The sequence below is a fragment of the Rana temporaria genome, chromosome 1 (genome assembly GCF_905171775.1).
Source record: "Rana temporaria chromosome 1, aRanTem1.1, whole genome shotgun sequence".
Lineage (NCBI taxonomy): Eukaryota > Metazoa > Chordata > Amphibia > Anura > Ranidae > Rana > Rana temporaria.
In genome coordinates, this window is record NC_053489.1 from 667,134,285 (window position 1) to 667,413,201 (window position 278,917).

Sequence of the window (278,917 nt, forward strand, 5' to 3'; positions counted from 1 at the left end):
AAAGAGGAGTTTGGACACTGTGGCCTCTTTGGGCTTTCACTGTTCAAAATGCTGCTTTTTGCAGCGCTGTCGCAATTTTTTGGGTGATTTTCAGTTACTATTGAAAATCCCATTCGCGGCTATTTTGTTGTAGCCGCGCTATGGCGCAGGTTAACTATTGCGGTCGGCCATCTTGTGCTGGTCCCTACGGCGCGCAGCACAGGTCTCCTCACAAATTGTTTCACAGTTTACCTCACAGCTTACCTCACAGTTTACCTCACAGCTTACCTCACAGCTTACCTCACAGTTTACCTCACAGTTTACCTCACAGTTTACCTCACAGCTTACCTCACAGTTTACCTCACAGTTTTTCCTCCTCTCACACACACTGGGGTAGATTCAGAGAGAAGATACGACGGCGTATCTCCAGATACGCCGTCGTATCTCTGAGTCCGGCCGGTCGTATCTATGCGCCTGATTCATAGAATCAGTTACGCATAGATTTCCCTAAGATCCGACCGGTGTTAGTGTTTTACAACGTCATATCTTGGGCTGCATATTTACGCTGGCCGCTAGGTGGCGCTTCCATAGATTTACGCAGAGGAATATGCAAATGAGCTAGATACGCCGATTCAGAAACGTACGTCCGGCCGGCGGATTTTTTTAAGTCGTTTACGTTAGGCTTTTTTCGGCGTATAGTTACCCCTGCTTTATGAGGCGTATCCTATGTTAAGTATGGCCGTCGTTCCCGCGTCGAGTTTTGAAAATTTTACGTTGTTTGCATAAGTCGTTGGCGAATAGGGCTGGACGTAATTTACTCTCATGTCGAAAGCAATAACGATTTGCGGCGGAATTTCGAGCATGCGCACTGCGCCATTCGTAAAAAACGTCAAATACGCGGGGTCACAGTTAATATACATAAAACACGCCCACATCATCCACATTTGAATTAGGCGGGCTTACGCCGACACAGATAAGTTGTTTCTGAATACAGAACTTGCGCCCTAATTTACGGCGGCGTAACGTATCTGAGATACGTTACGCCGGGCGGACAGATAGACCATTCTATCTGAATCTACCCCACTGTGTACTGAGGGCGGGCAGCGGTGCTGTCCAGTCTTCTCCGGTGATGGTGAGTCCCCTGGGTCCCTCCGTTCAGCGCAGCAAGAGGGTGGGTTTTCAGTCTAGCCTAAATAGGGCCCTGGGAGCTTTTGAAATGGAGTCAGCCTCTTCCCCAATCATGCCTGAGGTGGCAGCTGGTGCTCCTGCCCCTGGGATTTCCTCAGACACTTTGTAGTCCTGGAATCCTTTATTGCCAGGGTGGGAGCGGAGTGCGGATGTGAGGGGGGTACAAAGCGCCCCTCCCCCGCTATCCCCTGGGGAATGCTCTGTATCAGACCAGGACCTGGCTGAGGCTCAGCTCCCCCGGTTCTGTTTTATATGGAGACGTGGACGGTGGTGTAGTGGTTCATTCCCTCACCTGGCAGCAAGAGAGTCGCGGGTTTAAATCTGGACTCCAACACAAACTGCCTGGAGATTGCATGCTCTCTCCCTATGTCTGCGTGGGTTTTCTCTGGTTAATCCGGTTTCCTCCCACACTCCTATGACATGTGTGTAGAGCACTTGTCAGTGCGCTGTCTGTGCAGCGGAGGTTTCCTCTGAGGGCTCTGTCTTTTTTGTGCAAATCAGACCGCTCTGTGAAAGCTTTTCCTTATTTTTTCTTTGACTAGTTTATTTATAAGGAATGGGAAATGCCACAGAAGCCTTTTTAGTTCCTCAGCGCCTGGGGTTTTTGAGGAGAGTTTAAAAAAAAAAAAAAACATTCTCCTCAGGTTGTTGCTCTACCTATAGAAGGGACCCCTACCTTCAGGGACCTTACTGTTAGGAGGTCCGAGGCGTTGACCCGCTCCAGCTCCCTCCCTAAATTATTAGACTGGCCGACCAGTTGGTCCAGGGCCTTCTATATGTCTGTGATGCCACACGGGGCATCCTTGATGTCCAGAGCCTCCGTTTCGGCGGTGGTTTTGCGCCGCCTGATTTGGCTGAATTGCTGGTCTGCTGACCTAGCATCTTAAAATGCCCTGGCTGATTTACCCTTCAGGGGTGGGAGGTTTTTTGGTACCTCGTTGGATGACATTATCAAGGATGTCACTGGGGGTGAGAGCACTCTCCACCCAAGATACGGGCAGGGGGCTTCAAGGGCCTAAAATGCCTTTGAGAACGATGGGTAGTTCCGCACGGAATCCATTCGTTCGGTGGTAGCTGCGTTCCTTCCGAGGGACTTTATGGCGCCCTTGGACATCAAGGACGCATACATGCATGTCCCATTTTGCGCAAGTCACAGATTCTGTGCTTCGTGATTGGGGAGGTCCACTGTCGGTTTCCTTTTGATCTAGTGTCAGCACCAAGCGTTTTCACCAGGGTGCTCGTACTTATCCTAGCTTTGCTGGGACAGCGAGGCTTTGCCATCATGAGCTGCTTAGACGCCGTTTTTCTGAGAGCAGCTTCTGGCTCAGAATTAGTGGAGGATGTGCCATTGTGGACCCTCCGAAAATTTGGGTGGGTGTTAAACATTTTGAAGTCGGTACTGGTTCTGACTCAGTGTTTGGAGTACCTAGGGTTGATCCAGACTCCTCGGGAGTGAAGGTTTTTCTTCCCCTGGAGAAATTGCAGACTCTTCAGTCTGCAGTGAGGGTGTTGGCTTCATGCAATCGGTCATTTCTCCGTTTTGCATGCGAGTCCTGGGCCTGTTGGTAGCCTCCTTCGAGGCGGTACCGTATGCCCAGTTCCACACTCGTGTTTTATAGTGGGAGATACTGTCCAAGTAGTACAAATCTCTTTTGTCTCTGGATCATCAGATCTGGTCAGCCACCTACTCAGAGTCTCTCTGAATTGGTGGCTGGGATCCCCGACTCTTCGGTCCGGGAAGCCGTTTCTTCCCGTTCAGTGAACAGTGATTATGACGGTCGCCAGCCTCCTGGGTTGAGGGGGGCGCCTGGCGGGTCCAGTCGGCCCAGGGTCACTGGACTCTAGTGGACTCCTGTCTACCGATCAATGTCCTAGTACTTTGGGCGATCAGGCTATGCCTCTCCTCGTGGTCAAGGAAGTTGAAGGGTCGCCCGATCTGGATTCAGCCAGACAACGCCACGGCCGTGGCTTCAGTCTACCATCAGGTATACTGGCAGGCGGACTACCGGAGTCGCCAGATGCTGGACCAGGGCAACTGGTCTCTGTACTTGGAGGTGTTTCAGCTCCCTTGCAGGAGGTGAGACTCAAAGGGCATGGATCTCCTGGCCGCTCGTCTCGACCACAAGGTGTCGAGTTCGTGGCCAGGTCTAGTGATCCCTGTACGGACGCGTTGGTGGCTCTGTGGGGTCTGTATCGGCTACTTTATGTCTTTCCTCCATTGTAGTTGCTTCCTCGGCTGCTCCACAGGGTGGAGACCAAGGGGATCCCGATGGTTCTAATCGCTCCAGATTGGCCTCAGCGTCCTTGGTACACCGATCTCGAGCGCCTGATGGCGGATCTACTCTGGCGGTTGCCAGGGCGGGAGGACCTTCTGTCTCAAGGTTCCATACTTCGCTCTGTGGTACAGTCGCTCGCTTGCATGACATGGCTGTTGGAAGCCAGCCTTTAAGAGTCCGGGGTCTGTTTGTCTCGGTCATCTCACCCATGCTGAAAGCAAGGTAGTCTCCTTCCAGGAAGATTTACCATCGCACCTAGAAGGCCTACGTCTCTTTGTGCCAAGAGATGGGGTGACGTCCACGGACGTACTCAGTGTCCAGGGTCCTGCTGTTTTTACAGCTTGGAATGGATCTAAAAATTGCCTTAAGCACCGTTTGGGGGCAGATTTCAGCCTTGGCTGTGTTTTTTGTCAGTGGCCTTTTGGGGCCCATTCCCTGGTGGGTACTTTTTTGTGCAGGGGGTTTGTCATATACTTCCCCCTCTTGGTTCACCTCTTCTCCCATGAGTTTGGACTCTCAGTTCTTCAGAAACCTTCCTTTTTGGAAACATCAGAGAGATTCTTCTCTTGACACTATCTCGGAAGGTGGCATTTTTAGTGGCCATTACTCCTGTCAGAAGGGTTTCTGAGTTGGCGGTCTTGCCTTGCAAGTCGCCATGCTTGATCCTCCATTAGGATTATGTGGTGGTGTTTCCGAAGGTGGTTTCGGCCTTTCGACTGAATGAGGACTTTTTTCTTCCATCCTTATGTCCTCGGCTGGCGCATCCTAAGGAGGTTGCGTTTCCTACTTTAGATGTGGTATGCACTTTGTGGGTATACCTGCCTGCTACGGTTCCGTTTCGGAGATCTGACGCAACTTTTGTGTCGGTTGTCTAGTCCACAAAAGTGCCTGGCGGTCTCGTCAACCACCAGTTCTCGGTGGATAAGGCAGGCTGTCATACAGACCTATGCTCTTAGGGGCCGGGCGCCCCTTTTCCGGTCACTGAATTTTCGACCAGGGCAATTGGTGCTTCCTGGGTTTTCCGACATTTTGTGTCTGTCTCACAGGTGTGCGACTTGGTCGTCCGTTCACACTTTTTCCAGATTTTACATGGTTGCTGTGAGTGCATCTTCTGATGCTTCTTTCGGCCGCTAGGTTTTGCAGGCGGCTGTTTACTGTTGCACCTCCTCTGTTGAGGAGCTCTGCTTGTTTTGGGGTGAAGTTAAAATTGGTTTTACTGATACTGTTCCCAACCCTCATTTTTGACACTGCTTGGGGACGTCCCACTTGTCAAGATTTAGGCCCCTTTCACACTGGGGCTTTTTTGAGCGTTATTGGAGCGTTATTCGAGCGAAGCCTCATCTGCAATCTCAATGTGAAAGCCCAAGTGCTTTCAGAGCCCTTTCACACTGCCAGTGCCCGAAACATTTTAGGGCGTTTTAGCAGTGCCTCAGTGTGAAAGGGTAAGGCGTTTTTACAGCGCTTTCAATTCATTTCAATGGAGAGGGGCGTTTTTGGAGCGTTTTTTTCAGCGCCCAAAAGCTCCTCCAAAGATGCTGCTTGCAGGACTCGGTGTGAAAGGGTCCATGGAGAGCATTTTATGAGCGTTTTAACCACTTCCGGACCTCCGCATGTATATGTACGTCCACAAAATGGCACGTACAGGCAAATGGGCGTACAGGTACGTCCTTGCCTTTCTGCGGGTCGGGGGTCCGATCGGGACATCCCCCTCCCCCCCCCCCCTGCTGCGGGCGGCTTACCTCGGGGAGCGATCCGGGACGACGGCACGGCTATTCGTTTATAACCGCTCCGTCGCGATCGCTCCCCGGAGCTGAAGAACGGGGAGAGCCGTATGTAAACACGGCTTCCCCGTGCTTCACTGTGGCGGCGCATCGATCGAGTCATCCCTTTTATAGGGAGACACAATCGATGACGTCACTCCTACAGCCACACCCCCCTACAGTTGTAAACACACACTAGGTGAACCCTAACTCCTACAGCGCCCCCTGTGGTTAACTCCCAAACTGCAACTGTCATTTTCACAATAAACAATGCATTTTAAATGCATTTTTTTGCTGTGAAAATGACAATGGTCCCAAAAATGTGTCAAAATTGTCCGAAGTGTCCGCCATAATGCCGCAGTCACGAAAAAAATCGCTGATCGCCGCCATTAGTAGTAAAAAAAATAAATAATAAAACTATCCCCTATTTTGTAAACACTATAAATTTTGCGCAAACCAATCGATAAACGCTTATTGCGATTTTTTTACCAAAAATAGGTAGAATACGTATCGGCCTAAACTGAGGAAAAAAATGTTTTTTATATATGTTTTTTAGGGGGATATTTATTATAGCAAAAAGTAAAAAATATTGCATTTTTTTCAAAATTGTCGCTCTATTTTTGTTTATAGCGCAAAAAATAAAAACCGTAGAGGTGATCAAATACCACCAAAAGAAAGCTCTATTTGTGGGGAAAAAAGGACGCCAATTTTGTTTGGGAGCCACGTTGCACGACCGCGCAATTGTCTGTTAAAGCGACGCAGTGCCGAATTGTAAAAACGCCTTTGGGCATTTAGCAGCATATTGGTCCGGGGCTTAAGTGGTTAATAGCGCTATTTTTAACGCTAAAACGCTGTAAAAACGCTTCAGTGTGAAAGGGGTCTTAGGGAGCTGTGTCCTTCCATGGACGATAAGAGAAAATAGGATTTTTTGTATTCACTGTAAAATCCTTTTCTCTGATGTCCATGGACGGACACAGCACCCACCCCTCCTGTTTAGGTTTGTACTGCTTGTCACGAACTGAGGCTGCATGCTGCAGGGAGGAGGGTTATGTCTGGAAGGACCGCCCCCTGGGTGGGGCTGTTCAACTCTGTTAAAGTAACATGTATTTAATTATCTAACATGTTTCTGCCTAGTCCTCTCATGTAATCAGGGAACATAACCCACTTGTCAAGATTTAAGGAGCTGTGTCCGTCCATGGACGTCAGAGAAAAGGTTTTTACGGTGAGTACAAAAAATTCTATTTTTTTTGTTTGTTTTGTAAATAACAAACATGTCATACTTACCTCCTCTGTGCAGTTGGTTTTGCACAGAGTGGCCCCGATCCTCCTCTACTGGGGTTACTCCACAGCGCTCCTGGCTCCTCCTCTTCTGGAGTGCCCCCATGGAGAAGCGCATTCCCTGGGGGCACTCGTGCAGGCATTGACACAGACCGATCACCGACTCCCACGTCATTGGATTTGATTGACAGCAGCGGGAGCCATTGGCTATCATTCTATCCAATGAGAATCCGAGACAGCTGCTGTGTTCGTCCCCATCGCTGGAAAGACCGGGTTCGGGTAAGTAAAAGGGGGGACTCTGGGGAGGAGATGCACTACATAAGGTTTTTCACCTTGTTGCATAGAATTCCAAACCGATATGGCAGATTTTAGAATTGCCATCTGATGGTCATGATTTAATGATTTGGGGGGCCTCTTGAAAGATCAATAGCTGTCTCGTCTCCAGCACATGTGACAATGGGAAATTTATCAGGTATATAGAAGAAAAAAAAGTAGGGAAATCTGTCAGAGATTGAAGGTAAAAGGGCAAAATAAAAAATACAAATTTCTGTTCTGCTTTAGGAGGGCGTAGGCCTCAGGGAGCATCAGTTTTGTTGGATAGCATTGACCTTGAAGATATGGATGATGATATGGATGATGGAGGTAGGAACAGTCATCGTTATATTCCAGTAATGTTTAAAGTGTATGTTAAAGCGGGGGTTCACCCTTAGAGGGCACTTTTCCCCCTTAGATTCCTGCTCGTTATTACTAGGGGAATCGGCTATTTATTTTAAAATATGTGCAGTACTTACCCGTTTACGAGACGCATCCTCTCCGTCGCTTCCGGGTATGGGCTTCGGGAATGGGCGTTCCTTCTTGATTGACAGTCTTCCGAGAGGCTTCCGACGGTCGCATCCATCGCGTCACGATTTTCCGAAAGAAGCCGAACGTCGGTGCGCAGGCGCAGTATAGAGCCGCACCGACGTTAGGCTTCTTTCGGCTACGAGTGACGCGATGGATGCGACCGTCGGAAGCCTCTCGGAAGAATGTCAATCAAGAAGGAACGCCCGCTCCCGAAGACCCATACTTGGAAGCGACGGAAGAAGATGCAGCTCGAAAACGGGTAAGTACGGCTCATATTTTAATACAAATAGCCGATTCCCCTAGATCGAACGAGCAGGAAGCTAAGGGGAAATTTTTTTTTTTTTTTTAAATGGGTGAACTCCCGCTTTAAGCAATAAAAAAATATCTCTGCATTACATGTACATGTCCCCAGGTTTTGTCCATATAAATGCTTCCAGTCAGGGCTTTTTTTCTGGGGGAACTTGGGGGAACTCAGTTCCACAACCTTTGGCTCAGACCCTTTGGTGCCTGCTCACCACAATCACTTGTAAACACAGAAGTCTGGTTTCTGTGTGTACAAGTGACAGCTCTGCACTCTGTGTGTAACCCCCCTGAACTCTGCACTCTGTATGTAATGCAATCCTGGTATTTAATACCCTTCTACTGTTTGTGAAATCTGAACGGGTTCTTGGTTGAGTTCCTGCACCTATTTTCTGAGAAAAAAAGCTCTGCTTCCAGTACAAAAAAATACCAGCTGATCCGCCAGAAATCCAGCGAGCTCTTAACTTCCTCTTTGGGTGGACAATACTGAAATCCAGGGGTTTGACAAATTTGCTTGGAATCTAGGAGCCAGCTAAAAAAGTTAGGAGCCAGAAAACGCGCCCCTGTCCCGACGAGCTTGCGCGCAGAAGCGAACACATACGTGAGCAGCGCCCGCATATGTAAACGGTGTTCAAACCACACATGTGAGGTATCGCCGCGATTGGTAGAGCGAGAGCAATAATTCTAGCCCTAGACCTCCTCTGTAACTCAAAACATGCAACCTGTAGATTTTTTTAAACGTCGCCTATGAAGATTTTAAAGGGTAAAAGTTTGTCGGCATTCCACGAGCGGACGCAATTTTGAAGCGTGACATGTTGGGTATCAATTTACTCGGCGTAACATTATCTTTCATGATATTAAAAAAAATGGGGATAACTTTACTCTTGTCTTGTCTTTTTAATTAAAAAAGTGCACTTGTAAGACCGCTGCGCAAATACGGCGTGACAGAAAGTATTGCAACGATCGCCATTTTATTCTCTAGGGTGTTAGGATAAAAAATATATATAATGTTTGGGGGTTCTAATTAGAGGGAAGAAGATGGCAGTAAAAAAAGTGAAAAATGACATTAGAATTGCTGTTTAACTTGTAATGCTTAACTTGTAATACCAACGGCCACCACCAGATGGCGCCAGCTTACACATCTGGTGGTAATAACTTGTAATACCAACGGCTCACCACCAGATGGCGCCAGCTCACCAAATTTTTTTTTATTTTTATTTTTTTTATTTTTTTTCCCCCTTCCAAGCCAAGTCGCCAGGACCCTATTTCTAGTTGCCATGTCGACCTGGCGCCCGGGATTTGTCGAGCCCTGCTGAAATCAATAGTCAGCACTCCCCTTGTTCTGTCCTGCTGAACAGCAGATCTTCACCCATCCATGCCCTTCTCCACCCCTGCCCAGAGGCATATATTGATTTCCTTCCAAGCAAATCAGGACCATTGCCTCTAGTCTACTCACAAGAGCATGCCCCCATAGGGCCGGATTCGGGTAGATCGGCGCATAGTTATTCCGGCGTAGCATATCGAATATACGCTACTCCGACGTCGCGCAACAGCGGCGAGCACAGTATTCACAAAGCACTCGCACCCAACGTTGCGCCAGCGTAACGTAAATTCCTCGGCGTAAGCCCGCCTAATTCAAAGTAGGTGGAAGGTGGGCGTGATCCATTTAAATGAACCGTGACCCCATGCAAATGATGGGCCGAACGGCGAATGCGCCGTCCCGTGGACGCTTCCCAGTGCGCATGCCCAGAATCACGTCGGAACGAACGCCTAAGATACGTCGAATCACTGAACGTAACCTATACCCAGCCCTATTCATGTAGTACTACGTAAACGACGTAAAATACGACGACTGTTCCGTGGTCCATACCTTTGCATTGGATGCGCCTCCTTTAGGTGGAATAACTATACGCCGGACGTAAGCCTTACGCAAGCCGCGTATATTATGCGCCGGGCGCAACTACGTTCGTAAATCGCCGTATCTCCCTCATTTGCATATTTGCAATGAGGCGGCCAGCGTAAATATGCGCCCAAGATACGCCGGCGTAGGAAAGTTACGTCGGTCGGAGGAAGCCTATTTTCAGGCGTATCTAGTTCTATGGGCACGGCCCATAGATACGACGGCGCACATTGACACTTACGCGTCGTATCTGTAGATACGTCGGCGTAAGTGTTACGTGAATCCAGGCCATAATGTATAGGGAAATGGCTTTTAGGGGGGATGTAGATCTGGGGGGGGTGTCTCAGGGGGTGTGCAGGAGGGGTGGCTAACCCAGGCGCATTGAAGTAAGGGGACAAAGAATAAACACAGGGTGGTTCACCCATTCTATGGTCATGTAATAACAGTGGGGGGGGCTCAGTTTCAGATCCTTACCCTGGACGTCCCGGTACTGGTGTGTCCGCATCAATAGGAACTAAGCTGTCTTTGCAAGAAATGAACAAGTCTGTTGTTAATGTCTCTGGCCCGGATTCAGAGAGCAATTGCGCCTGCGTAACCATAGTTACGCAGCGCAATTGCTTACTTGCGCCGGCGTAACGAATGCTCCTGATTCAGGAACCTCGTTACGCCGACTGCAGCCTAAGATAGGCACGGCATAAGGCTCTTATGAGTGAAGTGAACTCCTGCGCTGTCTAGAGTGAGGGGACAAGTGAAAAGTGGGGATACTGCTGCAAATAAAAAAGAGGTCTACCTCGATAGACAAAAAGTGATAATTGTAACAAGTGAAATATTTGCGCTGTAAAGTGTTATACAAATTAATGTGTGTGTGCATATAACCACATACATATACAAGTACAAAAAATGGGTGGGGAAAGTCCAAAAAAGGGGGAGTGACACTAATATACCAGTAAACAATATTGTTGAATAGTCATTAATCGAGGGCACAGTGCTGAAGAGGTCCAGGTACAACAAAATCCAACCATGTAGGGGTGCAGTTCATCAATACTTTATCCAATCAATAACGTTGTGAAGTGAAAAATGTTGAAAAACACAACAATAAAAATAAAATATAAAAATAGAAATAAAAATAAATATAAAAATAAAAATAAGAATAAGGGTCAAAGTATTTCAGAAGAAGGAGGCCTTGTATCCAAAAAGGGTGAAAGATAGAGAGTGAGCCGTAACCAAGATCTCATATATGCACCTCTAGTGATCCCAGCAGCTCACCTCTAATCTGGCAAGCTGGATTAAATCAGCCTGATCCTGATGGGTGTGGTCCGTTGTTGAATATCACATACGGGTCTCCATAAAGTGTGTTACATGAAAAAGTAAAAGGAGTAGAAACCAAATGGTGTGATAACGTCACAGGGAGGGATAGCAATGTCTTCTGATTTAAACCAGTAGAGATGCACTCACATGTGGGTGAAAAAACTGGGGCTCTTATCCACGAACGCCGAGCTCGTCAGTCCCTCCTTCCTCTCCTTTACTGATTCTCCAGGGTTAGGAGTCCCGTGTCCCCAATGGTTCACGAGTCGGCTCTTGTTATGTATGAGGATCTCGGTGGTGTATGTGGGGTAAGAGAGAAGGACAAGCCTGATCGTGTGATATCATCAACAATAAACAAAAACCCCCCAGGAATGCCCAGGTAGTAATGCACTCACATGAACAATATAACATAAAAGACCTTCCTCCACGAGTGCGGACTCGCAATAAATCTGTGCCTTCAACACTTCCCCTCTATCTGTGGCTCAGTCCGGACACTCAGATGTGGCAGTCATACATGGGGGGAAGTGGAATAAACAACCACAGCGTAGCCCAGTCAGACGTGAAAAGTTTATTTTAACCACTTGCCGTCGCCGCACCGTCAAAATACGTCCACAAGGTGGCTCTGCTGGGCGAGAGCACGTAATATGACGTCCTCTCTCCCAGCCGCCACTAGGGGCGCGCGCGCGCGCCCCCCGCTCGCCCCCGACTCCCGTGCGTGTGCCCGGCGGGCGCGATCGCCGCCGGGCACACGCGATCGCTCGGTACAGAGCGGAGACCGGGAGCTGTGTGTGTAAACACACAGCTCCCGGTCCTGTCAGCAGGGGAAATGCTGATCTTCGGTTCATACAATGTATGAACCGAAGATCAGTGTTTCCCCTAGTGAGGCCACCCCCCCCCCACAGTAAGAACACACCCAGGCATACTTAACCCCTTCCCCGCCCCCTAGTGTTAACCCCTTCACTGCCAGTGGCATTTTTATAGTAATCCAATGCATTTTTATAGCACTGATCGCTATAAAAATGCCAATGTCGCAATACCGGAAAAAAAAATCGCTGATCGCCGCCATTACTAGTAAAAAATATATAATAAAAATGACATAAAACTACCCCCTATTTTGTAAACGCTATAACTTTTGCGCAAACCAATCAATAAACGCTTATTGCGATTTTTTTTTACGAAAAATATGTAGAAGAAAACGTATCGGCCTAAACTGAGGAAAAAAAATGTTTTTTTATATATTTTTGGGGGATATTTATTATAGCAAAATGTAAAAAAAAATATTCATTTTTTTCAAAATTGTCGCTCTATTTTTGTTTATAGCGCAAAAACTAAAAACCGCAGAGGTGATCAAATACCACCAAAAGAAAGCTCTATTTGTGGGGAAAAAAAGGACGCCAATTTTGTTTGGGAGCCACGTCGCACGACCGCGCAATTGTCTGTTAAAGCGACAGAGTCCCGAATCGCAAAAAGTGCTCTGGTCTCTGGGCAGCAATATGGTCCGGGGGGTAAGTGGTTAAAAGCACTTAAAAACTCACATTTAAAATCGAAATTGCTGCATCAATCCGACGAGTGGCGAACTCGTATATCCAGTGGTCGGATGCTGGAGTGTGTCAAGCCCTCCAATCCCATTTGGGGGGCTTGACACACTCCAGCATCCGACCACTGGATATACGAGTTTGCCACTCGTCGGATTGATGCAGCAATTTTGATTTTAAATGTGAGTTTTTAAGTGTTTTTAAATAAACTTTTCACGTCTGACTGGGCTACGCTGTGGTTGTTTATTCCACTTCCCCCCATGTATGACTGCCACATCTGAGTGTCCGGACTGAGCCACAGATAGAGGGGAAGTGTTGGAGGCACAGATTTATTGCGAGTCCGCACTCGTGGAGGAAGGTCTTTTATGTTATATTGTTCATGTGAGTGCATTACTACCTGGGCATTCCTGGGGGGTTTTTGTTTATTGTTGATGATATCACACGATCAGGCTTGTCCTTCTCTCTTACCCCACATACACCACCGAGATCCTCATACATAACAAGAGCCGACTCGTGAACCATTGGGGACACGGGACTCCTAACCCTGGAGAATCAGTAAAGGAGAGGAAGGAGGGACTGACGAGCTCGGCGTTCGTGGATAAGAGCCCCAGTTTTTTCACCCACATGTGAGTGCATCTCCACTGGTTTAAATCAGAAGACATTGCTATCCCTCCCTGTGACGTTATCACACCATTTGGTTTCTACTCCTTTTACTTTTTCATGTAACACACTTTATGGAGACCCGTATGTGATATTCAACAACGGACCACACCCATCAGGATCAGGCTGATTTAATCCAGCTTGCCAGATTAGAGGTGAGCTGCTGGGATCACTAGAGGTGCATATATGAGATCTTGGTTACGGCTCACTCTCTATCTTTCACCCTTTTTGGATACAAGGCCTCCTTCTTCTGAAATACTTTGACCCTTATTCTTATATTTATTTTTATTTCTATTTTTATATTTTATTTTTATTGTTGTGTTTTTCAACATTTTTCACTTCACAACGTTATTGATTGGATAAAGTATTGATGAACTGCACCCCTACATGGTTGGATTTTGTTGTACCTGGACCTCTTCAGCACTGTGCCCTCGATTAATGACTATTCAACAATATTGTTTACTGGTATATTAGTGTCACTCCCCCTTTTTTGGACTTTCCCCACCCATTTTTTGTACTTGTATATGTATGTGGTTATATGCACACACACATTAATTTGTATAACACTTTACAGCGCAAATATTTCACTTGTTACAATAAGGCTCTTATGCCCGCATATCTTAGGCTGCATTCTTGCGATGGCCGCTAGGTGGCGTTCCCGTTGTGCTCAGCGTATAGTATGCAAATTGCATACTAACGCCGATTCACAACGTTACGCGAGCCCTGCGTACGCAGTTTACGGCGGTTTTCGCGTAAGGCTGCCCCTGCTATTAGCAGGCGCAGCCAATGCTAAGTATACCCGCGGCATAAGGCTCTTATGCCCGCATATCTTAGGCTGCATTCTTGCGGTGGACGCTAGGTGGCGTTCCCGTTGTGCTCAGCGTATAGTATGCAAATTGCATACTAACACTGATTCACAATGTTGCGCAAGCCCTGCGTACGCAATTTACGTCGTTTCCGTACGGCGGTTTTTGCGTAAGGCTGTCCCTGCTATTAGGGGGCAGCCAATGTTACGTATACCCGTCGTTCCCGCGTCGCGAAATTTGAACTTTACGTAGTTTGCGTAAGTGAATCGTGAATGGCGCTGGACGCCATTCACGTTCACTTTGAAGCAAATGACGTCCTTTGCGACGTCATTTGCCGCAATGCACGTCGGAAAAGTTTCCCGACGGAGCATGCGCTCTACGATCGGCGCGGGAACGCGCCTAATTTAAATTATTTCCGCCCCCTACGGGATCATTTAAATTGCGCGCACTTACGCCGGGCATTTTGCCGGAGCGCCCACGCAATTTACGGAGCTGCTGCTCCGTGAATCGCGGGTAGCGCAGAAAATTTGCGGGGGCGCAGGGCAAAAACGTTGCCCTGCACCTCCGTAAAAACTGCGCAAAGGTACCTGAATCTACCCCTCTGAGAATAATTAAAAGTGATTACAAAGGATGAACTTTTTTTACCTTTTATGCATTCTATGCATAAGGGTAAAAAAAAACTCCTGTGTGCAGCGCCCCCCCCAATCCTTATCTAATCTCCCTCTGATCCAGCGATGTTCACGAGAGCCTTGGCTGTCTCGGGACTCTCCCTCCTCATTGGCTGAGCCAATGGGCTCTCGCTGCTGTCAATCACAGCCAGTGAGCCAATGAGGAGAGAGCGGGGAGGGAGGGCAGGGCCAAGCCATGGCTCTATGTGTCTTATGAATGCATAGAGCGGCAGCGGTGCCCCCAGGGCAAGTAGCTTTCTCTGGGGGCACTGCTTGAGGGGGAGGAGTCAGGAGTGCCGGAAGGGAAAATGAAAAGTAGAGGATCGGGTCTGCTCTGTGCAAAACCATTACACAGAGCAGATAAATATAACATGTTTGTTGTTTAAAAAAATTAAATACAAAATTGTATCTTTTAATAAGCAGTTTTTTCACAAGGTTAAAAGAAAAATATGAATGTTGGGACCTGCCCTAGAATGGAAGTGGGAGGTTTGGGGGTTGAATTTTGAAAATGCTTGGAGGTAACCTTTAACGCCTTCCCTACCGAGTCATTGTAAAATGACAGCGCGGAACCCTGCCTCCCTCAGGGTGGACATCATATGACGTCCTGAGCTTCCCAGGCAGCTAGGGTGCCCGAGCACCGCATCGATCGGGACCTGGTGCGCGTGCCCGGCGGCCACGATGTCCGCCGGGCACCCGCGATTGCCCGCAATCACGGCAGGACCATGGATCTGTGTGTGTTCCTTTACAGAGAAACACAGATCGGTCTCCTCCCCTTTTGAGTCCCCCCTCCCCCTACAGTTAGAATCACTCCCTAGGTAACATATTAACCCCTAGTGTTAACCCTAGGATAGGGTGTTACTGGCAGGATCACAATTCATAATAAATGAAAAAAAGCCTAATTTTTTTTTTTATTGTAGCCATCAAATGTAAACAGTGGTAATCGTGTATATTATTGTTCTAGCCCCACAGCCACTACCACCTCCACCCCCACCCCCTGTCCAAGTGGGGACCCCCGGTCTTGTGAGGCTGATCAATGTGCAGAACGCGGACGGATCCTGGAATCTGACCCCCCAAGTCTCTGCTGTCCTGGGAATATCTGAGGCAGACATAAAAACCGGGAACCCCGACCAGGTATTTGTGTTACTGACCATATCTGCAATGTTTTATATTTTCCTTAAAAAATATATATTTCTCTTATGGTCCATGGATGGGCACAGCCTTCACAAGTCTTGACATATGGGTTATGTTCCTGTTCATAGGAGAGGAACATAACCCATATGTCAAGTCTTGTGAAGGCTGTGTCCGTCCATGGAGGACAGAGAAAATAATTTTATGGTGAGTACAAAAAATCCTATTTTCTCTTTTCGTCCATGGACGGACACAGCCTTCACAAGACTTGACATATGGGTTATGTTCCTCTCCTATGAACAGGAACATAACCCATATGTCAAGACTTGTGAAGGCTGTGTCCGTCCATGGAAGAAAAGAGAAAATAGGATTCATTGTTCTCACTGTAAAATCCTTTTCTCTTTTCGTCCATGGACGGACACAGCCTTCACAAGACTTGACATATGGGTTATGTTCCTCTCCTATGAACAGGAACATAACCCATATGTCAAGAGTTGTGAAGGCTGTGCCCGTCCATGGACGACAGAGAAAAGGATTTTACGGTGAGTACAAAAAATCCTATTTTCTCTTTTCATCTATGGACGGACACAGCCTTCACAAGACTTAACATATGGGTTATGTTCCTCTCCTATGAACAGGAACATAACCCATATGTCAAGAGTTGTGAAGGCTGTGCCCGTCCATGGGACTTTATGGTGAGTACAAAAAATCCTATTTTTTTTTATAAACTCCTCCTTCCCTCCTCTACAGAAAATGGAGGTGTCGGTGTGGGTGACGGTCCTGGCGGTGATCTGGCTTCACGCCACCTGTGTGGATCAGAGAGAGGAGTGGGAGCTGCTGGAGGGGAAAGCCATTACCTGGGTCAAGGCAAAAGCAGGTAAGTGCTACTGTAAGTGATGGCTGGAGTACTCTTACGGACCAATCAGAACCCACCTTTTAATGATATGACTCCCTTACAGCAAATTCTGATTTAAGGTCTACAATTACAACACTTTAAGACCCCTTTCACACTGAGCGTTTTTCAGCGCCTGAAAACCGCCTCCCCAGCCCGAGTGCTTTCACACTGAGGCGACGCGCTGGCAGGACGTTAAAAAAAACTCCTTGCAAGGAGCAGTGAAGGAGCGGTGTATAAAACTCTCCTCCACTGCTTCTGCCCAGCGGTGCTTTGCCGGTGGTTTTAACCCTTTTCCGAGCACGTCGAAATTTTTCCCGTCAGAAAAATTGAGAACCTGCTCTCAATCTTTTGCTGGTGGAAATTCCCTATCCCCCAGCACCCTCATGCTTCACTGGTCTAGAGTCCTGATGTCATCAAGACCAGAACAGGGTCCATAGACCTGCTCTAGACACGAGGACACTAAGGGACAGTCCACTTGCTGGGAGCATGAGAGAGCGTCGCCTTCCAGGGAGCGGAGGATCAGGTATGTAAAATGGTTTCTGCTCTGCTATAGACCATATTGGCTATTAACCCTTGAAGTGGCGGCTGGTGGTAACTTGTTTTGGGGGGGGCGGCAAACAGTGCACCTACGCTCCTTTCGGCCAATTGGGAAAGGGGTCCTAGACCACCTCCCCTCTCTCCTGCCCCTCTGTGCTTTACGCCCCCCCCTATTTTTTTGCTCCCGCTTATTCTCTCCAGACCCTTGATTGTCCCCGCCTCCTCAGTCTGTCCAGCCCCCCTGTGCTCTCCGGCTCCCCCTAGTGTTCTCCACCCCTGTGTGTTTCACCCCATGTGCTCTATATGGCCCCCCCAGCGCGCTCCCACCGTGTTCTCCACAAACCCCTCCCCCCCTCCCCCATGCTCTCCATACCTCCCGGTAAATATGTCAAGGGCTGCTCAGTCTATTTATTTTTGGTCCCAGTCCGGGCCGGAGGGGGAGACTAACATGATGCATTGTCCTGCCAATATGAAGTTGGGTGACCCCACACAGAGACACAGCGAAAAGGAGAAGTCATGATAACTCAGCAATGGGGAAAAGATCAGCTGCAGAGAGACCACAAGTAGCACTGGGGACTTTTCCCTTTGCTTGCCTTTTTTTTGGGGAACAACTTTCACATTACAGGTCCTCTTTAAGGCAGCCAATTACCCTTTGAGCTGTCAACACATCAAACATTACTGCAGCGCACCATTGTGTGTCTCCCAAGTTTTTTTTTCAGTCAGGCTTCAGGAGGTACATAAATGACCTACACCTACTGTATATATTATACCAGGGGCATTGTTCAATTTTGGTCAAAGCCACAGTTTGTACTATTTATCCACAAATGCCGCTTACCTGTAGACAGTGGCGTAGCGTGGGTTGTCAGCACCTGGGGCGAGGCAAAGTAATTTGCGCCCCCCTGACCCATGAACTTACCTATTTTCAGCTAGCTCCAGTCTGGTCACATGATCCACTGTGTGCAGGGCCGCCATCAGGGGGGTACAGGCAGTACACCTGTAAGGGGCCCGGATGGCAACCCCCTTTTTTTCATTTATTTTTTATAAAAAAAAAAAAAGTAATATATTTTTATTTTTTTATTAAAGGGCCAATTTTTTTATTTTTTTTTTTAGGGGTCCGGAGGTCCCCAGGGCCCCGGATGACAACCCCCCTTTTTTTTTTTTTTAAATCATTTTTTTATATATTTGTTTTATTTATTTTATTTTTTATATATATATATATATATATATATATATATATATATATATATATATTTATTAAAGGGTCCAGAGGTCCCCAGGGCCCCGGATGGCAACCCCCCTTTTTTTATAAAAAAAAAATATATTTTGTTTCTTTTTAGTTCTCCCCCATGTGGCAAATTTTTTTTTATTTTTTTTTATAAATGTTTATTTTATTTTATTTGTATGTGTATATATATATATATATATTATTATTATTTTTATTTTTTTAAAGGGCCCAGAGGTCCCCAGGGCCTTTTATTTTTTTTATATATTTGTTTTTAGTTATTTTTTATTAAAGGGCCCAGAGGTTTTTTTTTTTAGTTTTTTTATTAAAGGGCCCAGAGGTTCCGGGTGGCAACCCCCCTTTTTTTGTAATTTCTTTTTTATAAAAAATAATAATAATTTGTGTGTATATATATATATATATATATATATATAATATATATATATATGACCCAGAGGTCCCCAGATGGCAACCCCCCTTTTTTAAAAATATATATATATATATATATTATTTATATATATTTTTTTATTTATTTTTATTAAAGGGCCCAGAGGTCCCCAAGGTCCCCCGCTTCTCAATTCGTGGCAGCACCCCCCCCCGCTTCTCAATTTCTCAATCTCAGGTGGCAGCACCCCCCCCCCCCCCGGTTCTCTGCTCCAGGGGGCCCATGCCTGAAGCTGTGTAAGGGGCCCCATAATTCCTGATGGCGGCCCTGACTGTGTAAAGCCTGGAGTGGTGGCATCATGCATATGTTCCTATGTCCCATCTGTTGTTGGCGCTCCCTCCTCTCCACACTTGTGACAGCGCCCCTCTAAATTTTGCGCCCATGGCGGTGGCCCCCTTCGCACCCTCCACGCTACTACACCACTGCCTGTAGAGTCAGTTTTTTTGTAAAGGTGAACTATGCCCTTGATAATTCTCAGATTGTTAATTAACCCCCCATCATTCTGCATCCGCAATAAATAAAAGTGACATTTGATGTGTCCTCAGGTTCCTCTCTGGGGGAGTTTGTCAGATCCGGGAACCAGCTGCTGAAATGCTCCGTGGACTCCAAAGTGTTCGGCCTGTAAGAGGAGACGTCTGGAGGAACCAAGATGGCGGATGTGTGCCTTTGTACTCTGTTCCTGTATCTGGGAGCGAGACCAACGTTAGATGTGCTGAGTTTTCTATTTAGGAAATAATAAAGTCCCGTACACACGATCGGAATTTCCGATGGAAAAAGTCAGACAGACTTTTTCCATTGGAAATTCCGACCGTGTGTATGCCCTATCTGACTTTTTTTCGAGGAATTCCGTCTGAGTTTACATATTTTCTTTTCCGATGTGAGTTTGGTCGGACAAAGGTCCGATTGTGTGTGGCTTTACTCTTTGCACTATTTACAGGTCGTTGTTTTTTTTACTGTTCTGCAAAATACTTTGTTGCAGTAATGTTTTAAGGAATAAACCTCTTTAAGTTTCCATTGTCTGCATTTCTAATTATTTAAAGGGGATCCCCTCTAACTGATAAACCTCTTGGTGTAGTAATGGGGGTCCAGTTTTTCTAGGTTCATCAATCTCCACAATAATCATAGATGTGTCCTTGTCCTGCTGTGTATGTTACAGACATGGCCGTGGTCTAAAAGCTGCCAGTTGTGGCCCTTTCACTGGCCCGGATTCAGGTAGAATTGCCCATAATTTACGGAGGCGCAGGGCAACGTTTTTGCCCTGCGCCCCCGCAAATTTGCTCCGCTGCCCTTGATTCACGGAGCAGAAGCTCCGTAAATTGCGCGGGCGCGCCGGCAAAATGCCCGGCGCAAGAGCACGCAATTTAAATGATCCTGTAGGGGGTGGGAATCATTTAAATTAGGCGCGTTCCCGCGCTGATCGTAGAGCGCATGCTCCGTCTGGAAACTTTCCTGACGTGCATTGCGGCAAATGACGTCGCAAGGACGTCATTAGCTTCAAAGTGAACGTGAATGCCGTCCAGCGCCATTCACGATTCACTTACGTAAACTACGTAAAATTCAAATTTCGCGACGCGGGAACGACGGGTATACGTAACATGGGCTGCCCCTGTAACATGGGCTGCCTTTTGCGAAAACCGCCGTACGTATGGTTACACAGGCGCAATTGCTTCTTGAATCTACCCCACTATCTTTATCCGGCCCCTAGGGGTACTGATCCTCTCACTCATACAAGGCACTATTCCTTCTGCTTACACCAACAGTTGGGCATGATTCCTCCTATTAACACCAAAGGATGAGGAAGTGTTCCTCCCATTGACACCAATGATGTGGTACTATTTATTCCTTCCACTGACCAATAATGGATAGAAGCGAGCCCCCCAGAGGGTTTGGCACTTTTAAGGCCACTAAGTATAGAATTAAAAAATGTATGTAGAAAAATTAACACATTTTATTCAATGGATATTAAAAAGTCAATGGCCCAGATTCAAGTAGAATTGCGCGATATTTGCGGGGGAGCAGGGCAACGATTTTGCCCTGCGCCCCCGCAAATATTTTGCGCTGCCCTCGATTCACAGGGCAGTAGCTCCGTGAATTGCGAGGGCGCGCCGGCAAATTTGCCCAGCGTAAGCGGGCGCAAGTTAAATGATCCCGCCGGGGGCGGGAATCATTTAAATTAGGCGCGCTCCCACGCCGAGCGTACAGCGCATGCTCCGTCTGGAAACTTTCCCGACGTGCATTGCGGCAAATGACGTCGCAAGGACGTCATTTGCTTCTAAGTGAACGTGAATGGCGTCCAGCGCCATTCACGTTTCACTTACGAAAACGCCGTGAAATTCAAATTTCACGGCGCGGGAAGGCCGGCTATACTTTAGCATTGGCTGCCCCTACTATTAGAAGGGGCAGCCTTGCGCTAAAAGTAGCCGTACGGAAACTCCGTACCTGGCTTGCGCGGGGCCCGCGCAAGTTTGTGAATCAGTTGGTAGTATGCAATTTGCATACTACACGCTGATACACAATGGGAGCGCCCCCTAGCGGCCCCCGCAAGAACGCAGAATAAAATCTGCGAGGCATAAGAGCCTTATGCCGCGCAGATTTTAGGCTGCAGTCGGTGTAACGAGGTTCCTGAATCAGGAGCATTCGTTACACCGGCGCAAGTAAGCAATTGCGCTGCGTAACCTATGGTTGCGCGGGCGCAAGTGCTTCTTGAATCTGGGCCACTGCGTGTATACATCACCATAATCGACTATATTAAGAACAAAGATCAATGCAGTTGATACAATATACAGATATGTGGTTCTCCTTTTAAAGAGGTTTTTCCCAACGCATTTCAGGATCTTTTGTCCTTTCATCAGGGGCACTTCTTTTGGGAGAACTGACCAGTAATGGGGCAGTATCCCTCCTGCTGACAGCAATGATGGGAACCAAATCTTTCCACTGACACCAACGACAGGGCACTATTCCTCCCACTGACACCAACGATGGGCACTAATCCTTCCATTTACACCAACGATGGGCACTAATCCTTCCATTTAAACAAACGATGGGGCACTATTCCTCCTACTGACACCAATGACGTTGCACTATTCCTTTCATTTACACCAACGACGAGTTGCTATTCCTTCCACTGACACCAACAATGGGTACTATTCCTTCCATTTACACCAACAACGAGGCACTTTTCCTCCCACTGACACCAACAATGGGTACTATTCCTTCCATTTACACCAACGACGGGGCATGATTCCTCCCACTGACACCAATGACATTGCACTATTCCTCTCACTGACACCAGCGACGAGTTGCTATTCCTTCCACTGACACCAGCAATGGGGCACTATTCCTTCCACTGACACCAACGAAGGGGCACTATTCCTTCCACTGACACCGAATAATAGGGCACTATTCCTCATCCTACCAACTACAGACGTCATGTAATGTTTTTATTCCCACTAACCACCAACCCCGAGGCATTGTTACTCCCACTGAGGCTGGGGCACTATCTACTCCCTCTGGCCACAGTACAGCCTCCCTAAAGACTGAAGGACAGTAAACTGGCCCTTTGTTAAGAACGTACGGGGAGCTGCGGTGGCTCAACGCGATTGGCACTGCGCTGACAAGCCATTCACCTCTGCAGCTAGGGGTTCGGATCCCGGTCTCGGCTACATGTGAATTGAGTTTGGTGGTCTCAGCCCGGCTCCCGGTGGGTGTGCTATGCGAGGTAAGCCTGCGCTTAGTACGCCCACCCCACTCCCACAAAAACCACCACCACACTTACACGCACTCGAAATTGGGTTAACATGCACGCACTTTGACCACGCGATCTCTAAAAGGAGAGGCGAAGGACTAACAGGGCTGGTTGAGCGGGCTAGATCCTCTCACTCCCTTATAGGGAGTCCCTCTGCCCCGTTGGGCTTCAAAGCGGAGCAGGTAGGGCAGGCTGTGTGGGAGGACCCCCTCACGCACCCGCCATTGCCACCCGGGGCATGGAGAAAGATGGCAGATTGCCTCTGGGGGAGGCCTGCCTACTCCCAACTCCTGCAGTCCGGCTCCTCTCTCGAGTACACGCACAAAATACACTTTAAAAAAAAGAACGTTCGGAGAGCCCTGAGATATAACACTGCTCAAAGAGAGCCTGTATATTTCTATGGGTAAAGCCATGTACACACGGCCGGGAATCTCGTCAGGAAAAAAACGTTGGTTTTCCTGACGAGATTCCCGGCAAGCTTTCCTGCTCGCTGAGTGTACACACGGGCCATTCAAAAGGACCGCCGTTCTTTAGAATGGCAAAAACACAGTGGCGTCATCGACTACGACGAGCATGCGCTCGTCACATTCGATGCCATACTTGCCATTTTGCTGCACCCTACATTATGCCTTGTATGCTACCGCGCATGCGTCAAAGTCTTTTCGAGCATGCGCGGGTTTACCTGAAGACAGGTAAGCATACACACGCTCGGTTTTCTCGGCAGGAAAACACTGCTGAGAATCCCGGTGAGGAAAACAGAGAGCAGGTTCTCTATTTTTCTCATCGAGATTCCCGGCAGTTTTCCAGACAAGAAACCATACGCACGCACGGTTTTCTCTGCAAGAAGCACTCACAGCAGCTTTCCTGTTGAGAAAAACGTGCGTGTGTATGAGGCTTAAGGGCCCATTCCATATTGTACCTTCAGGGGGGCACTGAGTTCATGGATACAAGGCTTCTCCTGAATGGCTGGGAAGCATTCAGGCTGACTTCATTTAGTTCCATCAGTAGACAGGAAGTCACATGTACCTCAGCGAAACAGAGCGGCGTCTATTGTATGTGCCTAATGATACTACAGTATATTAACCACTTCATTCCTGGAAGATTTGGCTGCTCAGTGACCGGCCATTTTTTGCTATTCGGTACTGCATCACTTTAACCACTTAACCAATACCCGCTGGCCATACGACTTTTTACGGCCGCGGGGTGGTTCTGAATCTCTAACTGGCCGTGTTTTTACGGCCTGCGCGCGCGTCCGCCATAATGTCGCAGTCACGAAAAAAATGCTGATCGCCGCCATTAGTAGTAAAAAAAAATAAAAAATAATAATAATAATTCTGTCCCCTATTTTGTAAGCGCAATAACTTTTGTGCAAACCAGACGCTTCTTGCGATTTTTTTTATTTATTTTTTTCCCAAAAAATATGTAGAAGAATACGTATCGCCTAGACTGAGAAAAAAAATGTTTTAAAAAAAAAATTGGGATATTTATTATAGCAACAAGTAAAAAATATTGTTTTTTTTTCAAAATTCTCGCTCTATTTTTGTTTATAGCGCAAAAAATAAAAACCGCAGAGGCGATCAAATACCACCAAAAGAAAGCTCTATTTGTGGGGAAAAAAGGACGCCAATTTTGTTTGGGAGCCACGTCGCACGACCGCGCAATTGTCAGTTAAAGTGACGCAGTGCCACAAGCTGAAATTTCACCTGGTCAGGAAGGGGTATATGTGTCCAGTAAGGAAGAGGTTAAGGACCGCTGCACGACGATATACGTCGACAGAATAGCACGGCTGGGCACATGGACGTACAGGTACGTCCCCTTTAAGAGCCCAGCCATCGGTCGCAAGCACGCGCTCGCGACCCGGTCCGAAGCTCCGTGACCGCGCCCGTGATCGGTTCACAGGAGCTGAAGAACGGGGAGAGTTGAGTGTAAACAAACCTTCCCCGTTTTTCTCTGTGGCTCGTCACTGATCGTCTGTTCCCTGTCATAGGGAACGATGATCAGTGATGTCACACGTCCAGGCACCCCCCCCTACAGTTAGAAAAAACACATTAGGGCACACTTAACCCTTTAGCGCCCCCCCCCTAGTGGTTAATCCCTTCACTGCCATTGTAATTTTCACAGTAATCAGTCCATTTTTATAGCATTTTTTGCTGTGAAAATGACAATGGTCCCAAAAATGTGTCACAAATTGTCTGATGTGTCCGCCATAATGTCGCAGTTACGGATCGCTGATCATCGCCATTAGTAGTAAAAAAAAATTAATAAAAATGCAATAAATCCAAATCCAATGCAATATCCCCTATTTTGTAAACGCTATAAATTTTGCGCAAACCAATCAATAAAAGCTTATTGCGATTTTTTTTTTTTTACTAAAAATATGTAGAAGAATACGTATCGGCCTAAACTGAGGAAAAAAAAATTTTTTTTATATTTTTTGGGGATATTTATTATAGCAAAAATGATCGTGTGTACGCGGCATAAGGTCAAGAATAAGGAGCTGTGTCCGTCAATGAACGAAAAAGAAAAAATAGGATTTTTGTACTCACCGTATAATCCATTTCTCTGAGTTCATGGACAGACACAGCTCCCACCCCTCCTTTTGTTTGTACTGCTTGTTACGAACTGGAGCTGCTGAGGCAGAGAGTGGGTTATACCCGGGGGACCACGCCCCCTGGGAGGAGCTGTACTGAGGAAAGTGTTTTTTAACCACTTACCCCCCGGACCATATTGCTGCCCAAAGACCAGAGTACTTTTTGCGATTCGGGACTGCGTCGCTTTAACAGACAATTGCGCGGTCGTGCGACGTGGCTCCCAAACAAAATTGGCGTCCTTTTTTTCCCACAAATAGAGCTTTCTTTTGGTGGTATTTGATCACCTCTGCGTTTTTTATTTTTTGCGCTATAAACAAAAATAGAGCGACAATTTTGAAAAAAATGAATATTTTTTACTTTTTGCTGTAATAAATATCCCCCAAAAATATATAAAAAAACATTTTTTTTCCTCAGTTTAGGCCGATACGTATTCTTCTACATATTTTTCGTAAAAAAAATCGCAATAAGCGTTTATTGATTGCTTTGCGCAAAAGTTATAGCGTTTACAAAATAGGGGGTATTTTTATGGCATTTTTATTAATATTTTTTTTACTAGTAATGGCGGCGATCAGCGATTTTTTTTTCGGTATTGCGACATTATGGCGGACACTTCGGACATTTTTGACACATTTTTGGGACCATTGGCATTTTTATAGCGATCAGTGCTATAAAAATGCATTAGATTACTATAAAAATGCCACTGGCAGTGAAGGGGTTAACACTAGGGGGCGGGGAAGGGGTTAAGTATGTCCCTGGGTGTGTTCTTACTGTAGGGGGGGGGGGTGGCCTCACTAGGGGAAACACTGATCCTCGGTTCATACATTGTATGAACAGAAAATCAGCATTTCCCCTGCTGACAGGAACGAGAGCTGTGTGTTTACACACACAGCTCCCGTTCCCCGCTCTGTACCGAGCGATCGCGTGTGCCCGGCGGCGATCGCGCCCGCCGGGCACACGCACGGGAGTCGGGGGCGAGCGGGGAGCGCGCGCGCGCGCCACCGGCGGCGCGCACGCGCCCCCTAGTGGCGGCTATACGATAGGACGTATAGCTACGGGCTCTCGCCCAGGAGAGCCGACCTGCCGCCGTATAATGACGGTGCGCGGTCGGCTAGTGGTTAACACTTAAAGTGCTGTTTTCTTCCTAATCTCTCCTGGAAGGAAGGATATAATACCCTAAGGTCAAAGGCTGCTGTGTCCGTCCATGAACTCAGAGAGATGGATTTTACGGTGAGTACAAAAATCCTATTTTTTACCAAAACATGAAAAAATTACACATTTTAGCATTCTTAACCACTTCCCGCCCAAGGACGTCATATGACGTCCTGGACTTTCAGTGGGGATGTCTGAATGATGGGTGCAGCTACAGGCATCATTCAGATATCCATCTCTTCAGCCGGCGATCCCGTGCACCATAAGAATGATCATAGCAGCGGTTCCACAGCTTGATCGTTCTTATAGACGGCGGGAGGGGACGTCCCCCCTCCCGCCACCATCCGGTGCTTCTCCGGGCTCTCCTTTGCCATCGGAGACCCGGAGAAACGATCCACCGAAGTCGGATGGAAAGCATAGAGTAGATGGTCACCAGTCATCTCTATGATCGTTGGAGGCCCGGGCGTGATGTTATGACGTCACGCCCAGGTACCGGAATGTAAACACAGCCGCAATCGCGGCTGAAAGCATTTGTGAATTTTTTTTCATGATCTCATGCTTTCCAGCCTGGAGGAAAAATGGGGGGTCTTATTGACCCCGAATCTCTCCATAAAGAGTACCTGTCACAAACCATTCCTATTACAAGGGATGTTTACATTCCTTGTAATAGGAATAAAAGTGATAACAAAAAATGTCAAAAAAGTGTAAAAATAAAAAAAATTGAGTAAAATAAAAAAAATAATAATAAAAAAAAAACGTTTTAAACGCCCCTGTCCCTGGTAGCTCGCGCTCAGAAGCAAACACACACGTAAGTCCCGCCCACATATGTAAACGCCGTTCAAACCACACATGTGAGGTAACGCCGCGTGCGTTAGAGCGCCAGCAACAATTCTAGCACTAGACCTCCTCTGTAACTTGTAAAAAAAAAATAAGCCTTTGGAGATTTTTAAGTACTGAAGTTTGGCGCCATTCTACGAGTGTGCGCAATTTTAAAGCGTGACATGTTGGGTATCTATTTACTCAGCGTAACTTCATCTTTCACATTATACAAAAAAATTGGGCTAACTTTACTGTTTTGTTATTTTTTAATTCATGAAATTTAATTCATTATTGCGCAAATACCGTGTGAGGTAAACAGTTGCAAAAACCGGCATTTTATTCCCTAGGGTGTCTGCTAAAAAAACATATATAGTGTTTGGGGGTTCTGAATAATTTTCTAACAAAAAAATATGATTTTTGCATGTAGGAGATAAGTGCCAAAATAGGCCCGGTATGGATGCAACGGCGGATCCGGGGGGGGGGGGGGGGGCAACAGGGCAATCCCCCCCCCCCCCCCCCCGAGACAATCATGTAACATTGGCTTTAAAAAAAAACTGCTTTGCGGTGCCTGCCGCTGCAGCTGCCGAGTCTCTCACTCTCTCTCTCTCATCACCAGGGCCGGACTGGCCCAGCCCAGTAGGCTGCCTGTCCTGAGGCTGCTTTGAGCTGTAGCTGACTGCAGCACTCCCCTCTCTCCTGCCTGTATGACACTGGCCATCTCTCGCTGTGTGTGAGAGCTGGATCTGTGTTCGGCTGTGCTGCCTGTGCTAGACCTGCTCATGTGATAGTAGATGGAGATGGAACACTGATTGAATCAGTGTTTTGTCTATCACACAAGCCCTTCTAGGGGGGACCTTGCTAGAGCACACTGCCCTGCCGAACACAGACCTACAGCTCCTGTTTGTTCCATGACACACGTCCGGAGAGGAGATACCTGCTGTGTGTGATCGAGGCAATGCCATGGTGAGTGCCATGCACAGTGTGTAACGCTATTAGCGTTAATTTGTGTACAAGGAGCGCAGCTTTACCTGCAATGACAGCTGCGCTCCATTCAAGAAGACATCCGCGTCACTTCCGGTACGCGGACGTCTGCGCTCCACGCTGGAACGCGGAAGTGCGTTCCAGTGTGTGGCGCTCGGCGTGCATGGGAGACCGGGCTATTTAAACCTCCAGCACTGGCGGCAGGTTGTTGGAATATTCCTGTTGGACCCTGCCGCCACCTGGAGACCCTCCACCAACCTTGAAGTTCACTTTGTGGGACACTTGGATCCAAATCTCATTGCTATACTGGATAGAAGGACCACCAACTCTGCATACTGCTTAGGAGAGACCATCAGCACCTGTGCTAACTTTCCCAGCCTGGACTACCTCCTAACCGCAAGTATATTCTGATCATATTACTGCATATTGGGATTACCATCTACTCCTGTGCAAACAGACCTGGTCCACACTACCTCTTAAACTGCATGAGTATATAGACCATATTACTGCATATTGGGATTACCATCTACTCCTGTGCAAACAGACCTGGTCCACACTACCTCTTAAACTGCATGAGTATATAGAACATATTACTGCATATTTGGAAATACCATCTACTCCTGTGCAAACAGACCTGGTCCACACTACCTCTTAAACTGCTTGTGTATAAAGACTATTTTGCCACATAGATAGTGTTGCTATCCATACTCTGGACTATCTCTTTCTCTCTCTCTCTCAGAAATGCATATTAACTATAGAGATACTTCCTCTAATCATATTGGGGCTTCTATCTATAAGTTATATCAAGAGTGCTAAATTTCTACATGACTCAAGTTCACTACCTATATATATTCAGAAAGCACCTACTAAAGACTTATCCTTGTTATTTTCTAGATAAAAGATACAACATAGTTTAACAAGTATTAAACTATTACTACATGTTTTGCTCCAATCAGAGGATATGATGATATAGACCCCATACTCTTATAGTTCAGTGAGAGTGAGCTGGTGGTTAATTCTGATAGGCCTCTACAGCTGGAGTCTAAACTTGAGACAGACTGTTCTCAGAATCAGGGTCGTAACACAGTGAGGCTTCATTCATATACAAAGTGGGGCTGCATTCATATACAAAGTGGGGCTGCATTCATATACAAAGTGGGGCTGCATTCATATACAAAAGTGGGGCTGCATTAATATACAAAAGTGGGGCTGCATTAATATACAAAAGTGGGGCTGCATTAATATACAAAAGTGGGACTGCATTCATAGACAAAGTGGGACTGCATTCATATACAAAAGTGGGGCTGCATTAATATACAAAAGTGGGACTGCATTCATAGACAAAGTGGGACTGCATTCATATACAAAAGTGGGACTGCATTCATAGACAAAGTGGGACTGCATTCATATACAAAAGTGGGGCTGCATTAATATACAAAAGTGGGGCTGCATTAATATACAAAAGTGGGGCTGCATTAATATACAAAAGTGGGACTGCATTAACCACTTCCCGCCCGGCCTATGGCCGATTTACGTCCGGGAAGTGGTTATGAAATCCTGACAGGACGTTCCAGAACGTCCTGCAGGATTTCATGCCGCGCGCGCCCGTGGGGGCGCGCATCGCGGCGATCGGTGATGCGGGGTGTCAGTCTGACACCCTGCATCTCCGATCTCGGTAAAGAGCCTCCGGCGGAGACTCTTTACCACGTGATCATGCCCAGTGCCCACCTAGCAGTGCCCATCTGTGCCACCCATAAGTATACATCAGTGCCGCCCATGAGTGCCCATCTGTGCCGCCTATGTGTGCCCATCAGTGCCGCCTATGTGTGCCCATCAGTGCCGCCTATGTGTGCCCATCAGTGTCGCATACCAGCGCCGCCAATCAGTGCCACCTCATCTGTGCCCGTCAGTACTACCTCATCGATGTCCATCAGTGCCATCTCATCGGTGCCCATTAGTGTCGCCATATCAGTGCCCGTAATTGAAAGAGAAAACTTATTTACAAAAAAATTAACAGAAAAAAATAAAAACGTATTTTTTTTTCCAAATTTTCAGCCTTTTTTTAGTTGTTGCGCAAAAAAAAAAATCGCAGAGGTGATCAAATACCACCAAAAGAAAGCTCTATTTGTGGGGGAAAAAAGGACGCCAATTTTGTTTGGGTACAGTGTAGCATGACCGCGCAATTGCCATTCAAAGTGCGACAGTGCTGAAAGCTGAAAATTGGCTTGGGCGGGAAGCTGCGTAAGTACCTGGTATGGAAGTGGTTAATATACAAAAGTGGGACTGCATTCATAGACAAAAGTGGGACTGCATTCATATACAAAAGTGGGACTGCATTCATAGACAAAGTGGGACTGCATTCATAGACAAAGTGGGACTGCATTCATAGACAAAGTGGGACTGCATTCATAGACAAAGTGGGACTGCATTCATAGACAAAGTGGGACTGCATTCATAGACAAAGTGGGACTGCATTCATAGACAAAAGTGGGGCTGCATTAATATACAAAAGCGGGACTGCGTTCATAGACAAAAGCGGGACTGCATTCATAGACAAAAGTGGGGCTGCATTCATATACAAAAGTGGGGCTGCATTCATATACAAAAGTGGGACTGAATTTATATACAAAAGTGGGACTGAATTTATATACAAAAGTGGGACTGAATTTATATACAAAAGTGGGGCTGTGTTCATATATACAGTGGGGCTGCATTAATATGTACAGTGAGGCTGCAATGATGGGCACTGATGAGGCTGCATTGATCTCTTGTATCATGTCTGCAGTCTCTGACCATCTCTTGTATCATGTCTGCAGTCTCTGACCATCTCTTGTACCATGTCTGCAGTCCATGACAATCGTCTACAAACTTTTTTTTTTTTTTGGGGGGGGAGTAACAATTGTACCAATATAATCAATGGTTGAATCTTGTATTTGGCTATATAGCGCAAATTTTCACTCTCAAAAACACATTTTATCCTAGCGCTAATTTGCAAATTTACTACGGCGCCCTGTAAAAAAAGGAATGGGAGCTAAAATGAGAGTATTTTGCATGGCTAAGCATTGTTAAGTTGTGCTGGTACATAGTTATAAAGAGAATCGGCATTGGGGCGGCACCGCGACTTAGAGATGGGCCGTTCATCTTGCACAGTTTCACTTTTGTACACTTCACTTTTGAGCACCCATCCCACGTCACCTTCTCCACTCTTCATGAATGCAGAGGGCAGGGACTGATGTGAATGTACAATATATATGTGAAGTGCTGCAAAAACTGATAGCGCTATACAACTACCTGTAATAAATAAACAAGGGAACAGACATATTTCTGTCACCAGTTATTAAATATACACATACACTAGATTGCCATACAAGTATTGACACACATGCACTTTAATGGCATCCTAGTCTTATAGCTAGATTCAGGTAGAGTTAGGTCGGCGTATCAGTAGATACGCCGACCTAACTCCGAATCTGCGCCGACCTATGTTTAACCACTTAAAGACCGGACCAATATGCTGCTACATGACCCATGGGGTTTTTACAATTCGGCACTGCGTCGCTTTAACAGACAATTGCGCGGTCGTGCGACGTGGCTCCCAAACAAAATTGGCGTCCTTTTTCCCCCACAAATAGAGCTTTCTTTTGGTGGTATTTGATCACCTCACCTATTTTTTGCGCTATAAACAAAAATAGAGCGACAATTTTGAAAAAAATGCAATATTTTTTACTTTTTGCTATAATAAATATCCCCCAAAAACATATATAAAAAAAAAATTTTTTCCTCAGTTTAGGCCGATACGTATTCTTCTACCTATTTTTGGTAAAAAAAATCGCAATAAGCGTTTATCGGTTGGTTTGCGCAAAATTTATAGCGTTTACAAAATAGGGGATAGTTTTATTGCATTTTTATAATTTTTTTTTTTTTTTTACTACTAATGGCGGCGATCAGCGATTTTTTCGTGACTGCGACATTATGGCGGACACTTCGGACAATTTTGACACATTTTTGGGACCATTGTCATTTTCACAGCAAAAAATGCATTTAAATTGCATTGTTTACTGTGAAAATGACAGTTGCAGTTTGGGAGTTAACCACAGGGGGCGCTGTAGGAGTTAGTGTTCACTTTGTGTGTGTTTACAACTGTAGGGGGGTGTGGCTGTAGGTCTGACGTCATCGATCGAGTCTCCCTATAAAAGGGATCACTCGATCGATACGCCGCCATAGTGAAGCACGGGGAAGCCGTGTTTACATACGGCTCTCCCCGTTCTTCAGCTCCGGGGAGCAATCGCGATGGGGCGGCTATAAACAAATAGCCGCGCCGTCGTCCCGGATCGCTCCCCGAGGGAACCCGACCGCCGCATGTAGCGGGGGGGGTCCCGATCGGACCCCCGACCCACGTCTAGGCAGGGACGTACAGGTACGCCAATGTGCCTTTCCGTGCCATTCTGCTGACGTATATGTACATGCGGCGGTCGGGAAGTGGCTAAGTGTATTCTCAAACAGAGATACGCTTAAACATATCTAAGATACGACGGCTTGCGCCGTCCTATCTTAGGTTGCAATATTTAGGCTGGCCGCTAGGTGGCGCTTCCAATGCGGTCGGCGTAGAATATGTAAATCAGTAGATACGCCTATTCACGAACGTACGCCCGGCCACCGCAGTACAGATACGCCGTTTACGTAACGCATTATCAGGCCTAAAGTTATTCCATCAAATAGTTGGAGTAGTAATGTTAAACTATGGCCACCGTTCCCGCGTTGAAATTCTGAATTTTTAAGTCGTTTGCGTAAGTCGTCCGCGAATAGGGATTTACGTCGTTTACGCCCACGTCAAAATCAATAGGCCCGTGCGGCGGACTTAGCCGCAATGCACACTGGGTAATGTAGGCGCCCGGCGCATGCGCAGTTCGAAAAAATCGTCAATCACGTCGGGTCAAGCCTCTTTATCATAAAACACGCCCCCCTCAGAAAAATTTGAATTAGGCGCCCTTATGCCCGCCCGCTTTAGGCTACGCCGCCGTAACTTGGCAGGCAAGTACTTAAAGTTAAGGCAATCTTTCTGAATCTAGCTATTAGTCCGCAGGGTTCAATATTGAGTTGGCCCCGCCCTTTACAGCTATAACAGCTTCAACACCTCTGGGAAGGCCGTCCACAAGGTTTAGGAGGGTGTCTATGGGAATGTTTCACCATTCTTCTTCCAGAAGCGCATTTGTGCGGTCAGGCACTGATGTTGGACGAGAAGGCCTGGCTCGCAGTCTCCACTCTAATTCAGTTCAAAGGTGTTCTATCGGGTTGAGGTCGAAACTCTGTGCAGGCCAGTCAAGGCCACTCCAAACTCGCTCATCCATGTCTTTATGGACCTTGCTTTCAGCACTGGTGCGCCGTCATGTTGGAACAGGAAGGAGCCGTCCCCAAACTGTTCCCACAAAGTTGGGAGCATAAAATTGTCCAAAATTTCTTGGTACGCTGACACTTTAGGAGTTCCGTTCCCTGGAACTAAGGGGCCAAGCCCAACCCCTGAGAAACAACCCCACACCATAATCCCCCCCCTCCACCAACCACCCAATGAGGAGCACACTACCAGACGAGTCTGCTCTCACTCGTAGGATCACCAGGAGGAATCAATTGTCATTTGCCCTCTGTTCTGCTTGCAGTGAGGTTTGAAGCACCTGCTGCCAGAGGAAGGTTAGGTAGACCAGCCAGCCAGCAGTATTCCAGCCTCCTACATCCAGCCTGACATCAAGCAGGGCTCTGCATCCCCAGCGCCGACTCCTAACTCTCACTCCTAGGGCCAGACAGGCAGGGGTCTCCTCAGCCAGGATCCAGGACAGCTACACTTCCTCCACCTTTGGCCTCCCTCTTTCCTCCCTAACATCATCAAGGTAAGGCCTTTTTTCGTTCAGGCCTATCCACCTCCCCTTGGGCTAATTCGCGACCGTCCTTTTCAGGATAAGCCACGGCTGCGGCCCAACAAAGGGGATAACAGGCAGATCTTCCATCCCCCACACTCCCAGCCGCGAGCCTCCATCCTCAATCCCACCTCGGCCTGAACAATTCCGCGGCAAGCTTGCGGCGACCGCATTTAGGAAAGTCCGCGGCTTCACCCGCGGCCTAGCGATGCGCCGCGCTTGCTCCTCACAAACCCCCTCAAACTTCACTAAACCACCCTTGCCCATGGAGGATCTCTACTATCGCCTCTTGGTGCCCCAGAGCCCCCTCCTCCCTACAACCGGGCCTCACCCAGCTGCACAGCCCCCGGCTCGGGCCTAGTCCCGGTCGGCGGCCATCTTGCTACAACCCAGCAACTGTGATATTGCTGGGACATAGCCCCACTCCCCATCCCCAGCCCTAAAGCTGGGATTTGGCTCCCACCCCCACATCCTCAGGTCCAACAGTTCCGAACCCAGGGTCCGCCACCACTTAGTGTTTGATCCAGAGCTCCCCCGATCGCCCTTGTGGGATCAGGAAGGAATTTTTTTCCCCCGGTCACGGCAGATTGGCATAGCACGGCCAGGTTTTTTTTGCCTTCCTCTGGATCAAACGGGGAAGAAGATTTGCCGAGTGGGGAACCCACTTGGAAATCGCCCTTTCCATCATCATTGAATACCTCCCCGATCAATTATCACTTTCCCCAGCGTTTTTCTGCGATTATGTCTAATCTGAGATACTCTGCAGATATCATTTGGGGTCTAAAGCCATTCGCCTCAATATTACCAGCCGTCACCAAAAAAGCTCTAAGGAATGAGCAACTGTTAAGAATCAATCGACGATCGACAGTCAAAAATGACACGCATTTACCCCAATCTAAGCACATATGCGATTTGGTCAATACAAGGTCGGCAGTAAAACACCGACAAGAAATCCATGATTTCATCCTACAAAACGATTGTGTGTCACCAGAAAGCTGGCTAACAGCCGACTGTAACACCATTCAAGGAGAACTGGTGCCAGAAAATTATCGCCTTCTAACAGAGTGGGGCAAAGAGGAGGAGGCCTGGCGGTGATCCACAAGACTCACCTCTCGATCACTAAACCAGACCTTCAGACCTCACTTCCATTTATGGAAACCCTCACTCTGCAACTGCAAACAAATCCCCAGGACACTGTTCACATTCTCCTGTGCTATAGACCACCGGGTCCAAAAACACACCTGCTCATGTCATTGACAGAGTTTATCCCCTCTTATACCCTAAATACCAAACACCTCCTGATGCTCGGGGATTTTAACCTCTGGGCCAACTCCTCACAGGATCTCGTCGCTGACGCCTGCATTGACCACTTGGAAGGATTAGGTCTGCAGCAACTAGTATGTGGGCCCACACATGCTTCAGGTCACACGCTCGATCTAATTTTCAGACAAGATCTGGAAATCAATATTCTGAAAAATGAGCCGCTACCATGGACTGATCACCATGCCATTAAATTCACAATCAACATGAATGCCCCCTCAAACAAAACGGTAAAACCGGTGACAACACACTGGACTAGATCTCAGAAGAAGCTCCACTCGGAACTCTTCAAAACTACATTAGGGAACAGAATTAAAACAATCCAACTACATCAAACAGCCATAGAAACTCTTGACGCTATAAACAAGGCTCTGTTACAGTCAGCCGACATAGTAGCGCCAAAACGCACAACGTGCATCCGGAAAAACAACTCCAGCTGGTTTAACGACCAGCTGTCATTGCTAAAGCAAGAGCGCAGAAGAGCTGAAGCAGCTTGGAAAATAAGCTCTTCAGAGGAAAATCACACCATTTATAAGATAATAACCCAAAAATACCATAAAGAAATCTTTATTGGCCAAAAAAATGTTTTTCCCAATATTATCACCAATGCCCTAAACCGCCCCCGTGAACTCTTCAATCTAGTTACCAAGACCATGAACCCATTCTGTCTAGAAGCCCCTAATTCTGATTCACAAGAATTTTGCAACTAATTATCGGATTATTTCATCAACAAAATTGAAAGAATCCGTGAAAGTATTCAGCAAAATACAACCTCCATCTACCCCCCCCCCCCCCTTAAATCACAGACCTAATACCCACATAATTCCGCCACAATCACCTAACTTCACTCTAAAACCCATTTCCATCGATGCCACTAAAAATATCGTCAGGACTCTGCGAAATAGCACAGCGCCCAATGATATCATCTCCACTAAACTGCTGAAAGAATGTGCCGATATTTTGGCTCCAGCTATCATGCAGCTCATAAACCAGTCATTCAAGGAGGGCATAGTGCCACCCTTGCTGAAACAAGGTATAATCAAACCAATTCTAAAAAAAAAAAAACACCCTCGACCCCAAAGACCCTAACCACCGTCGCCCCATAACAGGCCTGAATGTCTTCTCCAAGGTAATGGAGAAAGAAGTTGTACAACAGCTACAACATCACTTAGACACCCATAAATTACTCGATCCGTTTCAATCTGGCTTCCGTCCGGGTCACGGGACAGAAACAGCACTGCTCAAAATATGGGATGAAGCTCTAGAGGCCGCAGACGAAGAAGAATCTTGTCTTCTAGTACTGCTGGACCTAAGCGCAGCTTTTGATACAGGAGACCACAAATTATTGCTGACACGGCTAGTTGAAGTAGCCAGAGTTGCAGAATGTGATTTATCTTGGTTCTCCTCCTTCTTGGAAAACCGATCACAAATAGTGAAATTGGGCCCTTTCACTTCTCAAAAACGCAAGGTGTCATGCGGAGTCCCCCAGGGATCCCCTCTGTCGCCGGTGCTGTTCAATATCTATCTCCGCCCTCTTTTTGAAATCATCAGCAACCAGAAGTTACTTTACCACTCTTATGCAGATGACACACAACTATATTTTCGCATCTGCAACAAAAAGGATCATTATCTCGGACTAGAGAAATACCTTTCTTTGATAGAAAAGTGGATGACAAAGAGTTACCTTAAACTCAAATAGGTAGATTCACAAAGAGTTAGGCCGGCTTATCAGTAGATAAGCCGACCTAACTCAGAATCTACGCCGACCTATGTTTAAGTGTATGCTCAATCAGAGATACGCTTAAACCTATCTAAGATACGAGGACTTGCGCCGTCCTATCTTAGATTGTAATACTGAGGCTGGCCGCTAGGTGGCGCTTCCATTGCGGTCGGCGTAGAATATATAAATTAGTAGATACGCAGATTCACGAACGTACGCCCGGCCGCCGCAGTACATTTACGCCGTTTCCGTAAGGCATTATCAGGCCTAAAGTTATTCCATCTTGTAGATGGAATAGTAATGTTAAAGTATGGCTGCCATTCCCGCTTTGAAATTTCGAAATTTTTACGTCGTTTGCGTAAGTCGTCCGTGAATAGGGATTTATGTTGTTTACGTCCACGTCGAAATCAATAGGCCCGTGCGGCGGAAGTAGCCGCAATGCATACTGGGAAATGTAGGCACACGGCGCATGCGCAGTAAAAAAAAAAACGGCAAAAACATCAGGTCAAGCCCTATTAACATAAAACAGGCCCCCTTAGACACATTTAAATTAGGCGCCCTTACGCCCGCCCGCGTTAGGCTACGCCGCCGTAACTTAGCAGGCAAGTACTTTGAGAATCAAGTACTTGCCTCGCTAACTTACAGCGGCGTAGCCTAAACAGGCTAAGCTACACCGCCGCAAAGTTAAGCACATCTCTCTGAATCTACCTATATGGCTCAAAAACTGAACTTCTCCTGTTTCAGGCCAATCGGAAGATTCATCCCGCAACAACATGGACTCCCCCACCCATTCTGGGTCAATCCATCACCCCTAGCACCAAAGTCAAAAGTCTCAGAGTCATCTTCTACACCTACATGACAATGGATGCACAAATAGGGTCAGTAGTCAGCGGATCGCACCATCTACTGCGCCTACTACGCAGACTCACGCCCTTTATCCCAAAAGAGGACATTGCAGTCGTGGTGGGAACAATTATCAACTCCAGACTTGACTACGCAAATGCCCTCTATCTAGGACTCCCCAAATACCAAATCACTCGTCTGCAAGTCGTTCAAAATACGGCCGCTCGACTTGTGACTGGGAAAAAAACATGGGAATCAATCTCACCTTCACTGAGATCCCTTCATTGGTTGCCAGTAAAAGACAGAATCACTTTCAAGGCACTCTGCCTAATGGTGTATTCTGGGAAATGCCCCCCAATATCTATGCGAAAAACTAAAAAGTCACAACACCAATCGCATTCTGCGATCCACCAATCAAAACCTACTCCAGATACCCAAAGCCAGATACAAGTCCAAAGGAGAACGAAGATTTGCAGTCCAGGGACCCAGACTGTGGAACGCTCTACCAACCACCATCCGACTGGAGGAAAACCACCTGACCTTCAGGAGAAAGATTAAAACCCATCTCTTCTGAGAGCCCAGCGAATGGATACCAAGCGCCCAGAGGCGATTCAGTTCGCATGTGTTGCGCTATACAAGTTTCTCACTCACCAAATGATTTGGACCAGTGCACAAAGCAAGGTCCATAAAGACATGGATGAGCGAATTTGGGGTGGAGGAACTTGAGTTGCCTGCACAGAGTCCCGCCCTAAACCCGATAGAACACGTGTGGGATGAATTAGAGCGGAGACTGCGAGCCAGGCCTTCTCATCCAACATCAGTGCCTGACCTCACAAATGCCCTTCTGGAAGAATGGTCAAACATTCCCATAGACACACTCCTAAACCTTGTGGACGGCCTTCCCAGAAGAGTTTGAGCTGTTATAGCTGCAAAGGGTGGGGCCAACTCACCTACGGACTAATAGGTAGATCCACAGAGATGGCCGCAACTTTAAGGCGGCGTAGCTTATGGCATTTAAGCTACGCCGCCGTAAGTTAGCGAGGCAAGTACATGATTCACAATGTACTTGCCTGCTAAGTTACGGCGGTGTAGCCTAAAGCGGGCGGGCGTAAGGGCGCCAAATTCAAATTTGGCTGAGGGGCGTGTTTTATGATAATGAGGCTTGACCCAACGTGATTGACGGTTTTTTAAACTGCGCATGCGCCGTGCGCCTACATTTCCCAGTGTGCATTTCCTACAAGTCCGCCGCACGGGCCTATTGGTTTTGACGTGGACGTAAACGACGTAAATCCCTATTCACGGACGACTTACGCAAACAACGTAAAATTTTCGAATTTCGACGCGGGAACGGCGGCCATACTTAACATTACTATTCCATCTATCAGATGGAATAACTTTAGGCCTGCTAATGCGTTACGTAAACGGCGTATCTGTACTGCGTCGGCCGGGCGTACGTTCGTGAATAGGCGTATCTACTGATTTACATATTCTACGCCGACCGCAATGGAAGCGCCACCTAGCGGCCAGCCTAAAAATTACACTTTAGGATACGAGGGTGTAAGACACTTACGCCGCTCGTATCTGAGCCTAATTTAAGCGTATCTGGTTACCAGAATACGCTTAAATTAGCGCCGACGCAAATTCTGACTTAGGCTGGCGTATCTACTGATACGCCAGCCTAATGCCCCGTACACACCATCACTTTATGTGATGAAAAAAACAACGTTTTTAAAAACGTCACTTTAAATGACCGTGTGTGGGGGAAAACGTCATTTTATGTCTTGTAAAAAAACGACCAAAAAAAATTGAAGCATGCTTCAATTTTATGTGTCGTTTTTCAAAACGTCGTTTTTTACTTCACAGAAATTGACCGTGTGTAGCAAAAAACGTTGTTTAAAAAGACGTTTTTACACCCGCGCATGCCCAGAAGCGAGCTTCAATGGAAAAAGTGGTGAGAACGTAACCTCGCTTTGCTAGAACATTGTGAGAAAAACGATGGTGTGTAGGCAACTTCGTCTTTGAAAATTGAAGTTTCAAAAACGTCGTTTTTTACTTCACAGAAAATTTCGTTTTTTTTCATCACATAAAGTGATGGTGTGTATGCGGCATTAGTCTCTCTGAATGACTGGCATAACAAACATGTAGTTGGAATTTCTCAAATTTGGCTGCAAAGGTGGAAATACAAACCACGTGATGTAACACTGCAAAACCACCACTAGATGTCAGTGCAGCATCAATTATCAGGTAATACTATTATTTTTCACCACTAGAGGGCTGGTATAAAGAACCATTGAACAAATCCTATAATCACACAAAGGATTCGGGAGGGTCACACAGCTGAATACATATAATAAATAAAGGCAGTTTTAATAAGAGAGAGTTTTTTTCAAAGCAAGCAAACTGTTGGTTTTCCAATAAAGTCGTTTCTTCTTGTGTTCTCTAACCTTCTTTTGACTCGGCACACCATCTAACAGAGCAATAGGCAATATGAACATAGGGCCAGATTCTCAAAGAGTTACGCCGGCGTATCAGTAGATACGCCGACGTAACTCCGAATCTAAGCCCGTCGTATGTTTAAATGTATTCTCAAACTGAGATACACTTAAACATGCCTAAGATACGACGGCCTGCACCGTCGTATCTTAGGGTGCAATTTTTACGCTGGCCGCTAGGTGGCGCTTCCATTGCGGTCGGCGTAGAATATGCAAATGAGTCGTTACCCCGATTCACGAACGTATGCTTGCCCGTCGCAGTAAATTTACGCCGTTTCCGTAAGAGATACGCGGCGTAAAGATAAAGCTCCCCCCTAGGTGGCGTAGCCAATGTTAAGTATGGCCGTCGTTCCCGCGTCGAAATTTGAAAATTTTACGTCGTTTGCGTAAGTCGTCCGTGAATGCCGCTGGACGCTATTTACGTTACCTCAAAACCAATGACGTCCTTGCGACGTCATTTAGCGCAATGCACGTTGGGAAATTTTAGGGACGGCGCATGCGCAGTACGATCGGCGCGGGAACGCGCCTAATTTAAATGATCCACGCCCCCTACCCGGATCATTCGAATTAGGCGGGCTTGCGCCGGGCGGATTTACGTTACGCCGCCGCAACTTTACAGGCGAGTGCTTTGTGAATCAAGCACTTGCCCGTAAAACTTGCCGCGGCGTAACGTAAATGTGATACGTTATGCCGCCGCAGATTTGCACGATTCTACGTGAATCTGGCCCGTAGTTGCCAACATATGGAAATAATTAGAAGGCACACTTTAAAAGGATCAAGAAGACAAAAGCCAGCTGAGCACTTGTGGGCGTGGTCATAAAATAGGGCTTGTGGGTACTCTAAAGAGAGAGTCAGAGAAGATAAGAGCCTTTGGTGGGGTTAGTGGATGCAATAATAACCCCCAGCACTGGTGTCACATGCAGTAATAATAACCCCCAGCTTGGTGTCAGTGGATGCAGTAATAACCCCCAGCACTGGTGGCAGTGGCAGTAATTATAACCCCCAGCTTGGTGTCAGTGGTTGTAATAATAACCCCTAGCACTGGTGTCAGTGGTTGTAATAATAACCCCTAGCACTGGTGTCAGTGGCAGTAATTATAACCCCCAGCTTGGTGTCAGTGGATGCAATAATAACCCCTAGCACTGGTGTCAGTGGCAGTAATTATAACCCCCAGCTTGGTGTCAGTGGTTGTAATAATAACCCCTAGCACTGGTGTCAGTGGCAGTAATTATAACCCCCAGCTTGGTGTCAGTGGATGCAATAATAACCCCCAGCACTGGTGTCAGTGGCAGTAATTATAACCCCCAGCTTGGTGTCAGTGGTTGCAATAATAACCCCTAGCACTGGTGTCAGTGGCAGTAATTATAACCCCCAGCTTGGTGTCAGTGGATGCAATAATAACCCCCAGCACTGGTGTCAGAGGCAGTAATTATAACCCCCAGCTTGGTGTCAGTGGATGCAATAATAACCCCCAGCACTGGTGGCAGTGGCAGTAATTATAACCCCCAGCTTGGTGTCAGTGGTTGCAATAATAACCCCCAGCACTGGTGTCAGTGGCAGTAATTATAACCCCCAGCTTGGTGTCAGTGGTTGCAATAATAACCCCCAGCACTGGTGTCAGTGGCACCAATAATAATCCCCAGCAATGGTGTCACTGTCAGGAACAATAACCCCCAGCATCGGCTGTAATAATTAACCCTCAACATTTGTGTCAGTGAACACAACACCAACCCCCAACACTGATGCCAGTTGCACCAATAATAACACTCAACATTGGTGGCAGGAGTAATACCCCCAGTATTATATGTTGGAGGATGCATTATTTGATTGCAGAATGTTTTAAAGAAGCATCAGGGCTTCTTTATTGTTCATATCTGACTAAATGAATAAATGGATTTTTACTAGACCACACCCCCACTCCTACTTTCTTGCTGGGGCTTATATCGGAGCTCCACCCAAAAGGGGAAGCTGTGCCTGTCTGTCTCCTCCCCCCTTCCGGTGCGGCATTTGGCACCTTGTAGGGGGGAGCAGGTACCTGGACCTGGTTTTGACAGGTACCCACTCCCACTTCCTGCTGAGCTTGCCGCTGTAAACTCAGCCTCCGGAAGTTCGGCCCTCCCTGCAGCTGGCCCATTAAGAAAGAGCAGCGCGTTTCGCTCATGCCCAGTAGGAAACCAGCTTTGAAGCCACAAGGCTTCACTGCCGGTTCCCCTTACCCAAGACGGTGGAGCCAGCACCCGAGAGCCGAGTCAGGAATCGACTCGGGGGGAGGGTACCCCGGGATTCCCTGGACAGGTAAGTGCACAACGGTATTTGTAGCTGCTGACTTTTATTTTTTGGTGGGGGGGGGGGGGGGGCTTTAAATTATAATACCCTGGGCCCCATCCGGTTGACAGAGGGGCCCAGAGGAAGAACTGTTTTTTTTTTCCATTTTCAGGGTGTAGTTGAGTAAAGTCAGTGCTGCTTTTCTGATGCAGCCAGGGGGGGGGGGGGGGGGGGGGGGGGGGGGGGGGGATCAGGAGGACTGTATGGGCGGCCCTGCAGCCAGACCAATGCTTGTGACATTCGTCCGACTAATGTTTTAGATCAGGGGTCTCCAAACTTTCTCAGCAAAGGGCCAGTTTACTATCCTTCAGACATTAAAGGGTCCGGACTGAGGCCAGTGGGTGTAGAAAATATCCTGGCACCAGTTGTAATGCCCCATTATTCTAGCATCCTGTTGTTGGTTTCAGTGGGCAAAATAGTCCCCCATAGTTGATGTAAGTGGAAGGAATAGTGCCCCATCATTGGAAGGAATAGCTCTCCATCATTGTTGTCAGTGGGGGGAATAGTGCCCCATCATTGCTGTCAAAGGGAGGAATAGTGCCCCGTCAGTGGACGAAATAGTCCCCCATAGTTGATGTAAGTGGAAGGAATAGTGCCCCATCATTGGTGTCAGTGGGTGGAAAAGTCCCCCATCATTGGATAGGAAATGGCTCTCCATCATTGTTGTCAGTGGGAGGAATAGTGCCCTGTCATTGGTGTCAGTGGACGAAATAGTCCCCCATTGTTGATGTAAGTGGGGGGAATAGTGCCCCATCATTGGTGTCAGTGGGTGGAAAAGTCCCCTATCAATGGAAGGAATAGCTCTCCATCATTGGTGTCAGTGGGAGGAATAGTATAAAAAAAGTTGCCAGTTTATGAACTTTGAAAAAAAAGTAAAAACAAAAACTAAAATCAGAAGCATTCTATTTCCCTTTAAATAATGTTTTGGGATAATAAGAAGGCAACAAAATGAGAAGACAGGTGCAGGGGAAGGATTAATAGTGGAGATGCCTGAAATACCAACCTGATAAGAGGAGAGTTCCTCCAAGCGGAGATGTCCGGAGCCGCCTCCTCTTCTATATAATAAATAAAAAAGGATTAATAAAATGTCTGGAATTCTTCTGGTTATATAAACCCAGCTCCATCGCACGCCGCACTGCGGCCAGACCCAGGGAGACGCCATCCACACCCCCAGTGGGCTTTGTAGCAGGACTGGATGGTAGTATAAGGAAACTGGCCCAGATTCAAGAAGCTATTGCGCCCGCGCAACCATAGGTTGCGCGGCACATTAGCTGTTTTGCTCCCGCGTAGCGAATGCCCCTGATTCAGGAACATCGCTACGCGGACTGCAGCCTAGGATATGACAGACATAAGCCTCCTTATGCCTTCATATCTCAGGCTGCATTCTTGCGTTGGCCGCTAGGGGGCGCGGCCATTGTGATCGGCGTATAGTATGCAAATTGCATACTACCACCGATTCACAAAAGTTGCGCGGGCCCTGCGCACGCAAGGTACGGCGTTTCCGTACGGCGACTTTAGCATAAGGCTGCTCCTACTCATAGTAGGCGCAACCAATGCTAAAGTATAGCTGCGCCTCCCGCCCGTGAAATTTGAATTTCACGTTCTTTACGTAAGTGATTCGTGAATGGCGCTGGACGCCATTCACGTTCACTTAGAAGCAAATGACGTCCTTGCGACGTCATTTGCCGCAATGCACGTCGGGAAAGTTTCCCGACGGAGCATGCGCTGTTCGCTCGGCGCGGGAGCGCGCCTAATTTAAATGATTCCCGCCCCCGGCGGGATCATTTACATTAGGCAGCCTTACGCCCGGCTGTTTAGCATATCGCCCGCGCAATTTACGGAGCTACTGCTCCGTGAATCGCGGGCAAATCAAAATATTTGCGTGGGCGCAGAGCAAAAATCGTTGCCCTTTGCCCACGCAAATATTGCGCGGTTCTACTTGAATCTGGGCCACTGTCAGTACATGGAATCCCTAACAATGAACGTCTCTTATTTGCTCCCTTTAAGCCCGGTACGTCTCCTATTGGAAGCATTGTGTTTTTATCTGTTGTCAATGGCCCGGATTCAGGTAGATTTGCCCCTTAGTTGCGGAGGCGCAGGGCAGCGTTTTTGCCCTGCGCCCCCGCAAATTTCCTGCGCTACCCGCGATTCACGGAGCAGTAGCTCCGTAAATTGCGTGTGCGCTGTGTAAACTTGCCCTGCGTAAGGGCGCCTAATGTAAATGATCCCGCAGGGGGCGGGAATCATTTAAATTAGGCGCGCTCCCGCGCCGAGCGTAGAGCGCATGCTCCGTCGGGAAACTTTCCCGACGTGCATTGTGGCAAATGAAGTCGCAAGGACGTCATTTGCTTCAAAGTGAACGTGAATGGCGTCCAGCGCCATTCACGAATCACTTACGCAAATTACGTAAAATTCGAACGTCGCGACGCGAGAACGACGGGTATACTTTAGCATTGGCTGCCCCTGCTATTAGAAGGGGCAGCCTTACGCTAAACACGGCGTACGGAAACTACGTAACTTGCGTACGCAGGGCTCGCGCAACATTGTGAATCGGTGTTAGTATGCGATTTGCACAACGGGAGCGCCCCCTAGCGGCCATCGCAAGAATGCAGCCTAAAATCTGCGTGGCATAAGAGCCTTATGCCACGCAGATTTTAGGCTGCAGTCGGCGTTACGATGTTCCTGAATCAGGAGCATTCGTAACGCCGGCGCAAGTAAGCAATTGCGCTGCGTAACTATGGTTACACAGGCGCAATTGCTCTCTGAATCCGGGCCAATGTTGTCCTGTGCACGCTTCCTGTGTTATCTCAGACAGCCCCCCCCCCCCCCCCCCGGTCTTATCTTGGACTACAGAATGATCAGCCTTTAAGTTGTAGAGATGTGGGAGTAGTTGAGTATTTTAGTACTGGGCAGGGCTGACACCGCTCTCCACACACAAATGCTGCAGGTGCTCAGCCCACCACGGGACTTTAATAATATGTAAGCATGGGCGTCCGCTGAAATTTATTCGGGGGGTGGGGGGCGCTTCCGCAGAGGCGATACACATTTAACCCTTTCTTCAAACGCTAGCAGGGGGTTAAAAGCGCCCCGCTAGCGGCCGAATAGCGCAGCTAAAACGATGGTAAAGCGGCACTTTTTAGCGGCGCTTTACCGATAACGCAGCCAGCTGGCAGTGTGAAATAGCTCTTGAGATAATTCAGCTTCACTCCATGCCCATATAAATATAGCCTAGAGAATGTACAGAACCCCCCTTCAGCACAGACCCCTCCATTCAGCACAGACCCCTCCATTCAGCACAGACCCCCCATTCTGCACAGACCCCTCCATTCAGCACAGACCCCCTATTCTGCACAGACCCCTCCATTCAGCACAGACCCCCCATTCTGCACAGACCCCTCCATTCAGCACAGACCCCCTATTCTGCACAGACCCCTCCATTCAGCACAGACCCCCCATTCTGCACAGACCCCTCCATTCAGCACAGACCCCTCCATTCAGCACAGACCCCTCATTCAGCACAGACCCCTCCATTCAGCACAGACCCCTCCATTCAGCACAGACCCCTCATTCTGCACAGACCCCTCCATTCAGCACAGACCCCTCCATTCAGCACAGACCGCTCATTCTGCACAGACCCCTCCATTCAGCACAGATGGACCCCCCTTCAGCACAGCCCCACCATTCCGCACAGACGCCTCCATTCAGCACAAACCCCCCCTTCAGCACAGACGGACCTCCCCTCCCCCCATCCCATTCATTACCTCATGATCAGCCATCAGCACAGCTGGGTCACAGCAGGTTCCTTCCCCCTGTGTACACATAAACACTGGAGGGGGAGGCGGCTTCACTCTGCTCGCTGTGTCTGTGTGACATCCGGCCCGGGACCGGTCAGACAGCCCACGGCCGCGAGAATCTTCAACACCTTCTCGATTTTCCAGGGGGGGGTCAATTGCCCCCTCTTGCCCTATGGAGCGGACGCCCATGTATGTAAACCCAACGCTTCATATTCCTGATATGTGCCTGTTGTATCATGTACTTGTATGAAGAAAGCAAGGTCCATAAAGACATTAATGAGCAACTTGTCTGGCCTGCACAGAGTCCTGACCTCAACACCTTTGGGATGAATTCAAGTGGAGACTGCGAGCCAGGCCTTCTCATCCAACATCAGTACCTGACCTCACAAATGTCTTTCTGGAAGAATGATCAAACATTCCCATCCTAAACCTTTTGGACGGCCTTCCCAGAAGAGTCTGTTATAGCTGCAAAGGGCGGAGCCAACTCAATATTGAACCCTACGGACTAAGACTGGGAGGCCATTAAAGTTCATGTGCGTGTAAAGGCAGGCGTCCCAATACTTTTGGCAATATAGTGTATGTCCTGGGCTCATCTGTCTCTCCTGGATGCCTGGGAGGAGCTCCATGGTGTGTCTCGATGGAGAGGGGTTGAAAATCAGCAAACATCCGTTGACTGATCTCTCCTGAGTAGTATGAACCCGGAAGCACTCAGCTCCGCGCTCTTCCGGGTTCATGGCTGTCACAGCCCGATCTCTCTACCCAGCGAAGGATCTCATCAAGCACAGTCTGTGCTCAACTGACTTCAACAGAGCGCAGAGGTGACACTAGGGGATTATTAGGCCCCTGATGTCTTCTCAGCCACCTCCTGCCCGCCGCATTGTGAAATGATGGGTGCAAGGTGGCTCTCTCTTTCTAGGACCACGCCATATGACATCCTCCCATTCTCGCTTGCACATTACGTGGCGCATCACCGATCTCAGTAAAGAACCAATGACGACCCTCTTTACCCATGTGATCAGTTTTGTCCAATCACATGTAAACAAGGGGATGCTGGTTATTGTCTCTCCTCGCCTCACACTGACAGAGTGTGAGCGTGACACATGTGCTAATGAAGCTCCCCCTGTCTAATGGTCTGTCCGGGTTTCAGAGAGTCTGAAAACCGGACAGATGATTCAGAAACCCGGACTGTATGGGTGAATCCCGTACAGGTGGCAACCCTAGTGTGAGGATAGGGGAGCCGATCAGCGGCATTTCCTCACAGGGGAGACTTGTTCAGATAATCAGGGCACTGATCATCAGTGCAGCCTCAACAGTGCCCATCAGTGATGCCAATCAGTGACCTTTGGTAATGCCAGTCAGTGTTGCCTTTCAGTGCCTATCAGTGTCTGGCCATCAGTGGTGCCCATCGGTGCCGCCTATCAGTACCTGGTCATCAGTGCTGCCCATCAGTGCCGTCTATCAGTGCCTGGTCTTCAGTGCTGCCCATCAGTGCCCATTAGTGCCGCCTATCAGTGCCTGATCATCAGTGCTGCCCATCAGTGCCATCTATCAGTGCCTGATCATCAGTGCTGCAGATCGGTGCCGCCTATCAGTGCCTGGTCATCATTGGTGCCCATCAGTGCCGCCTATCAGTGCCTGGTCATCAGTGCTGCCTGTCGGTGCCCATCAGTGCCGCCTATCAGTGCCTGGTCATCAGTGCTGCAGATCGGTGCCGCCTATCAGTGCCTGGTCATCATTGGTGCCCATCAGTGCCGCCTATCAGTGCCTGGTCATCAGTGCTGCCTGTCGGTGCCCATCAGTGCCACCTATCAGTGCCTGGTCATCAGTGGTGCCCATCAGTGCCGTCTATCAGTGCCTGGTCATCAGTGCTGCCCATCAGTGCCGCCTATCAGTGCCTGGTCATCAGTGCTGCAGATCGGTGCAGCCTATCAGTGCCTGGTCATCAGTGCTGCCCATTGGTGCCCATCAGTGCCCGGTCATCAGTGCTGCCCATCGGTGCCCATCAGTGCCACCTATCAGTGCCTGGTCATCAGTGCTGCCCATTGGTGCCCATCAGTGCCTGGTCATCAGTGCCGCCTATCAGTGCCTGGTCATCAGTGCTGCAGATCGGTGCCCATCAGTGCCGCCTATCAGTGCCTGGTCATCAGTGCTGCCCATCGGTGCCCATCAGTGCTGCCTATCAGTGCCTGGTCATCAGTGCTGCCCATCAGTGCCTGGTCATCAGTGCTGCCCATCGGTGCCCATCAGTGTCGCCTATCAGTGCCTGGTCATCAGTGATGCCCATCGGTGCCCACCAGTGTCACCTATCAGTGCCCATCGATTGCCGCAATACTTCTGTGGCCCGTTATTCTAGCTTAACTCAAAACTGAGGACCTTTCAAAGAACTGAGGCATTTAAAGCGCCCCCTATGGATAATTTTTGGTACCGAAGTTTGCGTTTCACAGGGGTGATTTATTTTAAGGCTTGGCGTGTTTGGTGTCTATTTACTTGGCTCGTCTTTTATATGTCACCGAAAATATTGGGTCTTGTATTGCGTCCGTGTGCATTGAAAATAATTGAAGTGTACTTTTTTTACTTGAAATATAAATATGAATATAAATGTGATAAATATCATGTTACTTTAACCACTTGCTGCCCGCCAATGACAGATTGACGTCGGCAAAGTGGTTGTAGAATCCTGACTGGACGTCATATGTCAGTCTGACACCCCGCAACACCGATCTCGGTAAAGAGTCTCTCACGGAGACTCTTTACCACGTGATCAGCCGTGTCCAATCACGGCTGATCACAATGTAAACAGGAAAAGCCGTTGACGGCTCTTCCTCACTCGCGTCTGACAGACGCGAGTAAAGGAGAGCCGATCGGCGGCTCTCCTGTCAGGGGGGGTTCGCACTGATTGTTTATCAGCGCAGCCCCCCCTCGGATCGCCACATGGACCACCAGGGTGGGCCAAACAAAAAACAAAGTCTCAAAAAAAAAAAAAAAAAAAGTCTCAATAAAAAAAAACACAACCATTAAAAAATAAAAAAGGATGCCAATCAGTGCCCACAAATGGGCACTGACTGGCAACATAGGAAAAATAAGTGCCGCCCCACAGTGTCCATCAGTGCCACCCCACAGTGCCCATCCATGCCCAGTGCCCACCTATCAGTGCCCATCTGTGCCACCCATAAGTATCCATCAGTGCCACCCATGAGTGCCCATCTGTGACGCCTATGAGTGCCCATCAGTGCTGCCCATGAGTGCCCATCAGTGCCGCCTAAGTGCCCATCAGTGCCGCCTATGTGTGCCCATCAGTGCCGCCTATGTGTGCCCATCAGTGCCGCATACCAGCGCCACCAATCAGTGCCACCTTATCTGTGACCGTCAGTACTACCTCATCGATGTCCATCAGTGCCATCTCATCAGTGCCGCCATATCAGTGCCCGTAATTGAAAGAGAAAACTTACTTATTTACAAAAAAATTAACAGAAAAAAATAAAAACATATTTGTTGCGCAAAAAAAAAACAACGCAGAGGTGATCAAATACTACCAAAAGAAAGCTCTATTTGTGGGGGAAAAAGGACGCCAATTTTGTTTGGGTACAATGTAGCACGACCGCGCAATTGTCATTCAAAGTGCGACAGCGCTGAAAGCTGAAAATTGGCCTGGGCGGGAAGGTGCGTAAGTGCCTGGTATGGAAGTGGTTAAAACAAAATAGTAACTATCACTACAGGGTCTCTGCTTTTGTTTGGGGGATTAAGTCATCTTCAGGCCCAAAATGTGAATTTTTAACCTCTTCTCCCCCGAGGATGTCATATGACGTCCTCGGCTTTGTGCGGTGATCTCTGAATGATGGGGGCAGCTACAGGCATCATCCAGATATCCATGTTTTCTGCCGGCGATTCTGCGCACCATAAGAACTATCATAGCGGCAGTTCCACCGCTTGATCGTTCTTATAGGCGACAGGAGGGGATGCACCCCCCCCCCCTCCCGCCAGCATCCAGTGCTTCTCCGGGCTCTCCTGTGCCACCGGGGGCCCGGAGAACAAATCAGCCGGCACCGGCTCACGACGATAGAGATTTCCGGTGACCAGTCATCTCTATGACCGTCGGAGGCCCGGGCGCGACGTTGTGACCGCCACGCCCGGGTAACCGGAAGTAAACAAAGCCACAATCGCGGCTGTCGGCATGAGATCAGTGAATTTTTTTTCACAATCTCATGCTTTCCAGCCTGGAGGAGATATGTGGGGTCTTATTGACTCCGCCTCTCTCCATAAAGAGGACCTGTCACACACCATTCCTATTACAAGGGATGTTTACATTCCTTGTAATAGGAATAAAAGTCAGGGCTTTTTTTCAGGGGGAACTTGGGGGAACTCAGTTCCACCACCTCTGGCTCAGACCCTTTGGTGCCTGCTCACCACAATCACTTGTAAACACAGAAGTCTGATTTCTGTGTTTACAAGTGACAGCTCTGCACTTTGTGTGTAACCCCTGAACTCTGCACTCTGTATGTAATGCAATTCTGGTATTTAATGCCCCTTTAATACCCTTCTACTGTTTGTGAAATCTGAACAGGGTCGTGAGTTGAGTTCCTGCACCTATTATCTGAGAAAAAAAGCTCTGATAAAAGTGATCAAAAAATAAAAATGTATAAAAAAGTGTAAAAATGTAAAAAATTAAGTAAAAAATAAATAAAAAGATTTTCTATTTATTAAAACGCCCCTGTCCCCGGGAGCTCATGCTTAGAAGCGAGCACGCATTTAAGTCCCGCCCACATATGTAAACGCTGTTCAAACCACACATGTGAGGTATCGCCGCGTGCGTTAGAGCGCCAGCAACAATTCTAGCACTAGACCTCCTCTGTAACTTTAAAATAGTAACCTGTAAAAAAAAATTAAAGCTGTGCCTATGGAGATTTTTTAAGTATCGAAGTTTGGCACCATTCCACGAGTGTTCGCAATTTTAAAACGTGACATGTTAGGTATCTATTTACTCGGCGTAACATCATCTTTCACATTATACAAAAAAATTGGGCTAACTTTACTATTTTTTTTTTTTATTATTTTATGAAAAACAATTGCGCAAATACTGTGCGAGAAAAAGTTGCAATGACCGCTATATTATTCCCTAGGGTGTCTGCTAAAAAAAATATATAGGCCCGGATTCACAAAGCACTTACGCCGACGTATCTCGAGATACGCCGCGTAAGTGTAAATATGCGCCGTCGTATCCATGCGCTGTGCCCAGAAACTGAGATACACCTAAAAATAGGCTTCCTACGACCGACGTAACTTTCCTATGCCGGCGTATCGTGGGCACATATTTATGCCGGGCGCATTTGCCACTCCCATTGATTTTCTATGCACATATGCAAATGAGGGAGATACGCCGATTCACAAACGTACTTGTACCCGGCGCATAATATACGAGGTTTGCGTAAGTATTACGTCCGGCGTAAAGTTATTCCCCATATATGAGGCGCAACTCATGCTAAGGTATGGACCAGGGAACACAGCCGTCGTATTTTACGTCGTTTACGTAGTACGTGAATAGGGCTGGGCGTAGGTTACGTTCACGCCGTAGGCAGTGATCCTTCGTATCTTAGGGAGTAGTTAAGACGTGATTCTGAGCATGCGCACTGGGATACGTCCACGGGATGGCGCATCATTTGCATGGGGTCACGCCTCATTAGCATGGCTCACGCCCACTTCCATCTACGCTGGCTTACGCCGAGGGAACCCAGCGCAGTTTGGGAGGCAAGTGCTTTGTGAATTCGGTGCTTGCCTCTCTGCGCTACGTCGGCATATCGCATATTGGATACGCTGCGGCTACACTGACATAAAAATGCGCCAATGTATGTGAATCCGGGCCATAATGTTCTGATTATTTTCTAGCAAAAAAATTATGATTTTTACATGAAGGAGAGAAGTGCCAGGATTGGTGCTGTGGAGAAGTGGTTAAAGTTGTGCGCAAAAAATGAAAAAAAAAAAGGCTGCCGCACTAAAAGGGGTTAAAGGGAAAAAGCGCTGGTTCCCCCCCCCCCCCCGACCTTGGCTTTAATGCAGCACATTATTATGGGGGAGGGGATGGGGGCTCCTGATGTAATCAGCGCGCTTTGCCTTTTTAGCGCTTCTAATTTGGGATTCTGTCATTCGATCTCTTTTTTTTTTTTTGCTGATCTCCGGATTACTTTGTTCTTGTAATTATCTTTGGAAAAACAACTCGGCCCCCATGTGTTAGTAAATGGCACCAATTTTCGGTCATGTAGGGGGGTGACCTCGCCCTGTGGGAGGCTGTTGGTGAGGGGGAGGGGGGTCTTCGCTGACAGTTAATATAATGTGAATGTAATTAGTTGCGCAGGGCGACCCCCTGACACCCGCCGCAGGGAAATCACAGCTGAGACCTCCATACAATCCCATGGCGGCTCCTCTCCCGAATACTCAGAATTCCTGCCGTCACCGAGACGCGTTGTGTTTACCCCGAGACGTCCGATCCGCGACCGACGAGAAATATTCTGTAGCGTTCCGCGTCCGACAGCGCTTCCAATTTTATAGTTACCACTAAGTATCATAGGAAATTATACAGATTTGCCAACTAGTTGCCACTAAGTGTCATAGGAAATTATACAGGTTTGGCCACTAGTTGGCACTAAGCATCATAGGAAATTATACAGATTTGGCCACTAGTTGGCACTAAGTGTCATAGGAAATTATACAGATTTGGCCACTAGTTGGCACTAAGTGTCATAGGAAATTATACAGATTTGGCCACTAGTTGGCACTAAGTGTCACAGGAAATTATACAGATTTGGCCACTAGTTGGCACTAAGTATCACAGGACATTATACAGCTTTGGCCATTAGTTGGCACTAAGTATCATAGGAAATTATACAGATTTGCCAACTAGTTGGCACTAAGTATCATAGGAAATTATACAGATTTGCCAACTAGTTGCCACTAAGTATCATAGGAAATTATACAGATTTGGCCACTAGTTGGCACTAAGTGTCATAGGAAATTATACAGATTTGCCAACTAGTTGGCACTAAATATTATAGGAAATTATACAGATTTGCCAACTAGTTGCCACTAAGTATCATAGGAAATTATACAGATTTGCCAACTAGTTGCCACTAAGTGTCATAGGAAATTATACAGATCTGGCCACTAGTTGGCACTAAGTATCAAAGGAAATTATACAGATTTGGCCACTAGTTGGCACTAAGTGTCATAAGAAATATTTCCCCACTAGTTGGCACTAAGTATCACAGGACATTATACAGATTGGGCCACTAGTTGGCACTAAGTATCACAGGACATTATACAGATTTGCCAACTAGTTGGCACTAAGTATCACAGGAAATTATACAGATTTGGCCACTAGTTGGCACTAAGCGTCATAGGAAATTATAAAGGTTTGGCCACTAGTTGGCACTAAGTATCATAGGAAATTATTCAGATTTGGCCACTAGTTGGCACTAAGTATCATAGGAAATTATACAGGTTTGGCCACTAGTTGGCACTAAGTATCACAGGACATTATACAGATTTGCCAACTAGTTGGCACTAAGTATCATAGGAAATTATACAGGTTTGGCCACTAGTTGGCACTAAGCGTCATAGGAAATTATACAGATTTGGCCACTAGTTGGCACTAAGTGTCATAGGAAATTATACAGATTTGGCCACTAGTTGGCACTAATTGTCATAAGAAATATTTCCCCACTAGTTGGCACTAAGTGTCCTAGGAAATTATACAGATTTGCCAACTAGTTGGCACTAAGTATCATAGGAAATTATACAGGTTTGGCCACTAGTTGGCACTAAGTATCACAGGACATTATACAGATTTGGCCACTAGTTGGCACTAAGCATCATAGGAAATTATACAGATTTGCCAACTAGTTGGCACTAAGTGTCATAAGAAATATTTCCCCACTAGTTGGCACTAAGTATCACAGGACATTATACAGATTTGCCAACTAGTTGGCACTAAGTATCACAGGAAATTATACAGATTTGGCCACTAGTTGGCACTAAGTATCATAGGAAATTATAAAGGTTTGGCCACTAGTTGGCACTAAGTATCATAGGAAATTATTCAGATTTGGCCACTAGTTGGCACTAAGTATCATAGGAAATTATACAGGTTTGGCCACTAGTTGGCACTAAGCATCATAGGAAATTATACAGATTTGGCCACTAGTTGGCACTAAGTATCACAGGACATTATACAGATTTGCCAACTAGCTGGCACTAAGTATCATAGGAAATTATACAGGTTTGGCCACTAGTTGGCACTAAGTATCATAGGAAATTATACAGATTTGGCCACTAGTTGGCACTAAGCGTCATAGGAAATTATACAGATTTGGCCACTAGTTGGCACTAAGTATCATGGGAAATTATACAGATTTGGCCACTAGTTGGCACAAAGCATCACAGGACATTATACAGATTTGGCCACTAGTTGGCACTAAGTGTCATAGGAAATTATACAGATTTGCCAACTAGTTGGCACCAAGTGTCATAAGAAATATTTCCCCACTAGTTGGCACTAAGTATGACAGGAAATTATACAGATTTGGCCACTAGTTGGCACTAAGTATCATAGGAAATTATACAGATTTGGCCACTAGTTGGCACTAAGTATCACAGGACATTATACAGATTTGGCCACTAGTTGGCACTAAGTGTCATAGGAAATTATACAGATTTGCCAACTAGTTGGCACTAAATATCATAGGAAATTATACAGATTTGCCAACTAGTTGCCACTAAGTATCATAGGAAATTATACAGATTTGCCAACTAGTTGGCACTAAGTGTCATAGGAAATTATACAGATTTGCCAACTAGTTGGCACTAAGTATCATAGGAAATTATACAGATTTGCCAACTAGTTGCCACTAAGTGTCATAGGAAATTATACAGATCTGGCCACTAGTTGGCACTAAGTATCAAAGGAAATTATACAGATTTGGCCACTAGTTGGCACTAAGTGTCATAAGAAATATTTCCCCACTAGTTGGCACTAAGTATCACAGGAAATTATACAGATTTGGCCACTAGTTGGCACTAAGTATCATAGGAAATTATACAGATTTGGTCATTAGTTGGCACTAAGTGTCATAAGAAATATTTCCCCACTAGTTGGCACTAAGTATCACAGGACATTATACAGATTTGGCCACTAGTTGGCACTAAGTATCACAGGAAATTATACAGATTTGGCCACTAGTTGGCACTAAGCGTCATAGGAAATTATAAAGGTTTGGCCACTAGTTGGCACTAAGTATCATAGGAAATTATACAGGTTTGGCCACTAGTTGGCACTAAGTATCACAGGACATTATACAGATTTGCCAACTAGTTGGCACTAAGTATCATAGGAAATTATACAGGTTTGGCCACTAGTTGGCACTAAGTATCATAGGAAATTATACAGATTTGGCCACTAGTTGGCACTAAGCGTCATAGGAAATTATACAGATTTGGCCACTAGTTGGCACTAAGTGTCATAGGAAATTATACAGATTTGGCCACTAGTTGGCACTAATTGTCATAAGAAATATTTCCCCACTAGTTGGCACTAAGTATCATAGGAAATTATACAGGTTTGGCCACTAGTTGGCACTAAGTATCACAGGACATTATACAGATTTGGCCACTAGTTGGCACTAAGCATCATAGGAAATTATACAGATTTGCCAACTAGTTGGCACTAAGTGTCATAAGAAATATTTCCCCACTAGTTGGCACTAAGTATCACAGGACATTATACAGATTTGCCAACTAGTTGGCACTAAGTATCACAGGAAATTATACAGATTTGGCCACTAGTTGGCACTAAGCGTCATAGGAAATTATAAAGGTTTGGCCACTAGTTGGCACTAAGTATCATAGGAAATTATTCAGATTTGGCCACTAGTTGGCACTAAGTATCACAGGAAATTATACAGATTTGGCCACTAGTTGGCACTAAGTGTCATAGGAAATTATACAGATTTGGCCACTAGTTGGCACTAAGTATCACAGGACATTATACAGATTTGGCCACTAGTTGGCACTAAGTGTCATAAGAAATATTTCCCCACTAGTTGGCACTAAGTATCACAGGAAATTATACAGATTTGCCAACTAGTTGCCACTAAGTATCATAGGAAATTATACAGATTTGGCCACTAGTTGGCACAAAGCGTCATAGGAAATTATACAGATTTGGCCACTAGTTGGCACTAAGTATCAAAGGAAATTATACAGATTTGCCAACTAGTTGCCACTAAGTATCATAGGAAATTATACAGGTTTGGCAACTAGTTGGCACTAAGTGTCATAAAAAAATATTTCCCCACTAGTTGGCACTAAGTATCACAGGAAATTATACAGATTTGGTCATTAGTTGGCACTAAGTGTCATAAAAAATATTTCCCCACTAGTTGGCACTAAGTATCAAAGGAAATTATACAGATTTTGTCACTAGTTGGCACTAAGCGTCACAGGACATTATACAGGTTTGGCCACTAGTTGGCACTAAGTATCACAGGACATTATACAGATTTGGCCACTAGTTGGCACTAAGCATCATAGGAAATTATACAGATTTGCCAACTAGTTGGCACTAAGTGTCATAAGAAATATTTCCCCACTAGTTGGCACTAAGTATCACAGGACATTATACAGATTTGCCAACTAGTTGGCACTAAGTATCACAGGAAATTATACAGATTTGGCCACTAGTTGGCACTAAGTATCATAGGAAATTATAAAGGTTTGGCCACTAGTTGGCACTAAGTATCATAGGAAATTATTCAGATTTGGCCACTAGTTGGCACTAAGTATCATAGGAAATTATACAGGTTTGGCCACTAGTTGGCACTAAGCATCATAGGAAATTATACAGATTTGGCCACTAGTTGGCACTAAGTATCACAGGACATTATACAGATTTGCCAACTAGCTGGCACTAAGTATCATAGGAAATTATACAGGTTTGGCCACTAGTTGGCACTAAGTATCATAGGAAATTATACAGATTTGGCCACTAGTTGGCACTAAGCGTCATAGGAAATTATACAGATTTGGCCACTAGTTGGCACTAAGTATCATGGGAAATTATACAGATTTGGCCACTAGTTGGCACCAAGTGTCATAAGAAATATTTCCCCACTAGTTGGCACTAAGTATGACAGGAAATTATACAGATTTGGCCACTAGTTGGCACTAAGTATCATAGGAAATTATACAGATTTGGCCACTAGTTGGCACTAAGTATCACAGGACATTATACAGATTTGGCCACTAGTTGGCACTAAGTGTCATAGGAAATTATACAGATTTGCCAACTAGTTGGCACTAAATATCATAGGAAATTATACAGATTTGCCAACTAGTTGCCACTAAGTATCATAGGAAATTATACAGATTTGCCAACTAGTTGGCACTAAGTGTCATAGGAAATTATACAGATTTGCCAACTAGTTGGCACTAAGTATCATAGGAAATTATACAGATTTGCCAACTAGTTGCCACTAAGTGTCATAGGAAATTATACAGATCTGGCCACTAGTTGGCACTAAGTATCAAAGGAAATTATACAGATTTGGCCACTAGTTGGCACTAAGTGTCATAAGAAATATTTCCCCACTAGTTGGCACTAAGTATCACAGGAAATTATACAGATTTGGCCACTAGTTGGCACTAAGTATCATAGGAAATTATACAGATTTGGTCATTAGTTGGCACTAAGTGTCATAAGAAATATTTCCCCACTAGTTGGCACTAAGTATCACAGGACATTATACAGATTTGGCCACTAGTTGGCACTAAGTATCACAGGAAATTATACAGATTTGGCCACTAGTTGGCACTAAGCGTCATAGGAAATTATAAAGGTTTGGCCACTAGTTGGCACTAAGTATCATAGGAAATTATACAGGTTTGGCCACTAGTTGGCACTAAGTATCACAGGACATTATACAGATTTGCCAACTAGTTGGCACTAAGTATCATAGGAAATTATACAGGTTTGGCCACTAGTTGGCACTAAGTATCATAGGAAATTATACAGATTTGGCCACTAGTTGGCACTAAGCGTCATAGGAAATTATACAGATTTGGCCACTAGTTGGCACCAAGTGTCATAGGAAATTATACAGATTTGGCCACTAGTTGGCACTAATTGTCATAAGAAATATTTCCCCACTAGTTGGCACTAAGTATCATAGGAAATTATACAGGTTTGGCCACTAGTTGGCACTAAGTATCACAGGACATTATACAGATTTGGCCACTAGTTGGCACTAAGCATCATAGGAAATTATACAGATTTGCCAACTAGTTGGCACTAAGTGTCATAAGAAATATTTCCCCACTAGTTGGCACTAAGTATCACAGGACATTATACAGATTTGCCAACTAGTTGGCACTAAGTATCACAGGAAATTATACAGATTTGGCCACTAGTTGGCACTAAGCGTCATAGGAAATTATAAAGGTTTGGCCACTAGTTGGCACTAAGTATCATAGGAAATTATTCAGATTTGGCCACTAGTTGGCACTAAGTATCACAGGAAATTATACAGATTTGGCCACTAGTTGGCACTAAGTGTCATAGGAAATTATACAGATTTGGCCACTAGTTGGCACTAAGTATCACAGGACATTATACAGATTTGGCCACTAGTTGGCACTAAGTGTCATAAGAAATATTTCCCCACTAGTTGGCACTAAGTATCACAGGAAATTATACAGATTTGCCAACTAGTTGCCACTAAGTATCATAGGAAATTATACAGATTTGGCCACTAGTTGGCACAAAGCGTCATAGGAAATTATACAGATTTGGCCACTAGTTGGCACTAAGCATCATAGGAAATTATACAGGTTTGGCCACTAGTTGGCACTAAGCATCATAGGAAATTATACAGATTTGGCCACTAGTTGGCACTAAGTATCAAAGGAAATTATACAGATTTGCCAACTAGTTGCCACTAAGTATCATAGGAAATTATACAGGTTTGGCAACTAGTTGGCACTAAGTGTCATAAAAAAATATTTCCCCACTAGTTGGCACTAAGTATCACAGGAAATTATACAGATTTGGTCATTAGTTGGCACTAAGTGTCATAAGAAATATTTCCCCACTAGTTGGCACTAAGTATCATAGGAAAGCCCTGCATTCTTTATGTAGCGCTCTCCGTAGCCCTGCATTCTTTATGTAGCGCTCTCCTTAGCCCTGCATTCTTTATGTAGCGCTCTCCGTAGCCCTGCATTCTTTATGTAGCGCTCTCCTTAGCCCTGCATTCTTTATGTAGCGCTCTCCTTAGTCCTGCATTCTTTATGTAGTGTGCTCCTTAGCCCTGCATTCTTTATGTAGCGCTCTCCTTAGCCCTGCATTCTTCATGTAGCGCTCTCCTTAGCCCTGCATTCTTTATGTAGCGCTCTCCTTAGCCCTGCATTCTTTATGTAGTGCTCTCCTTAGTCCTGCATTCTTTATGTAGCGCTCTCCTTAGCCCTGCATTCTTTATGTAGCGCTCTCCTTAGCCCTGCATTCTTTATGTAGCGCTCTCCTTAGCCCTGCATTCTTTATGTAGCGCTCTCCTTAGCCCTGCATTCTTTATGTAGAGCTCTCCTTAGCCCTGCATTCTTTATGTAGCGCTCTCCTTAGCCCTGCATTCTTTATGTAGCGCTCTCCTTAGCCCTGCATTCTTTATGTTGAGCTCTCCTTAGCCCTGCATTCTTTATGTAGTGTCTCCTTAGCCCTGCATTCTTTATGTAGTGCTCTCCTTAGCCCTGCATTCTTTATGTAGCGCTCTCCTTAGCCCTGCATTCTTTATGTAGCGTTCTCCTCAGCCCTGCATTCTTTATGTAGCGCTCTCCTTAGCCCTGCATTCTTTATGTAGCGCTCTCCTTAGCCCTGCATTCTTTATGTAGCGCTCTCCTTAGCCCTGCATTCTTTATGTAGCGCTCTCCTTAGCCCTGCATTCTTTTTGTAGCGCTCTCCTTAGCCCTGCATTCTTTTTGTAGCGCTCTCCTTAGCCCTGCATTCTTTATGTAGCGCTCTCCTTAGCCCTGCATTCTTTATGTAGCGCTCTCCTTAGCCCTGCATTCTTTATGTAGCGCTCTCCTTAGCCCTGCATTCTTTATGTTGAGCTCTCCTTAGCCCTGCATTCTTTATGTAGCGCTCTCCTTAGCCCTGCATTCTTTATGTAGTGCTCTCCTTAACCCTGCATTCTTTATGTAGCGCTCTCCTTAGCCCTGCATTCTTTATGTTGAGCTCTCCTTAGCCCTGCATTCTTTATGTAGCGCTCTCCTTAGCCCTGCATTCTTTATGTAGCTTGCTCCTTAGCCCTGCATTCTTTATATAGCGCTCTCCTTAGCCCTGCATTCTTTATGTAGTGTGCTCCTTAGCCCTGCATTCTTTATGTAGCACTCTCCTTAGCCCTGCATTCTTTATGTAGCGCTCTCCTTAGCCCTGCATTCTTTATGTAGCTTGCTCCTTAGCCCTGCATTCTTTATATAGCGCTCTCCTTAGCCCTGCATTCTTTATGTAGTGCGCTCCTTAGCCCTGCATTCTTTATGTAGCGCTCTCCTTAGCCCTGCATTCTTTATGTAGCGCTCTCCTTAGCCCTGCATTCTTTATGTAGCGCTCTCCGTAGCCCTGCATTCTTTATGTAGCGCTCTCCTTAGCCCTGCATTCTTTATGTAGCGCTCTCCTTAGCCCTGCATTCTTTATGTAGCGCTCTCCGTAGCCCTGCATTCTTTATGTAGCGCTCTCCTTAGCCCTGCATTCTTTATGTAGCGCTCTCCTTAGCCCTGCATTCTTTATGTAGCGCTCTCCTTAGCCCTGCATTCTTTATGTAGCGCTCTCCTTAGCCCTGCATTCTTTATGTAGCGCTCTCCTTAGCCCTGCATTCTTTATGTAGCGCTCTCCTTAGCCCTGCATTCTTTTTGTAGCGCTCTCCTTAGCCCTGCATTCTTTATGTAGCGCTCTCCGTAGCCCTGCATTCTTTATGTAGCGCTCTCCTTAGCCCTGCATTCTTTATGTAGCGCTCTCCTTAGCCCTGCATTCTTTTTGTAGCGCTCTCCTTAGCCCTGCATTCTTTATGTAGCGCTCTCCGTAGCCCTGCATTCTTTATGTAGCTTGCTCCTTAGCCCTGCATTCTTTATATAGCGCTCTCCTTAGCCCTGCATTCTTTATGTAGTGCGCTCCTTAGCCCTGCATTCTTTATGTAGCGCTCTCCTTAGCCCTGCATTCTTTATGTAGCGCTCTCCTTAGCCCTGCATTATTTATGTAGCGCTCTCCGTAGCCCTGCATTCTTTATGTAGCGCTCTCCTTAGTCCTGCATTCTTTATGTAGTGTGCTCCTTAGTCCTGCATTCTTTATGTAGCGCTCTCCTTAGCCCTGCATTCTTTATGTAGCGCTCTCCTTAGCCCTGCATTCTTCATGTAGCGCTCTCCTTAGCCCTGCATTCTTTATGTAGCGCTCTCCTTAGCCCTGCATTCTTTATGTAGTGCTCTCCTTAGTCCTGCATTCTTTATGTAGCGCTCTCCTTAGCCCTGCATTCTTTATGTAGCGCTCTCCTTAGCCCTGCATTCTTTATGTAGCGCTCTCCTTAGCCCTGCATTCTTTATGTAGCGCTCTCCTTAGCCCTGCATTCTTTATGTAGAGCTCTCCTTAGCCCTGCATTCTTTATGTAGCGCTCTCCTTAGCCCTGCATTCTTTATGTAGCGCTCTCCTTAGCCCTGCATTCTTTATGTAGCGCTCTCCTTAGCCCTGCATTCTTTATGTAGCGCTCTCCTTAGCCCTGCATTCTTTTTGTAGCGCTCTCCTTAGCCCTGCATTCTTTTTGTAGCGCTCTCCTTAGCCCTGCATTCTTTATGTAGCGCTCTCCTTAGCCCTGCATTCTTTATGTAGCGCTCTCCTTAGCCCTGCATTCTTTATGTAGCGCTCTCCTTAGCCCTGCATTCTTTATGTTGAGCTCTCCTTAGCCCTGCATTCTTTATGTAGCGCTCTCCTTAGCCCTGCATTCTTTATGTAGTGCTCTCCTTAACCCTGCATTCTTTATGTAGCGCTCTCCTTAGCCCTGCATTCTTTATGTTGAGCTCTCCTTAGCCCTGCATTCTTTATGTAGCGCTCTCCTTAGCCCTGCATTCTTTATGTAGCTTGCTCCTTAGCCCTGCATTCTTTATATAGCGCTCTCCTTAGCCCTGCATTCTTTATGTAGTGTGCTCCTTAGCCCTGCATTCTTTATGTAGCGCTCTCCTTAGCCCTGCATTCTTTATGTAGCGCTCTCCTTAGCCCTGCATTCTTTATGTAGCTTGCTCCTTAGCCCTGCATTCTTTATATAGCGCTCTCCTTAGCCCTGCATTCTTTATGTAGTGCGCTCCTTAGCCCTGCATTCTTTATGTAGCGCTCTCCTTAGCCCTGCATTCTTTATGTAGCGCTCTCCTTAGCCCTGCATTCTTTATGTAGCGCTCTCCGTAGCCCTGCATTCTTTATGTAGCGCTCTCCTTAGCCCTGCATTCTTTATGTAGCGCTCTCCTTAGCCCTGCATTCTTTATGTAGCGCTCTCCGTAGCCCTGCATTCTTTATGTAGCGCTCTCCTTAGCCCTGCATTCTTTATGTAGCGCTCTCCTTAGCCCTGCATTCTTTATGTAGCGCTCTCCTTAGCCCTGCATTCTTTATGTAGCGCTCTCCTTAGCCCTGCATTCTTTATGTAGCGCTCTCCTTAGCCCTGCATTCTTTATGTAGCGCTCTCCTTAGCCCTGCATTCTTTATGTAGCGCTCTCCTTAGCCCTGCATTCTTTTTGTAGCGCTCTCCTTAGCCCTGCATTCTTTATATAGCGCTCTCCTTAGCCCTGCATTCTTTATGTAGTGCTCTCCTTAGCCCTGCATTCTTTATGTAGCGCTCTCCTTAGCCCTGCATTCTTTATGTAGCGCTCTCCTTAGCCCTGCATTCTTTATGTAGCGCTCTCCTTAGCCCTGCATTCTTTATGTAGAGCTCTCCTTAGCCCTGCATTCTTTATGTAGCGCTCTCCTTAGCCCTGCATTCTTTATGTAGCGCTCTCCTTAGCCCTGCATTCTTTATGTTGAGCTCTCCTTAGCCCTGCATTCTTTATGTAGCGCTCTCCTTAGCCCTGCATTCTTTATGTTGAGCTCTCCTTAGCCCTGCATTCTTTATGTAGCGCTCTCCTTAGCCCTGCATTCTTTATGTAGTGCTCTCCTTAGCCCTGCATTCTTTATGTAGCGCTCTCCTTAGCCCTGTATTCTTTATGTAGCGCTCTCCTTAGCCCTGCATTCTTTATGTTGAGCTCTCCTTAGCCCTGCATTCTTTATGTAGCGCTCTCCTTAGCCCTGCATTCTTTATGTTGAGCTCTCCTTAGCCCTGCATTCTTTATGTAGCGCTCTCCTTAGCCCTGCATTCTTTATGTTGAGCTCTCCTTAGCCCTGCATTCTTTATGTAGTGTCTCCTTAGCCCTGCATTCTTTATGTAGTGCTCTCCTTAGCCCTGCATTCTTTATGTAGCGCTCTCCTTAGCCCTGCATTCTTTATGTAGCGTTCTCCTCAGCCCTGCATTCTTTATGTAGCGCTCTCCTTAGCCCTGCATTCTTTATGTAGCGCTCTCCTTAGCCCTGCATTCTTTATGTAGCGCTCTCCTTAGCCCTGCATTCTTTATGTAGCGCTCTCCTTAGCCCTGCATTCTTTTTGTAGCGCTCTCCTTAGCCCTGCATTCTTTTTGTAGCGCTCTCCTTAGCCCTGCATTCTTTTTGTAGCGCTCTCCTTAGCCCTGCATTCTTTATGTAGCGCTCTCCTTAGCCCTGCATTCTTTTTGTAGCGCTCTCCTTAGCCCTGCATTCTTTTTGTAGCGCTCTCCTTAGCCCTGCATTCTTTATGTAGCGCTCTCCTTAGCCCTGCATTCTTTATGTAGCGCTCTCCTTAGCCCTGCATTCTTTTTGTAGCGCTCTCCTTAGCCCTGCATTCTTTTTGTAGCGCTCTCCTTAGCCCTGCATTCTTTATGTAGCGCTCTCCTTAGCCCTGCATTCTTTATGTAGCGTTCTCCTCAGCCCTGCATTCTTTATGTAGCGCTCTCCTTAGCCCTGCATTCTTTATGTAGCGCTCTCCTTAGCCCTGCATTCTTTATGTAGCGCTCTCCTTAGCCCTGCATTCTTTATGTAGCGCTCTCCTTAGCCCTGCATTCTTTTTGTAGCGCTCTCCTTAGCCCTGCATTCTTTTTGTAGCGCTCTCCTTAGCCCTGCATTCTTTATGTAGCGCTCTCCTTAGCCCTGCATTCTTTATGTAGCGCTCTCCTTAGCCCTGCATTCTTTTTGTAGCGCTCTCCTTAGCCCTGCATTCTTTATGTAGCGCTCTCCTTAGCCCTGCATTCTTTTTGTAGCGCTCTCCTTAACCCTGCATTCTTTATGTAGCGCTCTCCTTAGCCCTGCATTCTTTATGTTGAGCTCTCCTTAGCCCTGCATTCTTTATGTAGCGCTCTCCTTAGCCCTGCATTCTTTATGTAGCTTGCTCCTTAGCCCTGCATTCTTTATATAGCGCTCTCCTTAGCCCTGCATTCTTTATGTAGTGTGCTCCTTAGCCCTGCATTCTTTATGTAGCACTCTCCTTAGCCCTGCATTCTTTATGTAGCGCTCTCCTTAGCCCTGCATTCTTTATGTAGTGCGCTCCTTAGCCCTGCATTCTTTATATAGCGCTCTCCTTAGCCCTGCATTCTTTATGTAGTGCGCTCCTTAGCCCTGCATTCTTTATGTAGCGCTCTCCTTAGCCCTGCATTCTTTATGTAGCGCTCTCCTTAGCCCTGCATTCTTTATGTAGCGCTCTCCTTAGCCCTGCATTCTTTATGTAGCGCTCTCCTTAGCCCTGCATTCTTTATGTAGCGCTCTCCTTAGCCCTAAATTCTTTATGTAGCTTGCTCCTTAGCCCTGCATTCTTTATGTAGCGCTCTCCTTAGCCCTGCATTCTTTATGTAGCGCTCTTCTTAGCCCTGCATTCTTTATATAGCGCTCTCCTTAGCCCTGCATTCTTTATCTAACGCTCTCCTTAGCCCTGCATTCTTTATGTAGCGCTCTCCTTAGCCCTGCATTCTTTATGTAGCGCTCTCCTTAGCCCTGCATTCTTTATGTAGCGCTCTCCTTAGCCCTGCATTCTTTATGTAGCGCTCTCCTTAGCCCTGCATTCTTTATGTAGCGCTCTCCTTAGCCCTGCATTCTTTATGTGGCGCTCTCCTTTAATCTGGTCGCCTCACTATAAGGGAAATCTCCCCGACACATGACACATAATGCAAATGATAGTCTGGGTCTGGTGTCCCCCCGCCTTTTACCCCTCCATGCTGATTATAGCCACGTGTGTTCTTAGTGATCTCAGCCCCTGCAATCCCTATAATTACAATGTTCCAAACACAGCAAATGGTTTCCAGAGCAGGCTAAACCTAAGTCACACTCCGGCCTTCCCTCCAGCCTCTCACAGTCGTACCGACTCCTCTCCTGGACGGAAACTTACTCTGATTTTACTGCACACTGTGAGCGTCTCATAACGTGCATTACAAGATGCTGCCTGGAGGACATCCAGCATCATCTAGCCCTTTCCTCCCTATCGTGACTATCCTTGGCCTCCCCCTTTTCATTCATTGGATTTCAGTCTTTTCAGTCAAGGATCGGCATGGCATGGTGGGTGTCACCGCGGCTTGTCCACTCCTCCAGATTGACAGTTTACCAATCAAGGAATTATGATATTTCCATTACTCCTCCCCAAGAGCCCGCCCGCTGCTTGCATCAGGACTGAGAGCTCCTGTGATGTTTTTTGGGGAAGCCATGTACAGTACAGCAGCCAGCCCCTCCCATCAGCCATGATCTGCCTGCATTCCATAGTGAAGCACAGAGGCCCAGTGATAACATCCATGGTTCTATAATCAGATAAGTAATGGAAATGGAAGTTTTTTTTTTTATTATTATATTAATTTTTTTATGTTATTATTTATATTATTTATTTATTTTTAATTAATTGTTATTATTTAACACATATTTATGTATTTTATTATTAATTTAATAATGTATTATTATTTACAACATGTTACTATTATTATAATATAATAATTGTACTATTTGTTTGATTATTTATTTTCTTTTATTATTTAAATTATTAGTGATGACAATATTTTTTGTTAATCTTATTACTTATGCCTATTTCTTTATGTGTGTATCATTTATTTCTTTATTAATATTTATAACATGTTTTTATTATTATTATTTTATTTTAAATGTATTATGTATGTATTAATATATTATTATGTATAACATGTTATTATTATTATTTTTATTAATTGTATTATTTATTTATTAATGTATTGATATTTATAACATGTCGCAATTATTTTTTATTATTACATTTTTCTTTTTATTAATTGTAATTTTTGTTTATTTTATTATTTATGTATTATTTATATTATTATGGATTATGATGACTTTTTGTATTATTTATGTGTTTTAATATGTATTATTTATTTATTTATTAATATATTCTTTTTTATAACATGTTATTTTGATAATTTTTTTATTTTTTGGGAAGCCATGTACAGTACAGCAGCCAGCCCCTTCCATCAGCCATGATCTGCCTGCATTCCATAGTGAAGCACAAAGGCCCAGTGATAACATCGATTGATCTATAATCAGGTAAGTAATGGAAATGGAAAGGGTTTTTTTTTGTTTTTATTATATTTATTTATAAATGTTATTATTTATTTTTTATTAATTGTTATTATTTAACACATATTTATGTATTTTATTATTCATTTAATAATGTATTATTATTTACAACATGTTACTATTATTATTATTTTATTATTAAATTTTTCTTTTTATTAATTGTAATTTTTGTTTGTTTTTTTATTCATATATTATTTATATTGTTTTGGATTATGATGACCTTTTGTATTTATTATGTGTTTAATAATATTATTTATTTATTAATATTTTTTTTTTTTTTTTTTTTAATAACATGTTAATTTGATTATTTATTTTTGTCATATTTTTTATTAATTGTACTATTTGTTTGATTATTTTTTTTATTTTTTTTATATTATTAGTAATGACAATTTTTTTTTATGTTATTACTTGTATTATTTATGTGTTTATCATTTATTTCTTTCTTAATATTTATAACATGTTGCTATTATTATTATTTTTATTAATTGTATTATTTATTTATTATTGTATTGATATTTATAACATGTCGCAATTATTTTTTATTATTACATTTTTTTTATTATTAATTTTTTTTTAAAAGATATTTTTATTAGGTTTAAGACAAACCTTTTTATTATTAATTGCATTCTTTATGTATTATTTATATTATTAATATTTTTTTATCATTAAATGTATTATTATATTATTATTTATAACATGTTGTTATTATTATTATTTTTATTAATTGTATTATTTATTTATTAATGTATTGATATTTATAACGTGTCGCAATTATTTTTTATTATTACTTTGTTTTTGTTAATTGCATTATTTATGTATTATTTATATTATTAATATATTTTGTTATTATTATTAAATGTATTATGTATGTATTAATATATTATTATTTATAACATGTTGTTGTTATTATTATTATTATTTTTTATTAATTGTATTATTTATTTATTAATGTATTGATATTTATAACATGTCGCAATTATTTTTTTTATTTTTTTTATTGCATTATTTATGTATTTATGTATTATTTATATTTTTTATTATTAAATGCATTATGTATGTAATAATATATTATTTTTTATAACATGTTATTATTTGTTTTTATTATTTTATTAATTCTTTGCTTTATTATTTATTATGGTGTTGATTGGGGTGGAGGGATACAAGCAGACTGAACGTATTCTTTCTTTCAATGTAGAACAAATTGTTTTTCAGGAATATAAAGTACAGAATTATCCTGCTCGGATGAGTTGTAACCTCCTCGGTGTATTTATATCCTCATAGTGATGGGGGGGTGGTGGGGGGGTCGCCGGCTGTCACATTCCATTGAGCTGAGGTCCAGCCCGGTTGGTTGGACTCCACCTAGAAAGGAAACGGGTGGGGATTGTGCTCCAGGTTGGGAACCAGCGGCCAGAGGATGAGGAATGAGGATATCCGGGGAGGAAACATCACAAAGATCTATCGCTTCCCAACAATCCCGTCCCGTCCCTGGGCGAGGACAACCAACTTCCTGACCACATAGAGACTCTCATGTCCTGCATTGGTGAGCCCGCGGCACTCCTGAGCTGCTGGGGTCTTCCAGCTCTTGTGAATTGGGGACCAAATATGACAGATCCATGTCTGGGTGCGATTGGGGCGAGGCCAGGCCCGCGGGAATGACTCCCTATGTGGACCACCCTCCGATGTCACACCATCCGGGGAGGAAGAGGAAGCCGATTGTTTGAAGAAATGTACATTCGACAGCAGAAACTACCCAAATGACCCTGATCAAAAGTTTACATACCCCAGTTCCTAATACTGGCCCAGATTCAAGTAGCAATTGCGCCTGTGTAACCATAGGTTACACAGCGCAATTGCTTACTTGCCCCGGCGTTACGAATGCTCCTGATTCAGAAACATCGTAACGCCGACTGCAGCCTAAAATCTGCGTGGCATAAGGCTCTTACGCCACGCATATCTAGGCTGCATTCTTGCGATGACCGCTGGGGGGCGTTCCCATTGTGGTCAGCGTATAGTATGCAAATTGCATACTAACACCGATTCACAATGTTGCGCGAGCCCTGCGTACGCAATTTACGTCGTTTCCGTACGGCGTGTTTAGCGTAAGGCTGCCCCTTCTAATAGCAGGGGCAGCCAATGCTAAAGTATACCCGTCGTTCCCGCGTTGCAACGTTCGAATTTTACGTAATTTGCGTAAGTGATTCGTGAATGACGCCATTCACGTTCACTTTGAAGCAAATGACGTCCTTGCAACGTCATTTGCCGCAATGCACGTCGGGAAAGTTTCCCGACGGAGCATGCGCTCTACGCTTGGCGCGGGAGCGCGCCTAATTTAAATGATTCCCGCCCCCTACGGGATCATTTACATTAGACGCCCTTAGGCAGAGCAAGTTTACACAGCGCACACGCAATTCACGGAGCTACTGCTCCGTGAATCGCTGGTAGCGCAGTAAATTTGCGGGGGTCGCAGGGCAAAAACGCTGCCCTGCGCCTCCGTAAATAAGGGGCAAATCTACCTGAATCCACCCCACTGTGTATTGCCCCCTTTACCAATGACAGCTTGAAGTCTTTTGTGGTATTTGTGGACGAGGCTCTTTATCTTCTCAGATGGTAAAGCTCCCCATTCCTCTTCCAGTTCCTGTAAATTCTTGGGCTGTCTCGCATGAACGGCACCTTTGGGATCTCCCCAGAGGGGCTCCATGATATTGAGGTCAGGAGACTGAGACGGCCACTCCAGAACCTTCACTTTATTCTGCTGTAGCCAATGACAGGATGACTTGGCCTTGTGTTTTGGATCATTGTCATGTTGGAATGTCCAAGTTCATTCATCAGCTTCCTGGCTGATGAATGAAATGTTCCTCCCGTATTTTTTGATAACATACTGCATTTATCTTGCCACCCATTTTGACCAAATTTCCTGTGTCATTGTAGCTCACACATCCCCAAAATATCAGCGATCCACCTCCGTGTTTCACAGTAGGGATGGTGAACCTTTCATCATAGACCTTGTTGACTCCTCTCCAAATGTAGGCCCAGATCCACGTAGCGCAGCGTATTTGTTAAGTCCGGCGTAGTGTATCTCAGATACACTACGCCGCCGTAACTTACATCGTATTTCCCGTATCCACAAAGAATTTGCGCCATAAGTTACAGCGGCGTAGTGTAAATGCGTCGGCGTAAGGGCGCAATTCAAATCACTAAGTTGTCACTAGTACAGTGGTTAGCGTGCAGGGCTGGCAATGCTGTTCCCCGTAGCCTCGTAGGTTCGGATCCACATGGGATTGCATGGCTAGGTTGAGGGAAAGTTGTGGGCGTGTTTTATGTTAATACATCTTGACCCCACGTAAATGACGTAAATGCGCTGTCCGTGGGGGTATCCCAGTGCGCATGCTCCAAATTAACCGGCAACAAGCCAATGCTTTCGACGTGAACGTAATTCTATTCACGAACGTTTTACGCAAAAGTCGTAAACAACGGAAAATTCGATGCTGGCCCGACGTCCATACCGAACATTGCGTACACCTCATAGAGGCAGGGGTAACGTTACGCCGAAAAAAGCCTTACGTAAACGACGTAAAAAAATTCGGCGGGCGGACGTACGTTTGAGAATCGGCGTATCTAGCTAATTTTGCATACTCTGCGCGGAAATCGACGGAAGCGCCACCTAGCGGCCAGCGTAAATATGCACCTAAGATCCGACGGCGTACTAAGACGTACGTCAGTCGAATCTAGCCCCCATTCTGGCGTATCTTGTTTTGTGGATACAAAACAAGATACGCCGGAGCATCCTAGAAGTTACGCGGCGTATCAATAGATACGCCAACGTAACTGCTTCGTGGATCTGGCCCGTAGTGTTTATGGTTGTGGCCAAAAAGCTACATTTTGGTCTCATCACTCCAAATGACTTTGTGGCAGAAGGTTTGAGGCTTGTCTTTGTGCTGTTTGGCGTATTGTAAACGGATACTTTGTGACATTTGCGTAGTAATGGATTTCTTCTGGCGACTCGACCATGCAGCCCATCTTTCTTCAAGTGCCTCCTTATTGTGCATCTTGTACAGTCACACCACATGTTTTCAGAGAGTCCTGAATTTCACCTGAAGTTATTTGTGGTTTTTTTCTTTGCATCCCGAACAATTTTCCTGGCAGTTGTGGCTGACATTTTAGTTGGTCTACCTGACCGTGGTTTGGTTTCACCAGAACCCCTCAATTTCCACTTCTTGTGCAGTTTGAACACTTCTGATTGGCATTCTCAATTCCTTGGATATCTTTTTATATCCCTTTCCTGTTTTATACAGTTCAATGACCTTTTCCTGCAGATCCTTTGACAATTCTTTTGCTTTCCCCATGACACCGAATCCAGAAACGTCAGTGCGGCACTGGATGAAAGATGCAAGGGTCTGTCAGGAGCAATGGGCCAGATTCAGGTAGAATCGCGGCGGCGTAACGTATCGTACATACGTTACACCGCCGCAATTTTTCATCGCAAGTGCCTGATTCACCAAGCACTTGCGTGAAAAATTACGCCGGCGGCCTCTGGCGTAAGCCCGCGTAATTTAAATGGGCGTGTGCCATTTAAATTAGGCACGCTCCCGCGCCGGACCTACTGCGCATGCTCCATTTCGAAATTCCCGCCGTGCTTTGCGCGCAGTGACGTAATTTTTTCGAACGGCGACGCGCGTATAGTAATTCCGTATTCCCGGACGGCTTACGCAAACGACTTGAATTTTTAAATTTCGACGCGGGAACGACGGCCATACTTTATACATATAGAAAGCAGTGCAGCGCTGTTATTAGTGATAGATTGCTTAAATACAATTAAGTAAAAACAGTGTAAGCAAAAAAAAGGCTCTTTGATATGAAAAAGAGTCCAAATGAATTAAATGAAGAAGTGATAGAAGAAACAGCAAGGTCCGTTTAAAAACCCAAAATTAAAAAGTGTCTCTTAATCCGGTGTGATTTCATCTAATCACACCGGATTAAGAGACACTTTTTAATTTTGGGTTTTTAAACGGACCTTGCTGTTTCTTCTATCACTTCTTCATTTAATTCATTTGGACTCTTTTTCATATCAAAGAGCCTTTTTTTTGCTTACACTGTTTTTACTTAATTGTATTTAAGCAATCTATCACTAATAACAGCGCTGCACTGCTTTCTATATTTATGCTTGTTAATTTGTTGTACACATTTTAGTGCTAGCTGCTACTTATCTTTCTTTTTGTTTGTTCATAACATCACTCATCACTTGTTTATCACTAATTTTTTTAGCGCAGCGCCAACCTTTGTTTTTTTTTTATCATACTTTATACAGCAATACGATTGCTGCGTAAAGTTAGGGCACCAAAAACGACGACTAACTTTGCGACGGGAAACTAGACTAGCGGCGACGTAGCGAACGCGAAAATCCGTCGTGGATCGCCGTAACTCCTAATTTGCATACCCGACGCTGGTTTACGACGCGAACTCCCCCCAGCGGCGGCCGCGGTACTGCATCCTAAGATCCGACAGTGTAAAACAATTACACCTGTCGGATCTTAGGGATATCTATGCGTAACTGATTCTATGGATCAGCCGCATAGATAGAAACAGGGATACGCCGGAGTATCTCCGCTGTGAATCTGGCCCAATATTTTTTACTTTTTGCTATAATAAATATCCCCAAAAAATATATAAAAAAACGTTTTTTTTCCCTCAGTAGTTTAGACCGATACGTATTCTTCTACATATTATTGGTTAAAAAAAATCGCAATAAGTGTTTATTGATTGGTTTGCGCAAAAGTTATAGCATCTACAAAATAGGGGATAGTTTTATGGCATTTTTATTAATATTTTTTTTTCTTACTAGTAATGGCGGCGATCAGCAATTTTTATCGTGACTGCGACATTATGGCGGACACATCGGACACTTTTGACACATTTTTGGGACCATTGTCATTTTCACAGCGATCAGTGCTAGAAAAATGCACTGATTGCTGTGAAAATGACACAGGCAGTGAGTGGGTTAACCTGTAGGGGGCACTGAAGGGGGTTAAGTGTTTCCTAGGGAGTGATTACTACTGTGTGGGGGCGTGGTTACTACTGATCGTCTTTCCCTATGACAGCGAACAGACGATCAGTGGCAGCCACACTAGGAAGAACCGGGGAAAATTCGGCCAGGGTATGTAAACTTATGAGCACAACAGTATTTAGAAAAATAACTGTGGAAGGCACGCATTGCGCCCTACAATAATATATAGGAGTACCAACGTTGCCACATAGCAGCGGTTACAAAGTCAGTGCATCAATAGGTTATTTTCTCTCCAGGTCGAATGTTATGCAAGTGTAGCCCTCGTAGGGGCTGCTAAGTTTTGTGGTCTGCCCGTCACCCTGCCCAGCCAGGCACACAGTTCTCATTCACCCTCAGGCATAAAAAAATTACAACACCCACCAATTTATTCTCTGGGGCCTCTGCTTTTAAAAAGAATATACAATGTTTGGGGGGTTCTAAGTAATTTTCTAGCAAGGAAACAAAAAGTGTCAGAAAAGGCCCGGGGGGGGGGGGGGGGGTCACATGGTTAGGCAACGCCGGCAGATCGTGGCTGGTGGGAGGGGCCAGCAGAGTGCTGTACATAGCACCATAGCACGCTGCCTCAGTACTACTCTCCTGAAGCGAGCAGTGGGCTGGCTCTTGGGAGGAGTTATGCAAATATCAAAAATGCCTTGATACGGCGGGTGTCAGTCTAGATCAGGGGTCTCCAAACTTTCCACACAAAGGGCCAGTTGACTGTCTTTCAGACTTTATGGGGGGAGGCAGACTGTGGCTATTGGGAGTATTAAAAGTCAGTGGGAAAAAACATTGGCCCAGATTCAAAGAGATTTGCTCTTTTTTTGCGGAGGCACAGGGCAACGATTTTGCCCTGCGCCCCCCGCAAATTTGCGCCGCTGCCCTCGATTCACGGAGCAGTAGCTCCGTAAATTGGGAGGGCGCGCCGGCAAAATTGCCCGGCGTAAGCGTGCGCAATGTAAATGGTCCGGCCGGGGGCGGGAATCATTTAAATTAGGCGCGCTCCCGCGCCGAGCGTAGAGCGCATGCTCCGTCGGGAAACTTTCCCGACGTGCATTGCGGCAAATGACGTCGCAAGGACGTCATTTGCTTCAAAGTGAACGTGAATGGCGTCCAGCGCCATTCACGAATCACTTACGCAAACGACGTAAAAATTTGAACGTCGCGACGCGGGAAGGGCGGGTATACTTTAGCATTGGCTGCCCCTACTATTAGAAGGGGCAGCCTTACGCTAAAGACGCCGTACGGAAACTCCGTACCTTGCGTACGCAGGGCCCGCGCAACTTTGTGAACCGGTGTTAGTATGCAATTTGCATACTATACACTGAGCACAACGGGAATGCCCCCTAGCGGTCAACGCAAGAATGCAGCCTAAGATATGCGGGCATAAGAGCCTTATGCCGTGTAGATTTTAGGCTGCAGTCGGCGTTACGATGTTCCTGAATCAGGAGCATTCGTAACGCCGGAGCAAGAAAGCAATAACCTATGGTTACGCAGGCGCAATTGCTTACTGAATCTGGGCCAATGGTTTCAAGTGGGAGTTTTGTGCCACATCGTTGGTATCATTGAAAGAAATAGTGCCCCATTGTTGGTTTCATTGGGAAGACTTATGCCCCATCTATGATATCATTGGGAGGAATTGTGCCCCATCGTTGGTTTTATTGGGAGAAATTGTGCCCCATCGTTGGTTTCAAGTGGGAGTAATTGTGCCCCATCATTGGTTTCATTGGGAGGAATAGTGCCCTGTTGTTGGTTTCATTGGGAGGAATAGTGCCCCATCATTGGTTTCATTGGGAGGAATAGTGCCCTGTTGTTGGTTTCATTGGGAGGAATAGTGCCCCATTGTTGGTATCATTGGGAGTAATTGTGCCCCATTGTTAGTTTTGATGGGAAGAATTGTGCCCCATTGTTGGTTTCATTGGGAATAATTGTGCCCCATTGTTGATATCATTGGGAGGAATAGTGCCCCATCGTTGGTTTCATTGAGAGGAGCAGTGCCCCATTGTTATCATTGGGAGTAATTATGCCCCATCGTTGGTTTCTTTGGGAGTATTTGTGCCCCATCGTTGGTTTCATTGGGAGTAATTGTGCCCCATCGTTGGTATCAGTGGATGAAATTATGCCCCAAGGGCCAGATAAAGCAAGCAAAGGGCCACATCTGGCCCCCGGGCCACCGTTTGGAGTTCAGTGGTCTAGAGGAAAACGCCTGGATGTGGCTTCAGAACCCGAGACTCTCAGGCTGTAATGAGAATATGTTGGGTTGATGATCTCTTCTTCTGGGCCAGTGACTCAGGACCTTCCATGGAACCTCCGCTCTTCAGGCGGGTTGAGCAGCGGCGTCCTCTATGATGACAGGTCCTCTTTATAGTGATAAGAACCATTGGGTGGGGATGGAGGATCTCCAGCCAGGTCTGTCAGCCACTTGCCTCCACTTATCATACTCTCATGGTTTATTTTGTTTGTAGGGTCGGCCCTTAATGGCCTCTCTAGAGAGAAGGAACACTCAGCAGTCTGGAGGTGGTCAGGAATTTGAACCAGCTTCGGGTCAAAGGTGAACTCATTGAGGGCCCCACACCTAGGAATGTTGGGTCCGGCACCCGACCTTATCAAAGTGCCCACCACATTCACACACATGTATCTATTTTATTCACCCAGGAATTCCTACAGACTGAGCTTGGCCTGTTTGGGCATCCCGACGCTGGACTTTTCCTTGTTTGGTAGGAGTGGAATATCATGTTATCATGTTATGTATCAGGCCATCTTAATGCAAGGGCACTACTGGGCACTGCCCAGGGGCCACAGGTACATGATTTGCTGGGACAGTCATGCTTTTTACTAAACTGTCCCGATAGTCGTGTCCCAGGAAGCATCCCAGAACCTATACTGTGCCCTCCTCATCCCCCCTGTACTGTGCCCTCCTTATCCCCCCTGTTCTGTGCCCTTTCTGACCCCCCCTGTACTGTGCCCTCCTGACCCCCCCTGTACTGTGCCCTTTCTGACCCCCCCTGTACTGTGCCCTCCTGACCCCCCCTGTACTGTGCCCTTTCTGACCCCCCCCTGTACTGTGCCCTCCTGACCCCCCCTGTACTGTGCCCTTTCTGACCCCCCCTGTACTGTGCCCTCCTGACCCCTCCCCCTCGTACTGTGCCCTCCTGATCCCCCCTATACTGTGCCCTCCTGATTCCCCTGTACTGTGCCCTCCTGATCCCCCTGTACTGTGCCCTCCTGATCCCCCCTGTACTATGCCCTCCTGATCCCCCCCTGTACTTTGCCCTGCTGATCCCCCCTGTACTGTGCCCTCCTGATCCCCCCCTGTTCTGTCCCCTCCTGACCCCCCTTGTAATGTGCCCTCCTGACCCCTCTGTACTGTGCCCTCCTGACCCCTCTGTACTGTGCCCTCCTGATCCCCCCTGTACTGTGCCCTCCTGACCCCCTCCCTGTACTGTGCCCTCCTGACCCCCCCCCTGTACTGTGCTCTCCTGTACTATGTCCTCCTTACCCCCCTGTACTGTGCCCTCCTGACTCCCACATGTACTGTGCCCTCCTGATTCCCCCTGTACTGTGCCCTCCTAGCCCCCCTGTACTGTGCCCTCCTGATCCCCCCTGCACTGTGCCCTCCTGATCCCCCCTGTACTGTGCCCTCCTGATCCCCCCTGCACTGTGCCCTCCTGATCCCCCCTGCACTGTGCCCTCCTGATCCCCCCTGCACTGTGCCCTCCTGATCCCCCCTGTACTGTGCCCTCCTGTTCCCCCCTGTACTGTGCCCTTTGCCCTTTGTGTTGACTAGTCTTTGATCTATGAAACAAGTTTTTTTGAAAGTACTATTAATTCTATCAATTATTTATACTTTATTTCTTGAAAGTAGGTGTGTAAATTGGGGCAAACTGGTGGGTTCTATTAGGACCGCCCTGATCCTGTACACACACCGGCCACTTTATTAGGTACACTTGTTCAATTGTTTGTGATGGGGTACTTCCCTAGGGGCTGCTGGTAGTTGTAGTCCATCTCTCACTCTGAACAGTCAGGCACACGAATTTTCAGACATCCCACAGTCAAGAAATAGTCCTTGCAGGCCTGACACTGGCTCAGCCAAGCCCAAAGAAAAATGCCCTTTGCAGGCAGGGACCGTGGGCCACTATGGTGTAGCAAAATGGTAGTCCTAGTGCTAGCTGTCCGATGTGGTTACTGTACCCAGTACCACCTATTCAGGCCCTGCCAACCCTCATGGCTGTAGCTGCCTTCTTCCACTGCCCCTGCCACCACAGTCCTCCTTACTGGCTCTGCAGCCATCCCAGACTGCTCCATCCCAGTCCGCTCAGGCATGCGTCCCAGTCCCCCTGACTGTGTGTCACTCACCAGCCCTCCTGGCTCCACCTTGTTGTTCCTCCCGGGGACTTGCCTGGCAGTGTTCTCCTGCTGCCCTCTCCTTGCTCCCAACACCTCTGTTGGTTGTAGAAAGGTCCCGTCCATGCCCAAGCCCAAGGTCCCCCCCCCCCCCCCCCCCCCAGACTGGGGACCTCCCTCAAAAACCACAACAGCTTAACACTCCATCTCCAGCTTCCAACTGAACAGCTCCTCTCCAACTGGGCTGACCTTGAGTATTTGAGGGGGCCTGCCAACCCAAGTTGGGGATTGGTCAGGGCCCTCGGAACAGTCCAGGCAGCTCCACCTCACCGCTCCTCTTTTCTTTCCAGAAGGTTCCAGCATGTTCTGGAAATAATGGGGAGGGGGCTCAGTGAGTCATCCGGCTCTCCCTGGATTATTGCCAACCCAGGAAACAAAACAAGCAAACCTGGCTGCCATCCAAGCCTGCATAAATATTCTACACTGACAAAACCTACTTACAACCCTAGCACACTAGAGGGTGCTACACTTGGTAACATAAATTGCTAATCAGCCAATCACATAGCAGCAACTCAGAGGCCCAGATTCTCAAAGGCGTTACGACGGCGCAACACCATTTGCGCCGTCGTAACTCCTCATCTGGCCCCGGGTATCTATGTGACTGATTCTTAGAATCAGTTGCGCATAGATAACCATTAGATCTGACAGGCGTAAGGCTCTTACGCTGTCAGATCTTAAAAGCAAATTTTTTTCCCGCCGCTAGGTGTCACATCGTCGTTTTCCCCGTCGTCTATGCAAATGAGGTAATTACGTGAGATTCCCGAACATACGCGCGGTCGACGCGGAGAATTTACGTCATTTCCGTAGCGTACGCGACGCGTAAGGTTGCCCCTGCTATTAGGAGGGGCAACCAATGTTAAGTATGGCCGTCGTTCCCGCGTCGAATTTGAAAAAAATTACGTCGTTTGCGTAAGACGTCCGTGAATGGCGCTGGACGCCATTTACGTAAACGTCTAAGCAAATGACGTTGGGGCGACGTGATTTAGCGCAATGCACGTCGGGTAATTTACCTGACGGAGCATGCGCAGTACGCTCGGCGCGGGAGCGCGCCTAATTTAAATGGTGCCCGCCCCATTTGAATTGGGCGGGCTTGCGCCGAGCGATTTAACGATACACCGCCGCAAGTTTACAGGTAAGTGTTCTGAGAATCAGGCTGTAAACCTGTAAACCTGCGGCGGTGTAACGTAAATCACATACGTTACGCTGCCCAGGAGCAACGTAAATGTATGAGAATCTGGGCCAAAGCATTTAGGTATCTAGACGTGGTGAAGTTGACTTGCTGAAGTTTCCCACACCTTGTTGAATCTATGCCATGAAGAATGAAGGCAAAAGGGGGTCCAACTAGGGACTAGGAATGTGTACCTAATAAAGTGGCAGGAGTGTAGATTTTTTATTTTTTGTGGGTTTAGATGTAGCTTTAGATGGATTGTGCGGCCTCTACCAGGGGGCACATTATGGGGTCCTGTGTAGAGCACTTCATTCAGCACAGTCAGTAATCCATCTGTCAGTAATGGTCGGTCACACGGGCCGCCACAGAGAAATGCCACCCATTGCTTGATATCCCTAAACCAACATGACCAGATCACCTTCATACTGGGGGGGGGGAGGGGGGGCTCTGATGATTACTCCCAGACCCGGCTGACTGGACAGAACAACAAAGGAGAAACCTTCCTGATTTACTAAGAATAACATTGCCCAGCCGCCACTGAGACTGGATCTGATCCGGGGGCATCGATGTCCACAGATTATGGAAATTACATTTCAAAGTCTGAGGACAAAAAATATTCAGCCAAACTGTAATTCACACTGTACTTCCTTCCTGTGATTTCCTGAGAGAAAGAGAGAGAAATAAAGAGAAAAGGAGAGGGGTAGAGAAAGAGATAGAATGAGAAGAAGAGACAGAGAGAGGAAAGGGGGAGAGATAGGAAAGAGAGAGAGAAGGACAGAGTGATAGAAGAAAGAGAAGGAAGAGAGAGAGAACAGGGTGATAGAAGAAATAGAGAGAGAGAGAGTAGAACACAGTTATAGAAAAAAGAGAAAGTGGCAGAGTGATAGAAGAAAGAAGAGAGAGAGAGAGAAGGGCAGAGTAATAGAACAAATAAAAGAAAGAAAGAAAGAAAGAAAGAAAGAGAGAGAGAGAGAAGGACAAAGTGATAGAAGGAAGAGAGAGAGAAGGACATATTGATAGAAGAAAGAGAAGGAAGAGAGAGAGAGTAGAACACAGTGATAGAAAAAAGAGAAAGTGGCAAAGTGATAGAAGAGAGAGAGAAGGGCAGAGTAATAGAACAAAGAAAAGAAAGAAAGAGAGAAGGACAAAGTGATAGAAGGAAGAGAAGGAAGAGAGAGAGTAGAACACAGTGATAGAAAAAAAGAAGAGAAAGTGGCAGAGTGATAGAAGAAAGAAGAGAGAGAGAAGGGCAGAGTAACAGAACAAAGAAAATAAAGAAGGACAGAGTGATAGAAGAAAGGAGAGCGATAGAGAAGGACAGAGTGATAGAAGAAAAAGAAGGAAGAGAGAGAGAGAGAACAGGGTGATAGAGGAAATAGAGAGAGAGAGAGAGAGAGAGAGTAGAACACAGTGATAGAAAAAAGAGAAAGTGGCAGAGTGATAGAAGAAAGAAGAGAGAGAGAATGGCAGAGTAATAGAACAAAGAAAAGAAAGAAAGAGAGAAGGACAAAGTGATAGAAGGAAGAGAGAGAGAGAAGGACAGAGTGATAGAAGAAAGAGAAGGAAGAGAGAGAGAGTAGAACACAGTGATAGAAAAAAAGAAGAGAAAGTGGCAGAGTGATAGAAGAAAGAAGAGAGAGAGAGAAGGACAGAGTGATAGAACAAAGAATAGAGAGAGGGGAGAGAGAAGGGCAGAGTTATAGAAGAGAGAGAGAGAGAGGGGGGGGGCAGAGTGATAGAACAAATAAGATAGAGAGGGGGGCAGAGTAATAGAAGAAAGAAAAGAAAGAGAGAAGGGCAGAGTGATAGAAGAAAGAAAAGGAAGAGTGAGAGAGAAGGACAGAGTGATAGAAGAGAGAGAAGGGAGGGGGAGAGAGAAGGGCAGAGTGAGTGATAGCAAAAAGAGTGATAGAAGGACAGAGTTATAGGACAAAAAAAGAAAGAAAGAGAGAATAAGGGAAAATAGGGAAAGGGAGAAGAAAAGTGAGAGAGGTGGCGAAAGAGGAAAGAGAGAGTGATTGAACAATAGGGGGGGGGAGTATGATAGTGAGGAAAATAGAGAAAGGGAGAGGGGAAAAGAAAGAGGAAACGAGAGAGAGAAAAATTAGGAAAAGAGAAGGAGAGAGGAAGAGGGAAAGAAAGAGAGAGTGATAATGAGGAAAATAGGAAAGGGGGGGGGGCGGAAAAGAAAGAGGAAACTTGAGGAAAAGAGTAGAAGAGAAAAGAATATGAATAAAGAAAAAAGAGAGAAAAGTGAAATTGTGGGGGGGGGGGGGGGAGAGGGACAGAAAGAAGCAAGGAGAGTGCTAGAATGAGGAAAATAGAGAAACAAGAGTTAAAAAGAAAATGGAAAAAAAATTCAGATAGTGTGTGAGAGAGAGAGAGAGAGAGAGAGAGAGAGAGAGAGAGAGAGAGAGAGAGAGAGAGAGAGAGAGAAGGAAAATAGAGAGAGAATGAGAGAGAGAGAGAGAGAAAAGGAAGGAAGGAAAAGAGAGAGAGAATGAGAGAGAGAGAGAAGGAAGGAAGGAAAAGAGAGAATGAGAGAGAGAGAGAGAGAGAGAAGGAAGGAAAATAGAGAGAGAATGAGAGAGAGAGAAAAGGAAGGAAGGAATGAAAAGAGAGAGAAGGAAGTAAAAGAGAGAGAGAAGGAAGGAAAAGAGAGAGAGAGAATGAGAGATAAATATAATGAGGAAAATACAGAGAAAGGAAGAGGGAGAGAGGAAAAGAGAGAAATTGAAAAAAGAGAGAAAGAGACACAACAAGGAAAGGAGAGAGATAATGAGGAAAATAGAGAAAAGGAGAGTGGAAAACAAAAAGCAAATAAGAGAAAGGATGAGGGGAAAAGAGAGAGAACAAGAAAAGGGAGAGAGAGAAAATAGAGAGAAAAGAGCGAGAAAGAGGAAAGAATGAGAGAAGAAGGACATGTGATAGAATGAGGAAAATAAAGAAACTGAAAATGAGGAAAATAGTAATAACAGAGCGGGGTAAAATTGTAAAATAGAGAGTGGTATAGAGAGAATGAAGAAAAGAGAGACGGAGAGAAAAATAGAACAAGGAAAAGAGAAGCGGTGCATAAGGAAAAAGAGAGAGAGAGGAGGAACAGATAGAGAATGAGGAAAAGAGAAAAAGGAAGAGTGAAAGAGAACATAAGGAAAAGAAAACGAGGGGAAGGGAAACAAGAGGAAAAGAGATACAATAGAGAGAGAATTTAGAGAAACATTTGGTGGGGGGGGGGGGAATAAACAGAGAGGAAAAGAAAGTGAGACAGGTCTCTGCACAGGAGGTGATCATATGGCTCTGCACAGAATGTGATCACAGGGCTCTGCACAGGAGGTGATCATAGGGCTCTGCACAGGAGGTGATCACAGGGCTCTGCACAGGGGGTGATCATAGGGCTCTGCACAGGAGGTGATCACAGGGCTCTGCACAGGGGGTGATCATAGGGCTCTGCACAGGAGGTGATCACAGGGCTCTGCACAGGAGGTGATCACAGGCCTCTGCACAGGAGGTGATCATAGGGCTCTGCACAGGGGGTGATCATAGGGCTCTGCACAGGGGGTGATCATAGGGCTCTGCACAGGAGGTGATCATAGGGCTCTGCACAGGAGGTGATCATAGGGCTCTGCACAGGGGGTGATCATAGGGCTCTGCACAGGAGGTGATCACAGGGCTCTGCACAGGAGGTGATCACAGGCCTCTGCACAGGGGGTGATCATAGGGCTCTGCACAGGGGGTGATCATAGGGCTCTGCACAGGAGGTGATCACAGGCCTCTGCACAGGGGGTGATCATAGGGCTCTGCACAGGAGGTGATCACAGGGCTCTGCACAGGGGGTGATCATAGGGCTCTGCACAGGAGGTGATCACAGGGCTCTGCACAGGAGGTGATCACAGGGCTCTGCACAGGGGGTGATCATAGGGTTCTGCACAGGAGGTGATCATAGGGCTCTGCACAGGGGGTGATCATAGGGCTCTGCACAGGAGGTGATCATAGGTCTCTGCACAGGAGGCGATCATAGGTCTCTGCACTTGGAGGTGATCATAGGGCTCTGCACAGGGGGTGATCATAGGGCTCTGCACAGGGGGTGATCATATGGCTCTGCACAGGAGGTGATCATAGGGCTCTGCACAGGGGGTGATCATAGGGCTCTGCACAGGAGGTGATCACAGGGCTCTGCACAGGAGGTGATCATAGGTCTCTGCACTTGGAGGTGATCATAGGGCTCTGCACAGGGGGTGATCATAGGGCTCTGCACAGGGGGTGATCATATGGCTCTGCACAGGAGGTGATCACAGGGCTCTGCACAGGGGGTGATCATAGGGCTCTGCACAGGGGGTGATCATAGGGCTCTGCACAGGAGGTGATCACAGGGCTCCGCACAAGAGGTAATCATAGGCTTTGATCAAGTTCCTCTGCAATAATTGTGATTTATTAGTTGAAATGCAAAATCCTCTCTATCTGCTGTCTGTCTGTAATTCAAGAACAAATTATATTGTGTGGCCCTTTGGAAATATCAGGGGCCACAGGCTGCTATTGAGTACAGCTCATACAGAGGGGTATAGCAGGAAATGTCCCTGGAAGTGGTGGAATCCACGGCACGGAACGCTCTCCTTCCCCGGAACTCTGTAAGATGATCAGATCAGTGGAGGAATTCTGAGCTCTGGCAGCCGCTGTCCTCCAGAGACCGCACTTCACACTCCGCTTGGATGTGGTCCAGGAAGGGTCAGCTTCCAGGGAGAGAAAATAAATATTATGGAAGCCGTGCCGGGGACGCCGACTATTACCAATAGAAGATGGAGCTCCCGGCTCCGGGAAGGCCTGTGTGCAAAGCCAACGCTGGTAAGCAAGCTGGACCGGCAACAAGACCGGCAACAAGACCGCCAGGAGAGCCAACCGCATCACCGCCACCCACCACAACATTGTCACCTCTTCCAGGGACACTGACTGTGACCAATTACACCCGGCATATAGGACAAGAGAAGTAGTACTGTGCAGAGTCCTTACATACAGAATAAGAACAGATACTGAGAATTAGAATGAGAATGTGCAATTTGTTTAGTTTCTAATTCGAAATAACGAAAAGTCGGAAATTCGTAAATTTCAAATTTTCGTTTGAACAAATTTCTGAATTTCCGATTTTTCGGATTTCCGAAAAATCGAATTTCCGAATTTCCGTATTTCCGAATTTTTAAATTTCCGAATTTTCGGACTTCCGAAATTTCGAGTTTCCGAATTTTTTAATTCCCGAATTTCGTAATTTTTAATTTCCGAATTTTCGTATTTCCGAATTTTTAAATTTCCGAATTTTCGTATTTCCAAATTTAGTTTTTTTTTTAATTTTAAAAATCCCGAATTTTAGAAATTTCGAATTTTTCATTTTTTATTTTCGATTTTTTCAATTTTAGAAATTTCGAATTTTTAATTTTCGTTTTTATTCAAATTTCGAATTTTTAAATTTTCGAATTTTCGTAATTTCGAATTTCGAATTTTTACATTTTCGAATTTCGAAATTTCGAATTTTTACATTTTCGAAATTTCTAATTTCGAATTTTTACATTTTCGAATTTCGAAATTTTAAATTTTCGAATTTCGAAATTTTCGAATTTCGAAATTTTAAATTTTCGAATTTCGAAATTTCTAATTTTCGAAATTCCGAAATTTCTAATTTTCGAAATTCCGAATTTTCTAATTTTCGAAATTCCGAATTTTCTAATTTTCGAAATTTCGAATTTTCGAAATTTAGAATTTTCGAAATTTAGAATTTTCGAATTTTTTATTTTCAAATTGTCGAAATTTTTCATTTTCGAATTTTCGAAATTTTAAATTTATCATTTTCGAATTTTTCATTTTCGAATTTTCGAAATTTTAAATTTATCATTTTCGAATTTTCGATTTTTGAAAAATTCGAAAATTCGAAAAATAAAAAATTTTAAAATTCGAAAATAAAAAAAATCTGAATTTTCGAATTTCCGAAATTGTGGAGTTTCCGAAATTGTGGAATTTTCGTTTTTTTTAATTTTCGAATTTTAGAAATTTCTAATTAAAATTTTTCCGTACTTCCGAATTTTTTCATTTCCGAAATTTTCCGAATTTTTTTAATTTCCGAAAAAAGGAAAATTTATTATCATACTTACCGTAATTTTCCTTTCCTGATGGACTCCATGGCAGCCTACGTGTGGGTTAATCCCGGCTCCTCTCCAATGTGATAGGACCCCATACCCATAAAAGTTAACTCACCAATAGACTCAGTGTTCCGTAACTATCCCGACTCCATAATTTCAGGGTGGGAACTCCGTCTGCCATGGAGTCCATCAGGAAAGGAAAATTACGGTAAGTATGATAATAAATTTTCCTTTTTCCTGACTGACTCCATGGCAGCCTACGTGTGGGAAATAACTAGCCAAACACACGGGTGGGTATGCTGAACAGAAATATATTTAATTTGTCCCGTCAGCCGACAAGACTGATAAACCAAAGTTAACAGAAGACAGTGCTGCAGGTTCAACACAGTAATGGGACATAAAGGTGTTTATAGAAGACCAAGAGGCCGCTCTACAAATGACGTCTGGCGCCACATGACGGGCTGCTGCCCAGGAAGCTGCCATCCCTCTCGTGGAGTGAGCTGTTACCGCCTGCGGAGGAGCCAAGCCCTTTGCACAATAAGCCTGTTGTATCGTCTGGACGATCCAGGATGCGATTGTTCTTGAAGATGCCTTTTTCCCTTTGTTCTTGCCTGAATGCAGGATGAACAGGTGATCAGAACGTCTGAATGTAGATGTAGCTTGGAGATATTCAGTGAGTATCTTGCCCATATCCAGAGGGTGAGTCTCATCAGAATCTGGGTTTTTAAAAGTAGGGAGAACTACTTCCTGATTCTCATGGAAAACCGACGAGACCTTCGGTTTGGAGCCCAGCATAGGTATCAGAACCACTCTGTCTGGAAAAAAGGTGAGAAATGGCTCCTTGTGACCCAGAATACCGATCTCGGACACTCTCTTGGCCGAGGTGATGGCGACCAGAAAGGCTACCTTGGCTGAAAAGCTCTTCAACGAGGACGGGGAGGGCCCCGACATACTAAGTCCATTCAAAAAGTCAAGTACTAACGGGAGATCCCATTTGGGGAATCTTGGTTTCCTCAGAGGTCTTAGTCTTGAGGCTCCACGAAAAAACTGTTTGATTAGTGGATGGGCTGCCCAAGGAATTCCAGAAAAGGCTGAAAGTGCTGAGATTTGAACTCTTAGTGAGCTTACAGACAGGGGAAGGTCTAGCCCTGATTGCAGAAAGCTTAGGATGTTTTGGATTTCTGGGTTCTTGAAAGAACTGCCTGCGGTTAAAGAAAATTCCACAAACTTAGACCATATTCTACCGTACACTTTATTTGTGCTTCCTTTCCTTGAGCTCATAAGGGTAGAGATTACCCGAGAGGCGCAGCCAAGGGATTCTAGCCTTTCCCTTTCAAGAACCAGACCGCTAGTTTCATTTGAGCCGGACAGGGATGGAGGAGTGTCCCCTGGGAGAGAAGGTCTGGTCTGCATGGTATTAGAATTGGGTCCTGAAGACTCAGCTGAACCAGAAGAGGGAACCATGGCCTGTTCGGCCAGTATGGAGCCACCATTGTGATTTCTACTTCTTCCGCTAGAAGTCTCTTCAGGAATTTCAGAATTATTGGGATCGGGGGAAAGGCGTACGCCCTCTGAAACCACCACCGATCCGTTAGGGCATCTGTCCCGATTGCCTGGCTGTAGTAACCCCTCGTGTAGAATTTCTTCAATTTGGCATTGTTCGGGGAAGCAAAGAGATCCACTTGGGGATTGACTCCCAGGGATAATATCCAACGGAAGGACTGATCGTGGAGAGACCATTCGTTGACGTCCACCTGAGTTCGTGACAGGAAATCCGCCTGGGAGTTCTGAATGCCTGGAATGAAAACAGCCGTCAGGTTGACCAGGTTCACTTGGGCCCATTTCATAATGGGCTCTACTTCCTGGAGAAGGGATGAGCTCCGAGTACCGCCTTGTCTCTTGACATATGATACTGCTGTGGTGTTGTCCATCCTTAGAATTACTGACTTTCCCCTCAGCAGTTGTGAAAAGGACTGTAGGGCACACCAGGCCGCTCGAAGCTCTAGGGTGTTCGAGCCTGGATTGTGGAGGCGTCCTGTCTTCAGCACACGCCACAGCACATAACCAGATATGCTGGGCAAGCTCTCCACCCGCCCATGGCTGGGATCCGAGCTGCACCGCTTTAAAGTGTGCTCTTTCATTCCTTGAAATACTTGATCCATGGAGGAGGAAAAAAAAGGAACACTGAGTCTATTGGTGAGTTAACTTTTATGGGTATGGGGTCCTATCACATTGGAGAGGAGGCGGGATTAACCCACACGTAGGCTGCCATGGAGTCAGTCAGGAAATTATTTTTTTAATTTTCGTTTCATTCGTTTTTTTCGGAAATTCGAAAATTCGGAATTTACGAATTTACGAATTTACGAAAAAAGCAAAAAAACAAAGAAAACGGAATATTTTTTTTTTGATTTTCCCGAATTTCCGGAAAAAAAAAACGAATGAAACAAAAACGAAAAAAATTTTTTTTTTGATTTTCCAGAATTTCCGAAAAAAAAGAAAATAACATAAATGAAAAAAAATTTTTTTTGGCAGTGCACATGTCTACTGAGAATTACACCGGGCATACAGAGTAAGAGAAGTTGTACTGAGCAGAGTCCATACATACAGGAACTATTTGTTGTGTTCTGGATCAGATGTCGGGTTATATTTATCCTTCCGGCTGGGTTGGGCGATGGTTGGATCTCCTCTCCTGTGTGTGGACTGTATTATTGTTGGCATGTATAGGATGTTATTAGCACTCTATATGCTGCTCTCAGACTGCGGAGTTTATACCCGGCGAGGAGCCATCATCTCCTCCATAAACATAATAAAACCTGGTAAATCTGGGCTCCTCACTCACGGGTCATGTGACCGTCATCCCTGAATTCCTCATTCCACCTTCCTGCTGTGATCATTAAAAAAAAGCAAGTTTAGAGATGAAAAAAAAAATCCCAATAGATTTAGTTCCATCATTACCTGTAATGAAGGGTCCACTGCACAGTGCTGGGTTGTGGTCTCAGGTCTGAGGGATGGCCTGTAATGCACAGTGCTCTGAATGCCGAGGGTCTGAGGAGGCCTCTCAGACAACAATTTTAGAGCACTGTGCAATACAGGCCTCCCTTCTGACCACTTTCCAGAGCACTGTGCAGCATTACAGGCCTCCTCAGACCACCATCCAGAGCACTGTGCATTACAGGCCTCCTCAGACCACCATCCAGAGCACTGTGTGTGCATTACAGGCCTCCTCAGACCACCATCCAGAGCACTGTGTGTGCATTACAGGCCTCTCAGACCACTGTTTTAGAGCACTGTGCAATACAGGCCTCCCCTCAGGCCACCACCCAGAGCACTGTGCAACAATACAGGCCTCCCTTCAGACCATCATACAGAGCATTGTGCAACATTACAAGCCTCCCCTCATACCACCATCCAGAGCACTATGTAGCATTACAGGCTCCCCCTGAGTCTACCATCAAGAGCACTGTGCAGCATTATAGGCCTCCTCAGACCACCATCCAGAGCACTCTGCAGCATTACAGGCCCCCTCAGACCATGGGCATCCAGAACACTGTGCATTACAAGCCATCCCTGAGACCCGAGACCACCATTCAGCACTGTAAAGCATTACATGCTTCTCAGACCACCGTCCCAGAGCACTGTGCAGCATTACAGGCCTCCTTAGACCATTCAGAGCACTGTGTGTGCATTACAGGCCTCCTCAGACCACGGCATCCAGAGCACTGTGCATTACAGGCCTCCCCTCAGACCACTATCCAGACCACTGTGTGTGTATTACAGGCCATCCCTCAGACCACTATCCAGAGCACTGTGTGTGCATTACAGGCCTCCCCTCAGACCACCATCCAGAGCACTCTGCAGCATTACAGGCCTCCTCAGACCACCATCCAGAGCACTGCAGCATTACAGGCCTCCTCAGACCACCAGCATCCAGAGCACTGTGCATTACAGGCCATCCCCCAGACCTGAGACCACCATTCAGCACTGTGCAGCATTACATGCTTCTCAGACCACTATCCCAGAGCACTGTGCAGCATAACAGGCCTCCCCTCAGACCACCATCCAGAGCACTGTGCATAATTACAGGCCTCCCCTCAGACCACCATCCAGAGCACTGTGCAGCATTACAGGCCTCCCCTCTGACCACCATCCAGAGCATTGTGCAACATTACAGCACTCCTCAGACCACCGTCCAGAGCACTCTGCAGAATTACATGCTTCTCAGACCACCGTCCCAGAGCACTGTGCAGCATTACAGGTCTCCTCAGACCATCCAGAGCACTGTGTGTGCATTACAGGCCTCCTCAGACCACGACATCCAGAGCACTGTGCATTACAGGCCTCCCCTCAGACCACTATCCAGACCACTGTGTGTGTATTATAGGCCATCCCTCAAACCACCATCCAGAGCACTGTGTGTGCATTACAGGCCTCCCCTCAGACCACCCACCATCCAGAGCACTGTGCAGCATTACAGGCCTTCTCAGACCACCATCCAGAGCACTGCAGCATTACAGGCCATCCCCCAGACCTGAGACCACCATTCAGCACTGTGCAGCATTACATGCTTCTCAGACCACCATCCCAGAGCACTGTGCAGCATAACAGGCCTCCCCTCAGACCACCACCCAGAGCACTGTGCCTCCCCTCAGACCACCATCCAGAGCATTGTGCAACATTACAGGACTCCTCAGATCACCGTCCAGAGCACTCTGCAGCATTACAGGCTTTCTCAGACCACCGTTATCCAGAGCACTGTGCATTACCGGCCATCCCTCAGACCTGAGACCACCATTCAGCAGTGTGCAGCATTACCGGCCTCTCAGGCCACCTTCCCAAAGCACTGTGCAGTATTACAGGCCTCCTAATACCACCGTCCAGAGCAGTGTGCATTATGGGCCTCCTGAGACCACTGTCCAGAGCACTGTGCAGTCTCTCTCAAACCACCATCCAGAGCACTGTGTGCATTACAGGCCTCCTCAGACCACCATCCAGAGCACTGTGCAGCATTACAGGCCTCCCTTGAGACCACCATCCAGAGCACTGTGCAGCATTAAAGGCCTCCTCAGACCATCCAAAGCAGCTAAATCTGTATATGTGAGTTTGTTCAAAACTTTAATACCATAGATAATAACATATGTTTTTCTCCAGGAGTATATAAGGGGCGGACGCTTTTCTCAAAGGGGCGGATGTATTATTGAGCAGTGCTCTTATGGGGAATGGCTTTCTCAACAAACTACATGTCCGGATTCAGAAAGAAGATACGACGGCGTATCTCTGAGTCCGGCCATCGTATCTATGCGCCTGATTCATAGAATCAGGTTACGTATAGATATGCCTAAGATCCGACGGGCCAGATTCACGTAGATGGGCGTATTTGTGGGCGGGCGTAACGTATTTGATTTACGTTATGCCGCCGCAAGTTTATCAGGCAAGTGCTTTATTCACAAAGCACTTGCCTGTAAAGTTGCGGCGGCGTAGCGTAAATCACCTGGCGGAATTCAAATTCGGCGGGTAGGGGGCGTGTTTCATTTAAATGAAGCGCGTCCCCGCGCCGAATGAACTGCTCATGCGCCGTCCCTAAAATATCCCGGCGTGCATTGCTTTAAATGACGTCGCAAGGACGTCATTGGTTTTGACGTGGACGTAAATGGCGTCCAGCCCCATTCACGGACGAGTTACGCAAACAACGTAAAATTTTCAAATTGCGATGCGGAAACGACGGCCATACTTAACATTGGATACGCCACCTAGGGGGCATGTTTATCTTTACGCGGCGTATCTCTTACGGAAACAATGTATCTTTACTGCGACGGGCAAGCGTACGTTCGTGAATCTGTGTAACGACTCATTTGCATATTTTACGCCGACCTCAATGGAACCACCACCTAGCGGCCAGCGTAAATAATGCACCCTAAGATACGACGGCGTCGTATCTTAGGCATGTTTAAGTGTATCTCAGTTTGAGCATACACTTAAACATACGACGGGCTTAGATTCTGAGTTACGTCGGCGTATCTACTGATACGCCGGCGTAACTCTTTGTGAATCTGGCCCGACAGGTGTAAGTGACTTACACCGTCGGATCTTAGGCTGCAATTCCAGGCCGGCCGCTAGGTGGCGCTTCCGTATCTTTTACGCGTCGGATATGCAAATGAGCATTTACGCCGATTCAGAAACGAACGACCGCCCGAATACGTTCGCGAATACGGCCGGACGTAATTTACGTTAACGTCGAAACCAATGACGTCCTTACAATGCCATTTGGAGCAATGCACGCTGGGAAAATTCGCAGACGGCGCATGCGCTGTTCGATCGGCGCGGCGTGACGCGCCTGATTTAAATTGTACACGCCCCCTAGCCGCGGAATTTGAATTCCGCCGGGGGATTTACGATATGCCGCCGCAAGTTTAGAGGCAAGTGCTTTCTGAATTAAGCACTTGCCTCGAAAACTTGCGGCGGCGGATCGTAAATCAGATAGGTTACGCGGATCTAAAGATCCACTAATCTATCTGAATCTAGCCCCCTGTCTTTACAAGGGGCAGATGCTTTTCTCAAAGGAACAGTAACACGCCCCGCATAGACGCGTCGTTTATTGAGAAAACCATTCCACATAAGAGTACTGCTCAATAATACATCCGCCCCTTTGAGAAAAGCATCCGCCCCTTCTTAGATCCCGCCCCTTGTTGTAATTCAATGTATAACCTGCCCCGAGCATCGGGAGCGAGCGGCGTGTTGCTTGTGCATGCGCCGTCTACACCTGAAGAACAGCTGATCATCCTCTGAGATTTCCGTCGGCTCCGTTTGCGCGTGCACAGTCCAGCCCGGGCATTATTCAATGGAGGAACCATACCGACAGAACAACGGCATTCTCGCTCACTCCTGATGCGAGCAGTGGGTGGGGCTATGCAAATATCAAAATGCCTTGATGGGTGGAGGAGTGGGCTGTACTTGCATGCAGCCTGCCCTAGGAAATGCCCACAAGTGAATACGAGCCTCCATGATTGAAATATAGTGGAACCTCGGATTACGAGTATAATCCGTTCCAGAAGAATGCTGGTAATCCAAAGCACTCGCATATCAAAGCGAGTTTCCCCATAGAAGTCAATGGAAACGAAGATAATTTGTTCCGCATTGACTTCTCTGGCATGCAATACCGCATGTGGCCAGAGGTGGGGGGGGGGGGTTGCCAGAGAGCCTTGGAAATACTCTGGGACAGCTCGACTGATCTCGGAAAACCGAGTTAAAATTAAAAAAAAAAAGTTCCTCGCTATTCAAAACGCTCGTTAACCACGTTACTCATAAACCAAGGTTGCACTTTAACTAGAACCCGAAGAATAAAAGGGGCGGGGCAGGGACAGTCAGGCTGGACGTCCTCCAGCCAGGTAATGAGGCGGGGCTCTAGCTGACTTGCTGCAGCTTCTAATACACAAGGGCCCGGATTCAGAGAGCAATTGCGCCTGCGTAACCATAGTTACGCAGCGCAATTGCTTACTTGCCCCGGCGTAACGAGTGCTCCTGATTCAGGAACCTCGTTACGCTGACTGCAGCCTAAGATCTGCGCGGCATAAGGCTCTTATGCCCGCATATCTTAGGCTGCATTCTTGCGATGGCCGCTAGGTGGCGTTCCCGTTGTGCTCAGCGTATAGTATGCCAATTGCATACTAACGCCGATTCACAACGTTACGCGAGCCCTGCGTACGCAGTTTACGTTGTTTGCGCACGGCGGTTTTCGCGTAAGGCTGCCCCTGCTATTAGCAGGGGCAGCCAATGTTACGTATACCCGTCGTTCCTGCATTGCGAAATTTGAACTTTACGTAGTTTGCGTAAGTAAATCGTGAATGGCGCTGGACGCCATTCACGTTCACTTTGAAGCAAATGACGTCCTTGCGACGTCATTTGCTGCAATGCACGTCGGGAAAGTTTCCCGACGGAGCATGCGCTCTACGATCGGCGCTGGAACGCGCCTAATTTAAATGATTCCCGCCCCCTGCGGGATCATTTAAATTGCGCGCGCTTACGCCGGGCATTTTGCCGGAGCGCCCACGCAATTTACGGAGCTATTGCTCCGTGAATCGCGGGTAGCGCAGAAAATTTGCAGGGGGCGCAGGGCAAAAACGGTGCCCTGCGCCTACGTAAAAAAAGCGCAAGGCTACCTGAATCTGGGCCAGTGTGTAGCTGAGTCTGATGCGCAGCATAGCCCCAGTTTACTAGCAGAAACCCCCCCCCCCTCTACTATGTTTAGAAGGAAAACCACCTCATCTGCAAGTCATTTCAGGGAAGATGTTTGGCAGATTATGTAATTATTCGTTGTGCGGATCCCCAGCCAGAGGAACATGTAATGTGAGTCCCTGGAATCGTACGCGTTGGACGCTCCCCGTAACGGCAAGACGATAGCGGGCGGGCGCACCTGGAGAGGAAACGAGAGGGGGGGGGGACATGAGCAGACTCTATAATTCATAGGGTGAGGGGGGGGGGGGGCATGGACCACTGTTATTACAGATCTGGCAACATGAGAACGAAGGCGGTCCATGGAAAGCGACGCGCTATTTGTAGAATTCACGTAGAGGCACAGCGGAGCCGTCCTAAAGGGGGAGGAGTCTCTGGGTCTCGCTTCCATAACAAAGGAGCGGAGCCATTCAATCATTTACATCCACAGACCAACATTATCCAGATATCCAACCAACTCTACATCCAGAACCACTGGTTTATAGCCAAGATACATGTACTGTCTATATATATATATACAGTGGCCCAGATTCAGGTAGATCCGAGCAATATTTGCGTGGGCAAAGAGCAAATATTTTTCTCTGCGCCCACGCAAATATTGCGTTTTGCCCGCGATTCACGGAGCAGTTGCTCCGTAAATTGCGCGGGCGATATGCTAAACAGCCGGGCGTAAGGCTGCCTAATGTAAATGATCCCGCCGGGGGCGGGAATCATTTAAATTAGGCGCGCTCCCGCGCCGAGCGAACAGCGCATGCTCCGTCGGGAAACTTTCCCGACGTGCATTGCGGCAAATGACGTCGCAGGGACGTCATTTGCTTCTAAGTGAACGTGAATGGCGTCCAGCGCCATTCACGGTTCACTTACGTAAACGACGTGAAATTTAAATTTCACGAGCGGGAAGCGCAGCTATACTTTAGCATTGGTTGCCCCTGCTATTAGCAGGAGCAGCCTTATGCTAAAGTCGCCGTACGGAAACTCCGTACCTTGCGTGCGCAGGGCCCGCGCAACTTTTGTGAATCGGTGGTAGTATACAATTTGCATACTATACGCCGATCACAATGGCCGCGCCCCCTAGCGGCCAACGCAAGAATGCAGCCTGGGATGTGAAGGCATAAGGAGGCTTATGTTTGTCACATCCTAGGCTGCAGTCGGTGTAACGAGGTTCCTGAATCAGGAGCACTCGTTACACCGGAGCAAGTAAGCCCTTGCGCCGCGCAACCTATGGTTGCGCGGGCGCAAGTGCTTCTTGAATCTGGCCCAGTATCTCACAAAAGTGAGTACACCCCTCACTTTTTTGTAAATCTTTTCATGTGACAACACTGAAGAAATTACACTTTGTATCTACAATGTTGTGTAGTGAGTGTGCAGCTTGTATAACAGAGTACATTTGCTGTCCCCTCAAAATAACTCAACACACAGCCATTAATGTCTAAACCGCTGGCAACAAAAGTGAGTACACCCCCTAAGTTAACCACTTAATCACCCGGCCTATTTTGGCACTTCTCTCCTTCATGTAAAAATCAAAATTTTTTTGCTAGAAAATTAATCAGAACCCCCCAAACATTATATATTTTTTTTTAGCAGACACCCTAGGGAATAAAATGGCAGTTATTGCAATACTTTCTGTCACACCGTATTTGCGACAGCGGTCTTACAAGCGCACTTTTTTGAATTAAAAAATAAGACAACAATAATTTTTGCCCAATTTTCTTTATATATTGTGAAAGATAATGTTACGCCGAGTAAAATGATACCCAACATGACACGGTTAAAAATTGCGCCCGCTCGTGGCATGGCGTCAAACTTTTACCCTTAAAAATCTCGATAGGCGACGTTTAAAAAATTCTACAGGTTGCATTTTTTGAGTGACAGAGTAAGTCTAGGGCTAGAATTATTGCTCTCACTCTTACGATCGCGGCGATACCTCACTTGTGTGGTTTGAACACCGTTTTCATATGCGGGCGCTACTCGCGTATGCGTTCGCTTCTGTGGGCGAGCTCGTCGGGACGGGGCGTTTTTAAAAAAAATTATATTTTTATTTATTTTTATAATTTTTTACACTGAAATAATAAAAAAAAAAAAATGATCACTTTTATTCCTATTACAAGGAATGTAAACATCCCTTGTAATAGAAAAAAGCATGACAGGTCCTCTTAAATATGAGATCTGGGGTCAAAAAGACCTCAGATCTCATATTTAGACTAAAATGCAAGAAAAAAAAAAAATTTGGAAATGTCATTTTTTCAAATGACAAAAAAAAAAAAATGTTGCTTTAAGAGGCTGGGCGGGACTGACGTTTTGACGTCACTTCCGCCCAGCAGAGCTATGGGGACGGGCGAAGTCTCGTCCCCAGTCAGCTGCCGAACGGTCCCGATCGCCTCCGCCGCTACCGACGGCTCCGGTAAGCGGCGGAGGGCGCGGGAGAGCGGTGGGAGGGGGGGCCCCTCTCCCGCCACCGATAACGGCGATCTCGCGGCGAATCCGCCGCGGAGACCACCGTTATCGTTTACAGGACCGTTGGCACTAAAGATGGATACCTCGGTTGTGGCAGCAGCTGCTGCCGTTACCGAGATATCCATCTTTAAAAAGAGGACGTTCTTTGGCAATGGGCCGGTTGTCAAGTGGTTAAAATGTCCAAATTGGGCCCAAAGTGTCAATATTTTGTGTGGCCGCCATTATTTTCCAGCACTAACTTAACCCTCTTGGGCATGAAGGGCCAGATTCACGTAGAACTGCGGCGGTGTAACATATCGTAGATACGTTACACCGCCGCAAGTTTTCATCGCAAGTGCCTGATCCACAGAGCACTTGCAATGAAAACCTCCGCTGGCAGCCTACGGCGCAAGGCGGGCCAATTAAAATGGGCGTGTGCCATTTAAATTAGGCGCAGTGGTGGCCCGTGCATTAGGGTCACGCAGGCTCCGCCCCCTTTGTCCACACCACCCCCTATATGAATAATAGATGGATTCATGTATAGCATGAATCTATCCATGGCCTGATGCTGCCACTCCCAATTCAGGCATCTGGCCCCTTTCGGGACGCTGGGCGCCTGAATTACAGCGGTGGGGGTGTTTTTTTTAAGCACCTGATTAGAGCCATAGGCTCCAATAGGCTTCGAAATAGGGTGTGCTCGGAGCGCAGAGAATTGCGCCACGGGCCCACCTAGGTGTTGAATGAATGAATATTCGCTGTTGTAACACTAATCCTCAATCCAGCCAATCAGAAGCCGGTCTGAGACCCGTTTTCCGATTTGGCCAAAAAGAGAAGAGTCCCAATTGGCCGCCGAGGAGGAAGGAGGAAACGGAAGCCGCCGGGGAGGGGAAGGGAGAGCCTCCGCTGCTAAGGAGCATGGGAAGCCGTCGGTGAAGCGCTACATAAATGGGGTAAGTGCACCTAACCCACCCGCGGACCGACCACCCGCCAGGGGTGTGGAGGGGGTGCTACTGTTTTCGGCCCCCCCCCCCCAAAATAATTACCACCGGCCGCCACTGATAATGAGTGTCTGCAGGCAACTGTGAAGCATGATGGAGGTTCCCAGCAAGTTTGGGGCTGCATTTCTGCAGGATCAATGGTCAGGTAGAATTGCCCATAATTTACGGAGGAGCAGGGCAACGTTTTTGCCCTGCACCCCCACAAATTTGCTCCGCTGCCCTTGATTCACGGAGCAGAAGCTCCGTAAATTGCGCGGGCGCGCCGGCAAAATGCCCGGCGCAAGAGCACGCAATTTAAATGATCCCGTAGGGGGCGGGAATCATTTAAATTAGGCGCGTTCCCGCGCCGAGCATAGAGCGCATGCTCCATCAGGAAACTTTCCCGACGTGCATTGCTGCAAATGACGTCGCAAGGACGTCATTTGCTTCAAAGTGAACGTGAATGGCGTCCAGCGCCATTCACGATTCACTTACGCAAACTACGTAAAATTCAAATTTCGCGACGCGGGAACGACGGGTATACGTAACATGGGCTGCCCCTGCTAATAGCAGGGGCAGCCTTGCGCGAAAACCGCCGTACGTAAACAACGTAAATTGCGTATGCAGGGCACGCGCAACGTTGTGAATCGGTGTTAGTATGCAATTTGCATACTATACACTGAGCACAACGGTAACGCCACCTAGCGGCCATCGCAAGAATGCAGCCTAAGATATGCGGGCATAAGAGCCTTATGCCGCGCAGATCTTAGGCTGCAGTCGGCGTAACAAGGTTCCTGAATCAGGAGCATTCGTAACGCCGGGGCAAGTAAGCAATTGCGCTGTGTAACTTATGGTTACACAGGCGCAATTGCTTCTTGAATCTACCCCGGTGTCTTCAATGGTGAGAAGTACAGGCAGATACTTATACATCAAGCCATACCATCAGGTAGGCGTGTGATTGGCTTAATGGATAGAGGTTTGATTGTCTTTATGTGCACTAAAATTTATTTGAATGTATTTTTTTTTACAAAAAATATAGATTTTTTAACCACTTGCCGACTGCCTAACGTAGATATACGTCGGCAGAATGGCACAGGCAGGTACAGGCAGGTACAGGCCCGCCACAAGCTCCGTGGCGGGCCTGTGCCTGCCTGTACCTGCCTGTGCCATTCTGCCATTCTGCCTGTACCTGCCTGTGCCCCAGGGACCCGCGGACTCGATGCCCTCCGGTGTTCCGTGACCGTGTCACGGAGCGGCAGAACAGTGAGATGTCTATGTAAACAAGGCATTTCCCTGTTCTGCTTTGTGACCGGACAGTGATCTACAGCTCCCTGTGATCGGGAGCAGTGATCAGTGTCGTGTCACTGGTAGCCCAGCCCCCCCCACAGTTAGAATCACTTCCTAGGAAACACATAACCCCTTCATCACCCTCTAGTGGTTAACCCCTTCCCTGCCAGTGTCATTTACAGTACACAGTAATCAGTGCATTTTTATAGCACTGATCGCTGTAAAAATGACAATGGTCCCAAAATGGTGTCAAAAGTGTCCGATGTGTCCGCCATAATGACGCCGTCACGATAAAAATCGCTGATTACTAGTATAAAAAATAATAAAAATGCCATAAAACTATCCCCTATTTTGTAGACGCTCTAACTTTTGCGCAAACCAATCAATAAACGCTTATTGCGATTTTTTTTTTTACCAAAAATATGTAGAAGAATATGTATCGGCCTAAACTGAGGAAAAAATTGTTTTTTTGGGGGGATATTTTTTATAGCAAAAAGTAAAAAATATTGCTTTCTTTTTTCAAAATTTACGCTCTTTTTTTGTTTATAGCGCAAACAAATAAAACCGCAGAGGTGATCAAATACCTTCAAAAGAAAGAAATATTTGTGGGTAAAGAGGACATCAATATTGTTTGGGTGCCACGTCGCTGGACCGCGCAATTGTCAGTTAAAGCGACGGCAGTGCCGAATGGCAAAAAATGGCCCGGTCATTGGGCAGCCAATTCCTCCGGGGGGTGAAGTGGTTAAGGGGGTGTGGCAAGGGGTGTGTCCTATGCCTGCATACTTTTGCTGATAGGTGTCCCTCGTTCCCCTCTCGAAAAGTTGGGAGTTGGGAGGTGTGCATTTTGCCCTATTTGCACCGAATGAATGTACATACACTTGCTATGAATTGATATACATGTAGCGCCCCCCTACTTTCAGTATGGGAACTACACTAAAGTTAGTGGGGAATGGGAGAGTTACCTTGCTCCCATTCACTAAAGGGCAGATTCACGTAGAGCCGCGTAAAATTGTGCGGGCGTAACGTATCTGATTTACGTTACGCCTCCGCAACTTACACGGGCAAGTGCTGTATTCTCAAAGCACTTGCGCCGTAAGTTGCGGCGGCGTAGCGTAAAGCGGCCGGCGTAAGCCCGCCTACTTCAAATTTGGATCAGGGGGGGCGTGTTTTATGCAAAACTACTGTGACCCGACGTGATTGACGTTTTTTCGGAACGGCGCATGCGCCGTCCGTGGAATTTCCCAGTGTGCATTGCTCCAAAGTACGCCGCAAGGACGTCATTGGTTTCGACGTGAACGTAAATAACGTCCAGCCCCATTCACGGACGACTTACGCAAACGACGTAACTTTTTTTTCAAATTTCGGCCATACTTAACATTTGCTGCGCCTCATATAGCAGGGGCAACTTTACGCCGGGAAATGCCTAATATAAACGTCGTAACTTTACTGCGTCGGCCGCGCGTACGTTCGGGAATTCGCGTATCTAGCTAATTTGCATACTTGACGCGGAATTCGACGGAAGCGCCACCTAGCGGTCAAAAAAAAAAAATGCAGTTTAGATCCGACGGCGTAAGAGACTTACGCCTGTCGGATCTAATGGATATCTATGCGTAACTGATTCTAAGAATCAGGCGTATAGATACGACGGCGCAACTCAGAGATACGACTGCGTTTCTGGAGATACAATGGCGTATCTCGGTTGTGAATCTGGGCCTAATTGTTTAAATTTTCTGGGACTTCTGTCATTCCAGAAATGTCCACTGGGTCAGTCTGTGGTCCAGGGATGCAATATCATCCCTGGCCAGCAGTTGGCAGAGAAAGTTTTCCCCCAGCAGCCAATTAGAGAAGTTTCTTCCTCGCAAGGCATGCTGGGGAAGGGTATATCTGTGACAGGTGTTCTAAAATCTTCGCGGGGTTCCCGTTCCAGGTGCGGCATCCACCTTCAGGGTGCGCGCATCCATGTACCCCGCCGGCGCGGCCCACCTGGCCGAAGTTGCAGGCTACGAAAACCCTCATCCGGAGGTACAAGGGGACCCCAGTGACTTGCTGGGTGCCCGGTTCTACTGAAAGGATCCCAGGCTGGGTGCCGTGCGATTGGGGAGTCGGTTTGAGGAGGACCCGGAGGCAGGTCGTCCAACAGAGCCTGAACAAAGCAATTGGGGATCCGGTGACCAGAGTACTGACAGGTATGTTTGCTGTCATCTGGTGACCAACGCAGAAATCTACTGGGAGGATTTGCTTCATTTATCTACCTAGCTCAGTTATTGTAATTGGCCCATGAGACAGGCCCGCATCCTCCCAGAAATCCTAAGTGACACCTTGGCTGCCAGACCTATACAAAGGGGTCTGTCCGGGGGCACTTTACCCACTCCAAGCAGAGTGGCGACGAGTTACAAATTGGTACTATACAGAGCAGTACTGACTGCTCCATCTAATATCCAGGCCTGATACTGCAAGGTTCTCTCCTCTCTCTTTCTCTTCATCAACCTTGTCACTCCCAATTTATGTTGATGTTGGCCGTGTGGTAGGGTTGCCACCTTTTCTTCAAGTCAAACCCGAACATTTTAGCGGCCCACGGCAATTATTTTTTATAGTATAACCTATACATATATTTTGCTATTAAACACCATTTCTGATCATATGAAGTTATTACCAAGAGTTCCCCTTTACATCAGAGTCCTCAGAGTTCCCCTTTTACATCTGAACTCGCAGAGACTCCCCCAGAGTTCCCCCTTACATCAGACTCTGCAGACTCTGATGTAAGGGGGAACTCTGGGGGCTCTAACATAAGGGATGCTCTGGAAACCATGATCTAAGGGGGAACACTGGGAACTCTGATATACAGGAGGACTCTGATGTAAGGGGGAACACTGAGAACTCTGATGTACGGAGAAGACTCTGATGTAAGGGGGAAAGCTGTGGCCTCTGATGTAAAGGGGAACTCCGATGTAAAGGGTGCTCTGAGAACCCTGATTCACCTCTGTGTACTCAATCAGAGGCAGGAGAGAAAAGGGAGAAGGGGGGAGACATTTACAGACAGGGATGGATGGTGAGCTCACTCACCCCCTGGCAGTCAGCACATCTCATGCAGATGTATCTGAGGCTGCTGGACTTCAAATTTCCAGCCCCAACTTTCCTTTTCTGAGGCACAGCACTGAGGATTGGAGTGTGGGCAGACACAGAGGGGGGGGGGATAGGTGTAGATTGAGCCCTCTCTAAGGCAGTGTGAAAGAGACAACTGCAGCCATAAACCCTGCTGGCAAGCCATAGTCCAGGCTAAAAAATGTGTCCGGGTTTCAGGCTTTCTGAAACCCGGACACATGATTCCAAACCCGAACTGTCCGGGTGAATCCTGGACAGGTGGCAACCCTAGTTTGACCTGGAAAATAAAGCATTGAGAAAACCTTTATTCACTGTCTGGACCTTCGCTCACTGCTTTTGCTCTCACTATTACACCCCTAGACAACGCCAGGGAAACTTAGCAGGCCGATCCCAAAACAAACCAGCGGCTCCTTCGGGGGTGAGCGCTACATACACGTTTTTGTTTTTTTTTTATGAATACAAGGCCGGGTACTAACGAGCAAACATGTACGGTGAAACCGGTCCGTCGGACCGTTTTCACCGTACATGCCTGCCAGAGGGCTTCTGTACGATGGTTGTACTAACCATCGTACAGAAGTCCGCGCGTAAACAATACGCGGGGCGTGTCCGCGTCGTTGCCGCGACGATGACGCGGCGATGACGCGGCGACGTGGGCGGGCCTGCCATTTAAAGGCTTCCACGCATGCGAGGGACGGCGGGCGCTCGGACATGTACGGTAGGTCTGTACTGACGACCATACATGTCCGAGCGGGCAGGATTCCAGCGGACGGTTTTAAAACACGTCCAGGAATATTTGTCTGCTGGGAAAAGGCCCGGCGGGCAAATGTTTACTGGAATTCGGCCCGCTCGCGCCTACACACGACCAAACAAACAGTGGACCAGTTTCAGCATACATGTTTGGTCGTGTGTACGGGGCCTTAGAGGTTTGATTGTCTTTATATGCACTAAAATGTATTTAAATTAATTTTTTTAACTAAAAGTATAGATTTTTTTAAACAATTGCAATGGCATTGATTTTCCATTGTCCCCCCAGATAGGACTTGTCTTAGTGCAGATCCTCAGGGAGGGTCTTTGGGGATCAGTGAGGATCGGTGAGGATCGGTGACACACGCTGAGCAGATAAGGAAGTGATGAGATAGGGACGGAGATAACACGGGAGTACAGGGGGCACTGGGGATGAAAGAGAAGTGTGAGCCGGGGTTATATTTAGAGGATGAGCACACACAGGAAGAGGAAACAGCCGCAGGAAGTAATAACAGAGACACAATCTAATGAGGTAACCACCAAAACTGCCATCCAATGGGGAACCATCACAAATATTCAACCGGTAATTTTTTTCTATTATGGGAATCGCAGCTTCGTCTTCGGATATGATGACGTGTTGCATAAAGAATAAAAATTCAGAATTCATAAATGTTAAAAATGATCAGCAAATTCATCAACAGCCTTATTTTGGAAATGACCATTTCATACCTACAGTCCTGGATCCTGGGACACTGCTAAACACGTGAACAGTCCGCAATTTGAATGCCCACTTTCTGGGTTTGGCAAAACCACATTACGCCCACTTTATAGGTTGGTACCTCCCAGGCCCTGCCTCTAAATATGTAGGGACCACCCATCACATCCACTTCATGTGTTGGTCCTGTCCATGTCCCACCTTTATATATGAAGGAACCGACCATCACATCCACTTCATATGTTGCCCGTGCCCATTCCTAACTTTTTTAATATTTAGGGACCGCCCATCATATCCACTTCATGTGTTGGCCCTGCCCAAAACCCACCTTTAAATATGAAAAAAACACCCATCACATCCACTTCATATGTTAGTCCTGCCTCTCCTTTAAATATGTAGGAACTGCCCATCACACCCACTTCATACGTTGGTGCTGCCCATTCTCAACCTTTAAATATGTAGGAACCGCCCATCACATCCACTTCATGTGTTGGCCACGCCCATACCCCACCTTTAAATATGTAGGAACCACCCATCACATTCATGCCATGTGTTGGCCCTGCCCATATGCTACCTTTAAACATATAGGGATCGCCCATCACATCCACTTTATACGTTGGTCCTTCCCATTCCCAACCTTTAAATATGTAGGAACCACCTATCACATCTCCTTTATGTGTTGGTGCTGCCCATACCCTGTCTTTACATATGTAGGGACCACCCATCACATACACTTCATGTGTTGGCAATGCCCATGCCCCACCTTTAAATATAAAAAAACACCCATCACAACCACTTCATATGTTAGTCCCGACCGCGCCATCCCTTTAAATATGTAGGAACCGCCCATCACATCCCCTTTATGTGTTGGTCCTGCCCATATCCCACCTTTAAATATAAAGGAACTGCCCATTACATCCACTTCATATGTTGGTTGTGCCCCCAAGTGCCCCCAAGCCTACGTAAGCGCTAAACAAATTTTTTACACCCATGTTCTTACTCCTCCCCCCTCCCTAGTCCCTGTGTTTTTCTATTCTCACCTCCCCTTCTTCCCTGTAGGCTGTATCGTGGCCGAGCTCCTCTTCCTCCTGTCAGTCCGGTGTTCTATCATTATGGGTCTCCAGTCACCTATTAGATAGTGCCAGGGCCGGGTACCGCGTGGTACAGAAGATTCAGTTTCCTGTGTTCCTGGCCGGACTGAAAGGAAGTTAGCACTCAGTGTGCATTTTCTGTCAGTCCGGCCCGGAACAGGAAACTGAATCTCCTGTACCACGCGCGGTCCCCGGCCGGACTTACAGGTCTCCAGGAGGAAGGAAGAGGAGCTCGGCCACACTACAGCCCGGGAAGGGGAAGTTGGGGGCCCCAGGCCAGCTCGGGGGGCCCCAAGCAATTGTTTGTTTTGCCTGTCCTGTAGCAACGGGCCTGCTTACAGATGACCCCCCCAAAAAAATCTACGGTACTACACAACCACTTTAAATATGTAGGAACCGCCCATCACATCTCCTTTATGTGTTAGTGCTGCCCATACCCGCCTTTAAATATGTAGGAACCACCCATTACACCCACTTTATGTGTTGGTTCTGCCCATACCCCGCCTTGAGGCCTGGTTCACACCTATGCAGGTTGCAGTTGATGCATATTCCAGGTGCATTTTGCATTTTTCAATACACATTTTTGATCCATTAAAGTCTATAGAACCAAAAACACAACCTTGCTGGTCCCGGGCCCTTTCCATAATCTGCACAGATGTGAACGTGACCCATAAGAAACCATGTTACATGGACTGTAGTGTGTTTCTGCAAAACTGAAACCGCACTAAAAAAATGCCTACAGGTGTAAACCAGACCTTAACCACTTCCATACCGGGCACTTACGCACCTTCCCGCCCAAGCCAATTTTCAGCTTTCAGCACTGTCGCACTTTGAATGGCAATTGCGCGGTCATGCTACACTGTACCCAAACAAAATTGGCGTCCTTTTTTCCCCACAAAAAGAGCTTTCTTTTGGTGGTATTTGATCATCTCTTTTTTTTTCTTTTTTTGCGCAACAACTAAAAAAAGACTGAAAATTTTGAAAAAAAATTACGGTTTTATTTTTTTCTGTTATTTTTTTTTGTAAATAAGTAAGTTTTCTCTTTCAATTACGGGCACTGATATGGCGGCACTGATGAGATGGCACTGATGGACATCGATGAGGTAGTACTGACGGGCACAGATGAGGTGGCACTGATTGGCGGCGCTGGTATGTGGCACTGATGGGCACTGATGGGCACACATGGGCGGCACTGATGGGCACTCATAGGCGGCACTGATGGGCACTCATGGGCGGCACTTATGGGTGGCACTGATGGATACTTATGGGTGGCACAGATGGGCACTGATAGGTGGGCACTGGGCATGGATGGGCACTGTGGGGTGGCACTGATGGACACTGTGGGGTGGCACTGATGGACACTGTGGGGCGGCACTGATTTACCCATGTTGCCAGTCAGTGCCCATTTGTGGGCATTGATTGTCATCTTTTTTATTTTTTAATGCTTTTTTCTTTTTTTTCAGACTTTTTTTTTTTTGCCCTTCCCTGGTGGTCCAGTGTGGGCTTCCCTGGTGGTCCAGTGTGGTGGTCCAGTGTGGCGATCGGCGATCGCTGATCGGCTCTCCTCTACTCGCGTCTGTCAAACGCGAGTGAGGAAGAGCCATCAACAGCTCTTCCTGTTTACATCGTGATCAGCCGTGATTGGACACGGCTGATCACGTGGTAAAGAGCCTCCGTGAGAGACTCTTTACCGAGATCAGTGTTGCGGGGTGTCAGATTGACACCCCGCAACACCGTTCGCCGCGATGTCCGCCCCCGGGGGCGCGCAGCGGCTCAGAATCCTGAGGACGTCATATGACGTCCAGTCAGGATTCTACAACCACTTTGCCGCCGTCAATATGTCATTGGCGGGCGGCAAGTGGTTAAACATGTAGGAACCGCCCATCACACCTACAGTATACAAATGTAAGCACACACGTCATTGGCGCCTATGCACAAAATCACAAATTGCACTATATACATGTTACATATCACTGCTCATGCCAGAGTGAAATCTTCACGCGTTCTTGGCGATCGGAATTTCCAACAACATTTGTGTGACCGTGTGTATGCAAGACAAGTTTGAGCCAACATTCCGTCTGAATAAAAACCCACCGTTTTGTTGTCGGAATGTCCAATCGTCTGTACGTGGCATTAAGGTTATTATATGGTTTTGGTAATTCTGATGACAAAAATCTGCAGAAAATCTAATGCCGCGTACACATGATCGGTTTTCATCAGACGAATCGATCGTGTGCGGGCCCCATCGGTTTTTTATCCATCGGTTAAAAAACTAGGAACTTGTTTTAAAATTATCTGATGGTTAAAAAACCGATAGAAAAGTTAGTAGGAACGACCATTGGTTAAAAACCCACGCATGCTCAGAATCAAGTCGACGCATGCTTGGAAGCATTGAACTTCATTTTTCTCAGCACGTCGTGTTTTACGTCACCGCGTTCTGATACGATCAGATTTTTAACTGATGGTGTGTAGGCAAAACTGATGAAAAAATCCATCAGACCGTTTTCATCGGATGAACCGATCGTGTGTACAGGGCATTACAGTGTGTATAGCAGTGGCGGCTGGTGCTCAAATTTTTTTGGGGGGCGCAAACAAATGGAAAAAAACTAAAACAATTGCAGCCACTGTGCCCATCAAACACAGCTACTGTGCCCATCAATTGCCACCACTGTGCCCATCAATTGCAGCCACTGTGCCCATCAAACGCAGCCACTGTGACCATCAATTGTCACCTCTGTGCCATCAAATGCAGCCACTGTGCCCATCAAACGCAGCCACTGTGCCCATCAATTGCAGCCACTGTGCCCATAAATTGCAGCCACTGTGCCCATAAAACGCAGCCACTGTGACCATCAATTGTCGCCTCTGTGCCATCAAATGCAGCCACTGTGCCCATCAATTGTCACCACTGTGCCCATCAATTGTCGCCACTGTGCCATCAATTGTCGCCACTGTGATATCAGTTGTCGCCCCTGTGCCATGCCATCAATTGTCACCACTGTGCCATCAATTGTCGCCACTGTGCCATCAAATGCAGCCACTATGCCATGCCATCAAACGCAGCCACTGTGCCCATAAATTGTCGCCACTGTGCCCATCAATTGTCACCACTGTGCCATGTCATCAAACGCAGCCACTGTGCCATCAATTGTCGCTAACTGTGCCATCAAACGCAGCCACTGTGCCCATCAATTGTCGCTACTGTGCCATCAAACGCAGCCACTGTGCCATCAATTGTTACCACTGTACCCATCAATTGTCACCACTGTGCCCTGTAAAATGCTGCCAGATTACCTTTCTGGGGTCAGCATCCTCCTTCCACTGTCCCTCGATGTCTTCTCCCGCCCTCGATGTCGCTTCAGCCAATCAGGTTACCGGTAACCAGACCCGGTGAACCTGATTGGCTGAGATGCGTGTCAGTGTTAACCAGGGAACGCACACCCCCTGCGTCCCCTGGTTAACTATTTGGAAGCCGATTACAGCCCGCTGGCTCTAATAGACACAAAAACAAAGCAACTGCCGTTATTCAGATGGCCAGCGCTCACCAGGGGGCCGGCCTTTTGAATAGTGGGCGGCAGCGACAATTCATGGATTCATACAATGCATGAATCTACAGTATGTATTGTTTCAGTGGTGGTGCAGGAGAGAGAGGGGGCGGCGCTCCTGTGCCCTCTATGGATGCACCGCCACTGGTGTATAGGGTCTAATACTGGCCATACACTATACAAAAATTCGGTCATTTAGACAGCTTGGCCCAGATTCACAACCGAGGTACGTATCTCTGCGTTGCGCCGTCGTATCTATGCGCCTGATTCTTAGAATCAGTTACGCATAGATATCTGTTAGATCCGACAGGCATAAGTCTCTTACGCCGTCGGATCGTAACTGCATTTTTACGCTGGCCGCTAGGTGGCGCTTCCGTCGAATCCTGCGTCGAGTATGCAAATTAGGTAGATACGCGAATTCCCGAACGTACGCCCGGCCGATGCAGTAAAGTTACGCCGTTTACGTTAGGCTTTTCCCGGCGTACAGTTGCCCCTGCTATTAGGTGGCATAAGTGCGGCGTAACAATGTTAAGTATGGCCGTCGTTCCCGCGTCGACATTTTAAAATTTTGCGTCATTTGCGTAACTCGTCCGTGAATGGGGCTGGACGTAATTTACGTCCACGTAAAAACCAATACATCCTTGCGGCGTATTAGGAGCAATGCACACTGGGAGATTTCTACGGACGGCACATGCGCCATTCGTGAAAAACGTCAATCACGTCGGGTCACAGTACATTTACATAAAACACGCCCCCCCTGATCCAAATTTGAATTAGGCGGGCTTACGCCGGCCGATTTATGCTACGCCGCCGCAACTTACGGAGCAAGTGCTTTGAGAATACAGCACTTGCCCGTCTAAGTTGCGGCGGCGTAACGTAAATCGGATACGTTACGCCGCCGCAAAGATACGCGGATGTACAAGAATCTGGCCCTTTGTTCGTTTTTCGGCCAGTTAATGGGCACAAAAATCGATAATCGTTGGGAAGTTTTTGAGTCGAAAAAAACGAAGGACAAGTTTGGAAATTTTCTGCCGAACGAATAATAAATTGAAAGGTTAATGTGTTTCCCGTCCGAACTGTCTGCTCTAGGTATCTGTAAAAAGAAAAATGAACAAAAAATGTATTCATTTATGTCCAGTGAACGATTTATCGACCATTACATGATGGCACTATCGTTTGCGCTCATGGCCGAATGTTTGTTTTTCGAAAATGGGTTCGGCCGATTTTTCGTATAGTATATGGCCGGCATAAGACTGGGATGCCATTAAAAATCATGGCCCAGATTCACAGAGAGCGGGCGCACATTACGCCGCCGTAGCGCAAATAATATACGCTACACCGACGCAACGCAGAGAGGCAAGCACTAAGGGCCAGATTCACATAGAACTGCGGCGGCGTAACGTATCGTAGATACGTTACACCGCCGCAGGTTTTCATCGCAAGTGCCTGATTCACAAAGCACTTGCGATGAAAACTACGCCGGCAGCCTCCGGCGCAAGGCGGGCCAATTCAAATGGGCGTGTGCCATTTAAATTAGGCGCGCTCCCGCGCCGGACCTACTGTGCATGCTCCGTTTCTTAACTCCCGCCGTGCTTTGCACGCCGTGACGTCATTTTTTCGAACGGCGACGTGCGTAGCGTACTTCCGTATTCCCGGACGTGTTACGCAAACGACGGTAAATTTTAAATTTCGACGCGGGAACGACGGCCATACTTTAGACAGCAATACGATTGCTGACTAAAGTTATGGCAGGTCAAACGACGACTAACTTTACGACGGGAAACTAGACTAGCAGCGACGTTGCGAACGTGAAAATCTGTCGGGGATCCGCCGTAACTGCTAATTTGCATACCCGACGCTGGTTTACGAAGCAAACTCCACCCAGCGGCGGCCGCGGTATTGCATCCTAAGATCCGACGGTGTAAAATAATTACACATGTCGGATCTTATGGATATCTATGCGTAACTGATTCTATGAATCAGCCGCATAGATAGAAACAGAGATACAGTACGACGTATCAGGAGAAACGCCGTCGTATCTCTTTGGTGAATCTGGCCCTAAATTCACAAAGCCAGTGCTGCCAAAACTGCGCTGGGTTTCCTAGGCGTAAGCCGGCGTAGGTGGAAGTGGGCGTGACCCCATGCAAATGATGGGCCGAGTGCCAGACAGATACGTATAATGAACGGCGCATGCGCCGTCCCGTGGACGCATCCCAGTGTGCATGCTCATAATCAAGTCGGAACTACTCCCTAAGATACGTCGGATCACTGCCTACGGCGTGAACGTAACCTACGCCTAGTCATATTCACGTCCAACGTAAAATACGCCGGCTTGTGTTCCCTGGTGCAGACCTTTGCATGGATGCTGCTGAGTTACACCTCCTTTATGGGGCTTAACTTTACGGCGGACGTATGACTTTACGTGCACTGCGTCGGGCGCACGTACGTTCGTGATTTGCCGTATCTCCCTCATTTGCATATTTGAATAGAAAATCAATGGGAGCGCCAAATGCGTCCAGCGTAAATATGCGCTCACTCTACGCCGGCGTAGGCAAGTTACGTCGACGAGATGAAGCCTGTTTTTAGGCGTATCTCAGTTTTGTGGGTCCGGCGCACAGATACGACGGCGCCTATTTGCACTTACGCGGCGTATCTGGAGATGCGTCGGCGCAAGTGCTTTGTGAATCCGGGCTCACGTGCGTTTAAATGCTAGCGTCCCAATACTTTTGACAATATCGTGTACCATACAGCCATTGCTGGAGTGCACGTGGATAGGAAGTGGTTGCAAAAAGGATGCAGGAGATCAGCAACACTGAGCTGCTAAAAAAAAAAAAAAATCAAGAACAAGGATTTATAAAAAAAGGAAAAAAAAATCAAAAAGAGAATAAGGCCCAGATTCTCAAAGGGCTTACGACGGCGCAGCGCCATGTACGCCGTCGTAAGTCCTAATCTGGGCCGTTGTATCTATGCGACTGATTCTTAGAATCAGTTACGCATAGATATCCATTCGATCCGACAGGCGTAAGTCGGATCGTAACTGCAATTTTTTTTTCCCCGCTAGGTGGCGCTTCCGTCGATTTCCGCATTGAGTATGCAAATTAGCTAGATACGCGAATTCCCGAACGTACGCGCGGCCGACGCAGTAAAGTTACGACGTTTACGTTAGGCTTTTCCCGGCGTAAAAAAGTTGCCCCTGCTATATGAGGCGCAGCCAATGTTAAGTATGGCCGTCGTTCCCGCGTCGAAAATTTATAAAATTACGTTTTTTGCGCAAGTCGTCCGTGAATGGTGCTGGACGTCATTTACATCCACGTCAAAACCAATGACGTCCTTGCGACATCATTTAGAGCAATGCACGCCAGGAAATTTTAGGGACGGCTCATGCGCAGTTCGTTCGGCGCGGGGACGCGCATCATTTAAATGAAACACGCCCCCTACCAGCCGAATTTGAATTCCGCCGGGTGATTTACGCTACGCCGCCGCAACTTTACAGGCAAGGGCTTTGTGAATAAAGCACTTGCCTGGAAAACTTGCGGCGGCGTAACGTAAATCAGATACGTCACGCCCGCCCATTTTTACGCCCATCTACGAGAATCTGGCCCTAATTGTTTAGCAAACGAATTCTAAGTTTGGGTTTTATATCTACTTGCAGATTGGTAACGATGGGCCAAATTTTAGCTAAAAAAAAGTTTTTTTAATTTTTTTATTTTTTTTTTACAAAATCTTTATAAAGAGAGCCCAGCGATCGGAAATGTCCTTCTGTATACACAGGTAAAGTGATCGGCTATCCTCTTGTTGTGGGAGCCCCCCTGGCAGAGTGTGCTGGGTATCCATGCTCCCTTCCCTTGGGGCCCCTGGGGGCCCTCCTCCCTCCCTCCCTCCTTCCTCTCCTGCATCTGGCAACTTGAGCCAGCGCTGGGCTGGGACGGCTCTGCCCAGAGGAAGGCGAGGAGGGAGGAGAGGGATAACAAGCTGATCCTGCCACAGGCGACCACAGAGTCTGATGTGAGCCCCACAAAGAGGATCAGCGCCTGCAGGATTCACCGCCCTCTACAAAATAAGGTACGGGGGGGGGGGGGGGGGGGGTATGTGACTTTCTATACCTGGGGAGGGGGAGGTTCTGTGGTATGTCAGTTCTATAGGATTTGGCAGCCTCTCTGACAAAAGAAACTGGGGGGTGGGGGGTATCTACTTTTCTATACCTGGCGGGGGGTCTGTGCTTCATCTATTCTGAAGGATTTGCCCCCCCTCTACGAAATAAGGTAGCAAGGGGGAGGGGGTATGTGACTTCCTATACCTGGGGAGGGGGGGTTCTGTGGTACGTCAGTTCTATAGGATTTGGCAGCCTCCCCGACAAAAGAAACTGTCGGGTGGGGGGTATCTACTTTTGTATACCTGGTGGGGGGTCTGTGCTCCATCTATTCTGAAGGATTCGCCCCCCTCTCTACGAAATAAGGTACCGGGGGGGGGGGGGATGTGACTTCCTATACCTGGGGAGGGGGGGGGGTTCTGTGGTACGTCGGTTCTATAGAATTTGGCAGCCTCCCCGACAAAAAGAAACCGTGGGGTGGGGGGTATCTACCTTTCTATACCTGGCAGGGGGGGGGTCTGTGCTCCACCCATTCTGCAGGATTTCCCCCCCTCTATGAATAAAGGTACCATGGGGGGGGGGGGGTATCTGACTTCCTCGACTTGGGGGGCCCGTTTTCTGCTTGCTATGTACTATCCCCTCCAATAAAAGGTACCGTGGGGGGATATCCGTTTTCCTACCCTCTCCAAAAAATAAGGTACTGTGGTGGTAGATATTTACTTTCCTATACCTGGGGGGTTCTGTGGTCTGTCCCTTCTGCAGGATTCGCCTCTCTCTCTGACATAAGCTATTGTGGGGGGGTGGTATCTGCTCATCTATACCAGGGGGGTTCTGCTCTTCATCCCTTATGCAGGATTTACCTCCCCCCCTTAAAAAAAAAGGTACTGTGGTGGTAGATATCTACTTTCCTATACCTGGGGGGGTTCTGTGGTCCGTCCCTTCTGCAGAATTCACCTCCCTCTCGGCAAAAGCTATTGTGCCCCCCCCCCCCCACCTATACCTATCTGCTCACCTATACCAGGGGGGTTCTGCTCTCCATCCCTTATGCAGGATTTACCCCCCCCCCCATAAAAAAAGTACAATGTAGTAAATTCTGCTTGCCTATATCTGGCCGGGGGGGGGGGTTCTATGCTCCAAAAGTTCTACAGGATTTGCTGCCTCTCTCTGACAAATAAAACACAGAGGGGGGGGTATCTTCTTTTCTATACCTGGGGGGTTTGTGATTTGTCCCTTCTATGGAATTTGCCCCCCTCTCCAACACATGGTACTGTGTGGGGATATATTCCTATACCTGGGGGGGGGGGGGGGTTATGCCTGTTCTCCGTCTTCTGCAGAAATCATCGCCAGGGCCGGGACAAGGGGTGGGCAGGAGGGGAGGCTGCCCTGGGGGCAATAGTTTACTGCAGGGATGGGGGCACCGTGACCCTAAGGGAAAGGGGGGGGGCACAGTTTGGCATCTTTGCCCTGGGCGCTGGATGACCTTGTCCTGGCACTGATCGTCGCCATCTCCAACAAGAGGTACTTTTGGAGGGGGTATCTACTTTCCTATGCCCTGGGGGTTTTATTTTCTGTCCAATCCACAGAATTCAACCACCTCTCCGAGACAAAGGCACTATGACTTGATATCTACTTTCCAAATGTTCTGCAGATCTCACCACCTTCTCCCTGGGGGAACATCTACTTTCCAATACCTGGGGGGGTGGGTTCTGTGCTCACCACCTTCTCCATGGGGGGAACATCTACTTTCCAATACCTGGGGGGGGGGGGTTCTGTGCTCACCACCTTCTCCATGGGGGGAACATCTACTTTCCAATACCTGGGGGGGGGGGTTCTGTGCTCCCCACCTTCTCCATGGGGGGAACATCTACTTTCCAATACCTGGGGGGGGGGTTCTGTGCTCACCACCTTCTCCATGGGGGGAACATCTACTTTCCTATACCTGGGGGGGGGGGTTCTGTGCTCACCACCTTCTCCATGGGGGGAACATCTACTTTCCAATACCTAGGGGGGGGGGGGGTTCTGTGCTCACCACCTTCTCCATGGGGGGAACATCTACTTTCCTATACCTGGGGGGGGGGGTTCTGTGCTCACCACCTTCTCCATGGGGGGAACATCTACTTTCCAATACCTGGGGGGGGGTTCTGTGCTCACCACCTTCTCCATGGGGGGAACATCTACTTTCCAATACCTAGGGGGGGGGGGTTCTGTGCTCACCACCTTCTCCATGGGGGGAACATCTACTTTCCTATACCTGGGGGGGGGGGGTTCTGTGCTCACCACCTTCTCCATGGGGGGAACATCTACTTTCCAATACCTGGGGGGGGGGGTTCTGTGCTCACCACCTTCTCCATGGGGGGAACATCTACTTTCCTATACCGGGGGGGGGGGGGGGTTCTGTGCTCACCACCTTCTCCATGGGGGGAACATCTACTTTCCAATACCTGGGGGGGGGTGCTGTGCTCACCACCTTCTCCATGGGGGGAACATCTACTTTCCAATACCTAGGGGGGGGGTTCTGTGCTCACCACCTTCTCCATGGGGGGAACATCTACTTTCCTATACCTGGGGGGGGGGGGTTCTGTGCTCACCACCTTCTCCATGGGGGGAACATCTACTTTCCAATACCTGGGGGGGGGGTTCTGTGCTCACCACCTTCTCCATGGGGGGAACATCTACTTTCCTATACCGGGGGGGGGGGGTTCTGTGCTCACCACCTTCTCCATGGGGGGAACATCTACTTTCCTATACCGGGGGGGGGGGTGCTGTGCTCACCACCTTCTCCATGGGGGGAACATCTACTTTCCAATACCTGGGGGGGGTGCTGTGCTCACCACCTTCTCCATGGGGGGAACATCTACTTTCCAATACCTAGGGGGGGGGTTCTGTGCTCACCACCTTCTCCATGGGGGGAACATCTACTTTCCTATACCTGGGGGGGGGGGTTCTGTGCTCACCACCTTCTCCATGGGGGGAACATCTACTTTCCAATACCTGGGGGGGGGGTTCTGTGCTCACCACCTTCTCCATGGGGGGAACATCTACTTTCCTATACCGGGGGGGGGGGGTTCTGTGCTCACCACCTTCTCCATGGGGGGAACATCTACTTTCCTATACCGGGGGGGGGGGGTGCTGTGCTCACCACCTTCTCCATGGGGGGAACATCTACTTTCCAATACCTGGGGGGGGTGCTGTGCTCACCACCTTCTCCATGGGGGGAACATCTACTTTCCAATACCTAGGGGGGGGGGGTTCTGTGCTCACCACCTTCTCCATGGGGGGAACATCTACTTTCCTATACCTGGGGGGGGGGGGGGTTCTGTGCTCACCACCTTCTCCATGGGGGGAACATCTACTTTCCAATACCTGGGGGGGGGGGTTCTGTGCTCACCACCTTCTCCATGGGGGGAACATCTACTTTCCTATACCGGGGGGGGGGGGGGTTCTGTGCTCACCACCTTCTCCATGGGGGGAACATCTACTTTCCTATACCGGGGGGGGGGGGGGTGCTGTGCTCACCACCTTCTCCATGGGGGGAACATCTACTTTCCAATACCTGGGGGGGGTGCTGTGCTCACCACCTTCTCCATGGGGGGAACATCTACTTTCCAATACCTGGGAACAGGACCGGTGCTACCATTAGGGCGCCCCGGCTACTGGTGTTTCTACTCTTCTCTCTGTAGCAAGCAACTAATAGCTGGATTCAGGTAGGGCGGCTCACTTTGGGGGCGTAGTAACGTATCGCATATACGCTACGCCGCCGTAAGTCAGAGAGGCAAGTGCTGTATTCACAAACCACTTGCCTCCTAAGTTACGGCAGCGTATCGTAAATGGTCCGGCATAAGCACGCCTAATTTAAATGAGGATCAGGGGGCGTGTTTTATGTAAATTACTCGTGACCCGACGTGATTGACGTTTTATACGAATGGCGCATGCGCCGTCCGTGGACATATCCCAGTGTGCATTGCTCCAAAGTACGCCGTTCCGACGTGAACGTAAATGACGTCCAGCCCGATTCGCGTACGACTTACGCAAACGACGTAAAAAGATAGGCCTGTTCCGATGTCCATACCTTGCATGGGCTGCGCCACCTAGGGAGCAGCTTTACGCCGGCGTATCTCTAACGTAAACGGCGTAACTAATTGCGACGGGCGCACGTACGTTTCTGAATCGGCGTATCTACTCATTTGCATATTCTACGCCAAACTCAACGGAAGCGCCACCTGGCGGCCAGCCTAAATATGCACCCTAAGATACAACGGCGTAGGAGTCTTACGCCGCTCGTATCTTAGCCTAATTTAAGCGTATCTGGTTTCCAGAATACGCTTAAATTTACGACGGCGCAGATTCAGAGTTACGACGGCGTATCTACTGATACGCCGGCGTAAACTTATCTGAATCTAGCTATAAGTCTCAGCATCAGCAGGCAGCGGCCACTCCGTTTGCACATAATGTCAGAGGCGCAAGGCGGTGTAGGACTGTGTCCCGACTCCCGAATTAATGGGAGCAAGCAAACATTCATTGAAGGGCGCTGGTGAGGCTACATTTGATGGGCACTGGTAAGGCTGCTTCGATGGGTGCTTGTGAGGCTGCATTTGATGGGCGCTGGTGAGGCTGCATTTGATGGGCGCTTGTGAGGCTGCATTTAATGGGCGCTGGTGAGGCTGCATTTAATGGGCGCTGGTGGGACTGTATTGATGGGTGCAGGTGGTGCTGCATTTAATGGGCACTGGTGAGGCTGCATTTGATGGGCACTGGTGAGGTTGCATTGATGGGCACTGGTGAGGCTGCATTTGATGGGCACTGGTGAGGCTGCATTTGATGGGCACTGGTGAGGCTGCATTTGATGGGCACTGTGGTGAGGCTGAATTGATGGGCGCTGGTGAGGCTGCATTTGATGGGCACCGATGAGGCTGCATTTGATGGGTGCTGGTGGGCTGCATTTGGGCGCTTCATTAAAAGGGTGGGGTATACATGGGCAGGGAAAAGGGGGTGGAGCCAGGGGGCGGCAAAATTAAGTATTGCCTAGGGTGTCCAAACTCCTTGCACCAGCTCTGCCTGGGAAGATATGCCTTAAATGTTCTGCAGGTCTCACCACCTTCTCCCTGGGGGGGGCATCTACTTTCCAATACCTGGGAGGTTCCTGTGCTTTAAATGTTCTGCAGAATTGGCCACCCTCGCCAACAAAAGGTACTGTGGGGCCGGGGGTACTACTTCCAGTACTCTCTTCGAAAAAAGGCACCCATGGCCTGATATCTACTTTTCTATACCTGGGGGATTCTCACCACCCTCTCCATTAGGGGAATATCTACTTCCCTACACCTGGGGGGTTCTGTGTTCCAACTGTTTTGCAGGATTCACCACCCTCTCCAAGAAAAGGCACCATGGGGGTAATACATTCACCACCCCCTTCGAAAAAAAAGGCACAATGACCTGATATCTACTTTGCTATACCCGACGTAGGGTTCTGTGCTCCAATACTTCTCCAGATTTTGCCACCCTCTGCATTGAGGAAATCTACTTTCCTATACTGGAGGGGGGGGGGGGGGGGGGTTCTGTGCTCCTACTGTTCTTCGAGATTCACCACCCTCTCCAACAAAAGGTACCATGGGGGGGTACTACTTCCACTACCCTCTTCGAAGAAAGGGGCACCATGAACTGATATCTTCTTTTCTATACCTTGGGGGGGGGGGGGGTTCTGTGCTCCAATCATTCTGCAGAATTCGCCACCCTCTCCGACCATGGGTACCATGGGGGTACTACTGTGGGTTTCTGTGTTCAATCCATTCAGCAGGCTACACCACCATCCTAAAAAAGGTGCCATAAAGAGATATCTGCTTGCCTATACCTGGGGGGGGGTTCTGTACTCCAATCATTTCACCCTCTCTGAGAAAATGATAAATTGTGGGGGGCATCTATTTTTTCTATACCTGGGGGTTGTCTGCTCCTGATGTTTTGCCACCCTCCAAAAGAAGGCGATTCCTAAAATTGGGCACTGTCCCTGGAAACCGAGGCGCTGCTTCACCCCATGCTATGAGAGGGTATCTGCTTCCCTATACCTGGTGGGGGTAAAAAAAGGGGGGGGGGTGTTCTGTGCTCAGTACAGCATCAGAGATACGTTCCGTGTGATTGGTGCTAGCTGCTACCAATCACAAAGTGGCGTAAATCCAAAGATGGCGTACCTGGTGGAGAGGCCGGGTCCTATATGGAGATAAAGGCCCAGGTTCTTAAAGGGCTTACGACGGCGCAACGCCATGTTCGCCGTCGTGAGTCCTAATCCGAGCCGTCGTATCTATGCGACTGATTCTTAGAATCAGTTACACATAGATAAGCATTAGATCCGACAGGCGTAAGTCTCTTACGCCGTCGGATCTTAAATGCATTTTTTTTTTTTGCCCGCTAGGTGTCGCCTCCGTCGTTTTCCCCGTCGAGTATGCAAATTAGCTTTGATACGCGAATTCCCGAACGTACGCGCGGCCGACGCAGTGAAGTTACGACGTTTACATTAGGCTTTTCCCGGCGTAAAGTTGCCCCTGGGTATATGAGGCGCAGCCAATGTTAAGTATGGCCGTCGTTCCCGCGTCGAAATTTGAAAATTTACGTTGTTGGCGTAAGTCGTCCGTGAATGGGGCTGGACGCCATTTACGTTCACGTCGAAACCAATGACGTCCTTGCGACGTACTTTGGAGCAATGCACACTGGGATATTCTTCGGACGGCGCATGCGCAGTACGTTCGGCGCGGGTACGCGCTTAATTTGAATTCTCCACGCCCCCTACCCGGCTAATTTGAATTAGGTGGGCTTGCGCCGGGTGATTTACGCTACGCCGCCGCAAATTTACACGCAAGTTCTTTGAGAATAAAGCACTTGCCTGTAAAACTTGCGGCGGCGTAACGTAAATCAGATACGTTACACCCGCGGAGTTTTACGCCCATCTACGAGAATCTGGGCCAAAGTCTTTCTATAAGGCTCTGGACATGGGATGACCTCCATTCCAGGAGGCATCGGTTGTAGACAGATCTTAGGCAGGTTGAAGAATCACCCCGCTAGTGCTGGACTTTAATGGCATCGCATGAGACAGAAACAAATTCCATCTAAAATATAAATTTCATTTTACATCATATTAAAAATCAGTGCCTGGAATAATATAAAAACATGTCTAAATATGATACAGATGGTCAGCCAGCACCTTATAATATACTTATTTGACAAAGCAATAAGCTGGAGGTGTATTAGTTGTTCAATCGTCCAGGGGTCAACGCGTTTCGCTAGTTGTATAGCTTCCTCAGGACCCGTTCATTAGTTATCATATTCTGCTAAATATAACATGAATGCATATCAGCGTTTATTAATATAGGTAGTATTTCATTATTGAACGCATTAATCAATATATATCGGTATATATATATCAATATATTGAATAACAAAATAAACACTGATATGCATTTATGTTATATTTATCAGAATATGACCAGCTCCTGTACTATGTCTGCAGTCTCTGACCATCTCCTGTAGTACATCTGCAGTCTCTGACCATCTCCAGTAGTATGTCTGCAGTCTCTGACCATCTCCAGTATTATGTCTACAGTCTCTGACCATCTCCTGTCTGCAGTTTCTGACCATCTCCTGTAGTATGTCTGCAGTCTCTGACCATCTCCTGTAGTATGTCTGCAGTCTCTGACCATCTCCTGTACTATGTCTGCTGTCTCTGACCATCTCCTGTACTATGTCTGCAGTCTCTGAGCATCTCCTGTAGTATGTCTGCAGTCTCTGACCATCTCCTCTAGTATGTCTGCAGTCTCTGATCATCTCCTGTAGCATGTCTGCAGTCTCTGATCATCTCCTGTAGTATGTCTACAGTCTCTGACATCTCTTGTACTATGTCTGAATTCTCTGACCATCTCCTGTAGTATGTCTGTAGTCTCTGACCATCTTCTGTAATATATCTGCAGTCTCTGACCATCTCCTGTACTATGTCTGCAGTCTCTGACCATCTCCTGTCTGCAGTCTCTGACCATCTCCTGTAGTACATCTGCAGTCTCTGACCATCTCCAGTAGTATGTCTGCAGTCTCTGACCATCTCCAGTATTATGTCTACAGTCTCTGACCATCTCCTGTAGTATGTCTTCAGTCTCTGACCATCTCCTGTAGTATGTCTGCAGTCTCTGACCATCTCCTGTACTATGTCTGCTGTCTCTGACCATCTCCTGTACTATGTCTGCAGTCTCTGAGCATCTCCTGTAGTATGTCTGCAGTCTCTGACCATCTCCTCTAGTATGTCTGCAGTCTCTGATCATCTCCTGTAGCATGTCTGCAGTCTCTGATCATCTCCTGTAGTATGTCTACAGTCTCTGACATCTCTTGTACTATGTCTGCAGTCTCTGACCATCTTCTGTAATATATCTGCAGTCTCTGACCATCTCCTGTAATATATCTGCAGTCTCTGACCATCTCCTGTATCATGTCTGCAGTCTCTGACCATCTCCTGTACTATGTCTGCAGTCTCTGACCATCTCCTGTACTATGTCTGCTGTCTCTGACCATCTTCTGTAATATGTCTGCTGTCTCTGACCATCTCCTGTAGTATGTCTGCAGTCTCTGACCATCTCCTGTAATATATCTGCAGTCTCTGACCATCTTCTGTAATATATCTGAAGTCTCTGACCATCTCCTGTAATATATCTGCAGTCTCTGTCTCTGACCATCTCCTGTAATATATCTGCAGTCTCTGACCATCTCCTGTATCATGTCTGCAGTCCCTGACCATCTCCTGTAGTATGTCTGCAGTCTCTGACCATCTCCTGTACTATGTCTGCAGTCTCTGACCATCTCCTGTACTATGTCTGCAGTCTCTGACCATCTCCTGTACTATGTCTGCAGTCTCTGACCATCTCCTGTAATATGTCTGCAGTCTCTGACCATCTCCTGTACTATGTCTGCAGTCTCTGACCATCTCCTGTAGTATGTCTGCAGTCTCTGACCATCTCCTGTACTATGTCTGCAGTCTCTGACCATCTCCTGTAGTATGTCTGCAGTCTCTGACCATCTCCTGTAGTATGTCTGCAGTCTCTGACCATCTCCTGTACTATGTCTGCAGTCTCTGACCATCTCCTGTATTATGTCTGCAGTCTCTGACCATCTCCTGTATTATGTCTGCAGTCTCTGACCATCTCCTGTAGTATGTCTGCAGTCTCTGACCATCTTCTGTAGTATGTCTGCAGTCTCTGATCATCTCCTGTAGTATGTCTGCAGTCTCTGACCATCTCCTGTAGTATGTCTGCTGTCTCTGACCATCTCCTGTACTATGTCTGCAGTCTCTGACCATCTCCAGTTGTATGTTTGAAGTCTCTCATTTACAGAATTGTATGTGTGGCCCTATAGTGATGTTGGGGGCCACACTTAAGATCCCCTTTATCAAGAAAGTTGACCAATTACTACATGGGACACATCCACATAGGCGCGCCTTGCTACAAATGTAGCAAAAATGTAATCCATTGCGGCCACTCAAAAGGCGCACTTCCTCTTTTGCTGCTCCTCTAAAAATAATTGGACCCCCCCCCCCCCCCACCTTCCCCGACCACCACCCTCAGCCACAACATATCAGCGGTAATGTGGCGACAGAGGAAGGAAGGGGTGTACAGAGGCAGGAGAGGCGTTGGGCTCCAGACAGGAGCTGGAAGGGAGAGGCTGGGAGGGCCCCGGGTCCCAGGCTTTGGACGGCTCAGGTCTATGCTGTACCAGATATAGAGAACCTTCAGATTCACCAGAATACTGAATGACATTCCCCGGGTGAGCTGAAATCCTCAAGGAGAGGCAACAGCGAAGGCTTGGAAGGTATGGCGTATTTCTAATCATTGGGCCAGATTCACGTAGCGCAGCGGATCTATAGATCCGCTCGATCTACGTGAATTAAGATCCGCTCCCGCAAGTTTAGGAGGCAAGTGGCTAATTCACAAACAACTTACCTCCAAACTTGCGACGGCGGATCCTAAATCCCCCGGCGGAATTCAAATTCCGCGGCTAGGGGAGTGTACTATTTAAATCAGGCGCGTTCCCGCGCCGATTTAAATGCGCAGGCGCCGTCCGCGAAATTTCCCGGCGTGCATTGCTCCCACTGACGTCGCTAGGACGTCAGTGGTTGCGACGCTTACGTAAACGACGTCCGTCCGTATTCGAGAACGACTTACGCAAACGACGTTAAAAAATTTAAATTCGACGCGGGAACGCCGGCTATACTTAACATTGGCTGCGCCTGATGAAAGCAGGGGTAAGTATACGACGGGTACGCCGCTACGGACTGCGTCGGGTCCGCGTACGTTCGTGAATTTGCGTATCTCGCTGATTTACATATTATTTATCGTAAATCAGCGGGAACGCCCCCGGCGCCATTTTTAAATTGAAAAAAAGATCCGACAGTGTAACACATTGTAACACTGTCAGATCTTAGCCCTATCTATGCGTATCTGATTCTATGAATCAGGCGCATAGATAGGACCAGTGGGCCAGATTCATGTACAATGGCGCATCTTTGGACCGGCGTAGTGCATCTTTTTTACACTACGCCGGACCAGCGTGGAGAGGCAGGTAGGGTATTCACAAAGCACTTGTGCCTAACTTTGCACCGGCCTAACTTAATTTCCTCGGCGTAAGTGGAAGTGGGTGTGACCTTATGCAAATGATGTTCTGAACGTGGAGCAGTGATTTACGCCCGGCGTATCATGAACGGAGCATGCTCAGTACGTTCGTTCCCTTCTGAGCATGCTCACAACTATGCCGGCCCAACTTACAGAGATACGCCGGCCCAACTTACGCCCAGCCGATGCAAATGTACATCCAGTTTTATTCCCCCCCAGGGAAGGTACATTTGCTGTGAGATGGCTACTCCCGTTCCCCAAAGGCAGAGGAGGAAAAAAAACTTTAACACCCAGGAGATGTCAGCCCTCATAACAGCAATGGAGACTTATGACCAGGGCCGCCATCAGGGGGGTACAGGCAGTACACCTGTAAGGGGCCCGGGGGTCCCCAGGGGCCCAGATGGGAACCCCCCTTTTTTTTTATATATTTTTTTTTATATATTTGTAATTATATTTTTTTGATGGACAAGAAGGCCTGGCTTGCAGTCTCTGCTCTAATTCATTTCAAAGATGTTCTATCGAGTTGAGGTCAGGACTCTGTGCAGGCCAGTCAAGTTCCTCCACCCCAAACTTGCTCATCCATGTCTTTATGGACCTTGCTTTGTCCACTGGTGAGCAGTCATGTTGGAACAGGAAGGGGCCCTCCCCAAACTGTTCCCACAAAGTTGGGAGCATGAAATTGTCCAAAATGTCTTGGTATGCTGACGCCTTAAGAGTTCCCTTCACTGGAACTAAGGGGCCAACCCAACCCCTGAAAAACAACCCCCCACCATAATCCCCCTTTCATCAAATGATTTGGACCAGTCCACAAAGCAAGGTCCATAAAGACATGAATGAGCGAGTTTGGGGTGGAGGAACTGGACTGGCCTGCACAGAGTCCTGACCTCAACACCTTTGGGATCGAATATTCCAATGGACGTGTTTTGTCGTATAATCAAACTGTCTGTACGCTCCATCGGACAAAAGAGCAGAAAAACTACGTAGTTTCGTGAATGTTGGCTGAAAAAGTTCTGCCATCTGTATGCAGAACAAGTTCACGGCCAGTGCCTTTCGGACAAAAATATATATATATAATTATTATTATCATTATTATTATTATTATTAAAGGGCCCAGAGGTCCCGGATGGAAAGCCCCCTTTATTTGGTAATTTATTTTTATAAAAAAAAAGGGGGGTTGCCATCTGGGGCCCTGGTGGCCTCCGGACCTTTAAGGGGGTTCCCATCCGGGCCATCCGGGCCCTCTCCAGCTGACTTGAGCAAGTCTGGTGCAAAGTTACCCCTGCTTTATAAAGGGTAACTTTCCGCTGCAAACCAGAGTTACACGCACCGGGAGTAGCCTGCGCCGGCAATTCGTAATTTGCTGAATCGGACCAACTCCCTCATTTGCATATTTAAAATAGAAAAACCAGGGCCGCGCTAGTTCAGACCAGCGTAAATGGGCGCCCACGCCGCAGCGGCGTGGAAAGGTCCAAACGAAAAAAAAAAATCTACGTTACGGCGTAATATTGTTTGCTGAATACGGCGCGGAGATACGCCGGCGCAAATTGGCATTTACGCCGCGCATCTCAGTCTACACCGGCGGAAATTGTTCCTGAATCTACCCCAGTGTAAGTCAGAGATACGATGGTGTATCTGTAGATAATACACCGTCGTATCTCTTTGTGAATCTGGCCCAAAGTCCATATTCAGCTATTATTATGATGGGAGTCATTTCTAAAAGATAATTCCACCAAAAAGTTATATAGCTAGATTCAGATACAGTTACGCCGGCGTATGAGTAGATACGCCGACGTAACTCTGAATCTGCGCCGTCGTAAATTTAAGCGTATTCTGGAAACCAGATACGCTTAAATTAGGCCAAGATACGAGCGGCGTAAGTCTCCTACGCCGTCGTATCTTAGGGTGCAGTATTTACGCTGGCCGCTAGGTGGCGCTTCCGTTGAGTTTGGCGTAGAATATGCAAATGACTAGATACGCAGATTCAGAAACGTACGTGCGCCCGTCGCAATTAGTTACGCCGTTTACGTTAGAGATACGCGGGCGTAAAGATAAAGCTGCTCCCTAGGTGGCGCAGCCCATCCAAGGTATGGACGTCGGAACAGGCCTATCTTTTTACGTCGTTTGCGTAAGTCGTACGCGAATCGGGCTGGACGTCATTTACGTTCACGTCGGAACGGCGTACTTTGGAGCAATGCACACTGGGATATATCCACGGACAGCGCATGCGCCGTTCGTATAAAACGTCAATCACGTCGGGTCACGAGTAATTTACATAAAACACACCCCCCTCATCCTCATTTGAATTAGGCGCGCTTACGCCGGACCATTTACGCTACGCTGCCGTAACTTAGGAGGCAAGTGCTTTGTGAATACAGCACTTGCCTCTCTGACTTACGGCGGCGTAGTGTATATGCCATACGCTACGCCGCCTCAAAAGTGAGCCGCCCTACCTGAATCCAGCTATTAGGTGGCGCTTCCATTGAGTTTGGCGTAGAATATGTAAATGCCTAGATACGCCGACTTACGAACGTACGTGCGCCCGTCGCAGTAAAGATACGCCGTTTACGTAAGGCGTTTTCCGGCGTAAAGTTATTCCAACAAATAGCTGGCCTAGTCAATGTTAAGTATGGCCGTCGTTCCCACGTCGAAATTTGAAATTTTTTACGTCGTTTGCGTAAGTCGTCCGTGAATAGGGCTGGACGTAATTTACGTTCAGGTCGAAAACAATACGTCCTTGCGGCGTACTTTGGTGCAATGCACACTGGGATATGTACACGGACGGCGCATGCGCCGTTCATAAAAAAACGTCAATCACGTTGGGTCACCCCCATTAACATAAAACACGCCCCCCCATCCTCATTTGAATCAGGCGCGCTTACGCCGGCCCCATTTACGCTACGCCGCCGTAAGTTAGGAGGCAAGTGCTTTGTGAATACAGTACTTGCCTCTCTGACTTAAGGCGGCGTAGCGTAAATACGATACGCTACGCCGCCTGAAACATGCGGCACCCTATCTGAATCTAGCTAATAGTTTAGTTAAAAAATGACGTTTAGCGGGCTGCATCAGACCCTGGCTTCTTATACATTCTGAATGCTCTAACAGTGAGATCTTCCTGCCATAAGCCTTGATTCTGATTCCATCCCAAACATGTGGGTGTTCCTGATCTCCATTGTGTGTCCTGTCTCCTCCCATTTCTCTGAAATCATTTTTGATCTGGGAGGAATGGTGGGAACCCCCCATAATGGGCACAGCGGGTGTACAGAGCCGGGTACTCAGCACAGGGATGGTGGGAACCCCCCATAATGGGCACAGCGGGTGTACAGAGCCGGGTACTCAGCACAGGGATGGTGGGAACCCTCATAATGGGCACAGCGGGTGTACAGACCCGGGAACTCAGCACAAGGATAGTGGGAACCTCTCATGATGGGCACAGCGGGTGTACAGACCTGGGAACTCAGCACAAGAATAGTGGGAACCCCTCATAATGGGCACAGCGGGTGTACAGACCCGGGAACTCAGCACAGGGATGGAGGAAACCCCTCATAATGGGCACAGCAGGTGTACAGACCTGAGAACTCAGCACAGGGATGGTGGTAACCCCTCATAATGGGCACAGCAGGTGTACAGACCTGAGAACTCAGCACAGGGATGGTGGGAACCCCTCATAATGGGCACAGCAGGTGTACAGACCCGGGAACTCAGCACAGCCATGGTGGGAACCCCTCATAATGGGTACAGCAGGTGTACAGACCCGGGAACTCAGCACAGCCATGGTGGGAACCCCTCATAATGGGCACAGTGGGTGTACAGACCCGGGAACTCAGCACAGGGATGGTGGGAACCCCTCATAATGGGTACAGCAGGTGTACAGACCCAGGAACTCAGCACAGGGATGGTGGGAACCCCTCATAATGGGCACAGCGGGTGTACAGACCCGGGAACTCAGCACAGCCATGGTGGGAACCCCTTTATAATGGGCACAGCGGGTGTACAGACCCGGGAACTCAGCACAGGGATTGTGGGAACCCCTCATAATGGGCACAGCGGGTATACAGACCTGGGAACTCAGCACAGGGATGATGGGAACCCCTCATAATGGGTACAGCAGGTGTACAGACCCGGGAACTCAGCGCAGCTATGGTGGGAACCCCTCATAATGGGCACAGCGGGTGTACAGACCCGGGAACTCAGCACAGGGATGTTGGTAACCCCTCATAATGGGCACAGCAGGTGTACAGACCCAGGAACTCAGCACAAGGATGGTGGGAACCCCTTATAATTGCCCGTTTAATATAGAGGTGTACAAGAGGGTGGGGAGGGCTCTGAGTATACCCTTCCTTCCCCCATATGAGTTATGCAGAGTGGGTGTATGGGGCATTCCAGACTCGTCGTGATTATGATTTGGAAACACTTTATTTAGTTAGTCTAGTAGTCCAATTATTTCACATGGAGTGCACAGTGTCATGTGTCCTTATGGAGTAAAATCCTCCCTGTCGATGTGGTGGTGCAGGACATTCTGGGTGAGGCTGGGTAGATTTGGGGTCTTGAGAAAGACAGGTGGCAGCAGGTGGCCTGGATAAGGGCGTGGAGGAATATCAGGACTCTGTAGCTGCTGCCTGTTGATCTCGGGGTGTGCGGCTTTTCTTTGTATTCTTGATTCTAGATTTTCAGATCAAATATATTTTTAATAAAAGGCTACATGTTCCTTAGTCTGGCTTCCTCGTAGGGATTATGTTATGCGCAATTTGGTTTGCACCATTTATTATGTTCTTGTTTTTTTTTTGTATAGTCATATTTAATTATTTTGTAAATATGTTTTATTTATTTATTATGGTTTTATTGTATATAAGTTGTTGTTTGTAAGGTTTTTCAATAAACAAAATTAACCCCTCATAATGGGCACAGCGGGTGCATGGACCTGGGAACTCAGCACAAGGATGGTGGGAACCCCTCATAATGAGCACAGCAGGTATGAAGACCTGGGAACTCAGTACAGGGATGGTGGGAACCCCGATCATAATGGGCACAGCAGGTGTACAGACCCGAGAACTCAGCACAGGAATGATGGGAACCCCTCATAATGGTAACAGCGGGTGTACAGAGCCGGGTACTCAGTACAGGGATGGTGGGAACCCCTCATAATGGGCACAGCAGGTGTACAGACCCAGGAACTCAGCACAGGGATGGTGGGGATCCCTCATAATGGGCAAAGCAGGTATACAGACCCGGGAACTCAGCACAGGGATGGTGGGAACCCCTCATAACGGACAACAGCAGTTGTAAAGACCCGGGAACCCAGCACAGGGATGGTGGGAACCCCTCATAATGGGCACAGCTGGTATACAGAACCGGGAACCCAGCACAGGGATGGTGGGAACCCCTCATAATGGGCACAGCAGGTGTACAGACCTGGGAACTCGGCACAGGGATGGTGGGAACCCCTCATAATGGGCACAGCAAGTGTACAGACCTGGGAACTCAGCACAGGGATGGTGGGAACCCCTCATAATGGGCACAGCAGGTGTACAGACCTGGGAACTCAGCACAGGGATGGTGGGAACTCCTCATAATGGGCATAGCAGGTGTACAGACCTGGGAACTCAGCACAGGGATGGTGGGAACTCCTCATAATGGGCATAGCAGGTGTACAGACCGCTGCCACTATGCCATCAAATGCAGTCACTGTGCCCACCAAACGCAGTCACTGTGCCCATCAAACGCAGCCACTGTGCCCATCAAACGCAATCACTGTGCCATCAAATGCAGCCACTGTGCCCATCAAACGCAATCACTGTGCCTATCAAACGCAGCCACTGTGCCATCAAACGCAGCCACTGTGCCCATCAATTGCTGCCAGTGTGCCACTCAATTGCTGCCAGTGTGCCAATCAATTGCTTCTACTGTGCCCATCAATTGCTGCCAATATGCTCATCAATTGCCACTACTGTGCCCATCAATTGCCACTACTGTGCCCATCAATTGCCACTACTGTGCCCATCAATTGCCACTACTGTGCCCATCAATTGCTGACAATGTGCCCATCAATTGCTGCCAGTGTTCAGCCCCCACGCAGCACTTACCTTGTCTCGGTGAGGCAGCGAGTCACGGCGGCAGGCGCCGAGCGGTGTCCGGTGTCCTCCACGCTCCTGTCTTCTCCCGTCGTCTCTTCCCGTCCTCCGCAATAGGCGTCCAAAAACAGCGCCTGTTTTTTCAGCCAATCAGGTGACGGGTAACAGACCCGAGCACCTGATTGCAGTTCAGTGTTAGGAAAGCAAATATTAATTTGCTTTGGTAATACACCGCTTAGTGAACAGCGAGCGCCCAGCATTGCGCCCACTGTTCACCTTTTTGGACCCCTATTCGAGCCTAGGCAATGCATGAATTTATCTATTGGTGATAGACAGGTGGCAGGAGAGAGGGGGCGGCGCCCGTGTGCCCTTTATGGGCGCACTGCCACTGCCTGGGATCTCAACACAGGAGTGTATGGCGGAACCACACTGGGCACCTAAGCAGAATGTAGAGGTTCCTACATAGCTGAATGGGAGCCAAACGTATAAATATGTCTTCTTATATGTATGTTGAGGAGAATCATACGTATACACTTCTAGATAAAAAACTTTTAGCAGATGAAAAATGACCATTACGGGTCATTCTGGGGTCAGGGATTGGTGACGGCGGGCTGAGTCATCTTTCGTCTGCTTGGGTCTCTTTGAAGCTCTAGTGGTAAGAGTGCCGGTGATCTGACGATATGGTTCCGGCTATCGAGATGGTTCCTGTAAGGACTGCACAGGCACAATCCTTGCCGATGGAAATCACCGAACCTCCAGGGCGACGTGGAATTTGAGGTAAGTGGCCAGTCGGTCTCACGTCCTCGCTTCGCTCGGCCTCCTGGCTCTTTTTTTTAACATCTTTCAATCCACGGGGATGTTAAGGAATGAGCCTGGATGCCGGTCGAGGTTCGGAGATTTCCGTCGGCAAGGATTGCGCCTGCGCAGTCCTTACAGGAACCGATAGAGGAACCATACCGACAAGTCACCGGAGCTCCACATCGGCTGGTCTCACTCCTAAAGTGAGATCCTACTCTGAAGCCTTGTACACACACGCGGTTTTCTCGGCAAGAACCAGCAAGAAAACTGCGCTTTTTTGCCGAGTAAACCGAGCATGTGTTCCTCGTCAAGAAAACTGCCTAAACTCTCGACGAGAAGAATAGAGAACCTGCTCTCTATTTTCTCATTGCGATTCTCGGCAGTGTTTTCCTGCCGAGAAACCCAAGAGTGTGTATACGTACCTGTCGCCGTGGAAACCCGCGCATGCTCGAAATGACTTTGACGCATGCGCGGTAGCTTCCAAGGCATAGGTAGGGTGAAGCAAGATGGCGGCGACGGCATCGAATGTGACGAGCGCATGCTCGTCGTACGCGATGACGTCACCGTGTTCTTGCCTTTCAAGAGAACCGCGGTTCTTTTGAAAGGACTGTGGCCTCCTACACACGGGACAGAATCTTGTCAGGAAAAAAACGTTGTTTTTCCTGACGAGATTCTTGGCAAGAATCTCGTCAGGAAAAACAACGTTTTTTTCCTGATGATATTCTGGCCCCTGTGCACGAGGCCTAAGGTTCTATGCAGCAAGAAAAGTGAGACACCATTGCCTACGGGTTAGAACTGAGAACTCCAATAGGTTCTTTGACATTCACAAAAAATCTCATGTAATAGAGATCTGTCTTGTTTAGATAGACAGAGCTCTGTCCTGTCTCCCTCATCGCCGATCAGCGGGTGCCGGCGGTCATCCTTTGGCCGCCACCTGCTAATCGGCTTGTGCTGTGCCTGTGACTAATCATAGCACAAGCGGTGCGCGCCCCCCTACCCAGAAGTACTGCATCACGTGGGGCCACCTTGCCACCCTCAAGCCCCATAGCCGCCACTTGGTTGGCAATGGATATAGTTACATCACTGTACTAAAAATAAGATACACCTAAAATCTATCTATTCAGCAACCGTATTAAAGAAGTATTAAACCCAAAAGAAATCATTTACTATATGGCAACTTTCCAATTCTGAGGTGGGATGGCTTTTTTGAGTATCATCTATTGGCATCATGTTGACATTGTATTATGCCAGAAGAAGTATATGTATTATCAGGGCAGGACTTAGGGTGGTGGGGGCCCCTGGGCTTGAGTGTTGAAGGGGCCCCCTGGAGCCAAGATTTGGGGGGGGATTGAAGTTGTTGAGCGGGGGGGGGTGCGCATTAAAGTTGGTGAGGGGTGGGGTGCGCATTAAAGTTGTTGAGCGGGGGGGGGGTGCCTCTCACCTGTGCACGGAATGTGTCGACTCTCTTCCCTACAGCAGGCATCCATACACCGCTCTGGTTCCTCCGGGGGGATTTTGCATTTGTTGAGCGGGGGGGAGTGCCTCTCACCTGTGTCGATAGCTGGGGCCACAGACTGTCATTACCCCGGCTGTCGGCTTTCTTCCCTTTCGCGGGACTGCGGGAAAAAGCTGTCTGTGCGGGAAAGTCCCGCAGAATCCGTGCGTGTTGGGAGGTATGCGCAGGGCCGCCATCAGGAAATTTTGGGGCCCCTTACACAGCTTAAGGAATGGGCCCCCTGGAGCAGAGAACCAGGGGGGGGGGGGGGGGGCTGCTGCCTGAAATTGAGAAGCGGGGGGCTGCCGCAAATTGAGAAGCGGGGGGGGGGGCTCTTTACAAAAAAAGAAGAAATAAAGAAATATATATATAAAAAGGGGGGTAGCCATTCGGGGCCCTGGGGACCTCCGGGCCCTTTAATAAAAAGAAAAAAGAAACCTCTGGGCCCTTTAATAAAAAAAAATATAAAAAAAAAAACATTTATAAAAAATACATAAAAAAGGGAGGTTGCCATGCCATGCCATGCCTGGGGACCTCTGGGCCTTTTAATAAAAAAAATATAAACAAAAATAAAAAAATATAAACAAAAATAAAAAAATAAACATTTATTAAAAAAAATATAAAAAAAGGGGGTTGCCATCCGGGGGCCCTGGAGACCTCTGGGCCCTTTAATAATAATAATAAATAATATATATATATATATATATATATATATATATATATATATATATATACTTTTTTTTTTATAACTGGAGATTTTAATGAGTATTTTATTTATTATGATTAAATTATTATGTAATGGTTATTATTTAATGATTAAATATGTATTATTAATTATCATTAATGCTATTATTTAATATTTATTGATTGTAAGTGATCTTTAATGACATTTGTAACAATCTTTACCATCTTGTGTTTATAGAACATGACAGCAATCCTGGATAACCGAATGCAAACGCTGCAAATAGGTGAGTGAAAATCTTACATTATTAATAATAATAATAATACCAGTATTCCTGGTGATTATTGAGAAGAAGTTGCCAAGCTGAACCCAAATGGTGCCAATATTTTAATAACTACTCGTTAATTTACCTAATTCGTTATTAGATGTTCCATGTGAACATGGGCAGACTAACCTTACCCACTGATACCTCTCCAAGCTCTCCTGCCAATCCAGCCATTAAAAATCCCTGGTGGTTCCATGTTTGGGGAACATGTGGCCTCCTTCCACGTGACAGTGTTTAGGTCGAGCAGCAAGTTGCTAAGCCTGAATGCGGTCAAACGACTGAAAGAGACTCCCCTGAGCCTCCCCTGAGCATTCGACACCAGCAGACACTGGGGATTTTAGTGGTGGCTGCAATGGAGGAAGACGCAACGGGGTGCAGCACCCCCTAGCAGTGGTTGATAAGCTAGTTCTGCCACTGGGGGACCTACATGAATAGTGTCAGCCAGTGAGGGGCAGGGCGAGTGTTGGAAACCTTCCCTCAGCAGTTGGGGGGCCTCAGCATAGTGGCCAGGTACCTCTGAGGCCAGGCCACCAACCTGGTCAAATGCAGCACGACCACCGTTTTTTCCAGCATGTGGTCCAAGCAGGAAACCCATCATCACTGCCAGATGGGCCAACACTTGTTCTTTTAACCACTTCCGTTCCCTGTCCGAGCCAATGTCCACATTTACTTCTTCTTCAACAGGTATAGGCCACTGGAATGGCAAGGCTCAGTCTGTGCCTTACTGGAACTCTTCTTTACTCCATACCAGTCAAAAACAGCATGGCATTTAGCAGTTCAAAGTAAGGCCCTGCACACACGTCCGAGGAACTCGACGTGCCAAACACATCGAGTTCCTCGTCGAGTTCTGTCTTGAAGCCGCCGAGGAGATCTCGGCGAGCCAACTTTCCTCATTGAACAACGAGGAAATAGAGAACATGTTCTCTATTTGGCCCGACGAGTTCCTCGTCGGCTTCCTCGGTGAAAAGTGTACACACGACCGAGTTTCTCGGCAGAATCCAGCTCCGATCGAGTTTCTGGCTGAATTCTGCCGAGTGTCGTGTGTACGGGGCCTAACTTACTCTCCAACAGTCCATCACTTCATGATTCCATCAGACATGGTTGGTTCTGTACAGCCATTTTCTTGCTCCAATGTTCTCCTTTTTATAGAGTGCTTCAGCTTTCTGGGAAACCCACGAAGGGGGAAAAGACCATGACTTTCCCCCAAAGGAGAAAGTCATAATTGAAGATGCAAGCCCTGGAACTCCCACAAGAGCCTAGGCACTATCTATCCTCAGTTCTTGCTTTATGCACTAAAACCAACTATGGTCACCAGGGCTTCACCCATACCAGAAGATGGAGATCCCAAAGGGGAAATACTTAATGGCACCTCAGACCCAACATGGGCACCAAATGGGACCTACAGGAGAATGCATGAGTATCAATAAGTTGGGGTGCCCTTTGCATAGATACACGGACACTGTGTCTTGATGGCAGCACCAGAAGGATGTTCTGGCACTAGAGTACCTACTGTACATGAATAGTTCCAGCCATTGGGAAAAGGGGTGGTTGGAAACCTTCCCTGTGCTATGGCTTGCACTGTACAGCCTGAGGATCTCTGGCGAGGGCACTACATAAATACTCCTCATAGTGATTCCAGGCTGGGTCCATCTGAGGCTGTGCCACCAATTTGGTCAAAAGCAATAGGTTCACAGGTTATCCCAGGACCTGGTCTAGGCAGGAGACCCATCATTACTGTTGGGTGGGCCAACACTCCTTCTTCCAACCACTACCATTACTATTACCAAAGGGGAAAGTCCATGCAAGGTAGTCTAAATAACTGAAGATGCAGGCCTTGGAACTCCCACAAGAATCTAGACACTAGTTCTTGCTTCCTGTATTATCGTCCCCAGGGCTTCACCTCTACCACACTTTAATATCGACAACTAAGGTGGAGAACCTTGGAGAGGAAAAATGAAATGGCACCCCAGAACCAACACGGGCACCAACAAAGAAATATATGAGTATCAATGAGTTGGGGGGGCCCTTTGGATAGATGCACAGACACTTTGTCTTGATAGTAACACCAGAAGGATGTCCTGGCACTAGGGGACCTACATGAATAGTTTCAGCTGGGAGTGGAAACCTTCCCTGTGCTATGGCTTGTACTGTACAGCCTGAGGATCTCTGGCGAAGGCACTACATAAATACTCAGCATAGTGATTCCAGGCTGGGTCCATCAATTTGGTCAAATGTAATAGGTTCACAGGTTTTCCCGGGACATGGTCCAGGTAGGTGACCCATCACTACTGCTGGGTGGGCCAACACTCCAATCACTACCATTACCATTACCAAAGGGGAAAGTCCATGCAAGGTAGTCTACATAACTGAAGATGCAGGCCTTGGAACTCCCACAAGAATCTAGACACTAGTTCTTGCTTCCTGCATTATCGTCCCCAGGGCTTCACCCCTACCACTCTTTAATATCAACAACTAAGGTGGAGAACCTTAGAGAGGAAAAAACAAAATGGCACCACAGAACCAACACGGGCACCTACAAGGAAATGCATGAGAATCAATGAGTTGGGGGGCCCTTTGGATAGATTCTGTCACTTGACAGCAGAACCAGAAGGGTGTTCTATTGTTATCCCAATTTTCCATCAAAAACCTGATGCCTGTCAGAACCTTCTCTGGGTATTTTCTTCTGCAGCAGGGGATCGGGCGGTGAGGCAGCCCAGGAAAGAAAGTAAAGACTTTTTCCATTTAGAGTGAGCCAGTTACTTTGCCTAGTCCATTCAAAGCACAGTTTCAGGCAAAGAAGATGGTCGCCTAAGGCCTCGCGCCTTTTAGGAGCCTCGCGGCCGCCTAATTTGCCTTGTGTATGTGATAGAATGGGAGGGAATGTCTCCAAGCTGGCAGGGTGAGCAGGTCGGGCTGGTAAAGGATTACGGTCTTTAGTATAGAGCGCTGGCTGCTGCAGATGAATTATAGAGGCGGAGCTGCCGGCCGCTGCTGAACCCGCCAGGAGGTAGGGGCAGACTGGGTCGGGGGGCAGGGAGGTCTCTGATGCCTCGTAAAAATTGCGTTTTTTTTTTTTATCGTTTTAATTATTTTTCCCATTATGGCCGTGATTGGGGTCTCTTGTCTACGTTTTGCCTAAGGCCTCACCAAGCCTAGAGCCGCCTCTGCACAGGTTCACTTTATCCCTGCCATCAGGGCGTGTCGTGCAATGTCCCCCGTCTTCCTATGTTAGAGGAAGTGTGTGAACAATTCTGTTGTCCTGTGCAGCCTTATTGTGTTTAACAAAATGAAAGATCCATCTTGCACCGGTGACTTTTACAAAGACAGATGTTAGCTGTCAGGCAGCACTTCCTACCCTGCCAGTTCTTATTGGAAGGGGGGGTAGAATGGAGAGAGCTGGGTGGGGGGCCGAGGAGCGATGGGTGGGGGGGCTATGTTTACTTTGGAGCCTAAATTAAAAAAAAGCTGGTGGGGGGGTTGCAGGGAGTTCAGATAACAGCCAGGGTAAGAGGAAACCTACACAAAGATATTTCCTCCCCATTCTACTTTCTCAGAGGATGTTTAGAATGGAACCAAAAAATCCTGGAAACGCCCGGTGTGCAGTTATTGAAGGTTCTGCACGAAAGCCTTGTAGGCTCCATTAAATCCGGCCTCTCCTAAATACCAGACCCGAGTGTGAGATGGCATAGAAATAAATTCCCCAAATTCTCCAAATAGTCCAAATGATGTTCTATGTAATAATAATCTCTGAAGAGGGAGATAGCTGAAGATTGCAATTTATTTCCCCGGTCTTTGTACATGACCTTGCACACCGTTACAAGTCAACCCTTGCTCTGCACAGCTTATGTCCACTCATTCTATCTCTTTACTGGTGAGTTCCCAGGTCTGTACACCACCTGCACACCTTATGAGGGGTTCCCACCATCCCTGTGCTGAGTTCCCAGGTCTGTACACCACCTGCACACCTTATGAGGGGTTAATTTTGTTTATTGAAAAAATCTTACAAACAACAACTTATATCCAATAAAACCATAATAAATAAAACATATTTACAAAACAATTGAATATGACTATACAAAACAGAAACAAACACAAGAACATAATAAACGGTGCAAACCAAATTGCGCACAACATAATCCCTACGGGAGAGCCAGACTAAAGAGCATCACCATGCATGTCACCTTTTATATAAAGTGAGTGGGAACTGCCATTAAGGTGGCTGAGGCTGTTTCTCAGCCTGGCTCCTCCCTCTCCCTGGAGAACCAGCGCGCTTCGTTGCACCCTGGCACTCTTCATCCATAGAGGATGCAGAACTGAACGAGTCCCATTCATAGTCATCCTCAGACAGTACCGTAAATTTATTCGCCAAAGGCAAAACCTCAGGACTTAAGGTAACTGTACCTCCTTTTTTCCCCTTCCTTTTGCCTCTCCTCCTTTTATCCTCCAACCACTCCATATCATCCTTAGACAACCCGGAGTCAGCAGTCTCCCCACACCCTTCACCCCCCTCCCCCCCATACTCCCTTCCCTTATCTACCCCCAGGCCAGCCTCTTCACCATCCTCCCCACTCCTCTGCACCCCACCATCCTTAACAGGAACCCTGCAGCATCGAGGGAGGGGGACTGGCACCGCACCTGATGCACCAGCACCTCTTGCTGCCTCTGCAATTTTAGAAGACACAGAAGGATTGGACACATTCTCTGCAACTGACACCTTACTTACAGACTGGGAAGACACGGACACATTGGGAATTGGCACAGTCTGGGGCACCACGGACACATTGGGAATTGGCACAGACTCAGATGGACTCACAGGCCCTCCAGCTGTTGAGCTCCGAGCATCCTCCATGTCCAGGCGGAAGAACTCCCTCATGAGCTCAGGCTTATTGTGCATTGCCTCAGGACACTGGCTATAAGGATGCCCCACCGCATTGCACAGATTGCACCTTATGAGGTTACAATCCTTAGCCAGATGTCCTATACCCTGGCACAGAGAGCACTTCATCACTGGACAGGAGGATGCAAGGTGACTCTTGTCTCCACATTTATTGCAGAGCTTTGGTTGGCCCGGATAGAAGATGGTCAGCCTGTCCCTCCCCAGGAAAGCTGAGGATGGCAGATGCTGGACGACATTATCAATGATCTTTAGTTTTAACTGAGCAGACCATCCCCCCGTCCATATTCCCCGGTCATCCAGAATCTTCTTTAGGGGGCCCAGGACGTCTCCATACCTCCTCAGCCATATACATAGATCCCCCGGTGGTATGGACTCATTGCGGACCAGAATCGTGACCACTTTAATGAGTGGCTGGCGGGAGACAAGTTTGGGCATGAGCCCCTTCCAGTCCGGCAGGCCCCTACACACGTGTTCATATTTCTCCCAAAAAATGTCCAAAGACTCCGGGCGGAGAAAGGACAAATCATACTCATAGGAACCTGCCGGACTGATCAGGGCGAAGATATCTGCGGGCGTGAACCCCATCTGCAGAATCTTATCCACCACCGCCCTCCTGTGTGGGGGGATTCCACCGCCTTCCCACCTCAGCTGCACAACATTCCTCCTTTTAAACAGGGAGGAAGACAACCCATTCCCATGCTCCTTCCCTGCTTGTTCCCCCTTCCCAGATCCTGCAGCAGCAACACCAGCATAGGATTTCCTTCCACCCCCAGCATTTGCAGTCCTGTCCTTAGACACAGTCACACCTGCCGGCAAAGCGTCTGATTCAGCTGGGATTGTATTAGCAGAGGCAGGACCCACCCCCTCCCCCCGCTCTGTACACACAGCTCCAGTCCTGTCCAATGCAGACTTCTGCAGAGTTGTGGCACTACTGCACCCAGCATCACCTCCATCATTCGCAGGTACAGCCGCTGTGCCTGGTCCAGGCAAAGTCACTGTATTGTCCATGGACCTCTCCGCAGACTGGCAGTTATCAGGTGTAGGCTGTACATTGTCTATGGGCTGACTGCCTGCAGCACTACAACTCTCAGCAAGCTTATTGTCAATAATAAAGTTCCCACCACCATCCTGCACACACACTGTACCTGCTTGCTGGGTTGTCACCTGTGCGATTTTATGGCTGGGATCAGAGCTTCCCTCAGCTGCTGCAGACTCCATGGTGGATCTTGCTCTCTCCACAGGATTGGAAACGGCGTCCATCTTGACATCACCATCCGGGGAAGCCGCACCTGGAGGGGATTCCAACTTGGTTATGAAATCCAGCATGGCAGGACCTTCACCCTCCTGAGATGTGCCACATTGCTGGGGTGTGAAGGGGGCAGAGGGCTCAGCGAATGTCAGAGGTGCCTGCACCTGCATCTCCTCGCTGGCTTCCCCATCCTCCATGCATGAAGCGGCTCCTCTTCTCATGAGATTAAATCGCTCCTCATTCTTATATATTTTTTTAAATATTCCGCTCTTCTCCTTCAGAGAATACAGCAAATCCTTCTGTTTCCTCACAGCTTGTTCCAGGTCCTTCAGCTCAGGCCTCAGAGCTGGTCTTTTCTTACTGTATACTTTAGCACAGATCTGTTTTTTCTTTCTGAACTCAGCCATCAAAACCATCAATTTCTCCTCCTCCTTCTCAATCCGCTTCAACTTACTGACAGTCCTCTGTCTGAAGGCTGACAGGGACTCATCTTTCCTTTGGGTAGGCCCAGAATCTTCCACAGGCCTATCCAGGGGGGCCCCGCCCGGCTCTTCCCCAGGATCCAGCATCCCTCCTGGGGCAGAGAAGCCACTCTAGCCCCTGGTCTCTGGAGCACAGGAGCAAAGGAATTAGCAACCACACCCTTCACTGACAAGGAGTGGAATGGCAGTTTCCCACCATCCCTGTGCTGAGTTCCCAGGTCTGTACACCTGCTGTGCCCATTATGGGGAGGTCACCACCATTCTTGTGCTTATTTCCCAGGTCTGCACACCTGTGTTGCCCATTGTTAGAGGTCCCAACTATACCTGCACTGAGTTCCCAGGTCTGTGCCCATTATGAGGGGTTCCCACCACCCCTGTGCTGAGTTTCCAGGTCTGTATACCTGCTGTGCCCATTATGGTGGGTCTCCATCATTCTTGTGCTGATTTCCCAGGTCTGCATACCTGTGTTGCCCATTGTTAGAGGTTGGCACCATACCTGCACTGAGTTTCTGGGTCTGTATACCTGCTGCACCCATTATGGGGGGTTCCCACTATCCTTGTGCTTAGTTTATGGTTCTGTATACCTGCTGTGCTCATTATGAGGGGTTCCCACCACCCTTGCATGCAATTCCCTGGTTTCATGCTTGCATGTGCCCATTATGAGGGGTTCCCTCCATCCCTGTGCTGAGTTCCCAGGTCTTTACACCTGTTGTGCACATTATGAGGGGCCACCACCATCACTGTGTTAACTTCTAGGATCTGTACACCTGCTGTGCCCATTATGAGGGATTTCTTCCATTCCTGTGCTGAGTTCTGGGGTCTGTATACCTAGGGGGGCCCATTATGAGGGGTTCCCTCAATTCCTGTGCTGAGTTCCTGGGTCTGTATACCTGGGGGGGGGGGGGCATTATGAGGGGTTCTTTCAATCCATATACTGAGTTCCTGGGTCTGTATACCTAGGGGGGGGGCCATTATGAGGGGTTCCCACCATCCCAGTGCTAAGTTTTGGTGGTCTGTATACTTGGGGTGACCATTATGAGGTGTCCACACCATTCCTGTGCTAAGTTCTGGGGTCTGTATACCTGAGGTGCCCCCATTATGAGGGGTCCCCACCATCCCTCTGTTAACTTCTAGGATCTGTACACTTGCTGTGCCCATTATGAGGGATTTCTTCCATCCCTGTGCTGAGTTCTGGGGTCTGTATACCTAGGGGGGCCCATTATGAGGGGTTCCCTCAATCCCTGTGCTGAGTTCCTGGGTCTGTATACCTGGGGTGCCCATTATGAGGGGTTCCCACAAACCCGGTGCTAAGTTTTGGTGGTCTGTATACTTGGGATGACCATTATGAGGTGTCCACACCATCCCTGTGCTAAGTTCTGGGGTCTGTATACCTGAGGTGCCCATTATGAGGGGTCCCCACCATCCCTCTGTTAACTTCTAGGATCTGTACACTTGCTGTGCCCATTATGAGGGGGTTCCCACCATCCCTGTGCTAAGTTTTGGGGCCTAATGCAATGCGGGAACCCGCAAAGGGATGCCGGTGGTTCCCTAAGGCTCAGTTCACACTGGTGCGGGAACCACCGCAATCCCTTTGGGGGTTCCCACATCGCATCAAAATCGCAGGCAGTTCACACTGACATCTGCGAACCAATATACACCCCCAAATTGGTTTGCAGAATGCAGTGTGAATTGTGGAATCGGATCACATGGGTCTGAACACCTATGCAACCTGATTCCAGTGTGGACCAGAAAATGGGTCCTGCGCCATTTTGGTGCGAATGCGATGCGATTTCAGCCATGCAAACTGTATGGCTGAATTTGCTTCACATAGAAGATAGGGGTAGATTCATAGAGAAGATACGACGGCGTATCTCCAGATACGCCGTCATATCTCTGAGTGTGCGGGGTCGTATCTATGCGCCTGATTCAGAGAATCAGTTACGCATAGATTTCCCTAAGATCCGACCGGCGTAAGTGTCTTACACCGCCGTATCTTAGGCTGCATATTCACGCTGGCCGCTAGGTGGCGCTTCCGTATATTTACGCGAGGAATATGCAAATGAGCTAGATACGCCGATTCAGAAACGTACGTCCGGCCGGTGCATTTTTCTACGTTGTTTACGTTAGGCTTTTTTCGGCGTATAGTTACCCCTGCTATATGAGGCGTATCCTATGTTAAGTATGGCTGTCGTTCCCGCGTCGAGTTTTGAAAATTTTACGTTGTTTGCGTAAGTCGTTCGCGAATAGGGCTGGACGTAATTTACGTTCACGTCGAAAGCAATGACGATTTGCGGCGGAATTTCGAGCATGCGCACTGCGATTTTTTTCACGAACGGCGCATGCCGTCAAATACGCGGGGTCATAGTTAATGTACATAAAACACGCCCACATCATCCACATTTGAATTAGGCGGGCTTACGCCGACACAGATACGTTACGCCGCCGTAACTAAGGGCGCAAGTTGTTTCTGAATACAGAACTTGCGCCCTAAATTACAGGGGCGTAACGTATCTGAGATACGTTACGCCGGGCGGATAGATACACCATTGTATCTGAATCCAGCCCAATGTATGTATAGCAATGCGCTGCGGATCACATTCGATGTCTGGCATCGCATAAGTGCCTTAACCTGCCTGGCGGTATTCCCGAGTCTGACTCGGACTTGCCTCGCTAGATCCACAGGCACTGTTTACTTACCTTGTCCCTGGATCCAGCGATGCCACCGCGCTGTGTGAGCGAGCGGGACCTCGCTTGATTCACACAGTGTCCTCCTGTGCCGCCGATCTCCGTTCCCTGCGACGTTACGATGCACGAGGACGGAGGACGGCGCCAAATTCAAAAAAGTAAACAAACACATTACATACAGTATACTGTAATCTTATAGATTACAGTACTGTATGTAAAAAAAACACACACACCCTTGTCCCTAGTGGTCTGCCCAGTGTCCTTCATGTACTTTTATATTATAAAAAACGTTCTTTCTGCCTGCAAACTGTAGATTGTCCATACCAACCAAAAGTGTCCCTTTATGTCAAAAATAGTTTTAGAGCAGCTAGAAAACAGCGATAATAAATTATAATCACTTGCAGAATTGTGCGATAGCGATTTGTGGGGAAATTCGTCATAAAAAAAATAAATAATGACAGTGACAATTCTGCAACTGAGCAAATTTCAGTGATTTTGATTTGATTACATTATTGAATAATTTTTATTATAATTATATTATTATTTGTTATAATTATTTATAATTATTTATTATATTATAATTTATAATTTTGTTTTTAAAAAAAATGTCATAACCGGGATGCCTATTAGAAGCTTGTTTGGTCAGATTTAAGTGAGTTATTCCTAAAAATTACAGGCCTACAGTATAAAACGCCAAATAATGGTACCGCTTTCAGCATCTTTTTTCTGAAAGAATAATACCGCCAGGGAGGTTAAGAAGGATCAGAGTTTCCTGCAGCTCTATGGTGATGAAAATGTTACAAATTGCAATACATACAAATGTCCAGAAGATGTTTCCCAGATTTGTAACTTTTTTTTATTGTATAACTTTGTAACTGATAATATATATAAAGTCCTGCAGTAGATTTTTTTCCCTACACCCTTCCATTGAACAGTCAGAGCCTTCCACCATGATCCTGGCACACGTCTTCCCCGGCCCGGTCTACACGGCTGTGGTTTGTGTGAGGAGCGCCGCGCAGAAGGAATCCATTAGTGGTTTCTCTGACATCTTTACACGTCTCCCTATAAATAATCCCATTTGTCACAACGCAGTGATCTATCACTCTATATTATCTGGTGCAAATAATGTGAAATTGACCTGAACCCTTTAAAGTCAGGAGGAGGGAGGGAGAGGAGACTTTCTATAGCCGACTGCCTGCTACTTTCCAGACTTTCCAGACTCAATCAACATGCTTTATTTTTTATTACGTACTTTTTTACGTATTTTTTATTACCGTATTTATCGGCGTATACCGCGCACTATTTTGCCCTGAAAATCATATACGCCGATACCCGCTTTCCCACGCCAAGTTTGAATCCTGCGCCGACATATACAGAGCGCAGTACACTCGTGTATAGTCGGGCAGTCTCGTCTACACTCGCGCTCACGTCCTGTACGTCCAGGACGTCAGCGTGAGCATTGCCGACTATACGCGAGTGTACTGCGCTCGGTATATGCCGGCGCAGTATTCAAACTCGGCGCGGGAAAGCGGGAAACGAGCGAGGCGGACGCCGCAGAAGGACGCCGGACCCGACGAAGAGGGCACCCGAAGCCGCAGACGGACGCCGGACCCGACGAGGCCGCCCATGGACGCCGTGCAAGACACCAAACTGTAAGTACAAAAATCTTTTTTTCACAGGAATTTCGGGGCAACTTTAGGGGTGCGCGCTATACCCCAATAAATACGGTACGTATCTTATTATAGACCCAATGATGTCACCACTAGGTCTCTGTGCAATGCAAGCAGATCATGACTGGTGGGAGGGGCCTGGCAGGGAATTGTACATGGCTTTCTTTTAACCACTTTCCGACCATTATACTGCGGCAGGTCGGCTCGTTCACGCAAATCGCTGAATATAAGGGACGTTTATAAACGGCATGGTATCCAGGGGGTTGAAACAAGCTCCCAGCTGCTTCTGCTGCTTGAGTTTGACATTGATTTTTCCAGCCAGTGGTTGGCTTTAATGTAAAAGTGATCCAGTCGCTGATCACTTTAACCACTTTCATACCGGGCCAATTCTGGCACTTCTCTCCTACATGTAAAAATCATAATTTTTTTGCTAGAAAATTACTCAGAACCCCCAAACAGTATATATGTGTTTTTTTTTTTTTTTTGCAGACACCCTAGGGAATAAAATGGCGGTCATCGTAACTTTTTATCTAGCACGGTATTTGCGCAACAATTTTTCAAACTGTTTCATGAATTAAAAAATAACAATACAGTAAAGTTAGCCCAATTTTTTTGTACAATGTAAAAAGATGATGTTACGCCGAGTAAATAGATACCCAACATGTCACGCTTTAAAATTGCGCACACTCATGAAATGGCGCCAAACTTCGGTACTTAAAAATCTCCATAGGCGGCCCTTTATTTTTATTTTTTTACAGGTTACCAGTTTAGAGTTACAGAGGAGGTCTAGTGCTAGAATTGTTGCACACGCTCTAACGCACGTGGCGATACCTCACATGTGTGGTTTGAACGGCGTTTACATATGTGGGCGGGACTTGCGTGTGTGTTCGCTTCTGGGTGCGAGCTACTGGGGACAGGGGCGTTTTACTCTTTTTTTACTTTTTTTTATTTTTACACTTTCTTTTACATTTTATTTTTATTTAGATCACTTTTACTCCTATTACAAGGAATGTAAACCTCCCTTGTAATAGGAATCTATCATGACAGGTCCTCTTTATGGAGAGAGGCGGGGTCAAAAAGACCTCACATCTCTCCTCCAGGCTGGGAGGCATGAGATCGGTAAAAATAAATTCACTTGTTCATTCCCCGACTTAGTTGGGGTAGGCGGTACACTTTTGTGGGGGTGGGTCAGCCACGCCTCATGACCTTTGACCTCTGGGAACCCGCCTTCTCACCTTTGACCTCGGTGGAAGGTCCATGTTCCAATTCCTGAGTCCTAGCCTTATTCTTCAAGAGAAAACCCTAACTCCTAAACCCTACCCCTAACCCTAACCCTAACCCTGTTCCAATTTCTGAGTCCTAGCCTTATTCTTCAAGGGAACACCCTAACCCTAATTCTAACCCTAACCCCTAATCCTAACCCTCTAACACCCTAACCCTCTAACACCCTAACCCTAACACCCTAACCCTAACACCCTAACCCTAATTCTAACCCTAACCCCTAATCCTAGCACCCTAACCCCCTAACACCCTAACCCTAACACCCTAACAAAAATAATAAATAAAAAATAAAGGAACAGGGGAATGGAATACTATAAACAAGTTGGGACTTTATATGGAGTGCGCAGTTTAGGGAAAAACAACCATCAATATAATTGTAAATATAAATATTTTAATTAAGTATAGGTAAACATTAATTACATTAAATTAATAATGATTGGTAATATAATAGACCATAAATATATAAAAAGACAATATTTGATGATGTTTGTAAAATTCCCATAAATTCATCAACACATACATATATAGCTGGATTCAGGTAGGGCGGCGCATATTTCAGGCAGCGTGGCGTATCGTATTTACGCTACGCCGCCGTAAGTCAGAGAGGCAAGTGCTGTATTCACAAAGCACTTGCCTCCTAAGTTACGGCGGCGTAGCGTAAATGGGGCCGGCGTAAGCGCGCCAAATTCAAATGAGGATGAGGGGGTGTGTTTTATGTAAATGATTGGTGACCCAACGGCCGTGTACATATCCCAGTGTGCATTGCTCCAAAGTACGCCGCAAGGAACGTATTGGTTTCGATGTGAACGTAAATTACGTCCAGCCCCATTCACGGACGACTTACGCAAACTACGTAAAAATTTCAAATTTCGACGCGGGAACGACGGCCATACTTAACATTGAATAGGCCAGCTATTTGTTAGACTAACTTTTTGCCGGAAAAAGACGTAAAAAAAAATGCGCCGGACGCACGTACGTTTCTGAATCGGCGTATCTAGTCATTTGCATATTCTACGCCAAACTCAACGGAAGCGCCACCTAGCGGCCAGCGTAAATATTGCACCCTAAGATACGATGGCGTAGAAGACTTACGCCGCTCGTATCTTAGCCTAATTTAAGCGTATCTGGTTTCCAGAATACGCTTACATTTAGGACGGCGTAGATTCAGAGTTACGTCGGCGTATCTACTGATACACCGGCGTAAAGCTATCTGAATCCAGCTAATAGATTATTGAAGTACAGATATCACATAGACACGACTACACATTTGGAAAAAGCCCTAACCCTAACAACCTCACCCTAACCCCCTAACCCTAACCTCGCGCACGGGCCTCCATCTGGTCACCGGAAATCTCAATGATCGTCACCCGGGGGCAGCCAATTCTTTCTACGGGTCCCCGAGAGCATGTCGGAACAGTTTGGGGATGGACCCTTCCTGTTCCAACATGACTGCGCACCAGGGCACAAAGCAAGGTCCATAAAGACATGGATGAGGGAGTTTGGGGTGGAGGAACTTGACTGGCCTGACCTCAACCCCATAGAATAACTTTGAGATGAATTAGAGCGGAGACTACAAGCCAGGTCTTCTAATCCAACATTAGTGCCTGACCTCACAAATGGGCTTCTGGAAGAATGGTGAAACATTCCCATAGACACACTCCTAAACCTTGTGGACGGCCTTCCCAGAAGAGGTGAAGCTGTTATAGCTGCAAAGGGTGGGCCAACCCAATATTGAACCCTACGCACTAATGCTGGCCATACACTATACGAAAAATCGTCCGAAATTCGGTCATTTAGACAGTAGGGGCCAGATTCACAGCAGAAATACGCCGGCGTATCTACTGATACGCCGGCGTATTTTCAAATTTGCCGCGTCGTATCTTGATTTGAAATCCTCAAACCAAGATATGACGGCTTTTGGCTTTGTACGCCTTCGGATCGTAGGTGTAATTTTCCGGCGGCCACTGGGTGGAGTTTGCGTCGTTTTCCTGCGTCGGGTATGCAAATTAGCTGTTTACGGCGATCCACGAAGGTACGCGCGTTCGTCGCATTCTCTTACGTTGTCGCTAGTCAGCTTTTCACGTCGCAAAATTAGGCCTGCTATTTCATGGCTTAGATTTAGACCAGCCATGTTAAAGTATGGCCGTCGTTCCCGCGTCGAATTTGAATTTTTTTTTTTTTGCGTAAGACGTCCGGGAATACTAAAGGACGTAACGCACGTTGCCGTTCAAAAAACACGTCGGGGCGCCGTAATTTCGGGCAAAGCACGGCGGGAAATTTTCACACGGAGCATGCGCAGAACGTTCGGCGCGGGAGCGCGCCTAATTTAAATGGTACACACCCCATTTGAATTAGGCGGGCTTGCGCCGGACGGCTTTACGCTACACCGCCGCAAGTTTACACGCAAGTGCTTTGTGAATCAAGCACTTACGATGAAAACTTGCGGCGGAGTAACGTAAAGGGGATACGTTACGCCGCGGTAATTGTTAGTGAATCTGGCCCTTTGTTCGTTTTTTCGTCCAGTTAATGGGCACAAAACGGGACGTTTTTGAGCCGAAAAAACGAAGGACAAGTTTGGAAATTTTCTGCCAAACGAACGATAAATTGAAAGGTTAATATGTGTTTCCCGTCCGAACTGTCTGCTCTAGGTATAAAAACGAACAAAAAATGCATTACTTTATATCCACTGAACTATTTATAGGTCATTACATGATGGCACTATCGTTTGCTCTCACGGCCGAATCTACGTTTTTCGAAAATGGGTTCGGCCGATTTTTCGTATAGTGTATGGCCAGCATTGGACTGGGATGCTATTAAAGTTCATGTGCGTGTAAAGGCAGGTGTCCCAATACTTTTGGTAATATATATGGAAAGCTACTTGATAAAAAATAAATAACGTAACTTTGTCCTATAACTAGAGAATTCGAAAATTGTGGAGGCAATTTTGGTAATATATAGGTAGATTCAGAAAGAGTTAGTCAGTAGATAAGCCGACCTAACTCAGAATCTACGCCGACTTATGTTTAAGCGTATTCTCAAACAGAGATACGCTTAAACATATCTAAGATACGACGGCTTGCGCCGTCCTATCTTAGGTTGCAATATTGAGGCTGGCCGCTAGGTGGCACTTCCATTGCGGTCGGCGTAGAATATCTAAATTAGTAGATACGCCGATTCAAGAACGTACACCCGGCCGCCGCAGTACATTTACGCCGTTTCCGTAAGGCATTATCAGGCCTAAAGTTATTCCATCTAATAGATGGAATAGTAATGTTAAAGTATGGCCGCCGTTCCCGCTTCGAAATTCGAAATTTTTACGTCGTTTGCGTAAGTCGTCCGCGAATAGCGTCCACGTCAAAATCAATAGGCCCGTGCGGCGTACTTAGCCGCAATGCACACTGGGAAATGTAGGCGCCCGGTGAATGCGCAGTCTAAAAAAAACGTAAAAAACGTAAGGTCAAGCCCCATTAACATAAAACACGCCCCCTCAGACACATTTGAATTAGGCGCCCTTACGCCCGCCCGCTTTAGGCTACGCCGCCGTAACTAAGCAGGCAAGTACTTTGAGAATCAAGTACTTGCCTCGCTAACTTACGGCGGCGTAGCCTAAACACGCTAAGCTACGCCGCCGCAAGTATACACCACTCTACCTGAATCTACCTAATAGTGTATCTCTTCACTTTCAAATACTACTTTTTTCTTCTCCATCCAATCATATGTAGCTAGATTCAGGTAGAGTTAGGTCGGCGTATCAGTAGATACGCCGACCTAACTCGGAATCTGCGCCGTCCTAAGTTTAAGTGTATTCTCAAACAGAGATACACTTAAACCTATCTAAGATACGACGGCCTGCGCCATCGTATCTTAGGGTGCAATATTTAGGCTGGCCGCTAGGTGGCGCTTCCATTGAGTTTGACGTAGAATATGTAAATCACTAGATACGCCTATTCACGAACGTACGTGCGCCCGTCGCAGTAAAGATACGCCGTTTACGTAAGGCATTTTCAGGCGTAAAGTTATTCCATCAAATAGCTGGACTAGTAATGTTAAGTATGGCCGTCGTTCCGTGAATAGGGTTGGACGTAATTTACATCCACGTTGAAACCAATACGCCCTTGCGGCTCACTTTGCCGCAATGCACACTGGGATATGAACACGGACGGCGCATGCGCCGTTCCTAAAAAATGTCAATCACGTCAGGTCAACCCATATTAACATAAAACACGCCCCCTCAGCCTAATTTGAATTAGGCGCGCTTACGCCGGCCACATTTACGCTACGCCGCCGTAACTTAGCAGGCAAGTACTTTGTGAAAAAAATTATGTGGGAGCAACTGCGCTAATAGATATGAAGATGAACAAACTAATGCTCATGAATGATACACATGTGTAAACAAAATCAATGTAGATAAAGCTGCACCTTACTGTGAATATTGTACAGTAGTTACATAAAGAAGAAAAACAAGATGCGCTATATAAAAAATATAAATTCTAGAGATCATGACATAAATCAGTGTCCATGAATGATACAAAACATGAAAAATCAATAAACATAGGGCCATATTATAAGTGAAGTTACGATGGAGTAAGTCAGATACTCCATCGTAACTCCCTTTTTTGGCCCGTGTATCTATGCGACTGATTCTTAGAATCATTTTTGCATAGATACACTTAAGATCCGCCATCTGTAAGTCACTTACACTGGCGGATCTTAAATGCAATGACGCCGGCCGCCGCTAGATGGCATTTACGTGAAGGAGTCATTTGCGTATGCAAATGATCCTTCTACGCCGATTCCCGAACGAGTTCGCGCCGCGTAACCGTCGCTAACGTCGTTTGCGTAAGCGGAAACTTACTCCTGCTATATGAGGGGTAAGTTTCCGCAAGTCTCGCGTAGGCCATGTTACGGATGGCGTCGGGTCCCGTCGTGTTTTTTCGTCGGGTACGTCGTTTACGTTAGTCGTTCTTGAATACGACTTTACGTCAATGACGCACACGTCGGCGTCATTGACGTTTTCCGCCGAGAACTGGAGCATGCGCACTGGGCTTTTTGCAGCCCGGCGCATGCCCAGTTCTTTCGCATCGGGGCGCGCTTCATTTGAATAGAAGCCGCCCCCTTGGAGATCCGCCAGGCTACGCCGGGACACTTACACTCCGCTGTCCCAACTTATGGAGCAAGTGTTTGGAGAATACAACACCTGCTCCAGTAAGTTGGGACAGCGGAGTGTAAGTGCCTTAAGCGCAGCAGGCGGATATTTAGAGAGAATATGGCCCATAGTCTTTAGACAAGCCACGAAAGTCCTGATCACCAGTGCAGTGGAGGAAACAGAAAAAACAGTCCATAAGTGTTGATCAAAGGCTGCGGTGACGATCCAATAGACAGAAAACCTCCACCATAAATCAATATATCTGCTTACCAGATATCCAGCGGTCTCTTAATTAAAAGAAGACCCCAGAAGGCATGTAGGTAGACACTATGGTAGTTGGAACGTAGATAGGCTGAATGTCATGTACACCTCCGTCTCAAGCCAATGGATGGAAAATTAGGATCCCGATTCCCATGAAAGACACATAAGGGCCACAATAGTGTAATAACGTAGGTAACATTTATTAAAAGAAAGACAAAAACACACTTACATATAAGCAGTGTAAAATAGGCATGTCAAATTTGGAGCTCCGGCCGGAAGCCAACCAAAAAGACCCCTCCAAGTAGGTAGGGAAATGTGCAATCAACGGGGGGTGATCCGATGCGACACACGTTCCGCCCGACCGGTTTTGCGAAAACTCACTTCCGAACGTGCCCCATGAGGAAGTGAGTTTTCGCGAAACTGGTCGGGCGGAACGTGTGTCGCATCGGATCACCCCCCGTTGATTGCACATTTCCCTACCTACTTGGAGGGGTCTTTTTGGTTGGCTTCCGGCCGGAGCTCCAAATTTGACATGCCTATTTTACACTGCTTATATGTAAGTGCGTTTTTGTCTTTCTTTTAATAAATGTTACCTACGTTATTACACTATTGTGGCCCTTATGTGTCTTTCATGGGAATCGGGGTCCTAATTTTCCATCCATTGGCTTGAGACGGAGGTGTACATGACATTCAGCCTATCTACGTTCCAAGTTCCAACTACCATAGTGTCTACCTACATGCCTTCTGGGGTCTTCTTTTAATTAAGAGACCGCTGGATATCTGGTAAGCAGATATATTGATTTATGGTGGAGGTTTTCTGTCTATTGGATCGTCACCGCAGCCTTTGATCAACATTTATGGACTGTTTTTTCTGTTTCCTTCACTGCACTGGTGATCAGGACTTTCGTGGCTTGTCTAAAGACTATGTTTATTGATTTTTCACGTTTTGTATCATTCATGGACACTGATTTATGTCATGATCTCTAGAATTTATATTTTTTATATATCGCATCTTGTTTTTCTTCTTTAAAGCGGGGGTTCACCCGTACATGACCCTTTTTCCCCTTAGATGGATGCTCGTTTTGTCTAGGGGAATCGGTTTTAAAATATGATCCGTACTTACCGTTTACGAGATGCATCTTCTCCGTCGCTTCCGGGTATGGGCTGCGGGAGCGGGCGTTCCTATTTTGATTGACAGTCTTCCGAGAGGCTTCCGACGGTCGCATCCATCGCGTCACGATTTTCCGAAAGAAGCCGAACGTCGGTGCGCAGGCGCAGTATAGAGCCGCACCGACGTTCGGCTTCTTTCGGCTACTAGTGACGCGATGGATGCGACCGTCGGAAGCCTCTCGGAAGACTGTCAATCAAAATAGGAACGCCCGCTCCCGAAGACCCATACCCGGAAGCGACGGAGAAGATGCATCTCAAAAACGGTAAGTACTGCTCATATTCTAATACAAATAGCCGATTCCCCTAGACCGAACGAGCAGGAATCTAAGGGGAAAAGATAAAAAAAACATAATTGGGTGAACTCCCGCTTTAAGTACTTTGTGAATACAGTACTTGCCTAGCTAACTTACGGTGGTGTAGTGTAAATACGCTACGCTACGCCGCCGCAAAGATGCGCGCCCCTAGCTGAATCCAGCTAATGATCTCCATTTATTCTATGTTTAGGAAATATTTCCATTTTTTTTTATTACCTATCAGGTCAAACTATTCATTTATCTGAATCCAATTTATCTCCCGTCTCTCCAGTAATTGGCTGATTGGCTTTATTCTGGGATTTTAGGCGCTCCGGCTTTACAACACAACCTCCTATTTCCTAATGAAACGATCGTCCTTTTTCATCGTTAAAATCTCCGCTTTGAACTCGGGAATAATCCTTTTTTTCTTTCTGTTTATAATGGAGAAATGTAAATAAAATTTGGAACTTTCATGCTGAGCCAGACGGAAGCCTGATTTCTGAAAATTAAGCCTCTTACGGGAGGCAGACGGCGGTTAACCCTATCCTGGGGGGGGGGGGGGCGCGTTGCGCGCACGTCGTCTTCAACAACAGCTTGATGCTTGAACGTCTCTGTTTACGGGGGGGGCCCCTCGTCTGATGACTGATATCGGGGGGCTGCCTCCAGGGTGGGCATGGAACAGTTTATAGGAGAAGGGGGCCCGGGGAACGGAGAGGACGTCTGCTAGGTCCTCGGGGAAGGTTCTGGCCGCCTTTCATGGCAGGATTCAGAGTCTTTGCGCACATGTGGTATTAATCAGAGGGGGGAAATTTCTGAAATCCCACCGCGGTGTCAGGGGGGGGGGGGGGTGGGTGGGGGCTTCGGATGAAATCATGGCACCGCGCTCCGCGTCTCCAGGTCCTTTGTGAGGTAAAATGAAAACAGTCGCCGCTTGACGTTGATTGAACCTGTCGGGAGGTTCAGGGTTTGAGGCTGAGTGTTGTTTGACCTTGAAATAGGGAAAGGAACCTTCGTCAGGGAGCTGAAGACTGAAGAGGATTTAAAGGGTATGTACACCCCGACCATCCACTTCTCTTATTTGCTCCTTTTTTGTTCCGTTAACCGATTGCAGACCGCCGCACAAACGTATACGTCGACAGAATGGCACGGCTGGGCAAATGGGCGTATATATAGTATACTTTAGTTTGCCACCATGTGGTCACGTGCGTGCGCCGCCGACTTGCTTCAACCTAGTTTAACTTTGGGTTGAACCTCACCTGGGGGGGTGGGGGGTGGTTTCGGGACTTTGGGTTGAAACTGAACAAAACCGAAAAACAAAATCAATTTTTCCATATGTTTAGTGTTGTGTCTGACCTTAACATTGCTGTGCTCAGGCAGCGTTAAGAGCCCTGACTCAGGAGCCAGCATCCCTAACAAACAGTGAATATCGGTGACCCCATCCCTTGTGACGTCAATGACCCAGGATGCCGTCAGTCAATGACGTCACAAGGGGGCGGGTTTACCAGGTGACATCACCGGGTGGCCATCTCCCCTAAGAGCAGGATCTGGAGGCTGCCTTTTTAAAGGGGGCTTTTAGATTCCAATAAGCCCCCTGCCTGCAGACCTCCACAACTACCGGCCAGGGTTGTGGGGAAGAGGCTCTTGTCCTTGAATTATTTTTCCCATCATGGGTGTGAGTGGGGCCCCATGTCAAGTTTTGCCTAAGGCCTCACAAAGCCTAGAGTCGCCTCTGACGTCCCCTTTAAGTTGCCGTCGTGTGGTTGCGAACTCCGTGACTGTGCCCGCGGGACCCGCGGACTCGATGTCCACGGGTGTCCCGCAATCGGGACACAGAGCTGAAGAACAGGGAGATGTCAGTGTAAACACAACTTCTCCCCGTTCTTCCTAGTGACCGGTCACTAATCGTCTGTTCCCTGTCGTCGGGAACATCGATCAGTGACGTGTCACTAGTAGCCACGCCCCCTAACAGTTAGAATTACTCCCTAGGACACACTTAAACCCTTCAGCACCCCCTACAGGTTAACCCCTTCACTGAAAGTGTCATTTTCACAGTAATCAGTGCATTTTTATAGCACTGATCGCTTTAAAAATGACAATGGTCCCAAAATGGCGTCAAAGGTGTCCGATGTGTCCGCCATAATGTTGCAGTCACGATAAAAATCGCTGATCGCCGCTATTACTAGTAAAAAAAAAATATTAATAAAAATGCCATAAATCTATCCCCTATTTTGTAGACGCTATAACTTTTGCGCAAACCAATCAATATACCAATTAATATACACTTATTGCGTTTTCTTTTTACCAAAAATATGTAGAAGAATACGTATCGGCCTAAACTCAGGAAAAAAATGTTTTTTTATATATTTTTGGGGGATATTTATTATAGAAAAAAGTAAAAAATATTGCTTTTTTTTTTTCAAAATCGTCGCTCTTTTTTTGTTTATAGCGCAAAAAAAAAAAACTGCAGAGGCGATCAAATAACACCAAAAGAAAGCTCTATTTGTGGGGGAAAAAAGACGTCAGTTTTGTTTGGAAGCCACGTCGCACGACCGCGCAATTGTCATTTAAAGCGACGCAGTGCCGAATCGCAAAAAAAGCAGCCTGGTCTTTGGCCAGCCAAATGGTCCGGGGCTGAAGTGGTTAAAGTTGAGCTACCATCAGATCATTATGTATGGTCGGTATTGGGGGATACTTTGCAGTTAGAGCCAAGGACACTTTAATCTGGCCATTCATCTCCAAATTGGTGTCTTGTGTGGGTTATTATGCGTAATTAGAGGGTATTTGATTGGAGGTCAGGCAGTTCCTGGGACAGGTCATCTTTAATACCCAAGCCATGAACCTGAGTAATAACGGTTATCTCATGTTTGTTGTCAGATGTTACCCCCCCCCCCCCTCACTTTACACTGTATAGTACAAGAGAACTGACCCTGCACTTCTGCAGATTTTGTGCCGCTGCCCCTCCCCCTTCTTACTCTATGGACTTCTACTGAAACCAACACAGTGACCCGGATTCAGAGAGCAATTGCGCCTGCGTAACCATAGTTACGCAGCGCAATTGCTTACTTGCCCGGGCTTAACGAGTGTTCTGTATTCAGAAAGCTCGTTACGCCGACTGCAGCATAAGATATGCGTGGCATTAGGCTCTTATGCCCGCATATCTTAGGCTGCATTCTTGCGATGGCCGCTAGGTGGCGTTCCCGTTGTGCTCAGCGTATAGTATGCAAATTGCATACTAACGCCGATTCACAACGTTACGCGAGCCCTGCGTACGCAGTTTACGTTGTTTGCGTACGGCGTTTTTTTTGCGTAAGGCTGCCCCTTCTATAGCAGGGGCAGCCAATGCTAAAGTATACCCGTCGTTCCCGCGTCGCGAAATTTGAAATTTACGTCGTTTGCGTAAGTGAATCGTGAAAGGCGCTGGACGCCATTCACGTTCACTTTGAAGCAAATGACGTCCTTGTGACGTCATTTACCGCAATGCACGTCGGGAAAGTTTCCAGACGGAGCATGCGCACTACGCTCGGCGCGGGAACGCGCCTAATTTAAATGATTACCGCCCCCTACGGGATCATTTAAATTGCGCGCGCTTAGGCCGGGCATTTTGCCGGAGCGCCCTCGCAATTTACGGAGCTACTGCTCCGTGAATCGAGGGTAGCGCAGAAAATTTGCGGGGGCGCAGGGCAAAAACGGTGCCCTGCGCCTACGTAAAAAATGCGCATATCTTACTGAATCTACCCCAATGGTGACATCTAAATTCCCAACCTGAGCTGTTCCCCTGCTGTGAACCCATCCAAGTGCTTCCACCTCCCTCCTGCCTATCAACTAATAGAGCTGGCTCTTACAGCGCAAGTCCGATTTCCGATTTTAGTTGGCGTGCGTACAAAAACAGATTTCAGGGAATTACTGAACTGATAAATAATTCAATGACTTTTGAAGATACCACCAGTCATTGTGTTCTGTTACGCCTAACCTGGGCATCTGGGAAACACCGGTCACCCAGAAGGCATTGGGCCAGATTCACAAAGGACTTACGACGGCGTAACTACTGATGTCCGAATGAGCGCTGTCGTATCTATGTGCCTGATTCTTAGAATCAGTTACGCTTGAATGCAGCCAAGATACGACCAACGTAAGTCTCCTACGCCGTCGTATCTTGGGTGCATATTTACGCTGGCCGCTAGGGGCGCTTCCGTATATTTCCGCGTCGAATATGCAAATGAGCTAGATACGCCGATTCACGAACGTACTTGCGCCCGGCGTATTAATATATACGCTGTTTACGTAAGGATTTGGTCCGGCGTAACTTTACCCCACCATAAAGCAGGTGTAAGTCATGTTAACGTATGGACGTCGGAAACGTCGGAACAGCGTCGTATTTTACGTCGTTTGCGTAAGTCGTACGTGAATGGGGATGGGCGTAGGTTACGTTCACGTCGAAAAAGCATTGAGCCGACGTATCTTAGGGAGTATTTGCGACGTGATTCTGAGCAATGCGCGCGCATGCGCCGTTCGTTCGGCCCCTAATTTGCATGGGGTCACGGCTCATTGTAATACAACACGCCCACTGCCTTGATAATTTGAATTACGCGGGCTTACGCCGGCCCATTTGCGCTACGCCGCCCTAATTTAGGGCGCAAGTTCTTTGTGAATACGGTACTCGCCTCTCTAAGTTACGGCGGCGTAGCGTATATGAGATGCGCTACGCCCGCCTAAACTTCAGCCATTTTTTCTGAATCTGGCCCATTATGTATAATCTGGGGATCTGGGAACCCCCGGTCACCCAGAAGGCATTATGTATAATCTGGGGATCTGGGAACCCCCGGTCACCCAGAAGGCATTATGTATAATCTGGGGATCTGGGAACCCCCGGTCACCCAGAAGGCATTATGTATAATCTGGGGATCTGGGAACCCCGTGTCACCCTACTCTGTTATGTCTAATCTCGGAAAAGCCCCAGTAACCCCCAGTCACACTACTTCATAATGTCTAATCTGGTGATCTAAGAATCCCATGTCACCCACACGCCATTATGAACCCCCAGTCACCTTACTTCATTATGTCTAATCTGGGGATCTAAGAACCCCATGTCACCCTTCTCCATTATGTCTAATCTGGGAAGCCCCAGTAACCCCCAGTCACCCTACTCTACGATATCTAATCTGGTGATCTAAGAACCCCATGTCTCCCTACTCCATTATGTGTAATCTGGGATGCCCCAGTAACGCCCAGTCACCCCACTGTATTATGTTTTATCTGGTGATCCAAAAAACCCAGTCACCCTACTCCATGATGTCTAATCTGGTGATCTAAGAATCCCATGTCACCCTACTATATTATGTCTAATATCAGAACCCCCACTCACCCTACTCCATTATGTCTGTTCTGGGTAGCCCCAGTCACCCCACTCCATTATCTCTAATCTGGTGATCTAAGAACCCCAAGTCACCCTAATCCATTACATCTAATCTGGTGATCTAAGAACCCCCAGTCACCCACACGCCATTATGTCTAATCTGGTGATATTGGAACCCCCAGTTACCCTACTCTATGATATGTAAACTGGGGTTCTGGGAATCCCCAGTCACCTCACTCCATTATGTCTAATCTGGTGATCTAAGAACCCCCCAGTCACCCTACTCCATTACGTTGAATTTGGGGATCAGGGAAACCCCAGTCACCTCACTCCATTACATCTAATTTGAGGATCTGAGAACCCCAAGTCTTCCCACTCAATTATGTCTAATCTGGTGATCTAAGAACCCCAAGTCACCCTATTCCATTACATCTAATCTGGTGATCACCCTACTCCATTATGTCCAATCAGGGAAGCCCCTGTCAACCCACTACATTATGTCTAGTCTGGTGATCTAAGAACCCCATGTCATTCTACCCTATTATGTCTAATCTGGGAAGCCCGAGTAACGCCAATCTCCCTACTTCATTATGTCTAATCTGGTGATCTAAAATTCCCATGTCACCTTAAACTATTATGTCTAAACTAGGAACCTCCAGCCAAATCAATTATGTCTAAACTAGTGATCTAAGAACCCCATATCTCCCTACTCTATTATTTCTAATCGAGAAAGCCCCAGTAACCCCCAGTCACCCCACTTTATTATGTCTTATCTGGTGATCCAAGAACCCCAAGTCACCTTACTCCATTATGTCTAGTCTGGTGATCTAAGAACCCCATGTCACCCTACTCCGTTATGTCTAATCTGGGAAGCCTGAGTAACCTCCAGTCACCCCACTTAATTATGTCCTATCTGGTGATCCAAGAACCCCCGATCACCTTACTCCATTATGTCTAATCTGGGGATCAAAGAAGCCTACTCCGTTATGTCTAATCTGGGGATCTAAGAAGCCTACTCCGTTATGTCTAAACTTGGAAGCCCCCGTCACCCTACTCCATGATGTTACCCAACTCTATTATGTCTAATCTTGGAACCCCCAGTCACCCTACTCCATGATGTTACCCAACTCTAGTATGTCTAATCTTGGAACCCCCAGTCACCCTACTCCATGATGTTACCCAACTCTATTATGTCTAATCTTGGAACCCCCAGTCACCCTACTCCATGATGTTACCCAACTCTATTATGTCTAATCTTGGAACCCCCAGTCACCCTACTCCATGATGTTACCCAACTCTATTATGTCTAATCTTGGAACCCCCAGTCACCCTACTCCATGATGTTACCCAACTCTATTATGTCTAATCTTGGAACCCCCAGTCACCCTACTCCATGATGTTACCCAACTCTATTATGTCTAATCTTGGAACCCCCGGTCACCCTACTCCATGATGTTACCCAACTCTATTATGTCTAATCTTGGAACCCCCAGTCACCCTACTCCATGATGTTACCCAACTCTATTATGTCTAATCTTGGAACCCCCGGTCACCCTACTCCATGATGTTACCCAACTCTATTATGTCTAATCTTGGAACCCCCAGTCACCCTACTCCATTATGTCTAATCTGATAATCTAATAACCCCAAATCACCCTAATCCATTATGTCTAATCTGAGATGCCCCAGTCACCCCACTCCATTATGCCTATTCTGCTAATCTAAAAACCCCAAGTCACACTAATCTATTTTATCTGCTGATCTGGGAACCCTCAGACACTCTACTCCATTATGTCTAATCTTGGAACCCCCAGTCACCCTACTCCATGATGTTACCCAACTCTATTATGTCTAATCTTGGAACCCCCAGTCACCCTACTCCATGATGTTACCCAACTCTATTATGTCTAATCTTGGAACCCCCAGTCACCCTACTCCATGATGTTACCCAACTCTATTATGTCTAATCTTGGAACCCCCAGTCACCCTACTCCATGATGTTACCCAACTCTATTATGTCTAATCTTGGAACCCCCGGTCACCCTACTCCATGATGTTACCCAACTCTATTATGTCTAATCTTGGAACCCCCAGTCACCCTACTCCATGATGTTACCCAACTCTATTATGTCTAATCTTGGAACCCCCAGTCACCCTACTCCATGATGTTACCCAACTCTATTATGTCTAATCTTGGAACCCCCAGTCACCCTACTCCATGATGTTACCCAACTCTATTATGTCTAATTTTGGAACCCCCAGTCACCCTACTCCACGATGTTATCCAACTCTATTATGTCTAATCTTGGAACCCCCAGTCACCCTACTCCATGATGTTATCCAACTCTATTATGTCTGATCTTGGAACCCCCAGTCACCCTACTCCATGATGTTACCCAACTCTATTATGTGTAATTTCGAACCCCCAGTCACCCTACTCCATGATGTTACCCAACTCTATTATGTCTAATCTTGGAACCCCCAGTCACCCTACTCCATGATGTTACCCAACTCTATTATGTCTAATCTTGGAACCCCCAGTCACCCTACTCCATGATGTTACCCAACTCTATTATGTCTAATCTTGGAACCCCCAGTCACCCTACTCCATTATGTCTAATCTGCTAATCTAAGAACCCCAAATCACCCTAATCCATTATGTCTAATCTGAGATACCCCAGTCACCCCACTCCATTATGCCTATTCTGCTAATCTAAAAACCCCAAGTCACACTAATCTATTTTATCTGCTGATCTGGGAGCCCTCAGACACTCTACTCCATTATGTCTAATCTGGGGATCTTGGGAGCCCTGGTTTGTGGTGCAGTAGAGGAATACACAACGATGCCTACTACAGGAACCATCTCACACAAACAAACAAAGTCTGTTCAAAAATAAAGTCTCTACTAAAATATTCATAGCCACCGAAAAACAATCTGACTTGTCCTAGAAGTTGAATATGACTGGAGATGTGGCGGGGGGGTACAAAGATCCTGAGCACACCTTGCCTGGTCAGTGGGCGCTGCACGATCCCAACTTTAGGAAAGAACACTCCCACTGACCCTGCAAGGTGTTCTCTGGATCCTGGTTGCAGGAGACTACAGAGAAATTAACGTCAATGAATTGAGCTGAGTTGCTGTCTTTTGATGGATACCGTGAATCATTTCTTGACTGCTTTTCCTGGAACTGCTCTCAGAAACAATGGTTAGCAAATCTTGACTTTGTCCGACTTCTTCCCTTGCAGAGCATGACATGGATCGCTCCTACACGCCGTCGCCACCGAATTCACCGAGCCTCCACAATGACAGCTGTAATATTGCCCCGCTCACCCCATCACAGTCTCCGGTAAGTTAACGCAACATTTTTTCTGCACACTTATACACACTATTGGCGCGTACACACGACGTTCGGACATTCCGACAACAAAACCGTGAATTTTTTTTTTTTTTTCAACGGATGTTGGCTCAAACTTGTCTTGCATACACATGGTCACACAAATGTTGTCGGAAATTCCGATCGCCAAGAACGCGGTGACGTACAACAATACGACGAGCCGAGAAAATTGAAGTTCAATGATTCCGAGCATGCGTCAAATTGAGCGTGCGTAGGATTTTCATGCATCGGAATCGGCTGCACGCGATCGGAATTTCCAAGCAAAACTTTTGTTGTCGGAAAAATTGAGAACCTGCTCTCAAACATTTGTTGTCGGAAATTCCCGACAGCAAATGTCCGATGGAGCCTACACACGATCGGATTTACCGACAACAAGCTCACATCGAACATTTGTTGTCGGAAATTTCTGACCGTGTGTACACGGTATATCACACATTATACTGACTGGTGTGTCCCTCATTAAATGTATTATGTTTGTTGCTAGGCTGCAGTGGCGGTGCGTGTATAGAGGGCGCTGGAGCGCCGCCCCCTCTGGCTCCCGCACACGCCACTGATCACAATATACCGGTACATAGATTCATGCATTGCATTGCATGAATCTATGTATTGTCGCCGAATATTCAGATGGCCCGGCCCCCTGGTGAGCACCGGCCATCTGAGAAACGGCGGCTGTGGAAGTTGTCTATCAGAGCAAGCGGCTCTGATAAGCTTTCCGATTACAGCCGGCTTCCAGATACTTATCCTCGGGACGCACGGGGGTGTGTTCCTTGGATAAGAGTGACAGGCATCTCAGCCAATCAGGTTCACCAGTTCTGGATACCGGTAACCTGATTGGCTGAAGCGTCACAGAGGGCGGGAGAAGACATCGAGGGACGGTAGAAGCACGGCTGACCCCAGAAAGGTAAGTGCATTTTACAGGTCACAGTGGCAGCTAGCATTTTACTGGGCACAGTGGCGACATTTGCGGGGCACAGTGGCTACAATTGCTGGGCACAGTGGTAACAATTGATGGGCACAGTGGTAACAATTGATGGGCACAGTGGTAACAATTGATGGGCACAGTGGTAACAATTGATGGGCACAGTGGTAACAATTGATGGCACAGTGGTAACAATTGATGGGCACAGTGGTAACAATTGATGGGCACAGTGGTAACAATTGATGGCACAGTGGCTGCGTTTGGCATGGCACAGTGGTGACAATTGATGGCACAGTGGTGACAATTGATGGCACAGTGGCTACGTTTGATGGCATGGCATAGTGGTGACAATTTCTGGGCACAGTGGTGACAATTGATGGCACAGTGGTAACAATTGATAGCACAGTGGTGACAATTGTTGGGCACAGTGGCTGCGTTTGATGGCATGGCACAGTGGTGACAATTGATGGGCACAGTGGCGATAAATGATGGCACAGTGGGTGCGTTTGATGGCATGGCACAGTGGCTGCATTTGATGGGCACAGTGGCTGCATTTGATGGGCACAGTGGTTGCAATTGATGGGCACAGTAGCTGCGTTTGATGGGCACAGTGAGGCTGCAATTTTTTTTGTTTTTCGTTTGTTTGCACCCCCCAAAAATTTTGAGCACCAGCCACCACTGCTAGGCTGTGAATAGCCTCAGCATCGGTTTACCTCTTTGGGCTCTGCAGGTCTTTCCTAAGCTCAGTGCTTCTGCCTGTTATTAAGGAGGTCCTTAGCATGGGAAGGACAATCACTCAGTTATGACTATGTGTTTGACCCAACTATTCCCTGAGTCCTTGTAAGGTCTGGAAGATTATTATTATTTAGGTCATCTAGGTTGTTCTCTACCTCCTGGGCTTTTGGCTGGAGGGATGTGTATTTGCATTTTAATTGCGTTGTGCTAAGAAGCGTAAATATCTAGAAAAGATAAAAAGTCTCTAAGAAAGACTGTGACTGCTCATACAGGGTCAAAGATCCATGAGCTATCAACATATATCGGATTTAAAGCGGAGGTTCACCCGCACATGACACTATTTCCCCTTAGATTGATGCTCGTTTTGTCTAGGGGAATCGGCTAGTTGTTTTAAAATATGATCCGTACTTACCGTTTATGAGATGCATCTTCTCCGCCGCTTCCGGGTATGGGCTGCGGGACTGGGCGTTCCTATTTTGATTGACAGTCTTCCGAGAGGCTTCCGACGGTCGCATCCATCGCGTCACGATTTTCCGAAAGAAGCCGAACGTCGGTGCGCAGGCGCCGTATAGAGCCACACCGACGTTCGGCTTCTTTCGGCTACTAGTGACGCGATGGATGCGACCGTCGGAAGCCTCTCGGAAGACTGTCAATCAAGAAGGAACGCCCGCTCCCGAAGACCCATACCCGGAAACGACGGAGAAGATGCATCTCGAAAACGGTAAGTACGGCTCATATTTTAAAACAACTAGCCGATTCCCCTAGACCAGGGATATGCAATTAGCGGACCTCCAGATGTTGCAAAACTACAAATCCCATCATGCCTCTGCCTCTGGGTGTCATTCTCGTGGCTGTCAGAGCCTTGCTATGCCTCATGGGATTTGTAGTTCTGCAACAGCTGGAGGTCCGCTAATTGCATATCCCCGCCCTAGACAAAACGAGCATCCATCTAAGGGGAAAAGATAAAAAAATATATAATTGGGTGAACTCCCGCTTTAACTATTCCCTGAGGTCCTTGTTCAGAAGTGTGGTTGGGGAGATGACAAATATTTGGGTCACCTTTCTGGAGTTCTCTCTACCTCCTGGGTCTCCTGGAGAGGATGTGTGTTTAGAGCAGGTGTGGCCAACCAGTGGCCAGGGGGCCACATGTGGCCCGTGGAGCCCTCTGATGTGGCACGCGACCTCCTGCTCTGGAATGGTGGGTTGGCAAGCCCAGATCACAGGTTGCCGACCCGCCATACCACAGAATCAGTGTTGTAAATTAAGCTGGTGGTAGAGGAAAAAAGCGGCTGCAGAGCAGAGCCCCATAAGCCGATGTTTCCTCAATGGGACCAAATGGGACCCTTAATTCACCAGATGTCTGTTTACACCCGCCTACCTCCAATCCGAAAAACAGAAGGGAATTTGACCCCCTTTCATCTGGGCGGATCAGAGGGCCTATAGAGTAGCCGTGACCTGTCATCCGCCTGCTCCGCTCATTGTGGCCCTCGACTGGTTACTAAGTTGATTAAGTGGCCCTCGCTCTTCAAAAGGTTGGGCACCCCTGGTTTAGAGTGTCTCACCACTTGGGCCTTGCCTCAGCCTAGGGTATGTGCCAAATGCCCAAGGACTTAGGAATTGTGCCAGCTTGGCCCAAACCAACTATTTAAAGTGACCATAAACATGGAATTCAGCCACCTGCTGGTGTTGATATCTGGGGGTAGTTGGGCTTTCAAAGAGTCTTCTTGCTACAAAGTGTTTTGAAGGAGCTAAATAGAAGCTACTGCTCAGAGGCGGCTCTCTAATTAGGCAAAGAAGGCGGTCGCCTAAGGCCTCGTACACACGATCAGTCCATCAGATGAGAACGGTCCGAAGAACCGTTGTCATCGGTTAACCGATGAAGCTGACTGATGGTCTGATGTGCCTACACACCATAGGTTAAATAACCGATCGTGTCAGAACGCGGTGACGTAAAACACAACGACGTGCTGAAAAAAACGAAGTTCAATGCTTCCAAGCATGCGTCGACTTGATTCTGAGCATGTGCAGGTTTTTAACCGATGCTTTTGTAGAGGCGGAGGTGGAGCTCCCGGCCGCTGCTGAACTCGCCAGGAGGTAGGGGCGGACTGGGCCAGGGGGCAGGGTGGGCTCTGATGTCTCGTAAAAATGCCATTATGGGCGTGATTGGGGCCTCATATCTAAGTTTTGCCTAAGGCCTCACAAAGCCTAGAGCCACATCTGCTACTGCTGCATATTGTAAGGGGAATGATTGCCCACTTTTTTTTTTTTACCACTAAGAGTAAGAGTAAGATTGACTAAGGAGAGATCCACTGCAACTTACTAAAGACCGTAACGGCTCTTCCAGAGTCATAGATCTGTGTGGCTGCTCTCACAGCGGGGCAGATCTTTAATGCTAGAGTAAAAATCCTCCAATAAAGTCAGCTGGTTTGATTTGTCTTTCAGAGGAGCGAGCGCCGGAGTATACGGGCCCCTCGGTTCTACGTGGTGGTGGCCATCGACTTCGGCACAACATCCAGCGGCTATGCCTTCAGCTTTTGCAAAGACCCGGAAGCCATTCACATGATGAGGTGAGCTGTTCTACTAAATAGCGACATCCATATATGAAGTGTAATAACCTACAGCAACCAATCAGGAATAAGCATTTTCAGATCTGCGCACAGTAAGCAAAAATTTTGATTGGATGCTGCTTGTACATAAGCCTGAATGTGAATCTGATGTAGAGTATATGAGCTACCATAGGCATGCGCACAGGGTATGCCAGGTGTGCCTGGGCACACCCTAATCACCCTGTGCTGAGCAGATTCCCCCTGCTGCTTGGCTGCAGGGAAAGGGACTGGGGAATCTCTGTCCTCAGCCCCTTTCTCTATTTCCAAAGTGAGACATTAGGGGTCTGTTTAGATCCCTGATATTTCACGAAAGCCCCCCCCCCCCCCCCAATGGGGCTCCTAAATTGTAAAAAAACAATAATAAAAAAAAATACTGTAAAAAAATATTGTAAAAAACGATAAAACTGTAAAAAAAAAAGCTACTGACACCAATCTCTGCTCTACTGACGTCACCCACTGCTCTACCAACACTGCCCATTGCCCTACAGCCCTATACAGTATATAGTATGTGTGTTTGAGCTTTGGTAATCAGTGGGAGGAAGAATGTCCCATACGTTGGTGGTCAATGAGAGAAAGAATGTCCCTTACATTGGTGATCAGTGGGAAGAATGTCCCTTACATTGGTGATCAGTGGGAAGAATGTCCCTTACATTGGTGATCAGTGGGAAGAATGTTCCTTACATTGGTGATCAGTGAGAAGAATGTCCCTTACATTGGTGATCAGTGGGAAGAATGCTCCTTACATTGGTGATCAGTGAGAAGAATGTCCCTTACATTGGTGATCAGTGAGAAGAATGTCCCTTACATTGGTGATCAGTGAGAAGAATGTCCCTTACATTGGTGATCAGTGGGAAGAATGTTCCTTACATTGGTGATCAGTGGGAGGAAGAATGTCCCATACGTTGGTGGTCAATGAGAGAAAGAATGTCCCTTACATTGGTGATCAGTGAGAAGAATGTTCCTTACATTGGTGATCAGTGAGAAGAATGTCCCTTACATTGGTGATCAGTGAGAAGAATGTCCCTTACATTGGTGATCAGTGGGAAGAATGTTCCTTACATTGGTGATCAGTGGGAAGAATGATCCTTACATTGGTGATCAGTGGGAAGAATGTTCCTTACATTGGTGATCAGTGGGAAGAATGTTCCTTACATTGGTGATCAGTGGGAAGAATGTTCCTTACATTGGGGATCAGTGAGAAGAATGTCCTTACATTGGTGATCAGTGGGAAGAATGTTCCTTACATTGGTGATCAGTGAGAAGAATGTCCTTACATTGGTGATCAGTGGGAAGAATGTTCCTTACATTGGTGATCAGTGAGAAGAATGTCCTTACATTGGTGATCAGTGAGAAGAATGTCCCTTACATTGGTGATCAGTGAGAAGAATGTCCCTTACATTGGTGATCAGTGGGAAGAATGTCCCTTACATTGGTGATCAGTGAGAAGAATGTCCTTACATTGGTGGTCAGTGGGAAGAATGCTCCTTACATTGGTGATCAGTGGGAAGAATGCTCCTTACATTGGTGATCAGTGGGAAGAATGTCCCTTACATTGGTGATCAGTGAGAAGAATGTCCCTTACATTGGTGATCAGTGAGAAGAATGTTCCTTACATTGGTGATCAGTGGGAAGAATGTCCCTTACATTGGTGATCAGTGAGAAGAATGCTCCTTACATTGGTGATCAGTGGGAAGAATGCTCCTTACATTGGTGATCAGTGGGAAGAATGTCCCTTACATTGGTGATCAGTGAGAAGAATGTCCCTTACATTGGTGATCAGTGAGAAGAATGCTCCTTACATTGGTGATCAGTGGGAAGAATGCTCCTCGCATTGGTGATCAGTGAGAAGAATGTCCCTTACATTGGTGATCAGTGGGAAGAATGTTCCTTACATTGGTGATCAGTGGGAAGAATGTTCCTTACATTGGTGATCAGTGAGAAGAATGTCCCTTACATTGGTGATCAGTGGGAAGAATGTCCCTTACATTGGTGATCAGTGGGAAGAATGTCCCTTACATTGGTGATCAGTGAGAAGAATGCCCCTTACATTGGTGATCAGTGAGAAGAATGTCCCTTACATTGGTGATCAGTGAGAAGAATGTTCCTTACATTGGTGATCAGTGGGAAGAATGTTCCTTACATTGGTGATCAGTGAGAAGCAGGGCCGGATTAACAATGGGGCTGATGGAGCTGCAGCTCCAGGCCCCTTTCTCAAGATAGGCCCATTTGCCCAAAAAAAAAAAAAAAAAAAAATTTTTTTTTTTTTTTAAGATTTTTTTTTTTTTTAAGATCGAATTTGGGGGGTTGTAGCTCGATGACCAGAGGTCACAGAAACCCCACATTTGGGGGTAGGCATAGGAAGAGCTACCCCACAACTGGTTAAAATATGGGACGGCTATCATTTATGGTTCCGGAGATACGGGCCTGGTTGCACAGCCTGTCAGAAGCTACATTCAGAGCGGCCAATATAAATACAAGCTGACACACTACAGCAGACTGATAGGATCACATGGCTTATAATAATTATTTGTATATTACTCATGGTAATTAACCCCTTGCCACCCAGGCCAATTCTGACACTTCTCTACTACATGTAAAAATCATCATTTGTTTTTTGCTAGAAAATTACTCTATGGTGGTCTTGGCACTTTTTATGTTGCACGGTACAGAGCTGCACGATTCTGGCTAAAATGAGAATTGCAATTTTTTTGCTTAGAAGATAGATCACGATTCTCTCACGATTGTTGCGGCGTAACATCATCTTTCACATTAAAACAAAACAAAAAAAAATGGGCTAACTTCACTGTTTTGTTTTTATGGTTTTTATTATTCATTGAAGTGGGAAAATGCAGTGTGACATAACATATTGCAGCAATAGCCATTGTATTCCCTAGAGTCTCTGCTAAAATATATATAATGTTTGGCAGTTCCAAGTAATTTTCTAGCAAATAATATTGCTTTCTAACTTAAGAAACAAGTGTTGGACTTTAAGTGGTTACATTTAGTTACAATGTTAGTTAGTTACAATGTTTCATTTTGTTTACAAACTTCGCAGACTGCCCAGATTTGTTCTTTACACACAGAAGTGTATCCCTTTGATCTAAGAAGGAAGTGTCAGTTACAATGTTTCCTGTTAAAAACTTGGCAGACTGCCCAGATATTTTCTTTTGATAGCTGAAAGTCTCTCCACTTGTTATATGAAAGAATCAGCAAACTCTGCATTGAAGATCGTCAGGGGGGTTGAATCGAGATCACGATTTTTTTAACGATTAATTGTGCAGCTCTAGCACGGTATTTGCGCAGCAATTTTTCAAACATGTTTTTTTGGAAAAAAATGTTTCATTCATTAAAAAACAGTTAGTTAAGTTAGCACCATTTTTTTTGGTATCCTTTTTTAGGTTACATGTTTAGAGTTACAGAGGAGGTCTAGTACTAGAATTATTGTTCTCGCTCTAACGATCGTGGCGTATGTAACCTGTGTGTATCTGGCTCTGATACTACCAGTGCCTACCCAGCCACTGACTAGTATCTCTCCCCAGCCTGTCCCCACACACCCTCTCACCTGCTGGCCTGTGGATGGGGGAATCACTCCTGCAGTGTTATTGTGTTCTGCCAGTGCGTACAATGATCAGTGTTGCTAACTTTAGCTGGCAGCACTGATTGTTTTAAGAAAAAAAAAAACAGGCTGGTTGTACTCAAGTTGATTAATAGATTGACTTGTGTAAAACCAGCTAGCCCATACATAGATTGACTATTGCTGGTCTCTGCATATTTGGCGTAATTTCAATCCATGTATGACCCGCTTAACCACTACTCAGTCCCTAAATATCCTTCCACTCCTGTACATAGTGCTCACTGTCATACTCTCCACACTCCTCTCCTGTACATAGTGCCCACTGTCATACTCTCCACACTTCTCTCCTATACATAGTACCCACTGTCATACCCTACACACTCCTCTCCTATACATAGCGCCCACTGTCATACCCTTCACACTCCTCTCCTGTACATAGTGCCTGCTGTCATACACTTCTCTCCTGTACTTAGTGCCCACTGTCGCACCCTCCACACTCCTCTCCTGTACATACTGCTCACTGTCATACCCTCCACACTCCTCTCCTATACATAGTGCCCACTGTCATACCCTCCACACTCCTCTCCTATACATAGTGTTCACTGTCATACCCTCCACACTCCTCTCCTATACATAGAGCCCACTATCATACCGTCTACATTCCTCTCCTGTACATACTGCCCACTGTCATACCCTCCACACTCCTCTCCTGTACATACTGCCCCATCATTCCCTCCACACTTCTCTCTGGTACGTACTACCCTCTGTCATACCCCCTCACTCTTCCTGTACATACTGCCCATTGTCATACCCTTCACACTCCTCTCCTGTACATAGTGCTTTTTTCCGTACCCTTTGTACTCCTCTCCTGTACATAGTGCCCACTGTTAGACCCTCCACATTCCTCTCCCTCACCTGCACATACTTCCCACTTATATACCGTCCATACTCCTCCCCTATGTCGCTTACCCACAAAAACAGTTCTTTAAAATTATACTGAATATCCTCAATGTTACCAGCTCTAGAATGGACACACTTTTGTTAGTTCAACTAAAGGAAATATCAGTTCTCATATTTGTTCTGCCCCATTATTAGTACTCATTTAATTTTGTGATTACTACTATGATGTATAGAGGAACATCGGGGATCTCAGCTACTCTAAATATAGCACTTATATAAAAAAGTGGCCCTGAAAATATTTTTTAAATGTTGGCAACTGTGCACTTAGGCACTGCCCAAGGGCCACCGTCCACCGGGTCAGTAGGGGGCCCCATGAGAGGCTCCTGGGATCCTGTGATAATAAAGCGGTAGTAAACTTTCCTGACATTACTACTTTTTAGAGGCCCTGGGGTAGGTTATGCCACAACGTACAAGTATGCACAGCATATTAGCACATTAGTGTACACTTCAATTTTCAGACTGAGCCCTCCAGTGCTGCGATGAATCAGGCGTGGACACTTCCATCTTCACCCGGTCTTCCTTCTGGGTTCTGTGCCTTTGGTCACTTGCCTTGGCTGGGCTGCGTTCATGTCATTCCCACGCATTTATTTCTTATTTATTACACCCCATTCACACCTCCGCGACAAAACGCCCGACGCCGGCCGCTCGTGCCGCTGGAGGGGAGAATTCCCATTGCTGTCTATGAGATGGTTCACATCTCATAGATGCCGTACACCTGTGGCATGAAAAAAAGTCCCGGACCCTTTTTTTCAGGCGGCATTGGCGTTCGGCCATACAAAGCAATAGGAAGGATTTGTAAAAAAAAAGTTACACTATTTGGGGCAAAATACGCCGCGTACGCGGCGTTACTTGTCGCGGAGGTGTGAATGCAGCCTAAAAGGCCCCACCAAAATCCTCAGCACCAGGCCCATGATGTTCTTAATCTGGCCCTGGTGAGAAGAATGCTCCTTACATTGGTGATCAGTGAGAAGAATGCTCCTTACATTGGTGATCAGTGGGAAGAATGTCCCTTACATTGGTGATCAGTGAGAAGAATGTTCCTTACATTAGTGATCAGTGGGAAGAATGTTCCTTACATTGGTGATCAGTGAGAAGAATGTTCCTTACATTGGTGATCAGTGAGAAGAATGTTCCTTACATTGGTGATCAGTGAGAAGAATGTTCCTTACATTGGTGATCAGTGGGAAGAATGTTCCTTACATTGGTGATCAGTGGGAAGAATGTCCCTTACATTGGTGATCAGTGGGAAGAATGTCCCTTACATTGGTGATCAGTGAGAAGAATGTCCCTTACATTGGTGATCAGTGGGAAGAATGTTCCTTACATTGGTGATCAGTGGGAAGAATGCCTCTTACATTGGTGGCCAGTGGGAAGAATGTTCCTTACATTGGTGATCAGTGGGAAGAAGGAGGAGGACACACCCAAGGAGCTCTCTGAGAGATCCAACCTTTTTTAAGCCTGGGCCTTGCCTGCTAGCTTGGCCCAGGAATAATGCCTGATCCTGGGGGAGGCCCCGGGATGGATCCCCCTGATGATACAGGGCCTAGTGAGGAGGAGGTGGAGGATCTGTCTGTAGATCCAGGCCCTGCTGTGGATGCGAATGTCTTCAGTCAGAAGAGCATTGATCGTTTTAGGGCGATTGGAAGAGCTGAAGAAAAACTTAAAATTTTGAAGGCTGAACACAAATCCTTCAAAATCAAGTACTTCCAGGCCTGGAGTAAAAATCGTTTGGCCATGAAGCCTGAGTTGCAGGAATTGGAGGAAAGGGTAAAGGAACAATCTTTATTATTGGAAAAGCTGAAAGATAAAAGTGGAGAAAAGTTTGATAATGAGAGGAGATTTGCCAGCCAGACAGCAAGTTCCAGGGACCAGCAACAGATAATGGATGACTGGGGTCCATCTGCCTCTGCACCTCTCCCTCCATGTCAGGGCTTGGAATCGCCGACGGCAACCAGCCAGGGGGTTGAGAGTGAACATGGCACCCTGAAATGTATCCAGGAGATGGAGTCACCCCTGAGAGAAAACAAGCCTGCTTTTACAGAAGTCCCTGAAACCAAGCCAGTACAGGTGGAGAAATGTCAGCACCCCTCACTGCCTTCCAACATGTCTGCCCAACCTGCTGTGGTGGACGGTGTCCTGACTGAGGAGCAGAAAGGGAAGGCCTTGTGCAAAGCGCTGCCTGGAGTTTCTGCTGGGACCTGTAGTTCCTCTGTACAAGGTATGCCTGTTACCAGCAATGAGATTGCCTCACCTGAGCCTCCCTGTGGTGGGGGAGGGGATCAGCATATTGCACCATGTGCAGTGGAAGAAGCAATGGAGGTTTCACCTGCTGCAGTGTCAGACCAGCCTGCACTATCCCCTGATGACAACCATGTCCTGACAGAAGAGAACCGGCCAGCTGAAGCTTCTACAAGCACAGCAGTGGGAACTGACACTGCTGGGAAGACTGCAGGAACTGTGAATATTCCAGCAATTACTAAGAATGACAGTAATGATAAAACAATGTATGTGGTGGGTGGTGAAGGGGTTAATACTGCTGGGAAAAATAAAAATGACATTCCTCCCCCTGCTCAGCAGAGGAAAGACTCGCCGATTGTTCAGACCAAATCTGTGCAATCGATATCTGCTGCAAATGTGTCAGATGGTTCAAAACAAACAAATGTTTTATCTGCTGGGAGTTGCGCGTCAGTTTTGGGGAGTCGCACCAAGGAGGGTGGGGGGAATGGTGCAAATGTTGGTGGTCACAATTTGGGGGGGTTTAGTGGGGGGATGGTTGGTGGGTATAAGCGGAGAAATGTGGTCCAGTTGAAGTGGGAGGGGGAGGGGACCCCACCAGTAAGGGGGAGGGTGGCAGAGTTGATCCTGGAAATGGGATTTAAAGTCGCAGACATTTTTGCTTTGATTTGTCCCGTTGGGAGTTGGGAATTTGATTTATCCTTTGTAAAACCTGAGGGTCTGGATTTATTTTGGGAACGTTTTAGGGGGCGCAGGGACCTTCCGCAGTGGAATGGTTGGATGCCAAAGGTGGTTTCCAGGCAGCCTCTAAACAGATCAGTGACGATCCTTGTGCGTAACGAATCCATCCCAGAGGCTGATTTGTTAGTATGGTTACGCCGATATGGTGAGGTCCTCGCTCCACTGCGGAAGGTCCTTGATCAGCATGGGATATGGACAGGGGCCTGGACAGTGTCATTAAAATTGGGGGTGCAGGGAAATGTTGTTCAACATCTGCCCTGTTCAGCCTTTCTGGGGAGGGACAGGCTGACCATTTTTTACCAGGGTCAGCCTAAGGTGTGCAATAAATGTGGTGACAAGGGCCATTTTGCCTCCACCTGCACCCGCAAGAAATGTTCTTTGTGCCAGGAGCTCGGCCATTTGGCTAAAGACTGTACTGACATTCGGTGCAATTTGTGCCAAAAACTTGGTCACCCCTACAGTCAATGCCCGGAGGCATTACATAACCTGCCAGGGTTGGAGGCTGAGCTGCAGAGGCTGGATAAGGAGGATGAGGCCACTGAAACTCTTGTTGTCCCTCCTGTGTCTGTGACATCTGTTTCTGTTCCCCCTAGTGTTGTGGTCCCTGAGTCTGTCCCTTCTGTGTCTGTGACATCTGTTTCTGTTCCCCCTAGTGATGTGGTCCCTGAGTCTGTCCCTTCTGTGTCTGTGACATCTGTTTCTGTTCCCCCTAGAGATGTGGTCCCTAAATCTGTCCCTCTTGTCCCTAATCCATCTATTCGTAGATCCTCCAGACTGGCGGAGGCTGCTGGGGGGGCAGGTTTAGCGGATCTTCACACTCAGCCTCCAGTCCCTGTCCCTCGGCAGCGCAAGCGTGGTCAGGGGAATGTGGGGGTGCTGGATGGGGCTGATGGAGGGGTGTCCATACCCCATGTCTCACATTCTGTTGATGGGGATTCGGATGAGGAGGGGTGGAAGAAGATTAGGAGGAGGAAAAAAATGAAGAGAAAGACAAGAAAACCGGCCGTCTCTTCCTCAGAGTCGGATCCAAGAGGGGTTCCCCTTGGTAACACCTTTAATGTGTTGTCGGGTGATGAGATGTCCTTGTCTTCCTCTTTTTCATCTATGGATGAGGGGGAGTCACGTAGTTTGAAGAGAGCGGTTTCTGGTGATGAGAGTGTGGTGAAGGTCAAGAAGCGACTACCCCAATCATCCTGATGGCAGTTCCCCCTCCGATAAAGGTGGCGACCATTAATGTCGCCAGCATTAAATCTGCAAGAGCTCGTGATATGGCCTTATTTTTGCTCAGCGAGTTTGATGCCGAGATTTTATTTTTGCAAGAGACCAGGCTCCATACTTTGGCCGATGTCCATCTGGCAAAAAGGGAGTGGAGAGGCGGTCCCTCCTTTTGGTCTCTTGCGGCTGAGCCCTGCAGCGGAGTTGCGGTACTTTTTGAAACCGATATGGTAACGTGCCGGCGGGTAATTGAGGTAGAAATAGGTGGATGTATGGTGTTGGACGTTTCTTAGAAGGGCTGCATGCATAATGGGTGTGGGTTTGTTTCTTGACCTTGCAGGTTTGTCTGGTGTAGTGGTGTGAGTTGTATTAAGATTTATTTTCCTGGTGATTACATGATTTTTGCTTTGCTGTAAAGTCTTTTGTTTGAGAGCAGATTTGCTATATTTATTTTCATTTATGTAAATATGTGTATATTTATGTATATCTTATAGTGATTTTATGCTTTTTGTTTGCAAGACTTTTAATAAACAAAATTGGGAAGAATGTTCCTTACATTGGTGATCAGTGGGAAGAATGTTCCTTACATTGGTGATCAGTGAGAAGAATGTTCCTTACATTGGTGATCAGTGAGAAGAATGTTCCTTACATTGGTGATCAGTGGGAAGAATGTCCCTTACATTGGTGATCAGTGGGAAGAATGTCCCTTACATTGGTGATCAGTGAGAAGAATGCCCCTTACATTGGTGATCAGTGGGAAGAATGTCCCTTACATTGGTGATCAGTGAGAAGAATGTTCCTTACATTGGTGATCAGTGGGAAGAATGTTCCTTACATTGGTGATCAGTGAGAAGAATGTTCCTTACATTGGTGATCAGTGAGAAGAATGTCCCTTACATTGGTGATCAGTGAGAAGAATGCCCCTTACATTGGTGATCAGTGAGAAGAATGTTCCTTACATTGGTGATCAGTGGGAAGAATGTTCCTTACATTGGTGATCAGTGAGAAGAATGTTCCTTACATTGGCGATCAGTGGGAAGAATGTTCCTTACATTGGTGATCAGTGGGAAGAATGTTCCCTACATTGGTGATCAGTGAGAAGAATGTCCCTTACATTGGTGATCAGTGGGAAGAATGTTCCTTACATTGGTGATCAGTGAGAAGAATGTTCCTTACATTGGCGATCAGTGGGAAGAATGTTCCTTACATTGGTGATCAGTGGGAAGAATGTTCCCTACATTGGTGATCAGTGAGAAGAATGTCCCTTACATTGGTGATCAGTGGGAAGAATGTTCCTTACATTGGTGATCAGTGGGAAGAATGTTCCTTACATTGGTGATCAGTGGGAAGAAAGCTCATTACATTGGTGATCAGTGGGAAGAAAGCTCATTACATTGGTGACCATTTGGATGAAGAATGCTCCCTAGTTTGGTGGTGAGTGGGAGAAAGAGTGCCCCTTACATTGGTGGTCAGTTGGATGAAGAACGTTCCTTACATTGGTGGTCATTGAGAAGAATGTCCCTTACATTAGTGATCAGTGGGGCAAGGAAAAAATGCCCTCTGTGACTGGACATACGTGGGGGGTAAAGTGTCTTCTTACGTTGGTGGTCAGTTGGGGAAGAGTGCTTCTTAAAGCGGATGTGCCACTAAAAAAATATATTAAAAGCCAGCAGCTACAAATACTGCAGCTGCTGACTTTTAATATAAGGACACTTACCTGTCCTGGAGTCCAGCGCCGATCGCAGCAGATGACGAGCGATCGCTCGTCACCCTGCTGCTCCCCCCTCCATCCACGGTGAGGGAACCAGGAAGTGAATCGCTCCGGCTTCACTGCCCGGTTCCCTACAGCGCATGCGCGAGTCGCGCTGCGCCCGCCGATTGGCTCCCGCTGTGTGCTGGGAGCCGAGTGTTCCCAGCATACAACGGGGGACGGACGGGAAGCGGAGAAAAAACCCGTCTTTTGCCCGTATCGTAGGGCCGGAAGTGGGTGCAGATACCTGTCTGTAGACAGGTATCTGCACCCCCCTCCCCCCTGAAAGGTGTCAAATGTGACACCGGAGGGGGGGAGGGTGCCGATCAGCGGGACTCCACTTTAGAGTGGAGATCCGCTTTAATAAGCTGGTCACTGTGGGGGGATTCTCCCTTACATTGGTGGTCTGTGGGAGGAAAAATGTCTCCTTACATAGTTACATAGTTAGGTTGGAAAAAGACACAAGTCCATCTAGTTCAACCATAAAGATTGTTGACCATTAGCAGAAAGAATACCCACAGCATGGGGGCGATAAAAAAAAGGGTTCACTTGAAACCTCTAACATGCTTGGAGGGACCTCCTATGTGCAGATGAATTGCAAATCTTCACCATAATTTGCCTAATACGTTCTGTTTTCTAACATCAACACTGCCATCTAGTGGTAAAAATGCAGTATTGCCTTGTTTGAGGTGTTTCAGAAAAAAAATGCAAATGGTGGCCACTAGATGGAGCTGATGATCCTAGGAAATCAGGAAAATTCTGGTAAAAATTCATAACGAATGACTCACTCGCATCGCAATTTTTATTTTTTATCCTAATAAATCGACCCCCCCCCCCTCCCCATGTGAATATTGGTTTGTATTGGAAGGAGAAAAGGCCCGAAAAAATGCATCCATCCCCTCCCCCTCCCAAACTGGCTTAGTGGCGGCGCCGGAGTCAGAGAAGAATTGCTGGAAGCAAAATATTATTCCTTCTCCATCTGCTCCCCGCGCCCCGCGCACGTCTGGAGTGGAGTCCTCCAGGTGGAGGAGTCCGGTAGCAGCTCGGGGAATGTTGGAATGTGATTTGGCCATCTCTTCATCCTCTCCATCACTCCGCGGGATGGTTTTTTTTTTGGAAGTCCTGACACCGCCCAGCGGGGGGGAGCCACTCTAATCATGGAATGGGGGACCCCCTTCCTGTGTGGATTGGGTTTCCAGCCATTCGTAGATCTTATCCAGCCAGGCCTTCTGTGGATAGCTGTAGACCCGTCATCCTCCTTCTTCTAGTAGATGGAGTCTGGGAGGACGGCCATGGAGCAGATAGACGAAACGCGTTGTCTGGTTCACATCAGCCACTCCGATTACACAGAATCCATCATCATCCAGACGGGTTTAATTAGAACCATGGAGGAGAGCGATGAGATCACCTCTCACGTCGGAGTCGTGACCGGAACCCTCTCAGTGTGGAGGTCTGGGGAGGGTCTGAGACATGGAGGAGAGCGATGAGAGAGAGAGACTTGTAAAGCGCAACACATGCGAACTGAATCGCCTCTGGGCGCTGTATCCATTTCATGGGTAAGGAACCCCTTGACCTCAGAAGAGATGGGTTTTTATCTTTCTCCTGAAGGCCAAGTGGTCCGACTCCAGTCGGATGGTGGTTGGTAGTGCATTCCACAGGCGGGGTCCCTGGACTGCAAATATGAGATCACCTCTCACGTCGGAGTCGTGACCGGAACCTCTCAGTGTGGAGGTCTGGGGAGGGTCTGAGACATGGAGGAGATAGATGGAGTCACATTCAGCTGGGAGGATGAGGAGGTCCCAGCACTCATCCCATAGCTTATCTTTATAGCCACATGGGCCACCCAGCCCAACAGAATGATGGGCCAGATCCACATACCTTTACACCTGCGCTGCGTATCAGAGATACGCTACGCCGCCGTAACTTTTCCAGCTTTGGTTCGAATCCTGAAAGCTTGCGCGCCGAAAGTTACGGCGGCGTAGTGTATCTCTCGGCGTGTAATTCAAATCGGCGGGTAGAGGGCGTGATTCGTTTAAATGAAGCGCGTCCCCACGCAGAATGAACTGCGCATGCGTCGTTACGAAATTTCCCGCCGTGCTTTGCGCGAAATGACGTTGAAACAACGTCATTTTTTTAACTTAGACGTGAGTTACGTCCATCCATATTCACGGACGACTTGCGCAAAAAAAAACATTTCAAATTTCGACGCGGGAACGACGGCCATACTTTAACATGGCAAGTCTATTTATACGCCGGATAATAGCAGCTTTAACTATACGCCGGAAAAAGCCGACTAGCGACGACGTAAGAGAATGCGACGGCCGCGCGTACGTTCGTGGATCGACGTAAAAAGGTAATTTGCATACCCGACATGGAAAACGACGCAAACTCCACGTTTTCCGAAGTATTGCACCTACGATCCGAAGGCGTACGAAGCCGTACGCTTGTCGGATCGAAGCCAGAAGCCGTCGTATCTTGGTTTGAGGATTCAAACTAAAGATACGACGCAGCAAATTTGAAAGTACGCCGGCGTATCAGTAGATACGCCGGCGTACTCTCTTTCTGGATCTGGCCCGATATTACCGGTGACAACTAGTGTTGCTCACGAATATTCGCATTGCGAATATTCGACTCGAATATAGCATATTCGAGAAATCGCGCTATATTTCGAATTTCGCGGTGAATATTCGCAATTCCGAATATTCGCATTTTTTCAATTTGATTTTTAAAACAGATCACATCCTATCGACGTCTAAAAGCATTGCTGGTATGTTTAGAGACCCTGGGCCGAGTAGCTAAGCTGAGGCGATCCTTTTATGTTGCCAAATTGAAAAAAAAAAAATTGCGATTTTTCGCTATTGCGAATGCGAAAATGATTGCGAATTTTCGATAACTGTGGTAGGAGAACTCTGATTGTCTCTGATGCAAAAGGGGGGGGCTTTGTGTATGTTTCTGTTATGAATATTTGTATGTTTGATATTATTATTTTTTGTAAGAAGGAAAAAATTGCGCATACCTTAAAAAAGGGGAGAATACAGCAGCAACTCAAAAATGTTATACAACATAATTTAATACAAGACAGAAAATGGAGTCGCTCTACAAGAATAAAAAATATGTCTAGTGACAAGACATGTGGGCAAATTATAAAATAAGCAAGCGCAAATAACTTGTGAAATACACAGTGAAACAAATATATAAAGAAATATAGTCCCAATAATAGAAAAATAATCTTTCATAAAAATGTCTTTGATATGTGAAGTGAAAAAAAGTCCAAAGCATGCAGCATGAACGTGTTCAATCTTCAAGGTGTTTGATTGACAAACGGCTGTGACAGATGGATAGAGTAAAGAATCACCACCAATGCAAAACACTTTTTATGTTGTATTGTAAAATATCACGAATATTCTGAGCCAATCAGAGTGCTCCTTCCGCATTTGCCGAATATTCGCAATTATTTTGTATTGTAAAATATCAAGAATATTCTGAGCCAATCAGAGTGCTCCTTCTGCATTTGCCGAATATTCGCAATTATTTTGTATTGTAAAATATCAAGAATATTCTGAGCCAATCAGAGTGCTCCTTCCGCATTTGCCGAATATTCGCAATTATTTTGTATTGTAAAATATCAAGAATATTCTGAGCCAATCAGAGTGCTCCTTCCGCATTTGCCGAATATTCGCAATTATTTTGTATTGTAAAATATCACGAATATTCTGAGCCAATCAGAGTGCTCCTACAGCATTTGTCGAAATTGCGCAATAAATATCGCATTCGCATGTTGCGATATTTCGATAAAATATCACGAATATTCTGAGCCAATCAGAGCGCTCCTCCAGCATTTCTCGAAATTGCGCAATAAATATCGCATTCGCATGTTGCGATATTTCGATAAAATATCACGAATATTCTGAGCCAATCAGAGCGCTCCTCCAGCATTTCTCGAAATTGCACAATAAATATCGCATTCGCATGTTGCGATATTTCGATAAAATATCACGAATATTCTGAGCCAATCAGAGTGCTCCTACCGCAGTTATCAAAAAATCGCAATTATTTTCGCATTCGCAATAGCGAAAAATCGCAATCATTTAATTTCGATAAAATATCACGAATATTCGAATTTAGCGAATATATCTCGAATATTCGAATATATATTCGAGATATATCGCGAAATCGAATATGGCATATTCTGCTCAACACTAGTGACAACGTGTATCCAAAACTATTCCCAGTTTCTGAATAAAATATGTTTTTCATCTCTTTTTTTTTTTTTTTTTTTTTTTGTGCATTTCAGTGTTGCTAATCTCCTGCGGGCTCTTTGCAGCCACTTCATGTCTGCATGCACTCCAAAGGTGACTGCATGGCCTCATCCAGGGCAAGTTTCCTGGTGGTGAGAGGGTGACAACGCAGGAGCACAACCAGGAGACTGGAAGGGAGTGTTGTCACCTTCATGGCTGAAGCTTAATAATAATCACAATAATAAATAATGCTAATGATAAAAAAAGCTACTTATAAATAATGTTATTATATTATTATTATTACTGGCCCAGATTCAGTAAGCAATTGCGCCTGCGTAACCATAGTTACGCAGCGCAATTGCTGACTTGCGCCGGCGTAACGAGTACTCCTGATTCAGAGAACTCGTTACGCCGACTGCAGCCTAAAATCTGCGTGGCATAAGGCTCTTATGCCACGCAGATTTTAGGCTGCATTCTTGCGTTGACCGCTAGGGGGCGCTCCCAATGAGGTCAGCGTATAGTATGCAAATTGCATACTTACGCAGATTCATAATGTTGCGCGGGCCTTGCGTACGCAAGTTACGGAGTTTCCGTACGGCGTCTTTAGCGTAAGGCTGCCCCTTCTAATAGTAGGGGCAGCCAATGTTACGTATACCCTCCGTTCCTGCGTCGTGAAATTTTAATTTCACGCCGTTTGCGTAAGTGATACGTGAATGGCGTTGGACGCCATTCACGTTCACTTTGAAGCAAATGACGTCCTTGCGACATCATTTGCCGCAATGCACGTCGGGAAAGTTTCCCGACGGCGCATGCGCTTTACGATCGGCACGGGTACGCGCCTAATTTAAATGATTCCCGCCCCCGGCGGGATCATTTACATTGCGCGCGCTTACGCCGGGCAATTTTGCCGGCCCGCCCTCGCAATTTACGGAGCTACTGCTCCGTGAATCGAGGGCAGCGCAAAATATTTGCGGGGGCGCAGGGCAAAATCGTTGCCCTGCGCCTCCGCAAATAGAGCGCAGATCTCTTTGAATCCGGGCCAGTGTTGATAAAAAAAATGCTAATAATAATGCATAATAATATGATAATAATAATAAATAATGCTAATAAAAAAATTATGCTAATAAATAATGTTACTATATTATTATTATTATTATTGTTGATAAAAAAAGCTAATAATAATAATTATAATAACATTATTTATTAGCATCATTTTTTTTATTAGCATTATTTATTATTATCATCATATTATTATGCATTATTATTAGCATTTTTTTTATAAACAATAATAATAATATATAATGCTAATAAAAAAAAAAGATGCTAATAAATAATGTTAATTGTTATTAATAATAATAATAATAATAATAATAATATAATAACATTATTTATTAGCATCTTTTTTTGTTATTAGCATTATATATTATTATTATTGTTTATAAAAAAAATGCTAATAATAATGCATAATAATATGATGATAATAATAAATAATGCTAATAAAAAAAATGATGCTAATAAATAATGTTACTATATTATTATTATTATTATTATTGATAAAAAAAGCTAATAATAATAATTATAATAACATTATTTATTAGCATCATTTTTTTTATTAGCATTATTTATTATTATCATCATATTATTATGCATTATTATTAGCATTTTTTTTATAAACAATAATAATAATATATAATGCTAATAAATAAAAAAAGATGCTAATAAATAATGTTAATTGTTATTAATAATAATAATAATAATAATAATAATAATATAATAACATTATTTATTAGCATCTTTTTTTGTTATTAGCATTATATATTATTATTATTGTTTATAAAAAAAATGCTAATAATAATGCATAATAATATGATGATAATAATAAATAATGCTAATAAAAAAAATGATGCTAATAAATAATGTTATTATAATTATTATTATTAGCTTTTTTTATCAACAATAATAATAATATTGTAACGATATTTATTAGCATCATTTTTTTATTAGCATTATTTATTATTATCATCATATTATTATGCATTATTATTAGCATTTTTTTTATCAACAATAATAATAATATATAATGCTAATAAAAAAAAAAAGATGCTAATAAATAATGTTATTATATTATTATTATTATTATTATTATTATTAATAATAACAATTATCTCTGGTGTTTCAGCCATGAAGGTGACAACACTCCATTCCAGTCTCCCGGTTGTGCTCCTGCGTTGTCACCCTCTCACACGGGCTTCAGCACACATCACACTGACATTGTCCACTGTTGTCACCACCAGAACACTTGCCCTGGATAAAATTATAAAATTATTATCATAATTTTTTATGATGATGATATTAATATTATTAATAATAATAATACAAATAATGTGAATAAAGCTAATAATAATAATTTTGCATAATAATAATAATATGAAATACTACCGTGTCCCACGATTCTGTTTGCATGATTTTACTGTGATTTGTCAGACAACAATCGCGGCAAAATCGCACCGCGATTTGGATGGCATTCAAAGTACTGGGGATCGCAAGGGCATCCCATGTTTCGCAACATTTCCGAATCGCGGTCGGAATTGCTGCGATTCTGCCCGCAAAGGGGAACGCCATGGTGTGAATGGAGCCTAAGGGATCCCGTACTGTAAAATACACCCTGATGTTGGCAGCACCGGGGATCATTACGTGTGAAGGGGTGTCGATATGCTTGTGTTTGGTCAGTTAGAAAAGTGTCTGTCCTTCCCCCAGACACACCGCGCCATATCTATTCCTGCCTTTTTCAGGGTTGGTCTTCTCAGGACCCTCCGTTCTTTCTCCTGTTTGCTCGCGGTCGTCTCGCAGTCATGACATCCTCTGACCAGCCTTGTCTTCTTCATCTCTAGGAAATGGGAAGGAGGTGACCCCGGGGTCGCCAACCAGAAGACGCCCACCAGCCTGCTCCTGACCCCCGACAAGACCTTCCACAGCTTCGGCTACACGGCCAGAGACTTCTACCACGACCTGGACCCCGAGGAGGCCCGAGACTGGCTGTACTTTGAGAAGTTCAAGATGAAGATCCACAGCACCAGTGTAAGAGCCAACCAGGGCCCGGGACAGGGGGCAGGAGGGGAAGCTGCCCTGGGCACAATGGTTTATTGCAGGGATTGGGGGCTCCATGTGCCAGTTGCTTCTATTACAAGGCTGCCAGGGGGCCAGTCTCTGACCATCTCCTGTAGTATGTCTGCAGTCTCTGACCATCTCCTGTAGTATGTCTGCAGTCTCTGACCATCTCCTGTAGTATGTCTGCAGTCTCTGACCATCTTCTGTAGTATGTCTGCAGTCTCTGACCATCTTCTGTAGTATGTCTGCAGTCTCTGACCATCTCATGTAATATGTCTGCAGTCTCTGACCATCTCCTGTAGAATGTCTGCAGTCTCTGACCGTCTCCTCTAATATGTCTGCAGTCTCTGATCATCTCCTGTATCATGTCTGCAGTCTCTGACCGTCTCCTGTACTATGTCTGCAGTCTCTGACCATCTCCTGTACTATGTCTGCAGTCTCTGACATCTCCTGTATCATGTCTGCAGTCTCTGACATCTCCTGTATCATGTCTGCAGTCTCTGACCATCTCCTGTAGTATGTCTGCAGTCTCTCACCGTCTCCTGTAGTAGGTCTGCAGTCTCTGACCATCTCCTGTATCATGTCTGCAGTCTCTGACCATCTCCTGTAGTATGTCTGCAGTCTCTGACCATCTCCTGTACTATGTCTGCAGTCTCTGACCATCTCCTGTACTATGTCTGCAGTCTCTGACCATCTTCTGTATATGTCTGCAGTCTCTGACCATCTCCTGGACTATGTCTGCAGTCTCTGACCATCTCCTGTACTATGTCTGCAGTCTCTGACCATCTTCTGTAGTATGTCTGCAGTCTCTGACCATCTTCTGTAGTATGTCTGCAGTCTCTGACCATCTCCTGTAATATGTCTGCAGTCTCTGATCATCTCCTGTACTATGTCTGCAGTCTCTGACCGTCTCCTGTAATATGTCTGCAGTCTCTGACATCTCCTGTAATATGTCTGCAGTCTGACATCTCCTGTATCATGTCTGCAGTCTCTGACCATCTCCTGTAGTATGTCTGCAGTCTCTGACCATCTCCTGTAGTATGTCTGCAGTCTCTGACCATCTCCTGTACTGTGTCTGCAGTCTCTGACCATCTTCTGTAGTATGTCTGCAGTCTCTGACCATCTCCTGTAGTATGTCTGCAGTCCCTGATCATCTCCTGTACTATGTCTGCAGTCTCTGACCATCTTCTGTACTATGTCTGCAGTCTCTGACCGTCTCCTGTAATATGTCTGCAGTCTCTGACCATCTGCTGTATCATGTCTGCAGTCTCTGACCGTCTCCTGTACTATATCTGTAGTCTCTGACCATCTCCTGTAGTATATCTGCAGCCTCTGAAAGTTTTCTATAGTGTTGCATTCAGTGAATATTATGTGTGGCCCTTAGGGTGACATTTGGGGCCACACCAGAATCCTCCTATATGAATAAAGTTGACCAGCACTGTAAGGCTCCTCCTCCGCTCTCCTCCTGTAGTAATGCAGATTTCCTCCCGCAGGACCTGACCATGAAGACGGAGCTGGAAGCTGTGAACGGGAGGAAGGTTCAGGCGCTGGAGGTCTTCGCACACGCCCTGCGATTCTTCAAGGAGCACGCCATAAAGGTGAGGGGCCCATATACACACCGGAGGGGATCAAAGAGGACCTGTCACCAGAACCTCACCATCACTCTGTGCTCAGGACTGATTCCAAACACCCCACTGAGACAACCAACAAAGGGTCTGCAATCAGAACTGTCTGTGCCACCAGAATCCACTTTTTTATTTTTATTACTTTTTTATTATTTTTTCAGATCATTTGTTATGATTAATATTTGTTATTTCTAATAAATTTGGATATATTTGAATTTGTTGTGTTCACGAACAGCCGAATTTGAAAGGAAATTCCAATACCTATAATTTAATAGTTTATAACTACTATTATAGTTTTTATTATTATTAATAAATAATAATAATAATAATAATAATAATAATAATAATAATAATAGAAAAAAACTATAATAACAGTTAATAAAAGTAACAATTTAATAATAATAATAGAAATTATCCGAATGTTTTTTGTTCTTTCGGATTTTAGAATTTTGGGATTTTCGTTTTTTTTTTTTTTTCAGATATTCGTTCTTTCTGATTTTCAGATTATAGAATTTTTTTTTTTTTAATTTTTATTCTTTTTTCAGATTTTCATTCTTTCGAATTTTTGGATTTCCGTTCATTTATCCGGATATTTTTTCTTTCGAATTTTCAGACTTCCGTTCTGTTCTTTAGGATATTTGTTCTTTTTGATTTTCAGATTTTCTCATTTTCAGATGTTCATTCTTTTGAAGTTTCATATTTTTGGATTTTTGTTCTTTTTTTCAGATATTCATTCTTTCTGATTTTCGAATTTTCTGATTGTTGTTCTTTTTAAATTTAGGATTTTAATTCTTTAAAATTTTCAGATTCTCATTATTTTTTTCGGATTTTCATTATTTAGAATTTTCAGACTTTCGTTATTTTGTTTCGAATATTCTTTCTTTCAGATTTTAGAATCTTCATTCTTTAGAATTTTTGGGCCAGATTCACAGCAGAAATACGCCGGCGTATCTACTGATACTCCGGCGTATTTTCAAATTTGCCGCGTCGTATCTTGATTTGGAATCCTCAAACAAAGATACGACGGCTTTTGGCTAAGATCCGACAGGCGTACGGCTTCGTACGCCTTCGGATCGTAGGTGTGATTCTCCGGCGGCCGCTGGGTGGAGTTTGCGTCGTTTTCCGTGTCGGGTATGCAAATTAGCTGTTAACGGCGATCCACGAAGGTACGCGTGTTCGTCGCATTCTCTTACGTCGTCTCTAGTCGGCTTTTCCCGTCGTTAAGTTACGAGTCCTATTTAGATGGTGTAAAATTAGACCATCCATGTTAAAGTATGGCCGTCGTTTCCGCGTCTAATTTTAATATTTTTTTTTTTTGCATAAGACGTCAGGGAATACGAAAGAACGTAACGCACGTCGCCGTTCAAAAAATGCAAAGCACGGCGGGAAATTTTCACACGGAGCATGCGCAGAACATTGGGAGCGCACTTAATTTAAATGACACACGCCCCATTTGAATTAGGCGGGCTTGCGCCGGACAGATTTACATTACGCCGCCACAAGTTTACAGGCAAGTGCTTTGTGAATCAAGCACTTGCGCTGAAAAGTTGCGGCGGTGTAACGTAAATGAGTTACCTTACGCCGCAGCGCAGGTACATGAATCTGGCCCTTTGTTCTTATTTTCAAATTTTCGTTCTTTCAAATTTTCGGACTTTCGTTCTGTTCTTTCAGGTATTCGTTCTTTCTGATTTTCAAATTTTCAGATCGTTCTTTCAAATTTTCTGATTTTCATTTTTTTTCAGATATTCATTCTTTCAGATTTTAGAATTTGCTGATTTTCGTTCTTATTTTCAGATTTCGGTCTGTTCTTTCGGATATTCGTTCGTTCTGATTTTCGAATTGTCAGGTTTTATTTTCAGATTTTCGTTCTTATTTTTTGAATATTCGTTCTTTCTGATTTTTGAATCTTCAGATGTTCGTTCTTTCGAATTTTCATATTTTCCTTCTGTTCTTTTGGATATTTGTTCTTTCTGATTTTCTAATATTCAGATTTTGTTCTTATTTTAAAATTTTTATTCTTTTTTGTTCTTTTTAATTTTCAGATTTCCATTCTTATTTTCGGGTTTTCGTTCTTTTTCGGATTTTCAGGTTTTTTTCTAATCTTCGTTCTTTTTGATTCTCAGATTTTAAAATTTTCATTCTTTTGAATTTTCACTCTTATTTTCAGATTTTTATTTTTTCAAATTTTCGTTCTTTTGAATTTTGTTTTTTGTTTTTTCGGAGATTTGTTCTTTCGAATTTTTCAGACTTTCGCCCTGTTCTTTCGGATATTCGTTCTTTTTCGAATTTTCTATTTTTGTTCTTTTTAGAGTTTCGGATTTTCGTTCTTATTTTCTGATTTCAGTCTGTTCTTTCGGATATTCATTCTTTCTTATTTTTGAATTTTCTTATTTTTCTTTTTTTTTCTTGAATTTTCAGATTTTCGTTCTTATTTTCAGATTTCATTCTTTCGAACGTTCTGAATTCCATTTGAATTTTTCAGACTTTCGTCCTGTTCTTTCGGATATTCGTTCTTTTTGATTTTCAAATTTTCTATTTTTGTTCTATTTAGAGTTTCGGATTTTCGTTCTTATTTTCTGATTTCGGTCTGTTCTTTCTTATATTCATTCATTCTTATTTTTGAATTTTCAGATTTTTTTTTTTTTTTTTTTCAGATTTTCGTTCTTATTTTCGGATTTCATTCTTTCGAACGTTCAATGTTTTTTTGGGGGGGATATTCATTCTTTCTGATTTTGGAATTTTCAGATGTTCGTTTTTTTGAATTTTCGTTCTTTCGAATTTTTACATAACTCCTTCCAAGAGCCAGCACACTGCTTGCATCAGGACTGAGGACTCTTGAGAGGAGTACTGAGGCCGGGTGCTGTGATGTGTTCAGGAAGATATGTACAGCCCCCTGCTGGCTCCTCCCACCAGCCATAAATTGCCTGTAATTCATAAAGAAGCACAGAGAGCCAATAAGGTCACTGGATCTAAAATAAGGTGTTTAAGGAAAATGAACATAGGGCCAGATTCACAGATATCTGCGGCGGTGTAACGAATCGTCTTTACGTTACACCGCCGCAAGTTTTCAGCGCAAGTGCCTGATTCACCAAGCACTTGCACGTAAACTTATGGCGGTGTAACGTAAAGCCATCCGGCGCAAGCCCGCCTAATTCAAATGGGGCGTGTACCATTTAAATTAGGCGCGTTCCCACGCCGAACGTTCTGAGCATGCTCCGTGTGAAAATTTCCCGAATTGCTTTGCGCGAAATTACGGCGCCCCAACGTATTTTTTGAACAACGACGTACGTTACGCCGTTTCGTATTCCCGGACGTCTTACGCAAAAAAAATTAAAAAAATTGAAATTCGACGCGGGATTGACGGCCATACTTTAACATGGCTGTTCTAAATGTAATCCATGAAAAAGCAGGCCTAAGTTTGCGATGGGAAAAACCGACTAGCGACGACGTAAGAGATTGCGACGAACGCGCGTATCTTTGTGGATCGCCATAATCAGCTAATTTGCATACCCGACGCTGGAAAACTACGCAAACTCCACCCAGCGGCCGCCGGAAAATTACACCTAGGATCCGAAGGCGTACGAAGCCGTACGCCTGTCGGATCTTAGCCAAAAGCCGTAGTATCTTTTGTGAATTACAAATAAAAATACGACGCGGCAAATTTGAAAATACGCCGGAGTATCAGCAGAGAAATGTGAATTGTCCCTTATTGTCATTTGGCGGATTGTTAACGAGTGTCTTTGTCTCAGGAACTGCGGGATCAGTGCCCCTCCCTGGATGAGAAGGAGGCCGTCCGATGGGTCATCACCGTCCCCGCCATCTGGAAGCAGCCAGCCAAGCAGTTCATGAGGGAGGCCGCCTACCTGGTAATATTTCAGCGCTTGTCATAATCTGAATTCTAAAGGGGGTGACCCCCCCAAAACCCCCACAATATATATTCTGGATCTGCACAGAACTTCAAGCCCAATGTCAGGCATCCTCTGCAATAGGAGTTTCCTTGTCATCAGATTTCATGTTGTAGAATTCCTCCGTGGCTGAAGGGATGCAGGTTTTCTCATTACAAAATGGCGATCTGTCTATGTAAACAAGGCAGACCGCTGTTCTGTGACAAGGGAAGGTGTAGACATGTGCACTGCCAAAAAAAATTCTCGTATTAGTTTCTTTCGTTTGTTTTTTTTTCTTCTCGTTTTTCGGGTCATTCGTTATAATCACAATTCGTAAATTCAAAATTTCGTAAAGGTCATTTTTTTCCCCTAAATATCTTCCTTTACCTTACTGCAGTCCTCCTTCACTTACCTCATCCTTCCATTTTGCTTTTAAATGTCCTTATTTCTTCTGAGAAATCCTCACTTCCTGTTCTTCTGTCTGTAACTCCACACAGTAATGCGAGGCTTTCCCCCTGGTGTGGAGTGTCGTACTCGCCCCTTCCCTTGGACTACATGAGAGTCAGGATGCTCTCTAACACACAACTCCTTTCTCTATCTGCAACGTCCTGACTCTCCCGTAGTCCAAGGGAGGGGGCGAGCACGACACTCCACACCAGGGAGAAAGCCTTGCATTACTGTGTGGAGTTACAGACAGAAGAACAGGAAGTGAGGATTTCTCAGAAGAAATAAGGACATTTAAAAGCAAAATGGAAGGATGAGGTAAGTGAAGGAGGACTGCACTAAGGGAAAGGAAGATATTTAGGGAAACATAATTGTACCTTTACAACCCCTTTAAGTTTTCCTGAATTCCAAAATAAGAAAAAAATCGAATAATTCGAAAGAATGAAAATCCAAACATTTTAAATAACTAACTATGAAATTACAGGAATTGGAATTTCCTTTCAAATTTGGCTGTTAGTGAATGTAAGGAATACGAATTTATCCGAAGTTACGAATTATCCGAAATAACGAATGCCGCATCTAAACGAAAGTAACAAAACAAATTAATAATAAATAATAATAACGTTTTTATTATTATTATTATTATTATTGTTATTTATTATTATTAATCTGTTACGTTCCATTCATTAGATACGCATTCATTATTTCGGATAATTCGTACCTTTGGATAAATTCGTAGGGCCAGATTCATGTACAATTGCGGCGGCGTAACGTATTGCGTTTACGTTACACCGCCACAAGCTTTACGGGCAAGTGCTCGATTCACAAAGCACTTGCCTGTAAACTTGCAGCGGCGTATCGTAAATCCGTCCGGCGCAAGCCCGCCTAATTCAAATGGGACGTGTATCATTTAAATTAGGCGCGTTCCCGCGCCGAACGTACTGCGCATGCTCCGTTTTGAAATTTCCCGCCGTGCTTTGCGCGAAATGACGTCACACTGACGTAATTTTTTGGACGGCGACGTGCGTTACGTCCTTTCCTATTCACGGACGACTTACGCAAAAAAATAAAAAATTTAAAATTCGACGCGGGAACGACGGCCATACTTTAACATGCATGTCTAAATATAAGCCATGAAATAGCAGTCGTAACTTTACGCTGGGAAAAGCCGACTAGCGACGACGTAAGAGAATGCGACGACCGTGCGTAACTTCGTGGATCGCCGTAAACAGCAAATTAGCATACCCGACGCGGAAAACAACGCGAACTCCACCCAGTGGGCGCCGAAGTATTACACCTACGATCCGAAGGCGTACGAAGCCGTACGCCTGTCGGATCGAAGCCAGAAGCCGTCGTATCTTTGTTTGAGAATTCAAACTAAAGATACGACGCGGCAAATTTGAAAATACGCCGGAGTATCAGCAGATACGCCGGCGTACTTTTTCAGTGAATCTGGCCCGTATTTGTTACATTCACTAACAGCCAAATTTGAAAGGAAATTCCAATTCCTGTAATTTCATAGTTAGTTTTTTCAGATTTTCAAATTTTCAGGTTTCAGAATTTACGAATATTCAGAAAAATTTGTTAAGCGGGTTTTCGTTAATTCGGATGCATCCGAATTAACGAATTTGTTAAAATTTGTTAAAAAAACGAATTCGGAACAAAACGAATTGCACATACTGGGCCAGATCCACAAAGCACTTACGCCGGCGTATCTCGAGATGTGCGGCGTAAGTGTATATATGCGCCGGCGCAACTATGCGCTGTATCCACAGAACTAGATACGCCTGAAAATAAGCTTCTTCCGACCGACGTAACTTTCCTACGCCGGCGTATCTTAGGGTGCATATTTACGCTGGCCGCTAGGTGGCGCTTCCGTATATTTCTGCGTTGAATATGCTAATTAGCTAGATACGCCGATTCACGAACGTACGTGCGCCCGGCGTATCAAGATACGTCGTTTACGTAAGACATACGCCGGCGTAAAGTTACCCCTCATAAAGCAGGGGTAAGTCATGTTAGGTATGGACGTCGGAAACGTACGAACAGCGTCGTATTTTACGTAGTTTGCGTAAGTTGTCCGTGAATGGGGCTGTGCGTAAGTTACGTTCACGTCGACTAAGCATTGAGCGGGCGTAATTTAATTAGAAAATTCTACGTGATACTGAGCATGCGCGCGCATGCGCCGTTCGTTCGAAACGTCATTTACGCGGGGTCATGATTAGTTTGCATAAAACACGCCCACCTCTTCCTCATTTGATTCAGGCGCGCTTACGCCGGCACATTTACGCTACGCCGCCGTAACTTTAGACGCAAGCGCTTTGTGAATACTGCACTTGCCTCTCTAAGTTGCGGCTGCGTAGCATAAATACGATACGCTACGCCCACTTACATTTACGCCGCCCTACGTGAATCTGGGCCACTGTATCTAGGAAGGTAGTGATCCTGTGTTTCTGCTAAGCAGGAACACAAATCTTTGCCTTCCTACAGTACAAGCACCTCCCCCAAACAAGTAGAAATAACTCGTCGCTTTATTTTTGTTTATAGCGCAAAAAAATAAAAACCGCAGAGGTGATCAAATACCACCAAAAGAAAGCTCTATTTGTGGGAAAAATGACGTAAATTTTGTTTGGTTACAACGTCGCACGACCGCGCAATTGTCAGTTAAAGTGACGCAGTGCTGAATCACAAAAAATGGCCCGGTCATGAAGGGGGACAGGCCCGGACTGGCCACAGGGCATACCGGGCATATGCCCGGTGGCCCACGGCGGCCCGTGACGGCCCACGGGCCACAGGTCACGTCTCTAATGTAGGGGGGGTCTGTATGGGCTGTATTGTAGAGGGGGTCTGTAATGTAGGGGGGGTCTGTATGGGCTGTATTGTAGAGGGGGTCTGTAATGTAGGGGGGGGTCTGTATTGTAGGGAGGGGGTCTGTATTGTAGGGAGGGGGTCTGTACTGTAGTGAGGGGGTCTGTAATGTAGGGGGGGTCTGTAATTGTAGAGGGGGTCTGTAATGTAGGGGGGGGTCTGTAATTGTAGAGGGGGTCTGTAATGTAGGGGGGTCTGTATTGTAGGGAGGGGGTCTGTACTGTAGGGAGGGGGGTCTGTACTGTAGGGAGGGGGGTCTGTACTGTAGGGAGGGGGAACTGTACTGTAGGGGGTCTGTATTGTAGAGGGGGTCTGTAATGTAGGGGGGGTCTGCACTGTAGGGAGGGGGTCTGCACTGTAGGGAGGGGGGTCTGCACTGTAGGGATGCATGATCTTTGGGATGATGATCCAGGCATGTCTCCAACATCCCCCCCTCCCCCTGCGATCCGACTCTCAGACTGTACATTGTAACTTTGTTCTCTGTGTTGCACTCACTGACTCGGCCCTCCGTCGTTTCTAGGCCGGCCTGGTGTCTCCAGAAAACCCGGAGCAGCTCCTGATCGCTCTGGAGCCGGAGGCCGCCTCCATCTACTGCAGGAAGCTCCGCCTACACCAGCTGATCGACCTCAGCAGCAAGTCCCTGTTCAACGGCGGCTTCCCCACCGACCGCACCCGCAGCATCGACTCCAGCTTCAGAATAGGTGAGTTCACCGGAGGTGCCGGGGCCACCCTGCCGGGTCAGGACCGCCCAGTCTTGCACTAATTGGAGTCTCAAATGGCATTTTATTATTATTATTATGCAGGATTTATATAGTGCTGACAGTTTGCACCGCGCTTTACAACACGAGGGCAGACAGTACAGATACAATACAGGAGGGATCAGAGGGTCCTGATCCTTAGAGCTTACAATCTAAGAGGGAGGGTCAAGAGGGGATGGGCTGATGGAAAAAATAAACGTGCAGTTGTTAATTAAGGGCCAGCTAGGCAGATGAGCATTTCTGAGATCTAAAAGTGGACAGAGAAGGAGATAGTTGGAAAGGTTGGGGTTGAGAGTTCCAGAGGAAGGGAGAGGCTCAGCAAAAGTCCTGGAGGCGAGCATTGGAGGAGGAGGCAAGGGAGCTATGCATTGACATGCCTCCTTATACCCAGTCTGTCTGAACAGTATTGTCACCAGACATGTGCAATATGTTTCGTTCCAAATTCGCTCTTTAACCACTTAAGCCCCGGACCAAAATGCAGCTAAAGGACCCGGCCCCTTTTTGCGATTCGGCACTGCGTCACTTTAACAGACGATTGCGCGGTCGTGCGACGTGGCTTCCAAACAAAATTGGCGTCCTTTTTTCCCACACATAGAGCTTTCTTTTGGTGGTATTTGATCACCTCTGCGGTTTTTATTTTTTGCGCTATAAACAAAAATAGAGCGACAATTTTGGAAAAAAAGCAATATTTATTTACTTTTTTCTATAATAAATATCCCCCAAAAACATATATAAAAATATTTTTTTTTCCTCAGTTTAGGCCGATACGTATTCTTCTACCTATTTTTGTTAAAAAAAATCGCAATAAGCGTTTATCGGTTGGTTTGCGCAAAATTTATAGCGTTTACAAAATAGGGGATAGTTTTATTGCATTTTTATTATTTTAATTTTTTTTACTAGTAATGGCGGCGATCAGCGATTTTTTTCGTGACTGCGACATTATGGCGGACACTTCGGACAATTTTGACACATTTTTGGGACCATTGTCATTTTCACAGCGAAAAATGCATTTAAATTGCATTGTTTATTGTGGAAATGACAGTTGCAGTTTGGGAGTTAACCACAGGGGGCGCTGTAAGAGTTAGAGTTCACTTAGTGTGTGTTTGTTAGATTTTAAATGTATTGATATTATGTTCTAAAGGTCTCTGAATCAATGCTTAAACATGGTAGCATTTGAAGGTTTGTTAAAGACAAACGAAGGTCAATGTAGGTTAGGCCATATCTATTCTTAAAAACATACGTCAAGAAGATGGGTGGAGATGATACTTAAAAATACCTAAGTGGGTGTGAACGATCATCGCAACCTTCTTTGGAAACGAGCCAATTGTGCTTAGTTAGCTGTTAAACCTGTATAAATGTACACGTGGTAAGCTTAGCAAGTGAGGAAAACCTCAGGGTCATCTGACCCACGGGGGTCTCAGGGTCATCGGACTCTGCTGATGAGATGGAAGTTGGAACCCAACCTGCTAGGAGGGAAGGGACCCTCACCCAGGAGAAAGATCATAAGGGGCTCTTTCCAGCAGAGAAGATGTAACATCTATTTCCTCCTTCTGTAACTTTGTGATGCCTACCTGCCATGATGTTTGACTAAGCTGTAACAACGTAAGCATTAATCTGTTTGCTGTCATATCGTTGGAAGAATAAAACATCATATAATGAAGGAATTTATGTCTGAATATTTTGGAAGCAACGCCTGGAGAGGAAGAGGTTTTTGACAACACATCGCATGACACCTGTTAGAGGCATATGTCCATTATGTCCTCTGTTCTATCTCTGTCATCCCTCTTCCCCGTGCCCCCCGGCACTTAACATTTGGCGATTGCCAGCCAGACTGGTCATTTTTTTTCCTAAAGCCTTGACAAGGGGGAAATGAAGAAATGAAGTCAAAAATGTTCTTTCAAGCCTTGAAGAAAAATACGACCACAGAACCTAGCAAAACAGGCGTTTGTTTTCCAACAGAAGATGAGAAGGCTCTAAAACACAGGGTGAGTTTTTATTTGTTTTCTCATCTGTCAGAATGCTTGTAGATTACGAGCAGAAGAAAAAAAACGTACAAGGCTTACACAGGGCTACTGAGCCAAAGCTATTTTGGACAGAAGGTTTCAAGATATCATGCAAAATCCATTGAGGACTTTTCAGGTTATGGAGAAAAATCGTAGACGTTTACGTACGTGAAGAAAGCTGCCAAATAGAAGCTTCACGTTATTTTTTAAGGCCACCATTGTAGTCACACAGGCAGATGTACACTTTGAGTGAGCTATTATGGATTTTGATGTTTGAACTGTCCAAGAATACACTATACATTATACATTCCTTTCGCATACACAAAAAGGAGAAAGACATTATTTTTTACGCACGCATCTTTACATTTGTTTACTTGAGGCTACTTTACAGCTTAAATAAACATTTACACTAACACATGAGCCAGAAGGAACGGAAAAAGAACAAAAATAAGAAGGCGAGCCACGATCAAGAGAAAATTAATTCTTCAAAGAAAATAAGGACATTACTCTTCCAAGATAAAGCAACGTATGAAGATACAGCAACATGAAAATGCAACAAGAAAAATCACCAAAGATAGACAATGTAACAAACAAACGAAAGAAACTAAAGTTAAGAAGACAAAGTTAAAGGACATTGCATCTCTTGTTTTTTTAAGTGTACACAGGAAAATCATTCTAAACAAGGGGTAAATATGTTTTTTATATAAGTGGTTTAACATGGGATGGTTAAAAATCTCAAGGTTCAGAAGTATATCTCAGTAATATTCGGGAATTGATATATATATATAATGTGCAGGCATGTAAACAGTAGTGGGGTAATTAATTAATTAATACCAGAGTGTAAGAAGTTCTTTAATAAGGAAATTAAGTTTAATGCTGCATATATATGTTCGGGAATATTTTAGCCTAAAACAACAGAAATGTGTTATTGCTGTCATCAAAGCACAAACAGAGGCAGAAGTTTAAGGAAAAACTATTAATTAAGATTATGTAAGAACTGTATAAAATTCAGTTAATGGTATACAACAAGGTATTTAGTATTTAACAAAAAATCCTGCAGATTTGGTTGTAGAAAATAATAAGTTAAGGATTGAGTAATTTTTACAAAAGTTTCTGAACTTGGGTTTGGTTATTTAACTAAAAGTAGTAAATTGTTCTAAATTACTAAAGTTTACCCAGGAAAAATATTAAAATATGAAAGTTTTGTTCAATCCAAAATTAGCAAAAATAGAAGAAAAAACTATTGTTAAAAGTTTTTATAATTGACTATTTCTAATGAGAATGAGAATTTTGTTTGGAGGAATTTTCTCAGGAAAATGGCCAATTCACAGTTCATTAGGCTGGAACTAATCTGTGAAGTTTCATGAGATTTTCTCCTAAACAATGTTTTGTCATTATTATAATCAAAGTCATATTATAACGTAATGTACATGATTTTTAGCAGATGTACAAACCAAATATGCTTTAAAATTTTGGAAAAAGGTTAAAAATTGTAAAAACGATAAAATGAGATTGGTTGAAAATTGTATAGTGAATGGTAGCTAAGACTGACAGTGACAGATCTTTCTTTGGAAGTGTGTCATTAACAGAGAAATGGAGGTCGAGTTACTAAGCAGATGGTCAGTCATGACAAGGGTTTTTTCCCCTATGGATCTGAACACGTTAGTGTTTAAACTTTTTTCAGAAATCTGAAATAAAGTTTCATGGATGGAAAAAATATTTAATAAGGTATTACTAAGTACTAACTAAAGTAATTGTTTTAAAAAAACACGTGGATTTTACACCATTTGTTAAAGGTGTTATTTTTAAACATGAGGTGTCAACACAAGACTTTGATTAAGCTTTTGTCTGAGTGACAACTGGATGTTAAAAAGTAAGGTCAGTTGAAGCTAAAATTATGCAGTGTAATAAGCCACAATTATGCAAGTAAATCATGCAAAGGTTACTTTATCAATTTTTCAGTGGATATTTATTGAGAGGGTTTTTGTGCTTTTATTAAATGGATCCAGGAGGCACAGATGAAACTTTCTGAATGTCTGTCTACACTGAAAAAGTGATCTTAAGACTTGTTTGTTTAGCAGTCAGAGTGACAGGGCATGTGGTTACAAATAACCATACTGTATAAGTTGGTTAAAAAGGAAAAATACTTAAACATGATTTAAGTTTCTTTCTGAAAAAAAAGATATTTAGGATACCCAACCTAAATGTTCTTTTGCAAAATTAAAGCTATTATAAGTAAAGTATAGTAAAGAAAAGTACAATAATATGATAAAAATATTACTTTTACAAAATATAATTAGTCACAGAATAAAAAGGGGGACGATGAAAATTTTGTCTCAGTACAGACTGATAATGAAGATAAAATTCATTGTAAAAATAATTTATTCCAACAATAATGGATAGAGTTATTTTTAAATGAAAATATTCATTTTTGCATATCCAGATACCTGACAGATTGACTGACAAATTGATTAATTGATTTTTTTTGAGCTAATGAAAGAAATTTTGAACTACTCATTATTAGAGCATTTTTGTCATCAAACTTCTTGAATATTGTTTTATTATGTTTATAGAGCAATCCAAAAGGCAAAGAGTGATCTGATACTATAAAGTATTGAGAGATTTGCAATATATGTAGATTGAGTATATTAGATTTTTTTCACCTGCTGAAGGAGTATACAAGTATATTTTTAGTTAATTTTTGATAAAATTAATTGAGGTAATTCTAGGAAAAAAATAATATATTTTTAATGAAAGCTAAGTTATGAACTTTGTCACATTCCATTGGGGTTGTTTTCAAACCATGGAATCAGATAATGATTTTTTCATTTTTATAGGACAGGTGATGAAGGACGTGTATGCAATTTTAGTATTTGATAAAGTTATTGTTTCTTATCATCTTTAGTACCCTGATATTATAGAACGCTACAATAGTATTTTAAAGTCTAAATAGGGTAAGATGATTCAAGAAAAGGTAAATACTAGGTGACTTATTTACCTGTTATATTTTTGGTTTAAAACCTTTTCTAAAGTAAGGGTTGGTTACATTTTTTTGAGTTAATGACAGGATGAAGAATGTCTGTTCTTCTATGTTTTTTTAAAATTAGCATATGTAGTTATTTGCAATCTGTTGAATAGGACAAAGTACAAGTATAGGAATTTCAGAAGTTTGTTCACAAAATATGGCTAGGCCTTTGCTAAATTTAAATAGAGATTATGTTTTGAATAAGATTTCTACTTTTTATGAGTATGTTTCATAATTTATTCCAGTAGCAAAAGTTATGGTTAGGAATTATAGATTTAAAGGTACCACGGATGTCAATAGGAATGCCAACTGAAATCTCAGATTTCAATTGGGAAGGTTATTTTATTTTTTGGATACTTCCATGACCATGAAACAAGCACAACTAAAATTCTATTTTGGTTATTTCTTCTAGTTTTTTCAAAATTATTTTTTGATTATGTTATCAAGGATCAACATTTTTGGATGAACTTCAATGATTTATTCATATGGACTTACATCAAAAGTGACATATTGATCGATTGATCATTATGTAAGGGGGAGTTGGAATGTAATAATTCTAATATAGGAAATTTTTGAATTTTTGAAATATGAAAAAATAGTTGTTATATTTTGGTTTCTAAATCTTTTATAAAAATACATATTGATACACATAAAATTATTATTTCACATAGAATAATTATTTTTTTATTCATTTTTATAGAACACATAACTTGGGAATATTGGATGGATAGTTTGTTATTACAAGTATGTATAACAAAGTATACATTTGAAGTATTAATATAGTTAAAAAACATACAAATTTGTGTGGAAGAAAAAGATTTTAAAGTATCTAAACAGAATTATTGTTGAATTAAATAATATGGAACATTGAAAAATAAATAAAAGAAAGAGTTGCTTGCTGGTCATGGATAAATAAATAAATTAGATGGACAAATAAATAAAATATAAATAGATTAAAAAGATAGAAAAATAAATAGAAAGAAAGATAGAATATATAAAAATATGACAATCAAATAATGGGAAAGTTATGTTTTTATATATCCACAAACATATAGATTACGTATTATGTTTATAATTGTTCAGTGTCTAGGATAATGTATAAAAAACTTATACTGAAAAAATGTGGTTATTGAAATTTCAAGAGAAATGAAAAAAAATTGTAGTTATTAATTAATATTATAGAGTAATATAATTTGATACATCAAATATATTTATTTCTTCTTTATGATAAAATAGTTATATGATATGGTTGAAGTTATAAGAAGTAAAATTTATGAAGGTAAAGGAAGAAACATTTTAATATTACATCATTTAGATGGAGAATAAATTAAAAATTAATTAATAATAATAATAATAATTTATAATTTCTTAATGGAATCAAATAGTTAAATATTTCGCAAGAATATCTCCGAATTTTGGAAAAAGTTTATGTACAATATCTGAAATGTTAAATTGTATTGTTTATATTGGAAAAGAAGTGAATCAGAAACCTTTATTATTTAAGATGAATGCACTTATTTTATTTGTTAATTACAGTGCATTAAGGGGGAATTGTTAGATTTTAAATGTATTGATATTATGTTCTAAAGGTCTCTGAATCAATGCTTAAACATGGTAGCATTTGAAGGTTTGTTAAAGACAAACGAAGGTCAATGTAGGTTAGGCCATATCTATTCTTAAAAACATACGTCAAGAAGATGGGTGGAGATGATACTTAAAAATACCTAAGTGGGTGTGAACGATCATCGCAACCTTCTTTGGAAACGAGCCAATTGTGCTTAGTTAGCTGTTAAACCTGTATAAATGTACACGTGGTAAGCTTAGCAAGTGAGGAAAACCTCAGGGTCATCTGACCCACGGGGGTCTCAGGGTCATCGGACTCTGCTGATGAGATGGAAGTTGGAACCCAACCTGCTAGGAGGGAAGGGACCCTCACCCAGGAGAAAGATCATAAGGGGCTCTTTCCAGCAGAGAAGATGTAACATCTATTTCCTCCTTCTGTAACTTTGTGATGCCTACCTGCCATGATGTTTGACTAAGCTGTAACAACGTAAGCATTAATCTGTTTGCTGTCATATCGTTGGAAGAATAAAACATCATATAATGAAGGAATTTATGTCTGAATATTTTGGAAGCAACGCCTGGAGAGGAAGAGGTTTTTGACAACACATCGCATGACACCTGTTAGAGGCATATGTCCATTATGTCCTCTGTTCTATCTCTGTCATCCCTCTTCCCCGTGCCTCCGGCATTTAACAGTGTTTACAACTGTAGGGGGGTGTGGCTGTAGGAATGACGTCATCGATCGAGTCTCCCTTATATAAGGGATCACTCGATCGATGCAGCGCCACAGTGAAGCACGGGGAAGCCGTGTTTACACACGACTCTCCCCGTTCTTCAGCTCCGGGGAGCGATCGCGACGGAGAGTGGCTATAAACGAATAGCCGCGCCGTCGTCCCGGATCGCTCCCCGCGGGTCTCCGACCGCCGCATGTATGGGGGGTCCCGATCGGACCCCTGACCCACGAAAAGGCGGGGACGTACAGGTACGCCAATGTGCCTGTACGTGCCATTCTGCCGACGTATATCTACATGCGGTGGTCGGGAACCGGTTAACCAATTTCGACAAATTAGTTAATTCGGAAATATCCAAATTTAGCGAAAACCTGTTTAACGAATTTTTCAGAATATACGGAAATTCTGAAATCCAAAAATTCGTAAATTCTAAAAATTCCGAAATTCTAAAATTCGAAAAATCTGAGAAGTTCAAAGGAACTAAAATCCGAAAAATTCAAAAACCAGAAAATTTGAAAAATCTAAAATAACTAACTAATAATAACTTAACTATTACTAAACTATTAAAGTATAGGTATTGGAATTTCCTTTCGAATTTGGCGGTTAGTGAACGTAACCAATACGAATTTATCCGAAGTTACGAATGTCGCATCCAAACGAACGGAACGTAACAAACTATAGTGAAAGCTCCTGGGTTTAGCGTCACTTTAACCGCTTGAGGACCGCCGCACGACGATATACGTCGGCAAAATGGCACGGCTGGGCACAAGGGCGTACAGGTACGTCCCCTTTAGGATCCCAGCCGTGGCGGTGCGCTCGCGACCCGGTCCTCTTCTCCGTGACCGTCCCCGCGGGAACAGCGGACACAATCGCCGCCGGTGTCCCGCGATCGGGTCACAGAGAGGAAGAACGGAGAGAGGTGAGTGTAAACAAACCTTCCCCGTTCTTCCTAGTGTGACTACCACTGATCGTCTGTTCCCTGTCATAGGGAACGACGATCAGTGATGTCACACGCACAGCCACGCCCCCCCCCACAGTTAGAATCACTCCCTTAGGACACACTTAACCCCTACAGCTCCCCCTACAGGTTAACCCCTTCAATGCCAGTGTCATTTTCACAGTAATCAGTGCATTTTTATAGCACTGTTCGCTGTATAAATGACAATGGCCCCAAAATAGCGCCAAAGGTTTCCAAAGCGTCCGCCATAATGTCGCAGTCGCGATAAAAATCGCTGATCGCCGCCATTAGTAGTTAAAAAAAATATATATATTAATAAAAATGCCATAAAACTATCCCCTATTTTGTAGACGCTATAACTTTTGCGCAAACCGATCAATAAACGCTTATTGCGATTTTTTTTTTTACCAGAAATAGGTAGAAGAATACATATCGGCCTAAACTGAGGATTTTTTTTTTTATATATATATATATATATATATATATATATATTTGGGGGATATTTATTACAGCAAAAAGTAAAAAATATTGGGGCAGATTCAGGTACCTGCGCGCCTAGTTACGGCGGCGCAGCGTATTGTATTTACGCTACGCCGACGCAACTTACATGAGCAAGTGCAGTATTCACAAAGCACTTGCTCCATCAGTTGCGGCGGCGTAGCGTAAATGGGGCCCGCGTAATTCAAATGTGGAAGGGGGGGGCGTGTTTTATGCTAATGTTTGATGACCTGACGTGATTGACGTGTTTTACGAATGGCGCATGCGCCGTCCGTGTACATATCACAATGTGCATTGCTCTCAAGTACGCCGCAACGGCGTATTGGTTTTGACGTGAACGTAAATTACGTCCAGCCCTATTCGCGAACGACTTACGCAAACAACGTAAAAAAATTCAAATTTCGAAGTGGGAACGACGTCCATACTTAACATTGACTGCGCCTCCTAATAGCAGGAGCAACGTTACGCCGAAAAAGCATTACGCAAACGATGTAAAAATCTACCGCCGGGCGCACGTACGTTTGTGAATCGGCGTAACTAGGTAATTTGCATACTCTACGCCGAAAACGACGGAAGCGCCACCTAGCGGCCAGCGTGAGAATGCACCCTAAGATACGACGGCGTAAGAGACTTACGCCAGTCGTATCTTAGGCTAATGTCGGCGTATCTTGCTTTCTGAATACAGAAAGAAGATACGCCGGCGCAGATTTGAATTTACGCGGCGTATCTATGGATACGCCGGCGTAAATTCTCTCTGAATCCGGGCCATTGTTTTTTTTTTCAAAATTGTCACTCTTTTTTTGTTTTTAGCGCAAAAAATTCAAAACCGCAGAGGTGATCAAATACCACCAAAAGAAAGCTCTATTTGTGGGGGGGGGAAAGGACGCCAATTTTGTTCGGGAGCCACGTCGCACGACCGCGCAATTGTCAGTTAAAGCGATGAAGAAAGGGGCCTGGTCCTTTAGCTGCATAATGGTCCGGGGCTAAAGTGGTTAAAAGAGGAGTTGGGGGGGGGGGGGGACAAGGGTCCCACATCTGTTTCCCAAAGAAAAAGGTGGAGGTTATATGGGAACAGGGGGGTGGACTGACAACTCATGGGGGCAATAGGAGATTATGGGGTCCCTGGTTTTACTGAGGCTGATGGGGGCCCCCTAGTGGTAGTGCCCCTGTATGGGAATTATCTTCCCAATAGTGACTCAGACCGTAATAAATACAAATAAAAAAAACACGACAGAGGTTCTAATCCACACAACGTTCCAAAATGTAAATACAGGATATGTCTGGAGCTGATTGTTAATAATAAAAAAAAAGTGTTATTGCTACATCCAAGAAAATACATAAAAATAAAAAAAATCTTCTTCTCCCCAGCGAGAGAGCAGCTGCGGAGATCCCGCCACAGTCGGACATTCCTGGTGGAGACAGGCATGGGGGAGCTGTGGTCCGAGATGCAGACAGGTAAGGGCTCATTTTTTATTATTTTTATTTTTTTTTCACTTTTTTGAAGCTTTCGGGATTTACTTTTGAAAATACTTGGAGAGAGCGAATGATCTGCTGCCATCTAGTGGCCAGCATTGATAGTGAATGCTATCACAGTTGCCCTCTAGATGGCAGCAGATAGTTAATGATGGGGGGAAAAAAATGAAAATTGTATCAAATACTTACCGTAATTTGCCTTTCCTGGCACCAATTATTATTATTATTATTATTATTATTATTATTATTATTATACAGGTTTTATATAGCGCCAACAGTCTTAACCAATCCATGTATGCTGCCATGTTGGTGCCAGGAAAATACAATTTTAATGAAAGGAGAGAACAGGTCAAAGCAGTATTAGACCCAGTGGCGGCTGGTGCTCAAAATTTTTCTAATGTAAGGGGGGGCCCTGATGCGGGGGAAGATGCTGATGTAAGGGGGAACTCCCATGAAAAAGGGCACTCTGGTGTAAGTGGGGGGGGGGGGGGCACTCTGATGTAAGGGGAAGATTCTGATGTAAGAAGTGGGTTTGATGTAAGGGAGGATTCTGATGTAAGGGGGGGCACTCTGATGTAAGGGGGGGCACTCTGATGTAAGAAGTGGGTTTGATGTAATGGAGGATTCTGATGTAAAGGGGGGCACTCTGATGTAAGGGGGGCACTCTGATGTAAGGGGGGGCACTCTGATGTAAGAAGTGGGTTTGATGTAAGGGAGGATTCTGATGTAAGAAGGGGCACTCTGATGTAAGGGGGGCACTCTGATGTAAGGGGGGGCACTCTGATGTAAGAAGTGGGTTTGATGTAAGGGGGGCACTCTGGTGTAAGGGGGGCACTCTGATGTAAGAAGTGGGTTTGATGTAAGGGGGGCACTCTGGTGTAAGGGGGGCACTCTGATGTAAGAAGTGGGTTTGATGTAAGGGAGGATTCTGATGTAAGGGAGGATTCTGATGTAAGGGAGGATTCTGATGTAAGGGGGGGCACTCTGATGTAAGGGGGGACACTCTGATGTAAGGGGGGGCACTCTGATGTAAGGGGGGCACTCTGATGTAAGGGGGGGCACTCTGATGTAAGGGGGGGCACTCTGATGCAAGGGGAAGATTCTGATGTAAGAAGTGGGTTTGATGTAAGGGAGGATTCTGATGTAAGAGAAAATTCAGATGTAAGGGGGGGTGGCTCTGATGTAAGGGGGGGTGGCTCTGATGTAAGGGGGGGGGGCTCTGATGTAAGGGGGAGGGCTCTGATGTAAGGGGGGGGCTCTGATGTAAGGGGGAGGGCTCTGATGTAAGGGGGGGGCTCTGATGTAAGGGGAAGGGCTCTGATGTAAGGGGGAGGGCTCTGATGTAAGGGGGAGGGCTCTGATGTAAGGGGGAGGGCTCTGATGTAAGGGGGAGGGCTCTGATGTAAGGGGGGGCTCTGATGTAAGGGGGAGGGCTCTGATGTAAGGGGGAGGGCTCTGATGTAAGGGGGAGGGCTCTGATGTAAGGGGGAGGGCTCTGATGTAAGGCCCGTACACACGATTGGAATTTCCGATGGGAATTTTCCGTCGGAATTCCGCTCAAGCTGTCTTGCATACACACTGTCACACCAAATTCTGACCGTCCAAAACGCGGTGACGTACAACACTAAGACGAGCCGAGAAAAATTAAGTTCAATGTTTCCGAGCATGCGTCGACTTGATTCTGAGCATGCGTGTTTTTTTCTCCGTCGGAGTTCCATGCAGACGATCGGAATGTCCGATAGGATTTTATTCCATTGGAACAAAATAAAACATGTTCCATTTCTAAACTCTGACGGGAAAAAAGTCTGATGGGGCCCACACAGACTTTTTTCATCGGAAATTCCGATTGTGTGTACAAGGCATTAGAGGGACTCTGATGTGTGGGGGGGTTCTGATGTATTAGGGGGGCCTCTGATGTTAGAGGGACTCTGATGTAGGAGAAAACTCTGATGTGGGTGGGGGGGGGGGGGGGGGATTCTGATGTAAGAGAAAACTCTGATGTAGGTTGGCGGTTTCTGATGTATGGATGGGAAGGGGGAGCTCTGATGTAAGAGGAAACTCTGATGTGAGGGGGGTTCTGATGTATGAGGGGGGCTCTGATGTTAGAGAGACTCTGATGTAAGAGAAAACTCTGGTGTAGGGGGGAATTCTGATGTATGGGGGGGGGGGCTCTGATGTAAGAGAAAACTCTGATGGGGGGGGGGCGGCTCTGATGTAAGAGAAAACTCTGATGGGGGGGGGGCGGCTCTGATGTAAGAGTGGCTCTGATGTAAGAGAAAACTCTGATGGGGGGGGGGGGGGGGCGGCTCTGATGTTAGAGGGACTCTGATGTAAGAGAAAACTCTGATGTGAGGGGGGGGGGTGTCCCTAATGTTAGAAGGACTCTAAAGGGGAACTCTAATATAAGGGGAGTTTCTCATGTAAGGGGGGGGTTCCGATGTAAGGGGCAACTCTGATATCAGGGGGTCTCATATGAGGGGGGTTCCGATATAAGGGGCCTCTGATGTAAGGGGGAGGTTCTGATTGGTACCCTGATGTAAGGGGGACTTTGATGTAAGGGGGACTCTGATGTAAGAGAAAACTCTGATGTGAGGGGGAGGTGCCCCTAATGTTAGAAGGACTCTAAAGGGGAACTCTAATATAAGGGGAGTTTCTCATGTAAGGGGGGGGGTTCCGATGTAAGGGGCAACTCTGATATCAGGGGGTCTCATATGAGGGGTGTTCTGATGTAAGGGGGGGTTCTGATTGGTACCCTGATGTAAGAGGGGTTCTGAAGTAAGGGGGGGACTCTTATCGGGCCTCTAATGTAAGGGGGGCTTTGATGTAAGGGGGGGCTCTGATTGGTTCCCTGAAGTAAGGGGGGGGGCTCTGATGGCCTCAGGTTTATGTGGAATCTCTCTGGATTGTTGGTGAAGTTCTTATATCTCACTTTATATTCACTGAATTTCTAATAACTGATTTTTTTTTGGCCGGTGAATATTTGTAATAAAGGATGAAAAGTCTGGAGCCCCCCGGGTTATAGACCAATTAGATGTCAGTAAAATCCCCGTCTCTGACATTGGCAGTGGAGGATCCCCTTGGCAGGTCAGATGAGGTTGGACGAGGAGAAGTTGGCCGAGTGTTTTATGACCCCCGGGTGGGACGTGGTGACGTCGCTGTTGGTAGATGAGCGGGTGGAGCAGGATACGGAGCTGAGGGTTCGGAGCTAAAATTAAAATGTTGTATTTCCTGTGCAGGGGAGGGGATCGCGCCGTCCAGGTCTCCTCCTGACCGGCACACTAGAGACCATGGAGGACCTAAAACACATTGCACAACGTTTAAAGAGAACCTGTTACCAGACCGTTCATCTCAACTAAAATCCTAAATCCTTGTAATAAAAAACAGCATGACAGGTCCTCCTAAATATGAGATCTGGGGGTCAAAAATACCTAAAATCTCATATTTACACTACAATGCAATAAAAAAAAATCTACCGCTACCGACGGCTCCAGTAAGCGGCGGAGGACACGGGAGGGGGGGGGGGCCTCTACCTCCGCCGATAACGGTGAACTTGCGGGAAATTCGCCGCAGAGACCACCATTATCGTAAACCAGACCACCGCCTGAAGAGGAGGAAACCTGGGTTATGGTAGCTAGCTGCTGCCATAACAGAGATATCCCTCTTCGAAGTGCCGCCGTATATTGGCGTGCAGCGGTGCGGAAGTGGTTAAGGACAACATGGTATTAACCACTTCCGGACCGCCGCATGTATATGTACTTCGACAGAATGGCACGGACAGGCACATTGGCGTACCTGTACGTCCCTGCCTAGACGTGGGTCGGGGGTCCGATCGGGACCCCAACCCCCCCCCCCGCGCTACATGCGGCGGTCGGAAACCCGCGGGGAGCGATCCGGGACGGGGGCGCGGCTATTCGTTTCTAGCCGCTCCGTCGCAATCGCTCCCCAGAGCTGAAGAACGGGGAGAGCCGTATGTAAACACAGCTTCCCCGTGCTTCACTGTGGCGGCTGCATCGATCGAGTGATCCCTTTTATTAGGGAGACTCGATCGATGACGTCACACCTACAGCCACACCCCCCTACAGTTGTAAACACACACTAGGTGAACCCTAACTCCTGCAGCGCCCCCTGTGGTTAACTCCCAAACTGCAACTGTCATTTTCACAATAAAGAATGCATTTTAAATGCATTTTTTGCTGTGAAAATGACAATGGTCCCAAAAATGTGTCAAAATTGTCCGAAGTGTCCGCCATAATGTCGCAGTCACAAAAAAAATCGCTGACCAGTAGTAAAAAAATAAATAAATAAAACTATCCCCTATTTTGTAAATGCTATAAATTTTGCGCAAACCAACCGATAAACGCTTATTGCGATTTTTTTTACCAAAAATAGGTAGAAGAATACGTATCGGCCTAAACTGAGGAAAAAAAAAAATTTTATATATATTTTTGGGGGATATTTATTATAGCAAAAAGTAAAAAATATTGAATTTTTTTCAAAATTGTCGCACTATTTTTGTTTATAGCGCAAAAAAATAAAAACCGCCGAGGTGATCAAATACCACCAAAAGAAAGCTCTATTTGTGGGGAGAAAAGGACGCCAATTTTGTTTGGGAGCCACGTCGCACGACCGCGCAATTGTCTGTTAAAGCGACGCAGTGCCGAATTGTAAAAACGCCTTTGGGCATTTAGCAGCATATTGGTCCGGGGCTTAAGTGGTTAAAGATAAGTTGGGTAAAAAAGAAGGGGGGGGGGTGGACATACGGAAGTTCCTTATTAAGAACCATGCACCCCTTCAGTGGCTGATATTTCAGAAGCTGTTGTTGCTCCCTCTAGTGGTTCATTTACAAATCTCTTTTATCAATACCAATACAAAGTAGTGAGTTGTTAAGACCATTGTCAGCCTTCCCGCCCTCTCAGAATGCAAGTCCTGGTAATAAAAGCACGCATTGCATTATGGGATGTGGGAAGAGAACCAACTTGGAATAAAGGAAAAAAAACGATTTAAGGTGTTCTTCCGTGGCTTCATGAACTTTAATAAGGAACGGGTATATTTTGCTAGCACCTCGTGGGGCCCTTTGTTACCCCCTTCCATCAGTTTCTAACGTTTCTGGCGCCCGGGAAAGCTTAGGCCTGCAGAAGGCCGCAAAGCTGCGCCCTTAATTACCGGCCGTCGCCCGCCGGTAATTGAGGCCGCGGCTTTGCGGCCTTCTGCAGGCCTAAGCTTTCTTTTCTGATCTGGCACCATCTTGTGGTGGCCATTGGCATTACAAGTAAAACAGCAGTTCTAATGTGTTTTTCACTGTTTTCACTGCCATCTCCTTCCCTCTAATTGGAACCCCCCAAACATTATTAGCCAGATTCAGAGAGACTTACGACGGCGTATCAATAGATACGCCGTCGTAAGTCCGAATGAGCGCCGTTGTATCTTTGCGCGCATTCTTAAACTGAGATACGCCTCACTGTTGCCAAGATACGACCGACGTAAGTCTCCTACGCCGTCGTATCTTGGCTGCATATTTACACTGGCCGCTAGGGGCGTGTACGTGGATTAACGAGTCGAATATGTAAATGAGCAAGATACGCCGATTCACGAAACGTACGTACGCCCGTCGCAGTAAGCTACGCCGTTTACGTAAAGATAAAACACCTCTATAGGTGGCGCAGCCCATGCAAGGCATGGACGACGGAACAGCCGTCGTATTTTACGTCGTTTGCGTAAGCGTACGTGAATGGGGCTGGGCGTAGGTTACGTTCACGGCGAAAAGAATTGAGTATTTGCGATTTGATTCTGAGCATGCGCGCGTATGCGCCGTACCAAGGGCCTTCATTTACATGGGGTCACGGTTACTTTACATGTAGCACGCCCACTACCTGCCTAATTTGAATTAGGCGGGGTTACGCCGGGCCATTTTCGCTACACCGATGTAACTTAGGGAGCAAGTGCTTTGTGAATACTGGCCTTGCCTCTCTATTTTACATTGGCGTAGCGCGAATGAGCTGCGCTCGCTTAAACATGCGCCGATTTACGTGAATCTGGCTATATATATATATATATATATATATATATATATATATATATATATATATAATTTTTTTTTTTTTAATTCTAACACCCTAGAGAATAAAATGACGGTCATTGCAATACTTTCTGTCACACCGTATTTACGCAGCGGTCTTACAAGCGCACTTTTTGGGGGAAAAAATACACTTTTTTTTAAATTAAAAAATAAGACAACAGTAAAGTTAGCCTAATGTTTTTTTTATATTATGAAAGATAATGTTACGCCTAGTAAATTGATACCCAACATGTCACGCTTCAAAATTGCGTCCGCTCGTGGAATGGCGAAAAACTTTTACCCTTTAAAATCTCCATAGGCGACGTTTAAAAAATTCTACTGGTTACATGTTTTGAGTTGCAGAGGAGGTCTAGGGCTAGAATTATTGCTCTCGCTCTACCAATCGCAGTGATACCTCACATGTGTGGTTTGAATACCGTTTACATATGCGGGCGCTACTCACGTATGCGTTGGCTTCTGCGCACGAGCTTGGCGGGACGGGGCGCGTTTTCTGGCGCCTAACTTTTTTAGCTGGCTCCTAGATTCCAAGCAAATTTGTCAAACCCTGCTTTAGGACAACTTCTGCTATTGTTTTAGTCCGATGGACTTGTGTACACACGATCGGATTAGCCTCCATCGGACATTTGTTGCCGAAACAAATGCTTGCTGTGAATGCTCTCAAACTTTTCGGCAACAAATGTCCGATGGAGGATCATCCGATCGTGTGTACACAAGTGCATCGGACTAAAGTCCAAAGTCCAAACACGCATGCTCAGAACCAAGGTTCAGACAACAATAGCAGAAGTTGCCCAAAGGGTGGCGATAAAGAGTTGAAAAACCACGTGATTTGGTGAAAGTTGGCTGAAAAACTTCTGCCGTGTGTATGCAGAACAAGTTCACGGCCAAAGCCCTTGGGACCAAAATCCACGGAAAAGTCCGATGGAAGTCCGATCGCGAGTATGAGGCTTAAGGTGACCTACAAGCGTCAAGTTGGTCCAATGGAACTCCAGCAGGACTGGAACTTGGTGTGCTGGTTCCATCTCTCTAGTTGGTCATGGTACCACCAGTTGAGGAGTAATTGTAGGTTCTCTTTATCATCAGCCCAGACTTTTCTCTCTTTGTTCCCCGTCTAGGAGATCGCTACATTGTTGTGGACTGCGGTGGAGGTACGGTGGACCTCACAGTACATCAGATCGAGCAGCCAGAGGGGACATTGAAGGAGCTCTACAAAGCATCAGGTGAGACCGGTTTGTAGCATCAGAGGGAATAGAGGAGAATGTAGTTTCCGAGCCTTTCCAAGGTTAACCGGGTCCAGCCGAGCTGTCCTCGGGCCTTTCCGGCTGTTACCGAGGCTCTCCGGCGCCAACCACCTCTGGCCACATGTGGTATTGCATGCCATTGAAGTCAATGCGGAACTAATTATTTTCTTTTCTATTGACTTCAATGGGGAAACTCACTTTTATATGAGAGTACTATGGATTACGAACATTCTCCTGGAACGGATAATGCTCGTAATCCGAGGTTCCACTGAATAAGAAAGTATATTTATTAAAAGTACTACAAAAGACATCCAAACACAGCATACGTGAGGATACAAGTGAACCATAACCATATACTGTAACAAAATACCTAAAACGCAACCTAACTATGTAACAGAAATCCTAACCAACAAACTAACTATATACAAAATGAGATACACGGATAAACAGGATAATACCAGAGATGAACGGAGGAGGGAGGATCCAGGACTGGTATCAGGAACAAGGGGAGCATAAATATGGCAGCAGAGTTCAGGATGCAGGGTGAGAGAAAGATCTGGAGCAGGATAAACAGCACACAGTAGCTGGCTAGCAAAGCAAAGCAAAACACTGATGTAAAGTGTAATATTAGAGAAGGGACTAAATACCCTCCCAGCAGCTGGCATCAGGTGTAGACTAATTACTGGAAACTGCTTGGAGACACCCGCTGGTGAACACCAGAACTACAACTTACCCCACTGAGAAGCACAATGTCACTAGCAGGTTATCCATGGCTCTGACCCATTTATAGAATGGTCACATGACTAAACAATATCAGGATTATAAGAATATAAAATAAAGAGACATTTCCTTTGTAGGGACACAGATAGCATTTCAGATTTAAGAGAGAACCCCTAATGGAGGAAAGAGATATTTAATTTAATTTATTTGAAAGCCCAATTTTAGCCAAATCGTTGTTCTGCATAGAGCAGGTAAGTGTTGGAGCCCTCGTCAGGTCTTTATTGCCACCTCACTTCCTCTCAGGACAGGAAGTAATATAAAATATCTCCAATGGGGACACAGACAAACAAAAAATATGTTTTTAGTAGAGTATGGAAGAGCTTCAAATCAGTGGAGGAGCTAGCAGGGTCACAGAGGTTGCCCATGTGACCGGGCACTGGCGTTCCAGCACTGTGGGGGGGGCCCCAAGACAGCAGGAAGGTGGCCTTCTGCAGAACATGTGAAAGGGCCCCGTGACGGGTGTCAAGGGTGGGATGGGCCCCCAGGCTCGGAGGGACTGGCCCCAGGACCAGAGGAAAGGATCCTGGGAAAGATGGAAAGGACCTTGGACCGATGGAAAGTACCCTGGCAATTAGGGGAGCCCTTCATAGTTCCTTGGACTGGGGCCCTGAATGTTCTAGTTATGCCTCTGCTTCCAACTTTTGCTTTTACCTTCCTGTCCCCATGCTCCTTCCAGTTCTTGTATAGGTGTCACATGGACAAGAAGTGAAGCAAAATCTGTCAAATGGGGGGTCACAGACAGAAGCTAAAACCTGAAAAAGATTCCAACCCTTCCATTCAATATTCAAAACGTTTTGGATAGAGTTGAACTTTTATATATAGTAAATATGGCCATGGGCTAAACATGGCCGGATTTAGTCCCCAGTGTCCCCAGTGTACCCAGTGGAACCTCAGATTGCGAGTAACCCGATTAACAAACGTTTCGCAATACGAGCACTGTATTTAAAAAATGTGTAACTCGGTTTGCGAGTGTTGTCTCGCAAAACGAGCAGGATTCGGGCCAAAGCAGTGTGCAGTACCGCTTTTGGCCTGAGGTGGGGGGGCGCCGTTCGGAAATGCACAGAAAGGCTAGAGGACAGCACAGCTGGCCTTGGCAAATCTCGGGAATAAAGTCTTTCCGGGGTTTGCCAAGGTCAGCCGAGGTGTCCTCGGGCCTTTTCGGCCGTTTCCGAGGCTCTCCGGCGCCCCCGCCTCTAGCCGCATGCGGTGTTGCATGCCATTGTAGCTAATGCGGAACTAATTATTTTCGTCTTCAATAGGGAAACTGGCTTTGATATACGAGTGCTTTGGATTACGAGCATTCTCCTGGAATGGATTGTCCTCGTAATCCGAGGTTCCACTGTATTAAATATAATTCTCAATATAACCCCTCCTGACCTTTGGCCATGTTCTGTCCTTGAAGGGGGTCCATACGGATCTGTTGGGGTTGACCTCGCCTTTGAGAAGATGCTGTGCAAGATATTCAGCGAAGATTTCATCCAGACCTTCAAGGTGAAGCGCCCAGCCGCCTGGGTGGATCTGATGATCGCATTTGAGGCCCGGAAGAGGACTGCCGCCCCGCAGAGGTCCAACCACTTGAACATCTCTCTCCCCTTCTCCTTCATCGACTTCTACCGCAGACACAAGGGGCATAACGTGGAGACGGCTCTCCGGAAGAGCAGGTAATTCAGGAAGATAAGCTTGTGTCATTTTAAAGAGTCGCTCCAAAAATGATCTGTGCTTTGTGTAGTATGGAAAAGCTCAATGACTGATGAAGGGGGGAGCATTCAGTCGTAGTCAGTTGGACTATTTTTGTCACTGGTTTGGTTTTTTACGTATGTCCTTAGAGGTACCAAACCACAAATCTACTATGTGGAGTGCCCTCTAGTGTAGTGTTTTTCAACTCCAGTCCTCGGGGCACCCCAACAGGTCATGTTTTCAGGATTTCCCTCAGATGAAACGGCTGTGGTAATTACTAAGGCAGTGAAACTGATCAAATCACCTGTGCAAAATAATGGAAAGCCTGAAAACATGACCTGTTGGTGTGCCTTGAGGACTGGAGTTGGGAAACACTGCTCTAGTGGACTCTTCATATTGTAGTGATATCAATGTATAGTGTAGTCCAGTTAGATAATTGATATTTAGGTGTTAGTATGATGACTATAAATTATGTTGTTCCGCAGCAACACACCAGGCTCTCCAGAGAGTGCATTTATTTGACTTCCAATACAGAATAAAGTCCAAATTCAACAGATGATACAAATCCAACAGAGTAATTCAAAGTCCCATCTGACTAGATCAGCTCTAGACCTGTGCCATACCCAGAGAATACACAGAGAATATTCTGAGTGACAAAACTTACCTCCAGGGTTATATTCCCTATCCACTGAATAGCTGAGCAATTTGATTGGCCGTCTTTGATCTACATCCTGTCTTTCAGAGTGACAGATAATGACCCCAACCAAATGTTTCCCATGAATGAATACCCCCTCAAGTCTAATTACCATCAATAAATACTTCCTAACGTATGTAAACAATATAACCTTTGAGGTTAACGGGCCATACCTCACACACACACCTAGGTAGTCTTGCATAAGATTAACACATCTAGGGGTCTTCTGTACCTTTGATATGTTAGAATTCAGCTGGCTTGGACAGTTCAACTGAATTCCTGGTCAATACGGTAATGCAATACAATATACTGTGTCATACATACCTACACATATATATATATTAATATTACAACATATATGAATATGTAGAAACTCAGATTGGTGACAACAGTAGCTTTCACTGCTGTACAGGGGTCATAAACAGCAGAAGCTGATCAAACCATGGCCCATTTCCCCCAAACCTCAGAAATTAAATTGAAGTTTAGCAGTTGAAGTTTTGTCTGTTTCTGCAATTCAAGTTAGTTACCACTAGGTGGTGCTCAGCTCACCTTTTTAAGATATGCTTAAAACTTCAGCTGCCTGATATTTCTGTATTTAAAGGGGCTGTAAAGGTTCGTGTTTTTTCACCTTAATGCATCCTAATTAAAAATTATTTTTTTGGGTGAACCTCCGCTTTAAAAAAAAAAAAGGAACCTTTAGTGTCCCTTTAATTATGGTTTAAAAAACGAGCCATATATAGACATTATGAGCTTGTTGGACACCCCATTCCAAAATCATGACCATTACTATGGAGTTTCCTCAACCTCTATGGATATAACAGCCTCCAATCTTCTGGGAAGGCTATTCACAAGAGTTCGGAAGGTATATGAGAGATTTTTTTTCCCAGCCTAAAGAACATTTGTGAGGTCAGGTACTGATGTTGGATGAGAAGACCTGGCTCCAAGTTGGCATTTTAGTTCATCCGAAAGGTGTTCATTAGTGTTGAGGTGAGGGCTCTGCGTTCAGGAGGGTTGAGGTCAGGGCTCTGCGTTCAGTAGGGTTGAGGTCAGGGCTCTGTGTTCAGTAGGGATGAGGTCAGGGCTCTGTGTTCAGTAGGGTTGAGGTCAGGGCTCTGTGTTCAGTAGGGTTGGGGTCAGGGCTCTGTGTTCAGTAGGGTTGAGGTCAGGGCTCTGTGTTCAGTAGGGTTGAGGTCAGGGCTCTGTGTTCAGTAGGGTTAAGGTCTGGGACTCTGTGTTCAGTAGTGTTGAGGTCAGGGCTTTGTGTTCGGTAGGGTTGAGGTCAGGGCTCTGTGTTCAGTAGTGTTGGGATCAGTGCTCTGTGTCAATTTGGGTTGAGGTCAGGGCTCTATGTTCTATAGGGTTGAGGTCAGGGATTTGTGTTCAGTAGGGTTGAGGTCAGGGCTTTGTGTTCAGTAGGGTTGAGGTCAGGGCTTTGTGTTCAGTAGGGTTGAGGTCAGGGCTCTGTGTTCAGTAGTGTTGGGATCAGGACTCTATCCAGTAGTGTTGGGATCAGGACTCTGTGTCCAGTAGGGTTGGGGTCAGGGCTCTGTGGTCAGTAGGGACGAGGTCAGGGCTCTGTGTCCAATAGGGTTGAGGTCAGGGCTCTTTTTTTTTTAGTAAGGCTGAGGTTAGGGCTCTGTGTCTAGTAGGGTGGGAATCAGGGCTCTGTGTTGGGATCAGGGCTCTGTGTTCAGTAGGGTTGAGGTCAGGGCTCTGTGTTCAGTAGAGTTGAGGTCAGGGCTCTGTGTAAAGTAGAGTTGAGGTCAGGGCTCTGTGTACAGGAGAGTTGAGGTCAGGGCTCTGTGTTCAGTAGAGTGTAGGTCAGGGCTCTGTGTACAGTAGAGTTGAGGTCAGGGCTCTGTGTACAGTAGGGTTGAGGTCAGGGCTCTGTGTACAGTAGAGTTGAGGTCAGGGCTCTGTGTTCAGTAGGGTTGAGGTCAGGGCTCTATGTTCAGTAGGGATGAGGTCGGGACTCTTTGTTCAGTAGTGTTGAGGTCAGGGCTTTGTGTTCAGTAGTGTTGGGATCAGTGCTCTGAGTCAATTTGGGTTGAGGTCAGGGCTCTATGTTCTATAGGGTTGAGGTCAGGGCTCTGTGTTCAGTAGGGTTGAGGTCAGGGCTCTGTGTCCAGTAGTGTTGGGATCAGGACTCTGTCCAGTAGTGTTGGGATCAGGACTCTGTGTCCAGTAGTGTTGGGGTCAGGGCTCTGTGGTCAGTAGGGACGAGGTCAGGGCTCTGTGTCCAATAGGGTTGAGGTCAGGGCTCTTTTTTTTTTTAGTAAGGCTGAGGTCAGGACTCTGTGTCTAGTAGGGTGGGAATCAGGGCTCTGTGTTGGGATCAGGGCTCTGTGTACAGTAGAGTTGAGGTCAGGGCTCTGTGTACAGTAGAGTTGAGGTCAGGGCTATGTGTACAGTAGAGTTGAGGTCAGGGCTCTGTGTACTGTAGAGTTGAGGTCAGGGCTCTGTGTACAGTAGGGTTGATATCGGTTGATGGAACAGAAAAGGACCTTCCCCAAACTGTTACCGCAAGGTTGGAAAAGCACAATTGTCTAAAATGTCTTTGTACTGTAGCATTAATAGTGCCCTTCACTGGAAACACTTGGGCTCGAACATTTGGAGAGGTGGTTATATAATTGGTGTGATGGTCAGGTGTCCACAAACAGTTTGGAGTCCGCAATTTCATCAGCTCCTCTTTTTTTAATTCTGCATGCACAATACAATGGGACTCTTCCCTAATCAGGTAACTTGTTTGGCTTTGTAGGAATTTAGTCCAATCACATTGGTGAAGTGAACCTATCCTCATAGAGTGCATCCCTTCCAAAGTAATTTACCTATATTGGCTGACACCCAGCATCTCTTGTAAATAGATCACTCTAATTATCGATCTATGAGTAATGAGAATTCAGTTCCTACCTCCTCTGCAATCACTCAGTGCTGGCAGAGTGTCCACGGGGAGCGGTCGTTTTTCACTCTCGCCGCGTCGGATGACCGCACATCATTCCTGCAATCGCTATTGACAAGGTGATTTCTGAGTCGTCTGTGATGACTTCACTGTCAGTTCAGGAGCCCATCGGTCACAGCGTTATATCCCAGGGGCCACCGTAACCAGGATTAGAGCAGTTCTGTATGTGCGTATCACATATGTGTATTAATGAAAATCCTAATTAAATTCAATTTAAAGAGGGGCCTACATTCAGAAGTGAAAAACTTGTGCAGCATTTCTGAGCTGGTACTGAAGAGCTTGTACTGGTCTCCACCAACCCAGCGGTCAGTGACTATGATCCGTATTCCTACTGCATACAGGAAGCACATTACCGTATTTGCCGGCGTATAAGACGACCCCCTAATTTTCCAGCTAAAATTTTGGTTTTGGGATATACTCGGCGTATAAGACGACCCGCTTCCTACTAGTCTGTCTGGAAGCTGAGGGGTAGCCAGAACACCCGCTGACAGGAAAAAACACTGGGCCAGATCCACAGACAAATACGTTACTCAGCGGCGGCGTAACGTATCCCATTTACGTTACACCGATGCAAGTTTACAGCGTAAGTGCCTGATTCACAAAGCACTTACCTGTAAACTTGCGGCGGTGTAACGTAAATCCGCTCGGCGCAAACCCGCCTAATTCAAATGGGGCGGGCACCATTTAAATTGGGCGCGTTCCCGCGCCGAACGTACTGCGCATGCTCCGTCCGTAAAATTACCCGACGTGCATTGCGCTAAATGACGTCGCAAGGACGTCATTGGTTTCGACGTTAATGTAAATGGCGTCCAGCGCCATTCACAGACGACTTACGCAAACGACGTGAATTTTAAAATTTCGACGCGGGAACGACGGCCATACTTAACATTGGCTAGGCCACCTAGAGGGCAGCCTTAGTTTTACGCGGCGTATCTCGACGGAAACAACGTAAATTTAGAGCGACGGGTAAAGCGTACGTTCGTGAATCGGTGTAACTAGTCATTTGCATATTCTACGCCGACCGCAATATAATCGCCACCTAACGGCCGGCCTAGAATTGCATCCTAAGATCCGACGGTGTAAGTCAATTACACCTGTCGGATCTTAGGGCTATCTATGCGTAACTGATTCTATGAATCAGCCGCATAGATACGACAATCGTATCTCAGAGATACGACGGCGTATCAGGAGATATGCCGTCGTATCTCTTTTGTGAATCTGGCCCACTGACAGGAACAGGCTTTAGTCATCTTTTTCAAATCTCACTGTGCCCATTACATGCCTCACTGTGCCATCAACATGCCTCACTGTCAGGGCCGGATTTCCCACAAGGCCACCGAGGCCAGGCCTCGGGGCGGCAGTGGGTGAAGGGGCGGAGCCGCTCCTGCGGCGACTCCTCGGCTTTCGCGGCCGCCCCCCGCACTAACATAGAAGCCCCCCCCCCCCCCCCCCGCGGGTGGCGGCACTTGCTACTTAGCACAGGCACACCGTAATCCTCCCTGTGCTTTTTTTTTTTGTGCCTGCAACATGTCCCTGTCACCAACACTGCCTGGGGTCCTGCCGGGAAAAACAGCTGTGCCTGCAAGTGGGAGGATTTAGCAGGGAGGGACCACAGCTTGCGGAGTAACCCAGCAGAGAGCCGCATTTGCCGATGCAGCTTCTATAGTTCCGGCAGCTGCAGGTCCCGCAGGCGCCGGCGGAGTGATCCACAACTGCACTCCGCCCCCCCTCGGCCTTTCTTTCCATTAGAAGCAGCGGACTATCCTGGATAGCGGCAGGCGAGTGTCTTCAGGCAGCCAAATGATGCATTAAAAAATAAATAAATAGCCAACCAATTGTCGAAATTTAGCCTGGCTTGTCAATATACAGTATATATATATAGTGACAAGCCAGGGTAAGTTTTATCAACTGGTTTTCTATTTTTTTTTTGGTGCATCATTTGCCCACCCACTGCCCTGCTTAGTGTGTGTATGTATATATATATAATTTATTTATATTGTGTAAAAATATAAATTGGGGCTGTGGGCATATGGGAAGTGGTTAATATACACTTGGGATTTATTTTTTTATACCAAAGACATGTAATATATATATATATATATATATATACGCAGTTTTTTGCTGACAAGCCAGGGTTCATTTAGTTTTAATTGCATATGTAATTATATATATATATATATATTACGTATACATTTAAAACTAAATGAACCCTGGCTTGTCAGCAAAAAACTGCGTATATATATATATATTACATGTCTTTGGTATAAAAAATTAAATCCCAAGGCCCGGATTCAGAAAGAAGTTACGCTGGCGTATCTATTGATACGCCGCGTAACGTCTAGGATGCGCCGGCATATCTTTTTTCTGTATTTAGAAAACAAGACACGCCGGAATTTTGCTAAGATCCGACTGGCGTAAGCCTCTTACGCCGTCGTATCTTAGTTGCATATTTACGCTGGCCGCTAGGTGGCGCTTCTGTAGATTTACGCAAGGAATATGCAAATTAGGTAGATACGCCGATTCACAAACGTACGTAAACCCGGCGCATTTTTTTACGTCGTTTACGTAAGGCTTTTTCCGGTGTAAAGTTACCCCTCATAAAGCAGGGGTAAGTCATATTAGGTATGGACGTCGGAAACGTACGAACAGCGTCGTATTTTACGTCGTTTGCGTAAGTTGTCCGTGAATGGGGCTGTACGTAAGTTACGTTCACGTCGAAAGCATTGACTATTTGCGACGTGATTTCGAGCATGCGCGCTGGGATACGTCCACGGACGGCGCATGCGCCGTTCGAACACAGCGTCAATTACGTGGGGTCATGATAGTTTAACATAAAACACGCCCACTACCAGCCAAATTTGAATTAGGCGGGCTTACGCCGACACATTTACACTACGCCGCCGTAACTTAGGGCGCAAGTTCTTTCTGAATACGGAACTTGCGCCCTAAGTTACGGCGGCGTAGTGTATCTGAGATACGCTATGCCCGCCGATAGAAAGGATAATGTATCTGAATCTGGCCCCAAGTGTATATTAACCACTTCCCATATGCCAGTGGGCGATGCCGCTGCTCAATTTCTATTGTAGCCACTCGGCAGACTTTCTTCTTGTTCATAACTCGTCTGTGGTCTTCTGGAAAATGGTTGCCTCTAATTTGTTCCCCCTCAGCCTTCAGTAATGGCGGCGGAGACACTGAGGTAGATTCAGAGAGCAATTACGCCGGCGTATCCGTAGATACGCCGCGTAATTGCTAAGTTGCGACGGCGTATCTACTTTCTGTATTCAGAAAGCAAGATACGCCGACTGTAGCCTAAGATACGACTGGTATAAGTCTCTTACGCCGTTGTATCTTAGGGTGCATTCTGACGCTGGCCGCTAGGTGACGCTCCCGTAGTTGTCAGCGTAGAGTATGCAAATTGCATACTTACGCCGATTCACAAACGTACGTACGCCCGGCGGTATTTTTTTACGTCGTTTGCGTAAGTCGGTTTCGTCGTAAGGCTGCTCCTGCTATTAGGAGGCGCAGCCAATGGTAAGTATGGACGTCGTTCCGCGATTTTCAAATTTTACGTTGTTTGCGTAAGTCGTCCGTGAATGGCGCTGGACGCCATTTACGTTCACGTCGAAGCCAAAGACGTCCTTGCGACGTCATTTACCGCAATGCACGTCGGGAAATTTTAGGGACGGCGCATGCGCAGTACGTTCGGCTCGGGAACGCGCCTAATTTAAATGATCCACGCCCCCTACGGGATCATTTGAATTACGCGCGCTTACGCCGGCCCCTTATACGCTACGCCGCCGCAACTTTACAGGCAAGTGCTTTGTGAATCAAGCACTTGCCCGTAAAACTTGCGGCCGCGTAACGTAAATGTCATATCGGCGGCCTCGTCGGGTCCAGCGTCCGTCTGCGCCTTCGCGTGTCCTCTTCGTCGGGTACGGGTCCTTCTGAGGCTTCCGGGGGTCCTCTTCGTCGGGTCCGGGGTCCGTCTGCGGCTTTGGGTGTCCTCTTCGTCGGGTCCGGCGTCCTTCTGCGGCGTCCTCGCGTCCTCCCCGCTTGTTTCCCGCGCCGAGTTTGAATACTGCGCCGACATATACCGAGCGCAGTACACTCGTGTATAGTCGGGCAGGCTCGGCAACTCTCGCGCTGACGTCCTGTACTCTCAGGACGTCAGCGCGAGAAGTGCACAGACTGCCCGAAGATACACGAGTGTACTGCGCTCGGTATATGCCGGCGCAGTATTTCAACTTGTGGCGGGAAAGCGGGTATCGGCGTATACTGCGCACCCACGATTTTGCCCTAAATTTTCAGGGCAAAATAGTGTGCGGTGTACGCCGATAAATACGGTAGGTCAGACCAAAATGAGGGAAATGAGGGGGAAAGAGGGACATTGCTCCCAATCAGGGACAGTTGGTAACTATGTATGTTCAGCAGAGGGCGGTACTATTCAGAAAAGCCCAGGAAAAGCTGACCAGCAGTGTTAACCCTTTACCTACCGTACAGCACCACTTCTGCTGGGCAACCCTCAAATACGCAGGGCAATTTACAGAGCGGAAAATATAATGAAACCCTAAAAGTACTGAACACAACCAACACAGAAATACCTCGGTAAGCACCAGCTTACAGACCGGTCCTCCTAATTCTAGGATACAATTTATGTTTAATCTCTGTCATGCAATAATCAGATATTTGTGTCTTTGCCGTAGCGTGCATTTCGTGACGTGGTCATCACAGGGGATGCTGCGAATGTCCCCCGAAGCTATGAACGAACTCTTCCAGCCTACCATCCAGCAGATCGTCCAGCACATAGGTATGGTCATATTGGAGAAAAGATGAAAATTCCGCGCCAAATGAAAAAATTTAAATATAAAATTACAAAAAAAAGCTGCTCCTCATAAAACAATACTGAATTGTGAACGTTGAAGGTGAAAGATAGAGGGCGCTAAACCACACACATATTGATGTGATTAACAATTACCACAAAGGTGTGCATCATTAAAAATTTAAATAAATACATTTGCAAACAACTCTGTAACATAGGTGAACAAATTCACTGTGTTAAGGAAAAAAATATATAAAAGATAAATATCCAAAAAAAGTGCATACATTTGCAGGTTCCTCTGCAACATGAATGGACACAAACACTAGAGTTCACTGTGTTAGGGAAGAAAAATAAAAATAGTCCCAATATTGTGCATAGAAAACAATCAAATCTTCTTAATTTGCTGTGATCTTCCTAAATGGAGAGAAGTAAAGAATGCCACCCCCACACTTGTATCTTCTTTTCCACCCAAGGTGTGTTGTAAATTAAATGCTCTTACCAGAGCTTGTTGACTACTTTCATTAAAAAGATAGTCGCACAAGCATGAGCAGGATTGTGCCTGCACACATGAAGATATGGAAACATTAAATCTCAGCTCCAGGCGTTCCAAATGGGGTGAATATGCAAGAAAGAACCAGGAAAAGCCAATAGCGTAATAACGTTTAATAAAATATGACAATATAAAACAGGAAAGCCAAATGGCCTCTTACTTTAAAAGGTGCCTACCCGGCACTGAGGCTGCAGACTTGTTACTGCCAATCTGCGGTTCAAAAAACGGCTCAGGGAGTAGGATGCCACCGCCGTAGCTCTACCACGAGATCCTAGCTGACAGCTACACAGAGCGGGAGGACGTCACGTGACCAGGACCGCCTCCGACGTACGTTTCGTTGGATGAACATCTTCAGGGGGGCCATTTGGAACGCCTGGAGCTGACATTTAATGTTTCCATATCTTCATGTGTGCAGGCACAATCCTGCTCATGCTTGTGCGACTATCTTTTTAATTAAAGTAGTCAACAAGCTCTGGTAAGAGCATTTAATTTACAACACACCTTGGGTGGAAAAGAAGATACAAGTGTGGTGGTGGCATTCTTTACTTCTCTCCATTTAGGAAGATCACAGCAAATTAAGAAGATTTGATTGTTTTCTATGCATAATATTGGGACTATTTTTATTTTTATTCCCTTAACACAGTGAACTCTAGTGTTTGTATCCATTCATGTTGCAGAGGAACCTGCAAATGTATGCACTTTTTTGGGATATTTATCTTTTATATATTGTTCACCTATGTTACAGAGTTGTTTGCAAATGTATTTATTTATATTTTTAATGATGCACACCTTTGTGGTAATTGTTAATCACATCAATATGTGTGTGGTTTAGCGCCCTCTATCTTTCATGGTCATATTGGAAGCTTTGTAGCACAGGCATTGCAGGGTTCATATTGCTACAGATGGCTACAATGCAGGAAAGGGCGATGGGACAAACATAACCAAATGGCCCCTTTGACCAAAGGAATGGTTTCCTGTGGGCCAAAAAAAAAAGTATGGCACACTAGGGGGTCAATTTATAAAAAAGAAAAAAATAATTGTGTGAATGCCTCAGAATTCCCACAAGCATCGTGAATAATCCTCCTTATGTGTCTTATATGTCTATTTTCTGTGGTCATCAGCTTCATCTAGTGGCCATAAAGTGAAATTTTCCTGATTGCGATATTTCAGGAATATACTACATTATGGCCACTAGATGGAGCTGGCAATCATAATAGTAAATACACATATTAGATCAGGGCTCAAACTTTTTAAACAGGGGGCCAGTTCACTGTCCCTCAGACCGTTAGAGAGCCGGGTCCTTCAATGCCGCCCACCCAAAAAAAACTGAAAGTCCCCCAACCCGTGCCCATCATTGCTGCCTCACCATCATTGCAGCCTTACCATGCTACCATTGCAGCCTCACTGTCACTGCCGCCTTACTGTGCCTTCATTGCAGCCCCCCTCACCATCATTATAGCCCCCCACACCGTCATTACAAGCCCCCCTCACCATCATTACAGCCCCCCTCACCATGATTGCAAGCCCCCTCGCCATTGCAGCCCCCCTCACCATCATTGCAAGCCCCCCCTCACCATCATTGCAAGCCCCCCTCACCATCATTACAAGCCCCCCTCACCATCATTACAGCCCCCTCTTCCACCATCATTATAGCCCCCCTCACCATCATTGCAAGCCCCCCTCACCATTATTACAAGCCCCCCTCGCCATTGCAGCCCCCTCACCATCATTACAAGCCCCCCCTCACTATTGCAGCCCCCCCCCCCCACCATCATTACAAGCCCCCTTCACCATTGCAGCCCCCCTCAACATCATTGCAAGACCCCCTCACCATTGCAGCCCCCCTCACCATCATTGCAAGCCCCCCTCACCATTATCACAATCCCCCCTCACCATTGCAGCCCCCCCACCATCATTGCAAGCCCCCCTCACCATCATTGCAAGCCCCCCTCACCATCATTACAAGCCCCCCTCACCATCATTACAAGCCCCCCCTCACCATCATTACAGCCCCCTCTTCCACCATCATTATAGCCCCCCTCACCATCATTGCAAGCCCCCCTCACCATTATTACAAGCCCCCCTCGCCATTGCAGCCCCCTCACCATCATTACAAGCCCCCTCACTATTGCAGCCCCCCCCCCACCATCATTACAAGCCCCCTTCACCATTGCAGCCCCCCTCACCATCATTGCAAGACCCCCTCACCATTGCAGCCCCCCTCACCATCATTGCAAGACCCCCTCACCATCATTGCAAGCCCCCCTCACCATCATTGCAAGCCCCCCTCACCATCATTGCAAGCCCCCCTCACCATTGCAGCCCCCCCACCATCATTACAAGCCCCCCTTACCATCATTACAAGCCCCCCTCACCATTGCAGCCCCCCTCACCATTATCACAGGCCCCCCTCACCATTGCAGCCCCCCCACCATCATAACAAGCCCCCCTCACCATTGCAGCCCCCCACCATCATTGCAAGCCCCTCTCACCATCATTACAAGTCCCCTCATCATTGCAGCCCCCACCATCATTACAAGCCCCCCTCACCATTGCAGCCCCCTCACCATCATTACAAGCCCCCTTCACCATTGCAGCCCCCCTCACCATCATTGCAAGCCCCCCCTCACCATCATTGCAAGCCCCCCTCATCATCATTGCAAGCCCCCCTCACCATCATTGCAAGCCCCCCTCACCATCATTACAAGCCCCCTCACCATTGCAGCCCCCCTCACCATTATCACAAGCCCCCCTCACCATTGCAGCCCCCCCACCATCATTACAAGCCCCCCTCACCATTGCAGCCCCCCACCATCATTGCAAGCCCCCCTCACCATCATTAAAAGCCCCCTCATCATTGCAGCCCCCCACCATCATTACAAGCCCCCCTCACCATTGCAGCCCCCTCACCATCATTACAAGCCCCCTCACCATTGCAGCCCCCCTCACCATCATTACAAGCCCCCCTCACCATTGCAGCCCCCACCATCATTACAAGCACCCCTCACCATTGCACCCCCCCCCCCCCCCCCACCATCATTACAAGCTCCCCTCACCATTGCAACCTTACTGTGCCAACAATGTCTCACCAGTCAGTGTGTACATTGGGATCTCCTTCTCCTGCTGTGTCAGGAGCTCACTGAAAACTTTGGGCACGCTGTGATAAAGTCCCGCCGTCCTCCTAGACCAGCTCATGTGATAGACAGAACATTGCGTCTATCACACGAGCTGGTCTAGGAGGAGGGCGAGGCTTTGATCACAGCGCGCCCAAAGTTTTCAGTGAGCTCCGTGACACAGCAGTCTACCGCTGTGTCCGCTGTGTGTTACAACTGTCCCTGCGTGCGGTGGGCCAGATAAAGGTCCTCGGCGGGCCACATGCGGCCCCGCGGGCCGTAGTTTGAGGACCCCTGTATTAGATACATTATAGGGACTATTTGTGATGGCTGTACAAATGCTGAGGCATTAAACCATAAATGAATAGATCACAAATGTGCTACGATGCCACAGAGATTTGTGAACATGGTGGAGAGTGGGTGTTGTCTTAAAGTACAGCCATTTTGTATTTTTTCGGATTGGGTAAAGTGGAAAATTATTATAACCCTGTCAGGTTTTTCAGTGTTATTTTTTTTTTTTGGAAAGATTTCCTCCCTTAACCACTTAAGACTTTATGCAGGTAAAGGACCTGGCCAATTACACGGTCGTGCGACGTGGCTCCCAAACAAAATTGGCTTCTTTTTTCCCCCACAAAGAGAGCTTTCTTTTGGTGGTATTTGATCACCTCCCTGCGGTTTTTTATTTTTTGCGCTATAAACACAAAATAGAGCGACAATTTTGAAAAAAATTCAATATTTTTTTACTTTTTGCTGTAATAAATATCCCCAAAAAGATATAAAAAAACATTTTTTTCCCTCAGCTTGGGCCGATACGTATTCTTGCAATAAGCGTTTATCGATTGGTTTGCGCAAAATTTATAGCGTTTACAAATAGGAGATAGTTGTATTTTTATTTTTTTACTACTAATGGCGGCGATCGGCAATTTTTTTCGTGACTGCGACATTATGGCGGACACATCGTACAATTTTGAACGTCCTGTTGTTGTTGTTCCCGGTGTGCGCCACTGGGGGCGCGTAGCGGGGAAACAACGTGCCCGGCGCATCGCTCGGGAGCCGATGCGTGTGCCTGGCGGGCACGATGTCCACCAGACACCGTCGATCGTCGGTGACACAGCAGGACGTGGAGCTCTGTGTGTAATGATGGGGTGTAAACACAGAGCTCCACGTGCTGTCAGAGGAGAGGAGACCGATCTGTGTCCCTTTACATAGGGACATAGATCGGTCACCTCCCCCAGTCAGTCCCCTCCCCCCACACAGTTAGAACACACAAGGAAATACATTTAACCCCTTCCTCGCCCCCTAGTGTTAACCCCTTCCCTGCCAGTCACATTTATACAGTAATTAGTGCATTTTTATAGCACTGATCGCTGTATAAATGTGAATGGTCCCAAAATTGTGTCAAAAGTGTCCGATACGTCCACCGCAATATCGCAGGCCTGACAAAAAAAATCGCAAATCGCCGCCATTACTAGTAAAAAAAAAAATCATAAATCTATCCCCTATTTTGTAGGCGCTATAACTTTTGCGCAAACCAATCAATATACGCTTATTGCGATTTTTTTTACCAAAAATATGTAGAAGAATACGTATCGGCCTAAACCGAGGGACATTTTTTTTTTTTTTTTTTTTAAATTGGGATATTATTATAACAAAAAGTTAAAAATATTGTGTTTTTTTTCAAAATTTTAATTTTTTTTATGTTTATAGCGCAAAAAATAAAAATCGCAGAGGTGATCAAATACCACCCAAAGAAAGCTCTATTTGTGGGGAAAAAATTATAAAAATTTACAGTACAGTGTTGTATGACCGCGCAATTGTCATTCAAAATGCGTCAGCGCTGAAAGTTGAAAATTGGTCTGGGCACGAAGGGGGTTTAAGTGCCCAGTAATGAAGTGGTTAATGGCCATGGTTTTGGAATGGGATTTCCAACAAGTTCATATAGGTGTCCAAACTTTGGCCATTGCATCTTCAGGGACCATACCCTGTGGAGTCAGGGAGGTGGCGAGTAAAGGTTCGGGGTTAGGGTTGATAGACCTCTCAGGGCAGCAATCAGAAATTTTGGGGCCCCTTACACAGCTTTAAGCCTGGCCCCCCGGCCTTAACCCTCCCCCCCAACCCGGCCTGACCACCAACATTCCCCAGGGCCCGCCCTCCTGGGCCGTTCCAACCAAATCCACCCACTGGCCATCCCACTTAGTCCTTTGGTGCACCCACTTTTATTTTAACACACTTACAGCTTAATATTTGGAAATGAACCTAATCCAACAAAGAGATGGCCCCATATATTCAGCAAAGAGACATCCCAATTCAGCAAAGAGACATCCCAATTCAGCAAAGAGACATCCCAATTCAGCAAAGAGACATCCCAATTCAGCAAAGAGACATCCCAATTCAGCAAAGAGACATCCCCAATTCAGCAAAGAGACATCCCAATTCAGCAAAGAGAACTTCCCAATTCAGCAAAGAGACTTCCCAATTCAGCAAAGAGACTTCCAATTCAGCAAAGAGACATCCCATTCAGCAAAGAGACATCCCAATTCAGCAAAGTGTAGTGTGCATCGCTCACTCTGCGGCCACCTTTCTTTAGCAATTGCTAGTTTCTACAGCAGCTACAACTCAGTCTTTGTTGGTTGGGGTGCGGGTGGCCAGGGCCCCTCGGCACACCAGGGCCCCCTACATGTGTATGGGATGTCCCCCCCCCCCGATGGCGGCCCTTCTCCCACCCCCAGTCCATTTTATCTGCTGCTCCATGTGCCTTCTTGCAGTATTTGAACGGTTGGATTTTTTTTCTCTTTTGCCCATCTTTCTTCTCAATTTTTTTTTTCCATCAGCGGTCCAGACAGTCATTTTATCTGCCTGCGCAGCATATGAATAGTGTTTTACTATTGTGTCCTGAGAGATATCCCAGCATGATTCATCACTGAGCCGCGATTCACCCGCAGGAGATGTAACAGATACGGATTATTTACTGGCAGACGGTCTAAGCGATATTAATAATGTACGGGCAACCCGAAAGCCAGAGAGAAACATCTGCAAGGATTATAGCACAGCTCCGATGGGATCTTCTGCAAGGCGAGAGCGTCAGTCCGTTCTGAAAAATAAAAGAGACAGTCCATCCAAAACCAGTGGCGGCTGGTGCTCAAAATTTTTTGGGGGGGCGCAAACAAACTGAAAAAACCCTCCCATCAATTGCCACCTCACTGTGCCCATCAAGCGCAGCTACTGTGCCCATCAAACACAGCTACTGTGCCCATCAATTGTCGCACTGTGCCCATCAAATGCCGCCAGTTTTCCCATCAAATGCCGCCAGTTTTCCCCCATCAAATCCTGCCAGCTTGCCCCCTCAAATGCTGCCTGTTTGCCCCCTCAAATGATGCCTGTTTGCCCCTCAAATGATGCCTGTTTGCCCCCTCAAATGATGCCTGTTTGCCCCCTCAAATGCAGCCAGTTTGCCCCCTCAAATGCAGCCAGTTTGCCCCCTCAAATGCAGCCAGTTTGCCCCCTCAAATGCAGCCAAATGCAGCCAGTTTGCCCCCATCAAATGCCGCCAGCTTGCCCCCTCAAATGATGGCAGTTTGTCCCCTCAAACACAGCCAGTTTTGCCCCCTCAAATGCAGACAGTTTGCCCCCCTCAAATGCCGCCAGCTTGCCCCCTCAAATGATGCCTGTTTGCCCCCTCAAATGATGCCTGTTTGCCCCTCAATGATGCCTGTTTGCCCCCTCAAATGCAGCCAGTTTGCCCCCTCAAATGCCTCCAGTTTTGCTCTCCTCAAATGCCGCCAGCTTGCCTTCTCAAATGCCGCCAGCTTGCCCCCTCAAATACAGCCTGTTTGCCCCCTCAAATGATGCCTGTTTGCCCCCCCCAAATGCAGCCAGTTTGCCCCCTCAAATTATGCCTGTTTGCCCCTCAAATTATGCCTGTATGCCCCCTCAAATGATGCCCGTTTGCCCCCTCAAATGATGCCCGTTTGCCCCCCTCAAATGATGCCCGTTTGCCCCCTCAAATGATGCATGTTTGCCCCCTCAAATGATGCCCAGTTTGCCCCCTCAAATGATGCCCGTTTGCCCCCTCAAATGATGCCCGTTTGCCCCCTCAAATGATGCCCGTTTGCCCCCTCAAATGATGCCTGTTTGCCCCCTCAAATGATGCCCGTTTGCCCCCTCAAATGCAGCCAGTTTGCCCCCTCAATGCAGCCAGTTTGCTCCCTCAAATGCAGCCAGTTGTCCCCCTCAAATGCAGCCAGTTTGCCCCCTCAAATGCAGCCAGTTTTTAAAAAAAATGTAATAGATAAATTGGTAAAAAATAAATAAAAAAAAAAAAACTGCTGACCACCAGTGGCAGACCTACCAGGGTTGCAAGGGTAGCACTTGCGACTGGGCCAGGCGTTCCGCTACTGTGGGAGCCCCCAAGATGGCGGGAATGGGGCCCGCTGCAGAACATGTGAAAGGTGTCCCTCTGCAGGATCATAATAAAGGGGCCCTGCAATGGGAGTGAAGGGCCCAGGACCAGAGGTAAGGGCACTGGGTTCAGAGGGAAGGGCCCTTCATGGTTTCTCGCTCCCCAAAGGTTCTAGTTGCACCACTATCCAACACAATTACATCGGGGTGTGCACCCCAAAGCTCAAACACACGCGTGTGTATATATCAGTAGGACAATGGACAGGGTCAGTAGAACAGTGGATGATGCCAGTGGGCAGGGACTGTTGTCAGTCATTTATTTGTATTTATTTAATGTTTTTTTACATTTTACAATTATTATTTTTATTATTTTTGACAATTTATTTTACAAGAAATTTTTTATTATTTTATTTTCAAAAAATTAGGAGCACCATTGGGGGCTTTGGTGAGATATCAGGGGCCCTAAACGGACCCCTGATATATCACTTTCGAGACAGAGAAGGGACTAAGGACATAGATTCCAGAGTCCCCTTTCTCTGCAGCCAAGCAGCAGGGGGAATCTGTGCAGCACAGGTTAATTAGGGTGTGCCTGGGCACACCTGGCACACCCTGTGCGCACGCCTATGGGGTCAGGTTCTTTGCAGGTCACTTACTCCTCAGGAAAGGCTTTCCACAAGATTTTTGAGTGTGTCTGTGGGAAATTGTGCCTATGCAGCCAAAGCAACACTTGTGGGGTCAGGTAGTTGGACTAGAAGACCTGGCTCACAGCTGGTATTCCAATTCATCCCAGAGGTGCTCAGTAGTGTTGAGGTCAGGGCTTTGTGCAGGAGACTCCTGTTCCTTTACATCAAACTTTTCAAACCATTTATTTATCATAGGAGGGAAAAGCTGTTTACATGTATGTGATCATTATGTAATTCTTATGCTTCTTGCCTGCAGGTGACCTCATGACAAGCCAGAAGTGAAAGGCATCAAGTATCTGTTCCCTGGTGGGTGGTTTCGCAGAGTCAACAATGCTTCAGAATGCTGTCCAGACTGCTTTCAGCGAGATCTGCCGGGTCATCATCCCCCAAGACGTTGGCTTGACCATCCTCAAAGGCGCAGTCCTATTTGGCCTAGACCCGACCATTGTGAGGGTGCGACGCTCACCACTGACCTACGGGGTCGGAGTCCTCAATAAGTACGTTGAGGGAAGCATCCGAAGGAGAAACTCCTGGTGAAAGATGGGAAGAACTGGTGCACGGACATCTTCGACAAGTTTGTCTCTGTGGACCAATCAGTGGCCCTCGGCGACATCGTTCAGAGGAGCTACTGTCCGGCGCGCCTCGGGCAACGTAAGATCATCATCCAACATCTACTGCTCCTCACCGATGACGTGGTCTACATCACCGATCCGGGAGTCAGGAAGTGTGGCACCATCAACCTGGACTTACCAGATGGTCAATGACGCCAAAACATTTCGTCGAGAGATTAAAGCCAGTATGCAGTTTGGAGACACGGAGATCAAAGTCACCGCCATGGATGTGAAAACCTCAAAAAATTGTCAGAGCCGCCATTGACTTCCTGTCCAACTGATGGACAAAGTCCCGTCACATTTGGACAATAACTCAAGCCACTTAATGATTTAGAACGTTTTGGGACTGTTGAATACAAAAAATGCAGCGTATGACTGCATCCGACGTACACATTTTATTTTATGTTGTATTTTTTAACTACTACATGGAATTGGCTCAGCGAACAATCAGTTCACCCAAAAAACTGATCTTTCCATTATGGAATGATGCTACCTGATTGAGTCGCCCAGGCCAGTCCACCAAAAACTGATTTTCTCCTTATGGAATGATGCTATCTGGTTGATTCAACCAAGTCAGTCCACCCAAAACTGATATTTCTATTGCAGATTGATGCCACCTGGTTGATTTTCATTTTTTTTTTTAAAAGATTCTGGTAGTGAGATTTCTCTTTTTATACTCTATGGTGGAGCTGGAAACCAAGTGCGGTGTAACAATGAGCAGGTGATGTTGAGTTAGCAGCTGAAACACAAATTAAGGGCCATATTCTGAGTAAAGTTACGATGGAGTATCTCTCTTTTTTGGCCCGCGTATCTATGCGAGTGATTCTTAGAATAATTTTCGCATAGATACGCTTAAGATCCGACATGTGTAAGTCACTTACACTGTCGGATCTTAAATGTAATTACCCAGCCGGCCGCTAGGTGGCGTTTACGTTCGGGTCTCATTTGTTTATGCAAATGAGCCTGATACGCCGATTCCCGAACGAATTTGCGTCGCGTAACCGTCGCTAACGTCGTTTGCGTAAGCGTAAGGTTACCCCTGCTATTTGAGGGGTAACCTTACACCAGTCCCACGTACGCCATGTTAAGTATGGCGTCGGGTCCGCGTCGTCTTTTCCCGTCGGGTACGTCGTTTCCCTAAGTCGTTCTTGAATACTACTTTACGTCAATGACGCACCACGTCGGCGTCATTGACGTTTTTCCGCCGAGAACTGGAGGGGATACGCCAGGCCAATTACACTACGCCGCCCCAAACTACGGAGCAAGTGTTTGGGGAATACAGCACTTGCTCCTGTAGGTTGGGGCGGCGGAGTGTAAATGGCTTACGCGACGCCCCCGCCCGAAATCTACGGGGAATATGGCCCTAAGTTCTCAAAATATTTCATAAAAAGGACCCTCTGAGTCTGATGTGGCACAAAAATAATGTTAACACTAAGATTGTGATTGGTGACTTTTTTGCCAGTTGCTATTTTAAAGAGGACAGGTCAAGGTTAGCCCCCTGCCACAAGATACCAGTGAACCAGGCTTGCAGTGTGGTATAGCAAGATGCACAAGTGTGCCTGCTCCCTTTTTGGCACATGCTTACTGTGAGGGTAGAAGCCTGTATTTCTTATGTTCCAGGTAAGTTTGCCACCTCATCCCTTTAAAATGAAACACTTATTAATTACACAGGTTCTGTGGCTGAATAAAGGTGCCAATTAAACTCACTTGGTGCCTCATCTGCATTTAATTAGCCTCAGAATCCGTGTAATTCATATGTGTCCGGCAAGGGGAAGGCTGACGTTGTTTTAATTAATTTGAGTTTGGAATGGATTCGGGAGAATGGGCTGCATGGTTATTTATACATTTTGTGAAAGGTGATTTAAAATGGGTTGCCCATTTTGGACAATGCAACGAGCTGGCCATTAGCACTTTGGATCTTTTGCCACCCACATAGATGGCACATGTAGATTTCTCTGGGTCTACTCTTCAGTTTTGCACAGTTATATCAGCGCTCTCCTGGATTGAAATTGGTTACTCTGATTTCACTGCACACTGTGAGCTTCTAACAAGATACCGTACATCCCTGGGAATTACAGACCAGTTAGCCTAACATCAATAGTATGTAAGCTCTTGGAGGGGATGATAAGGCACTATAGACAAGATTTTAGTAATGAGCACGGTATCATTAGCAGTAATCAGCATGGATTCATGAAGAATCGTTCTTGCCAACCAATCTATTAACCTTCTATGAGGAGGTGAGTTGCATCTAGATAAAGGAAGGCCCGTAGACGTGGTGTATCTCTGGTCCCCCCCGGCAAAAACTCCACACATTCATGCAAGCTCCTTTGCATGGTGCCGAGTCCTTGCGGGCGCCGCTCGCTGTATCACTCAGCCCTGCCCCGCGGCCCACCGCGTCATTGGATGTGATTGATAGCAGCGCTAGCCAATGGCTGCGCTGCTTCAATCCATCCGCTCTAGCCAATCAACGGCCGGGCTGAGTGGCGAAGAGGATGTCGGGCCGAACGTGGGACTTTTCGAGGGGCCAGGTAAGTATAACGGGGGGCCAGTATTGCCTGAAGTTTTTTCACCTTAATGCATAGGATGAATTAAGGTGAAAAAACTTTTACCTTTACAACCCCTTTAAGTGAAAGTAAAATTTGAACAGAACCATGTATAGTGCTCAGGTTCACACCTGGAGACCATGATGTAGTGTGCAGAACAGGTAAAGCTGCTCAGGTTCACAGCTGGGGACCATGAGGTAGGGTGCAGAACTGGTCAGAGTCACAGCTGGGGGACCATGAGGTAGGGTGCAGAACTGGTTATAAACTGGTCAGAGTCACAGCTGGGGAACATGAGGTAGGGCTGCAGAACTGGTATAAACTGGTCAGAGTCACAGCTGGGGAAACATGAGGTAGGGTGCAGAAACTGGTATAATGGTCAGAGTCACAGCTGGGGACCCAGGAGGTAGGGTGCAGAACATGTATAGCTGCCTCAGGTTAACAGCTGGGGACCATAATGTAGTGCGAGCAGAACAGGTAAAGCTGCTCAGGTTCACCAGCTGGGGACCATGAGGTAGGGTGCATAACTGGTATACTGGGTCAGAGTCACAGTGGGACCAGGAGGTTAGGGTGCAGAACTGGTATAAACTGGTCAGAGTCACAGCTGGGACCAGGAGGTAGGGTGCAGAACTGGTATAACTGCTCAGGTTCACAGCTGGGGACCAGGAGGTAGGGTGCGAGACAGGTAAAGCTGCCTCAGGTTCACAGCTGGGGACCATAAGGTAGGGCGCCCAGAACATGGTATAGCTGGTCATGGGTCAGGTTAATGGCTGGGGACCATGAGTAGGGCGCAGAACAGGTATAGCTGGTCAGGTTCATGGCTGGGGCACATGAAGTAACTTTAAGATGCAACAAGAAAGGAGAATATACTCACGGAGTCCTGGTTTATGACAGTCCATAGGCGCAGGCCTCTTGTAGAATAATTCAGTGTCCAGTCCCGAGGCTCCAGAGGCAAGCAGCCCTGTCCTTGTTAGCTCAGTGATCCATCCTCTCAGGGGGAGAAGAGACTTTCTCCTTAGAGCTCCAGACTATTAAACCTCCATCTGGGCACACCTCCAAGGGGATAGGCCAGGTCTGCCTCAATATCCAAGCTGGTCATTTAAAATCACCCTCCCTAAACTCTAGAAACTTCTTATAGAGGCAGGGCGGGGAAGCAATCAATCTCCCAGCCAAGGCAGATCTGAGCAGACTAAACGAAATGATCGCTGCTTCTCCGATTTACGGTAGAAGCAAAAATAATTATTTACTTGGTAACCCTAACTAGGAGGGTTCTAATGTAATAAATTTACAAAATCCGATCAATACAATCATCACTGTGTGGTGTTTAAACAATAATCGCCTTTTTCATGATGTCCCTCCACCTTCAATAGAGCAGAGGCCGGCGTGGGTCCTGTCCCAGCTGGAAATATGAACATGTCATTGCATATCGCTTCCCAAGGGGGAGCCCAGAGCTGTGTCCAGAGAATGTCAGAAAAGATGTACCTAAAGTTTATTTTTGTATCGTATATTTCTGTACTTTCTTATTATGTGTAAGAATTGGTTCTCCTGTGTATGAAGTGTATGACTCAACCTTAATAAACCCACTATGCAATGTACTGATGTCTCCCAACATATACCGCGTGTGTTGTCCCTAGAATCTACACCATGCTGTGAGGACTCTGCTCCTTCCTCCAACTCTCTCTCCTGAAATACTCTGCTCTGCTGGAGGACTCTGCTCCTTCCTCAACTCTCAACTTCCTCGCCTGAATATACTTGCTTGCTGCAGGACTCTGCTCCTTCCTCCAACTCTCCTCTCCTGAAATACTCTCTTCTGCTGGAGGGACTCTGCTGCTTCCTCTCCCCTCCTGAAATACTCAGCGCAGCTGGAGGCACTTTGCTCCCTCCTCTATAACTCTCCTCTCTGGAGGACTCTGCTCCTTCCTCTAATTATCCTCTCCTGGAGGACTCTGCTCTTCAACTCTCCTCTCCTGGAGGACTCTGCTCCTTCCTCAATAACCTCTCCTCTACCTGAAATCCTCTGCACTGCTGGAGGACTCTGCTCCTTCCTCTATACTCCTCCCTCTCTGGAGGACTCTGCCTCCTTCAACTCTCCTCTCCTGGAGGACTCTGCTCCTTCTCTATAACTCTCCTCTCCTGAAATACTCTGCTCTGCTGGAGGACTCTGCTCTTCCTCTATAACTCTCCTCTCCTGGAATACTCTGCACTGCTGGAGGACTCTGCTCCTTCCTCTATAACTCTCCTCTGCTGGAGGACTCCTGTACTGTTGGAGGACTCTGCTCCTTCCTCTATCTAATTGGATGAGAAAAAATTCTGGCAGCCGCACTCCAAAAATGTGCCCCATTTATTTGTAGTAAAACATATCAAAATACATACATGCCACAGCAGAACACAGAACAGAAGAGCTGACGCGTTTCACACTTTCAAACAGTGCTTAATCGTGCTATTAAAGCGGTGGTTCCCCCTTAAAAACAACCCTTTTTTTTATTCCACTGCCCCCCCACATTCCATCACGATTAAGGCTCTTAATATTTTTTTCCTGCTGTACATACCTTAGTACGCATATTCACCCGTGCATCCGGGTTGCGAGTCCCGCGGGGAGTGGGCGTTCCTCACAGGCTGTTGATTGACGTTTTCCCCAAAAACGAGCTCTCCCCCCGTCGCGTAAGCCGCGTCACGGTTGGCGAAAGGAGCGAATGGCGATGCGCATGCGCAGTTATAGCGCCGACTCGCCGTTCGGCTCCTTTCACCAACCGTGACGCGGCTTACGCGACGGGGGGGAGAGCTCGTTTTTGGGCAAAACGTCAATCCAACAGCATGTGAGGAACGCCCACTGCCCGCGGGACTCGCAACCCAGATGAACGGGTGAATATGCTGTACTAAGGTATGTACAGCATGAAAAAAATAATAAGAGCCCTTAATCGTGATGGAATGTGGGGGGGCAGTGGAATAAGAAAAAGTTGTTTTTAAGGGGCAACACGCTTTAAGCACTGCTGAAGTGTGAAATGCGTCGGTTCGTATGTCCTGGTCCTGTGTTCTGCTGTGGCAGGTATGTATTTTTTTTTTTAAAGGGTAAATTTTATTGAGATTTCACAAAAATAAACACAAACAAAAAAATGAGGACAGAAAAAAAAATTACATCACATGGCTTTTGCAATACACAGTAAAAAATATATCAGTTCAGTAAAACATGACTCCCCGATAATGTGCGTAGTAACCCTGTTTAACCATAGAGTCCCAAGCATATGTCGGTAAAAACAGTTTCCAGTCATAAAGACGATCATAACATATATTCACTTAACCCGCCCTCCCCATTTCAGTGTCAGAGGTGGAGTAGGGTGCTTGGACCTTCCGCTTACGAGCCTGCATCCCACCCAGACCCCTGGCAGTCAGAAACTAGGCAGACTAGGCAGACTTTCCATTACCTGTGCTGCACAAGAAAACAGCGCCCTAGGAACCAGGAAACCTAGGAACAGGAATCCAGCTCTCTCTCTCCTCGTGGACTCCCTTCCTGCTCCGCAGGTAAGACCCTGTTCTCTCAGGGCCTACCATCTTGGGAACCACTGACGGCCGTCCTTTTCAGGGCAGCCGTCACACAGGACCCACACTGCGGCTCTCTATTTTTCTCGGCATCCTCTCTCGCACGGCCACACACGATTGTGGTTGCCCCCAGCACACCCCACCTGGGTGTATTTTCGGCGCTTTTTGGCGTTTTTACACGCCCGCGCCAGCCTGCTACCTTTTCGCGGCCGCCGCGCCTCAGGAAAGTCCGCGGCTTCAGCCGCGGCTACGGCGCTCCGACGCTTTCTCCCCTTGCACCTACCACCACACAGTGCAGTTTTCGTTGTTTATCGCCCCTGCACCCCTAGAGGTCCCCTCCACCCCCCGAATATTTAGCCAACAGATCGGTGGAATCATTTTCTTACCTACCTGATTGCTCACCCAGCCTGGGTCCTGTGTCTTTGCCTGGCGGCCCCATCTTGGGGCCCCCCAGCAACAGTGACCCCCCCCATCCCCCCCCCCCCCCCTTTTCCCCTCATTAAGTCATCAATCTTTGATCCAGGGCTTGAGCCGATCGCCTTTAGGGATCAGGAAGGAATTTTTTTCCCTGCCGCAGCACATTGGCCAGCTTGCCCAGGGTTTTTTTTTGCCTTCCTCTGGACCCAAGGATTGCTGAGAGCGAGGATTCCCTGAATCCTCTCTCACCAAACCACCCGCACCCCCCCTACGGTGACTGGCAACAATGGTTTAAATTGAGATACTCTGCGGAAACCATTTGGGGTCCTGAGACAATTCGCAACAATATTACCTGCCGTCACACAAAAGCCTTAAAATCGGATCAAACTTTGAGAATCGATCGACGATCGATCATCAAAAATTTCAACATTCAACACAGCTCAAGCACATATCATGTGCGTTGCTTAACACTAGATCGGCAGTTAAAACACGCTCAGAAATCATGATTTCTTACTACAAAACGATCTAGACTGCCTCTTTATTACAGAAAGTTGGCTGTCAGACGACTGCAACACCATTCTCGGAGAATTTGGTGCCAGAAAATTATCGCATCCTAACGGAAAATAGAATAGAGGCAAAGAGGAGGAGGCCCCTGGCGGTGATTCTTAAGTCGCATATTGCAATCACTAAACGGTCCTTCAAAATCCTCTACCCTTTTATGGAAACCCTTACGCCTTCAACTTCAAGCTCACTCACAGGAGACCGTTCACATTCTCTCTGCTACAGGCCCCCTGGGCCCAAATCGCCAGTTGATTCTCCAGCATTAACGGAGTTCATTTTCCACTTACTCCCTTAACAGCAATCATCTTTTGCTGCTCGGGGATTTCAATTTGTGGGCCAACTCCTCACAGGATCCCATCGCGGAGGCCTGCATCGACCACCTGGAAGGATTAGGACTTCAGCAACTTGTATGCGGTCCACGCATGCCTCAGGTCACACACTCGACCTAATTTTCAGACCAAAATCTGAAAATAAACATTTTGGGAAATGAACCTTTGCCATGGACAGACCACATGCAATTAGCTTCATAATTCCCAGAACTTCACTAGTCATGAAAGTACCCAAGCCGGTGGACAACACACTGGGCTAGATCTCAGAAGAAGCTCCACTCGGAACTCTTCAGATCTACCCTGGGAAACCGAATTGGGGCTATTCCTCCTCAGCTAGCAGCCTCAGATACTTTGGATGCCATAAATGCAGCTCTGCTACAGTCAGCCGACTTAGCAGCACCAAAGCGCAAACTCCGCAGCCGGGCAAAAAGTCCAGCTGGTTCAATAACCAGCTGTCGCTATTGAAGCAAGAGCGCAGAAGGGCGGAAGCCGCCTGGAAAAGAAGTCCTCAGAAGACAGCCTCAACTTCTACAAAGCAGTAACAACACGATATCACAAGGAAATTTTCAAAGCCAAAAAACTGCACTTTTCTATGGTAATTAACAGCGCAAGGAATCGCCCACGCGAACTCTTCAGGATGGTCACCCAGACCATGAATCCGGGATGTCTTGAAGTTCCCACTTCAGACACCAAGAGTTCTGCAATGAACTATCGGATTTCTTCATCAACAAAATTGAAAAAATTCGGGTAAGTATTCGGCAAAACAATACTCCACTCAGCCCCCTCTTCAATCAATACACCGACGGAACGCCTCTACAATCAACTAAGTTCACTTTGGAACCCATCTCCATCGATACCACAAAAAAATTCATTGGTGCACTGCGCAACAGCACAGCACCCAATGACATCATTCCCACCAAGCTACTGAAGGAATGTGCCGACATCCTGGCGCCTCCGATCACGCAGCTTATAAATCAGTCATTTAAGGAAGGCATAGTGCCTTCCCTGCTGAAAGAGGGCACAATCCTGCCGATCTTGAAAAAACCTAATTTGGATCCTATGGACCCAACTCACCGCCGTCCCATAACAGGTCTAATGCTCTGTCCAAGATAATGGAGAAAGTGGTGGTAAATCAGCTGCAACAGCATCTGGACACCCACAACCTACTCGATCCATTTCAATCCGGGTTCCGTCCCGGACACGGTACAGAAACGGCCCTTACTGAAAATATGGGACGATGCGCTCGAGGCCGCAGACGAAGGAGAATCGTGTCTCCTGGTTCTGCTGGACCTAAGCGCAGCTTTTGACACAGTAGACCATAAATTGCTACTGAGACGACTAACAGAAGTCGCCGGAAGTCTCAGAAGATGCCTTACCATGGTTCTCCTCTTTTCTCGGAAACCGATCACAAACAGTGAAACTGGGATCCTTCACCTCAGAAAAACGCACGGTGCCATGTGGGGTCCCCCAAGGATCCCCCCTATCACCGGTGCTGTTTAATATCTATCTTCGTCCCCTCTTTGATATTATCGGTAGCCAAGAAACTACTCTATCACTCTTATGCAGACGACACGCAGTTGTATTTTCGCATCTGCCATAAAAAGGATCATCATCTCAGATTAGAGAAATGTCTCTCTTCAATAGAAAACTGGATGACTAAGAGTTATCTCAAACTCAATAGCGCTAAAACTGAACTCTTTATCTTCGATGCAGTTGGAAGAAACAACCGACAACAAACTGGACACCATCTCCCATCCTGGGACAAATCATCTCCCCTAGCTCCAAAGTCAAAAGTCTGGGAGTCACGTTTGACACCTTCATGACAATGGACGCACAAATAGGGTCAGTAGTCAGCGGGGCGCACCATTTGATGCGCCTACTACGCAGACTGATTCCATTTATCCCCAAGAAGACGTAGCAGTCGTGGTGGGAACAATCGTGAATTCCAGACTGGACTATGCAAATGCCCTTTACCTCGGGCTCCCCAAGTACCAAATCGCTCGTCTTCAAGTCGTACAGAATACGGCCGCCAGACTGGTGACTGGGAAAAAAATCTTGGGAATCAAATCTCACCTTCATTGAGATCCCCTTCACTGGTTGCCAGTGAAAGACAGAATTGCATTTAAAGCACTCTGCCTGACACATAAGTGCATCCATGGGAAGGCTCCTAGATATCTATGCGACAAGATCAAACGCACAATTGCAACCGCATTCTGCGATCCACCGACCAAAATCTGGTCAAGGTTCCTAAAACCAAATACAAGTCCAAAGGAGAAAGAAGGTTTGCTTTCCAGGGCCCCAGGCTTTGGAATGCTTTACCAACCAGCATTCGGTTGGAGCAAACCACCTGTCCTTCAGAAGGCAGATCAAAACCCTGCTTTTCTGATAGGCATGAGACACAAACAACAAGCGCCCAGAGGCGATTCAGTTCGCATGTGCCGCGCTATATAAATTTTTTCATTCATTCATTCATTCATTTCCGGAGGTGTATTTCAGCCACGCAGTCCAAATTTTATCAAATTTTTTAGGGCAACCCCTGGCTATGTAAGTCAATTTGTACATTGGCACCGCCCGGCTCACCAGATCCACCCAGCATTGCAGCGACGGAGGAACCGGGTCTCTCCATCTAAGGGCTATCGCCTTCTTTGCATAGCAGAACAGTATTCTAACTAGCACCCTTCTCGACTCCGACAGCTCCTCCTCGTCCAGATCTCCCAGCAGGCACCTGGCAGGGGAGTATATATTCGGGAGGGCTAAGACTTCCTCCATGAATCGAAGAATTGCCTTCCAGAATCCTGCCACATGGGGCATAGCCACACCATGTGGAAGAAGTTGCCCACTGCCCCCCCCACACCTGGGACAGTTCGGGGTAATGTATTTTTGATAGCCTTTTCTTTTTCGTAGAAATATATAACTTTTGCTAATTGCTATATGCATTGCCTGCACCCGCTCCTTCCTCTAACTCTCCTGAAATCCTTCTCTCTGATGAAGGGCTTTGCTCCTCACAGTGCTTACTGATAAAGGACTGAAGCACAAGAATCACACATTGACACATTGTAATGAATTCCTGTTGGAACTCGTCAGCTTGATATCCTGGCAGAAGGAGTAGATGGTGAAGGCAGCACGCAGGGTTCAGGCAGAGTTCAGTCGAGTCCCAGGAGGGGTCACACATACAGATTGCACAGGTGATCGGGGATTATTATGACCGCAGACGCTTTCCTTGTCTGAGAATTATTTATCCATTGTGGAAAAATCTCTCCTCCAATTAAACTCCTAATTAAATCTCCTGTGGCCGGCCGGCCGCCTCTGCCGCGCAGACCGTCACTCCTCAACGTTTCCTACATACACCATCATCATCATCGTCCTCATTACAGGTCATCTCCACTTCCCTCTGAACACATCTCTATTATTTCTCTTAGAAGTAAACTAGGCTTAGAGAGCAGCTGCACGTGCAGGCATTAGAGTGCCACCTGCTGGCTGCAAGTTGTAAAGATGAAATACAGAGCCATGAAAAAGTATTCATACCCTTTGTAATTTTCCACATTTTTTCTCATGTTACAACCAAAAAAACTTAAATGTATTTTATTGGGATTTTATGTGATGAACCAACACAAAGTGGTACATAACCAGGGCTGGACTGGGACAAAAATTTGGCCCTGGACTTCATCCAGAGCGGCCCACTGGGGCGCTGCCCGGGCGTTAAAAAAAATCCTCCAAGTAGCATCTTTGGGGCGGTGTACAAACTGCTCCTGCCCATTGAAATGAATGGCTGCCGCAGCTGAAGCTCCTGCAAAGCACTTCGGCAGCAGCGCTACGCGGGCGCATTTAACCTTGAATTCGGCTGCTAGTGGGGGTTAAAAGCGCCTGCTAGACGCCGAATAGTGCAGCTAAAATGACAGTAAAGTGATGCTAAAACTAGCAGTGTTTTACCGTCAATGCCTGCCCCAGTGTGAAAGCAGCCTAAGAGTCAGGGAGTGAATGAGACAGAGGGGGGGGGAGCTGAGAGACAGAGGGGGGGGGGGAGCTGAGAGACAGAGGGGGGGGGGGAGCTGAGAGACAGAGGGGGGGGGGAGCTGAGAGACAGAGGGGGGGGAGCTGAGAGACAGAGGGGGGGGGAGCTGAGAGACAGAGGGCGGGGAGCTGAGAGACAGAGGGCGGGGAGCTGAGAGACAGAGGGAGGGGAGCTGAGAGACAGAGGGGGGGAGCTGAGAGACAGAGGGGGGGGAGCTGAGAGACAGAGGGGGGGGAGCTGAGAGACAGAGGGGGGGAGCTGAGAGACAGAGGGAGGGAGCTGAGAGACAGAGGGGGGGGAGCTGAGAGACAGAGGGGGGGGGGCTGAGAGACAGAGGGGGGGAGCTGAGAGACAGAGGGGGGGGGAGCTGAGAGACAGAGGGGGGGGGGAGCTGAGAGACAGAGGGGGGGGGAGCTGAGAGACAGAGGGGGGGGGGAGCTGAGAGACAGAGGGGGGGGGAGCTGAGAGACAGAGGAGGGGGGGAGCTGAGAGACAGAGGAAGGGGGGAGCTGAGAGACAGAGGAGGGGGGAGCTGAGAGACAGAGGAGGGGGGGGGAGCTGAGAGACAGAGGGAGGGAGCTGAGAGACAGAGGGGGGAGAGCTGAGAGACAGAGGGGGGGGAGCTGAGAGACAGAGGGGGGGGAGCTGAGAGACAGAGGGGGGGAGCTGAGAGACAGAGGGAGGGAGCTGAGAGACAGAGGGGGGGGGGGCTGAGAGACAGAGGGGGGGGGAGCTGAGAGACAGAGGGGGGGGAGCTGAGAGACAGAGGGGGGGAGCTGAGAGACAGAGGGGGGGAGCTGAGAGACAGAGGGGGGGGAGCTGAGAGACAGAGGGGGGGAGCTGAGAGACAGAGGGGGGGGGGAGCTGAGAGACAGAGGGGGGGGGAGCTGAGAGACAGAGGGGGGGGGGAGCTGAGAGACAGAGGGGGGGGGGGAGCTGAGAGACAGAGGAGGGGGGGAGCTGAGAGACAGAGGAGGGGGGGGAGCTGAGAGACAGAGGGAGGGAGCTGAGAGACAGAGGGGGGGAGCTGAGAGACAGTGGGGGGGGAGCTGAGAGGACAGAGGGGGGGGAGCTGAGAGACAGAGGGGGGGGAGCTGAGAGACAGAGGGGGGGAGCTGAGAGACAGAGGGGGGGGAGCTGAGAGACAGAGGGGGGGAGCTGAGAGACAGAGGGGGGGGAGCTGAGAGACAGAGGGCGGGGAGCTGAGAGACAGAGGGCGGGGAGCTGAGAGACAGAGGGCGGGGAGCTGAGAGACAGAGGGAGGGGAGCTGAGAGACAGAGGGGGGAGCTGAGAGACAGAGGGGGGGGGGGGCTGAGAGACAGAGGGGGGGGAGCTGAGAGACAGAGGGGGGGAGCTGATAGAGACAGAGGGGGGGAGCTGAGAGACAGAGGAAGGGAGCTGAGAGACAGAGGGGGGGGAGCTGAGAGACAGAGGGGGGGGGAGCTGAGAGACAGAGGGGGGGAGCTGAGAGACAGAGGGGGGGAGCTGAGAGACAGAGGGGGGGAGCTGAGAGACAGAGGGGGGGAGCTGAGAGACAGAGGGGGGGAGCTGAGAGACAGAGGGGGGGGAGCTGAGAGACAGAGGGGGGGGGGAGCTGAGAGACAGAGGGGGGGGAGCTGAGAGACAGAGGGGGGGGGGAGCTGAGAGACAGAGGGAGGGAGCTGAGAGACAGAGGGGGGGGAGCTGAGAGACAGAGGGGGGGGAGCTGAGAGACAGAGGGAGGGGAGCTGAGAGACAGAGGGGGGGGAGCTGAGAGACAGAGGGGGGGGGAGCTGAGAGACAGAGGGGGGGGAGCTGAGAGACAGAGGGGGGGGAGCTGAGAGACAGAGGGCGGGGAGCTGAGAGACAGAGGGCGGGGAGCTGAGAGACAGAGGGCGGGGAGCTGAGAGACAGAGGGCGGGGAGCTGAGAGACAGAGGGAGGGGAGCTGAGAGACAGAGGGGGGGAGCTGAGAGACAGAGGGGGGGGAGCTGAGAGACAGAGGGGGGGGAGCTGAGAGACAGAGGGGGGGAGCTGAGAGACAGAGGGGGGGAGCTGAGAGACAGAGGGAGGGAGCTGAGAGACAGAGGGGGGGGAGCTGAGAGACAGAGGGGGGGGAGCTGAGAGACAGAGGAGGGGAGCTGAGAGACAGAGGGAGGGAGCTGAGAGACAGAGGGGGGGAGCTGAGAGACAGAGGGGGGGGAGCTGAGAGACAGAGGGAGGGAGCTGAGAGACAGAGGGGGGGGGAGCTGAGAGACAGAGGGGGGGGAGCGGAGAGACAGAGGGGGGGGAGCTGAGAGACAGAGGGGGGGGGAGCTGAGAGACAGAGGGGGGGGAGCTGAGAGACAGAGGGGGGGGAGCTGAGAGACAGAGGGGGGGGGAGCTGAGAGACAGAGGAAGGGGGGAGCTGAGAGACAGAGGGAGGGAGCTGAGAGACAGAGGGGGGGAGCTGAGAGACAGAGGGGGAGCTGAGAGACAGAGGGAGGAGCTAGAGACAGAGGGCGGGGAGCTGAGAGACAGAGGGCGGGAGCTGAGAGACAGAGGGAGGGGAGCTGAGAGACAGAGGGGGGGAGCTGAGAGACAGAGGGGGGGAGCTGAGAGACAGAGGGGGGGAGCTGAGAGACAGAGGGGGGGAGCTGAGAGACAGAGGGGGGGGAGCTGAGAGACAGAGGGGGGGGAGCTGAGAGACAGAGGGGGGGAGCTGAGAGACAGAGGGAGGGAGCTGAGAGACAGAGGGGGGGAGCTGAGAGACAGAGGGGGGGGAGCTGAGAGACAGAGGGGGGGGAGCTGAGAGACAGAGGGGGGGGAGCTGAGAGACAGAGGGGGGGAGCTGAGAGACAGAGGGGGGGAGCTGAGAGACAGAGGGGGGGAGCTGAGAGACAGAGGGGGGGGAGCTGAGAGACAGAGGGGGGGAGCTGAGAGACAGAGGGGGGGAGCTGAGAGACAGAGGGAGGGAGCTGAGAGACAGAGGGAGGGAGCTGAGGGACAGAAGGGGGTGGTCTGAGAGAAAGAGGGGGCTGAGAGACAGAGGATGGGGCTAAAAGATAATGTGAATGAGAGACACGGGGACTGAGAGACAGTGGGGTCTGAGAGAGGCTCTGTTTTAAAAAACGGCCCACTGAGCCATCGGCCCACCGGGAAACTCCCTGTAGTCCCTATGGCCAGTCCATCCCTGTACATAACTGTGAAGTGGAAGGAAAATGATAAATGGTTTTCACAATTTTTTTACAAATAAATATGTGAAAAGTGTGGGGGGGTACATTTGTATTCAGCCCCCCCCTTTACTCTGATACCCCCAACTAAAATCTAGTGGAACCAATTGCCTTCAGAAGTCACCTAATTAGTAAATAGAGTCCACCTGTGTGTAATTTAATCTCAGTATAAAAACAGCTGTTCTGTGAAGCCCTCAGAGGTTTGTTAGAGAACCTTGGTGAACAAACAGCATCATGAAGGCCAAGGAACACACCAGACAGGTCAGGGATAAAGTTGTGGAGAAGTGCAAAGCAGGGTTGGGTTATAAAAAAATATATCCCAAGCTTTGAACATCTCACGGAGCTTCTGTTCATTCCATCATCCGTCCCATCATGTCCCTGGTGGTGACGTCATAAGGGGCGGGGTCGCGGGATGACATCACCCGTGACCGCGCCCCATGCCAATTTAATACGTTGCGCACGTGGCATTACAGCGGGAGAGAGCGTCGCGTCAACATCGTAAGAAGAGCAGAGGGAAGAAGACGACAGAGAAGACCAGGCAAGAGCTAGCAAAAGAGCAGAAGATAGCGGAGGAGCCCGGCAGAAGACGCCAGACAGCGGGAGAAGAACCGAAGAGAGAGCGGAGAAGAGACGGAGACGGGAGAAGAAATCGGAAGAGACCCCCCGGGACTGCATAATAAATTACTTTAAAAACCTGTGTAGTGTGTTTTATTTTTGACACTTTTTTCCCCCCAGGTGAATGGGTAGGGGTAAGATGTACCCCATACTCATTCATATAGGGTGGGGGCCGGGATCTGGGGGCCCGCTTATTAAAGGGGGCTCCAAGATTCCGATAAGCCCCCCGCCCGCAGACCCCGACAACCAATGGCCAGGGTTGTCGGGAAGAGGCCCTTGTCCTCACCAACATGGGGACAAGGTGCTTTGGGGGGGGGGGCCATTTTGAGAGAATGCGGCCTGGTACGGCCTGATCAATGTTTAAAAAACAATGTTACTTTGTATCGCTATACTGTATCTCCCATCTGATCAATGTTTATAAACAATGCTACTTTGTATCTCTCTATCTCCTTTCTGATCAATGGGGTAGATTCAGCAAGCAATTATGCCTGCGTATCCATAGATACGCAGCGTAATTGCTAAGTAGCGCCGGCGTATTGACTTTCTGTATTCAGAAAGCTCGATACGCCGACTGTAGCCTAAGATACCACTGGCATAAGGCCGCGTTCCCGTAGTTGTCAGCGTAGAGTATGCAAATTGCATACTCACGCCGATTCACAAACGTACGCGCGGCCGGCGGTCGTGTTTTACGTCGTTTGCGTTCATCGTAAGGCTGCTCCTGCTATTAGGAGGCGCAGCCAATGGTAAGTATAGACGTCGTTCCCGCGACGCGATTTTCGAAATTTACATCGTTTGCGTAAGTGGATAGTGAATGGCGCTGGAATTTTCATCGTGAATGGCGCTGGACGCCATTTACGTTCACGTCGAAGCCAATGACGTCCTTGCGACGTCATTTACCGCAATGCACGACGGGAAATTTTCCCGACGGAGCATGCGCAGTACGTTCGGCGCGGGAACGCGCCTAATTTAAATGATCCACGCCCCCTACGGGATAATTTAAATTACGCGCACTTACTCCGGCCCCTTTTACGAAACGCCGCCGCAAATTACGGAGCAAATGCTTTGTGAATGAAGCGTAGCTCCAGTAATTTACGGAGGCGTAGCGTAAAAACGGTACGCTGCGCCGCCGTAGCAGTGCGCGCCCCTACCTGAATCTACCCCAATGTTACTTTGTATCTCTCTATCTCCTTTCTGATCAATGTTTATAAACAATGTATCAGATGGTCACTTTTTTGTCAGCAGAAGCTTCTACAGCTGTGTATTTCCTGGCTGTTATTATGACAGTAGGGAATTGCAGGCAAATGGGAGGGAGAGAGCAGCAGCGGGTGATACTACACACGTCCTGTGTATTTTAACTACATTTTTGGGCATCCAGTGTCCATAAATGGTTAAATTCTATTTTCCACTGCTGATATTTTTTCACAATGCCGCACACACTAATTAAACGGCGGTGTAGTGCAGCTCTCCCTGGGTGACAGACAGCCGGTGTCCGAGGGAAGAAGATGTTGCAGGAGAGATGTGACAATGACATTGATATTCTGTGTGTCTCATCTACCAGACCGTCCCCGGGGGTCTCCAATCCAACAAGACACTCCAACACCTTCCCTACAGCAGGAGAGCAGACAGCGGGCCTTGTATTCTCATCGGATACTCGGCTTTATCTTCCAGAGAACTGGAGCCCCGTTTAGGCTGAACTCCGGGCAGATAGAGAAGTCTTCATCCAACTATGAGTGAGGAGGCCTGGACTAGATCTTCACTTATTTTCATCATCAATTTCAATATCGCAGCACAGGTGTGTCAGGTAACCGTGTGCAATTTGTTTCGTTCCAAATTTATATTTAAATTTATATTTTTATATTTAGTTCATTTCGGAATTTCAAATATTCAAATTTCCGAATTTCATAACTTTGAAAATCAAAAAAAAAAAATCGGAAATTCGAAAATGGGAAATTCAAAAATCGGAAAATTTGGATCCAAGTTTCCGTATTCCGATTTCCAAATTTAAGAATTCGAAACTTAAGAACTTCCAAATTCGGAATTCAAAAGAACTTCCAAATTCGGAATTCAAAAGAACTTCCAAATTCGGAATTCAAAAGAACTTCCAAATTCGGAATTCAAAAGAACTTCCAAATTCGGAATTCAAAAATTTGGAAATTCAAAAATTAGGAAATTCAAAAATGTGGAAATGTTTAAATTTCAAACTTTTGAATTCCGAATTTAAGAATTTCCAAAATTCCAAATACCTTGTTATAGGCTTACCTGTAGGTAAAAGTAAAAAAATTGGGTTTACAACCACTTTAACTTGATTTTTACTTTTAGAAGGTACTGCCTCATGGCAGATAAATAAAATATATATATTTTTTTATAATCGTAGTCTTGTATTCTATTTTGTTCATACTCCTCTGAGGCACAATCAATCAAAGTCCCACCCCGTTCTACCCTTTTTTTTAAATATAGTCTCATATCCATCGGGGACGGTGCCTCTGAAGGAGTATTTGTGATTCCACGTCTACCCCCAACCCCTACACATTGCCTGGAGTTCAGCTTTCATTTCTATTTTTGCATTAAAAGCAGCTTAACCTGATGTCAGAAGCTGAAAATCAACAGTCTACGGGCGGCTAATAAACACCGCCGGCTCTCCAGCGGTAAGCTAAATTCGGCAGGCACACAATGGCTCGTTAGTTCAATCAAATTCAATCGAGCTAAAAAAAACAAATCGCAGCACTCGATTGTAAACATAGCATTGCCGGATCATTTTCGGCTCCCGATAATCAACCGCCTGGCATGCCATTCATTGTTCCGACATTCAGGTCTATAGATACCCCACATGGTTCTTATTATAGACGGGTTACAATCCTCCTCTGGAGGTGAACACCAGATACTCAGAGACCAATGGGGCTCTCTGTATAGTTGTTCTCTTGTTCTAGATGACCTTGTGTATACAGCAAACCAGTGGCGGCCCGTCATTGCATGAATGTATGTTATTGTCGCCGCTGGTCTATTCAGGTGGCCGGATGTTGAGCGCCGGCCACCTGAATAACGGCAGCTGGTTGGCTGTGCGGAAGTGCCTATCAGAGCCAGCGGCTTTCCGAGTACAGCCCTCGTCTCCCGGATGTCTTATCCTCGGGACGTACGAGGGTGCGTTCCTTGGATAAGACTGACGGCCGTCTCAGCCAATCAGGTTTGCCGATTCTGGTTATCGGTAACCTGATTGGCTGAAGCGTCATCGAGGGCGGGAGAAGACATCGAGGGATGTGGAAGCAGAAAGGTAAGTGCATTTTACAGGGCACACTGGCGACAAAGGGCACAGAGGCGACAAAGGGCACAGAGGCATCAATGGGTACAGTGGTGACAATGGGCACAGTGGCAACAATTAAAGGGCACAGTGACATGCACAGTGGCAACAATGGGCACAGTGGCAACAATTAAAGGGCACAGTGACATGCACAGTGGCATCAATGGGCACAGTGGTGACAATGGGCACAGTGGCAACAATTAAAGGGCACAGTGACATGCACAGTGGCAACAATTAAAGGGCACAGTGGCATCAATGGGCACAGTGGCGACAAAGGGCACAGTGGCAACAATTAAAGGGCACAGTGACATGCACAGTGGCAACAATTAAAAGGCACAGTGGCATCAATGGGCACAGTGGCATCAATGGGCACAGTGGCGACAAAGGGCACAGTGGCAACAATTAAAGGGCACAGTGGTGACAATTAAAGGGCACAGTGGTGACAATTAAAGGGCACAGTGGCTGCGTTTGGTGGCAAAGTGACTGCGTTTGGTGGCATGGCACAGTGGTGATAATTGATGGCACAGTGGCTGTGTTTGATGGCATGGCACAGTGGTGACAATTGATGGCACAGTGGCTGCATTTGATAGGCACAGTGAGGCTGCAATTTTTTTTTTTCGTTTGCGCCCCCCCAAAAATTTTGAACACCAGCCGCCACTGCAGCAAACCCGGGACACATTTCTTTATATTTTAATACATTACAGCTTTTCCCCCCCCCATCATACTGGTCTACAGTGGGGAAAATAATTATTTGATCCCCTGCAGATTTTATAAGTTTACCCACCCACAAAGAAATAATGGGTCTATAATTGTTATCATAGGTGTATTTTAAATGATAGAGACAGATAGCTAGATTCAGGAAGGCCGCCCTAATTTTGCGGCGGCGTAGTGTATCGTGTTTACACTACGCCGCCGTAAGTTAGCGAGGCAAGTACATGATTCACAAAGTACTTGCCTGCTAAGTTACGGCGGCGTAGCGTAAATGCGACAGGCGCAAGCGCGCCTAATTCAAAATAGGCTGAGGGGGCGTGTTTTACGATAATTTGGTTTGACCTGACGTGATTGACGTTTTTTTGGAATGGCGCCTACATTTCCCAGCGTGCATTGCGGCTAAGTACGCCGCCCGGTCCTATTGATTTCGACGTGGACGTAAATGACGTAAAAACCCTTTTCACGGACAACTTACGCAAACGACGTCAAATTTTCGAATTTCGACGGGGGAACGGCGGCCATACTTTAACATTACTATTCCAGCTATTTGATGGAATATCTTTAGGCCTGCTAATGCGTTACGTAAACGGCGTATCTGTACTGTGTCGGCCGGGAGCATACGTTCGTGAATAGGCGTATATAGTGATTTACATATTCTACGCCAACCGCAATGGAAGCGCCACCTAGCGGCCAGCGTAAATATTGCACCCTAAGATAGGACGGTGCAAGCCGTCGTATCTTAGATAGGTTTAAGCGTATCTCTGTTTGAGAATACACTTAAACTTAGGTTGGCGCAGATTCCGAGTTAGGTCGGCGTATCTACTGATACGCCGGCCTAACTCTTAATGAATCTAGCTAAGAATATCAACCAAAAATCCCAGAAAAAACACACATGATACAAATGTTATAAATGGAGTTGCAGTTCAGTGAGTAAAATAAGAATTTGATCTCCTACCAACCAACAATAATTCTGGCTCCCACAGACTGGCTACAGTATGTGCTCACGTGGAACACCAGTGTTTCTAAACTCCGGTCCTCAAGGCGCCCCAACAGGTCATGTTTTCAGGATTTCCCACAGATGAAACGGCTGTGGTATTTACTAAGGCAGTGAAACCGATCAAATGGGAAGGTTCCCCCCAAAGGGTTTTCCAGCGGCATGATATATTAATCAACAAAAATAAATAGAGATATAATTGAAATGGGGGCTCGTCTGGGATAACTAATACTTCCTTTCAATAATAAAATAAAATCTTTTATTTGTACAATGAATGAAATACGGGCTATTAATAGATTCTTAAAAATGATAAACTCTGGTTACAGACATGTCTAAGAAATGTACCATCAATACTATAGAATGATAAACAATAAAAGTACTTGTATACATAATAGAATTGACATCCATATGAATACCCAGACACGTTTCGACCTATGCTGTCGCGTTCTTCTTCAAGGGGATTTGTATTCTGGCGAAATATATCAGAGAAATTTTCATGATTGGTGTCGTCCATCCCTTCCCCCCCTCTGCAGGTCCAAATGTGTGACTCTTTGTAAGCCTTTTGGTGTTGGGTTTCTGCCTGAAGGAGTGGGGGATGGCATATGAAGATCTCTGGATCATTGTATTTTTATCCTAAATCTCTGGTTATGTGATAGTTTCTGAAATCTCATTTTTTTTGAGCGGTAATTATACCTTTATTATGTATACATTGATGTTAGTAATTTACAGTGCCAGAATCATGAATATTTCTCTGATATATCTCACCAGAATACAAATCCCCTTGAAGAAGAACGCGACAGCATAGGTCGAAACGCATCGGGGTATTCATATGGATGTCAATTCTATAATGTATACAATGTACTTTGTTTATCCTTCTCTAGTATTGGTAGTACATTTCTTAGACATGTCTATAACCAGAGTTTATAATTTTTAAGAATCTATTAATAGCCTGTATTTCATTCATTGTACAATTAAAAGATTTTATTTTATTATATCCTTTTTTTTTATTAACCACTTAAGACCCGGACCAAAATGCAGGTAAAGGACCTGGACAGTTTTTGCGATTTGGCACTGCGTCGCTTTAACTGACAATTGTGCGGTCGTGCGACGTGGCTCCCAAACAAAATTGGCGTCCTTTTTTCCCCACAAGCTTTCTTTTGGTGGTATTTGATCACCTCTGCGGTTTTTATTTTTTGCGCTATAAACAAAAAGAGCGCCAATTTTGAAAAAAATTCAATATTTTTTGATACAATAAATATCCCCCAAAAATATCTAAAAACATATTTTTTCCTCAGTTTAGGCCGATATGTATTTGTCTACCTAACTCTAGCGTTTATCGATTGGTTTGCGCAAAATTTATAGCGTTTACAAAATAGGAGAAAGTTTTATTGCTAATGGCGGCGATAAGCGATTTTTTTCGTGACTGCGACATTATGGCGGACACATCGGACAATTTTGACACATTTTTGGGACCATTGTCATTTTCACAGCAAAACATTCTATAAAAATGCATCGTTTACTGTCAAAATGACAATTTCAGTTTGGGAGTTAACCACTAGGGGTCGCTGAAGGGGTTAAGTGTGACCTCATGTGTGTTTCTAACTGTAGGGGGGCGGGGCTGGACGTGTCATGTCCTTTCAAATTTTACTTGGCGGAAATTCCAACAGAAAAATTCCGATGGAGCCTACACACGGTCAGAATTTCCGACCAAAAGCTCACATCAAACTTTTCTTGTCGGAATTTCCAATCATGTGTATGCGGCCTTATACACGTGTTTTCCCATTTTTTTGTGAAACTGATCAAATCGCCTTTGTAAAATAATGGCAAGCCTGAAAACACGACCTGTTGGGATGCCTTGTGGACGAGTTGAGAAACACTGTGGTACACAGATTAGTCCTGTCAATTTAACCACTTCCGGACCGCCGCATGTACATTTACGTCGGCAGAATGGCACAGACAGGCACATTGGCGTACCTGTACGTCCCTGCCTAGACGTGGGTCCGATCGGGACCCCCCTACATGCGGCGGTCGGATTCCCCCGGGGAGCGATTCGTGACGACGGCGCGGCTATTCATTTAACCGCCCCATCGCGATCGCTCCCTGGAGCTGAAGAGCGGGGAGAGCCGTATGTAAACACAGCTTCCCCGTGCTTCACTGTGGCGGCTGCATCGATCGAGTGATCCCTTTTATAGGGAGACTCGATCGATGACGTCAGTCCTACAGCCACACCCCCCTACAGTTGTAAACACACACTAGGTGAACACTAACTCCTACAGCGCCCCCATGTGGTTAACTCCCAAACTGCAACTGTCATTTTCACAATAAACAATGCATTTTTATAGCATTTTTTGCTGTGAAAATGACAATGGTCCCAAAAATGTGTCAAAATTGTCCGAAGTGTCCGCCATAATGTCGCAGTCACGAAAAAAATCGCTGATCGCTGCCATTAGTAGTAAAAAAAAATTAATAAAACTATCCCCTATTTTGTAAACGCTATAAATTTTGCGCAAACCAATCGATTAACGCTTATTGCGATTTTTTTTACCAAAAATAGGTAGAAGAATACGTATCGGCCTAAACTGAGGAAAAAAATAATATTTATATATGTTTTTGGGGGATATTTATTATAGCAAAAAGTAAAAAATATTGAATTTTTTTTCAAAATTGTCGCTCTATTTTTGTTTATAGCGCAAAAAATAAAAACCGCAGATGTGATCAAATACCACCAAAAGAAACTGTATTTGTGGGGAAAAAAGGACGCAAATTTTGTTTGGGAGTCACGTCGCACGACCGCGCAATTGTCTGTTAAAGCGACGCAGTGCCGAATTGTAAAAAAAAACCTTGGGTCATTTAGCAGCATATTGGTCCGGTCCTTAAGTGGTTAAGAAGGAGCTCCCAAGGACAACTCGTTATGTGTATAAAAAAAAGACACCTGTCCACAGAATCTCTTTCTTCCATTCAAACCTCACCATCATGGGCAAGACCAAAGATCAGTCAAAGGACGTCGGGGCCAAGACTGTAGACCTGCACAAGGCTGGAATGGGCTACAAAATCATCAGCAAGAAGCTTGGTGAGAAGGAGACAACTGTTGGAGTGATTATTCGAAATACAAAATGGCCATCAATCGCCCTCGGTCTGGAGCTCCATGCAAGATTTTGTCTAATTGGATGAGGATGATCATGAGAAAAGTGAGGGATCAGATCAGAACTACATGGGAGGAGCTTGTGAATAATCTCAAGGCAGTTGGGACCACAGTCACCAAACAAACTAGGGTTGTCCTGATACCGATACTAGTATCGGTATCGGGACCGATACCGATACCAAGCATTTCCCCGAGTTCTTGTACTCAGGGAAAATGCTCCGATACTTTACCGATACCCGACTCTCTCTCCATGCTCCTGTGTCCCCCCCTCCGTGCCGTTGCCGTCTTCTGTTCTCCCCCTCCGTGCCGCTTCCTGTCCTCTGTTCTCCCCCTCCGTGCCGCTGCCGTCCTCTGTTCTCCCCCTCCGTGCCGCTGCCGTCCTCCCCCTCCGTGCCGCTGCCGTCCTCTGTTCTCCCCCTCCGTGCCGCTGCCGTCCTCTGTTCTCCCCCTCCGTGCCGCTGCCGTCCTCTGTTCTCCCCCTCCGTGCCGCTTCCTGTCCTCTGTTCTTCCCCTCCGTGCCGCTGCCGTCCTCTGTTCTCCCCCTCCGTGCCGCTTCCTGTCCTCTGTTCTTCCCCTCCGTGCCGCTGCCGTCCTCTGTTCTCCCCCTCCGTGCCGCTGCCGTCCTCCCCCTCCGTGCCGCTGCCGTCCTCTGTTCTCCCCCTCCGTGCCGCTGCCGTCCTCTGTTCTCCCCCTCCGTGCCGCTGCCGTCCTCTGTTCTCCCCCTCCGTGCCGCTTCCTGTCCTCTGTTCTCCCCCTCCGTGCCGCTGCCGTCCTCTGTTCTCCCCCTCCGTGCCGCTTCCTGTCCTCTGTTCTTCCCCTCCGTGCCGCTTCCTGTCCTCTGTTCTTCCCCTCCGTGCCGCTTCCTGTCCTCTGTTCTTCCCCTCCGTGCCGCTTCCTGTCCTCTGTTCTTCTCCTCCGTGCCGCTTCCTGTCCTCTGTTCTCCCCCTCCGTGCCGCTGCCGTCCTCTGTTCTCCCCCTCCGTGCCGCTGCCGTCCTCTGTTCTCCCCCTCGTGCCGCTGCCGTCCTCTGTTCTCCCCCTCCGTGCCGCTGCCGTCCTCTGTTCCCCCCCCTCCGTGCCGCTGCCCCCCTCTGTTCCCCCCCCTCCGTGCCGCTGCCCCCCTCTGTTCTCCCCCTCCGTGCCGCTGCTTCCCCCCTCCGTGATCTGTGTCCCCCCTCCGTGTCCTCCTCCGCCCCCTCTGTCAGGATGGAGAGCGGCGGTAGGAGATGCTAAACCCGGCTCCTACCTTTTCTGAATGATCACTGACTCTGTCCATTCATATGACTGAGCATTGTAAACTGTGTTTACGATGCTTCAGTTTATGAATGGAGAGGAGCCTCTGTCTCCTGTCCATTCATTTCCAGTGCAGCTGAGAAAGGGACTGGGGAATCTGTGTCCTTAGTCCCTTTCGCTGTCTTAAAGGGGAGATGTCAGAGGTCTGTTAAGACCCCTGATATCTCACAAAAGCCCAACAGGGCTAATTAAAATAAAAGAAAAAAAAATTGCAATAAATAAATTTAAAAAATAAAATGTAAATAATAATAATAGAAAAAAACACACTGACAATCCACTACCCCCACCTAAAAAAAAAAAAAAAAAAAATTGTGGAAAAAATACAAAAAAATACTGTCACATGACATTAAAAAAAAAAAGTATCGGTATCGGCGAGTACTTGAAAAAAAGTATCGGTACTTGTACTCGGTCTCAAAAAAGTGGTATCGGGACAACCCTAAGGCCCCATACACACGAGAGGATTTATCCGCGGATACGGTCCAGCGGACCGTATCCGCGGATAAATCCTCTCGAGGATTTCAGCAGATTTCTATGCGATGGCGTGTACACACCATCGCATTGAAATCCGCGCCGAAATCCTCTGGCGATGATGTGTCGCGCCGTCGCCGCGATTATGACGCGGCGACGTGCGCGACGCTGTCATATAAGGAATTCCACGCATGCGTCAATTCATTACGACGCATGCGGGGGATCCCTTCGGACGGATGGATTCGGTGAGTCTGTACAGACCAGCGGATCCATCCGTTGGGATGGATTCCAGCAGATGGATTTGTTGTGCATGTCAGCAAATATCCGATCTGCTGGAATCCATCCCAGGGGAGATGTATCCGCGGAAAAAGATCCGCTGGCGTGTACACACCATAGGATCTATCCGCTGAAACCCATTCGCTGGGATTTATCTGCGGATGGATTCTATGGTGTGTACGGGGCCTTAAACAAACCATTGGTAACACAATGCGCCACCATGGATTAAAAACTCTGCAGCACCCGCAAGGTCCCCCCTCCTCAAGAAAGCACGTGCACGGCCCATCTGAAGTTTGCCAGTAAACACCTAAATGATTCACAGAAGGATTGGGAGAAAGTGCTGTAGTCAGACGAGACCGAAATTGATCCCTTTGGCATTAACTCGACTCGCCTTGTTTGGAGGAAGAAAAATGCCGATTGTGACCCTGATGCCGCGGGGGATGGGGGACAGGTTGATGCCCCAGTAGAAGTCCTTCTTAGAACGAAACGCGTTGTACTAGCAACACCTGCTCCCATATTACTTTTATGAATCTTTAAACTGATCACTTTTTAAACCTGTATGCTGGTTTTTACCATTAAAACCTTTTTTTGCTGACCTGCACCATCGGAACCCCTATTTTTTTTTTCTTTGCATGCTCTGTGGAGGAAAAGTTTGAGGGCCAGATTCTCGTAGATCGGCGTATCTTTGTGCGTGCGTAACGTATCCTATTTACGTTACGCCTCCGCAACTTATACGGGCAAGTGCTGTATTCTCAAAGCACTTCATCCGTAAGTTGCGGCGGCGTAGCGTAAATAGGCCGGCGTAAGCCCGCCTAATTCAAATTGTGAAGAGGTGGGCGTGTGTTATGTAAATTAGCCATGACCCGACGTGATTGACGTTTTTCACAAACGGCGCATGCGCCGTCCGTGGACACACCCCAGTGTGCATTGCTCCAAATACGCCGCAAGGACGTATTGGTTTCGACGTAAATTACGTCCAGCCCCATTCAAGTACGACTTACGCAAACGACGTAAAATATTCAAATTTCGTCGCAGGAACGACGGCCATACTTAACATTGGTACACCGCATGTACGCCTCATATAGCAGGGGTAACTTTACGCCGGGAAAAGCCTAACGTAAACGGCGTATCTGTACTGCGTCGGCCGGGCGTACGTTCGTGAATTCGCGTATCTACCTATTTCTAGGCGTAAATCAGTGTACACGCCCCTAGCCGCCAGCGTAAATATGCAGTTAAGCTCCGACGGCGTAAGAGACTTACACCGGTCAGATCTAATACAAATCTATGCGTAACTGATTCTAAAAATCAGGCGCATAGATACGACGGCTCTCATTCGGACTTACAACGGCGTACACCATCGTAAGTCCTTTGAAAATCTGGGCCTGAGTGTCTCCAGCTGGTCCCCATTACCCTATTGAGGGCTGCTGTCTGTCTGAACTGAGCGGTTCTCAGATGTGTGTTGGCTCTTCGTGATTTCTCTACCTACTCCATGGTTGAGACACCGTTATCGGAGTCCTCTTCGGCTGAGGAATACCGGCTCCTTGACCTTACCTTCGGTTGACGTCTTCTGGACACCAGGGAGGTGTATTCCACTTCTTTTTGGATCTTCGCCGACAGTCCCGTTGAACAGTTGGTTGGTTACCGTAAGCTCGATTGACCGGTTGTCGTATGACAGACGGGTCCAACGCGTTCGGTAAGCACATTCATAATTACATCTGAAGATCTTTGTTGGGATGGTTCATTCAATCTCATGACATCTTTATTATGTTATCTCCTCACGATGGACAATTTATCACATTGTTTTCACGTGGATTGAACATCATTACTTTACGGTTATACCTTGTTGAGTATATATTATGTGGTGTTTTTCACATTACACTAATGCCGCGTACACACAACCGTTTTTCATGTCATGGAAAAAAAAAAACAATGGGCCTAATCCTCAAAAAACTGGCGCAACGTAACTTTTTCCATTTAAGTTACACCGCCGCAAAATCTCTAACTAAGTGCCCGATCCACAAAGCACTTACCTAGAAATTTTGAGCGGTGTAACTTAAATCGGGCCGGCGCAAGGCGTTCCTCTTCTCCAGGGGGCGATTACCATTTAAATGAGGCGCGCTCCCGCGCCGGCCGTACTGCGCATGCTCGTGACGTCATTTTCCCGACGTGCATAGCGCGAAATTACGTTACGTCGGGCTTTGTGGATTGCGACGGGACAATAAAGTTGCGTCGGGTAAAAAAAAAGATACGGCGCCAAAAAAAAAGTTTTAATTTAAAAAAAAATCGCGTCGCGAGCAAGAAAGGTCTGTTTTTACAAGGTGTAAACAGTTTACACCTTGAAAAAGCAGCCCTAATTTTGCATTTGCAAAATAAAACTTACAGAGAAAAAACGAAGCTGAAAAGCTTCGTGGATCTCCGTAAGTCCTAATTTGCATACCCGAGGCGGCATTTCGACGCGAAATGCCCCCAGCGGCATTCTGTGGATCAGTTCCATAGTTAGGACCAGGGATACGACGGAGTAACGGAAGGATTTGGCCCAATGTTTTTCTCAACGCGATTCCTCTCAAGCCTGCCTTGCATACACACGATCGAGAAAAATAATACTTGCGCAAAGCACGGTGACGTACAGCAAGACTATAAAGGGGAAGTTCCATTCGAATGGCGCCACCCTTTGGGCTGCTTTTGCCGATTTCGTGTTACCGCGTGTTCGTAAAAGTTTGGTGAGAGACGATTAGCGCTTTTCAGTCTGTTACAGCCTGACGAAATGTGCAATCTGCAATACGAACGCTAGTTTTACCAGAACGAGCGCTCCCGTCTCAAAACTTGCTTCTGAGCATGCACGTTTTTTTCACGTCAAAGCGTACACACACACACGACAGTTTTTCACGAAGAGAAAAACGACGAGAAAAAAAGAAGCAGGTTCTAAATTTATAATGCCCATTTTTCTCGTCGAGATAAATGCTCGGGAGCCTACACACGACCGTTTTTCCCCCACCAATTAAAAAAAATTGCATTTTTATCGTCGTGAAAAACGGTCGTGTGTACGCGGCATAATACGTAGCGCTACACATTCACTTACACTCCTTTTGAATTTTGTCACATTCTTGTGCAGCTGCTTCACCTCCCCACCCCCCTTTTTTTGGGGGTTTCTTGTTATTTTGGGGTAGCGCAATCATTTTACACTAAAGGCCCCTTTCACACTGGGACGGGAGGTGCAGTGGCGGTATAGCGCCGCTATTTTTATACCGTCGGAATTGCTGCGTTATTCGGCCGCTAGCGGTGCGGTATTAACCCCCGCCAACGGCCGATAAGGGGTTGATATCGGCCGTGAGGCGCATTGTGGGCGGTATTACCGCGGTTTCCCATTGTTTGAAATAGGAAGGAGCGGTATACATTCCGCTCCTCTCACCGTTCCAAAGATGCCGCTTGCAGGAGATTTTTTTCTCTCCTGCCAGCGCATCGCCTCAGTGTGAAAGCTGGGCAGGAGTTTTTCAGGCGGTATTTAGGCGCTATTTTTAGCGCTGTACCGCCTGAAAAACTCCTCAGTGTGAAAGGGGTCTAACACATCAGTTAACACTGTGTTTTTCTGTTTTATGGAGTACCCCCTGTAGCGGCTATTCTGATGATCCTGTTCAAAGATGTCAATCCTTTAAAAGTGTGACAACACTGTACCTTCTGCAATATGATCGCTCTGCAGCATTGTCTCCCTGTGAACAGGGTAGTCTTGGGTGGACTTTAAAATGCACTTTTGCTTTTTGTCCCCTTTCCTTGAGATGACCTGACCTAATGCACCCTCCATAGCTGTATACTTAATCGGATGTCATGTTTGTTTACATCGAGCAGCACAAACCTTCACTGTCCTGGCCGCACCTGTTACAAATCTATAGATCAGGGGTCCTCAACCTCCGGGCCGCGGACCTGTACCGCTCCATGGCCGGTCAGACGCCGAGCCATACTGCCTCCGGTATCCCTTCAGCTACCGCGCATGTGCCAGCTCAGTGAAGCAATCAGGAAAAACAAGCCAAGTGCCAAGCCAAAGATTTCGCTGAAAGTAAATGCCAGGCAGTGGTGATCCCCGGGACCACACAGGGGGATACAGAATTTCATGGGCGGGACAGCGCTGATCCCCAGGAAAAACACAGGGAGAAAATTCATCTGGCGGCAGGCGACCCACTGCATCTGGCGGCAGGCGACCGTGGCAAGCGACGCACCGCATCTGGCGGCAGGCGACCGTGGCAAGCGACGCGCCGCATCTGGCGGCAGGCGACCGTGGCAAGCGACGCACCGCATCTGGTGGCAGGCGACGCACTGCATCCAGACGACCGTGGCAAGCGACGCACTGCATCTGGCTGCAGGCGACGCACTGCATCTGGCAGCAGGCGACCGTGGCAAGCGATGCACTGAATCTGGCAGCAGGCGACGTGGCAAGCGATGCACTACATCTGGCAGCAGGCGACCGTGGCAAGCAACGCACTGCATCTGGCAGCAGGCGACCGTGGCAAGCGACGCACTGCATCTGGCGGCAGGTGACCGTGGCAAGCGACGCACTGCATCGGGCGGCAGGCGACCGTGGCAAGCAACGCACTGCATCTGGCGGCAGGCGAATGTGGCAAATCGACGCTCTGCATCTGGCGGCAGACGACAAGTCCAGGGCACCCAATGATTCTGCATTACGGGGAGTTAAAAGACGTATGGGTTTCTCCCCCCCCCCCTCCCAAATTCATACTTTCCTTGGTGGGTGCAGCATCGGTCCAATGCTTAATCTGTCCCCCAGCACCTCTACACTGAAAACCGAGCGCTCCAACACTGCAGATCACTTGGTTTTCTCAGCTCTCCGAGCAGAGAGCTGCAGACTGTCAGTCACAGCTCTCTGCTCATCTCCCTCCGTGCTCATTGGAGCGCTGAGCTGTGGAGATGGCGGATTGGGCCGTCTCAGGCTCCCAGCGGCTCGCTGAGAGGAGTGCAAGTCCAGGCACCTGGCAGATCCAGACTTTTCGCGATGACGTGGTGCCTGGACTGATATCCATGACTTCAGCAGAGAGCGGATTTCAGTCCGCTCTCTGCTGAAAACAGGTCACAGAAGTGCAAAATTGTATTGCTCTCCTGTAGTCCAAGGGAGGGGGCAAGCATGACACTCTACACCAGGCAGGGCTGTCTTAATGAGAGGGCACACCTGGGCACTGCCCAGGGGCCCCAGCTGCATGGGGGGCCCCTGTACTTTCCCCAAAGCAGGGTGTAGAGGGGTCAGAGAGCTGGGGGATATCTGGGGTGTAGAGGGGTCAGAGTGCTGGGGGGATATCTGGGGTGTAGAGGGATCAGAGTGCTGGGGGGGATATCTGGGGTGTAGAGGGATCAGAGTGCTGGGGGGATATCTGGGGTGTAGAGGGGGTCAGAGAGCTGGGGGGATATCTGGGGTGTAGAGGGGTCAGAGTGCTGGGGGGATATCTGGGGCGTAGAGGGATCAGAGAGCTGGGGGGATATCTGGGGTGTAGAGGGGTCAGAGTGCTGGGGGGGATATCTGGGGTGTAGAGGGGTCAGAGTGCTGGGGGATTTCTGGGGTGTAGAGGGATCAGAGTGCTGGGGGGATATCTGGGGTGTAGAGGGATCAGAGTGCTGGGGGGATATCTGGGGTGTAGAGGGGTCAGAGTGCTGGGGGGATATCTGGGGTGTAGAGGGGTCAGAGTGCTGGGGGGATATCTGCGGCGTAGAGGGGTCAGAGTGCTGGGGGGATATCTGCGGCGTAGAGGGGTCAGAGTGCTGGGGGGATATCTGCGGCGTAGAGGGGTCAGAGTGCTGGGGGGATATCTGGGGTGTAGAGGGGTCAGAGTGCTGGGGGGATATCTGGGGTGTAGAGGGGTCAGAGTGCTGGGGGGGTATCTGGGGTGTAGAGGGGTCAGAGTGCTGGGGGGGGTATCTGGGGTGTAGAGGGGTCAGAGTGCTGGGGGGATATCTGGGGTGTAGAGGGGTCAGAGTGCTGGGGGGATATACGGGGCGTAGAGGGGTCAGAGTGCTGGGGGGAATATCTGGTCTGTTTACCTGCGCTGTCCTTATTGTAGGGGCCCCAGAGCATTACTTTGCCCAGGGGCCCATGATGCTATTAAGACGGCCCTGACACCAGGGAGAAAGCCTCTCATTACTGTGTGGAGTTACAGACAGAAGAACAGGAAGTGAGGATTTCTCAGAAGAAATAAGGACATTTAAAAGCGAAATGGAAGGATGAGGTAAGTGAAGGAGGACTGCACTAAGGTAAAGGAAGCCATTTAGGAAAAATAAAAATTGTACCTTTTCAACCCCTTTAAGTTTTAGCTCTATATTTTATTTACCTTCTTATTTGAATATTTGTCACATTCCGATGCAGCAGCTTCATTCATCTACATCTCTTCAGATATTTATTTTATAGTAGTTTGCGCAGTATTATCCCGCATTTCCACATCTACACACACAGCCTGCTCCCTGAGAACGTTTTCAGGACAGTAATGTCTTGCAGTGCAATACAACATCTGTTTATTTTCATCTCAAAGACAATTTTGCACAAGAAAAAAAAAAAAAAAGGAGCAAAAATTATACAAAGCTACAGACTGCGAGAGTTTGAGTAAATTAAATGTTTTTTTATTTTAGGCTTTTTTGAAGAACCAATGTCACACTTAAGATGTTCAGAACAGGAAGTAAAGAGCTTCTCTGGTAGAGCATTAAAACTGCAATTTAGCACTCGGCCCATTCGATCCCGAAGGAGAACCAAGGGCTGCGTGAAGTCCATCCTTATCTGAAGTCACCTGAGACGAGCTTGTTGGAAGAGCCGATTGTATCATAGACAACAGTTCAGTTTGATGAGTAATCTATGGTGATGTGTCCTCCAACATCTCAACTGCTTTCAGATAAGATCCTCCGAAGCCCCCTTCATTCTATGGACACCTTGGGTTTGACTCAATCACCCAGAATCAGAACGTAGTTAAAAAAAAAACACAACAACTTCTGGCTGTCATATGTTCCAGGCCAGTGACTCAAAAGTCCTGAAGCCACATAGACATGACCGTCCCGCAGCTCAAATTTTCAGAACAATGCAGACCTTAAATGGCAGATTCCGTTGGAACTAGGGTTGTCCCGATACCGATACTAGTATCGGTATAAGAACCGATACCGAGTATTTGCGGGAGTACTTGTACTCGCGCAAATGCCCCCGATGCCTGGCCAAATACTCAGACCCCCCCGCCGCATCCCGCCGCTTGGTTGATACGGGCGGGGAACATTACAGCTTTCATTAGAATAGCTGTAGTGTTTCCCGCCGCGCCGCGTATAGACACTCCCCCTTGCTTGGGTGATCTGTCCAATCCCGAGCAAGGGGGAGTGTCTATACGCAGCACCGGCGGGAAACAGCTATTCAAATGAAAGCTGTAATGTTCTCCGCCCGTATTAACCAAGCGGCGGCGGCGCGGCAGCATCTAGGTATGGGGGACATGGCTGCTTATAAGGGGGACATGGCTGCATATATGGGGGGACATGGCTGCTTATAAGGGGGACATGGCTGCATATATGGGGGGGACATGGCTGCATATGGGGGGGACATGGCTGCATTTGGGGGGGGACATGGCTGCATCTGGGGGGGGACATGGCTGCATCTGTGGGGGGGACATGGCTGCATCTGTGGGGGGGGGACATGGCTGCATCTGTGGGGGGGGACATGGCTGCATCTGTGGGGGGGACATGGCTGCATCTGTGGGGGGACATGGCTGCATCTGTGGGGGGACATGGCTGCATCTGTGGGGGGACATGGCTGCATCTGTGGGGGGACATGGCTGCATCTGTGGGGGGACATGGCTACATTTGGGGACACATTTTAAAAAAAGTATCGGTAAATCGGTATCGGCACTTGTACTCGGTCCTAAAAAAGTGGTATCGGGACAACCCTAGTTGGAACTATAGCAAACGGTTCTGCAAGAGGAAAGGTCTATGGGCACATCTAAATTTTATTTTCACTGCCCAGAGTTCTGCTTTGGGTGTACTCGTCATACATATATCATTTTATATTTTAATCAAAAAGGGCTGGCGACTCGGATGCTCTTGAATAAAAGTCCTTTATTGGTTACATAAGTACAGGCTATAGGCTGACGTGTTTCGGCTAAGAAGCCATCATCAATGCTTTGATGACAGCTTCTTAGCCGAAACGCGTCAGGATATAGCCTGTACCCATGTATCCAATAAAGGACTTTTATTCAAGAGCATCCGAGTCGCCAGCCCTTTTTGATTCACATATTGTATTTATTTATGGGGCCTGAACGTCCTGGCTAGAGCACCGGACTTCTATATTGGCAGTGGAGCTGGGGCAACATTTTGTTTCTTTCATGTACCATTTTATAGCCTGAAGAAACATCAAGACAATCCAACACTACAAGCAGTTCTGCCCTTGTGGCAGGGATCCCAAGAAATCTGATGCAAGAAATGTATAGACCAACATTTTGAGGCCGATCAATTTTCTAGGATCTATTGGCATCCAATGGAGCACATTTCCTTCACTACCACCATGGCCCTACAGACGTAATGGGTTGGATGTTTTTGTATTAGCCAACCAATAATCAGGCAGAGCCGAGATTAAAACGAAAGGGCTACAATTGTTTGCAGCCAATGAAAGAACGGCAATTTTTTACTTGGAAAAATTTGACAATCAAATCCTAAAAAACAACAACAACAAAAAACAGGTAGTGAAGGTTAGGAGTCCTTGCTAAATTCAGGCACTGATGTGACCAGGTTATCTTTGCCCCAGTTCTGCTAGTGGTGCAAAATGACCTTGGCCTTTAAAACAGTGATGCCATTCTGCATCTTCGCCTGCTCATTGTTTATGTTTACATCTCCTCCAGACCTGAATGGGCCAATTATTAAGCAGCGACGGTGGTGCAAACTTACCCTGGCCTTCAGAACGATGATATTGTGCTGCCGCCGCTGCCTACCCATTGTTTATGTTTACATCTCCTCCAGACTTGAATGGGCCATTCATTAAGCAGCGACGGTGGTGCAAAATGACACTGGCATCCAGAAGGACGTCATTCTGCACCTGTGCTCCCGCTGCCTACACACTGGGCTGGATTCAGGTAGATTTGCGCTTTTTTTTACGGAGGCGCAGGGCAACGTTTTTGCCCTGCGCCCCCACAAATTTACTGCGCTGCCCTTGATTCACGGAGCAGTAGCTCCATAAATTGCGTGGGCGCGCCGGCAAAATGCCCGGCGTAAGCGCGCGCAATTTAAATGATCCCGCCGGGGGCGGGAATCATTTAAATTAGGCGCGCTCCCACGCCGAGCGTACAGCGCATGCTCCGTCGGGAAACTTTCCCGACGTGCATTGCGGCAAATGACGTCGCAAGGATGTCATTTGCTTCAAAGTGAACGTGAATGGCGTCCAGCGCCATTCACGAATCACTTACGCAAACGACGTGAAATTCAAATTTCACGTCGCGGGAGCGGCGGCTATACTTTAGCATTGGCTGCCCCTACTATTAGAAGGGGCAGCCTTGCGTTAAAGTTGCCGTACGGAAACTCCGTACCTGGCTTGCGCAGGGCCCGCGCAAGTTTGTGAATCAGTGGTAGTATGCAATTTGCATACTACACGCTGATCACAATGGGAGCGCCCCCTAGCGGCCCACGCAAGAATGCAGCCTAAAATCTGCGTGGCATAAGAGCCTTATGCCGCGCAGATTTTAGCCTGCAGTCGGTGTAACGAGGTTCCTGAATCAGGAGCACTCGTTACACCGGAGCAAGTAAGCAATTGCGCCGTGTAACTTATGGTTACACAGGCGCAATTGCTTCTTGAATCTGGGCCAGTGTTTATGTTTACATCTCTCCCAGGCCCTAAATTAGCCATCCACTAGGCAGTGGTGCAAAAATGACCTTGGTCGTCAGTCATTTGGACTGACTGCAGGCAGAGCCCATTTTGCGACTGCACCACCACTGCCTAGTCAATGACTCATTCAGGGTCAAGGGGATATGTAAACAATGTATAGGCAGCGTCGGCAGTGCAGGCGCAGAATGACCTGGACTTTCAGTCATTCTGGATAAATAAATATACATAACACGTATCTCAACTCAAATGTGCTTGTATGTCTGTATACGTTGCACTACAGGCCAATTTTTATGCAGGATATTGCTACCAGCAAGATCATCCCTAAATTTACATGACGTGTGCATAAAGACTGCATGCCGCAATGTTTAGATCCATCGCATCTCTTCCAATTCACCAGGCGATATAAGGCCACTGCAAAAACTACAGGAATAATTTCACATTGTACCTCAGGTCAGCTTATAGGCTAGCATCTACCACGTACTACATTGAATATTAAGAAGGAACATTAAGCTACACGTGGCGGCGGTTGATAGCGGCTTACAGTTGCAAGTTGAACAAACTTTATTGGACAATCACGTGAAGTGCAGAAAATGTTCTGGGGGGGCCTTGTACAGTGAAACATTGGATTACGAGCATAATCCGTTCCAGGAGAATGCTTGTAATCCAAAGAACTCGCATATCAAAGCAAGTTTCCTCATAGAAGTCAATGGAAACGAAGATAATTAGTTCCACATTGACTTCTATTGCATGCAATACAGCATGTGGCCAGAGGTGGGGAGGGGGCGCTGGCGAGACTCAGAAATACTTGGAGATCGATCGGAAACCCTCAGAAACTGAGTATTTCTGAGGCCTCGTACACACGACCGAACATGTCTGCTGAAACTGGTCCGCAGACCAGTTCCCGTGGACATGTTCGGTCGTCTGTATGGGCGAGCGGACCGGATTTCCGGCCGAGCGGACAGGTTTCCAGCGGACTAATGTTTCTTAGCATGCCAAGAAACATGTCCGCTGGCACCATGTCCGTCGGACATGTCCGATGGTCTGTACGACTCATCGGACATGTCCACTGGGCCGCAATCCCTCGCATGCGTCGAAGTGATTCGACGCATGCGTGGAAGTGATTCGACACATGCGTGGAAGCATTGACCTTCCAGGGTCACGCACGTCGCCGCGTCATCGTTGCGGCCACGTCACAGCGTTTGTTTTCCGCAGGGATTTTGGTCTGATGGTGTGTACAGCCATCAGACCAAAATCCGGCAGCGGGCATGTCCGATGAAAACGGTCCGCGGACCGTTTTCATCGGACATGTTCAATGGTGTGTACGAGGCCTGAAAGGCTCCGAGTGTCGCCGGTGCCCCCGCACCTCTGGCCAAATGCGGTACTGCACACCGCAGAGGCTTGAATCTCGCTCATATTGCGAGACAACACTCGCAAACTGAGTCAGGATTTTAAGAAAAATTGCTAGTAATGCGAAACGCTCGTTAACTGCGTTACTCCCAATCCGAGGTTCCACTGTATATGAAGTGTCTGGTATGGTACTGTGGGCGTTTCCCTTTCTTAGAACCAATTTACTTCTTCCTATCATGCTTCAACCAGCATCTATATAAAAGTGAGAAGCCGATTGGCTGTTAGGACATGACAGACACCACAAACACAAGGGCCTACAGTGCTGGGGGTATAAAAAGCAGCAGATTACTTTCCAATCCCTATACGTAACCCATTCACCTTCTCCCGCCACAGACATTCTGAAACAAAGCCATCGAAGGAAAAGGCTCCCATCTAATCCCTACAATTCTCATGGCTATTTTAGAGGTTTGGTTGTTTTAAAAAAGCAGAGCAGCACAATAAAAAGAGAAGAAAGTCCATCAGCAACTCAGTCAAATCCATGCCAATCACTCTGTTCAGAATCGTACTCTGGCTCCGCCCCAATACATCGGACGCCTTCCAGCAGCATGGGAGTACCATGATGGCGGTCTGTAAGAAAGAAAGAAAAATGTAATAATTTGGGGGGGCATGGTAAAAAACATACTTCAAATGTGGAGTTTTACTGCCCTTCAGCCCTTAATGTTTTTTTTTTTCCTTCCACCTTGTATCGTACTCTAAGCTCCAGAAACCTCTTCTTCTCCCCCCACTTCCGTTTGGAACAGTGGAGGCCCATAATGCGCCCTGCCTTCTAATCTACATGTGGGGCGACCAGTGTTGCCAACCGTCCGTATTTTTACGGACAGTTCGTAAAAACGGGCACTTTTTCCCCCCGTTCGTAAATGTCTGTAGTTGCGGAAATGTGCCAGTAAAAATAGCCAAGATCGGTTCGGCTTGGAACTGCGCATGGAGATTGGAGGCAGGGGGTGATGGTGGCTGCGGTGGCACCGCAGAGGGGGATGGAGGCAGGGGGCAATGGAGGCAGGGGGAGATTGGAGGCAGGAGGTGATGGTGGCACCGCAGAGGGGGATGGTGGCACCGCAGAGGGTGGGGGATAGAGACAGGGGTTATTGGTGGCATCGCAGAGGGGGATGGAGGTAGGCGACGATGGAGGCAGAGGGCCTGGGGGAGAATGGAGGCAGGGGGAGATTGGAGGCAGGGGGTGTTAGTGGCAGGGGGTGATGGTGGCACCGCAGAAGGGGATTGTGGCATCGCAGAGGGTGGGGATGGAGACAGGGGTTGTTGGTGGCACCACAGAGGGGGATGGAGGCAGGGGACGATGGAGGCAGGGGGAGATTGGAGGCAGAGGGTGTTAGTGGCAGGGGGTGATTGTGGCACCGCAGAGGGGGATGGTGGCACCGCAGAGGGTGGGGGATAGAGACAGGGGTTATTGGTGGCACCGCAGAGGGGGATGGAGGCAGGCGACGATGGAGGCAGGGGGCCTGGGGGAGATTGGAGGCAGGGGGTGTTAGTGGCAGGGGGTGATTGAAGGCAGGGGGTGATTGGAGGCACCGCAGAGGGGGATTGTGGCATCGCAGAGGGTGGGGATGGAGACGGGGGTTGTTGGTGGCACCACAGAGGGGGATGGAGGCAGGGGACGATGGAGGCAGGGGGCCTCTGGGAGATTGGAGGCAGGGGGATATTGGAGGCAGGGGGAGATTGTGGCACCGCAGAGGGGGTGAAGGCAGGGGGTGTTGGTGGCAGAGGGGGTGAAGGCAGGGGGTGATGTGACTAAATAATTTGCCCTTATTATATCGAAAATAACAAAAATATTTTTTTTTACCCTAATATCTACCTTAAATCACATTGCTATTTTGCCTAGTGTCCTTGTTTGTAGCCCAAATACTGAAATTTGCACCTAAAAATTTAATTTAGTAACTTTTGTGAAATGCCAGTAAAAATGTGGCTGCACCAGTAAATTTCGGGTGTCGTGCCAGTAAATTTCAATCTGGTAGGTTGGCAACACTGGGGGCGACGGACACATACTTTCCAAGAGGGCCACATTCAATACATAAAAAACAACTATAAAAAAATCTGAAAAACCAACACTAGATTTCCTAATGGCTTCATTACCAGGAGAATAATAGGATATTTGTGTTTCTTGGTCTGCGTCCAAGCTGAAAGGATTCATTGGTTGGACTGTACAGAATCATTAACACGTGTGTAATACACGGAGGCAGAGTGTTCTACCATCATTAACGTCTCTTAAATTGATACTAAGTGAGCCTAATGAGTTTTTTGGGGGGTTGTTAACGAGACTATGGAAAAATAAATGATGGTAGAGTCCAAAGTACAGTCATTTGGCGCAACCAGATATCAGATTACGTTGTACAAGGAAGGTAGATGTAAACCCAATCACTAAATTGTCATACAAGCTTTACCAGGCTCTTTTCAAAAAACATATTTAAATATTTAAAAAAAAACTGCAGCTTTAATTAAAATACTTGGTGATCCTCCTATAAAAGGTCCTTGTTCGGACACTTCCTGTTACAGGGTGACAACTGTGTTCCTGCATTGTCACACCTTGTTACGATGATGGTTGTTTCAGCAAACATTGTCTCTCTCATGACCCACCACCCTCCGTGCCCCCTTTGGACCCACCGCTATGCTCCGTCCAAACTATTAGGGCCCACCGCCACACCTCCATGCCCCCTCTAAACCCATACACACACACACACTCACTCCGTGCCAGCCTCAGGGCCCACCACCATCCCTCAGGGCCCGCCGCCATGCTTCATCTACTCTAGTCATTATTAACCACTTGCCGACCGCGCACCGCAGTTATACGTCCACAAGGTGGCTCTGCTGGGCGAGAGCACGTAATATGACGTCCTCTCTTCCAGCCGCCACTAGGGCCGGGGACCGGGAGCTGTGTGTGTAAACACACAGCTCCCGGTCCTGTCAGCAGGGGAAATGCTGATCTTCGGTTCATACAATGTATGAACAGAGGATCAGTCATTTCCCCTAGTGAGGCCACCGCCCCCCCCCCCACAGTAAGAACACACCCAGGCATACTTAACCCCTTCCCCGCCCCCTAGTGTTAACCCCTTCACTGCCAGTGGCATTTTTATAGTAATCCAATGCATTTTTATAGCACTGATCGCTATAAAAATGCCAATGGTCCCAAAAATGTGTCAAAAGTGTCCGCCATAATGTCGCAGTACCGAAAAAAAAAAATCGCTGATCGCTGCCATTACTAGTAAAAAAAATATAATAAAAATGACATAAAAATACCCCCTATTTTGTAAACGCTATAACTTTTGCGCAAACCAATCAATAAACGCTTATTGCGATTTTTTTTTTACGAAAAATATGTAGAAGAAAACGTATCGGCCTAAACGGAGGAAAAAAAATGTTTTTTTATATATTTTTGGGGGATATTTATTATAGCAAAATGTAAAAAATATTCATTTTTTTCAAAATTGTTGCTCTATTTTTGTTTATAGCACAAAAACTAAAAACCGCAGAGGTGATCAAATACAACCAAAAGAAAGCTCTATTTGTGGGAAAAAAAGGACGCCAATTTTGTTTGGGAGCCACGTTGCACGACCGCGCAATTGTCTGTTAAAGCGACGCAGTCCCGAATCGCAAAAAGTACTCTGGTCTTTGGGCAGCAATATGGTCCGGGGGGTAAGTGGTTAAAGATTATGATTCTCACACTACCAAGAATTTGGCGCCTCAGAAAAGTTGCTTCTTTTTGAGATGCGATGAGGGAAAAGAAATAAAGCCCAAGGCCCGGACAGCTGGGCTGGTGACCAGATAAGACTTACCGGTATTTCTTTACAGATTGGTAATATGAAGGGTCTACTAAAGATGGCATAGGGCGCACCAATGCGTAAAGATCTCCACCATACCCAGAACATGTGTAGATTAATCGGTTGGCTTTTACTGCCCACAGAAAGTAACTTTAGGCTTTTCATAGGATCCACCGCCACCTTCCGTTTCCCTTCAGGACCCACCGCCACCCTCCATTTACCATATTCTGAATTTTAAAACTAAGGGCCAAATCCACAAAGACCCGGCGTAACGGCGAAATTCTAATTTAAGTTACACTGCCTTAAAATTTCTACCTAAGTGCCCGATCCACAAAGCACTTACCTAGAAATTTCTGGCCGTGTAACTTAAATTCCGCCGGCGCAAGGCGTTCCTCATTTCATGGGGGCGATTCCCATTTAAATGAGGGGCGCTCCCGCGCCGGCCGTACTGCGCATGCTCGTGACGTCATTTTCCCGACGTGCATAGCGCAAAATTACGTTACGCCGGGCTTTGTGGATTGCGACGGGTCAATAAAGTTGCGTCGAAAAAAAAAAAAAAGATACGGCGTGAAAAAAAAAAATTCAAATTAGAAAAAAAAACGCGTCGCTAGACAGAAGGGTCTGCTTTTACATGGTGTACTAACTTTACACCATGTAAAAGCAGCCCTAATTTTGAAAAGCTTTGTGGATCTCCGTAAGTGCTAATTTGCATACCCGAGGCGGCATTTCGACGCGAAATGCCCCCAGCGGCGGATGCGGTACTGCATCCTAAGATCCGGCAGTGTAAGTCCCTTACACATGTCGGATCTTCTGCCTAACTATGGAAAACTGATTCTGTGGATCAGTTCCATAGTTAGGACCAGGGATACGACGGAGTAACAGCAATTATGCCGGCGTATCTCTTTTGAGGATTTGGCCCTAAGATTCTCATACTGCCAAGAATTGGACTCCTCAGAAAAGTTGCTTCCTTGGGGATGCGAGGGAAAAAAAAAAAAATAAAAAAAAGAAGATAACCCCAAGGCTCGGACAGCTGAGGTATTAACCAAAACAAATTTTTTTCTTCCCAAACTGGCTTTCAGTAGTGAGAAGGGTCTATGTTGGCACAGTGAAAGGGCTCACCAATGGATCGTGATCTCCGCCATCCCTAGAACACATGTAGGATTTGCCTTTATTAATTTGCTTTTATCAACCAAAAAAAAAAGTAGACTTTAGACTTTCCATAGGACCCACCGATCTCACCCTCTGTTCCCCCTTAGGAACCTCTGCCATTCTGGCATTCCCCCTGAGGAGAAACTGCCACCATTCATTCTCCCTCAGGATCCACCACCACCATCTTCCTTGCCTCCCCAAGACTCACCACCACCCTAAGTTTTCCTTCAGGAACTACCACTAAAAACAAAGCCAATGATTGGAAAGCTAGGGTGGTGACCAAGTAAGACTTCTTTCTTCCCAAACTAGCTTTCGGTAATGAGAACGATCCAACGAATCATGATCTCCATGGTGCCTCAGTTTGTTTTTATCAACCACAGAAAGTAGACTTTAAGCTTTTCATAGACTCCATTGTAACCCTCTGTACCCCTTCAGTGACTCGCCACAACCCTCCATTCCCCCTCTGGACCCACCAAAACCTTCCATTCCCCCTCTGGGCCTACCAAAACCTTCTACCCCCCCTCTGGACCTACCAAAAAACCTCCATTTCCCCTCTGGACCCACCAAAACCCTCCATTCCCCCTCTGGGCCTACTAAAACCCTCCATTCCCCCTCTGGGGCCACCAAAACCCTAGATTCCCCCTCTGGGCCCACCAAAACCCTAGATTCCCCCTCTGGGCCCACCAAAACCCTAGATTCCCCCTCTGGGCCCACCAAAACCCTAGATTCCCCCTATGGACCCACCAAAACCCTAGGTTCCCCCTCCGGACCCACCAAAACCCTAGGTTCCCCCTCTGGACCCACCAAAACCCTAGGTTCCCCCTCTGGACCCACCAAAACCCTAGATTCCCCCTCTGGACCCACCAAAACCCTAGATTCCCCCTCATGAACAAACCGCCACCTTCTCCTCCTCCCCTCAATCCCTCAGGAACAAGACACCACCTTCTCTTCCCCCTCAGGAACAAGTCACCACCTTCTCTTCCCCCTCAGGAACAAGCCACCACCTTCTCTTCCCCCTCAGGAACAAGCCACCACCTTCTCTTCCCCCTCAGGAACAAGCCACCACCTTCTCTTCCCCCTCAGGAACAAGCCACCACCTTCTCTTCCCCCTCAGGAACAAGCCACCACCTTCTCTTCCCCCTCAGGAACAAGCCACCACCTTCTCTTCCCCCTCAGGAACAAGCCACCACCTTCTCTTCCTCCCCTCAGGAACAAGCCACGACCTGCTCTTCCTCCCCTCAGGAACAAGCTACCACCATGCTCCGTATACTCTATACTAAAATAAAAAAAAAATACAATTCTTAAACTTCTGAGAATTCCAGAAAAGTTCCTTTTTTTGGGGGGCGGTGACCAACAATAATTTCTGCCCAAACTGGCTTTCGATAAGGAGACAGGTTTACTACCAATGGATTATTTGATCCAATGTTTCATGATCCCCACCAACCCTAGAACATGTAGTTTATTCAGTTGGCTCTTCTTAACCACAGAAAGTAGACTTTAGGCTTTTCATAGACTGAAATATAATATAGCTAAGTTATTTTATACTTTCACATGTTAAGACTGCGTTTCACATCAGCTATAGTAGTTGGTTGTCGGTTTTATACCTGAAATGCTCCCCTCCCCCCATTAAGAAATAGTACTTAGTGGACTTTATTGAAGATTCAGAAAGGAAAAATAGTAACCCAATGATGTTTGGGATAAATAGACTGATAATTCCAGCATGCTGTAATGTACATATAACCGCATTGTGACGCCGCTGGCGGCTGGAATCGCACACATCCTGGCATTAGAGGTAATGGCATCTAAATTTGGATAATATCAATTTCCCGCATTGACTCTTATCCAAGCTTTCCGATGGAGCAGCTGCCACAAGCTTTTATCTGGTCTGGACTGGGAGGGGAGCCATGGCAAAGACTGACCAAGAGACAACGCCGACAGTGCGGAAACCAGGACAAGACTGGCATAGTCCGCGACAATCAAACTGGCAAAAGCTTTAGTATAGGACAATATGGGGGGAGAAGATCTTTCACTCATTCCAGAAATCTCTCAACTGCATTTGTTTTCTTTATGCCTATGTCTAGAAGTCATTCTGCCATCTATGGGCCAGATTCTGGTAGAATCCGCGGCGGCGTAGCGCAAGGCATTTACACTACGCCGCCGCAAATTACTGGAGCAAGTGCCGTATTCTCCAAGCACTTGCTCCGTAATTTGCGGTGGCGTAGTGCAAGTGACCCGGCGTAAGGCCGCGTAATTCAAAGGGGGCGGCTTGTATTTAAATTAAGCGCGCCCCCGCGACGATCGAACTGCGCATGCGCAGTGGATCAGTTCCATAGTTAGGACCAGGGATACGACAGAGTAACAGCAGTTATGCCGGCGTATCTCTTTTGAGGATTTGGCCCTAAGATTCTCATACTGCCAAGAATTGGACTCCTCAGAAAAGTTGCTTCCTTGGGGATGCGAGGGAAAAAAAAAAAAAAAAGAAGATAACCCCAAGGCTCGGACAGCTGAGGTATTAACCAAAAAAAATGTTTTTCTTCCCAAACTGGCTTTCAGTAGTGAGAAGGGTCTAAGTTGGCACAGTGAAAGGGCTCACCAATGGATCGTGATCTCCGCCATCCCTAGAACACATGTAGGATTTGCCTTTATTAATTTGCTTTTATCAACCAAAAAAAAAAGTAGACTTTAGACTTTCCATAGGACCCACCGATCTCACCCTCTGTTCCCCCTTAGGAACCTCTGCCATTCTGGCATTCCCCCTGAGGAGAAACTGCCACCATTCATTCTCCCTCAGGATCCACCACCACCATCTTCCTTGCCTCCCAAGACTCACCACCACCCTAAGTTTTCCTTCAGGAACTACCACTAAAAACAAAACCAATGATTGGAAAGCTGGGGTGGTGACCAAGTAAGACTTCTTTCTTCCCAAACTAGCTTTCGGTAATGAGAACGATCCAACGAATCATGATCTCCATGGTGCCTCAGTTCGTTTTTATCAACCACAGAAAGTAGACTTTAAGCTTTTCATAGACTCCATTGTAACCCTCTGTACCCCTTCAGTGACTCGCCACAACCCTCCATTCCCCCTCTGGACCCACCAAAACCTTCTACCCCCCCTCTGGACCTACCAAAAAACCTCCATTTCCCCTCTGGACCCACCAAAACCCTCCATTCCCCCTCTGGGCCTACCAAAACCCTCCATTCCCGCTCTGGGCCCACCAAAACCCTAGATTGCCCCTCTGGGCCCACCAAAACCCTAGATTGCCCCTCTGGGCCCACCAAAACCCTAGATTGCCCCTCTGGGCCCACCAAAACCCTAGATTGCCCCTCTGGGCCCACCAAAACCCTAGATTGCCCCTCTGGGCCCACCAAAACCCTAGATTGCCCCTCTGGGCCCACCAAAACCCTAGATTGCCCCTCTGGGCCCACCAAAACCCTAGATTGCCCCTCTGGGCCCACCAAAACCCTAGATTGCCCCTCTGGGCCCACCAAAACCCTAGATTGCCCCTCTGGGCCCACCAAAACCCTAGATTGCCCCTCTGGGCCCACCAAAACCCTAGATTGCCCCTCTGGGCCCACCAAAACCCTAGATTGCCCCTCTGGGCCCACCAAAACCCTAGATTGCCCCTCTGGGCCCACCAAAACCCTAGATTGCCCCTCCGGGCCCACCAAAACCCTAGATTGCCCCTCCGGGCCCACCAAAACCCTAGATTGCCCCTCCGGGCCCACCAAAACCCTAGGTTCCCCCTCCGGGCCCACCAAAACCCTAGGTTCCCCCTCCGGGCCCACCAAAACCCTAGGTTCCCCCTCCGGACCCACCAAAACCCTAGGTTCCCCCTCCGGACCCACCAAAACCCTAGGTTCCCCCTCCGGACCCACCAAAACCCTAGGTTCCCCCTCCGGACCCACCAAAACCCTAGGTTCCCCCTCCGGACCCACCAAAACCCTAGGTTCCCCCTCCGGACCCACCAAAACCCTAGGTTCCCCCTCCGGACCCACCAAAACCCTAGGTTCCCCCTCCGGACCCACCAAAACCCTAGGTTCCCCCTCCGGACCCACCAAAACCCTAGGTTCCCCCTCCGGACCCACCAAAACCTTAGGTTCCCCCTCCGGACCCACCAAAACCTTAGGTTCCCCCTCCGGACCCACCAAAACCCTAGGTTCCCCCTCCGGACCCACCAAAACCCTAGGTTCCCCCTCTGGACCCACCAAAACCCTAGATTGCCCCTCTGGACCCACCAAACCCCTAGATTCCCCCTCTGGACCCACCAAAACCCTAGGTTCCCCCTCCGGACCCACCAAAACCCTAGGTTCCCCCTCTGGACCCACCAAAACCCTAGATTGCCCCTCTGGACCCACCAAACCCCTAGATTCCCCCTCTGGACCCACCAAAACCCTAGATTCCCCCTCTGGACCAAACCATCTTCTCTTCCCTCCCCCTCATGAACAAACCGCCACCTTCTCCTCCTCCCCTCAATCCCTCAGGAACAAGCCACCACCTTCTCTTCCCCCTCAGGAACAAGCCACCACCTTCTCTTCCCCCTCAGGAACAAGCCACCACCTTCTCTTCCCCCTCAGGAACAAGCCACCACCTTCTCTTCCCCCTCAGGAACAAGCCACCACCTTCTCTTCCCCCTCAGGAACAAGCCACCACCTTCTCTTCCCCCTCAGGAACAAGCCACCACCTTCTCTTCCCCCTCAGGAACAAGCCACCACCTTCTCTTCCCCCTCAGGAACAAGCCACCACCTTCTCTTCCCCCTTAGGAACAAGCCACCACCTTCTCTTCCCCCTTAGGAACAAGCCACCACCTTCTCTTCCCCCTCAGGAACAAGCCACCACCTTCTCTTCCCCCTCAGGAACAAGCCACCACCTTCTCTTCCCCCTCAGGAACAAGCCATCACCTTCTCTTCCCCCTCAGGAACAAGCCACCACCTTCTTTCTCCTCAGGAACAAGCCACCACCTTCTCTTCCCCCTCAGGAACAAGCCACCACCTTCTCTTCCCCCTCAGGAACAAGCCACCACCTTCTTTCTCCTCAGGAACAAACCACCACTTCCTCTTGCCCCCCTCAGGAACAAACCACCACCTTCTCTTCCTCCACTCAGGAACAAGCCACCACTTTCTCTCCCCCCCCCCCAGGAACAAGCCACCACTTTCTCTCCCCCCCTCAGGAACAAACCACCACATTCTCTTTCTCTCCTCAGGAACAAACCGTCACCTTCTCTTCCTCCCCTCAGGAACAAACCGTCACCTTCTCTTCCTCCCCTCAGGAACAAACCGTCACCTTCTCTTCCTCCCCTCAGGAACAAACCGTCACCTTCTCTTCCTCCCCTCAGGAACAAACCGTCACCTTCTCTTCCTCCCCTCAGGAACAAACCGTCACCTTCTCTTCCTCCCCTCAGGAACAAACCGTCACCTTCTCTTCCTCCCCTCAGGAACAAACCGTCACCTTCTCTTCCTCCCCTCAGGAACAAACCGTCACCTTCTCTTCCTCCCCTCAGGAACAAACCGTCACCTTCTCTTCCTCCCCTCAGGAACAAACCGTCACCTTCTCTTCCTCCCCTCAGGAACAAACCGTCACCTTCTCTTCCTCCCCTCAGGAACAAACCGTCACCTTCTCTTCCTCCCCTCAGGAACAAACCGCCACCTTCTCTTCCTCCCCTCAGGAACAAACCACCACCTTCTCTTCCTCCCCTCAGGAACAAACCACCACCTTCTCTTCCTCCCCTCAGGAACAAACCACCACCTTCTCTTCCTCCCCTCAGGAACAAACCACCACCTTCTCTTCCTCCCCTCAGGAACAAACCACCACCTTCTCTTCCTCCCCTCAGGAACAAACCACCTTTAGGCTTTTCATAGACTGAAATATAATATAACTAAGTTATTTTATACTTTCACATGTTAAGACTGCGTTTCACATCAGCTATAGTAGTTGGTTGTCGGTTTTATACCTGAAATGCTCCCCTCCCCCCATTAACAAATAGTACTTAGTGGACTTTATTGAAGATTCAGAAAGGAAAAATAGTAACCTAATGATGTTTGGGATAAATAGACTGATAATTCCAGCATGCTGTAATGTACATATAACCGCATTGTGACGCCGCTGGCGGCTGGAATCGCACACACATCCCGGGATTAGAGGTAATGGCATCTAAATTTGGATAATATCAATTTCCCGCATTGACTCTTATCCAAGCTTTCCGATGGAGCAGCTGCCACAAGCTTTCATCTGGTCTGGACTGGGAGGGGAGGCATGGCAAAGACTGACCAAGAGACAACGCCGACACCAGGACAAGACTGGCATAGTCCACGTAATTCAAAGGGGGTGGCTTGTATTTAAATTAAGCGCGCCCCCTGCGCCGATCGTACTGCGCATGCGCCGGGCATAAAAATAGCCCAGTGCGCATGCTCCAGCTCACGATGGAAAACGTCAATGACGCCGACGTGAGCGTCATTGACGTAAAGTCGTATTCGCGAACGACTTACGAAAACGACGTAAAAAGACGACGCTGAACGGACGCCATACTTAACATGGCATACGACGGACCTTCGTAAACTTGCCCCTCATATAGCAGTTTACGCGCGTACGTTCGGGAATCGGCGTAAATAGCTAATTTGCATAGACGACGGGGAAAACGACGAGGCGACACCTAGCGGCGGGAAAAAAAATTGCATTTAAGATCTGACAGCGTAAGATCTAATGGGTACCTATGCGTAACTGATTGTAAGAATCAGTCGCATAGATACGCCGGGCCAGATTAGGACTTACGACGGCGCAAATGGCGTTGCGCCGTCGTAAGCCTTTTAAGAATCTGGCCCAATATCTTCCTATATAGTCACACATTCAGATGCACTAACATAATGAGCTTGGAGTAAACGAACACATCTCTGGGATCCCTTTAGATGAGCATGTTCCTCCCTGCTGGGCACTGGACAATGAGGACTTTAGTTATGTTGTACTGGTTAGGTGCTTGATCACTGTTAATCAAGCAGGTATACACGTTATCAATCAACTGGTCTGCACATAGCTAAAGTCTACTCCGTGTGGTGACCAGCTTCCTTCCTGCAACAACATGCACACCTAAAGGGTGCCACACAATCTATTCTTTCACTTCAAGTAGCAGGAAGTTGACAAGAAGAGACTGGCATATTCCAGGACTGCCAAAAGCTTCAGTACACGGCAATATAGGGGGGGGGAGAGAAGACCTTTGAATCACTCCAGCAATCCTCCATCTGCATTGCCCATGTCTAGAAGTCATTCTTCTATCAAATATCTCCCCTTGTAGACACACATCCAGATACACTGACAACATAATGAGCCTGAGTAAAAGAACACATCTCTGGGATCCCTTTAGATGAGCATGTTTCTCCCTGCTGATTGTTTTGTTCAAAATTATTCAACCCCCCAATGCTGTAAAGGGTTTTAGGGAATTTAGTGTACATTTGTAATTGTATTCAGAATGAAATCCTACAAGGACTTCTTAAAGAACCATATGCAACTAAAATGACATCAATTGGTTTTGTAATACAGTAGTAAATGTTTATTTTGTGAATTCTTCATTTACACAATTATTCAACCCCTTAAAGACTACCACTCTGAAGAACGGAGGTTCATTGAAGTGTTTTCAATCAGGTATTGAAAACACCTGTGGATGTCAGGGAGCAGCAATAAAGCCTAATAAGCATTAATTAGGCAGCTTTAAAATGACTGTGATACTCAGCTCCTTCTAGACATTTACTGGTGTGGTTACAAACATGGTGAAGTCAAGAGAATGGTCCGGGAAGACAAGAGAAGAGGTGATTACTCTTCACAGGAAGGGCAATGGCTATAAGAAGATTGCAAAGATGTTAAACATACCAAGAGACACCATAGGAAGCATCATTCGCAAATTCAAGGCAAAGGGCACTGTTGAAACGCTACCTGGTCGTGGCAGAAAGAAGATGCTGACTTCGACTGCTGTACGCTACCTGAAGCGTAGAGTGGAGAAAAGTCCCCGTGTGACTGCTGAGGAACTGAGAAAAGATTTGTCAGATGTGGGTACTGAAGTTTCTGCTCAGACAATACGGCGCACACTGCGTAATGAAGGCCTCCATGCCAGAACTCCCAGGCGCACCCCCTTGCTGTCTCCAAAGAATAAGAAGAGTCGACTGCAGTATGCCAAAAGTCATGTGGACAAACCACAGAAGTTTTGGGATTGTGTTCTGTGGACTGATGAAACAAAATTAGAAGTGTTTGGGCCCATGGATCAACGCTATGTATGGAGGAGGAAGAACAAGGCCTATGATGAAAAGAACACCTTGCCTACTGTGAAGCATGGTGGGGGGTCAATCATGCTTTGGGGCTGTTTTGCTTCAGCAGGTACAGGGAAGCTTCAGCGTGTGCAAGGTACCATGAATTCTCCTCAGTACCAGGAGATATTGGATGACAATGTGATGCAGTCCGTCACAAACCTGAGGCTTGGGAGACGTTGGACCTTTCAACAGGACAATGATCCCAAGCATACCTCCAAGTCCACTAGAGCATGGTTGCAGATTAATGGCTGGAACATTTTGGAGTGGCCATCGCAGTCACCAGACTTAAATCCGATTGAGAACCTCTGGTGGGACTTAAAGAAAGCAGTTGCAGTGCGCAAGCCTAAGAATGCGACTGAACTGGAGGCTTTTGCCCATGACGAATGGGCGAAGATACCTGTAGATCGCTGCAAGACACTTGTGTCAAGCTATGCTTCAAGTTTAAAAGCTGTTATAACTGTAAAAGGATGTTGTACTAAGTACTAAGATTGAATGTCACTTGGGGGTTGAATAAAACTGATAATGATGTGAGCACAGAAAAGACATTTGTGGTTATTTCATTATAAATGTTATGTTATATTTGTCTGACCTACACGTGCCTCTTTGATTTAATTGTAAGCAGGATGACTGAATGATCAAAATCAATGTCA

At 46.9% G+C, this 278,917-nt stretch overlaps 3 protein-coding genes across 6 annotated transcripts in view; 2 read left to right on the forward strand and 1 right to left on the reverse strand.

Annotated features, from left to right (window-relative positions):
• The window catches only part of LOC120924587 (von Willebrand factor A domain-containing protein 5A-like), a 131,783-nt gene extending 112,242 nt beyond the window's left edge, over positions 1-19,541 (forward strand). For 2 of the 4 annotated variants that reach the window (XM_040335573.1, XM_040335574.1), the window contains 4 exons: positions 7,043-7,123; positions 15,460-15,629; positions 16,377-16,503; positions 19,271-19,541. In XM_040335573.1, the coding sequence (XP_040191507.1) occupies positions 7,043-7,123; positions 15,460-15,629; positions 16,377-16,503; positions 19,271-19,350 (458 nt within the window). In that variant the 3' untranslated portion in view covers positions 19,351-19,541. The remainder of the gene's footprint in view (positions 1-7,042; positions 7,124-15,459; positions 15,630-16,376; positions 16,504-19,270) is intronic. The other 2 variants (XM_040335575.1, XM_040335576.1) reach the window with 1 other exon arrangement.
• A 91,351-nt stretch (positions 19,542-110,892) lies between these two features.
• On the forward strand, positions 110,893-229,104 carry HSPA12B (heat shock protein family A (Hsp70) member 12B). The gene is given in 15 exon segments (XM_040335577.1): positions 110,893-111,029; positions 130,972-131,017; positions 158,787-158,887; positions 163,032-163,156; positions 180,800-180,986; positions 182,510-182,614; positions 186,391-186,507; positions 190,358-190,538; positions 200,742-200,828; positions 208,035-208,139; positions 210,343-210,601; positions 218,974-219,077; positions 228,090-228,335; positions 228,338-228,584; positions 228,586-229,104. Coding segments are annotated over 14 exon segments (2,031 nt in total). The 5' UTR covers positions 110,893-111,029; positions 130,972-130,974; the 3' UTR covers positions 228,710-229,104.
• Positions 229,105-265,478: 36,374 nt separating this feature from the next.
• Positions 265,479-278,917, reverse strand: part of C1H20orf27 (chromosome 1 C20orf27 homolog) — a gene marked incomplete at its 5' end in the record, with an annotated part of 67,684 nt that continues 54,245 nt past the window's right edge. The window contains one exon of the mRNA XM_040335578.1: positions 265,479-265,626. Within this exon, the coding sequence (XP_040191512.1) occupies positions 265,526-265,626 (101 nt within the window). The remainder of the gene's footprint in view (positions 265,627-278,917) is intronic.